The sequence below is a fragment of the Bubalus bubalis genome, chromosome 12 (assembly GCF_019923935.1).
Source record: "Bubalus bubalis isolate 160015118507 breed Murrah chromosome 12, NDDB_SH_1, whole genome shotgun sequence".
Taxonomy (NCBI): Eukaryota; Metazoa; Chordata; class Mammalia; order Artiodactyla; family Bovidae; genus Bubalus; species Bubalus bubalis.
The window spans coordinates 4077156-4306592 of NC_059168.1; the positions used below are offsets into that span (position 1 = coordinate 4077156).

The window sequence follows — 229437 nt, forward strand, 5'->3', positions numbered from 1 at the left end:
TCAAGATCTAGAATATTCTTAGCACCCTGGGACGCTTTCTTGTACCCTTCTGCAGTCAGTGTACTCACCTAAGCTAACCACTATTTCATGTTCTATTACCACAGATTAGTGACCTATGGTGTTAAGGCTCAGGAATAGGTATATGTAGACTGACACAGTATGTCTTCTTTTGTATCTGACTTCTGTTATTCAACATGATGTCTGTGAGATTCATCCATGTTGTATCAGTTCATTCCTTTTGCATTGCTGCATAGTACTCCACTGTGTGGATATACCACAACTTACCCATTCTACTCTTCTTAGGCACTTAGATTGTTTTCAAGCTTGGTATGTTACAATGAATCTGCTATTAACATTCTCATATATGTTTTGGTAGGCATAAGCACTCAGTTTTGCTGGTTATTATCCAAGAGTGGAATCCTGGATCATAAGACATATGTAGGTTCAACTTTAGTACATACTACCAAACATTTTCCTGGGGTGGTTGGACCATTTCACATGACCGTGATAAACACACAAGTTTCAGTTTCTCCACATCCTTGCATATATGGTATTGTTAATCTCTTTTAGTCATTCTAGTGTTGTAGTGGTATCTCATTGTGGTTTTAATTTTCATTGCTCTAATAACTAATGATGAGCATCTTTTCATTGGCTGTTTTGATATCCTATTTCTGAAGTGCTTATTCAAGTCTTTGGCTCCTCTATTGGACTATCTTTTACTTATATAGCAGTAGGAATTCTTTATATATTCTAGATATGATTCTTATATTGAAATTCAATTCTTTTTTTTTTTTTAATTTTATTTTATTTTTAAACTTTACATAACTGTATTAGATTTGCCAAATATCAAAATGAATCCGCCACAGGTATACATGTGTTCCCCATCCTGAACCCTCCTCCCTCCTCCCTCCCCATTCCATCCCTCTGGGTCGTCCCAGTGCACCAGCCCCAAGCATCCAGTATCGTGCATCGAACCTGGACTGGCATCTCATTTCATACATGATATTTTACATGTTTCAATGCCATTCTCCCAAATCTTCCCACCCTCTCCCTCTCCCACAGAGTCCATAAGACTGTTCTATACATCAGTGTCTCTTTTGCTGTCTCGTACACAGGGTTATTGTTACCATCTTTCTAAATTCCATATATATGCGTTAGTATACTGTATTGATGTTTTTCTTTCTGGCTTACTTCACTCTGTATAATAGGCTCCAGTTTGAAAATGCTGTTGGCATTTTTTGTTTTTCCTTCCAATTTTCCTTTTATAAAAAGACACTAGGGTTAGCCTGCAGACTCAGATGTCTCCTGCCTCGTTGAGATTAAGCCAAATACACAATTTTGTGTCTTCATTTTTTCAGCTACATCGTAACACAAGTATCTTCCCATGTGGTCACCAAGTGTTCGTAAATTTACTTTTTAATAACTGACTGCTCTCCATTAGATAGATATGTCATCCTTTATCTTACTATCTCTCTATTGCATGTTTTCCAGTTTGAAAGCATAATACAAAATTATCTGACAAATGCCTTGTCCATGATCTGTCTGTGTCCATAATTTGTCTGCATTTATATCTTTAGGAGAGATCCAGAGAGGAGTTCCTGGGTCCATGGCTGTGAATGGGTCGAAGGCACTACTGAGTCACAGGGTGTGAAGGCTTCTTAGGCTGCAGGGTCTGAATGACACAACTGAACAGTACTTCCATTCCTCCCTGGGCAGCAGCTTCTCCTGTTCTTCAGAGCAATAGCTCTTAACCACTGTCATGCACCACCCATCACGCTCTTCCAAACATATGACTCTGCTTCTTTGTTCCATAGAAAATTAAAGTTACCAGGCATAGAAGTAAGTCTGCTAAGCAGCTGACCTTAACATAGGAAGATTTTCCTGGATGATCTGGGTGGGCCCAGTATCATCACAAGGGTACTAAAAGGAAGGAGGGAGGCAGTGAAGACCAGAGACATGGAGCCTGAGATGGTCTCAGCTCAATAGCGCTGACCTTGAAGGTGGAGGGAGGGGCCACAAGCCATGAAAGGTGGGCTCTAGAAGCCCAAGGAAAAGGCAAGGAAGTGGATTCTCCCCTCATGGATTCAGAAGGAACAGAATCCTTCAGACACCTTTAATTTTTAGCTTAATGAGACAAACAGCAGATTTCAGACCTGTAAGGCCCTCCAAACCTGTAAAGTCATTGAACTGTGTTGTTTAAACCTCTAAGTTTGTGGCAATCTGTTACTACAACAATAGGATACTAATACTCAATTTTTTGAGAATCCCCTTGTCTTTTTGCTGGAAAGTCTGTTTCTCCATGCCTACTCACAGGCACAGCCTAGAGAAGAGGTCCCATTAGACTTTCATTGACTGAATCCTGGTTGCATAAGCTTAATATTTTTAAAATTTTAAAATTGGGATCTAGTGTCCCGACCAGGGATTGAACCTGAGCACCTTGCATTGGGAGTGTGGAGTCTTAACACTGGCCCAGGGAAGTTCCAAGCTTAATATTTTAAATGGAGGTTATCATTCAAACTATGATTCAGACTCTTAACTAAGGCTCTTCCATGCACTTTTGTGGGGGGGTGGCAAATGTGGAACACTGACAGTCTGAAATTTTGAAGCCTTGGGCAGTCATTTGAATACCATCAGCAATTTATTGAAGAAGGAAACAGCAACCCACTCCAGTATTCTTGCCTGAGAAATCCCATGAACAGAGGAGCCTGGTGGACTACAGTCCGTGGGGTCACAGAGTCGGACACAACTGAGCATCTGAGCATACACAGACAGCAATTTATAGACCTTTCAGTAATGTCCACAACAGTATCTTCTGATAACTCAAAAATGCTTTCCATTTTAATTCACCCCAATGTTATAAGATTTATTTTAAATTATTCCCTCTTTCTTTTTAAAGTGTGTTCTCTTATAACAGCTTCTAAAAATCATAGTTTTGTTGGTTTTTTATCAGTAGTTATGTTATTTTCCATGAAATTCCACACTTTCATACTTAACCCTTATTCTAACTCCCAAAGAATTTCTTATCCAAAGATACCAGATTTCTGGACTGGGGATGAATCTGGAAGATATTTTGGAACCCCTCATGGTGCTGATGCTGTGTTTATATAGAATGATATTTTCCATAAGAAAAATGAGAACTTTAATTACTCTTAGAAAGAAAAATTCTAAACCACTACTTTTCTTTTGGTTTTATCCTAGAGAAATAAAATAAGCATGTATCTGATTTATGTGCTGGCCCACATAGCTCCTTTTGCAAATGTGGCTTTCAACCAGCTAATCTTTTAAAAGTCTTTACACTGACTAATTTAGAAGCAAGGAGAACAAATGTGGGAGTATAAATGCAAGGCACTGAATAAGAGCGCTCGTTCCTGCCAATGAACACACTGCTGTGTTTCTGAGTACCCAATGCAGTTCACGACTTTCATTTAGATGAAGCTTCCCTGGGGCTGGTCTTGCCTCCCCAACACGATGTGCTACGTGACTGGAATTCCAGTTTGGAAGATGAGATCTGTCCAGGATCTCAGTGATCAGACTCTTCAACCTCCTGTTGTAGGGGACGAGAACAGCCCAAGGTTACATGCCGATGGCTGGGCTTTGCTAAAGCAGGTGTGTAAACAGCACCTGCTTACCTCTGCTGATTCTGTAGCCTCCTGAACCTCTGGAAATCACCAGCAAAACTTGACCGAGAGCTTATCTTCTTGGTAGGACAAATGAGAGACCCTCCTATTCATTTAATAGGAGCTTACTCTTTGACAGCAGCATCTTATTCATTTGACAAATTGTAAATATAAATAAAATATAAATAAATATGCAGAGGAAGTTTTTTACGTATTTTTAAAAATTTATAACTGGAGGATAATTGCTTTAAATGTTGTGCTGGTTTCTGCCATACAACAACTCCAATCAGCCTTAAGTACACATATATCTCCTTCCTTCTGAACCTCCCTCCCATCCCTTGAGGCTGTTACAGAGAACCAAGTTGAGCTCCCTGTGTTATACAGCAGCGTCCCACTGGCTCTCTGTTTCACATGTGGTAGTGTAGATATGCCAGTGCTCCCCTCTCAGGTCCTCCCGCCCTCTCCTTCCCCCGCTGTGTCCACAAGTCTGTCCTCTCTGTCTGCGTCTCTACTCCTGCCCTGCAAATAGGTTCATCAGTACCATTCTTCTAGATTGCACATATATGCATTCATATAAGGTATTTGTTTTTCTCTTTCTTACTTACATCACTCTGTACAACAGGCTCTAGGTTCATCCACCATAGAGGTTTTTGTGTTTTTTTTTTAATTACAGAAAGATTTTCTAACTGTCACTGTTTGGGCAGCTCCTTATTTTTGCTTGAGTTAGAACAAAATCATGTTCATAAGGCAACCCTCTTCTGCTAACTGCCAGAGCAGCTCTTCCGTGGCTCTGTCAGTGAAATGATGACATTCAGGTGAAAGAATGAAGGGAGTGTTTCTATAGCAAATGGTAACACTAAAAATAGTGTCTGGAATGAAAATAGGATGAGGACTAATTTCTTCGTTGTTTCCATGGAAAAAGAGGAAAGTGGGAATGATGTATGGGCTTGCAAGGCCTTAGTGGATCTGAAGACTTTCTTCAAAGAATGGGAGGGCCTCTTTCTGACATGATAACTCCAGGCAGCTGCTCATCATTTCACTGCCAGCTCTACGATCTCTTGCTATTCTGCATGTCTTGAATCTGATTTATTTCATATATATTTCAAAGTTCTATTGATTGTATTTTACTTGTTTTTTTTTTTTTTGTTTGTTTGTTTTTTTAGGCTGCACCGTGCAGCATGTGGGATCTTAGTTCCCCGAGCAGGGATTGAACCTGTGCCCCCTGCATTGGGAGCAGAGTTTTAACCACTGGACCGACAGGAAAATCCTATTGACTGTATTTTTTTATCTAGGTGCCTATGGTTTGATCCATGTTGCTTCTATGCCTGCTTCAGTCATGTCTGACTCTTTTCGACCTCATGGACTGTAGCCCACAAGGCTCCTCTATCCATGAGATTCTCCAGGCAAGAATACTGGAGTGGGTTGCCATTACCTATTCCAGGGGATCTTCCTGACCCAGGGATCGAAACTGCATCTCTTATGTCTCCTGCATTGGCAGGCGGGTTCTTCACCACTAGTGCCTCCTGGGAAGCCCCATAAAAAGTGGTACAAGGGGTGGGTTCTCCCATGGCTTGTCTTCCCTTGTGACCTGGGAGCAGACTTCACTAAACTAACACATTTCTGCTCACTCATCACAAACAGACTATGATGGAGAGAAAACTCGCAAAGAAGGTCAGTCATGAGCCCCTGTGAACCTCTCAGAAGAAGCTCTGCTGAGCTGTGATGCACAAGGAACACATCCAGGAGTCCATGCTCCAAAGACATTTCAAAGTTGTGAATTTTATATCAACCCAGGTGACTTCATAGCTCAGTTTTTTTAAAGTTCATTCTGAATTTCTACAAAACTACAGAAGTCAAGACAGTGTGGTGCTGGCAATGGACAGGCATATATATTGAGGGAACAGAACTGATAGTACAGAAATAAACACTCATGGTTAATTTATTTTTGACAACAATGCTGAGATGATTCAATGAGAAAAGAATAGTCTTTTCAACACATGTTGCTGAACAACTGGGTATTCATATGCCAAAGAATGGATTTAGATTCTTCCTCATATCATACACAAAAATTACCTCGCATGAATCATAGACATAATGTAAGACTAAAACTGTAAAACTCTTAGCAGAAAACACACAGTTAAATCTTGGTGACCTTAATTTACGAACTGATCTCTTATATATGACACCAGAAGTCACAAGTGATAAAAGAGAAGTTGGAATTCATCACAAATTATAAACTTCCATGTTTCAAAGTACACCATCAACAAAGTAAAAAGTTATAAATATTACTTTTAAGTAAATTTGACTTAAAAGTAAATATGTAAAAAATATTTAAAACTATGTTTTACTCTTTGTACCATATTGTACAGAAACCACTGTAGCAGGTATGTTTTAATAGAACTATATGAATGCATATAAAGCAGGCTTATTTAGTTCCTGGATACAAAACATTACATAAATATTGCATAAAAGGATCTTGAGGAAGTATTGGCCACTAAGCAGCAGGACCACTGAATTTTGCTTCCAAAACTACCTCTTCATCTCAGAATTTCATACCATACCATGCTGCTGCTGCTAAGTCGCCTCAGTCGTGTCCGACTCTGTGCGACCCCATAGATGGCAGCCCACCAGGCTCCCCCGTCCCTGGGATTCTCCAGGCAAGAACACTGGAGCGGGTTGCCATTTCCTTCTCCAATGCATGAAAGTGAAAAGTGAAAGTGAAGTCGTTCAGTCGTGCCTGACTCTTAGCGACCTCATGGACTGGAGCCTACCAGGCTCCTCCATCCATGGGATTTTCCAGACAAGAGTACTGGAGTGGGGTGCCATTGCCCTCTCCGTAACATATCATAGACATAACCAGAACCTCTGTTCAGTAAACTGACATTAGAATCCCAATAAATTAATTTAGAAAAATAGAAAGGCAACCAAAATATTTGCAAATTATATATTTGATAAAAGATTTACATGCAGAATATTAAAAGAACTCATAACTCGCTACCTTAAAAAATAACCCCATTAAAAGTGGGCACAAGATTTAAACAGTCATTTCTTTATATGAATGGTTAATAAATATATTAAAAGATGTTCAACATGATTATTCACTGGGGAAATGCAAATCAAAGCCACTACACATGCACAAGAATGGGTATAATAGGGACTTCCCTGTTGGTCCAGTGGTTAAGAACCTGGCTGGCAGGCACATGGGCTCAACATTGGTCCAGTAAGATGCCACCTGCCATGCAACTAAGCCCATGGGTACAACAGGGCCCATGCAACACAACTGCTGAAGCCCAAGCTCTGGAGCTCGCAAGACACAACTACTGAAGCCCATGTGCCTAGAGTCTGTGCTCTGAACAAGAGAAGCCACCACAATGAGAAGCCCTCACAACTCAGCCAGAGAGAAGCCCCTGCGTGCTGCAACCAGGGAAAGCCCACACACAGCAACGAAGACCCAGCACACCCAAAAATAAACAATTTTTTAAATAAAAAGAATGGGTATAATAAAAAAAACCTCTAGATCTTTGGTAATTACGAAATAAAATAATCCATGGGTCAAAGTGGAATCACAATGGAAGTCAGAAATTATTTTTAACTAGTCATTAATGAAAATATGACATCAAAACATATAAGATTCACCTTAGTAGAAAAGTATTACTTGTCCAAAACACTTATGTTAGAAAAGAAGAAAGACTGAAAACCTGATTTCAGCATCCCTCCTCAAAAATCTAGGTAGAATATTAGCAAATGATACTGAAAATGGAAAATAGAAAAAAAGAGAAATGAATGAAATAGAAAACAAAAAACAATAGAAAGGATTTACAAAGCTAAAAATTGATTCTTTGAAAAGATTAATAAAACTGATATATTCCTGGTGACACTGAAAAAAAAATGACAGAAGGCAAAAATAGTCAATATTAGGAATGAAAAAGGGGATATGTAGATCCTGTTATATTAAAGAGATAATTACAGGATTTTATGAACAATATTGGGCTTCCCAGGTGGTGCAGTAGTAAAGAATCCACCTGCCAATGCAGGAGACACAAGAGATGTGGATTTGATCCCTGGGTGGGGAAGATCCCCTGGAGGAGGAATTGGCAACCCATTCCAGTGTTGCAGCCTGGAAAATTCCATGGGAGAGAAGCCTGCCGAGCTACAGTCCATGGGGTCGCAAAATCAGACATGACTGAGCAACTGAGCACACAAATGCACACATGAACAAGTTTATGTCTAAAAACGTGTCTAAATTAAATGGTCAAATTCCTATTAAAGGAATTCAAATACCTAACACCAACTTAAGAATGATATCTGAAGAGTCCTATTACTATTAAAGATGAATTTGTAACTGAAAACCTTCCCACAGTGGAAACTACAGGCTCAGATGGCTTCACCAATGTAATTCTACTGAACGGTTAAGGAAGAAATCACTTCACCCTGATCTCTTCCTGAAAGTTCCTAATTTATTCTTTGAGTCTGGCTTAATCTTAATACCAAAATCCGACAAGGCCATTATAAGGATGAAATTTTACACAACTCAACTTCATTCAGTTTTATCAAATTAAATATTAACAAATCGAATCTAGCTGTATATAAAAAGGTTCCATGTGAAAACCAAGTTGACTCCACGTTTAAATTTAACTTCTGAAACTCAACATAATAAGGGAGAAAGTGATATGATAATCAAAATATTTTTACAGATGCAGAAAAACATTTGATAGATTTCAACATCCATTCAAGGATTAAATCTCTTAAATTAGGAACTGCAGTTAACTTTGTTAATCTGATAAACAGTATCTTTGAAGAAAAAAAAAGGACATTAACCCACAGAAAGTATCATACTTAATGGTGAAATGCTGAAAAATTTTCCTTTGTGATTATAAAGACAAAGATATCCATTATCATCACTTCTATTCAGCTTCATATAGGTGGTCTGAGCTAATGTACTCGATCAGGAAAAATTAAATGTATAAGAATTGTGACAGAATAAAATTTTTTTCCATAGATGATATGATTGAATATATATGAAGTTCTAAAGAATTTACCACTAAATTATCAGAATGAGTAAGTGACTTTTTTAGCAAGGTTGCTAAATATAGTACAAGGTCAAAATGCAAAATCCAAATGAATTTTATATGTCAGCAAGAATTTAAAAATTAAACATTTAAAATGACATATACTCATGTATAAAAGCATCAAAAAATTCAAATACTTTGTGGCAAATACTTAAAAATTAGTGTATCAACCTCTTAACACAGAAAACTATGAAATATTACCAAGAAAATAAATAAATAGAAGAACATATGTTCATGGACTAGAAGACTCAGTATTAGAAAGATGTCTATTCTCCCAAATGTATCCATAATTTGATGTAGTATGTTAAAAATCATATTTTATATGGAATGTCACGAAATTATTTTAAATTATACGGAAATGTGAAAGTAAAAGTCAAGATACTTTTGAAGAAGAACAATAATATGACAGGATGTGCTCTAGTGGGTAGCAGGGCTTTTTTGTAAAGATACAATAATAATAAAGATGAGATGTTTGGCAGGTATAAAAACAGACCCTTGGAATCGTATAGAGAGCCCAAAACAAAGACACACACTGAGGCGCTTAAGAGGACGAGGTGGTAATGGAAGACAGTCTTTTCAACACACAGTGCTGAGCTAATTGGACATCTATATGAAGTTTTAAAAAATCTCAATACTTACACCTCAATTCTACATAAAAATCAATTCCAGATATCTAAAACTAACAAGAAAATAATGTTTATAGATGAAAATATGAAACACCAGTATAACCTTAAGGTAGGCAAAATTTTCTTAAATAGGCCAGAAAAAAATGCATATCCATAGAGGAAATTATTGATAAGTTGGACATTATTAAAATTTTTTAAAGTTTATTAAAAGACACCATTAAGTGAGTAAAAAACCAAGCCTTAGTGGAAGGTTATTTGCAACACATATATGGGCTTGTTTCCAGAATATACATAGAACTGTAAATTAATAAGATAGAAAACCCAACAGAAAAGTAAGTAAAAGACTGATTAGGAACTTCACAACTACCTAAGCCAGGTGGGTATAAGCATCTGAAAAGGGGTTCAACCGCATTAAGTCACTAGGGAATTGTGAATCACAGCCACAGTGAGATACCATTTTATACCACTGCCGTTGCTGCTAAGTTGCTTCAGTCTTGTCTGACTCCTTTGTGACTCCATGTACTGTAACCCACCAGGCTCCTCTGTCCATTGGATTCTCCAGGCAAGAATACTGGAGTGGGTTGCCATGCCCTCCTCCAAGGGATCTTCCTGACCCAGGGATCGAACCCGTTTTATGTCTCCTGCATTGGCAGGCGTGTTACCACTAGCGCCACCTGGGGAGCCCTTTACATCCACCACCATGACAAAAAATAAAACGATGGATTCTACCAAGCTTGTGGAGCACTGTGAATTCCCTTGGTCTGTTGGTGGGTGTGTAAATTAGTGCAATTTCCTTGAATACGTTTGGCATTATTTACTAAGGTGAACATACTCATACTCGTTAACCCAGTAACTCCACTTCTAAATGTATCATGTGCACCAGAAGACATGTACATACCTGTTCACATAGCAGCATTCTTTTTTTTTCTAATATATACTTTTTGTTTTGTATTGCTATTTTTTTGAACTTTTAATTTTGTACTAGGGAATACCCAATTAACAATGTCGTGACAGTTTCAGGGGAACAGCAAAGGGACTCAGCTATACGTATTTATGGATCCATTCTCCCCCAAACTCCCCTCCCATCCAGGCTGCCAAATAACATTAAGCAGAGTTCCAAGTAGGTCCTTGTTTATCCATTTTAAATACAGGAGTGTGTACATGACCATCCCAAACTCCCTAACTATCCATTCCCCTCAGGCAACTGTAAGTTCACTTTCTAAGTCTATGAATCTGTTTTGTAAATAACTTCATTTGCATAATTTCTTTCTAGATTCTGCATATAAGGGATGTCATACGGTATTTCTCCTTCTCTAACTTACTTCACTCAGTATGACACTCTCTGTGACTATTCATCTTGCTGCAAAAGGCATTATTTCATTCTTTTTAATGGCTGAGTAATATTCCATTGTATATATGTGCCACATCTAAGATTTTGGATGTGGACTATTGTTAAAGCCTTTTATTGAATTTGTTACAATATTGCTTCTGCTTTATGTTTTGGTTTTTTGGCCTTAAGGTATGTGGGATCTTAGTTCCCTGACCAGAGATCGAACCATACCCCCTGCATTGGAAGGCGAAGTATGAACCATTGGACCGCCAGGTTAGTCCCCAGCATCATTCTTAAGAGCCCCAATCAGGAAGCAATCCATATATCTCTACCAGAGAATGCATAAATAAATTGTGTTATATTTGTACAATGGAATAATACACAACAAAGAAAATGAAAAATGGAAACTATTACTATGTTTAACAACTTAAATAAATTTCAGAAACAAAATACTGAGTGAAGAAAAGGAAATAATACATACATTGCTGCTGCTGCTGCTGCTAAGTCGCTTCAGTCGTGTCCGACTCTGTGCAACCTCATAGACGGCAGCCCACCAGGCTCCCTCGTCCCTGGGATTCTCCAGGCAAGAACACTGGAGTGGGTTGCCATTTCCTTCTTCAATGCATGAAAATGAAAAGTGAAAGTGAAGTCGCTCAGTTGTGTCCGACTCTTTCGGACTCCATGGACTGCAGCCTACCAGGCTCCTCCGTCCATGGGATTTTCCAGGCAAGAGTACTGGAGTGGGGTGCCATTGCCTTACACTAGAATTCCATTTATACGAGTCTCCAAATATGCTATACTAAACCAGGAGTCTTAGACATCAGGAACCTGGTTATTTGGTGAGAAAGGAAGAGCGACTGGGATAGGGCGTCATAGAAACTGCCAAGATGCTGATGCACCCTGGATCTTGACCCAGCCAGGCAGTGACTTTATGGGTATTTTTTCATTGTTCTTTTCTATATGGTTATACTTTATAGTCAAAAATGCACTCTATGAAGTATTGCTAAGATTTTAATTTAGAGTTTTCTAATAATGAAATACAGAAAATTGGAATCAAATACTTCTTCCCTCATCCCTATTCAGCAGTCTGCAACCTTTTTTGCACTAAGTACCAGTTTCATGGAAGACAATTTTCCCATGGACCGGGGTGGGGGTGTTGGTTGGGGGATAGTTTTGGGATGATTCAAGTGCATTACATTTCTTGTGCACTTTATTTCTATTATTATTAATCAGCTCCACCTCAGATCATCAGGCATTAGATCCCGGAGGTTGGGGACCCCTGCTATAGGTGACAGTTTCTAGCCTAAGTATATCTGACATTATCAGATACTAGACTTATGATCCTGTAAGAGCATGGTCACAAAGACATTGTTTGCCAGAAAAGGAAAAAGTCCTACTTCTCATGGTAGAATCCAGAGATGTCTGCTCCATTTTACCCAGAGAGTTCTGAAACAATAAGCAACAAAGAGAATAGCACAGAGAAGCACCCAGAGAGATGACAGTCTTCCCTGTTTGTTTCTGATGATGTGGCAAATCCTCAAATAGGCGATTCCTATTCATTCTCATCAGAACTAACCTGCATAAATCTTCCATTCACGGCTACAAAGGGAGATACTGTTCTTTTGCTTCATGTATGAATGAACCACTTGCCCCAGTGAAGGTGTTTATTTCAAAACCTTTGAAGGCTAACCTACTGCCAGATGGGAGCTTGGTGAAACCTGAAGTCATTTATCTTTGATCTACTTGCAGAAAACCCTTGTCTTGGAACAATTCAACTTCACAGATGACTGAGGTGTGTAGGTAAGCAGGGGGATTTGAAAGATGCTGAGGGGGTGCAATAATCAAATGAAAGATCAGTTATAGCAGTCACCATAATTCAATTAAGGTACAGAACTGGAAGAAAAAAATCTTTTTTCTTGTACGTGGACCAAATGTAAAATACTAACCATAACACAGCTTAGAACTTTTTAACACATGGAAGGGGACTTCCCTGATGGTCCAGGGGTTAAAGCTTTGCCTTCCAACGCAGGTGCTATAGGTTTGACTCCTGGTTAGGAAGCTAAGATCCCAGATGCCTCATGGCCAAAAGCCGCAAACACAGAACAGAAACACGTGGAAAGTTCTTGCAAGAGGAAACTGAAAGTTGTGGGTTTATGTGGTTACATACTATATAAATTTGTGTGAGTTCATACAGAAAACCATAACTTTCAATTACTTATTATAAAAAGTATTCACTTGTCTGTGGAGCTACTAAAGGTTTTGGTTTTTATTTTTAAGGCATTCTTGCTGCTGCTGCTGCTGCTAAGTCGCTTCAGTTGTGTCCGACTCTGTGCGACCCCATAGACGGCAGCCCACCAGGCCTCCCCGTCCCTGGGATTCTCCAGGCAAGGACACTGGAGTGGGTTGCCATTTTATAGCTTTTTTCTAATAGAGGCAATCAAAGCCTTGCATCAGTGCCTACAAAACCTAGGATGAACTGTCTGCTTCTGCACAGAAGACCTGAAAATGCTCACGGACTTGTTTCATCATGGGTTAGCTTGATTACTGAATCTTACAACCCTGAGCTACTAAGGAAGAGTTCCTGAATTGTTTCCTGTCTGTGACCATCTTCTTCAAATCTGTCTTCAGCACTCACTTCTGCCAAAACCCACTGTCTGCTTTTTTCTGAGGAAATTATTAAATAAGTAACTACATTAGATGGGTTTCCCTGGTGGCTCAGTGGTAAAGAATCCGCCTGCCAATGCAGGAGATGCAGGTTTAATCCCTGGATCAGGAAGATCCCCTGGAGTAGGAAATGGCAACCCACTCCAGTATTCTTGCCTGGGAAATCCCATGGACAGAGGAGCCTGGTGGGCTATAGTCCATAGGATCACAAAGAGTCAGACACGACTTAGCGACTGAACAACTACATAGATGTACCTAAGCTATGTTTCGTTTAGCTAGAAATTTTTCAAAGGTGGAGAGAAATAGGCCATGTTTCAAAAATGTAAATGCAGTTGAAAAGAATCCCTCAGCTGAGCAGAGTCTTTACCAGCCATTTGGCAGAAGTTCGGGAAACGCGTGAAGGTTGCCTGCACTGCGGCGCAATTCCAGTGAGCTCTCAGAGTTACAGGGAAGTTCTGAGGTAAACCTTGCACTCTCGTGAATGTAAAAAATAGGTTTCGTTCATTTGTTCCTTTGGCAAATATTTATTGCACATCTCACTTCGCTTCACTCTCACTGCTAGATCAGAGTCACTGGTACTTGAGTCTGAATTGGTGAAAAATCTTTCAACAGTACAATGAGAGAAAAATAGGAAGAACTATATGAAAGTGAATACCAAATTAGACTTACACTTACAGATAAAAACATTTTCCTTTGAAAACAAGATGACCATGAGGCATATCCCTGGTTCTCTCCATCACTCTCATTAGCAGTGAGCCAAGGCATAGGTCTGCTTGTCTGGAGCAAGGGTCCCCAACCTCTGGGATCTGATGCCTGATGATCCGAGGTGGAGCTGATGTAATGATAATAGAAATAAAGTGCGCTGTAAAGGTAACCTGCTTGAATTAACCCGAAGCCGCCCCTCTCTCTGGTCCGAGGAAAAACTGTCTTCCACGAAACCTGTCCTTGGTACCAAAAATGTTGAGGACCACTAGTCCAGAGGCTGTCATCCTGAATTACAGACAAGCACAGATGGAGTTCATTAGCTTCTCTCGAGCCAGGCTAACTTCAAATTGTATTGACTTTGATGCAAATATCATTAAAGAAACTCTCTCTCTAATAGAAATCCTTGACATTCCATAGCCTGTTAAGAAAACTGAGGAAGCAAAAGAGATTTCTGTCTTATTGAGGAGTCTGAAGTCTTCTAATTCAGAACATTGTAAAATGGCCTCTTAATTATATCAGATGTCATAGCCTAAGAGATGATGCAAACGCCTTAATAATTACTGTATTGTCTGTTTCCTACTGAGATAAAACTGGTTCAAGTCCAGTTCAACAAAACACATATAAAGAGGTAGCAAGCAGAAGATAGAATTTTTTCTTAAATCTAATTTTTCCTTAAATCTAAAACAGGATGCTGTATTTTGTCTTAATTAGGTAACAGTTCATGTTACCATGCATATAATTAAGATTACCTCCAAAAGCAAAATAAACATAAAAATTCTTAATTTGCTGAGGGGCAAAAGTGAAATATTTATATATTTTATATTTTCTTGTTTGTTGAGGCTTTATGAAATTTGGTCTTCTTTTTACACTTAAATGTGTAAGTATGAGATGTAAAATTTCCTGGAAATACAGCAACAAGAAATTTAAAACATAGAAAGCTCTTGCACAGCAAAGGAAACCATTAACAAAATGGAAAGGCAACCTACCAAATGGGAAAAAATATTTGCAAATCATGTCTGACAAGGGGTCAGTATGAAAAATACATAAAGAACCCATACAACTTAACAGTGAAAAAAAAAATCTGATTAAAAAAATGGGCAGATCTGAATAGACACTTTTTCCAGACAAGACATACAAAGAGTCAACAAGTACATGAAAGTATGCTCAACATCACTAATTATTAGGCAAATACAAATGAAAACTACAATGGGATATCATCTCATACCTGTTAGAATAACTTTTATCAAAAAGACTAGCAATAAGTGCTAGAGAGGATGTGGAGAAAAGGGAAGGAATGTGTACTGTTGGTGGGAATGTAAATTGGTGCAGATACTAAAATTAAGAATAGAATTAGCATATGACTCAGCAATTCCATTTCTGGGTATTTCTCCAAAGGGATGAAAATGCTAACTTGAACCCCCATGTTCATTTCAGCATTATTTACAGTAGCCAAATATGGAAACAACCTAAGTGTCCACTGATGGATGAATGGATAAAGATGTTGTGGTATATATCTAAAATGGAATATTATTCAGCCATAAAAAGAAGGAAATCTGGCCATTTGCAACAATATGAATAGACCTTAAGTACGTTAGGCTAAGTTAAATAAATCAGAGAAAGACAAATACTGCATGATCTCACTTACATGTAGAATCTAAAACAAAACAGAAAAGAGCTCACAGATAAAGAGAACAGATTGGTGGTTACCAGAGGTGGGGAGCAAGGGAAGGGGAGGGCAAAATAAATGAACAGGGTCAAAGAGGACAAACTTTCAGTTATAAAATAAATAAGTCATGGGGGTGTAATGTACAGCATGGTCACTGTGGTTAATAATACTGGACTGCATATTTGAAAGTCGCTAAGAGACTAAATCATAAAAGTTCTGATCATAAGAAAAGAAATTTTAGTAATTATGTATGGTGGTGGATGTTAACTAGACTCACTATGGTAATCATTTCACAAAGTATATAAATAATGAATCATCATATTGCACCCTGAAACTAATACAATGCTATATATCAATTATATCTAAATTTTTAAAAAGAGACGTAGATTTCTCCCCACCATTAAATTATGGACTTGTAGAAAGAGAAGGGGCTGATCAAGGACACCAAGAGTGTTTCCAGCTGAAAAGCTGACCTTTCTCATAAGGAGAGCTTCCCCATGCATCAGGGGCCTCTAGAACTTCTTTAATTGGCTTCACTGGCCCCTTGTCTGACTGTCCCTGCCACACCTCTGCCCACCTTAACAGAAAGTAACAATAATAAGCTCTCCTCAAGGAAAGGAACTCCTATTATTCATGAATCTGGGTTCTTTTCTTTTTGTGTCCATCTAACACTTGCTCCTTGGAAGAAGAGCTATGACAAACCTAGACAGCATATTAAAAAGCAGAGACATTACTTTGCCAACAAAGGTCCATATAGTCAAAGCTATGGTTTTTCCAGTAGTCATGTATGGATGTGAGAGTTGGACCAAAAGGAAAGCTGAGCGCTGAAGAACTGATGCTTTTGAACTGTGGTGTTGGAGAAGACTCTTGAGAGTCCCTTGGACTGCAAGGAGATCCAACCACTTAATCCTAAAGGAAATCAGTCCTGAATATTAATTGGAAGGACTGATGCTGAAGCTCAAACTCCAGTACTTTGGCCACCTGATGTGAAGAACTGACTCACTGGAAAAGACCCTGATGCTGGAAAAGATTGAAGACAGGAGAAGGGGATGACAGAAGATGAGATGGTTGGATGGCATCACCAATTCGATGGACATGAGTGATTAAGCTCCGGGAGTTGGTGATGGACAGGGAAGCCTGGCGTGCTGCAGTCCATGGGGTTGCAAAGAGTCAGACATGACTGAGTGACTGAACTGAACTGAGCACATGTACTTGTCAAAGGCTTTTCACTTTTCACTCCTCATCAAGAGCCGAAACTCACCATCGTCTCATTCCTCTATTTTTATTAGTGAAACTGAAAGTCGCTCAATTGTGTCCGACTCTTTGTGACCCCATGGACTATACAGTCCATGGAATTCTCCAGGCCAGAATACCGGAGTGGGTAGTCTTTCCTTTCTCCAGGGGATCTTTGCAATCCAGGGATCAGACCCAGGTCTCCCGCATTGCAGGTGGCAGTTGAGCCACAAGGGAAGCCCAAGAATACTGGAGTGGGTGGCCTATCCCTTCTCCAGCAAATCTTCCCAACCCACGAATCAAACTGGGGTCTCCTTCTTTGCAGGCAGATTCTTTACCAACTGAGCTATCAGGGAAGCAGTAGATGTAGCAAAATACCCTTTTTATAAAAAGAAGAAGTAAACAAATCTACTTTGAAATATTCTGAAGGTTTATCATTAAAAATAGAACTCCCATAAGATCCAGTGATTCTACTTCTGGGAATATATCCAGATGAAAACATTAACTCGAAAAGATATTGGAAACATGTTCATAGCAGCATTAAATCTTTCCCAGCATCAGGGTCTTTCCCAACAAGTCAGTTCTTCACATCAGTTGGCCAAAGTACTGGAGTTTTAGCTTCAGCATCAGTCCTTTCAGTGAATATTATGGACTGATTTCCTTTAGGATTGACTAGTTTGATCTCCTTGCAGTCCATGGGACTCTTGAGAGTCTTCTCTAACACCACAGTTCAAAAGCATCAGTTCTTCAGCGCTCAGCTTTCCTTTTGGTCCAACTCTCACATCCATACATGACTATTGGAAAAACCATAGCTTTGACTATATGGACCTTTGTTGGCAAAGTAATGTCTCTGCTTTTCAATATGCTGTCTAGGTTGGTCATAGCTTTTCTTCCAAGGAGCAAGTGTCTTTTAATTTCATGGCTGCAGTTACCATCTGCAGTGATTTTGGAGCCAAAAAAAAAAATAAAGTCTGTCACTGTTTCCATTGTTTCCCCATCTATTTACCATGAAGTGATGGGAGCGGATGCCATGATCTTAGTTTCTGAACGTTGAGTTTTAAGCCAACTTTTTCACTCTCCTCTTTTACTTTCATCAAGGGGCTCTTAAGTTCTTCTTTGCTTTCTGCCATAAGGGTGGTGTCATCTGCATATCTGAGGTTATTGATAGTTCTCCCAGCAATCTTGATTCCAGCTTGTGCTTCATCCAGCCCAGCATTTCGCATGATGTACTCTGCATATAAGTTAAATAAGCAGAGTGACAATATACAGCCTTGATGTACTCCTTTCCCAATTTGGAAACAGTCTATTGTCCCATGTCCAGTCCTAACTGTTACTTCTTGACCTGCATACAAGTTTCTCAGGAGGTAGGTCAGGTGGTCTGGTATTCCCATCTCTTTAAGAATTTTCCAGAGTTTGTTGTGATCCACACAAGTAAAAGGCTTTGGCGTAGCCAATGAAGCAGAAGTAGATGTTTTTCTGGAACTCTCTTGCTTTTTTGATGATCCAACAGATGTTGGACCAGATAAATAAATACTAACGATGGAATGTACAACCATGATGACCTTAGTCGACACTCCTACATGATTTATAGGAAAGTTGTTAAGAGAGTACATCTCAAGAGTTCTCACAGGGAGATACTTTTTCTTTTTACTGAGGGGAGGGGATGTTAACTAAGCCTATTTTGGTAATCATTTCACAATATATGTAATATATGTAAATCAAACCATCACACTGTACACCTTAAACTTTTATAGTGATTATGTCAATTATTTCTCAATAAAACTGGACAAAAAAACTTTGGAATAAATTTTTCAAAAGGAGTGCACTGAAAACTGTAAAACACTGTCAAAAGAAATTAAAGAAGACTTAAATAAACAGAAATGTATCCATATCTCATATTCATGGGTCGGAAGGTTGTTAAGATAGCCATATTCGCTAGAGTGATCTATGAATTCAATGCACTTCCTATCAAAAGGTACCCTTTCCTGCAGGTGTTGAAAAACTGATCCTAAAATCATATGGAAGTAAAAGCAACTTAAAGTAACTAAAGCTGTCTTAAAAAAAAGAACAACTAAATTGTAGGACTCAAACTTCCTGGTTTCAAAATTGACTAGTAATTGAGACAGGGTGGTGCTGGCATAAAGAGAGACATATAGGTCAGCAGAATAGAAGAGTCCAAAAATAAACCTTCACATTTATGGTTAACTTATTTTCATCAGGATGCAAAGGCAATCTGAAGGGGAAAGGTCTTTATAATAAATGTTGCCCACACAACTGAATATCTATAAGCAAAAGAATGAATCTAAATGCCTTCTTCACTCTGCACATAAAAATGTGCACACATAAAAATACACACACACATTGCACACAAAAAAACTTGATAATAGAACTGGAGAAGGAAATGGCAACCCACTCCAGTATTCTTGCCTGGGAAATCCCATGGACAGAGGAGCCTGGTGGGCCACAGTCCATGGGGTCGCAGAAGAGCTGGACAGGACTTAGCGACCAAACAACAACATAGGACTAACCTTCAGAGCTAAAGCTGTAAAACCCTTAGAAGAAAACATAGGAATCAATACTCAAGACTTGGGTTAAGCAGTACCTTCTTAGATACAACACCAAAAAGCACATCTAACAAAAAGAAATAAATAGATAAATTGGACTTGATCAATTAAAAGCTAGTACTACATGTGATACCATCAAGAGGGTGAAAAGAGCCAACAGTATGTGAGAAATAATTACAAGCCATACATCTGATAAGGGTCTTATATCTAGAATAAAGAAAAGTTACAACATAATAAAAAGATAACCCAATTAATAAGTGAGCAGGGGATCTGAATAGACACTTCTCCAAAGAAGACATACAAATGACCAATAAACACAAGAAAAGATATTTGGTATCAGGAGCCATCAGGGAAATGTAAGTCAAAACAATACCACTTCATAATAGCTATTAAAAATAAAGGCTGATAATAACAAGCATTGGTGAGGATACAGAGAAACTGCAACTCTTATACATTGCCAATGGAAATGTAAAATAGCACAGCTACTTGGAAAATGGATTCCGTTCAGTCGCTCAGTCGTGTCCGACTCTTTGCAACCCCATGAATCACAGCACGCCAGGCCTCCCTGTCCATCACCAACTCTGGGAGTTCACTCAGACTCACGTCCATCGAGTCGGTGATGCCATCCAGACATCTCATCCTCTGTCGTCCCCTTCTCCTCCTGCCCCAACCCCTCCCAGCTTATATGAACTAGGAAGTTCTCTCCTACCTATGAGGTTGTATGTGCGTATGCTCAGTGTGTCCATCTCTCTGTGACCCAGTGGACTGTAGCCTGCCAGGCTCCACTGCCCATGGGATTTTCCAGGCAAGAATATTAGAGTGGGTTGCCACTTCCTACTTCAGGGAATCTTCTGGACCCAGGGATCAAACCCGTGTCTCCTGCACTGGCAGGTGGATTCTTCACCGCTAGCGCCACCTAGAAAGACACCTATGAGGTTAGAAAACACACATTCACATGAAGACTTGTTCATGAATGTTCATTCTATTATTCATAATAGCTAAAACATAGAAATAATCTAAGTGCTCATCAACTCATGAATGGATAATAAGATACAGTATATTCATGCAATGGAACATAATTTGGCAATAAAAATTAAAGAAGAACCAATACCTGCTATAACACAAAAAGCCCTTAAAAGCATGCTGTGTGAAAGAAGCCAGACACAAAAGACCGCTTGTTGTATGGTTTCTTTTATGTGAAATGTCCATGATAGGCAAATCAGAGAGGCAGAAAGAGGATTAGTAAGGTTGCCTATGGCAGGGGGCTGAGTGTGTAGAAGGCAATGGGGGAACAGGCATTTCTTTGTGGGTGACAAAAGTTTTCTAAAATGCGACTGTGGCAACGGTGGCACAACTCTGTGAATAGACTGAGAACCATCAAACTGCAACCTCTACGAACAGGTGAGGTGTAGGCAGGCGGATCACTCCTCAATACGGCCACAAACGGAGAAGGCCATGGCGCCCCACTGCAGTCCTCTTGCTGGAAAATCCCACGGACAGAGCAGCCTGGTGGGCTGCAGTCCAAGGGGTCGCGAAGAGTCGGACAGGACTGAGCGACTTCACTTTCACTTTTCCCTTTCATGCATTGGAGAAGGAAACGGCAACCCACTCCAGTGTTCTTGCCTGGAGAATCCCAGGGTCGGGGAGCCTGGTGGGCTGCCGTCTGTGGGGTCGCAGAGTCGGACACGACTGACGCGACTTAGCAGCAGCAGCAGCAAGGCCATTAAAAGGAAGGATAAAGGAAGGGAAAGAGGAGGGCTGGAGGAACTGGAGGTTTGACTCAAAGGAAATGTTTTGAGGGACAGGAACAGAGTGTGTATATTCTCAGCACCAGAGTACACCACAGACAAACAGATCATGATGTGTAAAAATAACGGAAAGAATGTTAAATGATAAATAAAGTGCTGTAAATGGATAATAGATGTGTGTTCCACTTTATATCTCTAGCACTTTAGAGCAATGTAGGTTGTTTTGGAAAATTAGTTTTGGCATACTGATTAACCTTATCTTGTTCAAAATTTAGAGCTGACACTACTTCTGTGAACCATCCTAGCATTTATTAAGTACCCACTTACATTTTCAGCATGGTTAGAGATGGAAAAACACAAAAACTGGATCCCAGTATTATATTTGGTGAAACAAAGCAAAGGTACACGAAGTGGGAACATAGCTAATACAATTTCAGCCATTCAACATCTATTTAAAGGCTACCTATGATGTACAAAGGACTGTTTTGAGTAGGAGAAGCCTGGAGATAAAAATTAAAATGGGTGAAACTATATTCCCTTCCTTAAAATATTCAAAGTCTATTAGAAAATGAAAACAAGTACACAAGTAGGTATGATACAAGGCCATTATGTGATAAATACCTTAAAAGAGAAACATTTTAATGGGAGGTCAGAGAAGGGCAAACTAATTTAGGGCTAATGGGATTAGAGATTTCAAAAGCCTTCCAGCTACTGATCTGTTTCTCACTTTCTCTCTTAAACAAAAGAGAACAAAAACTTTAATATTTATGTATTTTAATTTTTATCAAAATTACAAAAGATTCAGATAGCTCCCCAAGGTTATTAAGAAGCGACTCCAGCCAGCCTCATTTCCATCCCTGCATTTTCCCCTCCCAGAGGCAACCAGTTTTACCTCTTTTAGCTGATTGCTTCCTTTTTTTAAAATAATATACTTATATCACTGTTTCCTGGCTTTACAGTTTTAGGTGTTAGCATTAACTTACCACTACAGAAGAGAATTTGCTTTATTTCCAAGGCCTTTATGACACATTGCTTCCTTCCCATTCCTTCCCCCTCTCATTAATTAGTTTTGTAATTTTGCCTAGATTTATATTTCACTGTTTACATTATTAAGACTGTGACCTACTATTTATAATCGAGCCATCTGGTAAACCATGACTAATCTTATCCTTCCTAAACTGCTTTTCCTTTTCCGTATCTTTTCATTTGTTTGATCTCCACTACCATACCTGTCGGACACGACTGAGCAACTGAATTGAACTGAACTGAACCATACCTGCTGAGGACTAACAAATCTCTTTCTTCTCTAGCCAAGTTTTCTCTCTCGATACTAAGGCCTACAGATTTCTTTTTTAATTCAACAACATCATAAAAACATCAACTGACCACCTACTGTATGTCCAGCATTCTACTGATACTAAGCACTTTGGATGTATTGGCTCAGTTAAACCACATGATTCTATTTTTATATTCAGTTCAGTTCGGTCGCTCAGTCGTGTAGGACTCTTTGCGACTCCATGGACTGTAGCACGCCAGGCCTCCTTGTCCATCACCAACTCCCGAAGTTTACCCAAACTCATGTCCATTGAGTCAGTGATGCCATCCAACCATCTCATCCTCTGTCATCCTGTTTTCCTCCTGCCCTTAATCTTTCCCAACATCAGGGTCTTTTCAAATGAGTCAGCTCTTCGCATCAAGTGCCCAAAGTATTGGAGTTTCAGCTTCAACATCAGTCCTTCCAATGAACACTCAGGACTGATCTCCTTTAGAATGGACTGGTTGGATCTCCTTGCAGTCCAAGGGACTCCAAGGTGGCTTTAAGCCACCTTTTTCACTCTCCTCTTTCACTTTCATCAAAGGGCTCTTTAGTTCTTCTTTGCTTTCTGCTCTAAGGGTGGTGTAATCTGCATATCTGAGGTTATTGATATTTCTCCCGGCAATCTTGATTCCAGCTTGTGCTTCTTCCAGTCCAGCGTTTCTCATGAAGTACTCTGCATATAAGTTAAATAAGCAGGGTGACAATATACAGCCTTGACGTACTCCTTTTCCTATTCGGAACCAGTCTGTTGTTCCATGTCCAGTTCTAACTGTTGGTTGCTGACCTGCATACAGGTTTCTCAAGAGGCAGGTCAGGTGGTCTGGTATTCCCATCTCTTTCAGAATTTTCCATAGTTGTGATGCACACAGTCAAAGGCTTTGGCATAGTCAATAAAGCAGAAATAGATGTTTTTCTGGAATTCTCTTGCTTTTTCAATGATCCAGCAGATGTTGGCAATTTGATCTCTGGTTCCTCTGCCTTTTCTAAAACCAGCTTGAATATCTGGAAGTTCATGGTTCACATATTGCTGAAGCCCGGTGTGGAGAATTTTAAGCATTATTTTACTAGCTTGTGATATGAATCCAATTGTGTGGTAGTTTGAGCATTCTTTGGCACTGACTTTCTTTGGGATTGGAATGAAAACTGATATTAGGTACTATTATAAATACACCTTTTCAGTTCAGTTCAGTCGCTCAGTCATGTCCGACTCTTTGCAACCCCATGAATCGCAGCACGCCAGGCTTCCCTGTCCATCACCAACTCCTGGAGTTCACTCAGACTCACGTCCATCAAGTCAGTGATGCCATCCAGCCATCTCATCCTCTGTCATCCCCTTCTCCTCCTGCCCCCAATCCCTCCCAGCATCAGAGTCTTTTCCAATGAGTCAACTCTTTGCATGAGGTGGCCAAAGTACTGGAGTTTCAGCTTTAGCATCATTCCTTCCAAAGAAATCCCAGGGCTGATCTCCTTCAGAATGGACTGGTTGGATCTCCTTGCAGTCCAAGGGACTCTCAAGAGTCTTCTCCAACACCACAGTTCAAAAGCATCAATTCTTCGGCACTCAGCTTTCTTCAGAGTCCAACTCTCACATCCATACATGACCACTGGAAAAACCACAGCCTTGACTAGACGGACCTTCGTTGGCAAAGTAATGTCTCTGCTTTTCAATATGCTATCTAGGTTTGTCATAACTTTTCTTCCAAGGAGTAAGCGTCTTTTAATTTCATGGCTGCAGTCACCATCTGCAGTGATTACACCTTTTACAGATATGGAAAATAAAGTATAAAAAGTGCTAACTTGCCCAACTACACAGTTATGTAAAGTCAAGCAGTGGGACTCAAGAACTATAACCATAACCACCTAAAATTCACCCTCTTTCAGTAAACATATGTTAGCTGGAAGCCACCTTTAGTCAGGCATGGTTTGTACCATGACAAGTAAATCAAATTATTCTTGCCTTTATGGAGCTCACAGTCTGATGGTATGACACACAAACAAGACTGCAATGGAACACATGCATTCTTTAATGCATTAATAGTAAATAGCATAATACATAGAAGTCAGACAAGAAATAAAAAGACTTTCACTTTTAGAAACAAGTATTTACTAAACACATATCGGTGCCAGGCTCTGTACTTGGTGTTGAGGACACAGTGTTAAGACAAGAATCTTCCAGGCTGGGAGGGGAATAGGAAAGAGAAAATGGAGAGATTCAGAGTGATCCCCAGCATGTGCAAAGGCCAAGAGATAAAAGAGCACAAACTGCATAAACTGTTACCGAAAGCAACTGAGAAAAACTGTAATACATAAGGTTAAGTGGGGGGTGGCGAGGTGTGACGTTGAAGAGACTAAAAAATCCAACAAATCAGAGAGGCCTGTATAAAATGTTAAAGAGCTTGGACTATAGTCTAATGATAAATCTGGTACTCATAGTGTGTACATGTGGAGAGGGAAGTGATCATATGTGTGCTTTTAAACTCTGATTAGTGTGAAGAATGGACTAGATGGAAGTATGACTGAAAGCATACCTGTTTTTTGTTGCTGGGTTGTAAAAATTCTTTATATAGTTTGGAGAGGACAACCTTACCAGATACATGATTTGCAAATATTTGCTCAAATTACTTTGCTTGCCTTTTACTTTCTTGATACTGTCCTTTGATGGAGAGGTTTTTAAATTCTGATTAAGTCCAATTTATCTGTATTTGGTGTTGTTCATCAATTTAAGAAACCAGTGCGAAATACAAAGTCATGAAGATTTGCTTCAATATTTTCTTCAAAGGGTTCTATAACTTCAGCATTTGCAATTCCACATGAGTTTTAGGATCTGCTTTTCCATTTCTGCAAAAATAATAGGTTTTGGGGAATATTTATTCTTAAGGATATTAAGTCTTCCAATTCATGAATGCAGGATGTCTTTCCACTTATCTAGGTCTTAATTTCTTTCAGTAATGTTGCAGAGTAGGAAGTGACCTTTAGGTTGACTGTGGAGTGAGAAGGAAAGGGAGTGACCTGGGATGGCATTTGGACTTTCAGGCGTCTGTCACACTGGCTGGTGTGGCATTCCACCGTGGGAAACCAGGGTAGAGACTGCTAGGAGGAAACATTGCTGAGTTGAGTTTAGGCGTTTTCAGACTCACTGCCTAGGAGACATTTAACTCAGAGGGTATTAATTAATCATATATTTAATCCTCTTTTAAGATGGCATCACTGACTCGATGGACATTAGTTTGAGTGAACTCTGGAAGTTGGTGATGTACAGGGAGGCCTGGAGTGTTGCAATTCATGGGGTTGCAAAGAGTCGGACACAACTGAGCGACTGAACTGACTGACTGAACTGACTTCAGCAAAAGTGGATGCTTTGTATTAAACATGGCATTTCAAAACTGAGAGCTCTTTTCCAGGAGACTTCTTTGTCATCAAGAAAGAATGTTGGATATAGCTTTTGTATTGTGTATTTTATTGCATTTTTTGCATTGCATCTTTACCATATCAATAGGCTATTATATGTTTACCTCAAGCAATTAGAATCTCATTTAAAACAAAGAATGTTTTTAAATATTACCATAAGAAATAATCTTTTCTTTGAATTTTAACACAGAACACAGTTAATGTTTTCCTACCTTTGGATAATGTTGGCCCTGTTATACTCACCGTATAATTTTCCTTTTAAGTATTCTGCAATTGATGGCACAAGTCAAGTACAGTATACTTTTCATCAAGCATGGAAACATGTTCCTTTTTCTGTCAGGCCTCCATCCCTCACACTGCCCTCTCCACATAAAATCTGTGTTAAGTGCACACAACAGATGGACACTCAGCTCCTTGTCAGCTCTTCTAGGAGGTGGAGAGACTAAAATGACTGCTCTGATGACCTAGTGCTGTGCTACCTAGCAAAGGTTAATTTTGCATATTCACTGCTATATTATTTAATACTAGCAAGAACAACTTTTGCATATTATTCTACACAACATTTATAAAAGGACATCTTTTTAATTATTCCATTTTTAAGACCAATCTATAATGACTGTCCTGAAGTAGAGGAGTAAAACTCAAGGCTTTTAAAAATCAAAGTAAAGTGAGTAGATAGCATGAATTTACGGTGAAACAGAGTGCTAACAAATAAACAAAACCTAAACCAGGGCACTGTCCTGCATTGCTGCAGTCATAATGAGTAGTGACTATATAGAATGAGAAACTGTCTACATCGTATGAATACTATTAATGACAGGACTTTTTTTTTTATTAAAATGGCAAGAGTACAAATAACTTGTATTAGTAAAATACAATAGTGTTCAGACTGTAAGATCAACATGAAATCGAAGTCTATGGACAGAAAAGGTAAGAGATTTCGGAGACTTTGAGGGAAAAAAGGAAACATCACTAAATTTGTTACGCTACATTATAGACAGCTGCCACAGGCAAAAATAAATAAATAAAATGGCAATTAAGTTGATTGCAGTATTTTAATATTTTAAAGGAAAACGTATGAAAAATACAGGTTTTTAAAAAATAATCTTACATTCTTGACAGAGATAGTATTACCTACCTTTCTAAAAATAGTAGGGTAAACAATTGTAGAAAATGTATGCTAACTAATGGTACAACGCTAAGGATTTAAAAACCCTGACACATGCCTACTATCCCGCTTTGGGGTCAGAGTATGGCCCGGAATTCATGTCAGGTTGGCTCCAAAACGGAATATGGGGTCCCAGGCCAGGAGTGGTAAACTGCGCCTCTTTTGGCACAATTTGTCCAGCCATGAAAGCATAAATCACAAAGGAAAAAAAAATCAGTTTTGTTAAAACACTTTGCCCTCTTTTTATAAGCTTCTTTATTTACTCCGGATAGTTAACACAACAGTCGTCAATAGTGAAGTAAGCAGATTTTACACTCACTATTACTGTATGGATAGAAAGGGCCATATACATTTTTGTGTTTATAAGTCATCTCAGATCACTGCAATATGGCACGGCACATGAAAACAGAGATTCAGAGGCACAACGTTAATAAATTCATTTAACATTGTCAAGCATTCAAAAGATAAATGCAATCATATAGCAAAAAAAATCAGTTTGAAACTTTGACCTCTCCCAAGGATGTGAAGAATCTTTCCACGTGTCAGAAATCTCGATAACAAAGATTCCTATAAGAGAGAAAAAAGTTATGTAGATTAATATTTTAACTCAATGATTTTATGATGTATTAAAAAATGTATTCTAGTGTTACTTTGGCAATACTTGGAATTTTTTCCCCTCAGCTTCTGTGAAGGAAGTCAGATATGATGTATTTTATCACCCAGTTTCCAGAAGCTGTGAACCATCTATATCATGCAATAATATGGACTCAACAATAAAAAGGAAAGAACTATTGACTTTATACACCAACCTGGATGGATCTCACGGGCATTATGCTAAGAGAGAAGAGTCACTCTCACAAAATTACAACATGTGTGTGATTCCATTTACACAACACTCTCAAAAAGACAGTGTTATAGAGACAGAGATGAAAGTAGAGTTTGCTCGGGAATAGGGAGGAGGACAGAAGGATGTGCCCATGAAAGGGTATCATGAAGGAATGAGCTTCTTGGGGCTGATGGGACAATTCAGAACTTTGACTGCAGTGTTGTTCTATGTGTGGTATGTAAAAAATAAAAAAAAAAAAACTGCACACACACTAGCAAAAACTGAATAATGTGTATCAGCTAGTTAGCTATACCAGTGCCAATTTCCTGGTTTGTAAGACATGGCCACTGGGGAAGCTGGCGGAGGATATGTGGGACGCTCTGTACTACTTTTGCATCTGCCTGTGAGACTAATCAACTCAAAATAAAGAGTAAAACAGAGCAAAACAAAACTGTGTTACAGCCACACAATGGAATACTATTCAGCAGTTAAAAGCAATATCCAGTAATATCTGATATATACAACAACCTGGATACATCTCTAATATATAAATCTAATATTTTACCCAGCGGCTGGGTAAAAGTCAGCCACTGCAGACTATATACCACGACTCCATTTATATGGCAACCTGAAAAGACAACACTATAGGAACAGGAAACAGACCAGCTGTTGGGAAAGTAAATTAAGCCCATTAACTGTTGTCTAGATGATGTTGTTCAGTCGCTAAGTTGTGTTCAACTCTTTTGACCCCCATGGACTGTAACCTGTCAGGCTCCTCTGTTCATGAGATTTTTCCAGACGAGAATACTGGAGTGCACTGCCATTTCCTTCTCCAGGGGATCTTTCCGACCCAAGCAGGATTGAACCTGCATCTCCTGCATTCACAGGTGGATTCTTTACTGCTGAGCCACGAGGGAAGCCCATGTCTAGATATTAGATGATAGTCAAAAGGTACCATTTAAAACGAACAGCAAAAGCTTAAAAATTTTAAAAGGGATACTTTAAGGACACTATTAAAAGTATTAATAGAAAGGTAACCATTATAATAAGACCCAAAACTTCCTGAATATCAAAAGAAATGGTTACAAGCAAAGAAGGATAACCAAATAGAGAAAGAATTAGAGCAAATGTCACATAGTAAACAGTTATCATAACATAATATGACAGAGTTGAGACCAAATTTAACAGTTGTATCAATAATGTTAAGGAGCTTAACTCACCTATTAAAAAAAAAAGAATTTCAAAACGGTTCATAAAGTCAAACTCAAATCCATACTATCTAAAGAGAGACATTTAAAATGCAGAGATTCAAAAAAAGAGATGGACAAAGATTTACCAGGCAAGTGGACCCAATAAGGAAATAGGAGTTGTAACTCTAATACCAGACAAAGTAGACGTCAAGTCCTTCCTCCTTCCAAAAAAATTAAGTGCATCAGAAAATAACACTTTGTAAAAGCCACATTCACAGTGAAGATATGACAATTCAGAATATCTATGCAACAGATAAAACAGCAAACCACCTATATAAAACAAAATTTATAGGAGATATAAGAAGAAATAAAAACATACCAATAATAGGAAATTTAAAAATGCCATTCTTAGTAAAACAAGTCAAGTGAACGAAAATTAAATGACATTATAAAAGAACAAAGTAAAATTAAAAAAGTAAATCTTCTGGATATATTACACTATACTCTGATAAGAAAGAATATATCTTCTCAAGTGTACATGAACTGTTAACAAAACTTGAACATGTAGTAAAGTATAAAGAAAACATCAGTAGTTTCCATAAAATAGAAATATTACAAATGATATACACAATAACACTGAGAATTAAAAATGAAACCAAATCAAACAAAAAACTCTTCTCACTGAAAATTAAAAGATTTTCTATCAAATACATCTTGGGTAAAATGAAAATACAAACAAAGATTAAAGAAATTCTTAAAAATAATGATCACAATACAATTATGTAAAATTTAAAAATAAAATAAAATTAAAAAAAAAAACAATGATCACAAAAACACTATATATCGGAATCTGTGGGATATATTTAAAGCAGTAATCATAGAAAAATTCATAATCCTGAATATCTACATTGATAAAATTAAAAGAATGGTAATAAATGAATTAAATTTCTAACTAAAAAACCTAGGGGGGGAAAAATTAACAAAGTAAATGAAAAAATAGCACAAGGAAGGAACTAATATAAATAAAAACAGAAATTAATAAGCAGAGAAAGAAAATAGATTACATCATTAAATCAAAACGCTGGTTCTCTGAAAAATGAACTAAGTAAACAAACCACAGGCTAAGGTAATCAACAAACAAAAGGGAGAAGCACATATATACAAATAAGAAATGGCAACAGGATATAACCATTGACACAGAGGAAATTTAAAAGTTTGTAAGATGCTGCATTGGTTACTTCTATGCAAATAAAGCTGAAAACCTAGAGTTAAAAGCCTGGGTAATTTTTAGACAAACACATATAGCTTAAAAAGACTAATTTCCAAAGAAGAAGTAGAAAAAGTTACCAAGGAAGTACACCCCACAAAAAAAGAGCCAAGGCTCTTCAGGAATCAGATAATCCCCAACTGTATAACTTGTTTCAAACTACAGTAAACAAAAACTTCCAAATTATTTTTTAGAAGCAGATACAACATTGATATCTAAACTGAATAGAAAAAGCACAAAGAGATAAGTACAGGTCAATATCAGTTATGAATATTGATATACAAATCTAAAATAAATAAAATATTACCAAACACTAAGAAAATAATAGACTATAACCAATTTCTCATTTATGTCAGAAATTCAAACATGGTTCAGTAGTTAAAAAATCAATTAATACATCCACATATTAATAATTCTAAAGAGAAAAACCATATCTTCATAGATGCTAAAAAAGTCCTTGACAAAAACAGTTTCCTAATAAAAAAAAATTTGAAAAAAATAGGAATAAGTGGTATTTCCTTAATACCATAAAATATATAAACTTGAATCATAAAACTAGTATCTTAATTAACAGGAAAAAAAAACCACAACAACAAAAAGAGGCATTCCCACTACAGGTCAGAATTAAAACAGGAATTCCACTTTTGCCACAACTATCTGTCATTATTCTGATGATACTAGCAAATGCTATTAACCAGAGAATATAATTCAAGAGATAAAAATAGGAAAAGAAGAAATAAATATCTCTTTCTGCAGATGACATGATAGTATACCTAGAAACCTCTAAATAATTAATAATGAAATTTAATGAAATAAAAGAATTTAGCAAGATAACATGCTAAAAAATTAACATGCAAAAGTAGCATCATTTGACGATATAATATATGGAGGAAACTCCATTTACAATAGTAACAAAAAAGTAATAAAATATTCAGGAGTGAATTTTACAAGAAATATTCAAAACCTATATAAAGAAAAACTACAAGTCATTCCTTAAAGACACAAAGCAAAATTTGAACAATGGAAAGACATCTCTTCTTCTTGGTCAGGACATCTCAGCATAATAATGAAAAATGAAAGCAAATTAAAACAAATGAATCTACTGTTATTTTAAATGTACACCATCACAACAGTGAGGGTGAAAAAAATAATCCAAGTAATTTCTGAACTATATGTATTTGACTATATGCCCTCAAGACTTTGGAAAGGTCATGTGTGGGACAGGAAGGAAGAATTGCAAATAGATTTTGAAATTTTTTCTAAGTTGGCCTGTTTATTGTAGTGACATAGATGAAGAAATCTTGAAAGTACTTTAGATAGACTCTGGGATTGAGTGAAGGAATAACTCTGTTACCGTTGTTGAGTGAGTATTTTAATGTTGACCAGGCCTCTCATTGGAGGAAAAAGGGTGTCATACAAATACAGAAAGGAAGAAGGCGAGGGAGAAACCTATGAGGATGGTTCCAACTGGAGGTACTGGTTACTGTTTAAAAATGTCTGTGGCAGGGAGTGGGCGGGTGGGAGGAAGGCAAGAGAGAAAGACAGGGAGGAGAAAGTGCAGGAGTATGAATGCGTGAGACAGCTCATACTGCCCCATGAACACAGAAAAAGCAAATGGAGTAAAATTTTTATAACAGTGAGTAGGGATAAAAGGCGTACAGATGTTCTTTGCATTGTTTTATTTTTAATTTCTTGTAAGTTTGAAATTATTTCTAAATAAAAATGTTTTTACAAAATTTCTGACATTTAGGAATATAGCTAAAATATTTTCCTTTGAAAAATTAGCCTATTACTTTCCTAGAGTATATGTATTTTTGGTGCTACAATAATTAGCCAATAGTTTGTTAATGAAAGTATATAAAAATGTATGTTACAGAAATTAAAGAAAATCAGATTTTTAAAATATAATTTATGTAAACTTTAGATAAAACAGACATCTTTAACATATTTATATGACACTAATAATCAAAAATCTTTTTAAAAGTCAACATATCCAATTATGTAATGATGTTTTACATAGCACTATTAATGGTAGATGGTTACTGAGTTTTCTTACTCCCTCAAATATTCAGTGCTTATTGCTATATGGTTCCCCAAAGAATGGATCCTTAAACCACTTACTCTTCTAATGATCGATCTAGGCCTCGGTCAGGAGATCGATGGTGAGTACGTTCTGGTGAGTGACATTTTGTATTTGGCTTTATTGTGGAACTCAAATGATAAGCATTACTTGAGTAATTCTGGCGGCGGAGTTCTTGCACAGCCCTCTCCCTAAAGCAAAATAGGGACACTTTAATCGAACTTTTATATCCAGCAACATTACTAACACTGTTGTAAAACTGCAGTTCAAATCATACTTTAAAATCTAATCACCATGAAATAACCAAAGTCTGTTGTTATCCCAGAAACAGTGCTTTCCAGGCTGCTGAACTTACCTTTCAAAGCGCTCCGTCCCTAGCTGTCTCTTTGTAATGTCCAAGTCAGCTTCCAGTTGCGTCACGACGTTCCTGAACTGGGCCACGTCCCTACTCTGGATGGCCCTGTGTAGAGAATGTGAATGATGGTTGATTAAAGGTAGAATACCAAAGTATTCCTAGGGTACCTGAAACCATGTTGGTCATGGTTTCTCAGCTGAAGCCAAGCAACACTGGCTTTTACAGATGTATCGGTGCATCTAAAATACATCAATTTCACACAAATAAAATAAATTAAAATAAAATATGCCAATTTTAGATGCAGTAAATGTGCAAAGTAGTCTACTAAAAGCCCTTTAAGCTGTCTCTGCTGCTGCTGCTGCTAAGTCGCTTCAGTCGTGTCTGACTCTGTGTGACCCCATAGATGGCAGCCCACCAGGCTCCCCCATCCCTGGGATTCTCCAGGCAAGAGTACTGGAGTGGGGTACCATTGCCTTAAGCCCCATTCAATTAGTTAAATTTCATTCTCCCTATTTTTAGATATGGTAATACTATTATCTACCTATATTATCAATTCACTGCAGATCATTTTTACAATTTACTTCATGGTATGATGTGCATATTCCAACGCATATAACACTGGAATTCACTAACACCATGATGAATATGCAGTGGGTGCATATATGTATATCTAATTGACCAAATACCTTATATATGTGTGAAATGAAATTTGGTATATCCAACTGTTAAAGACAAAAAATCTCTTCAATTTAACAGGATCTTACGGCTAAACATTGCCTCCAAAACCCCGATAAGCACACTACCATGAGGAAGATAATGACAGAGCTGACCGCTCTTGCCAGAACATTCTCTCCTCTCTGCTGGCTTTCAGGACTGCAATACGGACTGCTGGAGTCTAAACTCTAGAGACTAGGAACACAAGAGTTTGTCAAGCTTACTAGTTCTAGGTGACACTACTCACCAGCCAGTCTAAAACAGAGTGTACCCCCTTAAGGTGGGAGTTTTGGCATACTTCACTGAAGCAATTTCCACCTATGGCTTGAGGAAATGATCCTATAGAACTGGATCATTCTGAAGGTCCAGTCCAAAGCCCAGCTGCAGTGACTGAAAAGAGTGACTCAGTTACAGCTGCCACAACCTAAAAACAGTCTCTGAAGGAAACCAGCCCTGGTTTCACAGCCCGTGCTGTCAGGGGCTCCTACAAGTGGCCAATTCCTGAGACCATGATTCCTGTCCTTCCCCACGTCCCCTACTCAGACGGGAGGGCAGAGCTGAGGCTGGATGAAAAGGTGTTACAGGTGGGATGGATAAGAACAGAGGCTAAGGGTCCCCATCAGGTTTTGTGACAGGTGACAAAGGTGATAAAATATCTACTATGCAGGCAGGGGGGCTTCCCTGGTGGGTCAGATGGTAAAGAATCCTCTTTCAATTCAGGAGACTGGGGTTTGATCCCTGGGTTGGGAAGATCCCCTGGAGAAGGGAATGGCAACCCACTCCAGTGTTCTTGCCTGGAGAATCCCATGGACAGAGGAGCCTGGTGGGCCATAGTCCATAAAGTCCCAAAGAGTCAAGACATGACTGAGCGACTAAGCACATGCAGCACACACACGCAGGCAGGCATTTCCATCTAATCCTCCAGTGGTGTAATAAGGTGCTAACAGTACTAGGAAGTCTTTTTTTTTTTTTTTTTAAGTCACAATCAGTGCTCTGGGGGAAGTCTCCAGCATTCAGTGAATGCAGTAGTGCATCCAGGTACCCAGTACACAGGGAAATACCATGTGACAAATGAAAAGACTGGGTAGCAATACCAAGCAGGTCCATAAGTAGAAAAATCCTTCTGGTTTCAGAAGTGCTTTTTTTTTTTTTTTTCTAATCTGGTTATAATATTTCCCAAAGGCAATATGTTAGATCAGTAGATGTTCTATTAAACCCAAAACTCCATTGGAAAAAAATCAACACAAAGAGGGTTACATTTAAATTTAGATGCATTAGAGACACATAATAGAAATAGGTACTAAATCTTAGACAGGTCACAACATTTTGGGTCCTCAGTTTAATTAACAGCAAACTATGACATTAAATGGTCTAAATTCCAGCTTTAAAATTCCACTAACCTATAAAGTACCGAAAACTTAGGAAACTCGACTTAATGTTATACTGCTAATCAACTCACATTTTGTTTTCTGCCAAACAAAGGTGTTCTTTGAGAAGCTGAATTTCAGATTCTTTTTCCTGAAGTGCTATCTGAGACTGATATTCTTTGTCTCTATTGGCCACCAGCAAAGCTTCTAGATTCTGCATGGAGATTCTCTCATTTGTCATCTGACTCCTGAGGAGTTCTATTTCAGAACGAGCAGAATCCAACTCATTCTCCATCTGCACAATGATAGGAAGATGTCTATACTTATTCCCACTTGTTCACTTAACTCATGTATTATCAGAGACTCATAAAATTTCTCTGTTACGAACTGACAACCACGTTTAATTTCTAGATTTGAAATTGTGTCCTTCTTAGCAGATACACGCACACACACACAGTATCACTTCCCACGTCTCTGATAGTATCAGAAGGTTCATTAATTTAAGAGTTAGTAATCCCAAATGTCAAACAATTTCCATGTCCAGCTTTGATATTTCTTATAATATATTTTGGCAAATCTGACATGGTAGTATCTGTGACTACTGCTTTGTCCCGAGTTGGGTGAGTTACAAATACCTAACTTCCTGATGGAATGCCATCATACTCCATGGTTAAGAAAGACAAGGAGTAATCACACATTCCCTCTCTTGTATCGTCCAATGGAACACTTCGCTTTTTGACGGTTATCTTGAGCTAAAATACATTCTATAGGCCAAATGCTTCTCCAAAAGGAGGGAAACCAGACATCACTATTTAGAAAAAAATATATTCTTTATCTCATAATACACATTATAATAAATTATATATATTTTTTAAAATTTAATGTAAAACTCTGAGAAAAGAAAGTTTAATAAAAATGAATTATTAGGAGAGGGGCAGGCAGGTAGGGTAAGAACTTTTTAGACCAGATACAATTAAAAATGATGTCTGACCATAGCAAAAACAGTCTACAGTCATTATAAACAACCAAAATTTATGAGGAAAAAAACCAGATGAAAATAAACTCAGTAAACAGTTAATATTTTACTAATAAAAGGAATATGAACTAATTCATGAGAAATATGAACTAATGATATGAACAGAAAATTTACAAAATATAGCTAGCTAATTAGTAAACATAGAGGATAATATATCTTGTATTAATAATCAAAGAAACATAACAAAGCAAAATGGTATTTGTAATCCAGTATTTCTTCACCTTGACCCTACTGATCTTTTGTGCTGGGTAATTGTTTGGTATAGGGAGCTGCCCTGTGCCTTACAGGATGCTGAGCGGCATCCCTGGCCTCTACTTACTAGAGGTCTACAGCAGCCCCCAACCCTGGTGTGACAATCAAAAATACCTCCAGACGTTGCTAAATACTCAGAGGAGAAAAACCTCTTTTGGTTGAACCGATGCTGCAGTTTATTAAATTGGCAAATGTCTTCATTCGTGTTGGTTAACATTAAAATAGGCAATGCTGGCGGGAATACAAAATGGAGCATCATTTTTTTGGCAGCAGCTTCCTGGGATGTAATTCACATACCATACAACTCGCCAATTTAAATGGTACAAGTCAATAGTTTTTAGTATATTGGGTTGACCAAAAAGTCTGTTTGAGTTTTTCTGTAACACCTTATGGAAAAACTCAAACTTTTTGGCCAACACTGTATTAACAGAGCTATGTGATCATACCACATTCTCACAGTTTATTGTTAGAACACTTTCATTATCCCAAAATGGAACCCAGTACACATTAGCAGTCACTCCCTTACCTCTGCCCCAGCACTAGCCCTAGGCAATAACTCATCTGTTTTCTATGATCTGCACTTTTTGAACATTTCACATAAACGGAAACATACTCTGTGTGTGTGTGTGTGTATGTGTGTGTGTGTGGTCTTACATGACTGACTTCCTTCACTTAGTGTAATGTTTTTAAGAGTTTTCCATGTTTTAGCAGCTATCAATCCTTCATTACTGCTACTGCCAAATAATATTGCCTTGCATAGATGCAGGAATATTAGAGTTATTTACACTTCTTAGCAATTATGAAGAATGCTGCTAAGGACAATTATGTATCCGTTTTTACATGGAACTTCTTACAGAAGCCAACAAGACACATCATTCTCAAATGCATCATACCTCCTAACAAGCAGTAGGCTAACAAAATAAGGAGTTCAACACAGTGTGATAATAACAGAAATGTAAACATAGCCAAAATGTGTTGATATTTCAATTATACTATGCAACTTTAACATACATCCTTTGAGGATTCAGGTCCCATCTATTTCTTCAGATGCATCTCAGTCACTTGTGCATGCTACACTGGCCACTGCAAATGACTTACTGCTCACCCCAGAGTTTATTTATACCTCCATACCATTGCCTAAGCTAGTCCCTCATTCCTTTTGAGTTCAGTAGTACACCCTTATGAACTCCTCTCTGACACCCACAGGCCAATGGGAATTTCCTCTCTGAAACCTTGAGTATTTCTTACTAGTATCACATTCACCCCAAATTATTTGTATGTCAATACCAGGAGGTCTTTGAGGGAGGGGGACTGTAACTTTTGAGCATTATATTCACATGGCAAGAATGATGGCAGGCATCAGGCACGTGGTAGATAAAATCAAGTGAATTACAGTTGAAAAGAACTCAGCCAAATAGTAAATTTAGCTTAAAACAATATCATTAAAATTATAATTTAGCTAGATAAACCTCAACCTCAAGGTTCTTTGCTGACTGGTATGTCAGTGTGTTTTATCATTCTTTTCACTAAAAGTAAATGCAGAGCACACAAAGGAAGAGTCTCTGTTATGGCCTTGAATGGTTTGGAACACAACAGAAATTAATATCCTGGACTTTAAAAATAAAATCTAAAGTTGAAAGACATACTTTTGCTGTAGCATTTTATTTAAAAAAAAAGTTTGTTTTTCTAAAATTACAAAAATTTTACAGTGGTAGCATTATTAAAAGAACTATTTAAAAATGTGTGACATACCATTTCTATCTCTTGATCTTTAGCAACCAGCTGTCGATTAAGAAGTTCTTTGCTTGAGTCAAGTTTAATGCAAAGTTCCCTTGTGGAAGACAAATCTGCAAGGGCAGACACTTTTTCAAACTGAACCTTCTGAAGCTCCTCTTCCATCTTTACAACAGACTTATGTAAAGTAGCAATCTGGGACTTGTAAGACCGTTCTGCATTTAAGTGCTGCAAGGACAAATTATATGTTTTTTAACGTGGGAAAAACCCACAACACAGAAAACAAAGCAAGACAAATCTTTTAATGACAGTACTTTTAGATTACAAGGAATTCTCTATCTTTTTTTTTTTTTTTGCCTTGCCAAACAGCATGTGGGATCTTAATTCCCCAATCTGGGATCAAACCCGTACCTCCTGCAGTGGAAGCATGTAGCCTTAACCATGGGACAGGGAATGGTAAAGGATAGTCCATGAAATGGTAAAGGACAAGGAAGTCCCTATAAAGAACTTTAGTTGATGTAGATGGTAAGAGTATGTACAAAACATTCTGAGAAAGATAAATTCCAGTTTCAAATTTTCATATACAAAATCCATGAGTAAAGTGGTCAGCTGGTCATTCTTTTTAATGTACTGAGAAACCAACTTACAAGTCTCAGTCCCAAAGCTAGTCGAGATATATATATATCTTTGTAGTTCTGTCTATATTTGCCACAGTTACAATTATTCTATAATGTAAATACTGTTGCTATTAAAGATAAAACATTAGCCACTGTTTCATTCACTATGCCTACTTTTCCATTCTTGAATGACATGATGATATGGATCATCATATCATCAAATAAGGACTGATAACTCTCTAACACTTACTAATACCTCTCAGGGAAATAGACTGGGTAACTATAAATTAAGGATATGTCCATATTATAGAAAATAAGAGCATGTTTTAAACACTGTAATATGAGATTTGAGTTATATAAATGCTTTCAAATATTCAAGATAATTACCCCCCCGCCTTTTTTTTTTTTTTTTTTTCAGAAAAAGTTCTTATGTAAGTGCACTGCCACCTACAGAGAAGTATTTGCTATTATATGAGGCTAAGAGAACTAAGAGGCAAGCAAAGAAATTTTTCCGCTTTTATAAGTGTTTTCACAAGTACAACGCACAAAAAATTGCTCCTGGAATAAGTTATTTGGCCAAAATTCACTCCTCTCTTTCTCCTTCTCTTCCTCCCTCACTCATACAATTACTCACATTCTTCAAACTAACTTCTATCCATCCATCCACCCCACTCAGCCACCTGTCCATCCATTCCATACATACTTCTTGTGTATATTCTATGTTCCAACAATGTGCCTAGATGCATAGCCAATGGTAATGGTCTTTGTTCTCATGAGGCTTCCAGACTATGGGGGGATCATGGTCAATAAAATAATCATAAAGATGAATATGTAGATACAGATTAGGCAAACATTTTTAGAGAAAAAAACTGTAACACAGGGAAGTGACCTAGACTGAGAGGATCAGGGAAGTCAAGAAAGCCTTCTCTGAGTCAATGACACTTGAACTGAGATCTGAAAAGCAAATGGATACACAATGTGTGAGGAGAAGGTGGCTTTTCAAATTGGAGGATGCCAAGCAAGAGCAGAGAGAAGGTTCCTATGTCTCGAGCTCAGAGACCATGGAAAAGAGTGAAAAGAGACACAGTTGAAAACACACACAAATTACAAAACAGAGCCTGGTAACCCAGGTATCAATAAAATTTAGATCTTTACTTCCACTGAAAGATCTTACAGAGGAGGTTATGTGATCAGTTTAATGTTTTGAAAAGAATGTATGGAATGTTTCAGGTTCTAGTAAAATTGCTGATTAAGCTAAGAGGAAAATCTTCTGGATAAAATAGAATAAAAAATTATTTTTGCAATTTATAGCTGAACTTGTAGGTAAGAAAGAGAAATTTTCACATGCCAAAAACAAAGAAAATGAGTCAAGGTCAGCTGGTAACAAATGTGCCAAAGCTGGGGGCAAAGTTTGAGCCTGTGAAAGTGGAAAGTTCTGAATGATCACCCTGGTGGTTCATTGTTCAGCTGCGAAGTCGTGGCGGACTCTGCAACCCCATGGGCTATAGCACACCAGGCTTCCCTGTCCTTTATCATCTCCTGGAGTTTGCTCAGATTCATGTCCATTAAGTTGGTGATGCTATCTAACCATCTCATCTTCTGCCACCGTTTTCTCCTTTTGCCTTCAACCTTTCCAAGCATCAGGGTCTTTTCCAATGAGTCAGCTCTTTGCATTAGGTGGCCAAAGTATTGGAGCTTCAGCCTCAGTCCTTCCAATGAACATTCAGGATTGACTGCCTTGAGGACTGACTGGTTTGATCTCCTTGCAGTCCAAGGGACTCTCAAGAGTCTTCTCCAGCACAATTTGAAAGCATCAATTCTATAGCACTCAGCCTTCTTTGTGGTCCACATCTCATCCATACATGACTATGGGAAAAACCATAGCTTTGATTATTCAGACCTTTGTTGGAAAAGTGATGTCTTTGCTTTTTAATGTGCTGTCTAGATTTGTCATAGCTTTTCTTCCAAGGAGCAAGCATCTTTGAATTTCATGGCTGCAGTCACTGTCCACAGTGATTTTGGAACCAAATAAAATAAAATCTGTCACTGTTTCCATTTTTTCCCACTCTATTTGTCATGAAGTGATGGGACTGGATGCCATGATCTCAGTTTTTTGAAAGTTGAGTTTTAAGTCAGCTTTTTCACTCTCCTCTTTCACCCTCATTAAGAAACTCTTTAGTTTGGAACACCTTGGACTGGGCATTTAAAAGAGAATCTGGAAGGGTCCCATCTTAGGGGTGAGGCTAAACTAGTCTTACAGGAAAGGCTACTTAAGATCTGCCCTACCAAAGCTTAAAAACAATCTTGAAAGTATTAGTTAATATTCAAGTAATTTAAGAGCCTGCCAAAACAAATTCAACACTCCCTAAAGAAAGACAACAAAATCTAATATTCAACAAAGTAAAATCCACAACGTCCAGCATTCAGTTCAAATATATATATATATATATGAGACATGTATATATATATATATGAGACATGAGATACAGGAAGTGATCCACAAGCATCAAAATTAGTTGATGTAGACAGATGCAAAATGAAAAAAGATTATATTAGCAGACAAGGGCCTTAAAACAGCTATTATCTAGACAAGAGGGATTAACAGGGTCTGAATTACCCTGTTGTCAAAAACAACTAGAAAAATGAACAAAATATAGGAGGGAAAAATCTGTTTTCAGACAACAGATGAAAGGTAGCACAGAACTATGATTGCTGGGAAAGAAAACAAATAGGGCAAACCAGATACCCCACATCCAAGGTTAGGAGCGGCAGCTGTGCTTTGCTGGACCAGCCATGTGGAGATACCCCATGTCCAAGGTCAGTGAAACCCCAGTAAGACAGTAAGTGCTGGAGAGGCTGTGAGGAGATACCCTACATCCAAGGGCAAAGGAGAAGCCCCAGCAAGATGGTAGGAGGGACGAATTCGTGTTTAGAATCAAACCCCATTCCTGCCAGAGACACTCAGAGGGATCAAACAAACCTTGTGTGCACCAGGACCCAGGGACCCCACAGAGACAGAACTGAGTGTCTCCTGTGGAGGTACAGGTCAGCAGTGGTCTGCTGCAGGGCCAGGGGCTCTGGGTGCAGCATACTTGGGTATGTCATAAGCCCTCTTGGAGGAGGTCACCATTATCCCCACCACAGACCTGCTAGAACTTACACATGACTGGGAAACAGACTCTTGAAGGGCACAAACAGAACCTTGTGCACACCAGGACACAGGAGAAAGGAGCAGTGACCCCACAGAGGACTGTCCCGGACTTGCTTGTGGGTGTCTGGGAGTCTCTGGTGGAGGCATGGGTCAGTGGTGGCCTGCTGCAGGGTTGGGGGCACTGAGTGTAGCAATGCATGCACGGGATCTTTTGAGGGAGGCCACCATTATCTTCATTAACTTCACCATAGTTTCAGTTCAGTTCGGTTCAGTCACTCAGTTGTGTCCAACTCTTTGCGACCCCATGAATTGCAGCACGCCAGGCCTCCCTGTCCATCACCTGGACTCAAACTCACGTCCATCGAGTCAGTGATGCCATCCAGCCATCTCATCCTCTGTCATCCCTTTCCTCCTGCCCCCAATCCCTCCCAGCATCAGAGTCTTTTCCAATGAGTCAACTCTTCGCATGAGGTGGCCAAAGTATTTGAGTTTCAGCTTTAGCATCATTCCTTCCAAAGAATACCCAGGGCTGATCTCTGTTAGAATGGACTGGTTAGATCTCCTTGCAGGCCGAGGGACTCTCAGGATATTCTCCAACACCACAGTTCAAAAGCATCAATTCTTCAGTGCTCAGCTTTTTTCACAGTCCAACTCTCACATCCATACATGACCACTGGAAAAACCATAGCCTTGACTAGATGGACCTTTGTTGGCAAAGTAATGTCTCTGCTTTTCAATATGCTATTTAGGTTGGTCATAACTTTTCTTCCAAGGAGTAGGCATCTTTTAATTTCATGGCTGCAGTCACCATCTGCAGTGATTTTGGAGCCCAAAAAATAAAGTCTGATGCTGTTTCCACTGTTTCCCCATCTATTTCCCATGAAATGATGGGACCAGATGCCATGATCTTCATTTTCTGAATGTTGAGCTTTAAGCCAACTTTTTCACTCTCCTCTTTCACTTTCATCAAGAGGCTTTTTAGCTCCTCTTCACTTTCTGCCATAAGGGTGGTGTCATCTGCGTATCTGAGGTTATTGAATATTTCTCCCGGCAATCTTGATTCCAGCTTGTGCTTCATCCAGCCCAGCGTTTCTCATGATGTACTCTGCATATAAGTTAAATAAACAGGGTGACAATATACAGCCTTGACATACTCCTTTTCCTATTTGGAACCAGTCTGTTGTTCTATGTCCAGTTCTCACTGTGGCTTCCTGACCTGCATACAGGTTTCTCAAGAGGCAGGTCAGGTGGTCTGGTATTCCCATCTCTTTCAGAATTTTCCACAGTTTATTGTGATCCACACAGTCAAAGGCTTTGCCATAGTCAATAAAGCAGAAATAGATGTTTTTCTGGAACTCTCTTGCTTTTTCCATGATCCAGCAGATGTTGGCAATTTGATCTCTGGTTCCTCTGCCTTTTCTAAAACCAGCTTGAACATCTGGAAGTTTACAGTTCATGTATTGCTGAAGCCTGGCTTGGAGAATTAGGGGCATTACTTTACTAGTATGTGAGATGAGTGCAATTGAGTGGTAGTTTGAGCATTCTTTGGCACTGACTTTCTTTGGGATTGGAATGAAAACTGACCTTTTCCAGTCCTGTGACCACTGCTGAGTTCTCCAAATTTGCTGGCATATTGAGTGCAGCACTTTCACAGCATCATCTTTCAGGATTTGAAATAGCTCAACTGGAATTCCATACACTAGCTTTGTTTATAGTGATGCTTTCTAAGACCCACTTGACTTCACATTCCAGGATGTCTGGCTCTAGGTCATTGATCACACCATCGTGATTATCTGGGTCGTGAAGATCTTTTTTGTACAGTTCTTCTGTGTATTCTTGCCACCTCTTCTTAATATCTTCTGCTTCTGTTAGGTCCATACCATTTCTGTCCTTTATTGAGCCCATCTTTGCATGAAATGTTCCCTTGTGATCTCTAATTTTCTTGAAGAGATCTCTAGTCTTCCCCATTCTGTTGTTTTCCTCTATTTCTTTGCATTGCTCATAGTTTGGCCCCAGGTAAATAGCAGGGAGGGAACACAGCTCCACCCATTCAACAGAAAATTGGATTAAAGATTTACTGAGCATGGCCCCACCCATCAGAACAAGACCCAGTTTCCCTCTCAGTCAGTCTCTCCCATCAGGAAACTTCCATAAGCCTCTTATCTGTCTCCATCAGAGGGCAGACAGACTGAAAACCACAATCACAGAAAACGAACCAATCTAATCACATGGACCACAGCCTTGTCTAATTCAATGAAACTTTGAGCCATGCTGTGTAGGGCCACCCAAGACAGACGCATCATGGTGGAGAGGTCTGACAGAATGTGGTCCACTGGAGAAGGGAATGGCAAACCACTTCAGTATTCTTGCCTTGAGAACCCCATGAACAGTATGAAAAGGCAAAAAGATAGGACACTGAAAGATGAACTTCCCAGGTCGGTAGGTGCCCAATATGCTACTGGAGATCAGTAGAGAAATAACTCCAGAGAGAATGAAGAGACGGAGCCAAAGCAAAAACAACACCCAGTTGTGGATATGACTGGTGATGGAAGCAAGGTCCAATGCTGTAAAGAGCACTATTGCATAGGAACCTGGAATGTTAGGTCCATGAATCAAGGCAAATTGGAAGTAGTCAAACAGGAGATGGCAAGGGTGAACATTGACATTTTAGGAATCAGCAAACTAAACTGGACTGCAATGGGTGAATTTAACTCAGATGACCATTATATCGACTACTGTGGTCAAGAATCCCTCAGAAGAAATGGAGCAGCCATCATGGTCAACAAAAGAGTCCGAAATGCAGTACTTGGATGCAATCTCAAAAACGACAGAATGATCTCTGTTTGTTTCCAAAGCAAACCATTCAATATCATGGTAATACAAGCCTATGCCCCAACCAGTAATGCTGAAGAAGCTGAAGTTGAGAGGTTCTATGAAGACCTACAAAACGTTCTACAATTAACACCCAAAAAAGATGTCCTTTTCATTATAGGAGACTGGAATGCAAAAGTAGGAAGTCAAGAAACACCTGGAGTAACAGGCAAATTTGGCCTTGGAGTACAGAATGAAGTAGGGCAAAGGCTAATAGTGTTTTGCCAAGAGAACACACTGGTCATAGCAAACACCCTCTTCCAACAACACAAGAGAAGACTCTACACATAGACATCACCAGATGGTCAACACCAATATCAGATTGATTATATTCTTTGCAGCCAAAGATGGAGAAGCTCTATATAGTCAGCAAAAACAAGACCGGGAGCTGACTGTGGCTCAGACCGTGAGCTCCTTATTGCCAAATTCAGAAATTAAATTGAAGAAAGTAGGGAAAACCACTAGACCATTCAGGTATGACCTAAATCAAATCCCTAATGATTATACAGTGGAAGCAACAAATAGATTCAAGGGACTAGATCTGATAGACAGAGTGCCTGAAGAACTATGAATAGAGATTCATAACACTGTACAGGAGACAGGGAGCAAGACCATCCCCAAGAAAAAGAAATGCAAAAAAGCAAAATGGCTGTCCGCGGAGGCCTTACAAATAGCTGTGAAAAAGAAGAGAAGCGAAAAACAAAGGAGAAAAGGAAAGATATACTCATTTGAACGCAGAGTTCCAAAGAATCGCAAGGAGAGATAAGAAAGCCTTCCTCAGTAATCAGTGCAAAGAAATAGAGGAAAACAACACAATGGGAAAGACTAGATATCTCTTCAAGAAAATTAGAGATCCCAAGGGAACATTTAATGCAAAGATGGGCTCAATAAAGGACAGAAATGGTATGGACCTAACAGAAGCAGAAGATATTAAGAAGAGGTGGCAAGAATACAAGAAGAACTGTACAAAAAAGATCTTCACGACCCAGATAATTACGATGGTGTGATCAATGACCTAGAGCCAGACATCCTGGAATGTGAAATCAAGTGGGCCTTAGGAAGCATCACTATGAACAAAGCTAGTGGAGGTGATGGAATTCCAGTTGAGCTATTTCAAATCCTGAAAGATGATGCTGTGAAAGTGCTGCACTCAATATGCCAGCAAATTTGGAGAACTCAGCAGTGGTCACAGGACTGGAAAAGGTCAGTTTTCATTCCAATCCCAAAGAAAGGCAATGCCAAAGAATACTCAAACTACCACACAATTGCACTCATCTCACACACTAGTAAAGTTATGCTCAAATTCTCCAAGCCAGGCTTCAACAATACATGAACCATGAACTTCCAGATGTTCAAGCTGGTTTTAGAAAAAGGAAGAGGAACCAGAGATCAAATTGCCAACATCCTCTTGATCATCAAAAAAGCCAGAAAGTTCCAGAAAGACATCTATTTCTGCTTTATTGACTATGCCAAAGCCTTTGACTGTGTGGATCAGAATAAACTGTGGAAAATTCTGAAAGAGATGGGAATACCAGACCACCTGACCTATCTCCTGAGAAATCTGTACACATGTCAGGAAGCAACAGTTAGAACTGGACATGGAACAACAGAGTGGTTCCAAATAGGAAAAGGAGTACGTCAAGGCTGTATATTGTCACCCTGCTTGTTTAACTTCTATGCAGAGTACATCATGAGAAACACTGGGATGTATGAAGCACAAGCTGAAATCAAGATTGTGGGGAGAAATATCAATAACCTCAGATACACATAAGACACCACCCTTATGGCAGAAAGTGAAGAGGAACTAAAGAACCTCTTGATGAAAGTGAAAGAGGAGAGTGAAAAAGTTGGCTTAAAGCTCAACATTCAGAAAACAAAGATCATGGCATCCGATCCCATCACCTCGTGGGAAATAGGGAAACAGTGGAAACAGTGACAGACTTTATTTTGGGGGGCTCCAAAATCACTGCAGATGGTGACTGCAGCCATGAAATTAAAAGATGCCCTCTCCTTGGAAGAAAAGTTATGACCAACCTAGACTGCATATTAAAAAGCAGAGACATTACTTTGCCAACAAAGGTGTATGTAGTCAAGGCTATAGTTTTTCCAGTAGTCATGTATGGATGGGAGAGTTGGACTTTAAAGATAGCTGAGCACCGAAGAATTGATGCTTTTGAACTATGGTGTTGGAGAAGACTCTTGCGAGTCCCTTGGACTGCAAGGAGATCCAACCAGTCCGTCCTAAAGGAAATCAAACCTGGAATATCCATTGGAAGGACTGATGTTGAAGCTGAAGCTCCAATACTTTGGCCACCTGATGCGAAGAGCTGACTCACTGGAAAAGACCCTTATGTTGGAAAAGATTGAAGGCAGGAGGAGAAGGGGATAACAGAGGATGAGATGGTTGGATGTCATCACCGACTCAATGGTCATAAGTTTGGATCAATTGCGGGAATTGGTGATAGACAGGGAGGCCTGATGTGCTGCAGTCCATGGGGTCGCAAAGAGTCAGACACGACTGAGGGACTGAACTGAACTGAACTGAACTGATGGTGGTCATGAGCTTCCCTGGTGGCTTAGATGGTAAAGAATCTGCCTGCAATGCAGGAGACCCAGGTTCAACCCCTGGGTTGTGTTTTTAGTAGATTTTCCTTGGAAGAAATGTTGAAAAAAGATTTTCAAATAAGTAACATAACATACGTAAGAAACTCATATCTACACAAATAAATGAAGGACATTAGAGACAAAATGAATGAAGGTAAAATAAAATCTTTTATTTTTCTTATTTTTAACTAATTTACTAGATAACATTGGGTTCAACACAATAGCAACAATTTATTCAGTGATTATAGATCATGGATAAGTAAAATGATGGACAGTAATGTTATGAAGGATGGGAGAGAGGAATTTCAAATACAATGTTAAAGACACCTGCACTATTCGCGCAGTCATATAGTGCTATTTAAAAATGCAGACTTAGTCATAAGTGTATACTGAAAATTGTAGGGTAACCACTTAAAAAGTTTTTAAAAAAGAAGTATATTGATATGTTAATTTAGGAGATAAAATATAATCATAAAAGATGCTTAACTAAAACCAGAAAAGCAATAAATGAGGGAAAGAAAGAAAGAAACATAAAACAAGGGCAATGAATAGAAAACAGTCACAAATAGGATAATTATTAACCCAGCTATATCTATAATCATTGCAAATGTGAATGGACTTATATATACAGAGTGTCAGAATGGGGAAAAAACAAAACTCAACTATATGTATTTACAAGAAACTCACTTTAATATAAAGATGCAAACATAAATCAAAGGAAGGCTGGAGTAATTAGACGAATTTCAAACAAAGCTGATTCAGAGCAAGGACACTTACCAGAGATAAAGAGGAGATAATAAATAATGATAAAAACCTTAATTCACCAAACATAACAACCCATAGTGTGTATGCACCTAACAACACAATATGTCAACACACATAAAGGAAGAAAAGCTAGCATGGCAAGGGGAGACACATGAGTCCACAGCTACAGCTGGGGACACACCACGCTCTTATCAGTAAGTGACTGACCTAGCAGGCAGAAAACGAGTAAGGACATGGCTGAACTGGACAGCACCAATCACGGAACTGACAGGTCTAGAAACTTCATGCAACAACAGCAGAATACACATTCTTCTAAAGCTCATGTGGAATATTCTCTAAGTAGACTTACATATGGGCTACGAAACATACATTAACAATTTTTAAAAAGATTTTCTTTGATGTGGACCATTTTTAAAGTCTTTATTGAACTTGTGACAATATTGATGCTTTTTTTTTTATGCTTTAGTTTTTTGGCTCTGAGCCATGTGGGATCTGAGCTCCTGGAACAGAGACTGAGTCCACACTCCCTGCACTTTGGAAGGTGAAGTCCCAACCACTGGACTGCCAGGAAAGTCCCAGCCTAACAAACTTTTAAAAATATAAATCATACTAAGTATGCTCTCCAACCACAGTGAAATTGAACTGGAAATCAATAACAGAAAGATAACTGGAAAATCCCCAAATATGTGGAAATTAAACAACACACTTCTAAATAACACATGGCTCAGAAAAGAAATTTCAAGAGAAATATTTTGATATTTTAACTAAAGTAAAATATAACTTATCAAAATTAGTGGCATGCAGTGAAAGCAGTAGTTAAAGGAAATCTGTAGCAGTGAATGCATTTATTAGAAAAGAAGAAAGATCTAAAATCAATAATCTAAGCTTCCACCTTAGGAAACTGGAAAAAGAAGCAAACTGAAAGGACGGAGAATAAAAGAAAAAAATAAGAGAAGAAATCTATGAAATTTAAAACAGGAAGTTAAAACTGGACAGCTACATGTAAAAAAATGAAATTAGAACACCACAGACAAAAGTAAACTCAAGATGGATTAAAGACCTAAATGTAGGGCCAGATACTATAAAACTCTTGGTGGAAAACATAGAACACTCTTTGACATAAATTACAGCAAGATCTTTTTCAATCCACCTCCTAGAATAGTGAAAATAAAAACAAAAGTAAACACGTAGTACCTAAATAAACTTAAAAGCTTTTGTACAGCATCGGAAACCATGAACAAAACAAAAAGACAACCCTCAGAATGGGAGGAAACACTTGCAAATGAAGCAACCAACAAAGGATTAATCTCCAAAATATAGAAGTTCATGCAGCTGAATATAAAAAAAAAGCCAATTAACCCAATCAAAAAATGGGTGGAAGATCTAAATAGACATTTTCCCAAAGAAGACATACAGATGGCTAAAAAGCACATGAAAAAGATGTTCAACATCACTAATTATAAGGGAGATGTATATCAAAACTACAATGAGGTATCACCTCAGACTTGTCAGAATAGCCATCATCAAAAAAATCTATAAGCAATAAATGTTGTAGAGAGTGTGGAGAAAAAGGAGCCCTCCTACACTGTTGGTGGGAATGTCTCAATAAATTGGTACAGCCACTATGAAAAACAGTTTGGGTGTTCCTTTAAAAACTAAAAATAGAGCTACCATATGATCCAGCAATCCCACTCCTGGGCATATATCCAGATAAAATCATAATTCCAAAAGATACACGCACCCCAGAGTTCACTGCAGCACTATTTATAATAACCAGGACATGGAAGCAACCTAAATGTCCACTGACAGAGGGATGGACAAAGAAGACATGGTACATATATTACAACGGAATACTACTCAGCTATAAAGAAGAACACATCTGAGTTCGTTCTAATGAGGTGGATGAGCCTAGAGCCTATTATAGAGCAAAGTAAGCCAGAAAGAGAAAAACAAATATATATTAACATACATATGAGGAATCTGAAAAAAAAAATTGGTATAGACAATCTTATTTACAAAGCAGAAACAGAGACACAGATGTAAAGAAAACAACACATGTACCAAGCGGGGAAAGGGGGAGATAGGATGAACTGGGATGGGCGATTTGGACTGACATATATACACCATTGACACTATGTATAAAATAGATGCCTAATGAAAACCTACTGTCAGCACAGGGAACTCTACTCAGTGCTCTGTGGTGACCTGAGTGGGAAGGAAATCTGGAAAAGAGGGGATCTGTGTATACATATAGCTGATTCACTTTGCTGTACAGTAGAAACTAACACAACACTGTTAAGCCACTATACCCTAACAAGTTTTTTTAAAAGACAACAAACCCCCCGAAACTCAAGGCACACAAAACATTATACATCATTTGTGGATGATCGGTATGTAGATAAAGTACAAACATATGCAAGAGAGTTCTACAACTGACATGAAAGTTCTACACAACCACCACAAGAGCGGGGGAGGAAAAGGATGCGGAGCTGGGTCTGCAATGTTTTGTTTCTTTAAATAAAGACACTTTAATTAAATGATAAATATATTCTTTATAAATATGGCAAAATGTTAGTGTTCTTCAACCTTGGGCGTGGGCTTATGTGGGCCTTTTATATTACTTTTGGGGAGGACACTGTTTTTGTATGCTTGAAATAGTTTCTAATTTTTTAAAATGCTAAAGATTATTCTATTAATAGTTGCAGGTTAGGTAAGAGATTAGAGAACCAGTGTGGAGAACAGTTAAACAGACTACAATTCACAGTCTACTTAGACAACCTAAGTGTTTGTTATACACTTAATTTATGGAAAGCCAAACAAAACTCTTTTAAATATGATGCAGGATGTACAACAAGCATATTTTCCCAAACTTACCTGCTCGACCTCTCTATTGAGGGCATCTACTTTTTCTTTTAATCTGTTCCCCTCTGCCTCAGCAGTGATTAGTTCCAATTTGAGGGTATTGTTATCTGCCTCTGCTTGACGGGCCTTATTTTCCCAATTTTCAGCATCTTCATTGGCTTTTCGGAGTTGGTCCATCATTTGCCTGTTCTCAGATTCCTAAAAAGTAAATCTTAGGTGTTACTTTAAAAGAGTAAAATGTTAAGCATGTGATGCAAATCAAACATTATTTGCCAGGTCACTAGGAATTTACTTGTCAAGAGGACCATCTATAGCATAACCTCAAGGAATCCTGTCTACACTCTCAGTTTAGAAAATTGGTCAATCAATAATTAACAAAAGGGCCAGAATCTGCCCTGGTTCCTGAGTCACACACACTCTAGTAAGGTTATGGTTTTACTCTTATCTTCCAGACCTCAATGATTATGTTTTTACATTTGCTTTTGTTTAAACAAAACTCCTCCTTGCCTCTTTTCTCTATATATCTGCTTGCTGACTACTTGCTAGTCTGGTTTCTGAGTTTCTGCCTTGACCTGACCTTTTGTATCTATGTATTCCGGTGTTCTGGCTGCTCTTTTGGGTGGTACTGTGACTACAGAGCTTCTGCATATCTTCTTGCATATCTTAAGCATCAGCTTCTGATAATTCTCTGGGTTTGGTGTATTTCCTATCTGGTTCCTGCCTTTCATTCATAACCCAAGCCTTAATCTTCTCCACCATAGGCTGTTGTTCTATGATTCACTTTTGCTCTCTGTTCTAACAACTTGCCTGAAGTTTCTCAGAAGTAAAATATGAAACCTATGCTAATAAACACTATTCATACATATACATTCAAGTATATACTGGGCGTACAATGAGAAACACATTGTTAGACCCTATAGACTGACTAAAGTAGGAGCTTATTTCTAAAAGAAAACAATCAGCTCCACAAACAATACACTATGTTGAATAATAATCATGAAGCTACTTTTAAAAAATATATTAAAAAATTATTTTAATAGTATGGTTTGACTAACTCATTCTAAAAACTTATTTATAATTCTGGTAATTAATTAAAAAGACCCTAGATCTCCAGTACTTTGGCCACCTCATGTGAAGAACTGACTCATTGGAAAAGACTCTGATGCTGGGAGGGATTGGGAGCAGGAGGAGAAGGGGACGACAGAGGATGAGATGGCTGGATGGCATCACCGACTCGATGGACGTGAGTCTGAGTGAACTCCGGGAGTTGGTGACAGACAGGGAGGCCTGGAGTGCTGCGATTCGTGGGGTCGCAAAGAGTCGGACACGACAGAGCAACTGAACTGAACTGAACTGAGATCTCTTTCTCTTCTACTTGTTAGTAAACAGTTCAGAAACACCGGGCTAAATTTATTGCCAAAATTACAATAAACAACACCTCTAATTGTATAAGACTTTCAAATCAAGATTTAAGTTCTCACAAATATGATTAATCATGAGATTGGTTGAAATTCGGTTAATATCGCCACCTTGTGGTCTCATGGTACCTTGACCAATATGAAGGATCTGTGCCAAGTCTGTTGATTAACAAGTTAACATACTAATCTACTGTATTGGCTTTTAAGATTCAGATATTCCCAATGTGCCAGTAGGAATCAGATGTGTGTTTCCTATTACTGTACTAAAAATAACAGTTGTGTACAGAGTATGTACTTGGGAGGTACATGGTACAGTATACATAAATTGGATTTTACTCGCATCAATTTTTACCCTCTTTAACTTTCTGTAGCACTTACTGTATATCAATCTTTTAAAACTGCCCTACAGCTTTATGTCAACTGGTTACTAACAGAGAAATGGAGAAGAGAGCCATTGCCCTCTGGCCCTAAGAAATAGATGGTCCCACAACAGAGTGATCAATTCTGATTTGCTATACAATCAGGTGAAGCCTCTTTGTCAAAGGTTTGTAATTGTCAATTACCATTTCCAAATATAAATGAGCCCATGTTGATTCTGGCCCCTTGTCCTCCATCCAGTTAGGAGGGTTCTACTTATCTAAAATGGCTAAGTGGCAAAACAAAAGGGGTGCATTCTTGAGTTACCTTTCTGGATATTGGTGACCTTCTAAATATACAGTTAACACAAAATTGTCAACATTAGAATATTCTGTGCACTAAAGAAATGCACTTGATGCAGCCATTCCTATGAGCGCAATCAATCAATAGCTCTTGTGAAAATTCAACTATCTTGGGCCAAAGGAAAAATAAATATATACATACTTCAGACTTTAATATATTCTTCAGTTTATTAACCTCCAGATTAGTGTCTTGAACTTTCTGTTTAATGTCACTAAGTTCATTATGAGTATCATTCAATTTTTTAGACAGTGCCTATGAGAAAAAGACAGATTTTACAAAAAAACTAAAAATTGTTCTACATCAAAACCACCATAAATATTTAAATATTTACAAGATGATAAATAAAATTAATATACTTAATACATAAATCTCATATAAAGACAGTGAGAAAACACAGGAGTCCAAACAGTAAGTGGACAAAGAACCCAAACACAATTCACAAAAAAGGAACCAGAAACGGATAATACTTAAAGTTAAAATTTACTAGCAATCAAAGATATGGCAAGGAATGTACATTTTTATGCACTATTGGAATAAATGTAAATTTGAGGAAAGCAAATCTGTGATCTTCTACCTGGTAATGTATTAAGAGACATTTTTAAAAGCTCATAAAAACAAGAAAGACAAATATGTTGCTTTTTGTTAATGGTAAGAGATGGATACATGGGTATTCACTATACTCATGTCCACTCAGAAGGTTTCTTAATTTAAAAATGACACCATAAGCATTTGATTCCGTTTGAAAGCAAATCTATAAAATCTCATGAAAAAGAATATCTGCTAAGGAATTATTTGCTATGTGACAATATTCATTCATTAGGTGAATGATGCAATAAATAACAGTATCCACCTAGTGGTAAAACCACACAGAATATTATGTATCCGTGAAAAATGTTTGGAAAAATTTTTAATAACGGAGAAAAATGTTAATGCATATTTGAAAAAATCAGGATTAAACACAAAAACATCTCAATTTGTTTAAAATCATGATATTGAGCAAGAAATTATTTTAAGGTTTCTGTTTTCCAAATCTTCTATGATATGGGTTTTTTTTAACAACCTGCAGAGGGGTCCATCTTCTACATTTGGGCCCTATGACCCAAACATAGGAAAAATTTACTCTTGAACATTTGTATATTGTTATGGTAATAATTTTCTTCTGATTATAAAACATGTTTATTAAGGTATAACAAACAACTATGATGTTATAGTAAGCTAATAACAGTTTCAAAATATTTATCAAGTGATAATGCTAGATGCTCTAAGTTCTTGCTAGGCATATTCTCATCTACTCCCCATTTTTACAGTTGACATGATCACACAGCCAGGAGAGGGGACTTGCACTCATGTGAGTCTTAAATATTTCACTCTGTTGTCTTCTCATGTAGAACAAAGCATGATGTAAAGTGGTATGTGGTTTTATCTCAGCTACATTAAAAAATTCATGTAAAAGACAGTATACAATTTTTAAACTATATTGAAAATCAGTAAAAAAAAATGTTAACAGCGTACAACTGCATGGTAAAGATGAAAGCTTTTCATCTAATTTTCATAAATATTAGTTACAGTTAGCTTTAGCCTATTTGCTTTAGCTGTAAATAGAGCACACAAAAGTAGAATCTATAAATTCACATCTCTTGTTTTTTTATTGCTATTAACTTTTAAAAATTAAACTTTATTTTAAAAGTTTTAGACTTACAGAAAAGTTATTAAAATAGTATAGAGAGCACCCATATAGGCTATACTCAGTTTTCTCTATTATTAACATCTTATATTAGTATACTACATGTCACAATTCATGAACCAATGTTCATAATTATTAACTGAAGTCCATATTTTATTCCTATTCCTTCCATTTTTATGGAATGTCCTTTTTCTGTTCCAGGATCCCAGTGTTCATTAACTTTTGAACAAACTACTTTAACACCTCAAACAACTTTTTAATAATTAACAAAGCTTGGCATCTTTATATCTGATTATGTAAATTAAATTATTTAACAGTTTAAAAATACAGACTTTTATGATGCAAACTAAACACATTGAGAGTGACAGCAAAGTGAAGGAAATCATTTGTATTGAAGAATTTCAATAGGGGAAGAAAGTTTTCAAGGAAAATTTTCTAATGATAAAATTAAAAGCAATACTGGTAAGGAGAGCTCTTGATAAAACTCAACTGTACTGGCTTAGAGAGGAACTAATTATAAGAGAAATTTTCCTAACAAGAATCACAGTTCTAAAGAGGACCAAATAATGTGGCATGGTCAATATACTCATATTAAGAGTAATAGTCCATCAAATAAACCTACTCTTTTCTTAACCATTTCTGAAGGTTATCTTCATTTGCTAGTTTTTCCAATATTTATCCTTCACTAAGGAAGTACTTCCTAAGAATTAATACAAATGTTACAACCCTGTTCTCTCTTTTCTCTAACATTTAACCGTATGTTTGAAATTTTCATTTAGAAACCACACGGCATATTCTGTGTAATAAAGATTTTTTAAATGGCTGGTTCCAAAGCCTGAGCTTTTCTATGAAATGAAAACAAGGGCTGTGGCTCAGAAGAAACATATTCTTCTCAGAGAAGAAGATTCTAGGTACAAGTATACCTGGTTTTCTTGTTTGGCTTTAGCAAACTGTTCTTGGAGATTGTCATTCTCATGAGCCAAGATGTCCCTCTCCCTGGCTATTTGAGCCAGCTCATCATTTGTCTCATCCAACTGCCGGCGCATTCTGGAAATGTCTTGTTCACACATAATGAGGGCCTCAGTAGACTGTCTATTCCACAAATCAAGCAATACATGAGAAGAGACATTTTACCAAAACAGAATAACAAATTTTCATGAGACAGAAGATAGACAGCATGAAAACATTTAAAGAGTTTTAAACACATTTAAATTTCCAGGAATAAATACTGCAAAGATAGTGCATTGAAGCTTCTGTGTGTTGCCAACACTACACTACGAAAAAGATGCCAAATAAATATACACAGTAGTCAACGATTTGTTACAGATTCACAACTTCCAATGCTCAAGTATAAGAAAGTCATCGCCCTACCTCTAGATGCTAGATGCTCCTCTTCCTCTGCCCTTGTGAAAATGAGTGGTTCTCAGGGCTTAACCCTTAGCCTCCTGATTCTTCCCATGCCAGCCCTTCTTTCTCTCTGACAGTTCCTATTCATGTCCAAGACTCCCAACCCTATCTACACTCAGACAACTCTGAAATGATCACCCCTGCCTCAGCCTCTTCCTTACACTCTCGACTCTTATATTTGACTGCTTACTAGACATACCTACAAGAAGGTCTTGGAAACTCTTCAAAGAAAAATCTTTTTCCATGTAGGTTCATTATGTTTAGTATTCATCACTAGCATTTGGCATTTTCCTAGATTCTTTCCCTCACAAACACCACACCCCTGTCCCTCAACCTCCCAAGCCCAGTCCCTCATCACCTATTCCGCCTGTGTAATCTGACAAAAAAAATCTCACCAGCCTTTAGTGATTTCTCACTGCCCACAGGCTCATCTGTCTGTATCACAGGCCTCTGCCTGCCTGCCTAGCCTCTCCTTCATTTCTCCCCTTATGCTTTGGGTTCCAACATATTCACCTACTTGTCATTCCAGAGACTTTTGAACCCCACTTGTGGTTTTCTGTGGCTCTTTGCTATTCTTTCCATTTTGAATGCTCTTCCTTTTCCTATTTTTGGCAAACACCAGATCTTCCCTTTACTTTCTCAAACAGACTCAGGCCTCCTCTCAACATTAGAGAGCTAGCATCTTATACATAGCACTAAGCCCCTTGTTTCTATCTTTGTACCTAACATAGTACTTTGCCCCCCAAAAAGTGATCAAATCTTTCTTGAGTAAGTGATTTACCTTGATGCCTGTTCCATCTCAGCAATGATATTCTTCATGCCTGAAATGGTCTTTTCCTTGAAAAATAATATAAGTATTAAATACAAAATTATCTTAAACTGTTATTTCTGTTAAAAGTGAATATATTAGAAGAATTTCCCACCTCCTTTTTGATTTACAGTTGTTTTTAAACACTTCTGTTCTATTCTTCTTTGCTATTCTTTAAAACTAATGCTTAATATATCAATGTGAGTATCTGTACTGGATTAAAACAAGTGATTTTGCTCCTCAAAACAAAGACTATACTTAGGTATATTGATATGAGATCATCACATCAAATACCATTAAAAGATATTTTGTGCAGTGACCCAGCAACATAAGAACCCCTTAAGCACCCTGTTTTAGGAGGAAACCCAATGATTTGGCACTGGGTTCTCTACTGGAAATAGGACTGATTTACTTCCTTACTTCTTCATGTTATAAAACCCAGGAAAGTCAATCATGTAAAACTAAATTTAGTTATTATGAATAATGACCTTGACAAAGTACACCATATATATATCAGTCGTCAACATCAACTTGAAAAAGCTGTCACAGTGGGATTACTTAGAGAAGTATACTATTAATTTTAGGTGTAAGCTAGTAAGCAGGCCTAGAGCAAAAGTATAAGAAATAAATTATTTCTATTTTTCTTTTTTAAGGGTGTGGAGAGGGAGTAGAATTAGTGGAATCAATCAAGACTAAGATGAGGGGGAATATCTTAATCCCATCAATACCATTTCCAGATGTCCTCCTTTAAAAACTAGCTGATCCTGAACTAGATACTATACATAGATACTTAGCACTAACATAAGTCCTTAAAAAGTAGAAAAATTATTCTTCCACTAAATAACCAGATTTCACTTTGCCTTTTAAATTTTCAAATCCTAGTAACCAAGTAACAAGACGAAAATTAAACCTGTATTTCCCAACCAGTGCTGCTCCTATCATCAGAGACAGCTGTGTGTGTGTGTGTGTGTGTGTGTGTGTGATCTTCCTTTACTCACGTGTTCCTCTCTAGGGTATTTTTAGCTCTGGTTTCCCATTCTGTTTTCTGACAGAATGGCACAGATTCCATATCTGGCCATAATGGATACTGAACTATGGTTAAAATATCCATTAGCAAAACTGTTAAACCCCTTAAAGAATCACAGTCAATGGAGGAAAAACTCAAAGAGAAAATACTGCTTACTACGGAATATTTACAAATGCTTTGGAAATGCAACTTAACACACTTCTAAATAAATTCTGAAAAGCTAACTGAATTTCTAGTATTTCTGACAGCTATTACTTGGTTAATATTTAAACATGGCTTATAAGCCTAAAAAGACCTCTCTTTTATCAACAGAAATTCCTTGATTCTCTAAAAATACTGCAAAAGTATTCGGGGCAAACAAAATTACTGTATAGAATCCAATAACATATCCTCCTAGACTATTTTTCTCTTAATGTGACCCTAATAGTACCATTTCTTAAAATTTATATCATTATCAACTTGATAATCCTTGTACAATCTCAGTATATTTGTCCAATCAGAGACACAGATTCAGGTTAATTGTTAAAAATTCAACCTGGACAGGGTGGACATAATCTACTCAAGAAAAAGAAACAAACTAAAATTTTATACAAATAATTCTGACTTTTATGATTCAAAAATCTGTGAACTTTCTATTGAAATTTCTAACTTTAATTGGTATCAAGTAGTAGAATAACTTTTAAAAAACTATGATTACCAGACAAAATTCACTTTATTCACTATAATATAGACTTTTCCATAGTAATTACCTTTCCAATGTAATCTCCAGTTTAAACTAATAAAACTACTATTTTTCACTGAAAGGTATTATAAATTCAGCTCTGAAATATCATTGTATAGAACATTTCCTCTTTTGAATGTGTAACACTGTTTTCCCTTCATAGGATGGATGTGTTTACATTCATAATCCTATATAATACTCAATTTTGAAATGGACTTGCAACTCAATATCCTTTGTGAAGGAGAAGATAATATTGGTACAGTTAGCAGAGTAGAAGACGTGAAATTAGTCAATCAGACTTTTCCAGTTAAGCCAAAATTTACTACCTCGTGTACTTTGATAACTTCCATTATGCTCATGATACCCAAATCTGTTAACTTCAATTTTCTCTGCACACCTCAAAACCCAAGATTCAACTCATGTCACAAAGGCGTGCTGATAACCTTCCTCACTAAGCTTGCTCTGTGTCCTGTGTTTAAGGAACTAGTCATTTGGCTCCTAAGCAGAAAGCACATCCTGGCAGTCTTGCTTCCTAAACAGAGCTATCTGTTTCTCTCACGGACACTGTCACTTCCTAGTACAGCTCTTATCACTTTACTCCTAACTACTGTCACTACGGGAGTTGGTGATGGACAGGGAGGCCTGGCGTGCTGCGATTCATGGGGTCGCAAAGAGTTGGACACGACTGAGCGACTGATCTGATCTGACTGTCACTACTCTCATTTCCCTATAGCCCACTTTTTACATGGATTAACAAGTGACAGGATAATGCTTTAAAGATCTAATTGTAACACTTCATTTACATGATTTCAATGATCCTCTACATCCATGATGATGGTATCGAAACTTAACATCTCAGGTATTTTTGATTTGTTGCTTATCTATCCCATCTTATCTTTTACCCCCCTTCATGCCCCCGTACTCCCCTCCTTGCACTCTATTCTCTGGACATACTAAAGTATCAAGAAATCTCACCAAATTCTCTGATGAAAGCCACTGGGCTTCCGTATAAGTTGCTCTACTTGCTTGGATCACCTTTTCTCTAAACAGTGCTCCACCTGTCTGGATCACTCCTTTCTCTAAGTCTTTTCCTGGCTAATTTCTAGTCATCTTTCAGGGCAGTATAAGCACCATCACTGTGTGGAAGGCTTCCTAGATCTTCTTCCTCCCCTAATCCAAGCCCTGGCCTGAATCAGAGGTTTCTGCCAAACTTCACTCATACATTGTGCATGTGCCATTATGGCGCTTGGCAAATTCCATCATAACAGCATCTTTCTTTATCTTGCTTTGAATTATACCATAGGCCTTTGGAAGGTATAGTTCACTCAGCCCCAGTTTCTAACATAATACCTGGTACATGTCCATAAATGTTTGTTGAATGGATGGATGGGTGGACAAGTGAATGGATTAGTTCCCTTAGAGGGAAAGACCCTCTAAGTTAGTTAGTGCCCTTAGAGAGGGGAAAGACCCTAAGCCAGTGATGCTGTCTTTGCTTAAGACATTTGTAGAAAACAGCTTAGGAATTGCCTTCAGAATCAGTTTATGAGCTAGAAAGGGGGTCACTATTTCAAAACACCTTCATTTGTCATTGTTTGAACAACAAAACTGTTGGATGAAATTTATCACCCAACTTTTTCACCAGTTCCATATGATCCACTCTCAAAGGCTGAAGATGATGGAAAAACACGCTCCTAATTTTGAAAATAAACTTCATTATATTTAATGAAATATATTGCCTCCCAAGGTGGCTATTTGAAAATATAAGTTCTGGTGTGCTTTTAAAAAGAAATCAGTCTCACTGCTTTTTAAAAATTATGCTTTACATTTTGAGATGTTTGAATTAGCTATTGTTAGTAAAAGTTGATCAGAAATTGATGAGAGAAAAATTTATTTAAAAATATTAGCTAGTGAATTTGAACACATATTTCCTAACACTATCTTGAAATATTTCAAAATCAGATTTTAAAGTTTCACCTCTCTAAGGAAAAAAAATTGGGAAAATCCTATTATTTTATTCAGATTCAAGTTCAAACATTTCTTTTAAATCACAGTTCTCAGAACATACTTTCATTGCCAAACTCTCTCCAAGGGACGCAATATTCTCAGATTTTTTATCCAAACATGCTTGCAGGCATTCCTTTTCTTTAGCCAAATCATTGAGGGTTGCACCAAGAATGCTGATTTCTTCTCGCTGGGCAATACTTTGTCTTGTAAAATTATCTAAATGTGTAATCATAAAGGCATTGTTTTAAACAAGATAAGTTTTTTTCCAGTTCAAGCAGAGTGAAGTACTTTTCAAAGTAAATTCTCCTATATTATATTCAATGACTAAAGATAAAATACTCTATCCCAACTTTTAAAATGGCTTTTGTTGTTAGTGATTAAAAATGAAGATTAATCATTCGAAATGACTTGTAAATGAAAAAAGCACAATTAACACATTTGAATTATAACAACAAAGGAAAGTTCTATATAACAAGTTCTCAAAGTAGAATGTGTGGTGGGAGAGGGGAAGGTGCATGGAGGAAGTACATGGAATGTTGATTCTTTTTCTCTCCTAATTTCACCTTCCTTTAGCTTCGAATCAGTGTTGCATATAAATTGGTAACTACCAGATCTTAAAAATATATTCAGTTAAGTCATCATTGGAGTCAAATATCTTCTACTATTCTGATTTTTTCTACAGCAGTGTTATAAACATTCCTAGAAAAAAATCATCCCAGAAGTCTGATTTGCTTTGTAAGTATGCTGGAATGCCAGCGTCAGTGTTGAAGTCCTGTATAATTGGTATAGAAAAGTGGTTTTCAAATGGTGGTTTCTCAACCAGAACCATCAGCATCACCTGGGAACTTATGAGAAATACAAATCCTTAGGTCCCACGCTAGACCTACTGAATTAGCAATTCTGAGTGGGCAGAGCAATTTATGTTTCAACAAACACGCTGGGAAAGATACAAAAGCCCTGGCATATCCTGCTCCGAGGAGCCTGGCTCCAGTGAGCTTAGCTCTCCTGTAGTTTGAGGTGCACTGGTCTAGACCATCTCTACCCAAAGAAACTCAGTGTGACTAGACCTCTAGGTAAGTGACTGCCAGGGCCACCCAGTGCAGCACTGAGAGTGGAATTTCATACCACAGAGGGTGATGTATGCAAAAGGGATGAACCCTGTTTCTTTTCCAGGCAAACCTCTTGTTTGGGGTGTTCTGATATCTGAGTTTATTCTCATTGGCAGAAAACAAACTCTAAGCCAGTTCTAGAATCTCCTAGCCTAAAAAAAAAGTTAACCCCACATCCCATTTATACTACCACCCGATTTTTCTGCTACTCTTAATAGCCAGACTTCTGTTTGACTTCTGTTCTCTCCTGTCTCCACCATCTCATTTCCCAATCATTCTTCAGACTACTCCATCTTTCACATCTAACACACAAAGTTTTGGGGGACCCATGTTTCCAAAACCTCCAATGCGTCAATCCAATCAATATTTTTTCATTCTCATCTTATTTTGCTTCTTGAAAGTATCTGACAATTGATCATATCCTCCTTTCTAAAACACACTGCTCTCTTGCCTCCCCAAATGACACCCACTTCTGGGTTTTCTTCCTACTTCTTTGGCTTCTTCTTACTCAGTCCTGGATCCTCTTCTCTTTCTCTACATTTTCCCTAGGTGATTTCACGGTTTTAAAGTATCATTTACATGCTGATGTGTCCTAAATGTATATCTTTAGCTTAGATTTCTCTTCTGAGATACTAACTTATCTATTTACCTACTTAGCCTACATTTTTACTTGAACTTAAAATCCAAAAATGAGTTCTTCAATATTCTATTTTCTTTTAATACTTTCTACCTCAGTAAAAAGCACCCCACCGACCTAATTGCTTATGTCAGATATTTTTGATCTGCATAATAGCAAACCTTAAAAATCTTATTCAGTTTTAAAATGAGCACTTTTATTGTCCTGACCAAAATTTTAATTTAAAGTTATAAGAAGATTAAGTTATGACCATATTTTCATAAAGAACACTGGTAAGAAACAATAATAAGAGACTTCATAAAAATAATTTTTTCTATAAACTCAGATGAACTACAGATATATCCAAATCTATGTATACTTTCTACCAAAAATAGTATATATGTAATACATTTCATTATAACAGCTATGGGCATGACATAATATAAAAGCTTACAAATTTAAAATTGATCATTATAAATTTACAAAGTACTGTTGCTTTGTTTAGCTATTCCTTCATTGAAAAATATGAAGCCATAACTAAGTATTTATGGATCTAAGTTTAAGTAAAACATTTTACTATCAAAGAAAAATACATTTTCTCATGATTTTTTGACTAAAAACTTTTAACTTAAGGGTCTAAGTTTCTCTATGTTATAACTGAAGAGAAGAAAACTTTTTTTTCCAGACTTAAAAAACAAAAAGGAACATCAGGAAAAAACTCACCAATTTTTTCATCCAAGCACATAATTTTCTCCTGAGTAAGCTGTAGCTCATACTTTTTCTTAGCAAGGTGTCGCTGAGTATCAGAAAGATCTTTCTCTGTGTTTTCATATAAAAGTCTGTAAACATTTTAATAATAAAACTAATTCTGAAATTCTATGTTTTATCAACTTTTTAGTGTATTTAAATCTAAGAACTTTTAAGGAAACTAATGCACGTTTTTTCTTCTTAGTATTTTCATTATAAAAACACACTATAGGAGGTTTGAATATAAAGGGTAAGAGGGGATCCTCAATCTACCACTGTAACATAAACAACTTTAGTATTCATTAGTATTTTTTTGCTTTGCATAAAGTTATCAAATCTAAATTCAAACTTGAGTTCAGATGTTTTTCACCTACACTCAATCTTTAACATTTTTCAGTCTTATAATTTAGCCCTTCAAATAATCATTTTCTGCTGAAAAACTTTATATGAGCAATAGCCATTTGTTTTCAAGTAAATATAAGCATTTACTTGAGTACTCCCCTAATATTAGACATCTGGGTTCATTTCAGGTTTTCATTAGTATAAATAAATCTATAATGAACAGTATTTCACTGAGTCCACAAACACTGACTAAGTATGTAGCAGATACTATGGTGAACTAGATGGGCAGGGACCCTGTTCTCATGCAATTCATAGTCAATAAACAAATAAGTAGACAGACTATAATTTCTGGAAATATGGAAGCTAGATAATCTGAAAGTCCTCTCACCACAAAACACACATACTAAACAAGATGTAAGAAGCATCCTTTAAAATGTATAGCAAAACTCAGAACAATCTGTAAGAGAAGTCCCTTGGTGCCAAATCAGAGTAATAAGTCTATGAACTGATGTTATATTAGATATGGTTGGGGTTTACCTGTCTCAGTAGCCTAGAGTCTTGTCTTTTAACTCAGAAACAGAAGATGAGGCCACAGAAATGTCTGCAACACAAGTTTTAGAAACAAGATCCCCCACATAAGAGTGACACTATTAGTGGAGAGGCCAGACTAGAGGAAAGCAGCTTGACAAACACTGCCAACGCAGGGTAACAAAGTAATTACACATCTTCGTCGGGAAATCTCAATCTCAAAATAAGAAATCAAAATAAAATCTGGTTCTAGGATGGTAATATAATCTAGAAAACTTGGTGGAAATACACACAGAAGTTTTCTGGAGGGACATGACTTCAACTCAGGCACAAACTAAACCCCAGAAAAGGGTCAGTTGAAAATAAGCTCACAAACCAACACAATATTGTAATTATCTTTCAATTAAAAATAAATTTTTAAAAAAAGCTCACAATTCAATCTGAAAAACATACTAAGAAACAAGCCCAACTTAGTGGGAGTCAAAAGACACACAAACTATATTAGATTTCAAAGAACTTCAGATTATAGCCTTATTAAACAGAAATTTTAAAAATAATTTTAAATATTAATACATAAAAAGTATAATAAAAATTCATAATAAAAAGAACCAGCAGATTTTAAAAAGAACCAAAGAGAACTTCAGGAAATTAAACTAAAAGCATTGAAATAAAAATTTTAAAAGGACATCAAATGACAAGGTTAAGAACAAAATAGATACAGCTAAAGAGACAATTAGTAAGCTAGAAAAAAAAGCCAGATCAGGGGAAATTATCTATAATAGAGCACAGATAAAAGACAGAACAAATACAAAGGAAAGTTTAGGAGACATAAACAACAGAATGAGAAGGTCCAATATTCACCTAATAGGGATTCCAGGAAAGAACAAACACAATATTCAAAGAAACAATGGCTGATATAACACATGAACTCTTACACTACAGAAATATGAATAAAAAACATGAAAACCAGCTTTCAGTTCAGTTCAGTTCAGTCGCTCAGTCGTGTCCGACTCTGTGCTACCCCATAGACCGCAGCCTACCAGGCTCCTTCATTCCTGGGATTCTCCAGGCAAGAACACTGGAGTGGGTTGCCATTTCCTTCTCCAATGCATGAAAGTGAAAAGTGAAAGTGAAGTCGCTCAGTCGTGTCCGACTCTTCACGACCCCATGGACTGCAGCCCACCAGGCTCCTCCGTCCTTGGGATTTTCCACACAAGAGCACTGGAGTGGGGTGCCATTGCCTTCTCCATTGTTGGTGGGATATAAATTGGTACACATCCTCTATGGAAAACAGTATGGAGGTTCCTAAAAAAGCTAAAAATAGGGCTACTGAGCTACTCTATGATCCAGCAATCCCACTCCTAGGCATATATCATGAGAAAATCATACTTTGAAAAGACACTTGCATCCCAATGTTCACTGCAACACTATTTACAATAGCTTGTAAACTACACTATTACACTATTTACAACACTATTTACAATAGGACACGGAAGCAACCTAAATGTCTAGCAATAGATAAAGATGTGGTGTATATATATACAATGCAATATTACTCAGCCATAAAAAAGAATAAAATAATGCCATTTGCAGCAATACGAATGGACCTAGAGATTATCATACTAAGTGAAGTAAGCCAGAGAATCTGATATCACTTATATGTGGAATCTAAAAAAGACACAAATGGACTTATTTAACAAAACAGAAAGAGACTCACAGACATAGAAAATAAACTTAGGATTACCAAAGGGGAAAGATGGGTGGGATAAGGTAAATTAGGAGGCTAGGATTAAATATACACACCACTATATATAAAACTGGTAACCAATAAGGACCTAATGTATAGCACAGGGAACTATACTCAATATTCTGCAATAAACTATAAGAGAAAGGAAACTGAAAAGGAATATATATTTATGTAACTGAGTCACTATGCCGTATACCTGAAACTAACACAGCATTGTAAATCAACCATACTTTAATAAAAATATTCTTGAAAATACATGCTAATGTAAGAGCCATAAATATAATAAATGTATCAATTCATATGATAATGAATGAGTCCTGGAAAGACAGGGAGAGGATGTGACAAAACCTTCCGGTGTACACTGTGGCCATCCTTATCCTGTTAAACTATATTGAAGCTGTATATTTTCCAAAATAGCCATAAGATCCCTGCATAATTCAAGAATACATCTAATAGGAAAGAGGAAAATGGAAAACTACATGCACAATCAGAAGTTTTCAAATCAGAATTTTAAATCACTGACCCATAAACCCACACCAAAAACAGACACTCAAGAAACAGAAGCTTCAGAAATAAAGCAGGTAACTTCTTTAGCAGACTCTTCTAACAGGCCCCCCAATGTCAGAAAACTCATTCAAGATATGTTTAGGAGGTTTTTATACCAAAGCCCAAAGGGGCTTAGGTTATAAACTACCTGATGTATCTTTTTTGAATGGTTACTTTGGAGCTGAAAACCAACTCCTCTGTGCACCCTCAGCAGGTGTTACAAATCAGGGTTCTGGCATATCGTGCGATTCTCCTGATCTCTCTTATTCTCAAAACAAAGTCCCACTTAGTTCTCAGACTGCACTCTCCATCAGTGCTCAGCTGTACACACTTTGCCCAGTTCTAAGGAAACACTCACTCAGAGACACTCAAAATAATGCTTTTATAGATAATTGTTAATAATTAAGTAGATTCTCCAGAGAAACTCACACTAGTGAAACAGAAAATTCTACAGATGACAGCACTCATAAACTAAGCTCCAATGCATGGTGATGGCGCTTTATAGTTTCCATTCAGCATTTTACCAAATAATATTACAAGCAACTTTGACAGCAGAGACTGAAATTTATGCTTTGCTACCTCAGAATGACTCTAAGACTTAAAATTCAAAATGAGAAGAAATCTGTACCTATTATAAAACTCAGTGTACAGAATAGAATGCTTCCTTCACAAAATGACATAATCAGAACCAAATGATAGATTTTTAGAGTAAGTTTGGAAAACGTCTTGACAGGTCATTTGGCCAGAAATCAGATAGTGAAGGTTCTCAGTATGACATTAGTATGGGATCTGACATACAGTTGCCATCTCTAACTCAGAGTCCTATTATAGATTTTGGTTGCTTCCAAATTTGGGCATTTATGATTAAAGCTGCTACAAACCCTATGTGTAGGTTTTTGTGTGTACATAACGTTTTCAACTTCTTTGGGTAAATATCAATAAGCATGATTGGTGGATCATACGATAAGTATACGTTTAGTTTTGCATGAAACTGCCAAACAGCTTTACAAAGTGACTGTACCACTTGTCATTCCCATCAGCTCCTGTTGATCTACATTCTTACCAGTATCTGTTGTGCTTCCGATTTTGGCCATTCTAATAGCTATGTTTTAATATCTTGTTTTAATTAGCATTTCCAGATGATATATGATGTATTGCATCTTTTTATATACTTATTTGATATCTCTATAACTTCTTTGATGAGATGTTTGTTAAGGTCTTTGGCCCATTCTAAGTGAGTTGTTGCAAAATTCAAAAAATCCTTATTGCAAAATTCAGACTCAAATTGAAGAAAGTCAGGGAAAAAAACCACTAGATCATTCAGGTATGACCTAAATCAAATCTCTTATGATTATACAGTGGAAGTAACAAATAGACTCAAGATATTAGATCTGATAGAGTGCCTGAAGAACTATGGACTAAGGTTTGTGACACTGTATAGGAAGCAGTGATCAAGACCATTCCCAGGAAAAAAGAAATGCAAAAAGGCAAAAATGGTTGTCTGAGGAGGCCTTACAAATAGCTGAGAAAAGAAGAGAAGCTAAAGGCAAAGGATGAAAGGAAAAATACACCTATTTGATTGCAGAGTTCCAAAGAATAGCAAGGAGAGATAAGAAAGCCTTCCTCAGTGATCAGTGCAAAGAAATACAGGAAAACAATAGAATGGGAAAGACTAGAGATCTCTTCAAGAAACTTAAGAGATTCCAAGGGAACATTTCATGCAAAGATGGGCTCAATAAAGGAAAGAAACGGTATGGACCTAACAGAAGCATAAGATATTAAAAAGAGGTGGCAAGAACACACAGAAGAACTACACAAAAATATGTTAATGACCCAGATAATCACTATGGTGTGTACACTCAGCTAGAGCCAGACATCCTGGAATGTAAAGTCAAGTGGGCCTTAGGAAGCCATCACTGCGAACAAAGCCTAGTGGAGGTGATAGAATTCAGTTGAGCTATTTCAAATCCTAAAAGATGATGCTGTGAAAGTGCTGCACTCAATATGCCAGCAAATTTGGAAAACTCAGCAGTGACCACAGGACTGGAAAAGGTCAGTTTTCATTCCAATCCCAAAGAATATTTAGACTACCGCACAATTGCACTTATCTCACACGCCAGCCAAATAATACTCAAAAGTCTCCAAGCCAGGTTTCAACAGTACATGAACTGTGAACTTTCAGATGTTAAAGTTGGATTTAGAAGAGGCAGAGGAACCAGAGATCAAATTGCCAACATCTGTTGGATCACTGAAAAAGCAAGGGAGTTCCAGAAAAACATCTACTTCTGGTTTATTGACTAAACCAAAGCTTTTGACTGTGTGGATCACAAGGAACTGTGGAAAATTCTGAAAGAGATGGGAATACCAGACTACTTGACCTGCCTCCTGAGAAATATGTATGCAGGTCAAGAACAGACGGTTAGAACCAGAACAGACTGATTACAAATTGGGAGAGGAATAGGTCAAGGCTGTATATTGTCACCCTGCTTATTTAACTTATATGCAGAGTACATCATGCAAAACACCAGGCTGGATGAAGTACAAGCTGGAACCAAGATTGCTGGGAGAAATATCAATAACCTCAGATATGCAGATGACACCACCCTTACGGCAGAAAGCGAAGAAGAACTAAAGAGCTTCTTGATGAAGGTGAAAGAGGAGAGTGAAAAAGTTGGCTTAAAACTCAACATTCAAAAACCTAAGATCATGGCATCCGGTCCCATCACTTCATGACAAATAGATGGGGAAAATATGGAAACAGTGGCTGACTTTATTTTTTTAGGCTCCAAAATCACTACAGGTGATGACTGTAGCCATGAAATTAAAAGACGCTTGCTCCTTGGAAAAAAAGTTATGACCAACCTAGACAGCATTTTGAAAAGCAGAGACATTACTTTGCCAACGAAGGTCTGTCCAGTCAAACCTATGGGTTTTCCAGTAGTCATGTATGGATGTGAGAGCTGGACTACAAAGAAAGCTGAGTGCTGAAGAATTGATGCTTTTGAACTGTGGTGCTGAAGAAGACTCTTGATAGTCACTTGGACTGCAAGGAGATCAAACCAGTCAATCCTAAAGGAAATCAGTCCAGAATATTCATTGGAATGACTGATGCTGAAGCTGAAACTCCAGTACTTTGGCCACCTGATGTGAAGAACTGACTCATTGGGAAAGACCCTGATGCTGGGAAAGATAGAAGGCAGGAGAAGGGGACGAGAGAGGATGAGATGGTTGGATGGCCATTACCGACTCAATGGACATGAGTTTGAGCAAGCTCCTGGAGTTGGTGATGAACAAACAACTGAGTGAATGAACTGAACTGAAGTGAGTTATTTCTTATTGTTGAGTTTTTTAAAAGTCCTAAATATAATAAGGGCAGGAGGAGAAGGGGACGACAGAGGATGAGATGGCTGGATGGCTTCACCGACTTGATGGACATGAGTTTGGGTGAACTCCGGGAGTTGGTGATGGACAGGGAGGCCTGGCATGTTGCAATTCATGGGGTTGCAAAAAGTCGGACATGACTGAGCGACAGAACTGAAGTGAACTGAAATATAATTTGGATGTGTGTGTTAGTTTCTCAGTCGTGTGTGACTCTTTGTGACCCCATGGACTGTAGCCCACCAGTTCCTCTGTCCATGGGATTCACCAGGCAAGAGTACTGGAGTGGGTTGCCATTTCCTTCTCCAGGGGATATTCCAGATCAAGGAATCAAACCTGAGACTCCTGCATAGCAGGCAGATGCTTTACCATCTGAGCTACAACCTATCTATTATGAAGGTACAATTGATATATAATATTATATATTTCATGTGTATAATATAGTGATTCACAATTTTTAAAGGTTATATGCCACATATATCTGACTTATTTCACTTAGCATAATACCCTCAATGTCCATTCATGTTGTTGCAAATGGCAAAATTTCGTTCTTTTTTATGGCTGAGTAGTATCCCATTGGAGAAGGCAATGGCAATCCACTCCAGTACTCTTGCCTGGAGAATCCCATGGGCAGAGGAGCCTGGTAGGCTGCAGTCCATGGGGTCGCTAAGAGTCGGACACGACTGAGCAACTTCACTTTCACTTTTCACTTTCCTGCATTGGAGAAGGAAATGGCAACCCACTCCAGTGTTCTTGCCTGGAGAATCCCAGGGAAGGGAAGCCTGGTGGGCTGCCATCTATGGGTTGCACAGAGTCGGACACAACTGAAGTGACTTAGCAGCAGTATCCCATTGTATGTGTCAGTTCAGTTCAGTCGCTCAGTCATGTCTGATTCTTTGCGACCCTATGAATCACAGCACGCCAGGCCTCCCTTTCCATCACCAACTCCCGGAGTTCACTCAAACTCACGTCCATCGAGTCGGTGATGCCATCCAGCCATCTCATCCTCTGTCGTCCCCTTCTCCTCCTGCCCCCAATCCCTCCAAGCATCAAAGTCTTTTCCAATGAGTCAACTCTTCGCGTGAGGTGGCCAAAGTACTGGAGTTTCAGCTTCAGCATCAGTCCTTCCAATGAATATTCAGGACTGATTTCCTTTAGGATTGACTGGTTTGATCTCCTTGCAGTCCAAGGGACTCTCAAGAGTCTTCTTTAGCACCACAGTTCAAAAGCATCAATTCTTCGGCAGTCAGCTTTCTTCACAATCCAACTCTCACATCCATACATGACCACTGGGAAAACCATAGCCTCGACTAGATGGACCTTTGTTGGCAAAGTAATGTCTCTGCTTTTGAATATGCTATCTAGGTTGGTCATAACTTTCCTTCCAAAGAGTAAGCGTCTTTTAATTTCATGGCTGCAGTCACCATCTGCAGTGATTTTGGAGCCCCCCAAGGATGCTTGGGGCTAGTGCACTGAGACGACCCAGAGGGATGGTATGGGGAGGGAGGAGGGAGGAGGGTTCAGGATGGGGAACACATGTATACCTGTGGCGGATTCATTTTGATATTTGGCAAAACTAATACAATCTTGTAAAGTTTAAAAATAAAATTAAAAAAAAAAGATAGCTGACATTAAAAAAAAAACAAAACAAAACTATAACATCACTGAATCTGACCTAAGAATGAAAACAACTAAATAGTTGAACTGGAAAATCTAAAACATTTTTACTTGGATTAACAGATTTATGCATCCTCATTAAATTAAACATGAGTATGCTAACCTCAAAAAAATAAATAAATAAATAAATAAATAAAATAAAGTCTGACACTGTTTCCACTGTTTCCCCATCTATTTCCCATGAAGTGATGGGATCAGATGCCATGATCTTCATTTTCTGAATGTTGAGCTTTAAGCCAACTTTTTCACTCTCCATTTTCACTTTCATCAAGGGGCTTTTTAGTTCCTATATACACACACAATGTATGTGTATATATATGTATATACACATATATTTATACACCCATCTTCTTTATTCACTTGTCTGTTGATGAGTAACATTTAGGTTGTTTCCGTATATTGGCAATTGTAAATAATGATTCTACGTACACTGGGTTGCATGTATCTTTTCAAATTAGTATTTTTATTTTATTCAGATAGATACCCAGGAGTGGAATTGCTGGGTCATATGGTAGTTCTATTTTTAATTTTTTGAGAAACCTCCATACTGTTTTCCATAGTGGCTACATCAATTTCCATTCCCATCAGCAATATACAAGGGTTCCCTTTTCTCCACATCCTGGCCAACATTTGTTATTTGTGGTCTTTCTAAAAGGTGTGAGGCAGTATCTCATTGTGGTTCTAATATGCATTTCTCTGATGTTTAACATTGTTGAACACTTTTTCAGTGCCTGTTAGCCATCTGTATGTCTTCTTTGGAAAAATATCCATTAAGTTCTTCTGCCCATTTTTTAATTGAGTTCCTTGCCTTGTCTTTTTAAAGTTAAGTTATGGATAACAGTTCTTTATTAGAGGTGTCTTTAGCAAACATTTTCTTCCAGTCTGTGGCTTGTCTTCTCATATATTTGATATCGTGTTGAGCAGAGTATTAAGCCTTCAATTTTTTTTCCCATTTTTGTTTTTACTGGAGGCTCAGGAGGCACATGACAGTTCATAACAGGGCTTCAGAGGTAGAGGGGAGCAGGGAAACAAAAAATAAACTGGGGTGGGAAAGAAAAACAACAAGGAGAAGGGAAGATCTGGCTGGTTCCTTCTCAGCCTGATTTAGGGGAGGGAGTTGGTGCCTCTGAACAATAAGGATGGATCCCTTCCTTCAACCCTTGGTAGGGGAGAGAGAAAAAAAAAAGCAAAAGGATGTTGCTTTGGCCCTCCTGAGTGTCAAGGAAAGGGGGGAAAAGCCAGTGTTCTGATGTCATGAATTATGGGAAAGAGCAGAGGGAGGTGCTGGGTAGGATACAGGTCAGTTGGAAAAACTGGCAGATACCAGATGGTGACTCTGGGTGTCCTTTGAGTTGGAATCACTCCAGTATGGTCGCTGGCGGGTCCCCACTGTTGATGGGTGCTGAGGTCTCTGGGGTGGTGGGCTGCCTGGGTCCCAGGAACTGCTGCCGTCTCCACTGGAAGTAGGGGCAGTTTCATGTGCGCTGGGGCTCAGGTTGGGAGCTGTCAGTGGGGCCTTGGCTGGGCTTGGTCTCGTCATCCCCACCTTCTGCGTTGGGCTGCTGGGGTGGCCTGGGGTGGAAAGGCCCTCAGTACCTGGGTCAGAATCTGGGTGGGGGTATCCGCTCACCCCCCTGCTGCTGGTCTCCCTCCAATGGGGCTGTCTCTTTGGGTTCTATGCCGTCTGTGCCCTCTGTGGGCTGCTGCTGGTTGGGGGCCGAGGGCCTCACACGAAGCACTGTCAGTAGAAGAAGGGTGGTGGGCTCCGTCATCTGGGCCACTGCCCGGAGTCTTTGACATGCTCCCCTTTGCTGCCTGGCTCAGTTCCGCCCAATCGAGCCTAGTAAGTCTTTAATTTTAATGAAGTACAGTTTGTCAATTATTTCTTTCATGGATTGTGCCTTCAGTATTATATCTAAGAGGTAACCACCATGCCCAAGGTCACCCGGTATGCTTCTAAATGTTGAACTTTGGTCCATGTCTGTTGCAGCTGCAGATGCCAGAAGTGTTGAATGTCTCCATTGTCCCATTTCTGTTTCTCTTCTTGACTGTAGGCTTCCCTACATCCTCCTCTTCAGGCCTATTTTCCTCAGTTAACTAAAAAGAATCTGCCTGCAACGCAGGTGACCCAGGTTCAATCCCTGGGTGCTGAAGATTCCCTGGAGAAGGAAATGGCAACCCTCTCCAGTATTCGTACCTGGAAAATCCCATGGACAGAGGAGCCTGGCAGGCTACAGTCCATGGAATCGCAAAAATCGGACACGACTAAGTAATTAACACTTTCACTTTCTTTCACTTTATCTGATAAAAACATGACCCAAAATATATAAAGAAATCTTACAGTTCAACACTAAATGGATAAACAATTGAAAAATTGGGCTAAAGATCTAAACAGACACCTCACCAAAAATACACAGATGGCAAATAATATGAGAAGAGGTGTCACATTGTCATTAGAGAATTGCAAATTATGACAAGACATCACTACACACCTATTTTAATGCCTAAAATACAGAAATTTGACAATAATAAATGCTGACAGAAAGTCTCCTTCATTCCTTTTGATGGAAATGCAAAACGGTATACTCACTTTGAAAGAGAATTTGGTAGTTTCTTACAAAGTTAAATGCAGTTTTACTATATGATTCAGCAATTCTGCTCCTAGGTATTTACTGAACTGATCTAAAAAATTCTGTTCTGGGAATTCTCTGGTAGCCCAGTGGTTAGGACTCTGCATTTTCACTGCTGAAGGCACAGGCTCAACACCTAGTTGGGGAACTAAGATCCTACAAACTGTGAGAAGCTGAAATAAAAATTTAAATTAAAAAAATAAAAACTTCTGTCCACACAAAAACATGCACATGAAAGTGTATAGCAGCTTTATTCACAATTGCCAAAAACTAGAAGCAACCAAGATGACTCTCAATAGGTGCATGGATAAACACACTGTGGTACATACATATGACAGAATATTATTCAATAAGAAGAAATGAATGGATGAACCTTTAATGCACATTACTAAGTGAAAGAAGCCAGTGTGAAAAGGCTATGTACTATATGATTTCAATTATATGACATTCTGGAAAAGGCAAGTATTACCTCAGCCAGGCAACTGAAGTCAAAATCAACAGTGATAAATCATATTGATAAGATGTAGTCATGACATCTGAATATCTGTGTACTTGAAAATGGCACCTTACTGCTGTGACCTTCTCTCAAAAACAACCCAGTCTAACCACGAGAAAATCATCAGATGAACCCCAGTTGAGAGACATTCTACAAAATACCTGATCAGTATTCCTCAAAACTGTCAAGGTCATCAAAAACAAGGAAAGTCTGAGACTTTTATAGCCAAGAGAAGCCTAAGCAGACAAGACAACTAAATGTAATATGGTGTCCTACATGGGCTCCTGGATTAGAAAAAGGACATTATGGAAAAACTAAGGAAATCTGAATAAATTACAGACTTTAGTTTATTACAGTGTATCAATACTGATCGGCTAATTTTAACAAATGAACCATACTAATGCAAAATGTTATTAACAGAGGAAACTGGGTGTGAGGTATGTAGGAACTCTGCACTATCTTCACAAATTTTCTGTAAATCTAAAACTGTTCTATAATACAAAGTTTTATTTTTAAAAATTTGTATTTTTGTATATAAGCAATAAGCAATCAGAAATTAAAATTCTAAAATTCCATTTACATTAGTATCAAAAAGCAAAAAATATTTAAGGATAAATTGACAAAAATAATGCAAGATCTATACACTGAAAATTATAAAACATTATGAGAAAAATTGAGATCTAAATAAAGAAATGGACAGGAGTTCCCTGGTAATAGTCCAGTGGTTAGGACTTGCTGCTTTCATTGTAATGGCCCAGGTTTGATCTCTGGTCCAGGAACTAAGATCCCATGAGCCACTAAGCATGGCCAAAAAAAAAAAAAAAAAAAAGAAATGGAGAGTGTTCATGAGTAGGGGTTTTTCACCAATCCCAAATTCCCAAGGCTTTTCTGTTTATACTATGAAGCTGATTCTAAAATTAAATAAAAATGCAAGGAACCAGAATATCCAAAACAACTTTAAGAAAGAACAGTTAGAGGACTAACACTACCTAATTTGAGGACTAAAAAAAGTAATTCAGAAATGTTATACTGGCATCAAGACATATAAATAGATCCACCAAACAAAATAGATAATCAAAAAATAGACCTTCACATATATGGACAACTGACATTCTACAAAGCTGCAAAACAATTTAGTGAAAAAAAGGAAAGCTTTTCAACAAATGGTGCTGGAACAATTGGATATTCATATGCAAAAAAAGTGAACTTTGAACTACACCTTCTACTATATGCAAAAATTAACTTGAAATGGATCACAGATTTAAATGTAAGAACTGAAACTATAAAACTGCTAGAAGAAAATCCAGGAGAAAAATCTCATCTTAGCCTTCACAATAATTTCTTTAAAAGAATACAAGGGCTGGAAATAAATTTTTTAAAAGCAGTAAGTTTCACTTAATCAGAAATATTTTCTCTTTAAAAGACACTTAGGAAAATAAAAAGGCAAGCCACAGACTGGGAAAAAATATATGCCAAATATATATTGTACCTGACAAAGAATTTATATCCAGAATATAGAAAGGATTTTTACAACTTATTAGTACATATAACTCAATAAAAGTTTGCAAAAGTTTTGAACAGAAACTAAAGAAGATATATGTATGGCACAAAATGACATGAACAGATGCTCAAAATCACTAGTTATTAGAGAAGGCAAATCAAAACCACAGTACATACCTATTATGAGGGCTAAAACCAAAAAGACACTGTATATGAAGTATTGATGAGGACATGTAACAACTGGCACACTCATACACTGCTGGTGAAAACGCAGAATAAAACAGTACAACCACTTTGAAAACACTAATGGTTTTCTCAGAAGTTAAACATACCTCCATCATATGACTCAGTCACTCCAGTCTCAGGTATTTACCCAAGGGAAGTAAAAGCACACATTCATATAAAGACTCATATGTGTATGCTCATAATGGTTTTCATTATAGCTCCAAGTTGGAAACAAAAGAAATGTTTATGTGGTATATCCATACAATGGAATACTACTCAGCAATAAAAAGGATTAAACTATTGATTATATGTGACAACATGGATAAATCTCAAAACAATTATGCTGAGTGAAAGCAGCCCTGTAAAAGAATATACACTGCATGATTTCACTTATATAATAACATTTTAGAAAATCCGAATAAACCTCTGTGACAGAAAGCAAATTAGTGGTTGCCTGGGGAAGAGGATAGGCAGGCATGCAAAAACTTTGGAGAGTGATGGACAGGGCCTCTATCTTGAGTGTGGTGATAGCCTTACAGGTACGAACAAATGTCGAAACTTACCAGACTGAACACGCTAAGTATGTGCAATTTTTACTATATGTATGTCAATTATGCTTTACTAATACTGCTAAAAGAAAACGAATGTACACAAAACCCTCAAAATTATTATATATTTATCTTTTAGAATATTTTTAATAAACCACTAAAATGCTTTCAAAGAACTTCCAACTACATGTGAAAATATTTATGGTAAGGGATTAAGTGAAATTGGCCGAATATATAACTTAATATAGGATGATATCAGTTACATGGAAAGCTTATATACAGACATAAACACTTCTGGCTAGAAAAACAAATCTATATTACTGCATTTTCCCTGGGCTATGAAATCATGGGTGATTTAAATTTCTTGGAAACTTTTCTCTATTTTTCAAGGTTTTCTTTGTTGTTGTTCTTATTTTATTATTACTTTTATTTTACCTGAACCTGCAATATCCTTTCAAGCAGAGAGTAAAAAATAAATTAAGGGCAAGGTGAAAAGACAGCCTTCAGAATGGGAGAAAATAATAGCAAATGAAGCAACTGACAAAGAATTAATCTCAAAAATACACAAGTAGCTCATGCAACTCAATGCCAGAAAAATAAACGACCCAATCAAAAAATGGGCCAAAGAACTAAACAGACATTTCTCCAAAGAAGACATACAGATGGCTAACAAACACATGAAAAGATGCTCAACATCACTTATTATCAGAGAAATGCAAATCAAAACCACAGTGAGGTACCATCTCACGCCAGTCAGAATGGCTGCTATCGAAAAGTCTATAAGCAATAAATGCTGAAGAAGGTGCGGAGAAAATGGAATCCTCTTACACTGTAGGTGGGAATGCAAACTAGTACAGCAACTATGGAGAACAGTGTGGAGATTCCTTAAAAAACTGGAAATAGAACTCCCATACGGCCCAGCAATCCCACTGCTGGGCATACACACCGAGGAAACCAGAACTGAAAGAGACACATGTACCCCAATGTTCATCACAGCACTGTTTACAATAGCCAGGACATGGAAGCAACCTAGATGTCCATCAGCAGACGAATGGATAAGAAAGCTGTGATACATATACACAATGGAATATTACTCAGCTATTAAAAAGAATGTATTTTAATCAGTTCTAATGAGGTGAATGAAACTGGAGCCTATGATACACAGTAAAGTAAGTCAGAAAGAAAAACACCAATACAGTATATTAACACATATATATCGAATTTAGAAAGATGGTAACGATGACCCTGTATGCGAGACAGAAAAAGAGACACAGATGTAAAGAACAGACTTTTGGACTCTGTGAGAAAAGGCAAGGGTAGGATGATTTGAGAGAATAGCATTGAAACATGTGTATTACCATACGTGAAATAGATCACCAGTCCAGGTTCGATGCATGAGACAGGGCGCTCAGGGCCGGTGCACTGGGATGACCCTAAGGGATGGGATGGGGAGGGAGGTGGGAGGGGGATTCAGGATGGGGAACACATGTACACCCATGGCTGATTCATGTCAATTTATGGCAAAACCACTACAGTATTGTAAAGTAATTAGCCCCCAATTAAAATAAATTAATTAATTAAAAATAAATAAATAAATGATGGGAAAGAACTTGAGTAATTCTCTGTCCTGATAAGTGATTCCAATGCATCAGTATGTACCACAGACCCTTGAAAGACCAAAGAGGTGACTTTGGGAACTTGTATATGAACCAAGTATTATCTGTAGACTAAATAATGTATTTCACACTCTAATGAACTATTATTTTTCATATGTTCATAGATACACTGAAATTCAACCTGAGTGAATGTGTAGAATTTCTGTTTCTCACGTCAATAGACACTGCAAGTAAAACCGCTAACATGGAGGTCTTTAGAAACTTGTTCCCCTACACCACTGCCTGCGTGTTGCTTTAACTGGGATTTCTCCTGCTACAGAGCAGTGTGTAGGAACAGCTAAACACAGCACGTGGCATCCAGTTAACAGAAGTTCCGTTACATGCTCTTATTTCTTTGCCATGGCTTTTATTGTATGTCAAACCACCCCTTTTTCTAAGCTATTGTCAAACCTGTGCTTTGTGTTTTCTTATACTGTTCAGATCCCAGGACGTAATTTAAGTTATAAGGTACATTAAACAGTGAAAGGCCAAGGTCAAATATGCTCTTTACCCAGAAGGGCTTTGTAAAAGCTATTTCAGCTCAATACTGAAGCTTTCTGCAAATACAAGATTACAATTACTAGAAGTTTGATTCCTGTAAGAGTGGCATTCCCAGTCTGTCAGTCTGACTAACCTTTAGGAAATCATTTAATGTGTGCCGAGGTGTCCACTACTGTTTCATAATAATCCTTTCAAAAGTTGAAGTCAACAAATAACTTAATTATCACCCTAAAATATCCTTCAAAAAGCAGAGCTACTCTTTATAGTAAACTATTGGTTTAATAGTAATTGACTTTACCTCAAAGAATTATTCTCTGCTTTTTGTCTGCCAAGTTCACTTTCAGTATCCATCGCCTTTCTTGCTAGTGATTTCATTTCTTTTTCCACAGTGGTTATTGTTTCCTTCATCAAAGTCATATTTGACATTTGTTCCATACGTTCATCATCAAGCTATACAAGCAGAATGACAAGGTTACTGCCATCACTAAAAACATCTCAGTGATCTTTCAAGAGAGACATTCTGTCTTTGTACAAACTGGTATATGAGATGATCAGCTTAGACTTGAACCTTGTGGGAGGCTTCATGGACAAGGTACTATAGAGTAGGAGCTTGGGCAAGCCGCCACACAGCTTATCCATGAAGCCTAGCACAGCAGATGCACATTTTCAATCTGCTTCAGCTGGACTATAGCACACATAGCCTATTTGCAAGAAGCTTTCTTACTTGTTGCTCAATATGAACAAGTTATACATACAAACTGGGACTATGAAAAAAACTCTGTTTTTTTCTGTCTATTCCTGTCAATTGCTTTTTTTAAAAAAACAAACTCATTATAACAACATAAAACAGATGAATTTAGAAATATAGTCAATTAAAGTTGGTAACGGAAAGCTGAATTCCCTTAATTCTGTTTATATAGTCATAATATCGCCAATATATATGGACAGCATCTCAAAGCCTTAACTAGTAACAAGGTGATGCTTCACAATTAAATTCAGTTTAAATATATTTTTCTCATTGGTTTTCATTTTGTTATAATTTTCTTTATCACAGCTACTCTTTAGGAAGAATAAACCAGTTTCTCTGTCCCTGGCAATGCTATCATTAATGAAACAGGTAGATGAAAAAGGGTTAAAATCACTGAGAATGCATCCCTAATGGTTTTTCTTTAAAGAACATACACAAAAAGCATACACAACCTAACACAAGAAAGACTTTACTCACATTTTTTAGAAGAAAATAAATAATGAAAAAGTGACAATTTATAGTATATACACCACCTTAAACATCTTAGGACTGCAAATGCTATCTGAGAAAACCAACTTTTCTGAACACAGAAAAAGGGGAAAGTGGGGAGCCATTGACAGTTTATAGCCCAAAGTGCAAAAGTGACTTTTCTTTACGTTATGAACTGTACACTCCAGCTCCTCTATCCTTTGTTCCAAGTGAGCCTTCTCATTAAACGCTGTCTCTTGGGCAATCTGTTTAAAAAACAAAAACAAAACAAAGGTGCTCTTAATGTTGCTGTTTTGCATTTCACAGATCCTCATAGAGATAAAATTCTTTCGAACCTTTAGCCTCTCCCTCAGACTATCTCGTTCTGTGGTCATTCTTCGCAAGTCAGTGAAGGCCACATCTCTCTCAGTCTCCACCCGCCGGAGGATAGCATGTGCTGTTGTTGATTTAGGAGACTTGCAGCTTTTCATCATTTCTCGTCGAAGTCGGGCAATTTCTTCCTGTGCCTATTATTTAAATACATACATAGATTTCTGTTTAACAAGCTTTAGGACAGAAATAAAGACAGCTATCTTCTATCCAGCCAGATAAAATGCAAGCCTATATTAATATGCATGCAGCAGGATAATGATATAATTTGTTAATGAACTTATACAAATAAATTCAAATGATGCTCCAAATGTAAATGAATATCTACAATCAGAAGCTTGGTTTACACTATCTTTGCCAAAAATTAAAACAAATTAATTTGGAGGCAGTTAATGCAAGAGAGAGTTTTACTAAGAAGTTCAGTTCGGTTCAGTTCAGTCGTTCAGTCGTGTCTGACTCTTTGCGACCCCATGAATCGCAGCATGCCAGGCCTCCCTGTCCATCACCAACTCCCGGAGTTCACGTACCTACAATATATATCATCCATTTTGTGATAAATCTGAAATCAGCACAATTTAGGCAGAACACCGGTTTAATAAATATTATCATAGTGTTCCAGTATTTCTCTACAAAAATGTATGTGCCATTTCCATGTCTTGACTACTTTCACTCCGACAGAAAGGCCCACTGATCCTTACTGAAAACCCAACCTATGCTTCACACACTTGTTCAACAACTATCCTTGGGTTCCAAGTCTATTTCATATCTCCAGGTGATTTCATACCCTACTTTGCTACTTCCGTTCCTTATCTTCCTTCCCCTTGATTTTGTTCACGATCTATTCAGCTAGTATCTAAGTCTCAGAAGAAGATATATTACTTCCCAATTTCTATAGGTAAGCCTTGACCAGACTCCTGGACCTCATTTCCTGAAGTGTCTTTTAAGATACCCCTAATTCAATTTTAATTATTTGTCTCACTTTAAATACCACCCTCTCCACTGGCTCTTTCTCTACTTTTTCAACCATGCACATGGCTCCCATATCTTGAAAAACTGTCACTTAATTCTACTATCCCATTTATCACCATTTGTCTCTTTTTCCTTTGACAGTTTTGTTTTTTAAGTGCTGTGGTTTGTACACCCTGCCTGTTCCCTATCACCCACTCTCTTACCCCAGTCTAACCTAGCTCCCACACCCACCACTCTATGGAATTTCAAGTACTTGTGCCTCTATAAATCAATTATACTGTAACACAGCCAAATCCTAAAGGAAATCAACCCTGAATATTCACTGGAAGGACTGATGCTGCAGCTGAAGCTTTGATACTTTGGCCCCCTGATGTGAAGAGCCTACTTACTGGGAAAGTCCCTGATGCTGGGAAAGATTGAAGTCAGGAGGAGAAGGGGACAACAGAAGATGAGATGGTTGAATGGCATCACTGATTCAATGGACATGAGTTTGAACAGACTCAGGGAGACAGTGAAGCACAGGGGAGCCTGGCGTGCTGCAGTCCATGGGGTTGCAAAATGCTGGACACAACTGAGCAACTGAATAACAGGAACAAACTCGTTCTCTTGTTTGTTATCTATTGGGGCTGTTGCGCTACAACAACAGAGCTGAACAGCTATGTCAGAGGTCACATAGCCTGCAAGGCCCAAGCTGCTTTTTACCTGGGCCTTCACAGAAAAAGTTTGAAAACTTTTTTTTTTTTTTTGAAAACTTCTGCTCTAGTCCAATCCACCTCTCAAGCCTTGGCTCCCACCTCACTCCACAGACATGTACCTTTTGTTCTAGTTATAAATGGATTCATTCACATACTGTTCTTCCTGCCTTTACCCTTTGTTTCAGGTCATTCCTTTAGTTTGAATGTTCCTTCTTACCCCTTTCAAGATAAAAGAAAACCCATCTTTCCTTCAGGACTTAAACTCTGTATAGTCCAGCAAAGATCTTAAATGCCATAACTAAAAAATACCCATCTCTTCTATTTCTTATAATATTTTCTAGACTACTTATGCTAAAATAACAAAAAATAGATACAACACAATATACTTCTCTTCCTAACTAGAATGTAAACATAGGAAACAGTGTCTTATTTTTTCTATCTTTTAGAGTAACACGCCCAGAACCTTATACTTAGTAGCTGCAACTCTTAATAAAATTTGATATTTTTGAAAAAATTATGTTGGTGATATATGGGGTTTAATTGAGTAAAGAAGCTATTTGTTTAATAAGGGTTGTACAATCATAAGCTAAAAATACAGATAAATGACAAATTGATTTTACTCTCTGAGATTAAACAAATTTTATGGCAATTCCTAAAGTGATTGACAAGCAATGTGTTAATATTTTTTAACCTCCAAATCCAAATCTTTTCACTGTGAACTCACTGTATCCAGTTACTTTTCTCATTTCTTATTCCAAAAATCAGGCTATTTCTATGCATGTATATCATCTTTCTAGGATATGAGGATAACATGTGTGTGTATACATACACAAATACTTTATATTTCATTAAGAACATCATAAGAACAAAGGTAATTCTCAAACGTTAATTTGATTAATAGATTTAAGTATTCTCACAGAACTTAAAGAATTTACCCATCTCTAGGAATTAAATGCTGGCTTCCCAGGTAGAATGAATGGTAAAGAAACCACCTGCCAATGCAGGAGACATAAGAGACATGGGTTCGATCCCTGGGTCAGGAAGATCCCCTGGAAGAGGGAATAGCAACCCACTCCAGTATTCTTGCCTGGAGAATCCCATGGACAGAGGAGACTAGTGGGCCACTGTCCACAGGGTCACAAGGAGTTGGACACAACTGAAGTGACTGAGCACACACAAACACGCACACAGAACTGAATGCTAGTATTTACATATTTTGTTTACGTATAAATAAGTTTACCTGCTCATACAGAAGAAAGGTCTTATCTCTCTCAGATGTGAGAACCTTGACATTACCCTGAATTTCTGCCAAATGACGCTCATATTTTTCCAGCATGCATTTGAGTTCTTCACGGTCTCGTGTTGTCTTCAAAAGCTCTACATCACAGTTTGTACCCTACAATTATTACATGAGAAATCTGAATAAACAACAAGGTCCTTCTGTATACCACAGGTAAACTACATTCAATATCCTATGATAAGCCATAATGGAAAAGAATATGAAAAACAAAATATGTATGTATAACTGAGTTACCGTGCTGTACAGAGTGAAATTAAACACAACATCAACTATACTTCAGTAAAATTTTTTTTAAATGTGAAATTCTTCTTTGACATGTTACTAATATAGTCCATGGGGTTGCAAGGAGTTGGACACAACTGAGCAACTAACACACACACACACACACACACACACACACACACACTAATAGAAACGTCCTAGTGATGGCAGCACACAATTCCTGGTTAAGCAAACACGATTATATAACGAAATAATGAAAAAAAGTTTAAAATCACTTCTCTTTTAAACAACATCAATTGCTCCACATCTGTCTGATTACTCCCAATCACTACTAATGCTGGGGATAAAGGACCAATTTTGATGGTCCACGGTGCCACCAAAGAGAGCTCCATCTCCCATTCTCCTTGAGACACCAATTCACGCCAAATTAAAAGGAATTATTTCCAGATTAGGTGAATCAAAAAATAAAATCCACTGCTCCAGCAACAAATTCCAAAACATTTACAAGTTTCCAAAAACCTACCCGAGAAGATGGAGATGGGCGTCGTGGGCTTTTAGATCTACTTCTGATCATCTTTCTCAAATTTTGAGCTTCACTCTTGTAGTAATCTCTGTCTGCTTCTAAAGTTTTGACAAAGGAATCAAGTCTGGAAGGAGATTTATTTTGTGCTTTTTCAGTCTCTAAAATTATCTTGCCAAGGAGGAAAAAATTAGGCCATTATTTCAAGCTAAACTATATTATCATTTTCAAAATGAAAGTTGAAAACAAACAGGATCCTTAAAAATAATAAATTTGGTATTTTGAAATAATTCAAAAAATAATAATTCAGCAATACTTTCTAAAAAGCAGCTAGAAAAAAATTAAAAGCGTTAGATACTTTTCTTTTCCAGGATTTCTGAATGTACTGTATTTTTATTTCACTGAAAATGTCCCTATGTTGACACAATAATTTTGAAGAAAAAATAGTAAAGAAATTTCAGAGGCCAGAATTGTTTCTTATAAGTGATCTAGTTACAAGTTCTAGAAATAAAATTAACTTGCTTAGAGAAACTTGTATCTACTATTAAAGCATCTATTTATAGTTTCAAGTTTTATTCAATAATTGTTCAACAAATAAATTAATTGAATGTTGGATTAATTTAATAAATTTACTGAACAAAATAAACTAATTGAATATATTAAATGGATGCTGGATATTCTGTGTTTGTATACACTTTCAAGTGCATTTCCATTCACTTTAATATATTTAGAGGCATTTGTTTTACAACATTTATTTACCAATACTTTATTGGGATAAAAGTACAGACATACTTTTAGAGGGGGTGTTTCAAATATTTTAAATGACAACATTAAAATGCCTAAACAGAGCGACTTTCATTTCACATTGTTAAAGAGAACATATTACTCAGAACTAAGTAACAACGTTTGACTTTAAAATATTTATTATTAAGAGGGATGAGAGTTAACGTGTAAACAAATACAGCTTATATTTTGAGAATTAAATTACTCACAGATATCATTTTAATCAAGTAACAGCTAAGGACATTAATAAAACCAAGCAAAAGTTCTCTCCAGCTCTAAGAAAGGACAGCATCACTCTTACAGATGGGAGGACCCCTGTCCACCCGGGAGAGTGCTGATTTTAGAAAACAAAACACTTTTTATTTTCCACAAATTACATGATAGCCAAAACATATGTATAATTTTTTGCAGTCCTACTAACAGAATAAAAGTGATTCCTTAACATTTATTTATGAAAAATGTACTTACAGATCTAAGCCTTTTTATTGTATCTTCCAATACTATTATATTATTTTGCTGGCAAATGAGTTCAATCTGAAAAACAAGCCAGAAAACAATGCTATTTAGGTGCAAAATGTCTAAATTGCTTTTGTTGGAAAGAGAGCATCAGAAACAGAAGCCACTTAAAAACATGCAGACAGTAAATATTTTATGAGAGAAAAGATAATTTATTCCTTTATATTTACCTACTTTTGATGGTAAAAGAACCTAAATGAAATGAAGCAGTTCCCTTAGATTATCTAATGTTTTGTATAAAATACTAATTGATTTCATTTTGTCAAACTACTCCTCATAACCTGAAAGAAAATGTTAATACTAATTATAATTCTGAAGATGAGAATAACGAAGTCAAAAGAATGTCTAGAATGAAGTTAAGTTTTCCCAAGTCAGAAATTATTATGCTGCTTTCTTGTGAACTCTTTTAATAGTTTCATCAAATCCAACCTACAAAATACTTTTTGTATCAGTTTTATGACAGTCTTAACAGCCTTGTGGTCATATATTTAGTCTATGACTAGATTATACATTCCTAGGGAATAGTGATTATGTTTTTATGCAAAGCTATAAATCTCTGCATAACCTCCTCCTTTGTTATTCCAAACTAAAATGTTTTCCATTAAAATTTGAATTTTCTGGAATTATTGCTTCTCATTTATTCTTTAGACCAAAGTTCTAAGATTTCTCTGGCAGTTATATTTTAGTTTATGAAATACTAAAAGGTTAGTTATAGTATGGAATATAACTCAAGTACAGTTTGGATAAGCTTATATATAATTCTGAATAATTTTCAATGCTTTAATTTTCACTACTATCTAGACACTAAAAAGATATGGATCTATTCCGGATCATGTGTAAGTTCAGTCACTCAGTCATGTCCAACTTTTTGTGATCCCACGGACTGCAGTACGCCAGGCTTCCCTGTCCATCACCAACTCCTGGAGCTTGCTCAAACTCATGTCCATTGAGTCAGTGATGCCATCCAATCATCTCATTCTCTGTCATCCTTCTCCTCCTGCCTTCAATCTTTCCCAGCATCAGGGACTTTTCCAATGAGTCAGCTCTTTGCATTAGGTGGCCAAAGTATTGGCGCTTCAGCATCAGTCCTTCCAATGAATATTCAGGACTGATTTTCTTTAGGATTGACTGGTTTGATCTCCCTGCAGTCCAAGGGACTCTCAAGAATCTTCTCCAACACCACAGTTCAAAAGCAACAATTCTTTGGCACTCAGCTTTCTTTATAGTCCAACTCTCACATCCATACATGACTACTGGAAAAACCATAGCTTTGACTAGATGGAACTTTGTTGGCATAGGTCTATGTATGTGTAAGTTCAATTCAGTTCAGTTGCTCAGTCATGTCCGACTCTTTGCAACCCCATGAATCGCAGCACGCCAGGCCTCCCTGTGCATCACCAACTCCCCGAGTTTACTCAAACTCATGTCCATCGAGTCGGTGATGCCATCCAGCCATCTCAGCCTCTGTCATCCCCTTCTCCTCCTGCCCCCAATCCCTCCCAGCATCAGAGTCTTTTCCAATGAGTCAACTCTTCGCATGAGGTGGCCAAAGTATTTGAGTTTCAGCTTTAGCATCAGTCCTTCTAATGAACAACCAGGACTGATCTGCTTTAGGATGGACTGGTTGGACCTCCTTGCAGTTCAAGGGACTCTCAAGAGTCTTCTCCAACAACACAGTTCAAAAGCATCAATTCTTCGGCGCTCAGTTTTCTTCACAGTCCAACTCTTACATCCATACATGACCACTGGAAAAACCATAGCATGTGCAAAGGTGTCCATAAAAATTAAGTATAAAAACTCACACTGCCAAAAATTTTATCCAGTATGACACATTCTGGTAAAAAATGAATTTATACATATATATCCCAAATACAGATGGAATATAATCAATAGTATGTAAACTGAGGAAGATAGATTATGTCTAGGTATAGCAAGGTGTGATTATGGTACATATTATTTTCTTCATTATACTCTTCTATTTTAAATAAATGTATTACTTTTATCAAGATAAAAAATTTAATGCTTAATCCACTCTGAAAAAAATTTTTATAACTGGCCCAAATAAAAAGATGCTACGGCCTTCATTTATTTGACAATTGTTTAATGAGGATCTTACTGTGTGTCTGATTGTCTCATGTGCTGGTTATAGCACAGAATAAAACAGGAACCTCTACCCTCATGGAGCTAACATTCTAGTTCAAAAGAGATAAATAAAAGATAATAGGTAAAGTATATATCAGATAGTGATTATGTCATTCAAGAAAAAATTTAATGAGCACTCACACCTACTCTATACTTTCGATTTTTAAAAAAGGAATGAAATAGACAAAGATCCTTGCCTTTGGACACCTTATAGTCTAGTTGGTAGATGACAAAAAATAAACCTAAAAATTAAATTACACAGTACATCAGAAAAAAGGAGCAATATTCTTAAGGATATTGGGAGTGTTTACAAAGAATAGAATTTAAAATGGGGTGACCAGGGAAGTCCACACTGAGGGAGTCAACCATTGAAAAATCGAAGAAAAATATTCCAGACAAAGCATACAGCTATAGCAAAAGGGAAAAGATTGTTTGCTAAATCAAGGAACAGTAAGGAGGTCAGTGTGGCTACAGCAGAGGGAGGGAGGAAGGAGGAAAGTGCTAGAGAAAAATGAAGCAGGAGAGAGAGAGGGAATCAGTGTGTGTGTGGTTGGGGACATGGGTTAGACACATACACAGGCTTTATACTTTGTCTTCCACATGGTAGATTCTAAAGTATTTTTGATAGAGTCACATATAAAGTAACAGTAATGACAAGAGTTACCAGAGATGCAGTCTAATAATGTCCCGATGTTAATTAAAAATATACATTGTATGACAAAACTAGTGACGATAAAATTGCAGTTCTGTTTCTTCATGTTTCAGAAACTCATGTTCAACTCTAGGAAACACTGCATTAAGTCATGAATGACAAACAACTCAAGGTGAAAAGATAAAAGGAAGCTTATGGTCGTCCTACTGCTAAGTCGCTTCAGTCGTGTCCGACTCTGTGCGACCCCACAGACGGCAGCCCACCAGGCTCCCCCGTTCCTGGGATTCTCCAGGCAAGAACACTGGGGTGGGTTGCCATTTCCTTCTCCAATGCATGAAAGTGAAAAGTGAAAGGGAAGTCGCGTCCGACTCCTAGCGACCCCATGGACTGCAGCCCACCAGGCTCCTCTATCCATGGAACTTTACAGGCAAGAGCACTGGAGTGGGGTGCCATTGCCTTCTCTGTATATAGTCACTGCTGCTGCTGCTGCCAGTGACTATGGTCGTGGTAGCTTTAAAATATGTCTCAAAATTCTGATGCTCTTGCCTTCAAAAAATGGAGCTTAATTCCCCTCCCCTTAAGTGTTGTCCATACTTGGGGACTCTCTTCTGATGAACAAGATATGTGGGAGTGACAGCATATAAATTCTGAGACTGGAAACTCTGCCTTTTTATTTCTTTTGGATCACGGTGGCAGAAGGAAGCCAGCTGCCACGAAGAATATATCAAGCAACCTAGGGAGAGGTCCACGTGGCAAGGAACCAAGTGAAAAGTGCAAGTGTTAGTCATTCAGGTGTGTCCGACTGTTTGTGACCCTGTGGACTGTAGCCTACCAGGTTCCTCTGTCCATGGCAGGAATTCTGGAGTGGGTTGCCATTCCCTTCTCCAGGGGATCTTTCAGACCCAGGGATCGAACCCCAGTCTCCTGCATTGCAGATGGAGTCTTTACCACTGAGCCACCAGGGAAGCCCAAGGAACTAAGTTTCCTGTCAAAAGCCAAGAGTCATCTGAATAAGTCATCTTAAAAGCAAATCTACCAGTACCCAGTCAAGCCAGAACCAAAGCCCGGCCATCATCTTGATTACAGTTTCCTGGGAAATGGTGAGCCAGAACTACTCAGTTAAGTTGCACTGGAAACTGTAAGATGTAAATATTTGTTGTTTGAAGTCATTAAAGTTCAATAGCAATTTGTTACATGGCTATAGATAATAGGCTTCCCTGTCCTTCACTATTTCCTGCAGTTTGCTCAAACTCATATCCATTGAATCGGTCATGCTATCCAATAATGGCCTCATTTTTAATTAAGAATACAAATTGTATGAAGAAACAAAACATTTCATTTTTTTAATTTATTTTTTAAGATTTTTTTTGACGTGGACCATTTTAAAATCCTTTACTGAATTTGTTACAATACTGCTTCTGTTTCATGTTTTGGTTTTTTGGCCCCAAGGCATGTGGGGTCTTAGCTCCCGGACCAGGGATTGAACCTGCAACCCCTGCAATGGAAGGTAGAGTGTTAACCACTGGACCATCAGGGAAGTCCCTCAAAACATTTTAGTGGAATAAATGATGGAAGAAGTTACTCAGTGGACTTTAAAAACATAGCTAACAGTAAACTCTTCTGAGTAAATAAATTCAATACTATCTCAATTCTAGACAAACTAACAGTAGCTTTAGGCTCAGACTCTACTTCCACATACCTAAAGCAGCATCTTTTAACAGTATAGGAACCCAAACATTCTCATCTCTCAGATTAGAAATTCTCGTTTCAAGTCTCATCTCACAAATCAGACAAAGACTCTCTCCCCAGGGATTGGACACCTAAACTGTACACCCAGTGACCGGATGATGACAACATGCACTGGGTTCACACTCCCAGCACAGGTCATGCATTTTTTCTAATCCCTGTTCTACGTGGAACATTTGCTTATTGAGGATGGTGCTTTCATTTCAGGATCTTTCACCAACACAAAGGATCTATTTCCATTTTGTCCTTTCTCTATTAACTTTTTAATACTTTCCCTGTATCAACAATGTTATCTCTTCCCTAAAACTGCAGCCCACCTCTTCTACAAATCGCTTTCCAATTCTCAAGTACACCAGACTTTCCACATTATACATATATGGATATCTCTTTCCTAGAAACACTCTCTTCTGAGATGGACAGAATTTCCATTTACAAATTTAATATTTTCAGTTTTAGGTAAATCCAAGATCTTTTATTTTAGATGTTTTCCATTGCTGAAATTCTCCCTTTCTGATAAGCAGGAGGTTCATTCTGAAAGAGAAGTCTCTCTCTAGAACACAGACTCTAACAACCCTTTAAAATCAATACTTCAAAACTAAGCATTCTCCTTATAGAAGAATTTGGCCAGCTACACTTCCCACAGTCTGGGAAGGAGTGCTGTTAATTTTAAATTTGAAGAAGAAAACAAGAAAGACATAATTAAACATCAATTCAGTGTTTTTTGATAATTTTTATAATTAAGACAACTCAATTTACCATTAAACTGTGAATGAAGGATAACTATTATTTTAAAAGAAACAATACAAACAAAAGAATTTATTAAGAATGTTTAAAACAGTTAGTTAAGCTACATTGATTTACATTTTTGGCCACGTGGCATGTGAGAACTTAGTTCCCCCACCAGGGGTCAAACCCATGCTCCCAGCTTGGAAGCTAGGAGTATTAACCACTGGACCGCCAGGGAAGTCCTAAGTTACTTTTAAATTTCCTCCAAAGACTTCGGCAGCAACCATTGTAAGATAAATTGCAAATTAAACACAAATGAAATCATTCTTATCTACTCTCTCAAGTAGTTCTTCTAAGGACCTCCTCCAGGCAACACTATTAAAGAAGATTGTGTAATAAACTTCATGTATTTGATTATTCCATTATTCAGACTTTTTACTTCTACAGACTTACTTATCCTTTACACATTCTAAGTGAGGTTACTGCAGATAAGCAAATACCAGCCTAGTGTTCATAACTAGCTCTTATGTTTCAAATTACTATAATAAATAATGCCTTCAATAACATGTTCACAGCTTGATCATTTATTTAATTAAGTGCTTTATCATATGCTACCAAGAATACATTAAAATGATGTTCAAGAACTAACATGCAACAGCAACTAGCTTTTGGAAACTATCTTCTCACAGACACAATTCATTAATTTAGTGATTAATAAAATCAATCACATGTTTTCACTTAAAAATTCAATAGGTTGGTTTTTGGCTTTCAGACATACTCTATGTCTTGCCTATAAGCTATTAGACAGCAAAGAGAAATGAAACTTTCATTTTATAATACTGCTTAAGTTCCTAGCTTCTAAAGGTCATGGGGGTACCAAAATTTAATCAAGAAATAAAATGTTTATCAAAATATCATGGGACTTCCCTGGTGGTCCAGGGGTTGAAAATCTGCCTGCCAATGCAGAGGATGCAGGTTCGATCCCTATTTGGGGAAGTAAGATCCCACATGCCACAGGGCAACTAAGCCCACACACTGCAACTACTGACCCCATGTGCTCTAGAACCCATGCTCCAGAATAAGAGAAGCCCGTGTACCACAACAAAGACCCAGCAAGGTCAAAATTAAAAAATAATAAATAAATAAACAAATGCTTTTATGTAAAAAAAAATCATAAAACTACAGTTATTTAGTTTTATATTTTCTATGGTAGTGGCATAGAAAATGACATAGAAACTGAATCAATGAAACCAAAAAGTCCAGAAACATATCTATGCACATATAAGAATTTAGTGGCTGTTAAAATGGCACTTCAAATCAGCGACTGAAGAAAGGATTAGTCAACCCTACCTCATACTAGAACAAAAAGAAATTCCAGAAGGATTAAAACTTTAAATAGATATATTAAAACTCTTAAAACTGTAGAAGATATTCTTGTTGTTTTTGAGGTGAGAAGGCCTTCCCAAACAAGGATCAAAACTAGGTGGAGATTTTCAGAGGAACATTTTTAGGGCAGTGAAATTACTCTGTTTTATACTATAATGGTAGATACATGTCATTTTACTTTTGTTCAAATTGTAGACTGCACAACGTCAAGAGTGAAACTTGATGCAAACCGTGGGCTCTGGGTGATCATGATGTCAATTCATTATCAACTGTGACAAATACACCACTTTGCTGGGGGATGCTGATAATGGGGGACAGCAGGCATATGTGGGGGCAAGGAGTATATGGGAAATCTCTCTACCTTCTGCTTCATTTTGCTCTGAACCTAAAACTGCTCTAAAAAGGTAAAATATATTCAAATGTTTTAAAAAGGGAGTGGGAACTCAAAAACATCAAAGATCAAAACTCAGAAGTCGGTCAAGACTGACAAATATGACCACATAGAAACTTAAAACTGTGGTTTAAAAAACACCAATACAGTATACTAACGCATATATATGGAATTTAGAAAGATGGTAACAATAACCCTGTGTACGAGACAGCAAAAGAGACACTGATGTATAGAACAGTCTTATGGACTCTGTGGGAGAGGGAGAGGGTGGGAAGATTTGGGAGAATGGCATTGAAACATGTAAAATATCATGTATGAAATGAGTTGCCAGTCCAGGTTCGATGCACGATACTGGATGCTTGGGGCTGGTGCACTGGGACGACCCAGAGGGATGGAATGGGGAGGGGGGAGGGAGGAGGGTTCGGGATGGGGAACACATGTATACCTGTGGCGGATTCATTTTGATATTTGGCAAATCTAATACAGTTATGTAAAGTTTAAAAATAAAATAAATTTAAAAAAAAAAAAAAACCATCTTTTTTTTAAGTGTGAAATAAATTTCATGTGTGTGCGTGTGAAAACAAAAAAGAAGAATGGAAATATACATATCTATTTGTTGGCAGATACCTCTGCAGAAGATAAAAGGCTTAAAGAGAAAGAGAACTCTTCTACATATAGAACATCCCCATTGCTTAAAGTTTTTACCGTGTCTACATATTACTTGGGCTTCCCAGGTGACCAGTGGTAAAGAATCCAATTGCCAATGCAGAAATGCAAGAGCTGCAGGTTCAATCCCTAGGTTGGGAAATCCTCTGAAGGAGGAAATGGCAACCAACTCTAGTATTCTTGCCTGGTAAATGCCATGGACAGAGGAGCCTGGAGGGCTACAGTCCACGGGGTCGCAGAGTCAGACACAACTGAGCATGAGCACATATTTCCTATTACTTAGGAAATTTTTTGAGCAAATTTTTTAAAAGAAAATATGAAATACAATATAATTTAATCCTTAGAATAGACAATACAATGTCAAATCTAAAAAACCTTCAGATGATATAAATGAGTATGTCACTTTTCCTACTGCATTAATAATTTGTTGTTGTTTAATCATTAAGTTGTGTCCAGCTCTTTTTTTGACCCCCATGGACTGTAGCCCGCCAGGCTCTTCTGTCCATGGGATTCTCCAGGCAAGAATACTGGACAGAGTTGTTTTGCCAGGGGATCTTCTCAACCCAGGGATTGAACCTGCATCTCCTGCATTGGCAGGTGGATTCTTCACCACTGAGCCACCAAGGAAGCCTGAATTAATCGCATGATGTTTAAATAGAACTAAAATCCTGATCAGTACCTAGTTGGAGGTTAACTAGACTTGTTATGGTGATTATTTTGCAATACATACAAATATCGATTCATTATGTTGTACACTTGAAACTAACATAATGTAATATGTCCACTATACCTCAATTAAAAAAAAACCTGATTAGTGATAAATCTAGTACCTTTGCTTCTTCAAGTTCCTTGTCAGCCGTATCCACGACAAAATTTTTTTCTTTTTCTAGTTGCTCTGCTAGTTGGTCAATTTTAATCAATTCTTGACAAAGGTGCTCATTGTGGCTGGTTAAATCATCTACTCGACTGCTTACCACCTCCTTACTATCCAAGAGTTTCTTAACATATTCTTCCAAGCCATGATTTGTCTGTTTGAGATCTTCAATCTGTTGTAATGAGAAAGAAAATAATCACATTAAAGGATTTCCTTAGCTTCCCTCTGAGGAGAACAATTAGGTGACTGGATTTAGGAAGGGAGGTTTGCTTCCCTGGCAGGGAAACTTAACTATGTATCTTTTTTCTGAATTTTGTACCATGTGACTATATTACCTATCTGAAAAATATATACTAAATAAATATTTTAAGTTCATATAGCTATAACTCTCAAGACAATTTTCAGCTTAGAAACAAAAAAACTTACTGTTGATTTTTTAGAAAAATTGCCAAATACTTGTATCTGCAGACAAGGAACCAGTCTTGAAGTAATTATTGTTATATTATTATCATTAAAATCACCAATTAGGCATTCTTTAGAATAGAAATTTCTAATTATTGTTATCAAAATATGTTAACTCTTTAGAAAAATCGTTTTGAACATATCAGTAACTTACTTGACTAAGCTAAATACTGATACCAAATCAATCAAGTATTTGCTGACTAAAGTGGAGGACCACAGCTTCCTTTCCCAGCCCACTAGCAAACCATCAATGGATGAAGAAAAGGGCCTTTTCTATCACGAAGGTATCCAAATGCCTTTAAAGGAAAAAAAATATGTTAGACTCATTGAATAAGGATAATATGTTAAGAATTTTGTTAACTTCAAAAGATACAAAGATAGGTTAAGTATCTGCTCAAGGAGAATGTATTGTTTACTTAAGAAAACACATATACAGTATGTAAATGCCATAAAAGAAATATCTGAGATAAAGTGGTGGCACAAAGGTCCTTTTCCACAAGATCTGCCTTGTATATTTAACAAATATTTACTGAGTACCTACTATATCCAAGGTACTGTGTTGGTGTAAGATGTAAAAAGAAGAAAAAACAATTTTGGTCTTTAAAGAACATCTAAAATAGCTAAACCCCTTATCTAACATTATTCTTAGCTCTAGTATTGTTTTTTGTTGTTGTTGTTGTTATAACTGTGCCCTTTTCAAACAACTGGAGACAGCTCTTTCCAAACCATCAAAATCAACAAAGTTTTCTTTAAAAATATAAACTGTAATATTTGTCACATATGTAAGGAAGTATCCTAAAGGTCATGAGTTACATATAACTAAGTGTAGTACAAAATGGCAACCCACTCCAGTGTTCTTGCCTGGAGAATCCCAGGGACGGGGGAGCCTGGTGGGCTGCCGTCTCTGGGGTCGCACAGAGTCGGACACGACTGAAGCGACTTAGCAGCAGCAGCAGTAATACAATGACGTTTATTATGCTCAAGAAGATGAGAAAAGTCATTATTTTAACCCAACTCTCACTTTGGTATTCTTGCCTGGGAAATCTCATGGACAGAGGGGCCTGGTGGGCTATAGTCCAGGGGGTTGCAACGAGTCGGACACAACTGAGCAACTAACCAACAGTAAAACAAGGCACCTTAACCTGTGAGATTTACAGGTAAAGAATTTAAGTTGTCAAACCCAGGAAATGAGAAAAAATGTGAAGAAGCTTTTTAAAAAAAAAAAGCAAAAAGGTAACTGTAAATGCACTTATTTGTTTAGTTGAGTTTTTACACAACCAGGCTGAATTGCAGCAATACTTCCTACTCTCTTCTTTTTTGGTCTTCTCCCAACTACAGCTAAAAATTCTTTGAAAATGCAGATTTGAGGTAATTCCTGGAGAAGGCAATGGCACCTCACTCCAGTACTGTCGCCTAGAAAATCCCATGGACGGAGGAGCCTGGTAGGCTGCAGTCCATGGGGTCGCTAGGAGTCGGACATGACTGACCGACTTCCGTTTCACTTTTCACTTTCATGCATTGGAGAAGGAAATGGCAACCCACTCCAGTGTTCTTGCCTGGAGAATCCCAGGGACGGGGGAACCTGGTGGGCTGCCGTCTATGGGGTCGCACAGAGTCGGACATGACTGAAGTGACTTAGCAGCAGCAGTATGGTGCTTCCTTACACTGAGAATGAGACGAACAAATTCCATTTGTGATCCAAGGCCAATGTCTGTAAAGCCCTTTCCACCATCTTCAATATATACCTAACTACTAGACAGGCTGTAAGAAACAGTCTCACATAGACTCTACTTAATGCACTGTGGTGACCTGGAAGGAAGTCCAAAAGGGAGGAGGTACATGTATATGGAACTAACACAAGGTTGTAAAGCAACTATATTCCAATAAAAATTAATTAAAAAAAAAGAAACAATCTCGCTAAACTGAGTTTAAAACCTCTATTAGAGAATTTATTGAAAAGTGCTATATACTATGTTACAGAACCCTCTTTTTAAGAATCCTCAGGGATATAGAATGGATAAATAATAAGGCCCTACTGTATAGTCCAGGGAATTATATTCAATATTCTGTAATAGACCATAATGGAAAAGAAAATTAAAAATGATATACATATAACTGAATCACTTTGCTGTACATATCAGAAGCTAACACATTATAAATCAACTATACTTCAATAAATAAAAAAAGACAGAACCCTCAGGGAGAGCTTTGCTCAGGTCTCTGGTTTCAGGAAAAAATGTACCTCTTTGTATACCTGGTTTGTTTTTATCCTTTGGACCATATATTATTTAACTACAATTTCGTTGCTGCCTTTGCCTCTATGAACTCTAAAACAACCTGCAGCTCACCCTTAGTAACTAGTACAGAAACCATGCAATGATATCCTGGTGGCTCTTCTCATCCATGATTGCACGTTTCTTTCCTTTCCCCTGCTCTCATTACCTACTGTCATTACTAGTTATTTTTCTTAAACTATAGGATGTGGGGTAATCAAACAAACTTCAATTTGTCTGTCTTTTTGTCTCTGTTCACAGTTTCTATGGTGCCATGTCTCTGAGCAACAAGAACATGCTAAACCTGTTTGCTAACCTTCCACTGCCCCAGGAGAGGTTACAGGTTTTTCTCCTCTGGAGAGGAGAAATCTGTAACCTCTTATTTATATAAAAAGCTTCTTATATAGTTTTATCTTAGTATTTTTATAAGACGTATTATAATCATGTCTTTACTTCCCTGACCCTTCCACTAAATTCTAAGTAACTTTAAAGGGCTCATGTTTCTAATTTCTGGATCAACATAGCTCTCATTTCTGTATCATTTATCATATATCTAGCCTATAATGCTAAATTATTATTTAGCATTATAAATAAATAAATACTCCCCTCACCTCAACATTAAGCCCTACTTTTACTTAATTCCAAGACACAAGTACTTAGAGGAGGACGTGAGAAAGGACATGGGCTTTTGGGCTGAGGCAGCCAGGTTTAAGGCTTGCTATAGTTCTTCACTAGTCACTTGACCTCAGGCAATTTACCAGATTTTCTTGATCCTGAGATGCATCTGATTTCAGAAAAAAACAAATGAAGCCTCCTAAATCTCATCTGCTAAATGGGGAGAATACCTATAATTTGCAGGGAAAGTTAGAAAGATCTAAAAGTTCAAGTAAAATTGCTGGCAGATAACAGGTAATCAAACAAAAGGTTTTATTTAAATAAAAACATTTTGAAATAACTAAAAGTTCACAGGAAGCTGCAAAGGTAGTAGAGAGGTTCATGTGCCTTTAATCCAGTTTTTCCAACAGTTACATCTTAAATAATTACAGCACAATATCAAACCCAGAGATTTGACATTGGGACAGTGTGTGTCTCTTGGTCTATATCATTTTATCACGTAAACTGCTGTAACTACCACCTCCGTAAGATACAGAACTATTCCATCTCCACAACGATCACCCTCCCCTTACTCCTTTACAGTCACAGCCATTCCCTCCTCACCCTTAAATGTCAACAATCATTAATCTCTATAATTTTGTCGTTTGGAGAATGCAACATAAATAGGTAGATAACATAAATAAATGCTGGCAAAATTCCATATAGTGAAAGCTATGGTTTTTCCAGTAGTCATGTACAGACGTGAGAGTTGGACCATTAAGAAGGCTGAGTGCCGAAGAATTGATGCTTTTGAACTACGGTGCTGGAGAAGACTCTTGACAGTCCCTTGGACTGCAAGGAGATTAATCCAGGCAATCCAAAAGGAAATCAACCCTGAATATTCACTGGAAGGACTGATGCTGAAACTGAAGCTCCAATACTTCAGTCACCTGATGTGAAGAGCCGACACACTGGAAAAGACCCTGATTCGAGGAAAGAGTGAGGGCAGGAGGAGAGAGCGGCAACAGAGGATGAGATGGCTGGATGGCATCACCGACTCAATCAACATGAGTCTGAGCAAACTACAGAACAGTGAAGAACAGGGAAGCCTGGCGCACTGCAACCCCTGGGGTTGGACACAACTCAGCAACAACAACATAACATAAACAGAGTCATGTGATACAGATCACAGTATGTTATCTGTTGACATTGGTTTTTTCACTCAAAACAGTGCCCTTGATATCTAAATTGCTATGTGGAGCAATAGTTCTTTGTCATTGCTGAATAATATTTCACAGTATGGATTACCATGGTTTGTTTAATCATTCACCACTTAAGCAAAATTTTAGATGTTTCCAGTTTGGGACTACAACAAATAAAGCTACTATGAACAACTGTATACAGGTTTTTGAGTGAACATAATTTTCATTTCTCTGGAATAAATTCCCAAGAGAAAAGTTTCTGAGTTGTATGGTAATGTACATTTAGTGTTTTAAGAACTAAACTATTTCCAAAGTGGCTGTACCATTCCCCAATGCCATCAAGAATATATGAGTGATCCTCATCTTTGCCAGCTTTTCGTACTGTCACTGTTTTTTTATTTTAACTGCTCTCAACAGTATGCATTGTTATATCATCATGGTCTTAATTTGTATTTCCCTGTTAGAAAAGATGAACATCTTTTTGTTTACAATATTTCTTTCTGTGAAATATATCTTCATATACTTTGTTCATTTTCTACTTGGATTGCTTGCTTTTTTTTACCTGTTGAGTTTTGAGAGTTCTCCACATTTGTTCTCGATATGAGTCCTTTGACAGAAACAGGGATTGTGGCTTATCTTTTCATCCTATTAACAGGGGCTTTTGCAGAGCAACTAAAAAGCCTCTTGATGAAAGTGAAAGTGGAGAGTGAAAAACTTGGCTTAAAGCTCAATATTCAGAAAATGAAGATCATGGCATCCGGTCCCATCACTTCATGGGAAATAGATGGGGAAACAGTGTCAGACTTTATTTTTCTGGGCTCCAAAATCACTGCAGATGGTGACTGCAGCCATGAAATTAAAAGACGCTTACTCCCTGGAAGGAAAGTTATGACCAACCTAGATAGCATATTCAAAAGCAGAGACATTACTTTGCCAACAAAGGTTCGTCTAGTCAAGGCTATGGTTTTTCCTGTGGTCATGTATGGATGTGAGAGTTGGACTGTGAAGAAGGCTGAGCGCCGAAGAATTGATGCTTTTGAACTGTGGTGTTGGAGAAGACTCTTGAGAGTCCCTTGGACTGCAAGGAGATCCAACCAGTCCATTCTGAAGGAGATCAGCCCTGGGATTTCTTTGGAAGGAATGATGCTAAAGCTGAAACTCCAGTACTTTGGCCACCTCATGAGAAGAGTTGACTCATTGGAAAAGACTCTGATGCTGGGAGGGATTGGGGGCAAGAGGAGAAGGGGACGACAGAGGATGAGACGGCTGGATGGCATCACTGACTCGATGGATGTGAGTCTCAGTGAACTCCGGGAGTTGGTGATGGACAGGGAGGCCTGGTGTGCTGTGATTCATGGGGTCGCAAAGAGTTGGACACAACTGAGCGACTGATCTGATCTGATATGATCTTGCAGAGCAAAGGGCTTAAATCTTGATGAAATTCAAATCATCAACTTTTTCTTTTACGAATCATATTTCTGCTCTCTTGTCTAAGAACTCTTCAGCAAGTCCAAGATCCTGAAGATTTTTTCCTGTTATCTTTTAAAAGTTTCATAGTTTTTGCTTTACATTTGATCCACTTTGAGTTAATTTTTGTGTAAGGTATGAGGTTTAGGTCTAGGCTAATTTTTTTCCCTAAAAGATATCCAACAACTTTTGTTGAAGACTCCCTTTCTTCATTAGACTGTATTTGTACCTCTGCCAAAAATCATCTGGCTGTACTTGTGTAAGGCTATTTCTGGATTCTCTATTCTGTATCATTGATCTGTGTCTATTACTCTAGCAATACCATACAATCATGATTATTATGGCCATATATTAAGTTTTAAAATCAAAGAGAATGACTCTTTCCACCTTGTTCTTTTTCAAAATTATTTTTTCCTGGGATTTTGATGGGAATCACACTAAATCTGTATATCAATTTGGAAAGAATTGACATCTTTATTAGGTTGAGGCTTCCAATCCCTGAACATTTGTTTAGATCTACTCTGATTTCTCTTATTAACATTTCACAGTTTTCAGAATGTAAGTGCATACTTATTTAGCTAGATTTATATCCAAAGAGTACATTTTCTATTTGAGTGATTGTAAATGGTATTGCATTTTTTTAAATTTCCGCAACTTAATTATAATATACAAATATACAATATGTTTGTCTTGTATTTTGACCTTTTGAACTCATTTATTAGTTCCAGTTTCTACACTGTAGATTTTATAAGATTTTCCAGCAAGAAGATCACGTCATCTGTAAACAGGGAAAGTTTCATTTCTTCATTTGGGTCTGAATGCCTTTCAAGCTAGCTATATCATTATATTTGAAGTGAATTTCTCACAGACAGCATAAAGCTAGGTCATGTTCTTTTTAATCTACTGTGACAATTTCTATCTTTTAATTGGTGTATTTAGATTACATATATATAATGTATTTACTTTTATGCTAAGATTCAAGTGTGATTTTTTTGTTATTTTCTGGGTTTTTTTTTAATTTTTGTTTTATTTTACCTGCTTTCCTCTGAGTTACTTGAACATTTTTTAGAATTCCATTTTGATTTATACATAGCAATTTTCAGTATATCTCTTTGTAGAGATTCTTAGTTGTTGCTCTAGGTGTTTCATTTATATTCATAAGCTATCACAGCCTCCAGGCTTTCTGGGTACAATTTGTAAAGAATCCACCTACCAATGCAAGAGACAGGAGTTCGACCTCTGGGTAGGGAATACTCCCTGGAGTAGGAAACCGCACCCCACTCCAGTATTCTTGCCTGGAAAATTCCTCATGGACAGAGGAGCCTGGTGGGCTCTAGTCCATGGGGCTGCAAAGAATCAAATATAACTGAGTGACTAAGCACACATCACAGCCTACATTTTACTAGTTCAAGTGAAGTGAAAATTATTACCTCCTTTTATGTCCCCTACCCTCCTCTATTAATAAGATAATTGTCTTAAATATTCCCTTTGCATGCATTGAGAAAGACATCTGACAGACATAATTCAGAAAAGTAGAAAAGGAAATTCTATCAGAGCTACCCATATTTTTGCTCTATGGATTGTTCTTCCTTCCCTCTTGTTCTTCCAAGACTACACCTTTTATCACTTCCTTCTTCATTAGAGAAATTCTTTTAGCTATTCTTTTAGGGTAGCTTTGCTGGCAACAAACTCAGTTTTCTTCATTTGAGAACATCTTAATTTGCCCTTCATTTGTGAAAGATACTTCTCTAAATACAGAATATGTACTAGGTTGACAGTTCTTTTCTTCCAGCACTTGAAAAAATGTTGTGCCACTTCCTTCTGATATCCATGTTTTTGGATTTGCAGTCATTTAAATTGGTGTTCCCCTATAAATTATGAATTATTTCTCTCATTTCTTTCAAGATGTTTTTTATCTTTACTTTTCAGTTTGAATATGAAGTGTCTCAGGGTAGATTTCTTTGGGAGACCACTAGTAGGTTTTCACTCACCTTTCAAATTTGGGGAATATTTAGCCATTATTTCTTCAAATGTTTTTTCAGCCCCACCTTCTCTTACCTCTTTCTGGGACTCCAGCCATCCAAATGCAGAGCGTTTCTTATAGGCCCACCTGTCCCAGAGGTTTTGCTCACATTCTTTTCAATCTATTTTCTCTCTATTGTTCACATTAGGTAATTTCTCTGTTTCTACTCTCATGTTCAGTGATTCATTCTTCTCTTCTCCATGTTTTTGTTTGTTGAGTTTTTAATTTCTGTTACAGAACATCCCAAAATTTACCACTCCAACCATTTTTAAGTGTAAAATTCAGTAGCATTAAGTACATTCACAACATAGTGTGACCATCCCATATATAATTCCCAGGACTTTTTCATCATCATAAACAGAAACTGTACCCATTAAATAATCACCTATGAATCTAACTCTTGTAAGTGGAATCATACAATATTTGCCCTGTACCTTACTTCAGTTAGCACACCATTTTCAGGGCTCATCCATCTTGTTGTCTCCCATCTGAATTAAGGCTGAATAAAGTTCCGTTGCTTGTATATACCTCACTTTGTTTATGCATTCATCTGTCAATCGACATCTGGGTTTTTTCTGCATTTTGGCTATCATGAACTTTGGAATACAAGTGTCTGTTTAAGTCCCTGCTTTTAATCATTTGAGGATATTCCTGGGAGTGGAATAGCTGGATCACATGGTAATTCTATACTTAATTTTTTGAGGAATTACCAAACTTTTTTGTTAAACAATTTTACATTAGCAATGCATAAATAACTCCAGATTCTCCACATCCTCATCAATATGTGTTATTTTTTGCTTTTTGATGATAGCTAGTGGTCCTAATTGGTGTGAAGTGATATCTCATAGTGGTTTTGATTTGCATTTCCTTAAAGACTGTGATGCTGATCATCTTTTCATATGCTTATGGCCATTTGTATCTCTTCTCTGGAGAAATACCTACTCAAGTCTTTTGCCCATTTTTGAACTGAGTTGTTTTGGGTTTTCTTGTTGCTGAGTTGTAGGATTCTTTATATACTCTGGATATTAACTCCTTATCAGATACATAATTTGGAAATCTTTTCTCCCATGTGTTTTTTTCTTTAACAGACCTTACTTTTTTAGAGCAGTTTTAGGTTTACAGAAAAACTGACCAGTAAGTACAGAGTTTCCACACACCCCTTCTCCCCTCTTCCACTCACCCCAATTTCCCCTTATTTACATCTTGTTTTAGTGTGGTACATTGGTTACAACTGATGAACCAACATTATAAATTATTATTAACTAAAGTCCAGTGTTTAATTAGGGTCCACTCCTTGGGCTGTAGATTCTGTGGGTTTTTACAAATGTATAGTGACATGTAGCTATTGTTACTGTATTATACAGAATATATACTGCCCTAAATATCCACTGTGCTCCATTCACCCCTCCCTCCAAACCCCTGACAACCAGTGATCTTCTAATGTCTTTGCTTGGTCTTTCCCAGATGGTCCTGAAGTTGGAGTCACAGAGTATGTAATCTTTTCAGATGGGCTTTTAACACCTCACAATATCCTTTCAAGGTTCTTTCATGTCTTTTTATGGCTTGATCGCTCATTTCTCTTTATCAATGAATAATACTCTACTGTATACCACAGTTTATCTATTCATCTATTGAAGAACATCTTGTTTGCTGCCAAAATTCCACTGGAATAATACTTAATTAATACTTTATATCTTTTGTTTCTTTGATGATATTTTCTGTTTGTTTCAAGCACGCTCAAAATTGCCTGTTAAAGCATCTATTTGAGGGCTAATTTAAAATCTTTGTCAGATAACTGTTATATCTGATTCATCTCTGCATTGGTGAGGACACCAATTAGGGTTCAGGTTACGGTTAGCGACACCTCTTTTCTCACAGAGGTTGACAGCATCCTGATTTGGGGGATGAGGAGTGATTTTATCTTTTATTGAGGTCTGGTAGTCTAAGACACTGACTCGTGTCTTTTGGGAGGCTTCCTGTGACACTGCTCCAGCAGGAAAAGAGGGACACTGGCTTGTTACTGTGGACAGGAGCGGAAGTCCAATCTCTCCATAAGGCCTCGGGTAACACCCAGGAAACGTGGGGCTTCTTGTGACTGCTAGGCAGGGATGAGAATTCATCCTCTGCTGATACCACCAGAGCGAGCAGGAAGAGAGGCATCTTATTACTGCTCCCACGTACTCCCCACAGCCACTGTGGGTGGGTGGACTTGTTCCTGCTGTAGGGTGGTAAAGGTTCTGACTCTGCATTAGGTCACCTCTGATATCACCCCAGCAAACAGAAAAAGGAAGCTTCTCTTACTACCAGGTGGCAGTGGACTTCCTGGCTCCCCACATGGTCTCTGCTGACAATGTGGGATTGGGGACTTCCTTACTGCCTGATGGACGCTAAAGTCTTAGTTCCCCACTCAGCCTTCTCTGATACAACAGTGGTGGGATGGGGGCCTTCTGGGGCAGGGTGGCAGGGGATGAGGCAAGGTGGGCTCCTTGTTATAGTATGACAAGGGTGGACGTCTAGGCTTTTATGGGGCTAGATTTCTCCTTGGTATTTGCTAAGAGTGGGAAGTTCTTATCTAAGAGTAATTTGCCTTGCTAGATTGCCCATTTCCTAGTCCTTTGGCTAGGAGGCATGGCTTTTCTGACACCTTTTTTAACCTGTATCCCTTATTTCTGGTTGCCAGTTTTTCCAGTACTCTGCCTGGGATACCTGGAGCACAAAGAAAAACCAGAAACTTCCTACCACATCCTAACAGTCACTGGGCGCTGAGATGCCTAGCAACTCTTCCTTCTGCTCACCTGTCAAAGTGTTTTTAGGTTTGCTTCACACATAATATTCAGGGTTTCTGCTGTACTTAGTGGAAAGAGTAAGGAAAAGCAAGTCTACTCCATTTTCCTATAAGAGGAAGTTTCTTTTAACAGCCTTGTTGGCTAGGAAAAATAGTAAGGAATCTATCTGCAATGCAGGAGACCCAGGTTCAATCTCTGGGTCAAGAAGATCCCTTGGAGAAGGCAATGGCAACCCCCTCCAGTTTCTTGTCTGGAGAATTCCATATACAGAGGGGCCTGGTGGACCACAGTCCATGGGGTTGCAAAGAATCGGCCACGACTAAGTGACTAACACTTTTCACTTCATTAATAGCTATTCCACAGGTCAGACACCAGGAGACCAGAAGTAGTACTGATCTTGGGAGTTCACAGATCTGGAATCAAATTCTAGCTAAACTGGGAGTTCAGGGAAATCCTAGCTCTGTCACTCATTAGTCAAATATAATAATTCTTTAACCTCTCGGAACTTTAGCTTCCACATCTGTAAAATGGATATGACACCACAGTCTTACAAAGTCAGGATGACGAAGTAAGATTATGTACTTAAAAGCATCTGATCTGATACCTGGCACACAGTCTGTACTCACTCTGAACCTGTGTGTTTTCAAGGTGGTTAAGATAAAAATGGAATGATTTTAGACCCATACAATTTAAATGAGTACTGAATGAGAATTTATTCTCTATCTTATTTTAATATAGGCCCTCATCCTAAATTAACTTAGGGACATATGCACAGAAACTAAGTGTAACCTGTAATTTCAGTGTAGAGATGAATTTGTCTTGATTTCTCACTTCTTGCTCTAGCTGGAGAATATTCTGGTATTTTTCAGCTTCAGAAACTGGAGCCCCTAGACCAAAATCATGTTCTTTGGTGGTAACCTGGTGGAAAGAATGAGAATAATACAGAGACATTTAGGTTTAAAACAGCCATGTGATTTCCCATAACAATTAAAATTTTGAAAATTGGTAACATTCAATTAAAAAAATGCTTTTAACCTTGTTCCACCAGGTAAAAGGACTTCATCAAGTTTTAGTTTCTTAAAACTTTACATTACAAAACTTTTTCCATGTGTTTTCTATATATGGAACTACAATCTTGAACACAATTTTTTAAAAAGACATACCCCACTGTATATAAGGAAACAGGCTGCTGCTGCTAAGTCACATCAGTCGTATCCAACTCTGTGCGACCCCATAGGTCGTGTCCAACTCTGTGCAACCCCATAGACGGCAGCCCACCAGGCTCCCCCGTCCCTGGGATTCTCCAGGCAAGAACACTGGAGTGGGTTGCCATTTCCTTAGGGTCAGCAGCAATGGTCAATTTCCAGGCCTATGATATTCAATACAGCAGCCACTAGCTACCTGTTCATTGCTGTTTTTGTGTATTAACAAAAAGATTTGCTACCCATATCACAAAGGGCCAACTTCCCTAATATATAAATAATTCCTATAAATAAAAAAAGGAAAGGAAATACTGTAATATAAAACTGGCCAAGAATAAAGGGCTTCCCAGGTGGCTCAGTGGTAAAGAATCCACCTGCAATGCAGGAGACCCTGGTTCAATCCCTGTGTCAGGAAGATCCCCTGGAGGAGAAAATGGCATCCCACTCCAGGATTCTTACCTGGGAAATCCCATGGACAGAGGAGCCTGGCAGGCTACAGTTCATGGGGTCAAAAAGAGTTGGACACGACTGAGCATGCACCCATGCACCAGGATATTTCACAGAAATGACTTTTAAACACATTTCAAGATATTTAATCTCATCATTTAGAGGGATACAAATTAAAACAACACTGAAATACCATTTTTTAATCATCGCATTGGCAAAGATTATAAAGTTGGTTATATAACTTAACATTCTTAAATATCACTAGTAGCAGTGTAAATAGATACAATATTTATGGAAACAACTGGGTAAAATCTAGCAACATTACAAATCCACACAGCTTCTGTACAAATAATTCCATTTCTAGGATTTTTCTACACACATATTTGCACATGGGCAAAACAACAAATGTTAAAGATTTTCCACTTTAGCATACTACACATGGGATTTCCCACGTGGCACTAGTGGTAAAGAATCCGCCTGCCAATACAGGAGACATAAGAGATGTGGGTTCAATCCCTGGGTCAGAAAGATCCCCTGGAGGAGGCAATGGCAACCCACTCCAGTATTCTTGCCTGGAGAATCCCATGGACAGAGAAGCCTGGCAGGCCACAGTCCATAGGGTCGTAAAGGGTCAGGCAGACACCACTGAAGCGACTTGGAATGCACACATGCATACTATACACACTACTCTGCACATGCTTTTTTTCACTTGACTATGTATCTTAGAACCTGTATAATTTACGGAAATAATCTGTTCTGTCAATCAAGGCTGCTATTATGTTAAGAGAGAATTTGCTACAAGCAAAGCAACACAGATGCTGCACTCCAGAACCTAGTTCTTGGGAAATTACAGGATCAGTATCCCCAGTCACTGAACTTTGTCACACCCTGTGCAAACCAGCCCGTAGCAGTCTGATATGTTTATTTTTCTTTTTCCCTTTCTCGAACCAAGACACAAATCTGCTTTTTCTTCTCCAGTCCAGCAGTTCCTGCCTGTCCTAGAACGTAAGCATTAGATTCCACATAGGCATTTCTAATTATGAATCGTTTTAGGCCTTTATGGGTTAGGCTGAAATCCTAACCACCATTTCTTACATAGTTTCTGTTGAAAAACATATTCTTAGTTATAAACATGCAACTCAGTATAACAATCAAATGACTCCTCACTACTTTTCAAATTTTAGTAAACGTGAATAATTTGGGAATCTTGTTAAAAATGCAGATTTTTTTTTTTTTAATTCACAGTCGATCTGAAATATTGCATTTCAAGAAGCTGCTCAGCGGGAATTTTCTGGTTATCCAGTGGTTACGAGTGCTTATTTCCAACCAAGGGGCTGGGATTCAATCCCTGGCCAGGGAACTAAGATTCTGCAAGCCCACAAGTTGCACAACTGAAAAATAAAAATAAAGTAAATAAAACATGAAAAAGAAAAAGCTTCTCATACAGATGAACCTATTTGTAAAGCAGAAACAGAGACATGGGCGTAGAGAACAAACATATAGACAGCAAAGGGGTAAATGAGGGGTGGAATGAATTGGGAGATTGGGACTGACATATATACACTGGGGTTTCCCTGCTAGCTTAGTCAGTAAAGAATCTGCCTGCAGTGCACGAGACTTGGGTTCTATCCCTAGGTTGGGAAGATCCCCTTGAGAAGCAAATGGCAACCCACTCCAGTATTCTTGCCTGGAAAATCCTATGGACAGAGGAGTCTGGCAGGCTACAGTCCATAGGGTCATGAGAGTCGGACATGACTTAGCAAGTAAACCATACATACACTATTGATCACATGAATAAGATAGATAACTAATGAGAACCTACTGTATAGGAACCTACTGTATACCTACTGTATAGCACAGGGAACTCTATTCAGTGACAAAGAGGGGATATATATATACATTTGGCTGATTCACGTTGCTGTACATCAGAAACTAACAGAACACTGTAAAGCAACTATACTCCGATAAATACTGAAAAAAAAAAAGAGTGGCATGAGAACTCTTAGTCGCACTAAGTGAGATTTAGTTCCCTGACCAGGGATCGAATCTGGGTCCTCTGCATTAAAAGCATGAAGTCTTAGCCACAGGACCGTCAGGGATGCCCCCATATTATCTTCTGTTCATGAGCCCTGCCCTCACCCTTTTCTCCATCAAACTAAAAGAAACTTCTAATGCTGGGTCCAGCCCCAGCAGGATCCAAGGGTACCCTCAGGATGGACGGCGTCAGCGAATGAATGACATGGGGAGGCCAAGCTTCGGTGAGCGAGGCCCGTAACTTTATTTTCAAAAGGAGCTTTTATACCCTGACTTGTACATAGAGGGAAATGAAAGATGCAAGGTCATGCAGAGTCAGCCCAAACACTCCAGCAGTTTTGCCCTTATCGAAACCAGGATTTTTTTCTGTATGCCTTTCCATAAACAAGGGTCTTATGCTATGTACATTATCTTCCGGCCTGGAGGCCTGTTGACATTTTATGACCCTTTTTTGATAAAGGTTGATCAACCAGAAAACTTGTTTTCCCTTGAAGTGTTTTTTCTTTATATTTCTAATCTGTGTCAGCCTCAGAAAGTACTAAACAATTACATTCTCACCGAGCAAAGGTGCAGTGGGTCACAACAAAGAAAGAACTTATTAGCTCAAAGGTCTGATGTGGTTAATACCAAGGCTACTACTTGTTTTTCTTACATTCCAACTACATTAACTAATGCACTCCCAGGTGCACAATGGACAAGGGATATGGGAACTTGGCAGCAAGCATTGGCCCAATAATGAAGCCCTTTACCAGTACTATTCTAATAATTTTTCACCCCTTAAAGGGCTCTATGCCCATTAGGACTTTTAGAATGTTTAGGCTTCCCGTGCTTTTCATGGTTGGGAAGTTGTGAATATTCATGTGTGTTAGTGTTAAGAGTATGGATAAACCAGTCAAGCAAGCTAGAATGCTAATCAGAGGGATTTGAATTGAAATACTCCTTTCATGTCCAGGAGACTTATTAATTACAGCCCTAAGTTGATTTTCTTCAGAGAAAGGTGGTCAGGGACAGCCCCCTGCTAATTTCAGAAGAGTTGGTGAAAAGCATAATATAGTAAACAGTAGACAGACAGATTTTGGTTTCGGGGTAGATACTCGAGCAGGTCCAGGGAGTCCCTCAAGTCCTGATCCGCCTTGCCTGTCAGGTCTCTTCCGCATGACCTTGTCATGGGTGGGATCTCCCGTGGTGGCTCCCGGCATTCTAAGGTTTGAATTCCAAATTCACCAGGAGGTTTTCTCTGTCTTCTCTGTCAAACAGTGATCACCTCTTCATTGAGACATCCAAGATACTGGTAATACAACAATTTATGTAGCTATGCATTTTCCATGATCTTCCTCACATAGTTATTAGTATCTTTCAGTTCGTTTAGTTCAGTTGCTCATTCGTGTCTGATTCTTTGTGACCCCATAGACTGCAGCACGCCAGGCCTCCCTGTCCATCACCAACTACTGAAGTTTACTCAAACTCATGCTCATTGAGTTGGTGATGCCATCCAAACATCTCATTCTCTGCCGTTCCCTTCTCCTCCCGCCTTCAATCTTTCCCAGTATCAGGGTCTTTTCTAGTGATTCAGTTCTTCACATCACGTGGCCAAAGTACTGGAGTTTCAGCTTCAACATCAGTCCTTCCATGAATATTCAGGACTGATTTGCTTGAGGATGTACTGGTTGGATCTCCTTGCAGTCCACGGGACTCTAAAGTCTTCTCCAACACCACAGTTCAAAAGCATCAATTTTTCAGTGCTCAGCTTTCATTATAGTCTAACTCACATCCATACATGACGACTAGAAAAACCATAGCCTTGACTAGATGAACCTTTGTTGGCAAAGTAATATCTCTGCTTTTTAATATACTGCCTAGGTTGGTCATAACTTTTCTTCCAATGAGTAAGCGTCTTTTAATTTCATGGCTGCCGTCACCATCTGCAGTGATTTTGGAGCCCAAAAAATTAGCCCAAAAAAGTATGTCACTGTTTCCATTGTTTCTCCATCTATTTGCCATGAAGTGATGGGACCAGATGCCATGATCTTAATTTTCTGAATGTTGAGTTTTAAGCCAACTTTTTCACTCTCCTCTTTCACTTTCATCAAGAGGCTCTTTAGTTCCTCTTCACTTTCTGCCATAAGGGTGGTGTCATCTGCACATCTGAGGTTATTGATACTTCTCCCAGCAATCTTGATCCCAGTTTGTGCTTCATCCAGCCCAGCATTCCTTATGATGCATATAAGTTAAATAAACAAGGTGACAATATACAGCTTTGACATACTCCTTTTCCTATTTGGAACCAGTCTGTTGTTCCATGTCCAGTTCTAACTGCTGCTTCCTGACCTGTGTACAGATTTCTCAGGAAGCAGGTAAGGTGATCTGATATTCCCATCTCTTTCAGAATTTTCCACAGTTTATTGTGATCCACACAGTCAAAGGCTTTGACATACTCATTAAAGCAGAAATAGATGTTTTTCTGGAACTCTCCTGCTTTTTCAATGATCTAGCGGATATTGGCAATTTGATCTATGGTTCCTCTGCCCTTTTGCAAAACCAGCTTGAACATCTGGAAGTTCATGGTTCATGTACTGTTGAAGCCTGGCTTGGAGAATTTTGAGCATTACTTTACTAGCATGTGAGATGAGTGCAATTGTGCGGTAGTTTGAGCATTCTTTGGCATTGCCTTTCTTTGGGATTGGAATAGAAATTGACCTTTTCCAGTTCTGTGGCCACTGCTGAGTTTTCCAAATTTGCTGGTATGTTGAGTGCAGCACTTTCACAGCATCATCTTCTAGGATTTGAAGTAGCTCAACTGGAATACCATTACCTCCACTAGCTTTGTTCATAGTCAGCTTCCTAAGGCCCACTTGACTTCACATTCCAGGATGTCTTGCTCTAGGTGAGTGATCACACCATCGTGATTATCTGGGTCATGAAGATCTGTTTTGTACAGTTCTTCTGTGTATTCTTGCCACCTCTTCTTAATATCTTTTGCTTCTGTTAGGTCCATACAATTTCTGTCCTTTATTGAGTCCATCTTTGCATGAAATGTCTCCTTGGCATCTCTAATTTTCTTGAGGAGATCTCTAGTCTTTCCAATTCTATTGTTTTCCTCTATTTCTTCGCACTGATAGCTGAGGAAGGCTTTCTTATCTCTCCTTGCTATTCTTTGGAACTCTGCATTCAAATGGGTATATCTTTCCTTTTCTCCTTTGCTTTTTGCTTCTCTTCTTTTCTCAGATATTTTTAAGGCCTCCTCAGACAGCCATTTTGCTTTTTTGCATTTCTTTTTCTTGGGGATGGTCTTGATCCCTGTCTCCTGTGCAATACCATGAACCTCCCTCCATAATTCATCACACACTCTGTCTATCAGATCTAGTCCCTTAAATCTATTTCTCACTTCCACTGTATAATCCTAAGGGATTTGATTAGTACCTTAAGAACAAGCAATATGCTAGAGCTCTCTGTATGCCCACAAAATCTGCACTGAGTTCTTTGGATAACAGGAAGGTGTCAATATAAATTTGTAGAGCTTGATAATGAAGCAGTGTACTAAAGCAGACAAAAGGGAACTTTCCCAGGGTGGAAGGGCGGAATTGGGAGTTGGAACTGACATATATACACAACTATGTACAAAATATCAACAGATAATTAATGAGAACCAATTGTACAGCACAGGGAACTCTACTCAGTGCTCTTTGGTGGCCTAAATGGGAAGGAAATCTAAAAAAGAGGGGATATATGTATACATATGACTGATTCACTTTGCTGTAAAGCAAGAAACACAACCCTGTAAAGCAACTATACTCCAATAAAAATTAATTTAAAAAAAGGAAGCTTCCCTCTTCTTTTGGTAAGATGAACAGTCAAGTTGACTATCAGTCAGGTCTAGAAATTAAAAGTATAGAGACCAAGAGTTTACCTGACAACCGTGAGCCATCATATTAGAGTTGCTGCTTTCCCTGCACTAGCTTTGGAAGCAATAAAGAGGGAGGGAAATCGGTCTATCTGAAATGGCCATGCCTGGCCTGCCAGTTTTTCCACCTTGGTCCACCTGAATATCTTCCACCTTCCCATGACCTCTGGATGGAACAGAGGTCAGAGAAGGCATGTAAGTAAAGTACAGAGTACTTTTCGAGCAGCAATTGTCACCCAAGCTAGAATCACAATCCTTCTCACTGGGGAAGTGCCGGGGTCCAGCCCTGGCTGATCCAGGGTATTCGAAGCGGGGACGGCGTCGGCGACTTATTTAATTATTTATTCATCAAAGATATAAAGAGTAATAGAATAAAGATAGCTCAGTGAGGAAATTCAGTGGAGAAAAGCGGCTGAAATAAGGATAGCTCAGTAGGAAAATTCAGTGGAGAAAAGAAGCTGAGTGGCTTGGTTTACGCGGAAAATCAATATAACCCGTGACACCAGGTTAGCTCTGACCACGGAGGCCGCAGGCGCCCTCTCGAATAGCGGAAGGTGCCCCACCTTAGACACCTTCTCGAGTGGGTCTTAGAAGCCCAGGCAAATAAATGGTCGCAGAGGACATCCGCGCTCCAGATGGACACTCAGCTGGAATTTGGGAGAGAGAGTGACATGGGGAGACCAAGTTTCAGTGAACAAGGCCCGCACTTTATTTTCCAAAGTAGTTTTTATACCTTAAGGTACGCATAGAGGATAATGGGGGAAGGGGTGGAGTCATGCAAGGACAGCAGTTCCTGGTTCTAATCTAAGCCAGGCTTTCAAACTTATCATATGCAAAAGTTCAGGTGATAGACATCATCTTCTGGCCCGGAGGCCTGTTAACATTTTAAGAAACTTATCTTTCTCTAAAGGTGATTATTCCAAAGTCAGGCGCCAGCCTTCCAAAAAGCATTGGACAAAGCTGCATTTTACATTTCTATACACCCATTATATCAATCAATACACTGCCAAGGACACAGTAGGTAAGGAGTATGGAGACTTAGCAGCAAACATTGGCCCAACAAGTGAAAAACCCTTCACCAATACAATTTCTAATCAATCTTTTAACTACTCAAAGGAATCTGTGTTTAGGCAGTTTAGAACATCTCCTGCCTCTCACAGTTGGGAGGCTCTGAACAATCACATGTGGCCGGAAAAACCCATTCAGGCAGGCTAGAGGATTTCCAAAGGAGTTTGTAGGTTGAAACACTGTCACATCCAAGAATTATTAACTGGAGCTGTAAGCTAACTCTCTTTTCAGAGAGAGGTAGTGGGGGACAGCCCCCCGTAAAGTCAGAGGTGTAGGTGAAAGCACAAAGCAGAAAGTAGGCAGACTCTGGTTTTCGGGGTAGATGCTCGAGAATTTCCAGGGGGACTCCTGAGGCTCGATCCCGCCTTTGCGTATGCCGAGCCTCCTTCCTCATGACCTTTGTCATGGGCGGAGTGCCTCACGCTGGCTCCCGGCAGTGATAGAATTCCAGTTGAGCTATTACAGATCCTCACTCAATATGCAATATGCCGGCTCCCGGCAGGGAAGCAACATAGCACCGTCATTAAAAGCCTGCTCTGTAGCATCAGTCTGCTTCAGTTCATGATGTCAGTTTTGCCCCTTGTCAGCTGCATGACTGTGGGCAAATTACTACTCTGGCCCCAGCTTCCTTATCTCTAAAATAGGGATGACAGTGACTTCCTTACTGGTTCAGTGGCTAACACTGTGCTCCCAATGCAGTGGGAGTGGGTTCAATCCCTGGTGAGGGAACTAGACCCCACATGCCACAACTAAGAGTTCACATGTTGCACTGAAAGATTCTGCATACCACAACTAAGAGCCACAGCAGCCAAATATTCAAATAAGTATCTAAAGAATAAAACAAAATAGGAATGATAACAGTACTTGCTTCACAGAGTTGTTGTGAGGATTTATTTTATGTAAAGCACTTAGAATAGGGCTTGGCAATAAATAATAACTACTAAATATTATTGTGACTGCAGCCATGAAATTAAAAGACGCTTACTCCTTGGAAGGAAAGTTATGACCAACCTAGATAGCATATTCAAAAGCAGAGACATTACTTTGCCAACAAAGGTTCGTCTAGTCAAGGCTATGGTTTTTCCTGTGGTCATGTATGGATGTGCGAGTTGGACTTTGAAGAAGGCTGAGCGCCGAAGAATTGATGCTTTTGAACTGTGGTGTTGGAGAAGACTCTTGAGAGTCCCTTGGACTGCAAGGAGATCCAACCAGTCCATTCTGAAGGAGATCAGCCCTGGGATTTCTTTGGAAGGAATGATGCTAAAGCTGAAACTCCAGTACTTTGGCCACCTCATGTGAAGAGTTGACTCATTGGAAAAGACTCTGATGCTGGGAGGGATTGGGGGCAAGAGGAGAAGGGGACGACAGAGGATGAGATGGCTGGATGGCATCACTGACTCGATGGACATGAGTCTCAGTGAACTCCAGGAGTTGGTGATGGACAGGGAGGCCTGGCATGCTGCGATTCATGGGGTCGCAAAGAGTCGGACACGACTGAGCAACTGATCTGATCTGATCTGAAATACTATTGTTATTTACAATTGTTATATAAATTATTATTTACAATTACTATTATTAATAATTTCTCTCAACACTCAACTTATTTAATTGGCCATCATTTCCTACGGATCTCTTCAGGAAAATCTCTCTCAAACACCTGCCTTCCACCATGACCATCACCGTTTCAGCTCATACTATCAGACTGTGACCTTTATTCACTTATCAAACAAATTCATAAACACCCTTGTGGCTTAGCTGGTAAACAATCCATCTGCAATGTGGGAGACCTGGTTTTGATCCCTGGGTTGGAAAGATGCCCTGGAGAAGGGAAAGGCTACTCACTCCAGTATTCTGGCCTGGAGAATTCAATGGATTGTATAGTCCATGGGGTTGCAAAAAGTTGGACACGACTGAGCGACTTTCACTTTCAGGAAAGGATGAACTATATTAGGTTTGGGGGCTAGACAGATGGAAAACAAAAACTTACAATTTCAACCCACAATGAATCTAGAGAATCCAGAACAAATAAACTGGAAATTACAGTATAGCATAGTTAGTATCATCTGAGAGAAATGCACATACATGTACACAAGGGAATGAAAAGTGAAAGTGAAAGTTGCTCAGTTGTGTCCGACTCTTTTTGACTCCATGGACTATACAGTCCATAGAATTCTCCAGGCCAGAATCCTGGAGTGGGTAGCCTTTCCCTTCTCCAGGAGATCTTCCCAACCCAGGGATCAAACCCAAGTCTCCCGCATTGCAGGTGGATTCGTTACCACCTGAGCTATCAGGGAAGCCTACACAAGGCAATACAGGACTACAAAAAAAGTATTTCTGATTCCTGGTGGTTCAGACAGTAAAGAATCTGCCTGCAGTGCAGAAGACCCAGGTTCAATCCCTGGATCGCGACGATCCCCTGGAGAAGGAAATGGCTACTCACTCCAGTATTCTTACCTGGAGAATTCAATGGACAGAGGAACATGGGTTGCAAAGAATCGGACATGACTGAATGTTTAACACTTTCACTTTTTCGCTTTCCCCCCAAAGACTCAGCACATATTTTCCACTTTCCCTCCAACTATGACCGTATTCCTACTGAAGCTCTTAACACAGTGTGTTGGGTTTGTTGGACGTCCACCGTCATCCTAACTTCAGCATGTTAAAACAGACCTCTTAATTTCCCCACCTGCACTCCTGCTCTCAACCCTGCCTCCACCGTGTCCCTTTCTGGTCTTTCCCGTGTCAAATGGCACTGTCGTTTGTACCGTGACTGAGCTAAAAAACTGAGGAGTTGTCCTTGTTTCCTTTTTCCTGAACCTCTTCAGACCCATCAACAAGCCCTTTTGGATGTATCTCCAAAATATATCCTCAATCCATCCACTTCTGTACATTTTAATTATTGCCTCCTTATTGGTTCAAATCAGCATTATCTCCCACATGGATTACTGAAGTAGTCTAACCGATCTCTTTGCTTCCACTGTTGCTCCCTGCGACCTGTTTTCCAAACTTAAATCAAAACAATCACTTTAAAATAATGAGATCCTGCACAAAAACACCCCAATGGCTCCCCACTGTAATCAGAATAAAAACCAAACTTTTTAAGGCCTGACTGATCTGGCCACTGCCCTCACATGCCAGAGCAGAGCCCCTACTCTCTCGTTTGTTCACCCACCAGCTTTACTGATTTTCCTCCTGTTCCTCTACCATGCCAATCTGTTTCCACTTCGGGGCCTCCTCCCTTGATTTCCCTCTGTTGAGAACATTTTCTTCCCTGGCCCTTTGTATGAATGGCTACTTCTTACCCTCAGCTCTTCAGCTCAAATATTCAAAAGGCCTTTCCTGATTTTTTTTACCTAAAGTACCCTCTCTCCTATTTACTCAACCATTAGGTTATTCACACTTAACACGATTTGAAATTATAACATTTATACCTTCATTTGTTTACTGTCTATCACCTTCTACCAGAATTAAGCTCCAAGTATTCTAGGCATTTGTCTGGTCACTGTTACGTCCCTAATGTCTAGAGGAATGCCTCGCACAAAGTTGGTACTCAAAAAAACCATTCCCAAATATCAATTTTGATGATTCAAATAAGGTAGTTTCAATGGTAGGAGGACTAACAAATGAAGGAGTAGTAAAGAAAAAGAAATAGAAAATGTAAACTTCTTTTACAAAGCGTGATTGTGAGAAAAGAGGTAGAGAAAGCTTGAAGGGCCAACGCAAGGGGAGAAAAACTTGTTTCTTAATTTCCTGTATGTCAAGGACCCCTTTCAGGAATAAGCAAAGCCCTGGGTCCTAGGACTTCCCATGTGGCGTGAGTGGTAAAGAATCTGCCTGCCACTGCAGGAGACTTAAGAGATGCAGGTTTGATCCCTTGATTGGGAAGATCCCCTGGAGAAGGGCATGGTAATCTACTTCAGTATTCTTGCCCGGAGAATCCCATGGACAGAGGGCTACAGTCCATGTGGTCGCAAAGAGTTGAACATGACTGAAGCAATTTACATGCACCTGAGTCCTGACCTCAGGAAAATGCAAACACATACAAAAGTTTACAAACCATTCCAGGGGGTTCAAGAATTCCCCAAAGTTCTTGTACTCTAGGATAAGAATTCTTACAGTATAAACACAATGAAGATTCCTAAGATATGGGTTAATGAAGAAAGTCCATTGAGTTAATAAGAGGAAACCAGGTAAGGGGTGTGCACTGTCCTTTGAGACAAACCAGAAAAAAGCAAGGTCAAGTGAAGATTTAAATAAGAAGGGGTAGAAATTTGAAGTTCCTGCCTGGCAGAATTTTAATTTTTCAGTGATACAGGAGTTAAGATCACGTGTTAAAAAGTATCATCAGGGGCTTCGCTGGTGACTCAGTGGTAAAGAATCCACCTGCCAATGCAGGAGACATGGGTTCAATCCCTGGTCTGGAAAGAGTCCCACGTGCCACGAAGCAACTAAGCCTGTGCACCGCCACTACTGAACCCGTGCTCTAGAGCCCGGGAGCCACAACTACTGAGGCCATGTGCTGCAACTACTGAGGCCATGCACGCTGGAGCCTGTGCTCCACAAAGAGAAGCCATACAAAGAGAAGCCCTCACACAACGAAGAGCAGCCCCTAATCGCAGCAACCAGAGAAAAGCCCACAAAGCAACGAAGACCCAGCACAGCCAAAAGTAAATTTAAAAATAAATAAAATTTTAAAATAAATAAAATCAGTTGCATTTAAAATGTACTCATCAGCGTTGACCAAAATATCAGGCATATACTATGTGTTCAACAAAAGTCTATTAAATAATTTGATTGACTAATTGAAAACTCTGGAGTTATCCTATATGGGATTCTGAAATCTGGTTCCACAAAAGATATCAACTCGTTTTCTTTGAAGAAAATTGTCTCCAAAAGTTTAGGTTAAAAGAGACTTTGAGGTAAGAAGGAATAGCTTCACTAACAGAGGACATAGAAAACCACATAAAATTTTATGAATAATTTTGAGCTAGATTCTGTATTTATAATAAAAATAAGTGAATAAATGTTTTAAGCATTCACTTCAAACGAAATAGTAAGGTCACTTGATAACTTTTCTTAAAAAGAAATAATCTCTCCAGTCATTCCATCCAAGCCCAAGCTCCTCATTTCTCTCCAATCCAGACCTTACTGTAAAGAAATAACCTGATTTGTTTAAGGAGCTTAAAACAGTGGCCTTAGGAGAAGTATCATTTATCATTTCCTCTTGTTGTCAAGAGGCTTTTCTGAACCAAAAGAATTTAATAACGTAGATTGATGTTAACAACATAACTAAGACAAACAGAACTACCTTACTTTGTTTGCTCTTCAGTTGCTAAGTCATGTCTGACTCTGCAACCCACGGACTGTGACCAGCCTGGTGCCTCTGTCCATGAGATTTCCCAGGCAAGAATACTGGAGTGCGTTACCGTTTCCTTCTCCAGGGGATCTTTCCAACCCAGGGAGCAAACCCACATCTCCTGCATTGGCAGGTGGGTTCTTTACCACTGAGCCACCATGGAAGCCCACCTTACTAACTAGCTCACTTCAAAAGATTATCATGGGTACATGGGGAAGAAAATTCACAGCAGTGCTGTTCATATTTACCAAAAACTGTAGAAACTGTAGCGTTCACCAACAGCACAGTAGATAAACTGTGGTATACCCTTACAATGGAACAACAAGCAACAAACTAATTACAAGCGATAACTAGGATCAACCATAAAAACAATGTTGAGTAATGAAGCAAAATACAAGGGAGAACTTAGTACAATTTCATGTACACAAAGTTCAAAACAAGCCAAGCTAGAAAGTGCAACTTCACATACAATGACAGTGAAAATCTATGGAAAACCAAGAAATGGCTGCCACAGAAGTCATGATAGGGGCTACATCTGGGGACATGGAGGCATGTATGCTGGGAAAAGGGAATGAATAATAACACACCTTCTCCAGGACTTCCTTGGTGGTCCAGTGACTAAGAGTGTGCACTCCCAATGGAGGAGATCTGGGTTCGATCCCTGGTAGGGGAACTGTATCTCATATGCTGCAACCGAAATCCGTCAAAGCCAAATAAATAAATATTTTAAACATAATACCTGCTCTAACCGCTTCTAACTGGAGTACTTTAAAAGCAAATTATCCTGAAACAAACTGAAAAAGAAAGAGACTGAGAATGTCTACTTCAGAGGAGTCATAAGCAGTGACTTTTTTCAGAAGGTAAACAAGATTTATTTTGGAAGTTGCCATTAAATAATGCTAAAGTGTATATTGTTTAAAATAAGTATTTCATGAATGTACCTTCCTAGTTATTGCCCACTAATTAAGACTAAAGCCAAAGCCTTTGACTGTGTGGATCACAATAAACTGTGGAAAATTCTTCAAGAGATGGGAATACCAGACCACCTGACCTGTCTCTTGAGAAATCTGTATGCAGGTCAGGAAGCAACAGTTAGAACTAGACATGGAACAACAGACTGGTTCCAAATAGCAAAAGGAGTACATCAAGGCTGTATATTGTCACCCTGCTTGTTTAACTTATATGCAGAATACATCATGAGAAACGCTGGGCTGGAAGAAGCACAAGCTGGAATCAAGATTGCTGAGATAAATATCAATAACCTCAGATATGCAGATGACACCACCCTTATGCCAGAAAGTGAAGAGGAACTAAAAAGCCTCTTGATGAAAGTGAAAGTGGAGAGTGAAAAAGTTGGCTTAAAGTTCAACATTCAGAAAATGAAGATCATGGCATCTGGTCCCATCACTTCATGGGAAATAGATGAGGAAACAGTGGAAACAGTGTCAGACTTTATTTTTTGGGGCTCCAAAATCAGTGCAGATGGTGACTGCAGCCATGAAATTAAAAGACGCTTACTCCTTGGAAGGAAAGTTATGACCAACCTAGATAGCATATTCAAAAGCAGAGACATTACTTTGCCAACAAAGGTCTGTCTAGTCAAGGCTATGGTTTTTCCAGTGGTCATGTATGGATGTGAGAGTTGGACTGTGAAGAAAGCTGAGTGCCGAAGAATTGATGCCTTTGAACTATGGTGTTAGAGAAGACTCTTGAGAGTCCCTTGGACTGCAAGGAGATCCAACCAGTCCATCCTAAAGGAGATCAGTCCTGGGGGTTCATTGGAAGGACTGATGCTGAAGCTGAAACTCCAATACTTTGGCCACCTCATGTGAAGAGTTGACTCATTGGAAAAGACCCTGATGCTGGGAGAGATTGGGGGCAGGAGGAGAAGGGGATGACAGAGGATGAGATGGCTGGATGGCATCACGGACTCGATGGACATGAGTTTGGGTGAACTCCGGGAGTTGGTGATGGACAGGGAGGCCTGGTGTGCTGCAATTCATGGGGTTGCAAAGAGTTGGACACGACTGAGCGACTGAACTGAACTGAATTAAGACTAAATGGTCTAGTTACTTGATCAATTCAAATAGGAACAAAAAATCAGTTTTATCCTGGAGGCAGATTTGAATAATGGGACACTTTCCTTTCATAGTTATGTTGTTCTTCAGTTGCTCATTCATGTCCCACTCTTTGAGACCCCATGAACAGTAGCACAACAGGCAACCCTGTCTTAAACTATAATAGATTTGTTATGTCCTAAAGGGCACCTCATGCGAAGAGCTGACTCATTGGAAAAAACTCTGATGCCGGGAGGGATTGGGGGCAGGAAGAAAAGGGGACGACAGAGGATGAGATGGCTGGATGGCATCACCGATTTTGGGTGAACTCCTGGAGTTGGTGATGGACAGGGAGGCCTGGAGTGCTGCAATTCATGGGGTCGCAAAGAGTCGGACACGACTGAGTGACTGAACTGAACTGAACTGAAACTGTCATAGATTAGTTATAACTATTAGTTCATAGTTATAATTAATCTGTTTTCTTATAATTTCAACCCGATTATTATTCTATTTATTTCTTTACGGGTTAAAGAAAAAAGTTTATTTGAAATTCTGAAAACCACTAGAGGAAATTTAAAACAACGAATATCCTGAGATAATAACCTAGACTGGAAGAAGGAAAACAAACACAGAGATAATGTCATCTATGCAATGTTTCCTGAAATCGCTATCCTTGACTTTTCTTAAAGAATAAAAAAAGTGTATTCCTTTGCGTGTTTAGGTATCATGTCCATGATCACAGCAAAGTTATACAATTTAAATCTCAAACACTTTTTCAAAGGAAAGCCAGCTTACCCTGCCTTTCTTGTGTATAATTTCTACTGTAATTATACGAGATTTTTCGTGCAAATGCCTACGTAATCTCGGCCCTTCACTTCCCAAAGTCTATAAAGTGGCTCAGAAATGAGAAGCTGGGAATCACGCAGACCCTGGTTGAACCCCCAAATCTCTGACTTCCAAATTCCTCAGCGCCACTCCAGCGCGTTTCTAAACAGAACAGTCCCCCCAACAACCAAGCCGAAAGCTGCGGCGGGAAGCGAAGCGGTCACCATAGGAACATAAGCTCAACTCTAAGCTCCCGAGAAAAGACAACACGCGCAAAGTTTGTTCCGGGAGGGTTTCTCTGGACCGCAACTCTGCCCGCTACCACCCCTCACGGCGGCGCCAGCAGCCAAAATCCACCTCAGGGGTCGCCCACAGACCCTAATCCCCGCCACACCCGCGCCCTGCAGCTGCCCTCTCAAAGGCCTGCTGACCCAGGAGATGCTTTACCCCAACGCGGCGCATCCCCGTGCTTCTACCTGGGGCGGTGGGTCCCTCCCCGGGCTTTTTGGCCCGCCATCCTTCCCGGAGATCATCCCGGCGACTACCAGGACTCGGTCCCCTCCTGGGATCCAGATCCCTCAAGGTCTCCATCCTCCGCCCCCTTCTCCTCCCTTCCCACTCCAAATCGACTTGGCCCCTCCCCGGAGGGCGGTGGGAGGCGGGACCGGGCAGGAGGGAGGCGGGACCGGGCAGGAGGGAGGCGGGACTCGGCGGGAAGGAGGCGGGGGCGGTTAGCGCCTGCCGGCGACGCCGTCGGCCCCGCCCTCACGCTCTGTACCTGAGGGGGCTCGTCCTCCACCTCCCCGGCGCCTTCACTCCGCTTCCGTCCCGCGCGCCCCAAGTCCCTGTGCGCACGCGTACCTGGCTCGACCCTCCCTCTCGCGGGGACTACAAGCCGTGCGCGCGCACACACGCACGTAGCGTCGCGTACGTCCGCCTGTCTGCCTTACAGGGCGCCCTGGAAAGGCTTCTTCCTGGTCCATCCGCGCCGCGCAGGCGCAAGCCCACGCAGCGCCTAGACGACCCTCCAGAGCGTCCCGTCTCCTAGTAACCAGCCTCCACCCACTTTTCCAAGATTTTTTCCCTACTTCCTGCGGGTGGCCACCTTAACTGAGTAGAGTGCGCGTGCGCAGAGCTCTATTTTTTATTTTTTTTCCTCCCCCTCCTCTGGTTGTCTTCCCTTAGCTCTGGGATACCTGCTGCTTTACTGCCACTTTTGTGTGCTATTTTCCCAGGGATCGGTCGCCATTCTGGACGGATTAGTGAATTCGTTACTCCGCAGTGTTGCTTTTGGGCGCTGGGAGGGTGATGCGCTCTCCAGCGTCGGTCAGGGGCCTCTGTGCGGGGAGCCTCCTTTGGTGAGGTTCTGCTGCTGCAGCCCCGCGAGAGAGAGCCGGCCTGTTGGGGTGAGCGCCCGCAGCCTGCACAGTCTGGGGAGCCCTGACCGCCCAGTACCATCCAGTCTGGGTTGAATCTGGGAATGACAGGGAGAGAAAAGTGACAGTGCAGATTCCTGACCTGTATATTTTCTCCACAAGCCAGGCCGTCTCCAAGGCCCCCCCAAAAAGTGATCACGGTTAACAAACAAACAAAAACTGAAAGGGTAGAGTATCTCACTTGATATTTAATATTGTATCGATTCTTTTCCTATTCAATAGTTTAAACTTGTCTTCTATTAGGAGCCTTCAATCTTTGAACACTCCTTTAACTTAACCAAGTATAACATTATTTTTGGCCATCCAACTATGTTAATGTTAATGTTAATTATTAGCTAAAAGTGAAGAAAGGAGCTTGTTAGTGAAAAAGAATGAAAATTGCATTTTTCTGCCAGCTGGAAAAGAAAAGTTTAGCCTTTTTAGCATTTAATGTTTAACATCTTTGGCTGCAAAGAATATAATCAATCTGATTTCGGACAATCTGATGATGTCCATGTGTAGAGTCTTCTCTTGTGTTGTTGGAAGAGGGTGTTTGCTATGACCAGTGCATTCTCTTGGCAAAACTCTATTAGCTTTTGCCCTGCTTCATTCCGTATTCCAAGGCCAAATTTGCCTGTTACTCCAGGTGTTTCTTGACTTCCTACTTTTGCATTCCAGTCCCCTATAATGAGAAGGACATCTTTTTGGGGTGTTTTAAAAGGTCTTGTAGGTCTTCATAGAACCGTTCAACTTCAGCTTCTTCAGCGTTACTGGTTGGGGCATAGGCTTGGATTACCGCGATACTGAATGGTTTGCTTGGAAACGAATAGACATCATTCTGTCGTTTTTGAGATTGCATCCAAGTACTGCATTTTGGACTCTCTTGTTGACCATGATGGCTACTCCATTTCTTCTAAGGGATTCCTGCCCACAGTAGTAGATATAATGGTCATCTGAGTTAAATTCACCCATTCCAGTCCATCTTAGTTCACTGATGCCTAGAATATCGATGTTCACTCTTGCCATCTCCTGTTTGACCACTTCCAATTTGCCTTGATTCATGGACCTAACATTCCAGGTTCCTATGCAATATTGCTCTCTACAGCATCAGACCTTGCTTCTATCACCAGTCACATCCACAGCTGGGTATTGTTTTTCCTTTGGCTCCATCCCTTCATTCTTTCTGGAATTATTTCTCCACTGATGTCCAGTAGTATATTGGGCACCTACTGACCTGGGGAGTTCCTCTTTCAGTATTCTATCATTTTGCCTTTTCATACTGTTCATGGGGTTCTCAAGGCAAGAATACTGAAGTGGTTTGCCATTCCCTTCTCCAGTGGACCGCATTCTGTCAGACCGCTCCACCATGACCCATCCATCTTGGGTGGTCCCACACGGCATGGCTTAGTTTCATTGAGTTAGACAAGGCTGTGGTCCGTGTGATCAGTTTGCCTAGTTTTCTGTGATTATGGTTTCAGTGTGTCTGCTCTCTGATGCCTTCTCGCAACACCTACCATCTTACTTGGGTTTCTCTTATCTTGGTCATGGGTAGCTCTATACAGTCAGCAGAAACAAGACCGGGAGCTGACTGTGGCTTAGATCATGAATTCCTTATTGCCAAATTTAGACTTAAATTGAAGAAAGTAGGGAAAACCACTAGACCATTCAGGTATGATCTAAATCAAATCCCTTATGATTATACAGTGGAAGTGAGAAATAGATTTAAGGGAATAGATCTGCTAGACAGAGTGCCTGATGAGCTATGGACAGAGTTTCATGACATTGTACAGGAGACAGGGATCAAGACCATTCCCAAGAAAAAGAAATGCAAAAAAGCAAAATGGCTGTCTGAGGAGGCCTTACGAATAGCTGAGAAAAGAAGAGAAGTGAAAAAGCAAAGGAGAAAAGGAAAGATATAAGCATCTGAATGCAGAGTTCCAAAGAATAGCAAGGAGAGATAAGAAAGCCTTCCTCAGCGATCAATGCAAGGAAATAGAGGAAAACAACAGAATGGGAAAGACTAGAGATCTCTTCAAGAAAATTAGAGATACCAAGAGAACATTTCAGGCAAAGATGGGCTCGATAAAGGACAGAAATGGTATGGACCTAACAGAAGCAGAAGATATTAAGAGGTGGCAAGAATACACAAAAAAACTGTACAAAAAAGATCTTCACAACCCAAATAATCACGATGGTGTGATCACTCACCTAGAGCCAGACATCCTGGAATGTGAAGTCAAGTGGGCCGTAGAAAGCATCATTACAAACAAAGCTAGTGGAGGTGATGGAATTCCAGTTGAGCTATTTCAAATCCTGAAAGATGATGCTGTCAAAGTGCTGCACTCAATATGCCAGCGAATTTGGAAAACTCAGCAGTGGCCACAGGACTGGAAAAGGTCAGTTTTCATTCCAACCCCAAAGAAAGGTAATGCCAAAGAATGCTCAAACTACTGTACAATTGCACTCATCTCGCATGCTAGTAAAGTAATGCTCAAAATTCTCCAAGCCAGGCTTCAGCAATACGTGAACCGTAAACTTCCTGAAGTTCAAGCTGGTTTTAGAAAAGGCAGAGGAACCAGAGATCAAATTGCCAACATCCGCTGGATCACGGAAAAAGCAAGAGAGTTCCAGAAAAACATCTATTTTTGCTTTATTGACTATGCCAAAGCCTTTGACTGTGTGGATCACAATAAACTATGGAAAATTCTGAAAGAGATGGGAATACCAGACCACCTGACCTGCCTCTTGAGAAACCTGTATGCAGGTCAGGAAGCAACAGCTAGAACTGGACAGGGAACAACAGACTGGTTCCAAATAGGAAAAGGAGTACGTCAAGGCTGTATATTGTCACCCTGCTTATTTAACTTATATGCAAAGTACATCATGAGAAATGCTGGGCTGGAAGAAGCACAAGCTGGAATCAAGATTGCCAGGAGAAATATCAATAACCTCAGATATGCAGATGACACCACCCTTATGGCAGAAAGTGAAGAGGAACTCAAAAGCCTCTTGATGAACGTGAAAGTGGAGAGTGAAAAAGTTGGCTTAAAGCTCAACATTCAGAAAACTAAGATCATGGCATCTGGTCCCATCACTTCATGGCAAATATATGGGGAAACAATGGAAACAATGCCAGACTTTATCTTTTTGGGCTCCCAAATCACTGCAGATGGTGATTGCAGCCATGAAATTAAAAGACACTTACTCCTTGGAAGGAAAGCTATGACCAACCTAGATAGCATATTCAAAAGCAGAGACATTACTTTGCCAACAAAGGTTGTCTAGTCAAGGCTATGGTTTTTCCTGTGGACATGTATGGATGTGAGAGTTGGACTGTGAAGAAAACTGAGCGCTAAAGAATTGATGCTTTTGAACTGTGGTGTTGAAGAAGACTCTTGAGAGTCCCTTGGACTGCAAGGAGATCCAACGAATCCATTGTAAAGGAGATCAGTCCTGGGGGTTCATTGGAAGGACTGATGCTAAAGCTGAAACTCCAATACTTTGGCCACCTCATGCGAAGAGTTGACTCATTGGAAAAGACCCTGATGCTGGGAGTGATTGGGGTCAGGAGGAGAAGGGGACAACAGAGGATGACAAGGCTGGATGGCATCACTGATTCAATGGACATGAGTTTGAGTAAACTCCGGAAGTTGGTGATGGACAGGGAGGCCTGGCGTGCTGTGATTCATGGGGTCGCAAAGAGTCGGACATGACTGAGCGACTGAACTGACTGAATATTTAACATGTTCCACTTTTCTTAAATAACCCAAGGGTTCTGAACTCCAATAGTGGCTTTATCTCCCTGTCTTTTCCACAGATGAAATAGATCAACTAGGTTTTTATAGCTGTTCTCTGATGATCTTGATATAGTATTCGCCTGTCCATTTCAAATGTAATATCATATTTGAAGAGACAAACTATTCTTGTTTTTGCCTAGTGAGTACTCATTTTTTCCCCCACAGTGTATTATTGACAGACAAAAGTATCTTTCATGTTAGAACAAATCTCATAAAAGTGCATTTTAATATGTGCCGTATGTTTTTCCCATCTCTGCTTTGATTTTTTATCAGTATTTGTGCCAGTACATTTTCTCATTTTGTTGCATTAAGATATCATAACTTTGTAAGTATAGCTAGACACTAAAAAATTAAATCATGTCCCAGTTGTTTTAGATAAAGGCAGAAGTCCCAGGAGATACATTTTCTGTGAAATATAATTGTACCTAACTGATAAAATAAGTTACAAGAAGCATGAGCTCTCAAAGACCATCCTACAATGTTATTTTAGGGAAAACAAAGTATTCTCATTTTCTCTTAAGATACTAAGGTTATTTTGAATAAAATGTTCTCATGATCTATCTAGCATTAATTGAAAAAAAATAGAGAAAAATGTACAAACCTCAAAACTTTCTGATGATGTTGAAGGCTTGAGGGGTGAAGGTGATTATTATCATAGGAGATAGGAAAGTACCTCCTCCAGGGAAAAAATTAGAAGAGTTTGAGTATTTACATACGCCACCTTTGTTGTTGTTCTTTTAGTCGCTAAGTCGTGTCCTACTCTTTGCGTCCTATGGACTGTAGCCCGCCAGGCTCCTCTGTCTGGGTGTTTTCCCATGCAGGAATACTGGAGTGGGTTGCCATTTCCTCCTCCAGGGGATCTTCCCATCTCAGGGATCAAACCCATGTCTTCTGTATTAACAGGTGGATTCTTTACTGCTGAGCCACCAGGGAAATCCCAATGGGATTGTTTCTACTAACCTATTTTTTCCTCCTAGTTATGAGTCACATCCTTCTGCTTCTTTTCATGCCTGGTAAGTTCATGGGGTCACAAGGAGTCGGACACGACTTAGCAACCAAACAACAACAAGTTTTTATTGAGCTTTCCAGGTGGCTCAGAGTGAAGAATCTGCCTGCCAGTGCAAGAGATGCAGGAGACAAGGGTTACATCCCTGGGTCAGGAAGATCCCCTAAGGGCATGGCAACCCACTCCAGTATTTGTGCCTGGAGAATCCCATGGACAGAGGAGACCGGCAGGCTACAGTCCACCGTCCAAGAATCAGACACAACTTAGCAACTGAGCACACACAAATTTTTATTGGCTGCCAGATGTTGCAGATTTGACATTGTTGGTGCTGAAGATTTTGGTTTTCCTTTAAATATGTGTAGTTTTATTCTGAAATGCAGTGAGTTTACTTGAAAACAATTTAATCCTTTAGAACTGCCCTGTTGAAAATAGTAACCACTAGCTTCGTGTGGCCATTTGAATTTATGTTATTAAAATGAAATAAAATTTAAAATTTAGTCCCTCATTTGTGCTTTGTACATTTCAAATTCTAACATCGAGCTTTCGTTGGGGGGTCAGTAGAATTCTCACATGCCAACATCCACACGTGACTAGTGGCCAGTATACTAGACAACACATAAAGGGTATTTCTATCATTGTAGAAAGTCCTATTGGACAGACCTGCTTTAGAAGCTTGCTTTTAAGCTTTATTAGGTCCATAGTGGTCTTTATTTAGGGCTAATTTGACTCCATTATTGAGGCAATACCTCAGTGGACACCCCCCTCCTTTTACAACCTTTTTAAGCTCTTTCCTCAATGTTGCACGGTCATCTCTCTTCAGTTGGACATTCATAATAAAAAGTACTGTATCTTTCTTGGAGGCTTTTTTCCTTTACTTTTTTGTGTTATGGTATAATGCACATAACATAACATGTAGCATCCTGGCCATTCTTAGGCGTATCGTTCAGTGAATTAAATACATTCGTAATGCTGTGCTGTCATCACCGCCACTCATCTCCAGAACTCTTTTCCTCTTGTAAAATTGAAACTCTATACCCCTTAAACAACTCCCCATGGCAACCACTATTCTACTTTCTGTATTTTTGATTCGATATCTAGATACCTCACATAAGTGGAGTCAAACAGCATTTGCCTTTTTGTGACTGAATTATTTCATCTAGAATAATGTGCTCAAGATTCATCATGCTTTAGCATATTGCAGAATTTCTTCCTCCTTTTTTAATGCTGAGTAATATATATACACACACCATATCTTGCTTACCCATGATCTATCAATGGACACTTGAGTTGCTTCCACTTTTTAGCTATTTTGAATAATGCTGTGTTGAACATGGGTGTACAAATATTTCTTAAAGGCCCAGAAGTTGGTTTGCCAGATCATATGGTAATTCTGTTTTTAATTTTTTGAGGAACTGTCAAACTTTTCCACAGCAGCTGTACCAATTGTACATTCCCACCATTAGTGCATAAAGATTGAAATTTCTCCACATCATCAACAACACTTGTTATTTTCTTTCTTTCTTTTTTTTTTTTTTAATAGTAACCTAATGGGTATGAGGCAGTATCTAACTGGTAACTGTGATTTGCATTTCCCTAATTATTAGTGATGGTGAACATCTTTTCATGTTATCATTGGCCATTTTGGCCATTCATCTATCTTTTCTGGAGAAATGTCTATTTTAGTCCTTTGCTCAGTTTTGTGTTGGGTTATTTTGTTGTTGCTGAGTTCTCTATATAGTCTGAGTTTCAGTCTTTTATCATATATATGATTTGCAAATATTTTCTCCCATTGATTTGCCCTTCTACTCTCTTAAGTGTTTTATTAACGCACAACATTTGTAAATTTTCATAAGATCTATTGTTTCAGCATCTTTAATTCTTTTTCAGCAGAATGTTTGGCCTTCAATAATAATTTCTTTAATCCAATAATAATAAATTAAAGTTCTTTGTAACAAGAATGATAGGACTAAGTAGAGAAGTTCTCTAATGTTCTGCCAGGAGATAAAACAGAGCATCTGGTGAATTCCTTAAAAAAAACAAAAAGTCTCAGAGAACCCATACAGCCTGCAAACCTCGCACAAAGAAAACAGAAACACTGAGGAAGGGAAGGAGATTTTACTGTGTATTTTTGGCATCCTCACCATGACATTCCATTACAACAAACATTGCCTGAAGTTAGTTGAAATTCCCATTCTATTCTCTTGTTACAGTTTTTCCCTCAAGCAATCAAGGAAGAAACGTGTCCTCTGCTTTAAGAGGTGCCAGCAATCTTATTTTTATTCAGCTGTCCCAATGGGGTTTTCCCCAAGTAAATCTGCTACTCAAGTTTCTGCTTTGCATATGGATTGAAAAGTGGGTGATCGCTTAATGCAAAGGACAGAGAAAAGCAAATTGGAGCCAGTGACTCAGTTATTTCAAAACACCAAGAAAATAAGATTAGAAAACACAGATCAAGAAGCCTTTACAAGGAGCAAAGACACTGGCACAGGATATCTTTCAGAGAAAGCCTTGGGTCCAGTGATGTGTGTTACAGAAAGTGATGGGATAGAAATGACAGATGTCGAATGAACTTATTTTGTATGTTACTAAAGAAACCAAAAATGGCTTTTGACTAAGAGGGCCTGATGAATGAGAGACTTACCTTATTAGGAAAACCTAACAAAATGAAGGAAGATGATCGCTTATTTTTTACTGTTAATGAATCAATGTAGATTGCATCTTTTGATGATACATAAGGCTATGGTTTTTCCAGTGGTCATGTATGGATGTGAGAGTTGGACTGTGAAGAAGGCTGAGCGCTGAAGAATTGATGCTTTTGAACTGTGGTGTTGGAGAAGACTCTTGAGAGTCCTTTAGACTGCAAGGAAATCCAAGCAGTCCATTTTGAAGGAGACCAGCCCTGGGATTTCTTTGGAAGGAATGATGCTTAAGCTGAAACTCCAGTACTTTGGCCACCTCATGCGAAGAGTTGACTCATTGGAAAAGACTGATGCTGGGAGGGATTGGGGGCAGGAGGAGAAGGGGACGACAGAGGATGAGATGGCTGGATGGCATCACTGACTCGATGGACATGAGTCTCAGTGAACTCCGGGAGTTGGTGATGGACAGGGAGGCTTGGCGTACTGCGATTCATGGGGTCGCAAAGAGTTGGACATGACTGAGCGACTGAACTGAACTGAACTGATTCAAAAAAAGTTGCTTTAGAGAGAAGAAACTTTCCAAAATTCAAATTCAAGATTTCTCTCATATTACACTCTATTCTTGTCAAAAATCAGAGGTTTTGTCTAAGGGTATTTAAATGTCACCAAAACATTTTAATTCTAGTGTATTTCTTAAACAAGTGATCAAAACCCAAAAAACAGTGTCCACTTTGACATCAGTATTTCCCATGATTTCTGGTGTATTGCTTTTATATGTTGGATTTCCAGCTGGAGATTTTGCTTTAGAGTACTTTATCTTCCTGCATTTTTGCATTTCTGTTCTGTTAAAAATCACTGGTAGCTAAAGAGGCATTTCACATTTCACATCATCCTTTCAAAACTTTTTTTTTAACCCACACAGAATTCATTTCAGAGTTCACAAAACAGTTTTTCTAAATGTAATAATTTATCTTGCAGATGTTACCATTTTATGCCACCAATATTTAATATAAGAAAACAGCCTAGTTGTTTAAAAAACTATATATATATATATGTTTATATATAAACATATATAGTATATAAATATATATACTATGTATGTATATATATATATGTATAATACTGCTGTTTCAAACTTTTGTGCATTGGAGAAGGCAATGGCAACCCTCTCCAGCACTCTTGCTTGGAAAATTCCATGGACAGAGGAGCCTGGTAGGCTGCAGTCCATGGGGTCGCTAAGGGACATGGCTGAGGGACTTCACTTTCACTTTTCACTTTCATGCATTGAGAAGGAAATGGTAACCCACTCCAGTATTCTTGCCTGGAGAATCCCAGGGACGGGGGAGCCTGGTGGGCTGCTGTCTATGGGGTCGCACAGAGTTGGCCACGACTGAAGTGACTTGGCAGCAGCAGCAGCTGTTTCAAACTACTAGATGTTTCAGTAAGGATGACAAACATATATATATATGTTTATATATACTTCAGTCGTGTCCGACTCTTAGCAACCCCATGGACTGTAGTGCACCAGGCTCCTCCATCCATGGGATTTTCCAGGCAAGAGTATTGGAGTGGGGTGCCATTGCCTTCTCCATACATATATATACATATACGTAAATATGTATATGTATATACATATATAAATATGTATATGCTGTTTCAAACTTTACACATATACGTACATATATATGTATGTATACACACATACACACATATGTGTTTATACATATATACATATTTATGTGTATATACATATACATATTTACGTATATGTATATATAAACATATATATATGTTTGTCATCCTTACTGAAACATCTAGTAGTTTGAAACAGCAGTATTGTCCCAAATAATGTTAGCTGAAATTAAAAACCACTTGTGTCTGGACAGATAGTGACCTGTAAATATTTCTACTATGTATGTTTTGAACATTTTCCTGTACTTTAATATTTAATGGTGATCTCTAATGTCCAGTTGAGTAATATCCTTAATATTGATAAAGGAAAAAGGCATACTCAAAAGGAGAAGTAATCTTTTAGGAGGAAAAATATTCTGTTAATCAGAGAAAAACTAAACATGTTTTTGTAGAGTTTAAAAACACTGAAAGGTATGTAAGCCAATAAGATGACACTTTTTATCATTTATAGAACATAATTCTTTGGGAGACAAAAAAATACACAGATCATTCATTTGGTCACCTAACCTGGCATTGTGCTTGGTGCTTGGGATAGAATTGGGAATAAAACAGCAACTGCCTTCTTTGGTGGGATTCCCTGGTGACTCAGATGGTATAGAATCCATCTGCCAATGCAGGAATTGCAGGTTTGATCCCTGGGTCATGAACATCCCCTGGAGGAGGAAATGGCAACCTACTCCAGTATTCTTGCCTGGAGAATTCCATTGACAGAGGAGCCTGATGGGCTACAGTCCATAGGGTTGCAAAGAGTTGGACATGAATGAATGACTGAAACAATAATAACACCTTTGTAATGCTTACTGTCTACCAGTAGAACATCAGACTAATTATATAAGATACAAATTGTGATGTGTCATGAAGAAAAAGTTAAACAGTCAAACCGACAGGAGACATTACATACACTAGATTTTTATTTTTTTAAACTTGATTTTTAACTGTGGGAGCTAGGAAAGATTCTCTGAAGAGGTGACATTTATGGTTTTGGCAAGGACACGACTGTCCAAGTGAGATGATGGCCGAGGGGACAGAGTTTAGGTGAAGTTTGGCAGGACATCATGATGGTCTGAAAGTGGGGCAAAGAAAGGGTTTCTAGTTTAAAAAAAAAATGGCTAGATGCATGAAGGTTCTCTAGGAGAAAGAGTGAGCTGGGGAGCACGGGTTTTGGACATACCAGTTTCCAAGGCAGGCAGTTCTATGTGTATGGAATGAAAAATACCAATTTGAAAGTTGTATACGGAGTGGTGTCTAAAGTTATGGGAATTAATGAGGTTGCTTAGGGTGAATGTAGAGTGTGAGATAAAGCAACTACAACATTCAGAAGCTGGCCAGTGCTGAGGGAGCTCGCAGAGGCGATGGAAGAGTTGACAGGCTGGTGGAAAACCAAGACAGGATAATGTCAAGACTGCCCACCAATCTTTAAGGTGGGGGCAGTCAACTGAAAGGGTAAATGCAGACTGAAAGTTCACTGGATCTAGCAACATGAATTGAGAAGATCATGGGTTGAGAAGATCCCCTAGAGAAGGAAATGGTAACCTACTCCAGTACTCTTGCCTGGGAAATCCCAGGGACAGAGAAGCCTGGTGGGATAGTCTAAAGGTCCCAAAGAGTTGGACATGACTTAGCAACTAAACTACAACAATATAAACAAAGGGCAACACAATTGTGTGGCTATCTTTAATGATAACTAGGAAAACTTCTACTGGGACTAACTTTGCACAGAATCCATTCCCACCTGCATAATCCAAGAAAGACTTACTCAGAGTGACTTCAATCAAAAGGGTAACATAAAGGAGAATCCATTGTGTCTTTTTTTTTTTTTAATTTTACATAATTGTATTAGTTTTGCCAAATATCAAAATGAATCCGCCACAGGTATACATGTGTTCCCCATCCTGAACCCTCCTCCCTCCTCCCTCCCCATACCATCCCTCTGGGTCATCCCAGTGCACTAGCCCCAAGCATCCAGTATCGTGCATCGAACCTGGACTGGCAACTCGTTTCATACATGATATTTTACATGTTTCAATGCCATTCTCCCAAATCTTCCCACCCTCTCCCTCTCCCACAGAGTCCATAAGACTGTTCTATACATCAGTGTCTCTTTTGCTGTCTCGTACACAGGGTTATTGTTACCATCTTTCTAAATTCCATATATATGCGTTAGTATACTGTATTGGTGTTTTTCTTTCTGGCTTACTTCACTCTGTATAATAGGCTCCAGTTTCATCCACCTCATTAGAACTGATTCAAATGTATTCTTTTTAATGGCTGAGTAATACTCCATTGTGTATATGTACCATAGCTTTCTTATCCATTCATCTGCCGATGGACATCTAGGTTGCTTCCATGTCCTGGCTATTATAAACAGTGCTGCGATGAACATTGGAGTACACGTGTCTCTTTCCCTTCTGGTGTCCTCAGTGTGTATGCCCAGCAGTGGGATTGTGTCTTTATTGTAGCTTTAAATGGAGCCCTGGTTGGGGTATCCGCACCACCTAACTGCGAACTTTGGATGATTCTCACTTCAAAATTCAAGTCTCGATGGTTTCTATTCAAAGGAGAGAGTGATTTCTGTCCAAGACTGAAAAAGGACGACAAATTCTTTGGGCTCCTCTCATTAAGAGGAGGGGTCCATTACTCCACCTCTTAACTCTGGGTTGTCTCTGCTGGTGCTTTGGCCAACAGAGAATGTGGCCGACATGCTACATCGAAGGCTATGCCTGAATGGAAGTGCACCAGCAGCCAGCGAGCACCAGCTGCCGGGGGTGTGACTAAGACGTGTGAATAAGCTTGTGGAGCCCTCGGCTCAGCCAACCTGTGCTGAATGCTCATTGAAGCCACCCAAGCAAGCCTTGCCCATATAAATGTTCAGTTCAGTTCAGTTGCTCAGTCGTGTCCGACGCTTTGCAACCCCATGAATCGCAGCACTCCAGGCCTCCCTGTCCATTACCAACTCCCGGAGTTTACTCAAACTCATGTCCATCGAGTCGGTGATGCCATCCAGCCATCTCATCCTCTGTCGTCCCCTTCTCCTTTTGCCCCCAATCCCTCCCAGCATCAGAGTCTTTTCCAATGAGTCAACTCTTCGCATGATAGAAATAATAAATCGTTGCGTTAAGCCACTGGCGTTTGAGGCAGTTTAACGACTGATCTGATCTGACAGTTACCTAGAACTTTGCCTGCTGGGGGAATTTCCCATCTGGCTAAGCCCCACAAGGATGTTCTTGCCAACTGCATTGAGGGATACCCTGAGTGGGGACGTTCATGGCCCTCGGTGTGTTTGTTTTCCGGCTATCTCCTTCCTACCTGTTACCATCTCTGTATTGGGAATACCAGCGTTTATTCCTTTAAATGCCATTTGTCTTTTAAAACGGATTTTAGTTTCGTCCCCTTCCAACTGGAGTTGCTTGCCTGCCCTTTGGACTATGAGACGCGCAAAGCTCAGCACAATGCTTGGATAAATGTTCAGTGAAGAGCATGCGACCCGACTACTCTGGGTACCTGGCGGGCCCCCTCCAGCCTGACTCGGCTCCGCGCCTACCTGCGCCCTGCTGACACCTCCTCCATCCCCCGGGCCGGCTCTGGGCTGTGTCGCGGGGAACCTCCATCTGGCCTGGGGCTCTAGGACTTTCGATACTACTATAATTACTGCTATTATTAGAAAGGGAGTGGCGTCCCTGTTTCCGATGGGGCTTGGCGCCAACGAGGGAGCACCGCAGGACGCCCCCCCACAACCGGAAACCCTCAGCCACGCCCCTCCCGGCGCTTCCGGTGCTCCGCCCCACGCTGGCCTGGGCGGCTGGCAGAGCGGCCGCATGCGCAGCCGGCTGGGCTTCGGGTAGCCCGCGTACCTCGCACACGGGCCTGCGAGCGGCTTGGGCGCGACCGGAAGCGGCAGGTGTGTGAAGCCGGAGGCGTGGCGGGTGCAGGCTGGCAGCGTGGGCCCCGGGCACTGGCAGCGGTCGGGCACCTCCGATCCCGGGGCGCTGCAGGCCCCGCGGGGTCCGCTTAGAGTTTGGGAGGACCTGGCTCCACGGTTAGGACCGGTTTATCCTCAACACAGGAGGGTCCCAAGTTAGGCATGTGGGGTTGCAGTCCTTGGCGCGCCCTTCGAGAGCCAAAAAGCCGAAATCAGACAGGCACACGGCCGTCCTGAGACTCTGGATAAGTTAAGTGCTAAGAGATGGGATCGTGTCAGCACAGCCACAGATTTCAGTGGAGCTGGAAGACTGGTAGTGGAACTCCATGGGGAGAGAGTCCCCAAGGCCCTCTTACTGTTGTAGGACTCTGTTTGCCTGGAATATGCTACTCCCATCAACGTGGTAAAAAGCATCAGATGTGGAGACTCAGTTTAGTTATCCCTTCCTCTGTTAAACCTCTCCTAATCTTTCTAGATAGAGTGTAAACTGGTTCCGCTTTCTGTAGTATCAAGGTATAGCGAGAGTGATGAAAATATGAAGACTCTACCATAGAAATTATTCCTCCAGGACGTAACTACAAAATAATTTGGCCTAGTTATGGATTTTACTACCCCAGTCCATCCCAGGCCTTTAACCTAGAAGAAAATTATGACCATTCTAAGAAATGGAATTAAATGGTTTCTTTACAATCATAGCTAGTCAGAAGACTTCATTATTATAGCTAGTAGTTTCACTCATCAGCACTGCTAACAAATAACGTGTGAAGTGTTGAAACATAATAAAATTGTTCCTAACCTTTCTAAATAACCTTGCTACTCTGACCTCTCCCCTGACCTCAGGAGGATCCATCCTAATTTAATATTGATCAAAATAAAACAGGCTGACAGTAAATCATGTATCTCACAGTCAAATAGAAATCACATTTCAAGTATTATAAGGACATAAATCTATATACACTGATGTTCATTGTTGATAACACAGAAGGACTAGAAACAACCTAAACTTACAAACTAAGAGATTGGTTGAGTAAAAGGTGGTGTTATCTGACAATGAAATATTACACATTAAGACTGATGTAAAAATTGGTTTAACATTGAGTTAAAGTTTGGTTACGCTTCTGGTGGGGAAGTGTATGTGGATTTACACATGCACAGAAAAAAATGGGTACACACCAACATGTTCACTGTAATTACTTCCCAGTGGTGGTGGTATGGATTTTTTTTTCCTTGCCTGTCTGTATTTTCTCATTTTTCTCAATGAATGTGTATTACCTGTGAATTCAAAATAATTCTTTGGCTTTGAGGTATATTAATAATTATTTTCAGCTTTATTATTTGAATAATCTCTGCCCTTATTCCACTTCAGCTAAAACAATTTGAGGTTTGTATGATTTATTTCCTTTGAGTACTCTGTTGGAGAAGTTTTATTAAAGACTAATGGTAAAGCCAAAAGGCAAGAAAAGCAACCAGACTGAATACTTAGATAAGTTTGGATCAAATAACCAAGAAGTGATAGCTACAAAATAGAATTTAATTTTCTTTTTCTTGATCATTAATTTGTCTTCCATTTTTGACAGCATGCTAATCCCATTTTCCATGAAGAATTGCTTCCAGTTACTTTGTAATCTCAAGGCCCCAGCAGCTGGCTTTAAAAACACAGTTAAAAGTGGACTCATTTTACAGTCGATATCCAATGACGTTTACCACAATCTGGCTGTAGAAGACTGGATCCACGACCATATGAATTTAGAAGGCAAGCCAGTCCTTTTCTTGTGGAGGAATTCTCCCACTGTGGTAATTGGTCGGCATCAGAACCCTTGGCAGGAATGTAACCTGAATCTGATGAGAGAAGAAGGTGTGAAACTGGCTCGGAGGAGAAGTGGAGGAGGGACAGTCTACCATGATATGGGTAACATCAACTTGACTTTTTTTACAACCAAGAAAAAGTATGATAGGATGGAGAATCTAAAATTAGTTGTGAGAGCCTTGAAGGCTGTCCACCCACACCTGGACGTGCAGGCTACTGAAAGATTTGACCTTTTACTTGATGGACAGTTTAAAATCTCAGGAACAGCTTCCAAGATTGGCCACAATGCAGCTTATCACCACTGCACTTTGCTATGCGGTACTGACGGGACCTTCTTATCATCTTTGCTGAAGAGCCCTTACCAAGGGATCAGGAGCAATGCCACTGCCAGCACACCTGCCTTAGTGAAAAACCTTATGGAAAAAGATCCCACTCTGACCTGTGAAGTAGTGATAAATGCTGTTGCCACAGAGTATGCTACTTCTCATCAAATCGATAATCACATTCACCTAATAAACCCAACAGACGAGACAGTGTTTCCTGGAATAAACAGCAAAGCCATAGAACTACAGACCTGGGAATGGATATATGGCAAAACTCCGAAGTTCAGTGTAGATACTTCCTTCACTGTGTTACATGAACAGTCACACGTGGACATTAAAGTATTCATAGATGTCAAGAATGGGAGAATTGAAGTCTGTAATATTGAAGCACCTGATCATTGGTTGCCACTGGAAATATGTGACCAGTTAAATTCAAGTCTTATTGGTAGTAAGTTTTCCCCAATTGAAACGACAGTGCTAACAAGTATATTACATAGAACATACCCAGGGGATGATGAGCTACACAGTAAATGGAATATTCTGTGTGAAAAAATTAAGGGAATAATGTGATTCCAAGTAAATTTCTTAACGTTGACAGTTTTGATGAGAAAATTAAAATGTTTACAGTGCATTTTTTTAAAAACTTCATTCCTGGCTGTGAATGGGCTTTCTCTAGTTGCAATGCGTGGGCTTCTCATTGTTGCAGAGCTCAGGCTCTAGCCTCGAAGGCATCAGTAGTTGTGACTCGAAGGCTGTAAAGCACAGGCTCAGTAGTTACAGCACACAGGCCTGGTTACCCTGGGGCATGTGAAATATTCTTGGACCAAGGATCAAACCTGTGTTCCCTGCATTGACAGGTGAATTCTTAACCACTGGACCACCAGGGAAATCCGTGTCTGTCTTCATTGGTTTTAATACTGGGCTGGCTAAAGGGTTCATTCAGGATTTTCCATAAGATGTTAATGCAAAAACCGAAACAAACTTTTTGGCCAACCCTATACTTGACTGCACTTGTATTTCAGCTCTTTCTTTTGTTACCATCTTGGGGTTGGATACCATATTGAACACTCTGACCTCACAGTTCTTTTTCTTACCACTAGGGAATATAACCCTGGCTTCTTGATACTATAAACTATAAATTTCTCCCTTTTAATTACATTTCCCTATCCTTTCATTCTCTCCCACTAAATCAAGCTTACTGCACTTTTCTAAGCCAATATCTTTTCTCCAGTCTCTTGCTTCATCTCTATTTCTTACCAGCATTCTCATATTTCTCTTGACCTATTATAGCCACTCTTTTTTTCAACAATTGATTTTCCACTCATATAACTAGATGGTGGGCGATGCTAGAAGAAAATTCACATAATCATGCAGATTAGTGTCTTCTCAGGCGGCGCTAGTGGTAAGGAATCCACCTACAATGCTGGAGATGAAAGAGACTTGAGTTTGACCCCTGGGTGGAGACCATCCCCTGGAGTAGGAAATGGCAACCTGCTCCAGTATTCTTATTTGGAAAATTCCATGGACAGAGGAGCTTAGCAGGCTACAGTCCGTGGGGTTGCAAAGAGTCAGACACAACTGAGCTCACACACGCGCATGCTCACACACAGATTTGCCCAATTTCATATTTATAGTTTTTCACTTGTTTTTGTTCTGTAGGCGTCAGATTCAACTCACTTCTGTTGACTGCCTCTCATTCACCAGTAAACCCTTGAGCAGCAGTCTTTCAGAAATGAGCTCCTTCAGCTGCTTATGTTTTCTACTTCAATTTTTCTCATTTCATTCAATCTGAGATAGAAATACCTCCTCTTCCTTAAAGCTGAGCCCCCTAATTGTACTGTGGATTTTTCTTCTCCAGCTTTTTTAAAAAAATATTTAAGCTGCGTATGGTGTTAGTTGCATCACTGAGATCATTTGTTGCAGTGCACAGGTTCTCTAATTGCGGCTCTGGGGCTTAGTTGCTCCATGCATGTGAACTTGTACTTCCCCGACCAGGAATTAAACCCATGTCCCCTGTATTTCAAGGTAGATTTTCTACCACTGGACCACCAGGGAAGTCTGTTTGTGTTTTGTACTATCAATTATTTATCTCCTTTATCTTGCATAAGTCTATCTCAACTTTTACTGAATCATTAGTACTCTTGCCTGGGAAATCCCATGGGCAGAGGAGCCTGGTAGGCTGCAGTCCATGGGATCACTAAGAGTCAGACACGACTGAGCGACTTCACTTTCACTTTTCAGTTTCATGCATTGGAGAAGGAAATGGCAACCCACTCCCCTGTTCTTGCCTGGAGAATCCCAGGGACGGGGGAGCCTGGTGGGCTGCCGTCTGTGGGGTCGCACAAAGTCGGACCCAACTGAAGCGACTTAGCAGCAGCAACAGCAGCCTTAGTGAATGGACATGTGAATGTCTCCCCCGTCTCAAAGACTGCTGCTCAAGGATTTACTGTTTCTTTCCATTCCATGGTTGCCAAACTGCTTCAAAGAGTAGCACTCCTGCCAACAATTTAATGTCTCTATAGTTCACTCACATACTAATTTCTACAGTAGTTCCTGTTTATTGAGTGCCTACTCTGTGCCTACTTTGCTAGTTGTTGGATGTTCCTGGTAACAGAGACATGGTCACTGACCTTCAGTTCATTTCAGTTCAGTTCAGTCGCTCAGTTGTCTCCGACTCTCTGCAACCCCATGAACTGCAGCACACCAGGCCTCCCTGTCCAACGCCAACTCCTGAAGCCCACCCAAACTCATGTCCATTGAGTTGGTGATATTATCCATCTCATCCTCTGTTGTCCCCGTCTCCTCCTGCCCTCAACCTTTCCCAGCATCAGGGTCTTTTCAAATGAGTCAGCTCTTCGCATCAGGTGGCTAAAGTATTGGGAGTTTCACTTCAACATCAGACCTTCCAAAGAACACCCAGGACTGATTTAGGATGGACTGGTTGGACCTCCTTGCAGTCCAAGGGACTCTCAAGAGTCTTCTCCAACACCACAGTTCAAAAGCATCAATTCTTCAGCGCTCACCTTTCTTCACAGTCCAACTCTCACATCCATACATGACTACTGGAAAAACCATAGCCTTGACTAGACAGACCTTTGTTGGCAAAGTAATGTCTCTGCTTTTCAATATGCTATCTAGGTTGGTCATAACCTTCCTTCCAAGGAGTAAGCGTCTTTTAATTTCATGGCTGCAATCACCATCTGCAGTGATTTTGGAGCCCAAATAAAGTCTCTCACTGTTTCCACTGTTTCCCCTTCTATTTGCCATATAGTTATGGACCAGATGCTATGATCTTAGTTTTCTGAATGTTGAGCTTTAAGCCAACTTTTTCACATTCCTCTTTTACTTTCATCAAGAGGCTCTTTAGTTCTTACTTTCTGCCATAAGGGTGGTGTCATCTGCATATCTGAGGTTATTGATACTTCTCCTGGCAATCTTGGTTCCAACTTGTGCTTCCTCCAGCCCAGCATTTCTCATGATGTACTCTGCATATAAGTTAAATAAACAGGGTAACAATATACAGTCTTGACGAACTCCTTTTCCTATTTGGAACCCGTCTGTTGTTCCATGTCCAGTTCTAACTGTTGCTTCCTGACCTGCATACAAGTTTCTCAAGAGGCAGGTCAGGTGGTCTGGTATTCCCATCTCTTTCAGAATTTTCCACAGTTTATTGTGATCCACACAGTCAAAGGCTTTGGCATAGTCAATAAAACAGAAATAGATGTTTTTCTGGAACTCGCTTGCTTTTTCAATGATCCAGAGGATGTTGGCAATTTGATCTCTGGTTCCTCTGCCTTTTCTAAGACCAGCTTGAACATCAGGAAGTTCACGGTTCACATATTGTTGAAGCCTGGCTTGGAGAATTTTGAGCATTACTTTACTAGCATGCGAGATGAGTGCAATTGTACAGTAGTTTGAGCATTCTTTGGCATTACCTTTCTTTGAGATTGGAATGAAAACTGACCTTTTCCAGTCCTGTGGCCACTGCTGAGTTTTCCAAATTCGCTGGCATATTGAGTGCAGCACTTTCACAGGATCATCTTTTAGAATTTGAAATAGCTCAACTGGAATTCCATCACCTCCACTAGCTTTGTTTATAGTGATGCTTTCTAAGGACCACTTGACTTCACATTCCAGGATGTCTGGCTCTAGGTGAGTGATCACACCATCGTGATTAACTAGGTTGTGAAGTCTTTTTTGTATAGTTCTGTGTATTCTTGCCACCTCTTCTTAATATCTTCTGCTTCTGTTAGGTCCATACCATTTCTGTCCTTTATTGAGCCCATCTTTGCATGAAATGTTCCCTTGGTATCTAAGTTTCTTGAAGAGACCTCTAGTCTTTCCCATTCTATTGTTTTCCTCTGTTTCTTTGCATTGATTTCTGGGAAAGGCTTTCCTACCTCTCCTTGCTATTCTTTGCAACTCTGCATTCAAACGGGTATATCTTTCCTTTTCTCCTTTGCTTTTTGCTTCTCTTCTTTTCACAGCTATTTGTAAGGTCTCCTCAGACAGCCATTTTGCTTTTTTGCATTTTTTTCCTGGGGATGGTCTTGATCCCTGTCTCCTCTACAATGTCACAAACCTCCGTCCATAGTTCATCAGGCACTCTATCAGATCTAGTCCCTTAAATCTATTTGTCACTTCCACTGTATAATCATAAGGGATTTGATTTAGGTCATACCTGAATGGTCTAGTGGTTTTCCCCACTTTCTTCAATTTAAGTTCTGAATTTGGCAATAAGGAGTTCATGATCTGAGCCACAGTCAGCTCCCAGTCTTGTTTTTGCTGACTGTATAGAGCTTCTCGATCTTTGGCTGCAAAGAATATAATCAATCTGATTTTGGTGTTGGCCATCTGGTGATGTCCATGTGTAAAGTCTTCTCTTGTGTTGTTGGAACAGAGTGTTTGCTATGACCAGTGCGTTCTCTTGGCAAAACTGTATTACCTTTGCCCGGCTTCATTCTGTACTCCAAGGCCAAATTTGCCTGTTACTCCAGTTATTTCTTGACTTGCTACTTTTGCATTCCAGTCCCCTATAATGAAAAGGACATCTTTTTTGGGTGTTAGTCCTAAAAGGTCTTGTAGGTCTTCATAGAACCGTTCAACTTCAGCTTTTTCAGCATTATTGGTCGGATCATAGACTTGGATTACCGTGATATTGAATGGTTTGCCTTGGAAACGAACAGAGATCATTCTGTCATTTTTGAGATTGCATCCAAGTACTGCATTTCAGACTCTTTTGTTGACCATGATGGCTACTCCATTTCTTCTAAGGCATTCCTGCCCACAGTAATAGATATAATGGTCATCTGAGTTAAATTCACCCATTCCAGTCCATTTTAGTTCGCTGATTCCTAGAATGTCGACGTTCACTCTTGCCATCTCCTGTTTGACCACTTCCAATTTGCCTTGATTCATGGACCTAACATTCCAGGTTCCTATGCAATATTGCTCCTTACAGCATTGGACCTTGCTTCTATCACCAGTCACATCCACAGCTGGGTATTGTTTTTGCTTTGGCTCCATCCCTTCATTCTTTCTTAAGTTATTTCTCCACTGATCTCTAGTATCATATTGGGCACCTACCGACCTGGGGAGTTCTTCGTTTTGCCTGTTCATACTGTTCATGGGGTTCTCAAGACAAGAATACTGAAGTGGTTTGCCATTCCCTTCTCCAGTGGACCACATTCTGTCAGACCTCTCCACCATGACCCGTCCATCTTGGGTGGCCCCCCATGGCATGGCCTAAGGCACTGACTTAGGAAATGACAATTTAATGCAGTGGTTTTCAAACTCTTTAAAAACTAGAGTAAAAAATATGTCTTATGTTGTGCACCAGCATACACGTATGTTGTCTGTTTCACAATACGACACTTACCCTTTACTACTCACTTAGCTGATATTTTATATTCAATTTTATTTTATCTTAAAAATTAACTTTATGACCCATTAATAGGTCAAGACTTAAATTGTTTAAAATAGGTAAAGTAGACAAACCAGTAAATGCTTACAAAATGAGAAAAGTATCGGATTCATGTTGATATATGGCAAAACCAATACAATATTGTAAAGTTTAGAAAATAAAAGAAAATATATATAAAAAAAGAAAAGTCCAGGCAGTTAGACAATACGGGATCCCCACTTGGAGCCATCGGGCACCTGACATTGACTTTGAGCCCTGAGGAATGCAAAGGCAGCCATGCAAAGTGGAGCAGGGAGGAGAGTAGTCAGGTTGTATCAGCGATCTGTTGCTACATACCAAACCACTCCAAAACTTGGTAGCTAAAACAGCAGTCCTTTATTCAATCCAAGGTCAAGGTGACAGCAGGTTTGGTTTCTTCTGAGGCCCGTCTCCTTGGCTTGCAGGTGGTGGCATCTTGCTATGACTTCATGTAGTCTCTCCTCTGTGTATATCTAGGTCAGGATGTCCACTTTTTATAAGGATACCCATCATACTGGATTAGGGTCACCTACAGACAGAACTTATTTCTTTGAAGACCTTATTTCCAAATATGGTTACATTCCAAGGTACCAGGGATTGGGATTTAAACATGTGAATTTCTAGGGGTTATGTGTGTGCACAATCAACCTTTAACAGAGGAGTTTCAGGGTCCCCCCCAACCCCAGACTACTCTGCCCAACTCTGTTCCTATGACCTCTACCTGGCTTTGTCCCTCCACACTATTCACTCTTGATTTGAAATCTTCAAGCTTTTCCAGATGTGATGTTCAGAAGGGCACTCTCCAACACCAGGACTTCTATTTCCCTCTACAGACTTTAGCTTAGCTTATTCTTCAAGCTTCTGGTCTGCCCACTGCCTCTAGCAGTATCCCCTCTCCCAGCTGATCCCCATGGGACCTAGTCTGTCCCCAGCCCATCAACTGGCATGTCTATGGATAGGCTTTCCCAGGACAATTGATACTAAGCTGCAGAGCTTTACAGATGTTCCAGTCAAGGTTAAGTGAGCTGCAAAATGCATCTGGTATTACTAAAAGGCTTGATTTGCCTTTATAAGGAGTTAAGTAATAGAGAATAACTGAATTTAAGTAAATATCTGCTAAAGACACATAATTGTAGGGACTTCCTGGGTGGTCCAGTGGCTAAGGTCTTGATTCATTCATCAACATCCAAACGAGAAAATCTGAGGAAATGTTTCAACTAACTATACTTGAAACACTAAGTACTCTAAGTAACCTATTGATAAAAGTATTCAGGACTGGTCACACAACTGAACAAGGAATCCATACATTAGTAAAATATAAAAATTTATTGTTAAATTCATACATTATAGGAATGATCTGTCCAAAGTTAAAAAAAAAAAACCAACATTCATTTAAAGTAGAAATATATATGTAAATTAGGCTACTATCCATCATATTTTTTTTGTGTGCTTATTATGAAAAATGTCCACTGTTGTTTCATGACATGGTCTTAAATCAAAATCACAATATCCAAGGGAAAAACGACTCTAAAAAGAGAAGAGAAGAGTTTTTTTTAACAAAAAGGATCAAAGCCACTTTGTTAAAGAATGCTACACAGTCACACATGAGACTATATCCTACCTGTGGTTTCTTAAAATAATCAAGTCCCCTTCCAATCTTAATTATCCATCCATTGTTGAACCTATTGAAATTAGTAATATAGTATTACATTCCAGACATTTAGGTCAGACAATGATCAAAGTTGTATGAAGTGTCAGCTAAATCTCCCCCTAACAAATAAAATCACTTCTTTCTGTGGCGAGTTGAACCAAACCTGGGTTTACCTATGGGCTGTGTCTACAATGAAACAAAACAACCATTAGCTGATAAAAGATTTTAACAATTCAATTAAACCTTCCTCATGAATTTCATCTTCCTGAGAAAGCTTCCCTGTTCTGCTAACAAGTGGCTTCCAAGTGTATTCAGGCAGACTGGTGATGTTTCAGGGACTCCCATGCCTAGAGGTGGGGATGTACCAGGGCAGAGGAAGCCCTGATGGGCACAACACAGCATCCTGTCATGCCTACTAGAAAATTTAATAAACTATAAGAAGTAAAGCCAAATTAAATAAATACCACTATCACCCCAAAAGGAAATTATCCCAATGTCATAATACTGTATGTATAATTGGATAGAAAAGTACTTCCTTTGCTCAGATGACACAGAACATGTAAATTTTATTCCATTAGGAAATAGGAAACTCACATAGAGGACACAATTAGCCAGATTTTTTTTTTCTTCAAAAGTGAAAAATACTAAAATTAAGCTTTATTTAAATTTTTAATATTTAAGTGGAATAGTATATGTAATTATATATAATTTGTGAGAAATAAAAATAAGTATTTTTCAACTGCATAAAAATTAAAGTATTACTATATACTAACCTAATTTCTCGGTCATGTATTGAAGAAGAATATTCTAATTCCAAACTCACTCCGTGATTCCTGAGCGACTGTTTTATTTCTTCTAGGCCACTATGCTGATCTTTCCCAGTGCCCTGTCAATAGGAAAAAAAAAATTTTTTTTACTCAGTTATTAATATTTTAAATTATTCCTAAGCGATGCAGTGTGTGTGCTCAGTTGCACAGTTGTGTCACTGGCAGGTAGATTCTTTACCTCTGAGCCACCTAGGAAGCCCATGCAATGTATATCTTAAAATGTAAATATTATACACTAGTTTCACTGTCCATTACTGCAAAGAAGCAACCAAAGAAGATGAAGTAGTTTAAGAGCAACTGTTTTTATCAAAATAATCATTTTTTTTTCCTAATGTGAACATAACACAACTTGGTGCCATCTCCTAAGATGTATTTTAACGGTGCTGTTTATTCAGATGAGGCTTTCTTCTCAAATTAATCCTGGAAATATGAATTGTTTAGAATTATCCCTATTTAAATCAAAATCAAGACAGAGATGATAGAAACTATCAATACTGAAGACAGAGTGACTGACTCATAGAACATCCAAGAAACTAAACTGACAAACTATTTGAATAAGAGAGCTTAGCTAAGTGGCCAAATGCAAGGTACAACATACTAAAATCAACAGCGTTTTCTCCAATGTGTTTTATGCATAATCCCAGATGGCTCAGGAGTAAAGAGTCTACCTGCCAATGCAGGAGACGCTAGAGATGCGGGTTTGATCCCTGGGTCGGGAAGACCTCCTGGAGGAGGAAATGGCAACCCACTCTCAGTATTCTTGCCTGGAGAATCCCATAGACAGAGGACCCTGGTGGGCTACAGTCCATGGGGCCACAGAGTCAGACACAACTGAGCGACTGAGCATGAAGATAGCAAGTTCATTTCCAATGAAACAGCTTTGGCTGAAGCATTACATCCAAGTTTGCCTTGAACTACATCCTACAACTGAGTGAAGTTCATGATGTTAAGAAAGAGAAAATGCTTTCAGGTACCTACTTCATCCAGAGAGGTGAGAAGATGAATAGTTTTTACTTTACATGGCCTCTTAACCAGCATCTCACAAAATCGAAGGAAGTTATACAGCTGAAAGACATTAGGATGGGTTATTACTCGTACATGTTAAATAATGCCTATTTCATCCTGCATGAGTACATTTCACCTACCTGATGTGTGTGTCTAATATAAGGATCTTCTATCCAAACTTCTGTAACTGCTTCACTCAGGTATTCTTGAAAAAGGGACTCATAGCTGAAACCTGTTGCATTCTCTTCTATCTTAATTTGCTTGTGATATTTTCCAGCTACAAAACAGAAGTTTCTGTAATAAAACCAGTGACTACTTGTTTTCTTTTTATACATACTATAAACAGTGAAAAATCAGGAGCACATACAAGTTAATGTTTTTAAACTCATGCACTCAGTGAGCATTTTCGAATGCTTAATCTATACCAGACACATTGTAAGAGGCTACACACACACACAGGTAAATAAGGCAAACCATCCAATGAGTTTTGCCTTCATGGAGGCCAGGCAAGTGGGAAAGTCCAGAGATTTCTTGGAATAGGTTCTTGAGCTAAATCCTATAGAACCAGACAGTTTATTCAAGACAGAACCATACTGTATATAAAGATATCTAATATTTTTGTCACCATGAGTAGAATCATAAGCTATGACTGAGTGGGCAACTGGTCTTTCTCTTCAGATTTAAGTCTTTTTATGTCTTGCAATTTAATAGCTGAGGTATTACATATATGGTTTCCCCAATGGCTCAGCAGTAAAGAATCCACCTGCAATGCAGGAGACACAGGTTTGATCCTTGTGTTGGGAAGATTCCCTAGAGAACTCCAGTATTCAACTCACTCCAGTATTCTTGCCTGAAAATTCCATGGACAGAGGAGCCTGGTGGGCTACAGTCCAAAGGGTCACAAAGAGTCAGACATGAGTGAGTTACTAAGCACACATTAAATATATAAATGCAATATAATATGGAGTCTAGGAGTCTTAGAACTTGTAGAGAGTGTGTTAAGCAAAAACTTATAGTACTTCTTAATAATCCAAGCCAAAGACTAGAATGCCATAGGGTCAGCAGGGGAGTTCTATTGTTTTTGTTCATTCAAAATGACTAATTATTGAATAAGTTATCAATGACCTTTAAGGTTTTTTTTTTTAAAAATATGATCCTTAACGGTAGTTCCTGATTTATACAGTGGTTGCACTTTTAAACTTTGTTTGAAAATCAGTGGTTTGGATTCTGTTCCTAATATTTAAAAACATAAAATGTTACAAACTGTGCATCAGTTTTCAAGCCAAGCTAGTCACACAGGTTAGTTTTAGCCAGTGTATTTAAGCCACAAAGTTGATGGTACTCTATTTCCTTCAGATTTCAGAGGGAAACTACATTGCAGGTTTCAATTTGGGATGAAGTAAATAATATTACTCCTCAACAAAGTAGCCAGCTAGCCAGGTTAATCTGGGTAGCCAGGGTTTGGGATAGTACAGAATACCAGGAAGAGGTGTGCAGAGGGAAGGAGTAAACAGGAGCTGAAGGCTGGAGGACACTGTTTTTTTTTTTTTTTTTTTTTTGAGGACAGCAGTTCCTTTGACTCTAGAATGCAGCAGCTGTGAATGTCAGGTGGCAACGGCCATTTGTGTCTATATGTCTATATTTCTGGATGCTCAGAAAGTAGTGAACTAACCATACCTCCTGCATCTCTCATCACTGTGAGTCTCAGTCATGTCTGACGCTATGACCCCATGGACTACAGCCCACCAGGCTCCTCTGCCATGGGATTTCCCAGGCAAGAATACTGGAGTGGGTTGTCATATCCTCCTCCAGGGGATCTTCCCCACCCAGGGATCAAACTCGTGTCTCCTGTATTGGTAGGCTGATTCTTTACCACTGCACCACCTGGGGAGCCCCCAGAGAACCAATGATAAATAGGGAACCATACCTTCTGCATCTCTCATCGTTAAGAATACCTAACTCCTCAAACGTTCTGATTCAAGACAAAAATCTCAAAGCAGCTCTGGGCATTTCTTGAGCTACTTTAATATTTTGGTCATTTTATAAAGGGAGATACAAATAAAATATAGGCTTTAAGTTCAGTATTGCTCTGCTTCATGGGGATCATGAATTCCTTAAAATGGCATGCAAAGTTCTGCAGTATGTAGAGCTGTCCTCAAATTCTCAGGAGGAGAATCTGACTGCCACCTTCCCCTGAGCAGAAAACAAAACAAAACAGGGCAAAGGGGCTTCCCTTGTGGTCTAGTGGCTAAGACTCTGAGCTCCCAGTGCAGGGCTCTGGGTTTGACCCCTGGTTAGGGAACTAGATCCCATACACTGCAACTAAAAAAAAAAAAAAAAAAAAAAAAAAAGACCCTGTCCTTTTTTTAGTGATGCAACTAAGACCCAATGTAGCCAAATAAATAAATATTTTTAAAAAAAGTTAAAAACTGGAAATGCAGAGGAGACCTGTAAGCTCCCAAGGGTTAACAGTCCAGACCACACTGAGCTCCGAAGGGCACAGCCAGGAACACTGGTGAAACAGGCTTTGTCACAAGAGCTCAGGCACACACTCTCCAAAATAGCCTCCTTACCTTCTTTTTCTTGGTCCAAACGTTTCTTTAAGTGTTCTGCTCTATCCATGTGGTCAGAAATTATTTTTCTGAGATTATGCTTCTTTGTTTCATCTTTGGTGCCTACAAATTAAAAAACAGACTCTCAAGATTCCAAACAGGCTTTCTCTTTGGTACAGGCAGTGTTTCCTAAGTTTTCCATGGATTTCCTGTCCTTTGGCATGGTTCACCTTGGTCCTAAAATACACAAATAATAGGTCCCAGTTTAGCTTGATCCTGTACAACTTCCATCTTTTCACTGAGCATTGGAAGCCACTTTATTTAGGACTGGGGACTCTGACACTGTGACTGACAGCTGGGGACACTCAATCCGGTGTGGAAACAAAGGTGGCTTATTACATGTCACTGACTATGAGCACTATTTTGTTCCAATTACCCATAAGTTTGAAATCTTAGCATAATCAAAAGATAGCAAACAACATCTTTCTTCCACAAAACCAGTCTCTATTCCAGACTTCCCCTTTACAGCTTACGTTGACTCATTTTCCCAGCCATCCCAAAAATCAAAGGTATTTTTGAGTATACATTATCAATAAAAGCTTATCCCAAGCCCCACCTCCAACCAGTTAACAAATTACTTCTGGTCCCTTCCTTCCTCCCTTTTAATACTGCTTTCACTTTTCACTTTAATTTCATTTTTAAACTCTGTTTTTAAAAACATTTTATTTTGAATTAATTGTTTATTTATGGAAAAGCTAGGAACATGGCAGAGACTCCCTTCATCCAGATTCCCCTATATTAACCTATTACACAACTACAGTACAATTATCAGAGCAAGCATATGAACATTTATACAACACTTAGCTCATCTACATACCTTACTGGTATTTCACTAATTATCCCACTTTATTGTCCTTTGTTGTGCCTGCCCATCTTTGGGTGAAATATTCCCTTGATATTTCCAATTTTCCTGAGATCTCTAGTCTTTCCCTTTTGTTGTTTTCTTCTAGTTTTATGTACTGTTCATTGAAGAAGGCCTTCTTGTCTCTCTGTGCTATTCTCTGGAACTCTGCGTCTAGTTGGATGTAAAATTGGAAATATCAAGGGAACATTTCACCCAAAGGTGGGCACAATAAAGTACAGAAACAGTAAAGACCTAGGAGACGCTGAAGATATCAAGAAAAGATGGAAAGAATACACAAAAGAACTGAACAAAAAAGGTCTTAATGAACCAGATTACTCTGATGATGTGGTCAGTCACCCAGAGCCACACATTCTGGAGTTTGAAGTCAAGTGGGCTTTAGGACTCACTGCTGTTAATAAAGCTAGTGGATGTGATGGAATTCCAGTGCTCACTCACTTCAGTTGTGTGACTCTGTGAGACTCCATAACTGTAGCCTGCCAGGCTCCTCTGTACATGGGATTCTCCAGGCAAGAATACTGGTGTGGGTTGCCATACCCCTCTCCAGGAGATCTTCCTGACCCAGGGATCGAACCTACATGTCTTACATCTCCTGCACTGGCAGGTGGCTTCTTTACCACTAGCACCACCTGGAATTACAGTAGAACTATTCAAACAAAACCCCAGAGGATGATGCCCTCAAGGTGTTGCAGTCAGCATGTCAGCAAGTCTGGAAGACTCAGCAGTGGCCACAGGACTGGAAAAGGTCAATCCTCATCCCAATTCCCAAGAAGGGCAGTACTAAAGAATGAGCTAACAGTTGGATAACAGTTGGATAATTGCACTCATCTCCCATGCTAGTAAGGTCATTCTTAAAATCTTGCATACTAAACGTCAGCATTATGTGAACCAAGAAGTTCCAGATGACCAAGCTGGGTCTAGAAAAGGAAGAGGAACCAGAGATCAAATTGCCAACATTTGCTGGATCTTAGAGAAAGCAATGGAATTCCAGAAAAACATCTACCTCTGTTTCATCAACTATGCTAAAGCCTTTGACTGTGTGGATCATAACAAACTATGGAAAGCTCTTAAAGAGATGGGAATACCAGACCATCTTACCTGTCTCCTGAGAAACCTGTGTGCAGGTCAAGAAGCAACAGTTAGAAGCCTGTATGGAACAACTGATTGGTTCAAGATTGAGAAAGGAGTATGACAGGGCTGTCTGCTGCCACCCTCTTTGTTTAACCTATACGCTGCTGAGCACATCATGAGAAATGCTGGGTTGGATGAGCTACAAGTTGGAATCAAGATAGGAGGGAAAAACATCAACAACCTTAGATATGTGGATGATACCACTCTAATGGCAGAAAGCGAAGAGGAACTAGAGAGCCTCTTGATGAGGGTGAAGGAGGAGAGTAACTACTAAAAGAACTAAGATCATGGCATCCGGCCCCATTACTTCATGACAAATGGAAGGGGAAAAGGTGGAAGTAGTGACAGATTTCCTCTTCTTGAGCTCTAAAATCACTGCACATGGTGACTACAGTCATGAAGTCAGAAGACGATTGTTTCTTGACAGGAAAGCTATGACAAACCTATACAGTGTGCTGAAAAGCAGAGACATTACTTTGCTGACAAAGGTCCGTATAGTCAAGGCTATGGTCTTCCCAGTGGTCATGTATGGATGTGAGAGCTGGACCGTAAAGAAAGCAGAACGCCAAAGAACTGATGCCTTTGAACTGTGGTGCTGGAGAAGACTCCTGAAAGTCCCCTGGACAGCAAGGAAATAAAATCAGCCAATCTTAAGGGAAACCAACCCTGAATATTCATTGGAAGGACTGATGCTGAAGCTCTACTTGGTCATCTGATGCAAACAGCCAATTCATTGGAAAAGTCCCTGATGCTAGGAAAGATTGAGGGCAGGAGAAGAGGGCGTCAGAGGATGAGATGGATGGATGGCATCACTGATGCAATGGACATTAACTTGGGCAAATTTTGGGAGATGGTGAGGAACAGGGAGGCCTGGCATGCTGCAGTCAATGGGCTTGAAGAGTCGGACACAACTGGGTGACTGAATAACAACAATTATCCCACTAAAGAAAGTTTTCTGGTCTAGGATCCCACATAGCATTTAGGGGTTATGCCTCTTTAGTCTTCTCCAGTCTGTAATAGTTCCCTTTAGTATGTTTCTGCCTTTTATGACCTTGACATTTAGGAAGAGTAAGCAGTCAGTTATTTTGTAGAATGTGTCTCATTTTGGGCTGCCACTGTTTTCTAAGGATAAGATTGAGGTTATACATATTTTTAGCAAGAAAATCACAGAAGTGTTGTGCCCTTCTCAGTGGGTACATGAGGTCAATATGTCTTATTACTGGAGATGTCAACTTTGATGACTTGGTTAAGGTGGAGTTTACAGATTTCTCCACTAGAAAGTCACTATTTTCTATCTTGTATGAAAAAGCTATCTTGTGGGTAAATAGCCTATCTCTCTTCACTCTTCATCCACTAACTTTAGGATCCACTGATGGTCTTTTTTTTTTTTTTTTTTTTTGGCCATGGCATGCAGCATGTGGGATCTTAGCTGCCCGACCAAGGATTGAACTTGAGCCCCCTGCATTGGAAGGCAAAATCTTAACCATTGGACTGTCAAGGAAGGCCCATTGATGCCCTTTCCCTGTAACAATTACTACTGCAGTATTTGCCAAATGGTGATTTTCTATTTCCATCATTTCTACTTAAGGTATTAACTGGAATTCCACTGTAAGGAAAGGCTGTCCCTTTTCACCCATCTACTTATTTATTCTACTAATAATTTATATCAATATGGACTCATGGAGATTTTACTTTATGGGTTGTAATTGAAAACTATCATCATTTTCCTTTTTTTATTTTTTTATTGAAGGATAATTGCTTTACAGAATTTTGTTGTTTTCTGTCAAACCTCAACATGAATCAGCCATAGGTATACATACATCCCCTCCCTTTTGAACCTCCCTCCACCTCCCACCCCATCCCTCCCCTCTAGATTGATACAGAGCCCCTGTCTGAGTTTCCTGAGCCATACAGCAAGTTTCTGTTGGCTACCTATTTTATACATGGTAATGTAAGTTTCCACGTTACTCTTTCCATGCATCTCAGCCTCTCCTCCCCTCCCCATGTCCGTAAGTCTATTCTCTGTCTGTTTCTCCACTGCTGTGAATAAATTCTTCACTGCCATTTTTCTGGATTCCGTATATATGCCTTAGAATATGATATTTATCTTTCTCTTTCTGACTCACTTCACTCTATACAACAGGTTCTAGGTTCATACACCTCATCAGAACTTACTCAAATGTGTTCCTTTTTATGGTGTAATATAAAAATGTCCTAATATTCCATTGTGTATATGTACCACAGCTTCTTTATCCAATCATCTGTCGATGGACATCTAGGTTGCTTCCATGTTCTAGCTATTTAAAATAGTGCTGCAATGAACATTAGGGTCCATGTGTCTTTTTCAATTTTGGTTTCCTCAGGGTATGTGCCTTCTAGTGGGATTGCTGGGTCATATAGTGGTTTTATTCCTAGTTTTTAAAGGAATCTCCATACTGTCTTCCATAGTGGCTGTATCAACTTACATTCCCACCAACAGTGCAAGAGCGTTCCTTTTTCTCCACACCCTCTCCAGCATTTATTGTTTGTAGACTTTTTGATGATGGCCATTCTGACTGGTGTGAGGTGATATCTCACTGTAGTTTTGATTTGCATTTCCCTAATAATGAGTGGTGTTGAGCATCTTTTCATGTGCGTTTGTTAGCCATCTGTATGTCTTCTTTGGAGAAATGTCTGTTTAGGTCTTTTTCCCTCTTTTTGATTGGGTTGTTTTTCTGGCATTGGGTTGTATGAGCTGCTTTTTTGGAAAATAATCCTTTGTCAGTTGTTTCATTTGCTATTATTTTCTCCCATTCTGAGGGTTGTCTTTTCACCTTGCTTATAGTTTCCTTTGCTGTGCAAAAGCTTTTAAGTTTAATCAGCTCCTACTTGTTTACTTTTGTTTTTATTTCTGTTACTCTAGGAGGTGGGTCATAGAGGATCTTGCTTTGATTTATGTCATCAAGTGTTCTGCCTATGTTTTCCTCTAAGAGTTTTATAGTTTCTGGTCCTACATTTAGGTCTTTAATCCATTTTGAGTTTATCTTTGTGTATGGTGTTAGGAAGTGTTCTAATTTCATTCTTTTACCTGTAGCTGTCCAGTTTTCCCAGCACCATTTGTTGAAGAGCCTGTCTTTGCCCCGTTGTATATTCTTGCCTCCTTTGTCAAAAATAAGGTACCCACAAGTGCATGGGTTTATTTCTGGGCTTTTGATCTTGCTCCATTTGTCTGTATTTCTGTTTTTGTGCCAGTACCATACTGTCTTGATGACTGTAGCTTTGTACTATAATCTGAAGTTGGGAAGGTTGATTCTTCCAGCTCCATTCTTCTTTCTCAAAACAGCTTTGGCTATTTGGGGTCTTTTGTGTTTCCATATGAATTGTGAAATTTTTTTGTCCTAGTTCTGTGAAAAATGCCATTGGTAATTTGATAGGGATTGCACTGAATCTGCAGATTGCATTTGGTAGTATAGTCATTTTCACAATCTTGATTCTTCCTACCCAGGAACATGGAATATTTCTCCATCTGTTTATGTAGTCTTTGATTTCTTTCCTTAGTGTTTTATAATTTTCTGTGTACAGTTCTTTTGTCTCCTTAGGTAAGTTTATTCCTATTTAATTCTTTTTGTTGCAATGGTGAATGGGATTGATTCCTTAATTTCTCTTTCTTATTTTTCATTGTTAGTGTATATTAGTATATAGAAATGCAAGTGATTTCTGTGTATTGATTTTGTATCCTGCATCTTTGCTAAATTCACTGATTAGCTCTAGTAATTTTCTGAACTATCTTTAGGGTTTTCTATGTACAGTATCATGTCATCTGCAAACAGTGAGAGCTTTACTTCTTCTTTTCCAATCTGGATTCCTTTTCTTTTTCTTCTCTGATTAGTGTAACTATGTTGAATAATAGTGGTGAAAGTGGCCACCCTTGTCTTGTTCCTGATCTTAGAGGGAATACTTTCAGTTTTTTACCATTGAGAATATGTTTACTACAGGCTTATCATATATGGTCTTTACTATGTTGAGATAGGCTCCTTCCATGCCCATTTTCTGAAGAGTTTTAACCATAAATGGGTGCTGAATTTTGTCAAAGGCTTTTTCTGCACCTATTGAGATTATCATATGCTTTTTATCTTTCAATTTGTTAATATGGTATACCACATTGATTGATTTGCATATATTGAAAAATCCTTGCCTTCTTGGAATAAACCCAACTTGATGATGGTGTATGGACTATTCGATGTGTTGCTGAATTGTGTTTGCTAAAATTTTGTTGAGGATTTTTGCATCTATGTTCATCAGTGATATTGGCCTGTAGTTTTCTTTTTTTGTGTTGTCTTTGTCTGGTTTTGGTATCAGGATGATGGTGGCCTTGTAAAATGAGTTTGGAAGCGTTCCTTCCTCTGCAAGCATTTTTTGGAAGAGTTTTAGAAGGACAGGCATTAGCTCTTTTCTAAATGTTTGATAGAATTCTCCTGTGAAGCCATCTGGTCCTGGGCTTTTGGGAAACTATCATCATTTTCTTGCTTAAATATTATCAGCATTGGCTTTGAGAGCTGCTTATGCTGGCTCCTGTGTTCTTTTGACGTACCCCATTATTTTTTGACTACTTCCTTACATTTTGGTGCAAAACGTTGTAGTTTTCTTGCTCCAGCCCCAAAATCAACCATTTCTCCCAGAGACTTTGGTTTGTTTTATTGGAGAATGGTATCAAGAGATCATATTCTGAGTGCCAAGTGTGTTCATTGTGGCTTGGGGAAAGTCTAGACCCTTTCTGTCAATACAGGCAGAAAGTCTATGGAGGTTTACTCATACATACATCTCTATTGCTGTATCTGTCCATCTGCATCAAACCCCACAAATTCATGTTAACTTTGATCCCACAGGGTTCATTCTAGCTTCCTCCTTTCCTTACCTGTAACTTCTTTCATTATCCACAATATGTTTACTAGCTTGTTCCTGGTTAGATCCCTGGGTAGGGAAGATCCCCTGGGGAAGGAAATGGCTACCCACTCCAGTATTCTTGCCTGGAGAATCCCATGGACAGAGGAGCCTGGTAGGCCACAGTTCATGGGGTTGCAAAGAGTCGGACATAATTGAGCAACTAATACTTTCACTTTCAAGTTCAATATAGACATCAAGCAGTTTCAGAATTCTTAACCCATACTGTTGTGAGAAAACAAAATTAACCAACTAAAATATAATGTTTGGGGACTTCCTTGGTGGTCCAGAGGTTAAGAATACGCCTTCCAATGCAGGGTACTCGGATTCAATCCCTGGCCAGGGAACTAAGATCCCACATGCCACAGGGCAACTAAGCCCATCTGCCTCAACTAGAGAACCCATGCTGCAACGAAGACCCAGCACAATCAAAAAAGAATTCAAAAACAAAACCTGCTTTGCCACTTTTAGCTGTGTGACCTTGGCCAGTTATTCAACCTCTTTTTATCTTCTTGTCTAACACAGAAAGAGTAACAGCACCCTAGAAAATTGTGGAGAGGACTAATTATGAAAAACTAATTGCAAAGAGTTGACATGACTTAGCATCTGAACAACAACAAATGATGATACTGGCATGCAGGAAATACTCAGTAAATGTTGTCAGTATCATTATCATCTACTTAATTTCTTTATACACTGCCCTCTCGGCTTCCTTTAGAACTAGATTTTATCTAACACCTGTTTTCTTAACTCTACAGTTACTTTGCTACTGCCTATAAACATATGCTATTTCCTCTGTCCTCTTTCTTAATCATTATCCTCAATCACAGTTTGACCCATTCTTCAAACATGACTTTGTCTTCCAGGTTGCATCATATAGCCACCTCCAAGTCCCATTGGAAACTCACTCCCACATCTAATCAAGGAGCCAATGCCAGTAATTCAATGTCCACTCTGTCCTCTCCCTTTCCTACTAAGTGGTGTCATTCAGGTCATGGTTCATTCAGGCCCTCATCTCCTCTCACCTTGACTCCTGCAGGAGTTAATTAATTGATCTGCTTGACTTCAGTCTCTTCAGGTTCATGTCTCTCCTACACTCTTGCCCTGTTCACTCATTTATTCAAGAAATATTTACTGAGAACTTACCACACACCAGGCATTATTCTAAGCACTGGAGACACAGCAGTTAATAAAACAAAACACAATTCCCCACTATCATTCAAATGGGAGGAAAGACAACAACAGAGATAAATTGGTAAAACACATATGTTAGACTGTGATAAAGTGCTATTAAATAAAACAAGGAAGAAGGATAAGAGAGTCCTGGGATGGGGGTTCTAATTTCACATTGGGAGTCAGGGAATGGCCTCACAAATAAGGTGATATTTGTATAAATACCTGAAAGAGGAGAAAGAATCAGATCAGATCAGTCGCTCAGTCGTGTCCGACTCTTTGCGACCCCATGAATCACAGCACACCAGGCCTCCCTGTCCATCACCAACTCCCGGAGTTCACTCAGACTCACGTCCATCGAGTCGGTGATGCCATCCAGCCATCTCATCCTCTGTCGTCCCCTTCTCCTCCTGCCCCCTATCCCTCCCAGCATCAGAGTCTTTTCCAATGAGTCAACTCTTCGCATGAAGTGGCCAAAGTACTGGAGTTTCAGCTTTAACATCAGTCCTTCCAAAGAAATCCCAGGGCTGATCTCCTTCAGAATGGACTGGTTGGATCTCCTTGCAGTCCAAGGGACTCTCAAGAGTCTTCTCCAACACCACAGTTCAAAAGCATCAATTCTTCGGCGCTCAGCCTTCTTCACAGTCCAACTCTCACAGCCATACATGACCACAGGAAAAACCATAGCCTTGACTAGACGAAACTTTGTTGGCAAAGTAACGTCTCTGCTTTTGAATATGCTATCTAGGTTGGTCATAACTTTCCTTCCAAGGAGTAAGTGTCTTTTAATTTCATGGCTGCAGTCACCATCTGTAGTGATTTTGGAGCCCAGAAAATAGGTCATGCAAATATTTGGGAGAAGGACATATGCCTAAGAGAGGCAGGCCCTGAAATGCAACTTTAATTTTGTCACTCCTTTGCAGAAACTTTAGTTTCTCCTTGTCAATGGAATGAGTTAAAATCTTCTGGCAGTCAAGGCCATCCACAGCATGCTCCAACCATCAGTCTACCTTTAAACTTCTCCTCTTCCTCTATAGGTATATGCTAAAGTGAACTGAACCATTTATTTAGTAAAACAGCACAGACAGAACTGGAACACTTTTAGCTGAGTTTCTGAAATTCTACTTAACCTTCCAAAACCCCTATCGAAAGCACCCCCCACCTTTCCATCCCCAAATGACCACTGGCTGTTTAAATCCTCATTGCATTTGTTTCCATGGCTCTTGGCACTTATTCCCTACAGTACAGTTCTTTGCATTTATATTTTAACCTTCAAGATCATGTCACTGTCTCTTTAACCACCACAGGATCAGTGGAGCACACAGGAGCAGAGCTCCTGGGATTCTGCTGCTTCAGGGTCCAACACTGTATGCCACGTCCCTTTCTGAGAGTCAGCATAGCAGAGTTGCTAAAGCCTTGGGTTCCAGTTGTGACTCTACCAATGGTGGCAGAACTGGAAAGTGAACTTTGCTTTTTATGCTGTTAAAATGAGGGTAACATCACCTCATACTTCATAGGGCAACCGTAAGGATGAATTGGGATCATGCTTCTAATGTGCTCTGAACACTGCCTCAAGACTTATAAATGATAGTTACTCTTATTATCACTGTCATCAAATGGTCCCTGCCCAAGGTAGGGTTTTAGAGTTCTAAGAAAAGCACTGTACACTGAAGACCAGCCTCTGCTGTCTCAAAGCTTCTGAAACATATCAGAAATATGCAGGCAAAAAGACATAGAGGGGACATCTTGGGCCAGACAGGAAACACAAGAGGATGGGGAGCAGGGGCTTGTTTTAAGTCAATTAATATACAATTACATGTTTATTACCTGCAAGGGATTGTGCTCAATGTTAAGGTTATTTGGGTACTTCTAGGGGCTTCCCTGGTGGCTCAGAGGTTAAAGCGTGTGCCTGCAATGCGGGAGACCCGGGTTCGTTCCCTGGGTTGGGAAGATCCCCTGGAGAAGGAAATGGCAACCCACTCCAGTACTCTTGCCTGGAGAATCCCATGGAGGGAAGAGCCTGGTAGGCTACAGTCCACAGGGTCGCAAAGAGTCGGACACGACTGAGCTACTTCACAACACTGAATTGGTCATCTGACGCGGACAGCCAACTCATTGGAAAAGTCCCTGATGCTGGGATAGATTGAGGGCAGAGGGAGAAGAGGGCATCAGAGGATGAGATGGCTGGATGGCATCAACTGATGGAATGGACATGAACTTCAGCAAACTTTGGGAGATGGTGAGGGACAGGGAGGCCTGGCATGCTGCAGTCCATGGAGTCACAAAGAGTCGGACACGACTGAACAACAACAACACTAATGACCACGTAACAGAAAGTCTTAACTCGAACAATCCTAAACATTTCTCACACGAAATTTCAGTATATCCATTTCTAATGAAAAAACTTAAATTGGAGTATAGTGTGATAAAGAACCCACCTGCCAATGCAGGAGACGTAAGAAACACTGGTTCAAACCCTGGGTCAGGAAGACCCACTCCAGTATTCTTGCCTGAAAAACCCCATGGACAGAGGAGCCTGGCTGGCCACGTCCATGGGGTCACAAAGAATCCCACATGACTGAGCAACTAATACTTTCATAGCTGATTTAGACTGTCGTGGTGCTTTCATGGGTACGGCAAAGTGAATCAGTTACACACACACATATATCCACTATTTTTAAAATTCTTCTCCCATGCAAGTCATTAGAGAGTACTAAATAGAGTTCCCCGTGCTATACAGTAGGCCCTTATTAGTTTTTTAAACTTATAATGAAAATGTTTAATGAGAAAAATAAGGAAAAGGGTGTAATGATCTTATTATCTATCACTTAGATTTAAAAATTGTTAGCATTTTGTCATATTTGCTTCAACGTTCAAATTCAGACATCATGACAATTCCTTTCCAAACATGTTAGTCTGCACCCCTAAAATTAAGAATAGAGTTTGAAAAATACCATACTACCTAACAAAGTTAATAATTTTATTGCTACTTGTTCCATATACAATCTTCCTAAATTGATCCCCAAATGTTTATACAGTTCCTTCAAACCCAAGTCGCTTCAAGGCAACTATTACATCTGCTGCTGCTGCTGCTGCTGCTAAGTCGCTTCAGTCGTGTCTGACTCTGTGCGACCCCATAGACGGCAGCCCATCAGGCTCCCCCGTCCCTGGGATTCTCCAGGCAAGAACACTGGAGTGAGTTGCCATTTCCTTCTCCAATGCAGGAAAGTGAAAAGTGAAAGTGAAGTCGCTCAGTCGTGTCCGACTCTGTGCGACCCCATGGACTGCAGCCCACCAGGCTCCTCCGTCCATGAGATTTTCCAGGCAAGAATACTGGAGTGGGGTGTCATTGCCTTCTCCGAACTATTACGTCTAGTTACCTCTTAAAATTCTAGAATAGTAACCTCTCTTTCACTGACATCAATCTAATAAAGATATAAAAGAAACCTGTCCACCTGTCCTGTAGAATACCCCATCTTCTGTATTTCACTGCTGTCTCGCGGCGAAAGAGACACTCCCACTCCCACTTTCACTTTCACTCAGGCAAGACGGATTGCAACTCCATTTCCTCCAGTCTCGGCTCCCCGCCTCACTGCTCACCTTTCAAAACCTGCAGGAGCAGATCGATCCCCTCCTGGTAACACACCAGAGCCTGCGGGCCCCGGGACTCGGACTCCAGATCTAACGCCCGCTTTAACACAGTCAATGCAGCTGTGCTCCCAGGGTCCTGCGCCAGGCCGGACCTCGACATAATCTCAGAAAAATTACTGTCAGCTTCTTCCAGTTCCTTGGTGGGTGGGTCTGCGGCGCTCCTGCTCGCGGTCACGTGACGCCTATGCCTCTGCGCTCACTTTTTATGGTGCCGGAGTGGGAGGGAGTCGGCTGGAACTAAAGTGCTGCATTGTGTGTACGCAGTGTTACGGCCGAGTTTGAGTGTGGCACTCTGGGTTCTTCCTCGGCTCCTGTTCTCCTCAGTGGTTAACTTACGGCGGAGAGACTTATATCAACTGCTGGTGAGTGGGGAATGAGTGGCTGAAAGTATTGCATTTTTGCTAGGAGCATATATCTGGGAACCCTATGCAGATGAGGATTGATTTTGTCTATCCAGTTCTGGGTTTACGGGTCACAGTAAGCTGTATGGGCCTGCGTCCAGGGTTGGCCCTTGGTCTCCCGAAAAGCCGCTTACCGGCTGGATCACGTCTCCCGGTTTGAGGGATCCCGGGGTGCGGCCTGAGGAGCCCCGCTTCCTGGAGCTCGAGGGCTGAGCGTCCCCGGCCTGGCAGTCTGGCGGGAAAGGGTGTTTTAGCATTTTCTGTGCTTCTGTTTTATCCGTAACTTTGGCTTTCTGCTGGGGTCAGCCTAACGAATTGTTAATGGTGACACAAAATTATCTAATTTAAAAATTGCTGCATTTTAGAACGCTTAGTTTACCTTTTGGGATTTCCCTGACGGTCCAGTGGTTAAGACTCCTCGCTTGGGCTGGAGGAGGCGTGGGTGCCACCCCTGGTAGAGAAACTTAAGACCCCGCTTGCTGTGGGACGCAGACAAAAAAAAAAAAAAAAATTACCGTTTTACCAAAAGTCGTGATTTTGCAACCGTGTCTTGATCGCCACCTACTCAAAGCTACTTGTTCTGCGTTGTTTTGTTTTGTATTTTCCCAAGAGGCACTTAGGAGGGCTGCCTAGTAGGCATTAGAGTTCGAAAAAGAGGCATTTCTTGCCCTCAGAGATGTCAGTTTGTTCAAAGGCAAGTTCTACGTTCTGCGTTCCTTCCCGACCCCCATTTACTATTAAATAGATGTCTGGCCTCTTTAGAAAAGGAATTAGTTTTCTTTTTTTAAGAACAGTTACATGTACGGTCATTGTAAAAGAACAACAGCAACAAAGCTATCAGACAATACCAGGGGTGGAAGTTAGAGAAAATAGCTCTGGTAGCCTGCCCTTCTGTCCCCAGATATGCTAACGTTTCTCTGATAGGCTTCTAGAGTTTCACAGACATTGCTCTCTCTTTTTAATGGAATGGAAGTGGGATCATAATTCTCATGTGTGTGTGTGTGTGTGTGTGTGCTCAGTCTTGTCCAACTCTTTTTGACCCCATGGACTGTAGCTCACCAGCCTCTGTCCATTGGATTTTCCAGGCAAGAACACTGGAGTGAATTGCCATTTCCTACTACTCCAAGGGATCTTCCTGACCCAGGGATCGCACCCACATCTCTTGCCTCTCCTGCATTGGCAGGCGGATTCTTTACCTCTGCACCACCTGGGAAGCCCTGCATTTATTTTCCTGGCTTTTCATCTGTCCGAGAGAAAGGTAGTTGTACAGTGAAAGACAGTATAATTGCTTCAAGGTCCAAGAGTTATGTGCCTAATTATTAAGAACAACTTTTACTTCATTGAAAGTTAATGACTTTTGACTGTCACACCTTCTGAAGTCTGGAAGTAAAACTTCATTCAGCAAAAATTGAGTGGCTGCTACAAGGCTGTGCTACTTAGGTAGATGCTTGAAATATATCTGTGAATAGACAGAGCAAACCAAAAACAAAACAAAATTTTAAAATCTTTGTCCTTGTGGAACTCACATGCTGTTGGGTGGAAACAGACGGTAAACGACAAACCTAACAAGTAATTTAATTATGTTAGAAAATGTTAAGGGCTGTGGAAAGAAAGTCAAGTAGAGTAAAAGACATTGGTAGTGCTGACAATTGTCCTCTGGGTCAAAGTGTTATATAATGGAATCAGGGTAGACCTCATTGAGAAGATGAGATTGGAGCCAGAAATTGAAGGATGTGAGAGAATTAACTATGTGGATATCAGGGACATTCCAGTAGAGGAAATAGTCAGGGGAGTATGCCTGCCTGGCAAGTTACAGGGCTTTCTTGCAGCGGGTGTGTGTAGCAACGGAGCAGGAGAATAATTGGAGATGAAATCCTCAGGGTGGAAGGTTAAGGACTGGCTGCCACTCTAAAATGAAGAAGTGTTAAGTTAGAAATTTTCAGTCTAGTAGTAAATAAACTTTAATTTTGGAGTAATTTTAGATTTACAGAAAAGTTATGCAGATATTAATATTTCCTATATACCCTGCCTGTTGGGAGCCACATTACGCATTACTGACAAAATGGAGGCACGGCCCTAAACCCCTCCATTTGTTCCGCAGGCACGGACCCGGAATGAAGGAGTTAGGCTTTGTAATTCTGACTTGTTTTTCCCTTTCCTCGGCTGAGTTGACTGAAGAGAATATTAAGGTGCTTATTGTTTTTGAGAGGAGCATAAGAAGGCATAAAGCCTTCTGCAGCTGTGCTCAAAGAGTAATTCATAAAGTTAATCACTGACATTTGTTCAAGGACTTTTACAAAAAAGTGTTCCAGGGTGAGCACACAGGCTGCAGCTTGAGGCCATGGGAGGGATTGCTATCTGAAGCCCATTTGTGAGAAAAGTGTTTATGGCAAAAGAGTTTGCTGAATTTAGGGCTTAGGAATAATTAAAATAGAAGCTAAAGATTTAAGGATTGCTGTAGTGTTAGCATATTCTACTATAGCTTATAGAAATTAGGGACTTTAGAGATATTATTAGCTAGAAGCCCTTTCTAAGAAATAGTGAGCTTAGGATACTAGGGGCAAACAGGACTTAGAAAGATAAGAAATAAACTGAGGAATGTGATATGCAGCCCAGACATTAGCATGAGTTACAGTGTATTCACAAAGACACATGAGAAAAAGTAGATAAGAGAATCGGTGAGGAAGGAGCTCCTTTTGAGGGGCAACAATGATTTCTGGAGAAAAATAAATCTGGGTCCATGGGAACTAAAAATATCAAACCTCTGACCTAATGCTTTTGTAAAAGTATAAAAGAGAATCATAAGCTTGAAATAAAGAGGCAGTCCAAGAAAAATGAGAGGCTGCCTCAGTTTCTCTCGCCGACACCGCTCACCCCTTCAGGCTGAATCCCTGGCTGCTGGAGCTGGACTCCGGCACCTGCCCACACAAAATTTCCCTTTATTAACATCTTACATCAGTGTGGTATATTTGTTATAATTGATAAGCCAATATGAATACATTGTTAACTAAAGGTCGTACTTCATCCAGATTTTTTTAGTTTTTACCTGATGTCCTTTTACTCTTTCAAAATTCCATCCAAGATACCACATTATGTTTAGTTGTCAAGTGTTCCTCTTGACTATGACAGTTTCTCAGACTTACCTTGGTTTTGATGACCGTGACAGTTTTGAGGTGGTCAGGTATTTGAGGAAGTACTGGTCAAGTATTTTGTACAATGTCCTTCAACTGGAGTCTGTCTGATATTTTTCTGTTAGAGTGATGAAAGGGGTTTTTGGAAGGAAGACATAGAGGTGAAGTGCTGTTCTCATTCTGTCATTCCGTACATGCTATCAGCTTGGCTTTTATCACAGCTGATGTTAATCTTGATCACTTTGAAGATGTAGTGTTGGTTAGACTTCTCTAGTGTAACATTATTCCCTCCTCCCCGCCCACCCCGACTTCTTTCCTGACTCTGGCAGAAAGTCTTTAAGCATACCCCATGCTTAAGTGTTGATAGCTTTTCTCCACCTCTTTAAGAGGGGAGTATCTACATAAATTATTTGAAATTCTTCTGTAAGAGAGTTTTTTTTTTTCCCTCTCTCTCATTATTCATCTGTTTATATCAGTATGGATTCATGGTTAGTTTATGTTTTGGGTTATATGCCAAAACTGTATTACTTACCTTGTTGCTCATATTATTTTAGCTGTAGCTGCTGGGAGCGCTTTCAGTTGGCTTCTAGTCCCTTTGACATACCCCCGTCATTTTTGACTTTTTTAAGTAGTTCCTTTCTAGCACTACAAGATGCTCCAGACTTATCTTTATATATGCTTTATATGTGCCTTGCTACAGCTGGGTAATCAGTCTTTTCTCCAAGGAGTCCTGGTTCTTTTTATCAGAGAATGCTATTAGAAACTAAGCTCTTAGCACTGGGTGTGCTCATCCCTATTGGGATGCCATTGTTTTTAGGTCCTCTCAGCTAAGAGGGCCAACCCATGTATGTATATGTATCTATAATTATTTCTATATCCATCACATCTTTATTTAGCTAAATATTAGTTCCAGCACTAATCCTGTGTCATCGGATGACATAGATATTCTACCCTTCCTCTCTGGCTTGTGTGTACCCACCTACTCTAACAATGAGAAACCTGGCTCTTAGGAAGGTTTTGAGCAGAGGTGTTGATATTACCTGATTTCAGATTTAGTGAGATTGCTGCTATGGGGAAAAGACCTTGGGGAAATTAGAATAGAAGCTGCTGCTGCTAAGTCGCTTCAGTCATGTCCAACTCTGTGCGACCCCATAGACGGCAACCCACCCGGCACCCCCGTCCCTGGGATTCTCCAGGCAAGAACACTGGAGTGGGTTGCCATTTCCTTCTCCAATGCGTGAAAGTGAAAAGTGAAAGGGAAGTCGCTCAGTCATGTCCGACCCTTAGCGACCCCATGGACTGCAGCCCACCAGGCTCCTCCATCCATGGAATTTTCCAGGCAAGAGTGCTGGAGTGGTGTGCCATTGCCTTCTCCGAGAATAGAAGCAGGAAGGCCAATTAGGACACTTTGCTTGGAATCTAAATAAGAGAAAGATGTAACAAAGAGCCAAGCTAAATAAATTGGATTAGTACCTAACTTTGTGCTTAGGTACCTACTGTCTTTGTTAGTACCTAAGAAAATGCTTAACTTTGGAGGAAGAAGTATGGTAGGGAAAATAATTTAGATTGTTTGATTGGAGGGCTGGAGGATTAAGCATCTCTTCTAAAGAAGCCTTGATACAAAGGATCTAAACAGCCAGCCAAGCAAACTGGATAATTTGAAGTAGAAATTGCTGTGCTGTATTGTAATGTTTGAAGTATAAAATCTGAATGATGGTTATGAAATTCTGATTTACTTCTGAATTCTCGGTTGAGTGGACCATGGATGAAACCCATTCATTAATTCAGACATGCATTAACAAACCCTGGGTGCCTGCTGTCTATCAGATAGTGTGCTAGATGCCACAAGTATAGAATATGAGTAAAACAAAATTTTTGCTTTGGGGGCACTAAGAATATAGTAGTTAGCTCTTCTAAAACTGATACAGAATTTTGAAATACTGGTTCAGTTGCTGATAATTTTTCTGAAGTCAGGCCCTTTTAGGGGGACATCTTGTATTAATTCCCCAACTTCATTGCTTTTTCCACACCACAGGAAAAATCTGCAGAGTTTGAGTGAGCCAGAATCTGGTAGACATTGAAATACAGCACTTACCTTATTTTGGCATGTTAGGGTACTCTTATTATAGCTTTGTAATAACTTAATGATCTTACAGTAGTAAAAGTTACTATCTATTAAGGGCTTCTGATGTGCCAAGTACTGTTCTAGATGTTTTTAGAATAATTCATTTGCAAGATAGGTGTTATTTTCTTTCTGTTCTTGGAGGCGAGGGGGAGGGGGGGAATTGAAACATATGAATTAAGTCATGTATCCAAAATATATTAATGCATGTAGTTCATGAACTTAATCTTTCTACGTTCAGTTTAAGTCAGTGTGTGTGCGTGCGCGCATGTGTGTGTGTGTGTGTGTGTGTGTGTGTGTTAGTCACTCAGTCATGTCTGACTCTTTGTGACCCCATGGACTCGAGCTCACCAGGCTCCTCTGTCCATGGAATTCTCCAGGCAAGAATACTGGAGTGGGTAGCCATTTCCTTCTCCAGGGTATCTTCCCAGCCCAGGGGTCAAACCCAGGTCTCCTGTATTGCAGGTAGATTCTTTGCCCTTTGAGCCACCAGGGAAGCCCTTAAGCCAGTATACTAGGCTATAATTGTTGTCTGTCTAAATAAATGTGACTTTTACTTTATAAAAGCAGTGCATGTTCATTAAGAATAGTTTAAAATGCAAATAAGCAAAAAAAAGTATCCTACTGTTCTTAACAGAAGGGTATTAGGATTTAATGAAAATGTAATAGAAGAATTAGGTTCTAGACCATATACGCTCTCTTTTTTTTTTTTGACACTCAAACACATCTTTTTATTATATACTAAATTTAAAAATACAAATCTTATTAAAAATGCTTATGAAACATTATATACATAAGTACTGTCAAATACTATTGGATTATGACATTATGTACATTTGCTAAGGTTAATTAGAAACAGAACAACATTCATAACTTTGCTGATAACGAATTTCAAAAGTCAAATATTTTAATTAACATTTGGCAACTTTGAAGCAGTGATCTGCACAGGAAGATGTCTGCAGAGGTAAAACAGTGAGAAAACAAAAGGAAAAATGCAGATATTCCTGCCCTAAGTGTTAATAAGTAGATCTCTTCTTCATCCTCTTAAGTCTCAATATAACAGAAATTAAACTGCATAAGACCACCAGGAGTACCTGATTCGGTTGTACCCTAAAGCTGGAGGCTCTTGGGTGAAATGACTGAACTCTCTGGGATTCATTTTCCATATAAATAAAGTAAGAAGGTCATTAGTTCCAATTAGGGGTTGGGATTTCTTCAGTCCTTTCCAGCTCTTTCTTTTTTTGTTATACTAGAGGAAAGCATTCTTTATCTGCCCTCCCTGTTGAAGATTTTTTGAATGATAGTAACCTCCACTGCCCATTTTTGTTGTTGAGATCAACTTAGAGTTTAACTTTTTGGTGAAAATGGTACATGGTTAATGTATAATTACTGCCTATGGTTTTCTTGAACTCTGACTAAAACATTTATTATAACTTTAATTCTTGTCTTTATTGTATTAAAACAACCAAGATTGTATTGTTAAACATCCAGTTTTTCAATTTGCTCAGCTTTTTGTTACTACAGAAATGGGGGAGCTATCCATTTCCAAAGCATACATGACCCACAGATCTATTTTTTACTTCTCACAGCCTCTGAGGAGAACAGCCACCACATCCATGGCAGGGATTTTGCGCTCAATAGTTCAGAGGCCCCCAGGGAGACTACAAGTAAGTGTTTCTTTTCAGTAATTATCTTTTTCAGTTGTCTTGTTTTTCTGTTCCTTAAGAACTTTTAATCTCTTTTCTAATTAACAAAACATACAAGCAAGTTAAATTTTTAAGTTTCTTTATATATTTTTTCTTTTTTTTAATGTTGAGAGTTGATTTTATTTGGTTTATTTGCTGTTTTATCCCTAAAGAATTGAAATCACAAAAGACCTTTTCCTGGAGAACATGCTGGTAAAAAATGACTAGTGTTGATCCCCCTTTGTTCACCTTAATCTTTTTAGATTTTTTTTCCCTTCAATTTTAAAGACAGTCCATTTTCAATCTTAGAAAATTAGAAAAATGTAGAAACGTAGAAAGAAGAGAAACAGTTTCCCAGAGATCATTTATGTTTGTACTTTCGTGTATTTCCTTCTGGTCTTTCTTTTAGAAATTGCAGTGAAGTAGCCTAGTCTACTCATGAGGGCCAGAGTCTAGGTAGGACCTGCAATTAGATGATAATAATGTCAGGTGCTTGAGATTCTTACCTTAGCCTCAGATCAATCTTGAGTGGTCAGTATTATTTCCTGGTGGATCAGAGCCTGTGTCCATCACTTCCCTCCACCCCCTGCCCCCATTCCTTCCTTCTTATTCTCCCAGTGCTCTCTGCTGTCCAGGGAAGGCATAGAGGGAATGATTACTGCCTACCCAGAGGAGTTTCCTGGTATGAAGGATTGGCAGTGAATCCTTTTTCTTTGGCAGCCTGGGAGAAATACTACTGGAGGCTTGTAGAAAGAGGACAGGAGACAGGAACCCAGAGTTGATGGCACTGTTGGGACTAGAAAGAAAACTGGAAACTCATTTTGACTTTCTTTTACATTGTGTTGTTGAAGGGTAAATTACCGTATGTTGTCTTGAGCGCATTGATGAACTATAACCTACAGGTCAGGTTCAGCCCACCATCTGTTTTTGAAAAAGCTTTATTAGAACATAGCCACAACGATTTGTTTACATACTGTCGATGGCTGCTTTGGCCCTGCGGTGACAGAGCTGAGACTTGGCTCTGGGAACCATGTAGCCCAGAACTGGAAATATTTATTGTCTACTCCTTTACAGAAAATTATTGCCAATCGCTGGTTTAAACGTTTATATTAATATTTAATGTTAGTGGTAAGATAAGATGTATTCATTCAGCTAGGTGGTTGAGATAAATGTTTAATAATTACAGGTTGGGTAAGAATAGGGCTTCCCTGATGGCTCTGACAGTAAAGAATCTGCCTGCAATGCAGGAGACCCAGGTTCAATCCCTGGGTTGGGAAGATCCCCTGGAGAAGGAAATGGCTACCCACTCCAATATTCTTGCCTGGAGAACTCCATGGGCAGAGGAACCTGGCAAGCTAGAGTCCATGGGGCTGCAAAGAGTCAGACAAGACTGAGCAACTAACACAAGAACAAAAAGAATACACTTTCGTCACCTAAAAATAGTAGGTTTGGATTTCTGCATTAGATAGAGTGCTAAAAAACAAATTTTTATGTCATATTTTAGACGGCAACAAAAGGTGTGGAACCTCTTGTTTGTACAGACTGGATTCGTCACAAATTTACGAGGTCAAGAATTCCAGATGAAGTAAGAACAAGGTTTTGTTTTCCTGTTACTATTTTTGAAAAACATGTTGTATTTTGAAAGGTACTGGTTTTTGCAGTATTGGAAACTTTCACGTTAAATTATTTGTCGATAGGAGGGTAGAGTTTTAAACATAGTGTGATTTAGGTAAATAATTATTAAAAATAAAATTGTGCTACTGGCCTTTTAAGTAGTGGATTTTTTATCATCTCAAAACCTGTTTATTCCTGATTATGGTTTTTTCCCTTAATATTTTGTGTTTTCATATCACCGTTGTCCTGAGAAAACAAACTGTCTTCCTCCTGCTCAGACTGTCCCTGTGGCTCTTGGTTTTTACTCGATCAACTGTTGCTAATTTGGATCTTCTCTGCTAAGCTTGTGTGTACCTATCATTCTTTCGAAAAACTCTGGCTAAGCCCTCAATAGATTTTTGTTTTGTTTTTTCCAAATTTTCAGTATTATGGTAAAATGCATAAGATACAAACTTTAGTATCTTAACTGTTTTTTGAAGTGTACACTTCAGTGATAGTATGGGCTTCACTGGTGGCTCAGATGGTAAAGAATCTACCTGCAATGCAGGAGACCCTGGTTCAGTCCCTGGGTGCGGAAGATCCCCTAGAGAAGGAAATGGCAACCCACTTTAGTATTCTTTCTTGGAGAATTCCATGGACAGAGGAGCCTGGTGAGCTACAGTCTAGGAGGTCGGAAAGAGTCGGACCCAACTGAACGACTAACACTTTCACTCAGTGATTTAAGTACTTTCAGATTATTCTGTGACCATCACCACCATCCCTCTCCAGAACTCTTCATCTTACAAAACCGGAACAACTCTGTTCCCATTAGATAGTAACTCCTCATACCATCTTCCCCCAGTCTCTGGCAATCACCATTCTCTACTGATCGTTTAAAAGCTAAAATAGTATTACCGTCGATTATTTTGATACCTTTAGCAAGCTTGATGTTCTTTTATCAGAACTCTCTTTTTTTCCCAGTCATGGTCTGCAACTACATTGTCATATCTTTCCGTGTTTCTTAGACTGTAAACTTCTGGAAGAAAAGGATAGATACAGATGTTAACATTTGTTTAAAATGTGGAAGGCAGTGATTTTGATCACCAGCTGTAGTGAGTGTGAAAACTTTCCAGCCTCATAGAAATGACCCTGAAGTGTGCATCTGTAGCCCGTTGCCTATCTCCCAGACTTACTCCTGTTTTCTCAAATTCTAAACCTTGCTGCTTGGATAACCCATAGGTATTTCAAGTTATCCAAAATTGAGCTCATTGTCTTACTTTCCCTCCAAATAACCAAACTAAAAGAACATGCTTGTCCTGTATTAGTGATGTCAGTTGATCCTTTGTCTGATTTCCCAGACTGAAAACCTTTGAGTCAGTCTCAACCCCGTCTGCTCCCTCACCCACCACAAATCCATCTGTTTTACTGGCCAAAGTCCCCAGATCAGTCCTTTTCTGTTCCAGCTGCTGTAATTCAGACCCTTAAACCATGTCCCTAAGTCCTTTCTGAGTTTTTGTGTATCAGTCTCCACCTCCAGTTCTTTTGAAAGAGTTTTCTTTCCAAGTCTATCTTTGAAATGTCATATTGTTTCAAACCTCCAATAGCTTTATATGCCTTCTGGAAATTTCTAAAGACTCAGCATAGTTGAGCTTGGTTTAACTCCCCCTGCATTGCTTTTCATGTTTTTTTTCCTACCTTATTCACATGGAACCACTGACTTTTCCTGAATATTTCATGCTCCTCACACCATTTCTTTATGTCGTCTCTCCTTTTCTTTGGTGCACCTACCCCATCCTGTGTCTGCCACCATTCTTCTCACCCAACATTTCATCAAAAGCTCTAGAAAAATACCCTTCATCCCACCTGTTTGGAGACAACCACTGCCCACACCCTCCATATACTCCTCTTTTATGTATTTTTAAAGATGTGCATCGTCTTGGCTATAATGCTTCTCTAGCTGCTTTCATCACTTAGCAATGTAACCTGATCCTCTGTGGAGAAATTAATGATTGAATAATATTCTTTGTGATTAAAGTAACATCTTTTTTTGTCCTTCCTCAGTCTGTTTCCCCAAAGGTATGACTCTCGACTTAATGTTTTTCAGACCTTTCTACATTTAAGGGTGTGTGTACACATGTACATGTACATACACATATATGGGTTCCCTGGTGGCTCAGTGGTAAAGAATCTGCCTGCAATTAGGAGACCTGGGTTTGATCCCTGGGTCGGGAAGACCCCCTGCCCACTCCAGTATTCTTGCCTGGAGAATTCCATGGACAGAGGAGCCTGATAGGCTATAGTCCATGAGGTCCCAAAGAGTTAGACACAACTGAACGACTCACACACACACATATGTATAGAATTGTTTGACTCATGTTTAGAATTTAAGGTCATATTCTTAGAATCAATATTTATAGAATACATCACATGTACACACTCATCATGGTATCAGTAAAGTTCAGTCGCTCAGTTGTGTCCCACTCTTTGCAACCCCATGAATCACAGCACGCCAGGTCTCCCTGTCCATCACCAACTCCCAGAATTCACACAAACTCAAGTCCATCGAGTCGGTGGTTCCATCCAGCCATCTCATCCTCGGTCGTCCCCTTCTCCTCCTGCCCCCAATCCCTCCCAGCATCAGAGTCTTTTCCAGTGAGTCAACTCTTCGCATGAGGTGGCCAACACCACAGTTCAAAAGCATCAATTCTTCGGCGCTCAGCTTTCTTCACAGTCCAACTCTCACATCCATACATGACTACTGGAGAAACAATAGCCTTGACTAGATGGACCTTTGTTGGCAAAGTAATGTCTCTGCTTTTCAATATGCTATCTACGTTGGTCATGACTTTTCCAAGGAGTAAGCATCTTTGAATTTCATGGCTGCAGTCACCATCTGCAGTGATTTTGGAGCCCCCAAAAATAATGTCTGACACTGTTTCCACTGTTTCCCCATCTATTTCCCATGAAGTGATGGGACCAGATGCCATGATCTTACTTTTCTGAATGTTGAGCTTTAAGCCAACTTTTTCACTCTCCTCTTTCACTTTCATCAAGAGGCTCTTTAGTTCCTCTTCACTTTCTGCCATAAGGGTGGTGTCATCTGCATATCTGAGGTTATCTGGCAATCTTGATTCCAGGTTGTGCTTCTTCCACCCCAGTGTTTCTCATGATGTATGTACTCTGCACATACGTTAAATAAGCAGGGTGACAATATACAGCCTTGACATACTCCTTTTCCTATTTGGAACCAGTCTCTTGTTCCATGTCCAGTTCTAACTGTTGCTTCCTGACCTGCATACAGGTTTCTCAAGAGGCAGGTCAGGTGGTCTGATATTCCCATCTCTTTCAGAATTTTCCACAGTATATTGTGATCCACACAGTCAAAGGCTTTGGCATAGTCAATAAAGCAGAAATAGATGCTTTTCTGGAACTCTCTTGCTTTTTCCATGATCCAGCAGATGTTGGCAATTTGATCTCTGGTTCTTCTGCCTTTTCCAGCTTGAACATCTGGAAGTTAACGGTTCACGTATTGCTGAAGCCTGGCTTGGAGAATTTTGAGCATTACTTTACTAGCATGTGAGATGAGTACAATTGTGCAGTAGTTTGAGCATTCTTTGGCATTGCCTTTCTTTGGGATTGCAATGAAAACTGACCTTTTCCAGTCCTGTGGCCACTGCTGAGTTTTCCAAATTCGCTGGCATATTGAGTGCAGCACTTTCACAGCATCATCTTTCAGGATTTGAAATAGCTCAACTGGAATTCCATCACCTCCACTAGCTTTGTTTGTAGTGATGCTTTCTAAGGCCCACTTGACTTCACATTCCAGGATGTCTGGCTCTAGGTGAGTGATCACACCATCGTGATTATCTTGGTCGTGAAGATCTTTTTTGTACAGTTCTTTTGTATATTCTTGCTATCTCTTCTTAATATCTTCTGCTTCTGTTAGGTCCATACCATTTCTGTCCTTTATCGAGCCCATCTTTGCATGAAATGTCCCCTTGGTATCTCTAATTTTCTTAAAGAGATCTCTAGTTTTTCCCATTCTGTTGTTTTCCTCTATTTCTTTGCATTGATCGCTGAGGAAGGCTTTCTTATCTCTCCTTGCTATTCTTTGGAACTCTGCATTCACATGCTTATATCTTTCCTTTTCTCCTTTGCTTTTTGCTTCTCTTCTTTTCGCAGCTATTTGTAAGGCCTCCCCAGACAGCCATTTTGCTTTTTTGCATTTCTTTTCCATGGAGATGGTCTTGATCCCTGTCTCCTGTACAATGTCACGAACCTCTGTCATGGTATAGATGAAGCAAATACAGAATCCTACTACACATAGTGGTGTGGAAATTTGTTTTTTTGTGGTGTGAAAATTTGGTTGTTTTTCCTCAAGAGTATATTGTGACCATCCTTCAAAGTTAGTACCTACAAAAATGGTAAATGTAAGCCTTATTCATTTTAATAGCAGCATTAAATCCAGTAGAATACAAAGTAATTTATTTGCATCATATCTGATTTAGTTATATTATTACTAGTTTTATTTGGAATGTAATAATTATGACTATGCAACAATCATAATTTTTTAGCTATTCTCTTGAGGAATATGGATATGGCCTTTAAATGTTTCAGTATTACAAATAGCGTTATACATATATCATTATTTGGGGATGTAGCCCAGTACATACTTCTTTTTAATAATACTAATGTGTTTCTGTAAGTTTATATTTATGCCCTCCTTGAATGGGGTAGGGGATGCAGTTCAAGGCCCATCGGTGTAGTGCAGTGCCTTCTCCTGGCATTTGTCATCCCGTTCCTCCTGCTTTGTTCTTTATCAAAACAAAACAAAATCCCTGGCTATGTGATATTTTTCTTAGTGCATGAACTCCTTTGACTTCATCTATCTGAGTAGTCGGACTGGTAGAAATGTTCAGTTTGAGGATGAGGATTGTAGAATGATTAGATATGAAATCATAATGTAGTTGTTTGAAGTTTGTTTGTTTGTTTTTTAAGAAAATAAAAGGGGGGGAGTACATTGAAGCTATGTTGAAAATTTATCATTTATAGTTCTTCTTTCTAGGTTTTTCGGCCTTCACCTGAAGATCATGAAAAATATGGTGGGGATCCACAGCAACCTCATAAACTGCATATTGTTACCAGAATAAAAAGTACAAAAAGACGTCCATATTGGGAGAAAGATATAATAAAGATGCTTGGGTTACAAAAAGTATGTACCTGTTTTAGTCATCTTTAGTGTTGTTTAAATTTGCTGTAAATTTTCCGCCTTTAAAACTTTTAACCTACTTATTCAATATTTCTTTTGTTTAAACGTATTATTTCATGTAATGTACTAGAAAGTTTGATTTAGATAGAAGGAGACTTCACCTTAACCTCTTCCTGACACGTGGGACCATCTGCACTGTTGAAATTGATCCCTAATGTTGTTTCCTTTGTTTGTAGGCACACACTCCTCAAGTTCACAAGAATATCCCTTCGGTGAATGCAAAGCTGAAAGTAGTTAAACATTTGATAAGGTTTGTTATTTGTTATTCTAGCAGTTTCTTAAAATGTGTTACCGGGTATGACACTAACAGCATCCTCTCATGTCACAGAATCAAGCCCCTGAAGCTGCCCCAGGGTCTCCCAACAGAGGAGGACATGTCCAACACGTGCCTGAAGAGCACTGGCGAGCTGGTCGTGCGGTGGCTTCTGAACCCCGCGGACCAGGAAGCGAAGAAGTGCTGACGGCCCAGCAGCTTCAGAGTAAACAGTGGAAGTCATTTCTATTTAAAGATGGTGAGAAAGTTCTCATTAAAATACTGAAAAAATTCTAATCCTTTTCACTGGCTAAACATGGTGTGGTTCTTCCTTGGTGTAGACTTGGAGGCTTTAGTGCTATTAATTGGTTTAATTCACTCCCCACCCCACCCTCAGTAGTTTATCTCCCCTTCCCCCCCACCACCCCCCAGTAGTGAACTGGAAAATGGGTAAGGATAGCAATGTTTAAACACGTGGGTTCAGGTGACACCTTAGCAATCATCATTAACTTTTTTAAAAACTGGTTTCTCATTTGGATTCAGCACTCTATGAGTGGCCCTTTAAAAAAATTTTTTTTATGTTTAATCGAAGGATATTTGCTTTACAGTATTGTGTTGGTTTCTGCCAAACATCAACATGAATCAACCATAGGTATATATATGTCCCCTCCCTCTTGAACCTCCCTCCCCATCCCATCCCTCTAGGTTGTTACAGAGCCTATAAGTGGCCCTTTGAGTGAAGAGTGTGTTATGTGTTGGGGAAGTCCAGAGCTGACCAGATGTGGTTCCTGCCCTAAAGGAGCTTAGTCTGCTCTGCTGGAGAACAGAGACCCAGCCAGCGGCGTTAGACACCGGGTATAGCTTGACAGAGTGCTGTGTGCTGTCGTCTCTATAAGTTCATATGTGGGCTTGGCTTCATTCTGTTCTTTAACACCCAGTAGTATCTATTTTCTAGTTGTAAATCTCATTTGGCCTAAACTTTATTGATATTCCTTGAATTCCTAGAAACCTCTGCCAACAGTTGAGGTTTATTATTTAAAAAAAGAATTAGAAGGGAAAAATTCTATAGGGAAAATTATTTCCTTTCCTTTGTTTCCTTTTCAGATAGTTGTAGGGGTGGGGAGAAGTAAGAATTTTAGGAGAGGTTCAGTACTGGGACATCCTGTGGCAACTGATAACTAAGGATGATGCTGAAGACTTGGAATTCTAGTTGCCCTTTATTTTCCTTCCTTCAACTCTCCTAAAACCTGGCTCAGGCAGCAGTGACATTGGCATACTCGCTGCCTGTGGTCCCGTGTCTGTCCTGTCAAAGTCTAGGCATCAAGCAGAAGTGCTGCCTGAAGTGAAGCCAGATCCATGAATTAATAAACTTCAAGGCAGTCACAGTTTCAGTTCCACAATTACTGAACATCCGGTACATATATAGCCTGGAGAGGATATAAAGCAGAAGGATACTAACTTCACAGGGCTGGTTCTAACTGGTTCAAGTGAAGTCACTCAGTCATGTCCAACTCTTTGCGATCTCATGGACTGTATCCTACCAGGATCCTCCGTCCATGGAAGTTTCCAGGCAAGAGTACTGGAGTGGATTGTCATTTCCTTCTCCAGGGGATCTTCCCGACCCAGGGATCAAACCCAGGTCTCCCACATTGCAGGCAGACACTTTACCATCTTTGCCATCAGGGAAATCCCCCCCACCAGGGAAATCCCCCATTCTAACTGGAGAGATACCTATTTGCCACAACAGAAGCTGTCCATGCTGGAGTTAGCTTGAGGCCAGTTGTGGATATGAAAGTTGCCCCTGCTGATGTTTTCCCATCTTTTAGTGGGCTAATATTGTTGTACATGGGGAGAGGACCATTGGTTAATTTTTACCCAAAGAGTCCAACAAAGTTTGGATAAGTTATTTTAACCTTAGCTGTGCCTGACTATAAAGGCACAGCCGCTTAAAACCACATGTGCTCATTACCCCACTGTTTGTCTGGGTCAGGCATCTGGGCATGGCTTAGCTTGCTAGTCCACTTAGGGTCTGACAAGGTTACAAAAAAGGTATCAGCCAAAACTGGCCTCTTGTCAGAGCCTTGACAGAACAGGTATCTGCTTCTAAGCTCTCCTAGGTTGTTGGCAGAATTCATTTCCTCGTGGCTATAAAATTCAAAGCAAGTTGCTTCTTTAAAAGCAGCATCAGAGTGAGAGACTCCAGCAAGATGGGTGCTACCTCTTAGGTTATCATGTAACTGCAGTCATCTGGATTCCATCTCCTTTGTTGCATTCCATTGGTTAGAAACAAGTCATGGGTCCAGCCCACATTCAAGGAGGAGGGAAGTTCCACAAAGACATGACCACCAGGGGCCGGTATCAGGGGGCCTCCATGAAGTTGATGTGCCAAGCTTGGTCAGGTCCATCCTCAAGCTGGACAAGGGGAATCCCGAGATTCATACTCCTTTGCCTCCCATCATTTCAAACCTTGTGAAGTGAAGTGAAGTCTCTCAGTTATGTCCGACTCTTTGCCAGCCCATGGACTGTAGCCTACCATGCTCCTCCGTCCCTGGGATTCTCCAGGCAAGACTACTGGAGTGGGTTGCCATTTCCTTCTCCAGGAGATCTACCCAACCCAGGGATCAAACAGGGCTCTCCCACATTGCAGGCAGATGCTTTACCATCTGAGCCACTTTGTAGGGACTTCTCTCCTGTCTTTGTGTCTCTGAGAATTGCTTTATTTCACAAGGTTTGTCTGGCCACTCCTTGGTGAAACCATTGGCCCTTTGGTCAGGCTCAGGGGAGATAAAGTTACCTAAGTACTATCTTTTTAAAAGCCTCTCCAGTTCCCAGGGTCTTCTCAATCTAAATGGTGCCTCTTTCAGTCCAAACACCTGTTTTCTTCATCTTTTCTTGATAACAGTACTAACTGTTAATAGTATGCTTATCATTCTGTCACAGTTTCACCAAAGTTTGGAATTGCACTGGCCACTTTAGGAAGCTTTTGCCATGAGTAAAATTGTGTGTTTGGGAGATACTTTAGAACAAAAAGAAAAGAAATCTCGATGAAGACATTATTTGTCTTGTTTTTCTTTAAAAAAATTTTTTAAAGACTTTTTTTAATGTAGGTGGTATTCTTCCCTTATATTTTGAGGAGTATTAAGTATTGACTTTCGAGCACACAGCTTGATAAAAATATCAAGGGTCTAAATTACTGTCTAAACCATCTGTCACCTTTTTTAAAGTATACATGTCACAATCTGTTTTATACATTAAAACTTTTCTCAACTTTAATATCTTAGGTAAATAATTAATTAATTAAGACTGGGGGACTTCCCTGGCAGTCCAGGGGTTAAGATTCCACACTTCCACTTCAGGGGGCGCAGGTTCAATCCCTGGTCAGGGAGCCAAGCTCCCACATGCCATGCAGCCCGGCCAAAAATAAAAAGACTGGAAGTCTGGACGGTTTCCAAATAAGAAACAGATACAAAACATTAATCACTAAATAAAAATTTTATCCTTATTTCTTAGAATGGCAATCTAGTGACAAATGATGAAATGCCTTTGGATAAGATTACTTATATTTCTTTTTCCCTCGAAAGTAGTAAGATGATATGAAATGATTGGAGAAAAAAATAGCTAAACAATTTTTCATTTTCTGTCCTCTAATTTTCTTCATTGTTTGGGGAAAAAATTATTGATCACTTCAGTTAATGATAATGTAGTTAATTATGCGTGTAGTTAATTATGCGTGTGTGCCTGCTTAGTCAGTCAGTTGTGTCTGACTCTTTTTGACTCAGTGAACTGTAGCCCGCCAGGCTCCTCTGTCCATGAGATTTCCCAGGCAAGAATACTGGAGTGGATTGCCATTTCCTCCTCCAGGGGATTTTCCCAAACCAGGGATGGAACCCAAGTCTCCTGCATTGGCAGGCGGGTTCTTTACCACTGAGCTACCTGGGAAGCCCAGAGGGAACATACCTCAACATGATAAGGGCAATATACCACAAACCCACAGCTAACATTCTCAATGGTGGAAAACCTGGAAGCATTTCCTCTTAAGGTCAGGAGCAAGACAAGGATGTCCACTCTCTCCACGATTATTCAACATAGTTTTGGAAGTCCTAGCCATGATAATCAAAGAAGAAAAAGGAATAAAAGAAATCCAAATTGGAAAAGAAGTATGCATAGAAAATCCTAAAGATGCTACCAGAAAACTACTAGAGCTCATCAATGAATTTGGTAAAGTTGCAGAATACAGAATTACTACACAGAAATCTCTTGCAATCATACACTAAAGACGAAAGATCAGAAAGAGAAATTAAGGAAACAATCCGATTCACCATCAGATCAAAAAGAAAAAAATTCCTAGGATTAAATCTACCTTCAGTTCAGTTCAGTCGCTCAGTCATGTCTAACTCTTTGTGACCCCATGGACTGCAGCACGCCAGGCCTCCCTGTCCATCACCAACTCCCGGAGTCCACCCAAACCCATGTCCATCAAGTCGGTGATGCTATCAAACCATCTCATCCTCTGTCGTCCCTTTCTCCTCCCACCTTCAATCTTTCCCAGCATCAGGATCTTTTCAAATGAGTAAGTTCTTCACAGCAAAGTGGCCAAAGTATCGGAGTTTCAGCTTCAGCATCAGTCCCAGTGAACATTCAGGACTGATCTCCTTTAGGATGGACTGGTTGGATCTCCTTGCAGTCCAAGGGACTCTCAAGAGTCTTCTCCAACACCACAGTTCAAAAGCATCAATTCTTTATAGTCCAACTCTCCCATCCATACATGACTATTGGAAAAACCATAGCTTTGCCTAGACGGACCCTTGTTGGCAAAGTAATATCTCTGCTTTTTAATATGCTGCCTAGGTTGGTCATAACTTTCCTTCCACGGAGTAAGCGTCTTTTAATTTCATGGCTGCAATCACCATCTGCAGTGATTTTGGAGCCAAAAAAAGAGTCTGACACTGTTTCCACTGTTTCCCCATCTATTTCCCATGAAGTGATGGGACCGGATGCCATGATCTTCTTTTTCTGAATGTTGAGGTTTAAGCCAACTTTTTCACTCTCCTCTTTCACTTTCATCAAGAGGCTCTTTAGTTCTTCTTCACTTTCTGCCATAAGGGTGCTGTCATCTGCATATCTGAGGTTATTGATATTTCTCCCGGCACTCTTGATTCCATCTTGTGCTTCATCCAGCCCAGCATTTCTCATGATGTACTTTGCATATAAGTTAAATAAGCAGGGTGACAACATACAGCCTTGACGTACTCCTTTTCCTATTTGGAACCAATCTGTTGTTCCATGTCCAGTTCTAACTATTGCTTCCTGACCTGCATACAAATTTCTCAAGAGGCAGGTCAAGAGGTCTGGTATTCCCATCTCTTTCAGAATTTTCCACAGTTTATTGTGATCCACACAGTCAAAGGCTTTGGCATAATCAATAAAGCAGAAATAGATGTTTTTCTGGAACTCTCTTGCTTTTTCAGTGATCCAGCGAATGTTGGCAATTTGATCTCTGGTTCCTCTGCCTTTTCTAAAACCAGCTTGAACCTCTGGAAGTTCACGGTTCACATATTGCTGAAGCCTGGCTTGGAGAATTTTGAGCATTACTTTACTAGCATGTGAGATGAGTGCAATTGTGTGGTAGTTTGAGCATTCTTTGGCATTACCTTTCTTTAAGATTGGAATGAAAACTGACCTTTTCCAGTCCTGTGGCCACTGCTGAGTTTTCCAAATTTGCTGGCATATTGAGTGCAGCACTTTGACAGCATCATCTTTCAGGATTTTAAATAGCTCAACTGGAATTCCATCACCTCCACTAGCTTTGTTCGTAGTGAAGCTTTCTAAGGCCCACTTGACTTCACATTCCAGGATGTCTGGCTCTAGGTGAGTGATCACACCATCGTGATTATCTGGGTTGTGAAGATCTTTTTTGTACAGTTCTTCTGTGTATTCTTGCTACGTCTTAATATTTTCTGCTTCTGTTAGGTCCGTACCATTTCTGTCCTTTATCGAGCCCATCTTTGCATGAAATGTTCCTTGGTATCTCTAATTTTCTTGAAGAGATTTCTAGTGTTTCCTATTCTGTTGTTTTCCTCTATTTCTTTTCACTGATTACTGAGGAAGGCTTTCTTATCTCTTCTTGCGATTCTTTGGAACTCTGCATTCAAATGGGTATATCTTTCCTTTTCTCCTTTGATTTTCGCTTCTCTTTTTCACAGCTATTTGTAAGGCCTCCTCAGACAGCCATTTTGCTTTTTTGCATTTCTTTTTCTTGGGGATGGTCTTGATCCCTGTCTCCTGTACAATAAATCTACCAATGGGGGCAAAATTACTTTTAAAAAGTAATAAATTCGTATCAGCAAAAAATAAAAAGTGGGGGGAATTGATCTTCCTAGGTTAGTTATATGTCTATTAAATACATTTCGGTGAATATGTTTTTTAAGTTAAAAGAAACATAGTCCTTGGACACAGACTGGTACCGTAAAACTATCTTCTAGAAGTTTTCTCCATTGTTCTCAAATTAAAAATTCTCCCCTTGCCCCCACTCCCTTTCTTTTATGAATCTGAACAGGCACTAGGGAACAGCTTCGGTCAATGGAAACCACCAGAGGCTCTTGCTTATCTCAGCCTTGCTTTACCTCCAGTAGCCAAGATGTGTGTCCGCCTTGTCTAAGAACCACAGCAGCAATAATAGAAGTGTGAAACCTTGAGTTGATTTAGTTCTTGGGTCTCCATTAATCTTAATGGCTTCCCATGCTGTGCTATATAGACTTTCACTGACAGTAAACCTTTGGGATCTTTCAGGTAATCACCTAACCTGTGGTAAACTGGTGCTCTTCCTTCACACATCGCTGTCCAATATTGTCACTCTAAACCCAGCCACCTCCTTCCCTCTCCCACAAAGGGACAGCCCACAGTTGCTTGCCTCAGGGAACTAGCCATACCCTAAACTGACCTTCTAAAGACTCCCCTGAATAACTCTGATTTAATTGTGTGTGTAGATTATACATACTTAGTAAATTTAAAAATTACTAAAGCAGGCTGGGTCATCAGACTCAAATTTGCCCTTGAAATACAAGCTTTTCTCAAAAGTTATATCCATTTGGATTTCCTTGGTCCAGAGATTAAGAATCTGCCTGACAATGCAGGGGATATGGATTGGATCCCTGGTCCCAGATCACACATGCCACGGAGCAAGTAAGCCTGAGCACCCTAGAGCCCGAGCTCCACGAGAGAAGCCACCACAGTGAAAAACCTGAGCACCACAGTGAAGAGCAGCCCACCACTCACCACAACTAGAGAAAGCCCAGTGCAGCAACAAGGACCCAGTGCATCCATAAATAAATTTTTTTTAATATTTAAAAAATTATATCCATTCAATGCCCTCTCCCAGATCTGCCTAGTAACAAAACTAAATATTTATACTGATAGGCTAGGTAGCTGATTTGGAGTTAGTCCGTGACATTGAAATGCTTTAGAAACAAATGTGCTGATCATCACAGGAGCCCTACAAAACTGACAAAGAATGAAAGAGCCTTGAAGTGCTTTTCTATATGTAAGGAGGTGGACATAATAAAAAGTGAAACTTAGCAAGTATGTTTTGTGATATTACCCACAAAGCAGAGGAACATCAGCAGCAACACTGGACCAGCATTGGTAAGGTAATTTTAAAGATACCACTGAGGGTTTTTCCACTGTACATCCTACCTGCCAGCAATGCAGTTCTGACAAGACTAGACAGGATGTTGAACACCTTGATTTCCTCTCAGCTGGTGGTGGTTGGGGGTGAGGCAATGTATTTCTGGTTGTATTTACATACTACAGGGCAAGCACAACTGTGGATATAAGGATAAATAAAACACCTGATTCTCTAAAGGGCCCTGCTGATTCTTCAGTGTTTTCATTGCTTGGGTTTTACAATCTGGGACCCTGGCTTTGTAAGACTTGTCACAAGACTCATGATCCTTTGGTTTCTGGTACTTGCCTGTGTTATGGTTGGTCATTGTTGTTATTCTTCAGTTGCTAAGTCGTGTCCAACTTTTTGCAACCCCGTGAACTGCAGCACGCCAGGCTTCCTGTCCTTGACTACCTCCTGGAGTTTGTCCAAACTCAGGCGCATTGAGTGGGTGATGCCATCCAGCCATCGCACCCTCTGTCATCCCCTCTCCTCCTGCCTTCTATCTTTTGTCGTTGTATCCTGTCCAAAGTCTTAAATGCTGCTGTGCAGTCACTGTCACATCAGATGACTCAGCAATTCATCCTACGGCAGAAGAGGGGGCATTAGCTCTGGTCCAATAAAGACTATGCCCTCTGGACATCTTCCTGGTCTCACCTGGCCAACTTTCCTGTTTTGTTTTTCTTTTTTGCCACACCCTATGGCATTCAGGATCTTAGTTCCCCAACCAGGGATGGAACCCATGCCCCCTCCAGTGGTCCTAACCACTGGACCCCTAGGGAATTCCCTGAATCAGCAAACTCTTGACAAGTGAAAAATCTGGCTGTTGTGGATTCATGCCTGTGGTCTGACTTTGTCTTTGGCCAGGGAGGATCATTAGAGAAAAACAACTCTGACAGTCAGGAGCTGGCTTGGAACCATCACAGCTCGGTGTGTCTAGGAGCTGGAGCGATTTAATAGATCACCAACATCAGATAAAACCGCTGTGACTGATGGTGGTTTAGTTGCTAAGTTGTGTTCAACTCTTGCGACCCCATGGACTGTAGCCCACCAGGCTCTTCTGTCCATGGGCTTCTCCAGGCAAGGATACTGGAGTAGGTTGACATTTCCTTCTCCATCTGTGACTGACGGATCAAGACAAAAACAAGCTCATTGTGTAATCATGTCTGAGCATAGATGAAAACACCAACATTGTTCAAGCCAGAAAAATGACTGAACATTCCCCTCTTCTGGTTAACATGGGGGCTGCTGCTCCTTGTCACACAACTTCAGCCTCACTTCTTCCCTCTCACCTTCTAGATGAGATTAATGAAGACACCAGTCATAAAGCCGTCTCTTTTTCCTGACAGCGTCCAATCCTGAGCAACACCTGCTTCTTTGAACACTCATCAAAATCATCTAATAAAAGCCAAATCCTGTAAAGTCCTTCCCAAAGAACTTTTTCTGAGATGCAATAAAGGGAACTTACCAAGCTCCACGTGTGTCTTTGGGTCTGTGGCGAGCCAGCACTCTCGATGCTCATTCTTTATTTTTTGGCTGCGTCAGGTCTTAGTTGGGGCACTGTGTTGTGTCTTGCAGGTTCTTTCATTGCATTGCCTGGGCTCAAGAGTTGCAGCGTGGGCTTAGTTGCCCCATGGTATATGGGATCTTAGTTCCCTGACCAGTGGTTGAACCCAAGTCGCCTGCATTGCAAGGTGGATTCCACTGGACCGCCAGGGAAGTCCCCTGATGCTAATTCTTGTTGCTCTCAGGGTCTAAGCTGCTAGGATCTCTCCTTAAGATCATTCCACTCAGCCTCCACCTCTTTAGAGTATCTCTGCTCCTAGCTTCACCACAGGTAACCCAGTCTGCTGGTTCCCCTGCTTGGAGAACTTGCCAGAAAGAAACTCAAGTGGTCCAAGTCTTCCTTTCTCTTCTGTGCAGGGGGATCCATCACTTCCCTGCTTTCTGTATTCCTTTTCCCAGCATGGCTGGTGCAATTCCAGGCCCTCAGGATGGCTTGGCATGACATGTGAGGGGAATCTCTGGGGAAGAGAATCTGAGATCAAGCCATGGGGGTGAGGAACAGGGTGCAGGGAACAGGATGGGAGTAACCATCAGGTGCCACTGCCCCCACCAGGACACCCTGCCCCTTTTCCTCCCTGTCTGAGGCTTGTGTCCTGCCCTCCGCATTCCTAGGGATGTCCCCGATAAGGGCCACTGTCAACAACTGCATGTCATTATCTGGCTGTGAGGTGTCTTCGTGCATGTACATATGTGGAATCTCCCAGAGCTGACATTCTGCTGTTTGAGGAGCCTGGAGAAGATGCTGCTTCCACTGTTCCCACTTCAGTATCCACAGCCCTCTTCCTGAGCCTCCCTGACACCAGCCTCCACCTTCTCAGTGGACCTACAAGGTCTCCCAGCCTCTGCTGGAGTGCCTTCCCCAGGCCCATTTTCCCTCACTGCACCTGTCCAGGCTCCCCTCATTGTCTCCCTTCTCACCGGTGGGTCCTGCCCCACCACACTTTCCCACCTCATCACTGGCTTTTGTTTTGCCCCTCCCTTCTCACTGGAATCTCCTGCTCCCGCGGCTGGCCTCATCACGTTGCTCCAGAATGCCCTAGCCACTGTGTCCTCCTAATCATCACTCGTCCTCTTCACTCCGCCTCATCCCCTCTGGCTTCCTTATCTTGGCCACCAAAGTCTTCTCTGTCATTAGTCCCACCTCTTTCCCACCAGAGCCCTTTGTGCCCCTGGACTACAGTCTTTCTGACCATCTTCCAGCCCCCACCAGAGCACACTCAGATACACGATCTTGTTCCCCAACTAGACTCCCCCTTTGTCTCTGGGCGTCTCTTCTGTACCCCCATGTTCATAGTGTTATTTACAATAGCCAAGACATGGAAATAACCTAAGTGTCCATCAATGGCTGAATGGATAAACAAAATGTGGTTGTATAATGAGCATTGCATGCTATATCACTGCAGTTGTGTCTGACTCTTTGTGATCCTTTGGACTGTAGCCCTCCAGGTTCCTCTATCCCTGGGATTCTCCAGGCAAGAATGCTGGAGTGGGTTGCCATGCCCGATCTTCTTGACTCAGGGACTGAACCATTGTCTCTTATGTCTCCAATTGGCAGGCCACTTCTTTACCACTGCACCACCTGGGAATCCCCATATTATTCAGCCATAAAAAGAAGGAAATTCTGTCGTTTGCAACAACAGGAATGGACCTTGACAGCATTATGCTAAATGAAATAAGTCAGAGAAAGACTAATGGTGTATGATATCACTAATATGGGGACTCTTAAAAAAAAAGAAAGAAACAGCTCATAGGAAGAGAGATCAGGTTTGTGGTTACCATAGGCAAAGGCCCAAACTTCCATTTATAAGCAAATAAATCCTGGGAGGTAATGTACCATGTGATAACTTGTTAACACTGCTGTATGATGTATTTGAAAGTTTGTAAGAGAGTAGATCCTAAGAGTTCTCTTCACAGGTTAAAATTTTTTTCTTTTTAATGTGTCATCATGAGACAATGGACATGAACTAAATTCATTGTGATCATCATTTCATAAAATGTGTAAATCACATCATTGTGCTGTATACCTTAAACTTACACAGTATTATGTGTCAATTATGGGGGCTTCCCTGGTGGCTCAGTGATAAAGAATATGCCTGCTAATGCAGGAGACATGGATTCAACCCCTGAATCAGGAAGATTCCCTGGAGGAGGAAATGGCAACCCACTCCAGTATTCTTGCCTGGAGAATCCCATGGACAGGGGAGTCTGGCAGGTTGCAGTCTGGGGTCGAAAAGAGTCAAACATGACTGAGCGACTTTCACATACACAGTACACTCATTATAGAATAAGATTAATTTGCCATCACTGATCAGTATTCAATGAGTAATACCTTTACTAATAAGGGTACTAATGTACACTTTGCATATAAAGCTGCTATTGAAACACACTCTGAGGTGGACGTTCACCCCTTTGCTCTTTGAGCAGAAGGCTTCTCTCCTCTCAGATTGCATCTTCCATACTCCGAAGATACCCATGACTCTCACAACTTCCCCCTCCAACTCTGCTCTCACTTGGGGTACTAGACCTCAGGACTTTTCAGAGGTCTTCCCTGGTGATGATAGTTAAGGCATCCACAATCTCCAAGGTGTGGTCACTCTCCCCAGATCCCTCTGGGAGGACCCCCAAGGCCCAGAACCATCCATAGAGCCTCATGCTCTTCACCTGTCTTCAAAGAATGCCGAGGATAAGAGACAGCATGGTAATAGACCCTATCTCTTAGCACTGCTCTGTAAATAAGAGCAGAGACAGATGCTAGAAAGATAGATAATAGAAACTAAAACAACCCATGCACTGCACATACAGGAAAGTCTTCACAAGCACCACGATGTTGTGCAACTGTGAGGAAAACTGTGTTTTGTTCACTCATAAACCCCACAGCAATACCTTCAGGACTGTATTGCACTTAAGATGTATCTTTTTCCCCTAAGATACTCTTGTCAAAACATTCCAGAACCCGGGACAATCCTAAGATCCGTTAATTATATTTTTGCAAGAAAATGAAACTAAAAATGTGTGTGCATAATCCAATTTAACCTAATTAGTATGCTTTCTATTTTAATAAAGGATAGGAACACATGTTGGAACAAAATTTTTATCTGATCATTTTAATTTTAGATCCATGGACACAAAGCTCAAAGGATACCTGAGCAGGGAACTCTTTTTCTTTAGAGAGGAGTCCAAAAAACCTCCTCAAAGCTGTAAGCGATAAGGAATTTTTGTTTTTTACCTGTGAAAAGGCTAATCCAGATTCTCTGGCTCTAGTTCCTTATGTCAGAAGCAGCACATCTTTGAAATACCTTGACCGAGAGTTCACTTTGTAACATATCTTTGTCTTAATTTTAGAATTCAGTACAGGAAAAAGGCAGGAGGTAGTGACGGAAGGCTTGGAAATAGAGGCAGCAGGAGGGGACGCCAAGCCCATGGAAGACCCTTAGGAAATGGAGAGGTTTGTGTAGACCTAAGAGTTCAGAAGGGGCAGACAACCTGGGGAACAGGTGGAGGAGCACAGGTCCTGCAGAGGGAAGGACCATGAGTGTGAGAGACTGAGTGAAGGACATAGTGGGAACGAGAATTAGGAGAGGAGAAGACATGGTTAGGAACAGAGCCACATGGAGAATTAGGGAAGCCAAACCTGTTGATTTTCACAGCATTGACTTGGGATGTGCAAACAGATAAGATGGGATGCTGACAGTCATGGCTCCGTATGGTTTTGCTAGTTTCAAATTACAGTGAACAGCCTCCAGAAACTTATTTCATTCTTTAAAAAATGAGAAAAGCTGTTTTTCCTCAATGATAATTACACTCAAAATGGATTTGACAAAGCCAAGCACTGGAGTGGTGTTGCTACTCTTTGCTGCTGTTAAATTTGAGCTTCTCAATCAAATAGGAATTCAACCCCAGGCAACCAGCAAAAAAGATAAACAAGTGGAACAGAAATGAAAAGCAATTCACACCCAGATTCCGGTGGCAGCCCTTCTCAGGATGCCAGAGACTGCAGATGCGTGTAAAACAGTGGTCCCTAACCTTTGTGGCACCGGGGACCGGTTTCCTGGAAGACAATGTTTCCACGGACTGGGGGTGGGGATGTGGCTTCAGGATGATTCAAGTGCATTCCATTTATTGTGCACTTTGTTTCTATTATTACATCAGCTCCACTTCAGATCACCAGGCATTAGGTCCTGGAGGTTGGGGACCCCTGTTGTAAAGCGTTCAGGCTCTTTAACCTCAAAGGCACAATCCGAAACCATGCCTCCCCATCCCTTTCTGCCCTTCACATTTTTAAAGCTTCAGCCATGTTTTAACCTTTCATCTTAAAAATAAACAGCATAGCTTTTCTGAGGAACGTATTGAGTGAACCCAAGCAGCAGGAATGTCCACGTGGCATAATTCCTTTCACACTTTAATCTGTGTTTTGTTCTTTGTGTTTTGTCTCCCTCATTGGCCAGGCCTTCCTTTGTGTTCCTTTGACTAAAGCCAGCCTCTGTTCCAGGCATTTGTGAGGTTTGTTTTGGGGTCAGGGAGATGGTCAGGATCTTAGTTCCCTGACCAGTGATTGAACACGTAGGAGAAATAAGAGACACGGGTTCAATGCCTGGGTCGAGAAGATCCCCTGAAGGAGGGCATGGCAACCCACTCCAGTATTCTTGCCTGGAGAATCCATAGACAGAGGAGCCCATGGGATAACAAAGAGTTGAACAGGACTGAAGCAACAGCACAGGCTAGAGGGAGGAGAGAGGTTTTCCGGAGAGTGCCCTATACACAGGCAAGGGCCTTCCTGTGTCCCTAGACATTTCAGGATTCTCAGTTGATTTACAACTGCCAGGATCTGCATGTCGCCATCTACGGCCTCCTTCCCTTGGAAGTGCAGGTAAGTACACTGCCTAGTTGCACGGCAGACCAGAAGAGCAAAGAACTAACCTGCTCTCGCCTCAACAGGCAGATACTCGGTCAATGGCTCTTAGAAGTTGATGCATAAATACCCCAGCTCCTTGTCCCTAGAGTGTAATATTAATAATTCTGCAGTGTGTGTTTTGTACAGTTCCTTGATGTTTGCTTGGAGGACCAAACGCCAGTGCCCACTGTGGTAGCCAGCTTGATGACATATGTTTTATGAGTTGTCTCCCTTCCCTGTATCCCCGAGCCACTTCCTACCAGCATTCCCTGCACCACTCCAATAAACCACCTGCGCCTGAGGGTCAGGGTCAGGGTCAGGGTCTACTGCTATGGTAACCAAACTAAGACACCTTAAATATGGACTCTCCTCTACAACATCTGGCATCTCAGTCGTAGGTCATCATGCTGTTTCTTGTTTTTAAATTATTTTGAAATGATCTCACCTGGGTGTACTTTATTGTTTTAGTGGTGACATAGAAGGAGTTTGCAATTAAATGGAGAACATGTTTGTGTTTTCCCCCACAGAAGAATTCATTCTTGAGCAAAGTGAATGTCTAAAGAATGTCCTGGATTGCCTATATGCAGAGATAATAATCAAAATATTTAACAGCTGATACAGCATGGTCCTCATCTGGTCATAGAAGATGCTGGCCTGTATACTGCAAGGCTGCCACACTATTGGCTCTGCCCCAGCGAAACACGGGGGTCCCAGTTCTGCCTGGGTCACATCTTCAGGCAGGGTTGAGAGATCACTGAGCAGAGAAGGGTTTACCTGGCTTTGTCCAGGGGGGTCAGATGTAGGCGGTTATGATTTTTTTTTTTGGCTGTGCTGAGCCTTGGTTGCTGCTCGAGGGCTTTCTCTAGTCTCGGTGAGGGGGGCTACTCTTTGTTGCCGTGCCAGGGCTTCTCATTGCGGTGACTTCTCTTTCTGGGGAGCGCAGGCTGTAAGGCACAAGGGCTCAGTGGTTGCAGCACACACACTCAGTAGTCTCAGAGCAGGTGGGATCTTCCCAGCCCAGGGATCGAATCCCTGTCCCCTATATTGACAGGCAGATTCTTATCCACTGGACCAGGGAAGTCAGGTGGGTATGATTTTGATTCCTCCTCAGAAAAAGAAGTGATGCATAGAAACATTCATCAAACATCTCTGAAGGAAGTTAAAGGCCCAGCAGGGACCACATCGGCAGGGACTTTGAGAACTTTACAATCCAACATGTTACTGGTGTTTTCTCCTGAGTATGGAAGTAAAAGCCGCACTCTACCTGAGGTTTCAGGAGGAATGTCTCTTCTCCATGGTAGGTGGTCTGGGCAAGACCAAAAAGCAAAGCAGCCAGCCCGTAGGTATGTGTATGATCCAAGATAGTCCATCAGAGTCTCTCCCCTGGGATGATAAAAGTGAAGCAGAATGGTGAAAGGATGGGAGAAAAAGGCACTGGAGTTCATTTATGCAGTGAGCGCACTAGTTCATTCACGCAGTAGGCTGCTACAAAGCACGGTCAACTGGTTCCTGCTACCCAGAGTCCAGAGTTGCCCGGTTTCTCTTCTTGTCCTTGATCTTCTCTTTGGCTCTGTGAGACTTTTGATAGCCTTGCAGTAATTTCCTTTTATTGCTTAAAGTTCCGAGGATTGGCTTTTACTTGCACCTAAAGAACCATAACAAATTCAGGCCCAATATGCTTATCTTCGGCCACATTTTGTGGAGAATGGACCCCTTGAAAGAGCATGTGGCAGTAACTACTGACAAAAAAGGGAAGAAGAGAAGCCAGTCCCCGGATCTTCATCAAAGAAGAGGAAGAAGACATAGGAGGCAGGAGTGGGCCTGAGGGATGCGGTCCTTGAGGAGGATTAGCTTCACCGAGGTTGGCTCTCAGGTGCCCAGGGAGCTCAAATTCCACCCTGGGAATTCGAGGGTTTCTCCGCCATCTCCCAGGTTGGCTTATGAGTCAGGCATCCCTCACAAGCAAAGCTCCAGGGGCTTGAGCAGATGCTGGGAGGAGGTCCAAGGCTCAGGTCAGGCTCTCTTCTTATTAGTAATTCTGATAAGACAGGGAGTATGTGGGCATTGAAATCATGAGCTAGGACTTCCTGGTGGTCCAGTGGTTAAGACTCTGTGCTTCTACTGCAGGGGGCACAGGTTCGATCCCTGGTCAGGGAACTAAGATCCCACATGCTGTGTGGTATAGTCAAGAAAAGAAAAATTGTGGGCTAAAATGAGGCCCTGCTGGAATAGGTAGACTTATTCCTAAGAATATGGTAAGAATACATCATTTACTGTGATATTCACTTTTACTGCACAGTAATTATGAATATATCTATATATATCTCATGGGAAACAATGTGAACTGGATGGATTTTCCTTTTTTTATGCTTATTTGCATGAAGAAGAGTAGGAAATGAATTTTTTGTCTTAAATGCAACCATTCCTTTGCCAGCATTGGGTACAACCTACCAACCTGGCCCGCCCATGGAGCTTTGTCTAGAAGCCGTGCTTCTTATAGAACTTAGCTCGGGCTAAAACATCATTGACATAGTCAGCCTGTATGTCTGCGGAGGTGGCAATGGCTTCAGTTCCTGACTTGAAGGCTGAGAGACCACCTGAAATGAAACCAGAGGTTCGGGTTGAAAAATTAACTTTCAACAGAAGTAAGCTATGAGCAAATCTCCAAAAGCATAGTCCCAGATCTTCTTTCCCCTTCCTCCCCTCCTCAGAAGATCTACTTCCTCAAGAGTCACTGAGAAAATTCCAGATTGCTTTCCTTCTGTCTCTCTTTTTCTAGAGGCTTTTGTTTTCTTGCTGCAAACGTCAGATTTGCTTCTCATTTCTTTACCAATCTTCACTCTAAGAATACTTGGAGCATTGTCTCAGTCCTTCAGTAACTCATTTATCCACTCATTCATTCAATAAATGTTTTTAAGCAACTACTGTGCACCAGGATGGGTGCCACACCGACTTGCACACTGCACAATGATGCCCGAGACACACTCATTTCTTTGTAGGGGTATGTGTGCAGTATGCATGTGTGTGTTATATACCCTGGAAGGTTAATCTTTAGTAGTTACTCATGTGTTTAACATAACCGTGCTCTGCTTGGATGTCTAGAAAAAAAGACCCCTGGCCCTGATCCCTGCCTCCTAGGACCTTGAAATAGACTATAGAAACTGTTTATTCAAAAATCAGGAGGCTGTAAAGTGTGGAAGGAGAGAGGTACTTGCATACGATGGGTCCGTAGGAGGTGTGGTTGGATGTAAAAGGAGAAGGAACCAGGGAACCTCAGAAAACAATCTGGTTGTTCTGGCCAGGATGACTGGGTATATTATTGTGCCTTCCACAGAGACAGAAAATACGAAGAAAAAGCAAACGTATAATGGGAGGCTAGTGAGTTAATTTGCTTCCCTGTGGCTCAACTGGTAAACAACCCACCTGCCAATGCAGGAGATGCAAGACATGTGGGATCCCTGGGTTGGGAAGATCCCCTGGAGAAGGAAATGGCAACCCTCTCCAGTATTCTTGTCTGGGAAAGTGCATGGACAGAGGAGCCTGGTGGGCTACAGTCCATGGGGGCGAAGAGTCAGGTATGACTGAGCAAGCAGGCAAAGTGAGTTGATTCAGTCTGGGAGATGCTGAACCTGAGGTGGTCTGTGATCAGCCTAGAAGGCATCTTTCCCTGTACACATCATGGTACTTAAAGCCCTGCTGTCACTGAGGATGCTCACGGGGTGAACATTCATCCCAACAATTCAGAAAGTGGGCAACAGTTTCTTGCACCAGGGGGAAAAAACCCATCAGAGAAAGGCAAACATATTCTTTTAAACGATCACACTAACTCTCAGGGCATCACTCAAGGACCAATGATTGGCTCAAGGACCAGTGAGAAGTCTTCCCTGGTGGTCCAGTGGTTAAAAATCCCCTGCCAAGCCAGGGGACACAGGTTTGATCCCTGGTCCTGGAAGATCCCACATGCCATAGGGGCAACTAAGCCTGTGAACCACAACTACTAAGCCTGTGCTCTGGAGCTCCCAAGCCGCAACCACTGAGCCCATGTGCTGCAACTTCTGAAGCCCGCATGCCTAGAGCCCATGCCACCACGCCTCCACGGTGAGAAGCCTGTGCTCCGCAACTAGAGAGTAGCCTCCAGCTGCCACAACTATAGAAAATCCTGCATGCAGCAACGAAGACCCAGCACAGCCATAAATAAGTAAATGTTTTTTTAAAAAGGAGAACCAAGGAGAGATGTAAAAGGAACCCCAATGTCTGGCAGAAGGGGAATGCAAGCAGAAAAGAAGACCACTCCAGGGAGCTCAGTGCGTCAGAAGCATTTAGGCTTCTCCCAGGGCCAGTGCTGCCCTGGTGGGCATAGGCCCAGGAAAGCCCAGGGCACACCCGCCTTCAGGGCTCTCACTCACCGCTCTTCTAAACAAAGCACTACACATCTGGCCTACCTTTGAGGTGTTGAGCCACACTCCAGCTGGGGAATTTTTTCTGGATTGCCTTAATACTGTCTGTGAGAATCCCAACAGCCTGCAAAAGGTGTTCTTTGCCATCCCAGGTACCAACAGGATGATGAATTTTTTTATCAAGCTAGAAAATTCAGATAAGAATGTCAGCATCTGAATGGAGCAACACAGGTTTCTGCTGTCCTGATTTCTACTCCTTATGTTCAAGGTCATGGGCACCGCCTTGCCCCTTTTCTCTGTTTCCACAGAATCAATTCTAAATGTCCTTTCTTTCACGGGAAAGAGAGTCTGAAAAACAAAGTAAGATTTGGGAGAACTGGGTGTGGCATAGTTTTAGTTAAGCACTCAAATATTAACAAATACATAAAGGAAAAAGTTGTTTTAAAACAAATGATGAGCACCCAAAGTCTAGATATTTGCAGTCAAAAATATCTTTTTTCTAAGTAGGGAGACTGGAAGTCTGGGTTTCTCAGACCATTCAAAATAAAGCCTGGTGGAATCCCCTGGTGGTCCAGTGGTTGGGATTTGGTGACTTCGCTTCTGGAGCCCAGGTTCAATCCCTGGTCAGGGAACAAAGATCCTACAAGCTGTGTGACACAGTCGAAAAATAATTAAATATGAATTTTAAAATAAATAAATAATAAAAGCCTGGAAGCAAATATTCTGAAATTTTGGGTCCCCTTCCTCCAAATTGCCTAACGAACAATTTGGTTCAAGTAGGACTTCATTATAATGTTTTGATCTACATGGATGAAATTTACTATTTCATGAACCTCAAGTGGATACTGGTAATAGTGCCCTTTTTTTAATAAGATTTTCTCAATTTAAGTATATTGCATAGTATTCATTGAAAATTGTAGTTATAAAACCCATAAGATACTTTTTTAAAAAGATATCAAATAACTGGTATATCTTGACATGTTACAGAATTACCAGCAGAAACCGTGCAAGTACCAGTGTTTTAAAGCCTAGGATAAATGCAAATAGATGCAAATGATCTATCAGGAAGGATGGAGTGGGGCTTGAGTACCTGCATCAGGCCAAATTTAAGTCCTGTGTGGTCCCAGCCATCCAGCAGGATGGTTCCACCGTGGCTTTCTCGAGAGATGATGGCTGCAATGAGAGCAGGGTCCACGCAGTGCCGCAGTCCAATTTCTTTGATCAGAATTTGGTAAGACTGTAAGGCCTTCAAATCCATCTCAGCAAACATCTCAGAACCACGGATGCCTGAGTCAATAGAAAATAAAAGGTGTTCTCCACTTCATAAGAGAACTCTTTTTCAGTTTAATAAGTAAGCCACAGCTCCTGACTGTAGCCCCTCAGGCTTGGGACAACCATTTTAGGACATTTTTGATCTCTGATTGCATAAACCCGGAAAGGTCCATAGCCCAGATAGATATCACTTGCGCTTTCTTTATTGTTCTTCTGTTTTCAGCCACATTTGGTGCAAGAGGGGAAGTCTTGGACATGAAGTCAGCCAACCTAAGTTTGAGTCTGGTTCTGCTGCTCTCTAGCCCCGGAACCTTGGGAAGTCCTTCCTCCTTGCTAAGGCTCAATTGTCTGATCTGTAAATTGGGAAGGTAGGATTAGATTGACCTTGCAGTTGCTTTAAACTCTGACGTGCTAATACTGAGATAATGTGAAGAGTCTTCGGAACAGAAGACCAGGAGAGGACATACAGGGAGCCTTGCCCAAGATGCTTGTGTTGTAATGTGAAACAAACCCAGCAACAGATGGAAAACAGAGCCAGAAATGGACATTTTACTATGTAGAAGTAAACACATCTGGATCAGGTTTGGAAAGGATGAAGGGAAAACAGAAGAAGTTTGTTAGATGGGTCGGGATTCTGTTTTCCTCTAGTTTTTTATTTTGATAATGCAGCTATAAAAATGACCTTCTCAAAATACAGCTACTTCCTAAGAAAGAATCTGAAAATGATGAAAGGAGGCTGGCCAGATGCTTGCATGGCCTTACACTCACCACAGGCAATCATCCTGGTGTTATCACAGGGGATACCAGGGGTCTCCATGATCATGACGTCTCCGTAGCAGCCATGGTACAGGCGGAAGTGCAGGCGAGGACTCATTGTGTGAGTGAAGGAGTGTGAGCCCCTAGAAGTGCCTGTAGGGCAGAATGATAATTCACATGAAACCTTGGAGGAAATACTGCTTGAGTTGCTCTTATGAGCATTACTAAACCAATGGCAAAGCCATAGGCTTAATCCTCCCAAACCCCTCTCCAAGACCCCAGAATGGCTCACTAGATGGAACCGAACAGAAGATTCCCTCTTCCCACTCTAGTCCAACCTTAAAAAAATTGAATACTACCCTTAATTCTAAATTTTGTTCGAAGTATTATGACAATCAGTTCTTATAGGTCTCAAAAACATTTGCTGCAATCTTCATCAGAATGAAAACTGCCAATAGAGTTTTAAGTAAAAACTTGGAGAAAATTTTTAAGACACAAGTGCTTCTGGAAATGTAAACATCTGAATTCATAATGGCTTTTGTTTAGGAAGATAAGAAAGAAGAGTATCATTCGCTTAAAGAAAGAAGGCTATCATTCGCTTAAAATAGTAATTTGATATCATTTTTCTGTGAAGTTGAGTTTCTATCTAAGTCTAAATAAGAAAATTGGAAATAAAATTTAACTTACTATTAGATTTAAGTTAAATCTATTCTTATTTTTTATTTTGTTATTATGAAGTGAGTTTCTATTTACTGAAGGAGATAAGAAGCTTGTCTATAAGTTGAAAAGTTTCTTCTAGTAGTTGTTGCTGCTGCTGCTGCTGCTAAGTCGCTTCAGTTGTGTCCTACTCTGTGCGACCCCATAGATGGCAGCCCAACAGGCTCCCCCGTCCCTGGGATTCTCCAGGCAAGAACACTGGAATGGGTTGCCATTTCCTTCCCCAATGCATGAAAGTGAAAAGTGAAAGTGAAGTCGCTCAGTCGTATCCGACTCCTAGCGACCCCATGGACTGCAGCCCACCAGGCTCCTCCGTCCATAGGGTCTTCCAGGCAAGAGTACTGGAGTGGGGTGCCATCGCCTTCTCTGAGGATGGCTGAATTGTGCCTTAAGACCACAAATTTTTGTTGTAACAAATAATATTTGTTAAAACATTTGCTGTGAAAACCTGTGTTTCACTTAGTGTTGTGAATGGTGTTTTTAACTAGAGAGGTGGATTTTACCATTTTCCCATAGATCAGTTCTGATCAACTAGACAGTATAAATTCTAGAGACTTTCTTAGAATTAGGCACAAAGTCAGTGGAACTCTTCCTTGCAAATGTTTAGTCACTAAATCATGCCTGGCTCTTTTGTGATCCCATGGACTGTAGCCCACCAGGCTCCTCTGTCAATGGGATTTCCCCAGCAAGAATACTGGAGCAGATTGCCATGTCCTTTTCCAGGGGATCTTTCCAACCCAGGGATTGAACCCACGTCTCCTGCATTGGTAGGCAGATAGGTTAGGTAATATTTATCTTCAAAGGAAAGCAAAACAACTCTAAAGATTAACTCTTCACAAGTATGTGATTTTTAAAAAGCCAAACTCATCAAAACAAATAAAAAATGCAGGCATAATCTTCTCTCTCCCATATACAAACAGGCAAAAAAGGAATTAAAAAATGAACCAAAAGGGCAGAGAGTGAAACTATCAAGTAAACTCGGGATGCTGAGAAAGCCTATCTAGATTATAGAAGGAGCATAAACCAGCAAAGCCCTTACTTTCTTTAAGCTGTGTGGATTCCCATGTGAGGCAGAGAGCAGGAGCATCGCCTTGACTCCCCTCTTGGCCCTTGGTGTTTTATAGTGTTCGTGCCTACAGGGTGTGTGTAAAATACATATGAGTGAATGAATGGACAGAGTCCCACGACACAGATCACATGTAAAATTGAAGCATGGGTTGTAAAGTAAGTGGCCTCCAATTAAAATAAATTAATTAATTTTTAAAAACTGAAACATGGGATTTGAGAGTGAGGGTGCAGACAGAAAACACACATCCCGAATCTGACCACTTCTCATCACATCTGCTAACACCATAGCCAAAACCAGCATCGTGGCTGGTCTGGTTTAATGTTCAGCCTCTTAACTGACCTCCCCACTCCACTCTTGAAGTCTGTTTTGATCTTATGAATATTTCTATAATAAAATAAATTACATCAAATAGAGAAACAGACATTCTAAAAAAAATGAAAAACAAAAACTCTATGCGTGCATGCTAAGTCATTTAAATTATGTCCGCCTCTTTGCAACCCTATGGACTGTAGCCCACCAGGCTCCTCTGTGCATGGGATTCTCCAGGCAAGAGCAGGGGAGTGGACTGCCATGCCCTCCTCCAGAGGATCTTCCTGACCCAGGGATGGAACCTGCATCTCTCGTCTCCTGCATCGGCAGGCGGGTTCTTTACCAAGTGCCGCCTGAGAAGCACTTCCACTGGTGTGTATCTCCCCAAATGCCTTTTTGGTTGCATCATACTGACTGAATGTGAACTCTTTCTTCTAAACTCCTCCCAGACTAGAATTTTTTCTATTTACTCATATAACTCTTATTTACTGTCTGGAATTGACAGTTTTCTCTTCATATGTCTTGCCTCACAAAGCACTGTTCCATAATTTCCCTCCAATAACACCTCCACTTGCTTGGCAAGAAAACACTCTTAATTATAGAAATAAGCAGCTGATTCATGGCTGGGCCTGTCAGGAGAGCCCACCCCCAACCCCATGACGTATAATCACTGCCATTTCTGATTTATGACTGGGCTGGATGGGGCTAGATGTTTTTGTGGACACCTTGTAAACAGTGCTAAATGTCAATCAAGGACTTACCAATGAGGACAAAAAGGCCCCCAAACAGGGCAAAAGAGAGCATGGTAGGTGGTGGCTCGTATCCTACAGCACCTGTGATGATTCAAAAGAGAAACTGGTTAATTTTAAAACTTGAAAGTTTCCTAAAGAAACTAGTTCTGATTTTCTTAAAAAAGTTTCTTTTCAATTCAGTGCCCTTTTTTTGTGTCCAAGATATTATTCTCATAGACTCAGTTCATTGGATCACTCTCTATCCTAAGCACCAACTCCCAACTCATTTTAACCAGATTTCATACTGACATGAGCCCATGAACATCTTTTTAAAATTTATTTTTAAATTGGGGTATAATTGCTCTACAATGTTGTTTTGGTTTCTGCTATTCAGTGGCCTGAATCAACCATGTTGTTGCTATTTATTCCCTAAGACATGTCCAACTCTTGCAGCCCCATGGATTGTAGCCCCGCCAGGCTCCTCTGTCTGTGGGATTTCCCAGGCAAGAATACTAGAGCGGGTTGCCATTTCCTCTTCCAAGGGGTCTTCCTGACTCAGGGATCTAACCTACTTCTCCTGCTTTGGTAGGCAGGTTCTGTACCTCTGAGCACCAGGGAAGCCCAAATCAGTCATCAGGTGAGTTCAGTTCAGTCGCTCAGTCATGTCCGACTCTGGGACCCCATGGACTGCAGCATGCCAGGCCTCCCTGTCCATCACCAACTCCCGGAGCTTACTCAAACTCATGTCCATTGAGTCAGTGATGCCATCCAGCCATCTCATCCTCTGTCATCCCCTTCTCCTCCCACCTTCAATCTTTCCCAGCATCAGGGTCTTTTCAAATGAGTCGGTTCTTTGCATCAGGTGGCCAAAGTATTGGAGTTTTAGCTTCAGCATCAGTCCTTCCAATGAATATTCAGGACTGATTCCTTTAGGATGGACTGGTTGGATCTCCATGCAGTCCAAGAGACTCTCAAGAGTCTTCTCCAACACCAAAGTTCAAAAGCACCAATTCTTTGGTGCTCAGCTTTCTTTATAGTCCAACTCTCACATCCATACATGACCACTGAAAAAACCATAGCCTTGACTAGACGGACCTTCGTTGGCAAAGTAATGTCTCTGCCTTTTAAAATGCTGTCTAGGTTGGTCATAACTTTTCTTCCAAGGCTGCAGTCACCATCTGCATAAGTATACATATATCCCCTCCCTCTTCAGCCTTCCTCCCATCCTCCTGTTCCACCCCTCTTGATCATCACAGGAGTCTATGAACAACTACTTACATATGTTACCTACACACACACTCCCATCCATCTCCAAACAAGGTCACACCACAATTTTGTTCCTATTCTTGTACTAGTTTCCTGAGAAAATCAAAAGGAACCACTTTTGATAAGAGGAACCTTTGAGACCATGACTCAGAAGAGGTTTGCTGTGCTCCATTTCTTCCTCCATGGGCTCTATTCTTGGTTTCATTCAAAAAGCAGCTTATGTGTTTTACAAGATATAACAAGACTAGGACTCCAAACTGTTCTCCATACTGGCTATATTGGGAGATTAGGATTGACATATATACACCGCCATGTGTAACACAGATAGCTAGTGGAAACCTGCTATATAGCACAGGGAGCTCACTGGCGCTCTGTGACCTACAGGAGTGGGATAGGGGTGGGGGTAGTTGGGGAGGGAGGCTTAATAGGGAGGGGATATGTATATACTTATAGCTGATATACTTCATTGTACAGCAGAGACTAACACAACATTGTAAAGCAATTATACTCCAATTAAAAAACAAAAAACACAATAAAGCTAGGACTAACCTGGTTTGGGACTTTGCAGAGAAAAATCTCTCGTCTCTCTTTGAGAAGGTCCTCTGAACTCAGCAGCAACCCGTCAGGACTTTACACAGTGGTGGCCTTGGTTCTATAACATAGGTTGGTTTAAGTTCGAAAATCCATTAGCAAATTTCCGTCTTCCTGACTTCAATCCACTGCCTTCAGTGCAGCTCTTGTGCTGTGGAGGAGCTTTTAAACACCAGCATGCATACTTGCCTGTCTCTCTCACCTTCATCCTGCACCTCCGATCTGGGAGGAGCTTTATATATGCTTTAAAGCCCTCTCTATAAACCACTGACCTCATTAGGCCTGATTATAATGGTACTCGGGGCTTAGGTGGCCCTTTTAATAAAAGGATTTAAAAGCATATATTAACCACTATTAATCAATTAATCTAATGAACCCCCAAGTTGTACTGGAGGTATATATTTGGTGGACTGTTTCTGGGTTTCTAAAGTTGTGCTAGGCAAACATCTTCTGAATGTGAGAACAAGAAACAGATAATTAGCCTTAAAAAGATAAATAAATAGGAAATACTAGCAGCTGCCACTCTTGGATTGTTTACCTGAAATGCTAAGCCTCCTGCTCTTTGTTCTTCATTCCACGGTCACAGGGTCCTTTTGGCTCTTTGCTCCAATTCTGCCTCTGACAAGCGAATATAAGAGTGTCTGCCTGCTCCTGAGATGTCAGTGAAAAGCCAGGAACTAGAAATATGGGTACTGGTTTCCCAAACTTCTGAAGAAATGTGAAAACAAAATTTGGCCAGGGATGAACATTTCTTCGAGAATGGACTGTCATCACTGATTTGTAGGAAAAGATGGGGCCCATTGTGCAGCTCCAGAAACAGGAAGTGGAAGGGATGTTCTTTTTTCGCTTGTGTCTGCACTGGGTCTTTGAGAGGCACTCAGGCCTCTCTTTAGTTTTGGCACAGGGGCTTAGTTGCCCCGTAGTTTGTGGGATCTTAGTTACCTGACCAGGGATGGAACCCACATCTCCTGCCTTGGAAGGCAGATTCTTAACCAATGGACCACCAGGGAAGTCCTGAGCAAAGTACATTTCCCAGACGGGAGGAGAGTCTGACACGGGTCCTGCCACCAGTGTGAGAAGTTTCGAAGACTGTACACATTCTTTCATTCATCCGCCAGGTGAACAGAGGTGTGAGGGAGACTGGGCAGGAGACAGGGAAGACAGAGGCCCTGAGTCTAGCGACTTCCAGGCTCCCTGGCAGTGAGCAGCCACACCTCCTGGGAAAAGCTGATCTCCGTTCAGCCCACTGCACTAGCTGCCGCCCGGATCCATCTCTGGTTTGTAGAATAGTCAGCCCTTCACAAGGCCTCCAGCCTGGCATTCCAGGGAAGAAGGGTGGGGCTGTCCTGACGGATGATGCTCCAGCCATCAGGAAAATGACTCGTGCAGGCCCTGCTCCCCCACTACTGTCAACGTCGTGGTCAGGGCCACTCTTTACAAAGCGGTTTGGCATGGGTTCAGCTGCTCCCAGATGGCCCTCGGGAGTGCATGGGCTATTGCCAGTGACCATGGCCCCAGCTCATAGCCTTCCCAGTGCCAGGGCTTCTGTGGGGCTTACCAGCTAGGAGTAAGCAGAAAGATCAAGAAAGGGAGAAGAGTTAAATTAGGTAAGAGATACTGGGTAGAGACTCAAGCTGTCTCTAGAGAATAAAAGAAATCATAAAACACAGAAAGGACTGTTGAATGTGGAGCTTAGTTTATTCTTCTCCCTGTTTTCAGAGAAGGCGCCTCCAGTCCTTCTAGGTATGAAGGTCTTAATGTCCACGCCCTCTCCAGTTTAAAAAAATGGCTTTCAAACTCATGTGGATTATGAAGCTTTGCCCAAGTTATGAGACTACAAATGAGCATTTATTTGACACCCGTCGTCCATTAGGATGGAAGCAACTTAGCAGCAGCAGCAGCAGTCCATTAGGTTGCTGGGGACATTGTATTGTTTGAGCCTCCCAACGACCTTGTGCTGCTGCTGCTGAGTCACTTCAGTCGTGTCCGACTCTGTGTGATCCCATAGATGGCAGCCCACCAGGATGCCCCATCCCTGGGATTCTCCAGGCAAGAGCACTGGAAGGGGTTGCCATTTCCTTCTCCAATGCATGAAAGTGAAAAGTGAAAGTGAAGTCGCTCAGTCATGTCCATAGGTATTATCCTTTATTTTAGAGATGAGGAAATGAGACTCAGAGAAGTTAAGCAATTTATCAAAGGTTACATGTGTAGGACCTGGCAAAGCTGGGATGTGAACCCAGGACTGCAAAATTCCAAAATCCACATTCTTCTACTGCATCAGAGGTACTGGCACCATGGTCCAATGACCCCAGAGAGTGATTTACCCTAACAGGCTCAAATCAACCAGTTTGCACACAAAGCATTGTCTGTGGTCTGAGTAAATAATTCCAGTCACAGATATTTACCAGTCATTCAAGTAGATGCTGTTCTTTTTCAATACAAAGGAGTATGAGTCAGCTGTATCCTCAGTGTCCACTTGTCACTGTGCCTCTTCCCCATCAACAGCAACTGCAGCTAACATGCATTGAGCTTGTGCAGCAAGCCTAGTAGAATAGTAGGAAGGGGTACAGCCTAGGCCTGACCCAGATTGGTTGCCCTCTAAAGCCTAACTCTTTTTTTTTTTTAATTATTTTATTGAAGTATAGTTGATTTACACTGTCATGTTAATTCTGTTATACATATATACATTCTTTTTCATACTCTTTTCCATTATGGTTTATCACAAGATACTGAATATAATCCCTTGTTCCATATGGTAGGACATTATTGTTTACCCATTTTACATATAATAGTTTGTATCTGCTAACCCCAAACTCCCTACTGCCTGCTTGGCAACCACAAGTTTGCTTTCTATGTCTGTGAAGTCTGTTTCTGTTTCATAGATAAATTTGTGTCATTTGTTTGATTATTTTTATTACTTTTGACTGGACAGCTTTTGGGATCTTAGTTCCCCAACCAGGGATTGGACCCACAGACTCAGAAGTGAAAGCTTGGAATCCTAACCTCTGGACCACCAGGGGATTCCCTGTGTCATGTTTTAGATTCTATCCATAAGTGATATATGATTATTTGTCTTTCTCCATCTAACTTCACTTAGTTCGATCATCTCTAGGTCCATCTGTGTTTCTGCACATGGCATTATTTCATTCTTTTTTATGGCTGAGTAGTATTCCATTGTATGTATGTACCACATCTTCTTTTCCATTCATCTGGCAATGGACATTTAGGTTGTCTACATGTCATGGCTATTGTAAATAGTGCTACTATGAACACTGGGGTGCATGTATCTTTTCAAATTATAGTTTTCTCTGGCTATATCCCCAGAAGTGGAATTGCTGGATCATATGGCAACTTTATTTTTAGTTTTTTGAGGGACCGCCATACTGTTTTCCATAGCAGCTGCACCAATTTACATTCCCTAAAACCTAATTCTTTTTTTATTCATTCATTTATTTATTTTGGTTGTGCTAGGTCTTCATAGCTGCACAGGCTGTCTCTAGTTGTGGCAAGTGGGGGCTACTCTCTGCTGTGGGGCACGGGCTTCTCATTGTTGTGGCTTCTCTTGTTGCAGAGCACAGGCTTTAGGAGCACAGGCTTCAGTAGTTGTGGCCACAGGCTTAGCTGCTCTGCAGCATGTGCAATCTTCCCAGGTCATGGACCAAACCCGTGTACTTGGCACTGGCAGGCTGATTCTTATTCACTGTACCACCAGGGAAGTCCTAAAGCCTAATTCTTAGCATTGCAATCTACTGACCCAATGGATGATTAAACCCAAGTGCTATCATATGAGGATCTTAGTTGTTGTTCAGTCACTCAGTCATGTCCGACTCTGTGACCTTGTGGACTGCGGCACGCCAGGCTTCCCTGCCCTCTGCTATCTCCAGGAGTCTGCCCAAACTCATGTTCATTGAGTCAGTGATGCCATCCAACTATCTCATCCTCTGTTATCCCCTTCTCCTCCCTCAATCTTTCCCAGCATCAGGGTCTTTTTCAATGAGTCGGCTCTTCACATCAAGTAACCAAAGTATTGGAGCTTCTTAGTAATTTTTGGATGATCTTAGTAATTTTTGATATTTTGAAAGGAATTTACTGAATGATTCTCCATCTCTTCCTAGGAATGCCAAAAATGGCTCTGCATGTGAGTTGTGTTCATGCTGTCAGAAGGGGCTTGTGGGGACCTTGTCACCTGCCATAATCTCCCTCAGTCCCCAGGCTTTCCAAAATAAAAATATACTCTCATGCATGCAATGTCCTTGCTGTGCAAATGGAACTCTATGACCAGTCCCCTGACCTCATGCCTCTTCCAATCAGTTGTCTGCCTCTCAAACTTCACAAGATAGCAATTCTCTGGCAGCCTCTGGCAGACATATCCCCAGCCTGGATGTCTAGAGACCCAGCTCCCAGTCTCCGATATTCCACTCACCAGCTAGGGGTAGCCAACAGTGCAGACTCTACTTTCCCATTTATAGAGTCAAAAAGTTGGATAAGACCAGATGATCAATGAGATCTCCTCTGGCTCCCATCATCTTCTGGAGCTGGTGAGTCAAGTGTGTCTGGATCTAGGAGAGGGAGTAAACATGGGAGGTTGAGGAGAAAGTGAGTTGTAATTTTGGAGTTCTTGCAGGAGAAGATAAGCACACATCCTTTTACTCCGCCATCTTGTGGACGTTTGACTGTGTGGATCACAACAAACTGTGGAAGTTTCTTAAAGAGACGGGAATACCAGACCACCTTACTTGCCTCCTGAGAAATCTGTATGCAGGTTAAGAAGCAACAGTTAGAACTGGACATGGAACAACAGACTGGTTTCAAATAGGAAAAGGAGTATGTCAAGGCTGTATATTGTCACCCTGCTTATTTAATTTATATGCAGAGTACATCATGTGAAATGCCAGACTGGATGAAGCACAAGCTGGAATCAAGGCTGCCAGGAGAAATATCAATAACCTCAGATATACAGATGACACCACCCTTATGTCAGAAAGAGAAGAAGAACTAAAGAGCCTCTTGATGAACGTGAAAGAGGAGAGTGAAAAAGCTGGCTTAACACTCAACATTCAGAAAACTAAGATCATGGCATCCAGTCCTATAACTTCATGACAAATAGATGGGGAAACAATAGAAACAGTAAGAGACTTTATTTTCTTGGACTCCAAAATCACTGCAGATGGTGACTGCAGCCATGAAATTAAAAGACACTTGCTCCTTGGAAGAAAAGTTATGACCAACCTAGACAGCATTTTAAAAAGCAGAGACATTACTTTGCCAACAAAGTCTAGTCAAGGCTATGGTTTTTCCAATAGTCGTGTATGGATGGGAGAGTTGGACTGCAAAGAAAGCTGAGCACCGAAGAATTGATCCCTTTGAACTGTAGTGTTGGAGAAGACTCTTGAGAGTCCCTTGGACTGCAAGGAGATCCAACCAGTCCATCCTAAAGGAAATCAGTCCTGGATGTTCATTGGAAGGACTGATGCTGAAGCTGAAACTCTAATACTTTGGCCACCTGATGCGAAGAATTGACTCCTTGGAAAAGACCCTGATGCTAAGAAAGATAGAAGGGGATGACAGAGGATGAGATGGTTGGATAGCTTCACCAACTCGATGGACATGAGTTGGAGCAAGCTCGGGGAATGGGTGTTGGGCAGGGAAGCCTGGTGTGGTGCAGTCCATGGGGTCGCAAAGAGTCGGACACTACTGAGTGACTGAGCAAGTGAACTGAACTGAACTGAGGAGAAAGGTATGGAAACTTGGACTGCATTTCTGTTCTCATCAAAATGACAAGTGCCATGCAACTCATCCTGTGTTTAAGGTGGCTTTCAAAGTGAATTTTCTCTGATTTTCCCCTCTACCTTGCAATTAGTCAATAGTAAGAAGGTGTTGCAATGGTAAAGAATCTGCCTGCCAGTGGAGGAGACAAGGGTTCAACCCCTGGGTCAGGAAGATCCCCTGAGGAAGAAATGGCAACCTACTCCAGTATTCTTGCCTGGAAAATTCCATGGACAGAGGAGCCTGGCGGGCTAGTCCATAGAGTCACAAAGAGTCAGACATGAACAAGCAACTGAGCTTACACACATGAAGACCTTTATCATATATAAATCCAGAATTTAAATTCAAGACCCTGTTCATCAACCATTTTCATATGGACAAGGACAATATAAAAAGAAGTATCGTTTGCTGGCTTGCTTGTTAGTCTCAGCCATAATTATGGATTTCCCTGTCAGGCTGGGTGACTCAGAACAGGTATGAGCACTGCCAATGAGGTTTTTAAACTGCATGTGTAGAGTGGCTCAAAATTTCCCAAATAATGTAAATAGCTGACAAATACAGTAAATTGAAAAATCAAGCTTCTCTTTTAAAAAATCATAATTGTCGGGAGACTTCGATCCAGGTTCTGGTCACTGTCTCTCATAGTCTGGGGCTCAGTGGAGGCCGCAGTCTGTCATGTGTCTGTCACTGTGATGTCCGGGTCTGAGACAAGAGTCAGAGGCCTCGAGCGAGTCCACTGAATTTCCCAGTTTTCTTTCCTGCTGCCTCTCTCCTTCCTGACCCCAGTTTCCTCCTTCTCCTTGGGCTAATCTGATAACGGAATTGTAGTCATGATGACCGAAAGTATATAGTCATAGCATTTTCAGGTACAATTTAATTTTTAACCAGGGCTCTTAATACCTAAAATTTGTTTTCTCAAAATGAAAAATGACCCAGTCTGAGGTGGGTCCCCCACCTCCAGGATCTAACGCCTGATGACCAGAGGTGGAGCTGATATAATAGTAATAGAAATAAAGTGCGTAATAAATGTAATGCACTTGAATCATCCTGAAGTCCATCCATACCCCCGCCCCATCCTAGTCCTTGGGAAAAGTGTCTCCATGAAACCCGTCCTTGGTGCCAAAGGCTGGGGACTGCTGTGTTAGGGGACACCAGAGCATAGAGGTGTCACGCGTCGTTGCAAAGGGGGTATTATTTTTACAGTAAAGCACATACACTTAAAAATCCACACCTTTACTGTGGAGAAAAATGTGCAACCTTCATGAATGTTGAAGATGGAGCATCAGGTTAAAGATCTTTCTCTTTCTGCTCCTTCTCGTGACTCTGCTCAGATACCCTCTCCCCCAGGGCGGCCTCAGTGTGCCTCTGCCGTTGAGAGACCTCCAAAGGAAAAGCTTAAGGAGTATGTCCTGCTAGTTAGGAGAAGGAGATGCGTGATGCTGGGATGTGAAGCACTGTGTGTGTCCAGAAGTCAGTATTGGTGGGTGTTCCTTGAGGGAGTCCTCAAATCACACCCGGGAAAGAAAGAGCCATGTCGCATCCTTGGGAGTTAAAGCAGGCCAGCATCACAAGCTCCCCTGTTTCCCTCTCCCTCTTCATCCCCACTCACCTCCCTCCCAGAACCGGTCTGTAGTTGTAGACACAGGTTTGATTCCACCGTGCTGCCATTTGTGAATGCCAGCCATGGTCCTCCATTCTTTGTTTTTTTTTTTTTAATAATTGTTTTTATTTATTTTTGGCTCTGCTGGGTCTTTGTTGCTACATGGGCTTTTCACTAGTTTCAGAGATCGGGGGCTACTCCTTGCTGTAGTGCCTGGGCTTTCCACTGCAGTGGCTTTTCTTTTGTGGCGTGTGGGTTCTAGGGTGTGCAGGCTTCCGTAGTTGCAGCTCCCAGGCTCTGGAGCACAGGCTCAATAGTTGTGGCTCTCTGGCTTAGCCGCTCCGTGGCACATGGGGTCTTCCCAGCACAGGACTTGGACCCATGTCTCCTACGTGGGCAGGCGGAGTTTTTACCCCTGAACCACCAGGGAAGCCCCACAGTGCTCCATCCTTAAGAACAGCCAAGGTTGATTATCATGTGTCACTCCTTTAACCTCTCTGAGCCTTAGTTGGCCTCATCTGTAAAATGGACATGATAATGATGCCCTATAACTTTGTTTTGAAGATAAAAATAAATTATATATGTGAAAACATCTTGTAAACTGCAATGCTTCCCACAGATTCCAGTTATTATGATGGGGTTGTCCTCACATCCTGATGGGTTAGCTGGTTGTTGATTTATTCATTTGCTCGTTTATTTATCCATGAAGCTTCAGGAGCAATAGCGAAGAATTGACTTATAGGACAGGAAGTAACAAATAAAGCCTCCTTTCCTCCAGGAAGGAAATACGGCAGGACAAGCAAGGGCTATTGCTGGGACTCTGCAGCCTGCCTAGTGAGACCGGAGGAGAAGAGAAATAGCCAGGCATCTACTACCTGGCTTCAAAACCTATGGAATGAAGTGAAGTGAAGTGCAGTCGACTTCACTTCACTTCACTTCACTTCATTCCATAGGTTTTGAAGCCAGGTAATAGATGCCTGGTTATTTCTCACCTAAACACCCATGGCAAAGGCACTTTGGTAACAGAAGCTGGGGGGAGGGCTGAAGTGAAGCCTTTCGATCACATTTCACTAAAAAGTTCAATTTAATCTCAAGATATTTTCGTGCCTGGCTTGAGCTGCTGAATGTTTTTCTTGCTTGAGGTTTAACCCACTATATGCTGGGGCTTCCCAGGCAGCACTAGTGGTAAAGAACCCACCTGATAATATAAGAAACATAAGGGACCCAGGTTCGATCCCTGGTTTGGAAAGATCCTCTGGAGGAGGACATGGTAACCCATTCCAGTATTCTTGCCTGGAGAATCCCATGGACAGAGGAGCCTGGCGGGCTCCATGGGGTCGCAAAGAGTCAGACACGACTGAAGCAACTGAGCATGGATACACTACTACATGGTAGGTAAACTGCCACGTCCTTCTAAAGACTCACTTATATGGCCTTCCAGGGTCAGATATGGGACCAACATTTCGGAAAAGAAGATATACAAATGGTCAAGAACCTCATGAAGAAGGTGCTCAACATCATTAGACATCAGGAAATTATTACAAATTAAAACCACAATGAGAAAGCATTTTAGGCTCTCTGAAAAGACTAAAATCAAACACTGGCTGTGCCCAATGTTGATGAGAACATAAAGCAAATAGAATCTCATACATTTGGACTGTAAAATGGTATCATTTCTTTGGAGAGTTGTGTAGCAGTTTGTAATGAAATTAAACATGCATCTACTCTATGACCTAGCCATTTCATTCTGCAGTATTTATTCAAGAGAAATGAAAACAAATGTCTCCCGAAGGCTTGTACAAGAATGCTCATAGTAGTTTGATTCATAATAGATCAACACTCCAGAAGTTCATCAACAGGGGAATGGATTAACGATTGTGGTATATGCAGATCTTCCTGGTGGTCCTGTGGTTGAGACTACTTGCTTTCACTGCAAGGGGCATGGGTTCAGTCACTGGTTGGAGAACAAAGATCCCATATACCACGCAGTGTGACCAAAAGAAAAAAGAAACCAAAGGGCTTCCCTGGTGCCTCAGTGATAAAGAATCTGCCTGCCAATGCCGGAGACACAAGTTTGATCCCTGATTGAGAAGATTCCACATGCCATTGAGCTTGTGCTCCAGAGACCAGGAGCTGCAACGACTGAGCCCATGTGCTGCAACTGCTGAAGCCCGAGCACCCTGGAGCCCCTGCTCCACCACAAGAGAAGCCACCACATTGAGAAGCCCGTGCACTGCAACTAGCCCCTGCTCTCACAACCAAAGAAAAGCCCAGGCAACAATGAAGACCCAGTGCAACCAAAATAAATAAATAAATTATAAAAAAAGAAGAAAAGGAAAAACAGTTGTGGTATAGCCATATTATGGAATAATACTCAGATTAACATGCAAACAAATGAAGATAGAACTCCCACCTCTTGGTTGGGTCAGGTGCCCACATTCAACTACATCTAGAAACAGATTTGTTTGAAAAGAAGCTTCTTTGTGGTTTAAAAAGGAGAAAAGAGAAGTATGAATTTTTAAGACATGTGCCAGGATTGCTCACTCTGCCTGTGATGGAGACAAGAGCTGGGGTGGCATCTGGAAGAAGACTTGGGTGGGGCCGTTCTCTTAGGGCTGATGCTTCAAGTGACTCAGGATATTTACATACTGTAGAAGGTATTGAGGATGTTGGGAGTGGAAGCATTATGTCATCAAGTAATGTTAAAGGCATGAGTTTAAAAGCATAGAGACTGGCCTGGGGCAGGAATGGGAACCCCTCTTCCACTGAAGCAGGAAAGAGAGGAAGAAGTCAGATAGCAATGCAGTTCAATTTATAGAATTTTGTTATTAACTAATTAATCAATATTTTGGCTGTGCTGGGGCTGCAATGCAGCGTGTGGGCTCTTCACTGTGGTGCTAGGGGGTTTCCCTGGTTTCAGTGCTTGAACTCAGTAAGTTGCCACACACTGGCTCTCTAGTGGCACCCAGGTTTTAGTCACCCTGAAGCATGTGGGATCTTAGTTTCTCAACCAGGGATTGAATCCGTGTCCCCTGCACTGGAAGGCAGATTCTTAACCACTGGACCAGCAGGGAAGTCCCCAGTTTATAGAATTGATGGGAGAAAATGGAGAGAGCTCTCTAACGATTCCTAATCCCTCTTTGAAATAGGAGTTCAAGTCATGTGCTGAGAGTGAAAAATATGTGGAATTAGAGGCTTAAGGAAATGGAGAAAATGTGGGAAAGTTAATCTGGAGACTCAGAACTGACAAGAGAGCCAAAAGGATTGTTGTTCAGTCTCTAAGTCACGTCCGTCTCTTTATGACCCTGTGGACTATAGTCCACCAGGTTCCTCTGTCCTCCACTCTATCTTGCAGAGTTCAAATTCATGTCCATTGAGTCAGTGATGCTATCTAACCATTTTATCCTCCGCTGCCCCCTTCTTCTTTTGCTTTCAATCTTTCTCAGCAAATTAAAAATTAAATTGTACCTGGAAATGATAGGACTTGAATCTTTCCCAGCCAGAAAGATTACTGGGCTCCAGACACAGATGAGCTGAGGCTCATCGATGTTCAGAGGCTCCAAAATGCTAGATTTGGGGCTTAATAACCTCAACATGGACAGGGAGAAAGCAGAGGGCTTGCCTCTGTGCCACGTGACCTTCTCTCCCTGTCACTTCTGACTCCACCCACGGCCACAGCTTATAGCAACACAAAAGATTCCACCTGGTTTGCCTGGCCCTTCTCTACTGCCATTCACTCCCTGTTCCTGCCTCCTGCAGTTTTCATTTCTAGGAGAACTGTAAACCCCTAGCGTTTCCCCCTGGGTCACAGGAGCAAAATCAAGGACAGAAGGACAGTTTGGGTGTGGGCAGTGGATCAATGAGAGGAACAGGTCAAACATGCAGCGTCTTCACTGGCAGTGGGGAGCCTTCAGGTCTGGTGTGTGCAAAGGCCTCCGGTGACCTTTAATCAGGCCAGAGGCCCCTTGAGGTGCAGAGAGAGGAAGCGCAGGTTAGGCCTCAGCTGGAGGCTTTTTAATAATAAGTGTTCTTGTTTATCAACAAGAAATATTCATGACATTGTTAAGCACTTTATGTAAGCAGGTTATTAAAGGGCGCTAATGAATATTACCAATTCTGTTTTAAGCAGGTGTATATATAGTTATAGAAAATAAGCCAAGTTACATCTTCAGCTGTACCAGATCTTATAAGGTCACACTTCAAAGCAGCCACACTACAGTTACCCTCTGGGGGTGAGGGGAGCATCTCCACAAATATTGTCTATTATCATACTTTAAATTGGGTGAGAAAAGTCTCATTTCCCCAATTGAGATTGGTTGTCTTTTTCTCATTTTTTAAAATAGGATTCCTTATTACACTGTCATCTGGGTCCGAGTCTTTTGTTAATCATATGAAAACTAAAGAAAAGAATTGCTTCTCTGCAGAGATATATAAAAAAAGCAGAGATATCACTTTGCTGACAAAGGTCTGTGTAGTCAAAGCTATGGTTTTTCCAATAATCATGTACGGATGGAGCTGAGCACCGAAGAATTGATGTTTTCAAATTATGGTCCTGGAGAAGATTCTTGAGAGCCTCTTGGACTGCAAGGAGGTCAAACCAGTCCATCCTAAAGGCAGTCAACCCTGAATATTCATTGGAAGGACTGATGCTGAAACTCCAATACTCTGGCCACCTGATGTGAAAGAGGGGACTCATTGGAAAAGATCCTGATGCTGGGAAAGATTGAAGGCAAAAGGAGAAGGGTGATGCAGAGGCTGAGATGGTTAAATAGTATCACAGACTCAATGGACATGAATCTGAGCCAACTCTGGGAAATAGTAGATGAAAGAGGAGCCTGGCATGCTGCAGTCCATGGGGTCACAAAGAGTTGGCCATGACTGGTGATTTAGCATGCATGCCCACACACGTTACATACCTAATATTTATTTATCTTATAATGGAAGTTTGTACCTTTTGACTGCCTTCATCCTGGCCCCCCTCTCCACCGCACCCCCACCTATGGTAACCACAGGTCTGGAAATCTCTCTTTTTCTGAATTTGTTTGTTTTGAAGTATAACTAACCTACAACACTATGTTAGTTCCTGTTACACAATATAGTGATCCAATATTTCTATGCATTTCATACTGATCAATGCAATATTCTAGCTGTGATGTATCACCATACAAAGACAGTATATAGTTACTGACTATATTCCCCACACAGTGCACTTCATACTCACAGCTCATTTATTTTGCACCTGGAACTTTGTACCTCTGACTCCCCTTGTTCTATTTCTTTTCACCCACTACCCCTTCCCCCTCTGGAACACATAATTGTTATCTGTTTCTATAACTCTATAGTCTTTAAACAATTTTTTTTAAATTTTTTATTGGGGGCATAGTTGATGTACAACGTTGTTTAGTATAAGTGCTCTGTTGTGTTTTTCATTTGTTTATCTTTTTAGATTCCACATATAAGCAAAATAATGCAGTATTTGTCTTTCTATGTCTGATGTAATTCACTTAACATAATATCCTCTGGGCTTCCCAGGTGGTGCTAGTGGTAAAGAATCCAGCTGCCAATGCAGGAGACATTAAGAGACACAGGTTCGATCCCTGGGTCAGGAAGATCCCCTGGAGGAGGGCATGGCAACCTACTCCAGTATTCTTGCCTGGAGAATCTCAAGGACAGAGGAACCTGGCAGGCTACAGTCCACAGGGTCACAAAGAGTTGGAAACACCTGAGGCAACTTAGCACAGCACAGCACTTTATCCTCTCAGTTCAGTCTCTCAGTCGTGTCTGACTCTTTGCGACCCCATGGACTGCAGCACGCCAGGCTTCCTAGTCCATCACCAACTCCCGGAGCTTACTCAAACTCATGTCCATCAAGTCAGTGATGCCATCCAACCATCTCATCCTGAGTCCCCTTCTCTTCCCGCCTTCAATCTTTCCCAGCATCAGGGTCTTTTCCAAGGAGTCAATTCTTCACATTAGGTGGCCAAAGTATTGGAGTTTCAGCTTCAGCATCAGTCCTTCCAATGAATATTCAGGATTGATTTCCTTTAGGATGGACTGGTTGGATCTCCTCGCAGTCCAAGGGACTCTCAGGAGTCTTCTCCAACACCACAGTTCAAAAGCATCAATTCTTCAGTGCTCAGCTTTCTTTATAGTCCAACTCTCCCATCCATATATGACTACTGGAAAAACCATAGTTTTGATAGATGGACCTTTGTAGGCAAAGTAATGTCTCTGCTTTTTAATATTCTGTCTAGGTTGGTCATAACCTTTCTTCCAAGGAGCAAGTGTCTTTTAATTTCATGGCTGCAGTCACCATCTCCAGTGATTTTGGAGCCCAAGAAAATAAAGTCTGTCACTGTTTCCATTGTTTCCCCATGTATTTGCCATGAAGTGATGGGACCGGATGCCATGATCTTAGTTTTCTGAATGTTGAGGTTTAAGCCAACTTTTTCTTTCTCTTCTTTCACTTTCAACAAGAGGCTCTTTAGTTCTTCTTCTCTTTCTGCCATAAGGGTGACATCATCTGCATATCTGAGGTTATTGCTATTTCTCCTGGCAATCTTGATTCCAGCTTGTGCTTCACAGCCCAGCGTTTCTCATGATGTACTCTGCATATAAGTTAAATCAGCAGGGTGACAATATACAGCCTTGACAGACTCCTTTTCCTATTTGGAACCAGTCTGTTGTTCCATGTCCAGTTCTAACTGTTGCTTCCTGACCTGTGTACAGATTTCTCAGAAAGCAGGTAAAGTGGTCTGGTATTCCCATCTCTTTCAGAATTTTCCAGTTTATTGTGATCCACACAGTCAAAGACTTTGGCATAGTTAATAAAACAGAAGTAGGTTTTTTATGGAACTCTCTTGCTTTTTCGACGATCCAGCAGATATTGGCAATTTGATCTCTGGTTCCTCTGCCTTTTCTCAATCCAGCTTGAACAGCTGGAATTTCATACTGTTGAAGCCTGGCTTGGAGAATTTTGAGCATAACTTTGCTAGCATGTGAGATGAGTGCAATTGTGCAGTAGTTTGAGCATTCTTTGGCATTGCCTTTCTTTGGGATTGGAATGAAAACTGACCTTTTCCAGTCCTGTGACCACTACTGAGTTTTCCAAATTTGCTGGCATATTGAGTGCAGCACTTTCATAGCATCATTTTTAAGGATTTGAAATAGTTCAACTGGAATTCTATCACCTCCACTAGTTTTGTTCATAGTGATGCTTCCTAAGGCCCACTTGACTTCACATTCTAGGATGTCTGGCTCTAGGTGAATGATCACACCATCAGGGTTATCTGGGTCGTGAAGATCTATTTTGTGTAGTTCTATGTATTCTTGCCACCTCTTCTTAGGTCCATCCATATGGTCATAAGCCGCCCCAGGGAATGGGGTTGTCTCAGAAAATAAGAGTGGCCCTGGGAGAAATACATCCTACAGACAGAGTGTGAGCCATCTCAGAAGACAAGAGGCCCTGAAATGTGGGGTGGTTAGTTTTTACAGGTTGGCTAATTTCATAGGCTAACAAGTAAGAGGATTATTCCAACTATTTTGGAGAAGAGGCAGAGATTTCCAGAAACTGGGCCACTGCCCACTTTTTTCCTTTTATTGTTAGCCTCAGAACTGTCATGTCACCTGTGAGCATGTCGTTCCGCTGATGTATTTCAGTGAACACATAATGAGGTTCAAAGTCTACTGGAAGTTGATTTTCTGCCATCTTGGACCTCGTTGGTTCTAACCAGATTATGTCACATCCTCAATGGCTCTTTCATTCTTTTAAAGATTGTGCCCTGCCCCCTTCCCTCCTGTTTCAGAGTCTTGTTCTTTTCTTCTGGGGACACCCTACCCAATCTGCCTACAAGAGCTACCCTGGTGTGATTTCAGGACTTTTTTCACCCAACTGTTCTCATCGGGGCTTGCAGCCAGTGTCTCCCAGTTCACCTCCCGAGTGCCAGGGAAATGGAAATCTTCAAAGCTGTTTCCTGAGGGCTTCTCGGTCTTCTTATCCTGAGTGAGAATCCCTTCACTGGATTCAGGCTTCAGAGTGGTCTTGAAAGGCAGAGGGTTGGGAGACAAGCAGGAGGTGGCCCTGGAGGAGTTCAAGGACACTGGTGGTCACGAGTAGCCTCTGCATACCCCTTAGCACAGAAGGTAAGCACTCACGCAATCACCCGGTGTCTGCCCTGCGTCTGTACCTCGTGTGCACGTGTGGCTGGCTGCTATTCTCAACTCAGTTGTGTGATTTAACAGTTCCTGAGGGCAGAACCTCTGATACAGTGCTTCATATACGCTGAGACAAAGTTGTTGTTTAAAAAAAAAATTCTTGGTTGAAATGAGGACAGTTGTTCTAGAATGACCCTCTGTAAAGTGTTGATAGTTTCCTAGTGTGCAAACACAAGACTTAACTTAGCAGTGTAGTGTGTGGTCAGTGTCCTTGAGGGCAGCTCCAGCTGAGGAATCACTGTGTGTGTGTGCTAAGTTGCTTCAGTCGTGTCTGACTCCATGGACTGTAGCCCACCAGGCTCCTCTGTCCATGGAATTCTCCAAGCAAGAATACTAGAGTGGGTTGCCATGTCCTCCAGGGGATCTTCTTGACCAAGGATCAAACCCGCATCTCCTGCAGCTCCTACCTTGCGGGCAGATTCTTTACTGCTGAGCCACGGGGAAAGCCTGAGGAATCACTGTCTGGTGTCCCAAACAAGGGGAGAACTTAACTGAGTTGGGGGAAATTGGATGTAGAAGACTCTGTGGTCCACGGGAGGAGAGGAAGAAGTGAACTTACATGTCAGAAAGACCTAGGGTTAACATAATGTTGCAAAGTTCAAAAGTGACCCTCCTGAAACTGAAACTGCACATCAGAGTTTGGGTCTTGAACCCACTGTTTTTATTGAGTTGCCCAAAAAGGTTCATTTGAACTTTTTTTTCATTTGAAAAAAACTTTTTGGCCTATGAAGTTCAGGTTCTTTATGGCTCATCACAGAAAGAATTCATTGAGAGATGAGGTGGTAGCTAAGAAGTGGATTAATTTAGAAAAACACACATTGCATAAACAGAATGCTAACTGTATCAAAAAGTGAGAGCCACCCCAGTGCATGGGGTTGTCTCAGGAAGGGAGAGAGGCCCTGGGAGAAACACCCCACAGACAGACTATGGGCCATCTCAGAAAGCAAGAGGCCCTGAAATAGGGGGTGGTCAGCTTTTATGGCGGAGAAAGCAATGGCACCCCACTCCAGTACTCTTGCCTGGAAAATCCCATGGATGGAGGACCCTGGTGGGCTGCAGTCCATGGGGTCGCACAGAGTCGGACACGACTGAAGCGACTTAACAGCAGCAGCAGCAGCAGCAGCTTTTATGGGCTGTGTAATTTCACGGGGTAATGAGTGAGAGGGTTATAACAACTGTTTTGGAGAAGAGGCAAAGATTTCTAGGAATTGGGCCACTGCCCACTTTTTGGCCTTTTACGGTGGACCTCCGAACTGTCATGGTACCTGGGGGTACGTCATTTAGCTAATATATTTGAATGGGCATATACTGAGACTCAGGGTCTTTGTTGTTCAGTCACTAAGTCATATATGACTTTTTGTGCCCCCATGAACTGCAGCTAGCCAGGCTCCTCTGTCCTGCACTATCTCCCAAAGTTTGCTGAAATTCACATCCATTAGTTAGTGATGCTATCTAACCATCTCATCCTCTGCTGCTCCCTTCTCCTTTTGCCTTTAATATTTTCCAGTATCAGGGTGTACCAGAAGTAAAATGTTCACACTCTTGGACCTAGTTGGTTCTAACTAGTTTTTGTTATATCCCCAATGACTATGTTATTAAAAAAAAAAAAAATTGTGCTTTGCCACCTTCCCTACTGTTTCAAAGCTATTCCCCCCAGCCAGATGGGTCTGGCCACCCTCTTACCCTTTTTCTCAATAAAAGTTTTCAATAAAATTTTGAAACTATGAATTTTTTCAAAGAAATCAGTGATAGGGTTGCCAGACACAATAACCAAATGCCCGGTTATATTTGAATTTCAGATAGACAACGACTGTTGTTCAGTCACCAAGTCATGTCCAGTTCTTTGTGACCTCATGGACTGCAGCACCCCAGGCCTTCCTGTCCCTCACCATCTCCTGGAGTTTCCCAAGTTCATGTCCATTGAATCGGTGATGCCATCCAACCATCTCATCCTCTGTTGCCCTCTTCTCCTTTTGTCTTCAATCTTTCCCAGCATCAGGGTCTTTTCCAATGAGTCAGCTCTTCGCATCAGGTGGCCAAAGTACTGGAGTTTCAGTTTCAGCATCAGTCCTTTCAGTGAGTATTCACGGTTGATTTCCTTTAGGATTGACTGGTTTGATCTCCAAGGGACTCTCAAAACTCTTCTCCAGTACCACAGTTTGAAAGCATCAATTCTTTGGTGATTGGCTCTCTGCCTTCTTTATGGTCCAATTCTCACATCCATACATAACTACTGGAAAGACCATAGCCTTGACTATATGGGCCTTTCTGGGCAAAGTGATGTCTTTGGTTTTTAGTACACTGTCTAGGTTGTGTTCCAAATATTGCATAGGACTTGGACTAAAAAAAAAAAAATCATTTATCTGGAATTCAAATTTAACTGGAATCTAATATTTTTATTTCCTAATCCAGCAATGCAAGCCAATGAGGTACAGGAAGCATTTAATGGAAATCCACATCACAACTCATGCATATACACATGTATATGCATGCGTATATGCTCAGTCATATGCAACTCCTTGGAACCCCATGGACCGTAGCCTGCCAGGCTCTTCTGTCCATGAGAATTCCCAGGCAAGTATACTAGAGTGGATTGCCATTTCCTTCTTCAGGGGATCTTCCCAACCCAAGGACCAAACACATGTCTGCTGTGTCTTGGCAGGAGATTCTTGGCAGGTAGATTCTTTCCCACTGAGCCACCTGGGAAGCCCAATAAAAATACCTTTAAAGAGACACAGCCCTTTATTTACACACACATCAGACCACAAAATGCAGGTAATAATTCTTTAATGTGACTCACGTTATTTTGATGACATTCAGGCAAACTCAGATTCACAGTTATTGGCCTCATTGGCTACTTTTATTTGTGCAACGGCTGAGTCCGGCTACATGATAGGGATCTTGGGTTTGAGCTGAAGTTTTAGAAGCCTTGTCTCTTGAAGTACTTGGCTTGTGCAAGGACATCGTTGCAGAAGTCACAGCTCAGGTCCTGGCTGCTTTGGATGTAGCCAGCACCTCCCGTGTAGGCACAGAGTCCACCTAGAATTTGTGACGTTGGTTAATGCAGACCCCACAGCTTCTCACGTAGCAGGGTGCTCAGCAGTTAACTCAAATTCTCTTTCTGAGTTATTTTTCAGGAGGCAACTGGGGTTTGGGGGATTCGGATGCAACATATTACATTGCATTCCTGTTAATTTCACGCTGGGAAACCAACCCATGGGGAACACGCACCTCTCAGGTACTGGTCAGGGGTCTAGGTTGGGAACCTCCTCTGGGTTTTTTGATTCTTACAGTCAGGACTTCAGTCACTCGGGAAACCTGGGCCTCACTGATCCAGGATGTGGGACATAAAGACCAGGGTCCTGCAGGAAGAGAGGCAGTGGGTCTCACGGCTTCCTGGGATCAAGGCTACTTTTTCATTTCCCTTCTTTTTCTCTCTTCCTCCTTTGGCAGAACCATTGCCACCTTCAATCTCCCCAAGGGTAAATAGTAAAGCTACAAGTTGGGGCAAGGGCTTCAGGGTAATGGTGACGGACACAGCTGGAAACCAGAGGTGACACAGTGTGGGGACCAGTCTGATGCCCTCCTCCCATGCTGCAAACACAACTCCCCCCACCCCCAACAGGTTAGAAAGGGGCTTTTCTATCTGTACTCGTAACTCTTCTTCCAGATATTTGAACATCTGAAGCTATTTCTGACTTTTCTTAGACATCATGTGCATCTCACCATATGTAGGAGAAATGTCTGACTCTGGGGAGTTATTTCTTTATCTTCAAAGGAGATGGCTCATCCTTTTCCCAGGAATGAGATTTTAGAAAGAAGGCAGAACAGGGCAGGGGAAATGACGCAGGCGATAACATCACTAATGCTGTCCTCGGTCCCAGTTCTGCATTTTCCAGCTCCCAGGTGACTTTGCAGCAACGACTCTGTCCTTGCAAATCCACTTGCTAACTTGTAGAGGATGGATGACTTGTCTTCCCCGACCCCCTCCAACCCCTTCTGGGTGAGTCCCCAGATCAAAAGAAGATAAAGTATTTGAAAGGACCTTTAAATTGTCAAATATCACATACTTTGGGTAGCCTGTTTAAAGGTTGTTGAGGAATATGTTTTCCTGAAAGCTTAAATTATGACTGCAATACTTAAACGTTTCTCAACAACTAAAACAATAATGTGAAATACAGAGGAAAAAGCCTCATTGTCATCTTTGCCATCCCAGTTCCCCCAGCACAGAGTTAATTTAACAGTGGAATTCAACAGTTCCCTGAAAGGTTCTATCTGGTTGTAAGTGATACTGGTCAGAATTAGCACAAAAATGAAATTGATCTTCACAACTAAGAATTGTGTAGACAGAAGACAAGGGAAAGACAAATTCAATATTTGTTGAGAATCCACCAAATACCAACTACTTTTTCACATTGTTTCATTGAATCCTCATAATGATTCTCTGAGATTGCATTTTGTCTATGAGGAAACTGAGATCCAGGGAGAGTAAGTGATTTATCCAAGGTCACATGGTTACAACACAACAGAGCAAGAACTCAGTCTGTGGTCTCTCTCATGCACCATCACCTTATTGGAAATCCAGAATAGGGTATGGTTGAAGAAACTATGGTTCTAAGCAAGGCAGAAGTGCTGGTCCTATTTCTCAGGCAGGGCTGGGCTCTTCAAGCTCCAGGGAGCACCTTTCACTCCGTATTCTGTGAAACTGTGCTCCAGGGAAGCCATCAGCAACTATACATGTGAAGGAAATAAAAAGAGGGGAGGACTTCCCTGGTGATCTTGTTGTTCAGTCACTAAGTCATATCTTTGTGACCCCATAGAGCAGCACGCCAGGCTTTCTTCTCCTTCACCATGTCCCAGAGCTTGCTCAAACTCATGTCCATTGAGTCAGTGATACCATCCAACCATTTCATCCTCTGCCGCCCCCTTCTTCTCCTCTTCTCAGTATTTCCCAGCATCAGTCTTTCCCAATGAGTTGGCTCTTTGAATTAGGTGGCCAAAGTATTGGAGCTCCAGCTTCAGCATCAGTCCTTCCAATGAATGTGTGTGTTAGTCGCTTGTTTATGTCTGACTCTTTGCGGTCCCATGGACTATAGCCCACCAGGCTCCTCTGTCCATGGAATTCTCCAGGGAAGAATACTGGAGCGTGTTGCCATTTCCTTCTACAGGGAATCTTCCTGATCGAGGGATTGAACCCAGGTCTCCTGCATTGCAGGCAGAGTCTTTAACATCTGAGCTACAGGAAAGCCCCATTGAATATTCAGGGTTAATTTCCTTTAGGAATGACTGGTTTGATCTCCTTGCTATCCAAGGGACTCTCAAGAGTCTTCTCCAGAACCACAGTTTGAAAGCATCAATTCTTTAGCTCTCTGCATTCTTTATGGTCCAACTCTTACATTCATCCCTGACTACTGGAAAAACTGTAGCTTTGACTATACAGACCTTTGTCAGTAAAGTGATGCCTCTGTTTTTTAATATGCCATCTAGGTTTATCATAGCTTTTCTTTCAGGGAGCAAGCATCTTTTAATTTCATGGCTACAGTCACCATCTGCATTGATTTTGCAGCCCAAGGGAATAAAGTTTGTCACTGTTTCCATTGTTTCCCCATCTATTTGCCATGAAGTGATGGGACCAGATACCATGATCTTAGTTTTTTGAATGTTGAATTTTTTGAACGTTGAATTCCCTGGTGATCCAGTGGCTAAGACTCCATGCTCCCAACACAAGGAACCCAGATTCAATCCCTGGTCAGGGAACTTGATCCCACATGCTGCAACTAAGACCCAGCACAGCCAAATAAATAAATATAAATAAATATTTTCTTTAAAAATTAAAAAATGTGAAGGAACCCCTTGGGTTGTAAGAAGTGACATATGAGATATCATGACTGATGGCAGGTTACCTGTACCACCCTGACTCCATCACCCACACCGTCCACATTGGCCAGGACGTTGCTGCCGTGAGACCGCCTGGACAAGACACCAGCGATCACAGCAGGGTCCAGGCAGTACTTCTGGCCAACAGTACGTATGATATATCTCAGGAGGGACGGCGTGGCAATTTCAGCCAGCCTTTCAGAAGCACAAACTCCTACAGCAAACATAGAAGGCAGGAGGCAAGTTGAGGTGACTTGTGCAGAAACAGGAACTCAAGAGGAGAGAGAAAATACACTCCAGGGACCTGGGCAGTGGTCTAGGACTGAGAAGTCCAAGTTTGGGTCTGAAATCCTTGATGGCCATTCCTAGACCTGAGATTGTAATTCTCTTCCTTTAAACTTGAGTCACTATGCCCAGAGAGGTGGCCTTTGTGCTCCTCAGCTGAGCTCTCAGGTGCTGCTCTGGCCCACCTGGGAAATTCCACAGGCACCATTGGCCCCTAAGCATCCCAGAGGGACCCAGGAAAACCAGCTCCCATACACACAGAATGTGAGACAGAAGTTCTCCCAACCCTTCAAGGAGTCCCCGGAGAGTTTCCCTGACAGGTACGCTCACCCCTGCCCACCTTTCTACCCTAGAATGACACCCAGAAAGCATGTGAGCTTAAACTTTTAAGAAATAATGAGAAATGACAAAAGAAGATCAATACTAGTTTACCGGCTAGTCTATTTTACTGGTTTCACAAGCACTCTCATCCACCTTACAGTGGGTGCTGTACTTCCAGTGGGCACTCAGGAGAACTGAGTACTTGCTGAAGCCCCAGAACCAAGACACTCAGACAAGCTCTGTGGACCCCACATCCAGTACCCTCTTCACCACTCCAGCAGGTGGGGCTGTGGGAGGCAGCGGGGACCTGAAGGACATGCCAAAAGGATCAGCAGTGTGGGAAAGGACAGAGAGGCGTAGGGTGGCCTCCTGAGGGAGGGTCAGAGCCCTGTGGAAGACACCCTTGCTGAAAGGAGTCACCTTCCGAGAGAAAGAGGAAGAAGAGGAGGAAGGCAGGGTGGACAGAAAGATGATGAATACCGCAGAGGCTCAGGCCTTGACGCCTTCCGATGCCACAAGATGCCCCAGGGGTGTGGAGGGCCCGGATGTCTCCACAGCATCCCCAACTGCTGCTTTCCGATGAAGCTGCAAATGGAGCAAGCGCCAGTCTGAGACACTGGACTAGGAGTTCTAATCCTACTTCTGTCCATTACGAAGTGATATTAACAAAAATAACCGAACAAAAATCAGTGATGGTGGAAATCACGCAGCCATGGAAAGCATTCTGAAATTTACAGTATGGCGACTAAGTGATTACAGAAACTAGCGTCTCACCTCTTCCCCCATGGACTTGAGGAACAGCCAGAGTTATAAGCCTCACACACCTCTGGAGCTGAACAGTGCTGCTGGGTGGGTATCTTGGAATCAGAGCAGAGATCCTGCGTTGCCATAAGCTAGGCCTCATCTTGTGTCTTAGGTAAGCCCTCAGCTTCTCCCTCATACTCCTAACTCTGTAGTCTGGGGAGATACTTCTGCTTGCTCTGGAGAAACACACAGTGTGAAGCCTGATCTCCCTGAGAGCTCAACCCAGAGTCAAAGTGAAGGCACAGCTGGCAAACTGGACTCCGAGTTGGCTTCCCCTGCTCTAGGGCACACTTCTAGGTGGGAGCCTAAGACAGAAAAGAGGGGAGGATTCATTGTGAGGTCCAGGACCAGGTCTCTGCAGCAGGCTTCCTCTTCCTTCTTCTTCCCTTTCCTCTCTTTGCCCTTCCGTCTCTAACTCCCATTCTAGTCACTGAAGGGGCGAGCATTCCCTAGAATTTATAGTTCATATCAGGAGGGCACATGAGCCAGCAACAGAGAGCAGGAGACTGCCTCTTGACAGAATCATCTCACTGCTATCAGCTTGTAAGGACCTCCCATTAGATTACTCTTTTTTATTCATCTTTGACTAAATTGGGTTATGTCATCAAATCTTCATGATATGCAGATTTTGGGAAGTATATCTGTTGCACATCATCACCTGTGTACTGTAGGTTTGTGTGCTAAGTCACTCAGTCATGTAGTCAGGCCTGCAGCCTGCCAGGCTCCTCTGTCATGGGATTCTCCGGGCAAGAAAACTGGGGTGGCTTGAAGATCTTCCTCCAGGGGATCTTCCCAACCCAGGGATTGAACCTGTGTCTCTTACGTCTCCTGCATTGGCTGACGGCTTCTTTACCACTGACACCACCTGGGAAACCCATTGTAGGTTTATGTAAATGCATTTTAAAGTTCTGTTTTCTTATTAAGAACTTCATGGGGTTGACATATGAAAATACAGGTATTTTAGAATAAATACTACTTTAAAAACTTTCAGTGAGCAACCTAAGAGAAATGAGGAAATGAAGTGACTTGATGTTTTATTAGTGTACTAAAAATTAAATAAGCCAACATTTTCTTGTTTATTTTTTAATCAGTGCACTTTTATCTTTATAACTGGTGACAAATACCCTTAATAGTAGTTGGTTGTGCTACTCATTATTCCTGCCCGGTAGCCTCTTCCTAGTCACATTATATGATACGCTCCCCAAAGTTCCTTTTGTTTCTCTTGTAACAGTCTTTATTTTAAAGTCTAATTTGTCTGATGTGAATATTGCTACTCCAGCTTTCTTTTGATTTTCATTTTCATGGAATACCTTTTTTCATCCTCTCGGTTTCAGTCTGTATGTTTTCCTAGATCTGAAGCGGATCACTTGTAGGTAACATCTGTACGGATCTTGTGTTTGTATTCATTCACCCAGTCTGTGTCTTTCGGTTGGAGCATTTAATCTATTTATGTTAAAGGTAATTATCAATACGTAGGGCTTCTCTGGTGGCTCAGTGATAAAATAATCCACCTGCAATGCAGGAGATGCGTGTCTGTGGGTTCGACCCTGGGTCAGGAAGATCCCCTGGAGAAGGGAATGGCTACCCCCTCCAGTATTCTTGCCTGGAGGATCCCATGGACAGAGGAGCCTGGCAGGCTGCAGTCGATGGGGTTGCAAGAGTTGGACACGACTTAGCTACTGAACCACCACCACCACCGTGTTCTTACTACCATTTTGTTAATTGTTTTGGATTTGTTTTTGTAGCTCCTTTTTGTTCCCTTCCTCTTTTGTTCTCTTCTACTGTGATGTTATGTTTAGATTCCTTTTTCTTTTGTGTGTGTGTACCTGCTGTGGATTTTTGGTTTGCAGTTACCATGAGATTTTGATACAGCCGTATATAAACAAGATTGTTTTAAGTTGCTGTCTTCTAATTTCAGATGCATTGCCAACATCCTGCATTTGTGCACTCCTTTTCTCACACTTGCTGGTTCTGATATCATCTTTGTGTACAGGTGATTTCCTACCTTTACTGTATGTTTGCCTTTACAGGTGAGCTTTTCTATTTGTAATTTTTTTTTTCTAGTTGTGGCCTTCTCTTCTCCACCTAGAGGAGTTCTTTTAGGATTTGTTGCAAAGTTGGTTTGATGGGGCCAAATTCTCTTGTCTGTAAAGCTTTTGATTTCTTTGTTTGATCTGAATGAGAACCTTGCTGAGTAGAGTATTCTTGGTTATAGTTTCTTCCCTTTCATCACTTTAAATATATCGTGCCTTTCTAGCCTGCAGAGTTTCTGCTGAGAAATCAGCTGATAATCTTATGCAAGTTCCCTTGTACATTATTACTATTCCCTTGTTGCTTTTAGTATTTTTTCTTTGTCTTTAATTTTTGTCAGTTTGATTACTATATGTCAGCAGCATACTCCTCCATAGACGCTGCTATTTCTGGACTTGGGTTACTGCTTCCTTTCCCATGTTAGGAAAGTTTTCAGCTATTATCTCTTTAAATATTTTCTCAGGTCCTTTCTCTTGCTCTCTCTTCTCTTTTTAGGACCCCAATTATGTGAATGTTTATGCATTAAATGTTTTCACAGAGATCTCTTAGACAGTTCTCATTTCTTTTCATTCTTTTTTCTTTATTCTGTTCTGCAGAGGTGATTTCCACCATTCTGCCTTCCAGCTCATTTATCTGTTCTTCTGCCTCAGTTATTCTGCTATTGATTCCTTCCAGTGTATTTTTCATTTCAGTTATCGTATTGTTCACCTCTGTTCGCTCTTTATTTCTTCTAGGTCTTTATTAAACATTTCTTGTATCTTCTTGATCTGTGCCTCCATTGTTTTTCTAAGGTCTTGGGTCATCTTTCTTATCATTACTGTGAATTCTTTTTCAGGTAGATTGCCTATTTCCACTCACTCTACTTCAGTTGTTCTTCTGGGGCTTTATCTTGTTCCTTCATCTGGAACATATTCCTCTGCTCTCTAATTTTGTCTAACTTTCTGTGATTGCAGTTTCTGATTTGTAGGCTGCAGGAATGTAGTTCTTGCTGTCTGCCCCCTGGTGGATGAGGCTAAGAGGCTTGTGCAGGCTTCCTGGTGGGAGGGACTAGAGCCTGCCCACTGGTGGGTGGAATTGAGTCTTGTCTTTCTGGTGGTGGACAGGGATGTGTCAGGGAGTATAGTTTGTCGGACAGCTGTGTGCTCAGGACAACTTTAAGCAGCCTGTCGGCTGATGGGTGGAGCTGTGTTCCCACTCCGTTGGTTGTTTGGCTTGAGACAGCCCAGAATTGGAGCTGACCACCTGTTGGGTGGGGCCAGGTCCAAGAGGGCTCATGCCAGGGACTGCGACCACCAGTGTCCTTGTCTTCACAGTGAGCCACTCCCCCGACCTCCACAGGCGACCATCCGGTATTAGCAGGTGAGTCTGACCCCATCTCTGATGAGGTCACTGCATTTTACCCTGATGCCTGGTGTGCACGAGAACTTATGTACACCCTCCAAGAGTGGAGTTTCAGTTTTCCCCAGTCCTATGGAATTCCTGCAGTCAAACCCCACTGACCTTCAAAGGCAAATTCACCGGGGGTTCCTCCTCCCATTGCCAGACTCCCAAGCTGGGGACCCTGACATGGGCTCAGAATTTTCATTCCGGGTGAGAGAACTTTGGTGGCGTGATTCTTTTCCAGTTTGTGGGTCACCCACCTGGCATGTATGGGATTTGATTTTATCAGATTATGCCCCCCACCATCTCACTGTGGCTCCTTCTTTGTCTTTGGATGTAGGATATCTTTTTTGATAGGTTCTAGCATTTTTTGTTGATGCCTGTTCACCAATTAGTTGTGATTTTGGTGTTTCCTTAAGAAGAGGTGAGCTCACATCCTTCTATTCCACCATCTGTCTCTGCTTCCCTAGTTTCTTATAGTCCCAAAATTCTTTGTATAATTTAAAAAAAATATTTCTTGAATTGGTGGGTCAAGAAAGAAAGGAATAAATGTAAAGCTGGCCCCATTTGAGAAATTTTTAAATTTCAGGTCTAGGGGAAAAAAAATGCTTCTCAAGACACTATGCTTCCTCTTTTTCTTTGTCAAAAAACATGACCTTTTCCTCTTTGCCCCAGTTGCAAGGAACCTTAGGACCAAATCTGAAATTCAAGCATGGCAACAATGTCAGCCTCAGTGGTTAACTGAATCACATCTCCTTGATCCCCAAAATGCTCGTTTTCTATTGAAATACATTAGTTTTACAGTGGTAAATCACCTTAATCCTCCTGTAGAAATATATGGCCTATTAATAAATTCAGTAAGTGCTTTTGGTGAAGGAATTTTTACAGAGAACAGTGAGCATTGTTCAATGGTATAGATTTAAAGTCTGGCCTCAAGCAATGCTGCTGTAGGCCCACCCCTCATTGTGGAGAACTCCCTCCCTTGGTGAGGCATCTGGGGACAGAGTGTGGATGGCTCACCAAGCCCAGGATTTGTTGAACAGCTTGGGGAAGAAAACTGCAGGTTTTTTTTTTTTTTTTTTTTTTCCCCACTGCAGCTTTAAGTATCAGAAATACCACTGTATTCCCATGCTTGTCTTTCCCGTCTCCGAGGTCATCTGGGAAAATGAAGCACACTCACCTGAAGGGACAAGGAGGCCCAGAGGCAGCCACAGCACAGACGTGTCAGTGACTTGGCAGCACAGATCCTGAAATGACTTCTAAATAGAAAGTAGCTTGAAGATGTGAAATATCAATTGTCATCATCACACTATGTACTGTTTCTATGGAAAGGTGTGAAAAGAATGAAGTGTCCCTTCAGACCGTGTCCCTATGTCT

At 40.3% G+C, this 229437-nt stretch overlaps 7 protein-coding genes and 1 non-coding gene across 23 annotated transcripts; 4 read left to right on the forward strand and 4 right to left on the reverse strand.

Moving 5' to 3' along the window:
* Nucleotides 1-26989: 26989 nt before the first annotated feature.
* On the reverse strand, nt 26990-135937 carry TSGA10 (testis specific 10). Of its 11 annotated transcripts, none has more exons than XM_044925643.2 (20): nt 135823-135937; nt 105674-105760; nt 93992-94207; nt 85405-85470; nt 84157-84324; nt 83352-83507; nt 80414-80584; nt 80246-80323; nt 79140-79291; nt 63045-63160; nt 60658-60812; nt 56818-56873; nt 55553-55721; nt 53087-53197; nt 50820-51005; nt 37956-38165; nt 35008-35210; nt 32835-32939; nt 32521-32670; nt 26990-27683 (listed from the first exon to the last, which is right to left on the reverse strand). In XM_044925643.2, exons 5-20 carry the CDS (start codon nt 84205-84207, stop codon nt 27659-27661), a joined length of 2094 nt encoding a protein of 697 aa, XP_044781578.1. In that variant the 5' UTR covers nt 84208-84324; nt 85405-85470; nt 93992-94207; nt 105674-105760; nt 135823-135937; the 3' UTR covers nt 26990-27658. The 11 variants fall into 11 exon arrangements, with proteins under 11 accessions (XP_044781578.1, XP_044781577.1, XP_025116482.2 ...); XM_044925642.2 differs by having other exon boundaries at nt 105632-105760; XM_025260697.3 differs by lacking the exon at nt 135823-135937 and adding an exon at nt 122511-122642.
* Nucleotides 130243-130518, forward strand: C12H2orf15 (chromosome 12 C2orf15 homolog). Its single transcript, XM_025262247.2, is given in 1 exon segment — nt 130243-130518. A coding segment is annotated over 1 exon segment (276 nt).
* A 103-nt stretch (nt 135938-136040) lies between the features above and the next one.
* LIPT1 (lipoyltransferase 1) lies at nt 136041-138978 on the forward strand. The gene is made up of 2 exons (XM_006075844.4): nt 136041-136179; nt 137778-138978. The coding sequence occupies exon 2, from the start codon at nt 137779-137781 to the stop codon at nt 138898-138900; it is 1122 nt and encodes a 373-aa protein (XP_006075906.3). The 5' UTR covers nt 136041-136179; nt 137778; the 3' UTR covers nt 138901-138978.
* Nucleotides 138979-145578: 6600 nt separating this feature from the next.
* Nucleotides 145579-162277, reverse strand: MITD1 (microtubule interacting and trafficking domain containing 1). Of its 2 annotated transcripts, none has more exons than XM_006075843.4 (7): nt 162053-162277; nt 150328-150429; nt 147895-148031; nt 147728-147814; nt 146696-146808; nt 145893-145953; nt 145579-145798 (listed from the first exon to the last, which is right to left on the reverse strand). In XM_006075843.4, the coding sequence occupies exons 1-7, from the start codon at nt 162201-162203 to the stop codon at nt 145703-145705; spliced, it is 747 nt and encodes a 248-aa protein (XP_006075905.3). In that variant the 5' UTR covers nt 162204-162277; the 3' UTR covers nt 145579-145702. The 2 variants fall into 2 exon arrangements, with proteins under 2 accessions (XP_006075905.3, XP_025116483.3); XM_025260698.3 differs by having other exon boundaries at nt 150328-150543; nt 162053-162191.
* Nucleotides 162278-162308: 31 nt separating this feature from the next.
* Nucleotides 162309-186013, forward strand: MRPL30 (mitochondrial ribosomal protein L30). 5 transcript variants are annotated; one of them, XR_329067.4, is made up of 8 exons: nt 162322-162465; nt 163590-163762; nt 169347-169424; nt 170947-171027; nt 176101-176247; nt 176481-176554; nt 176633-176816; nt 185517-186013. XR_329067.4 is itself a non-coding variant. In XM_025260700.3 (7 exons), exons 3-7 carry the CDS (start codon nt 169374-169376, stop codon nt 176763-176765), a joined length of 486 nt encoding a protein of 161 aa, XP_025116485.1. In that variant the 5' UTR covers nt 162322-162465; nt 163590-163762; nt 169347-169373; the 3' UTR covers nt 176766-176854. The 5 variants fall into 5 exon arrangements, 4 of the variants coding, with proteins under 4 accessions (XP_044781582.1, XP_006075903.1, XP_044781581.1 ...); XM_025260700.3 differs by lacking the exon at nt 185517-186013 and having other exon boundaries at nt 176633-176854; XM_006075841.4 differs by lacking the exons at nt 163590-163762; nt 185517-186013 and having other exon boundaries at nt 162312-162465; nt 176633-176854.
* Nucleotides 186014-192575: 6562 nt separating this feature from the next.
* LYG2 (lysozyme g2) lies at nt 192576-201877 on the reverse strand. Its single transcript, XM_044925648.2, has 7 exons — nt 201741-201877; nt 199956-200027; nt 197112-197252; nt 196162-196358; nt 195117-195255; nt 193126-193271; nt 192576-192712 (listed from the first exon to the last, which is right to left on the reverse strand). Exons 2-6 carry the CDS (start codon nt 199996-199998, stop codon nt 193153-193155), a joined length of 639 nt encoding a protein of 212 aa, XP_044781583.2. The 5' UTR covers nt 199999-200027; nt 201741-201877; the 3' UTR covers nt 192576-192712; nt 193126-193152.
* On the forward strand, nt 192759-192831 carry TRNAR-UCU. The gene has a single exon. It is a non-coding gene; the product is annotated as a tRNA-Arg (tRNA).
* Nucleotides 201878-220161: 18284 nt separating the features above from the next.
* LYG1 (lysozyme g1) lies at nt 220162-228217 on the reverse strand. The gene is given in 7 exon segments (XM_045162411.1): nt 220162-220401; nt 220594-220638; nt 220641-220724; nt 222464-222470; nt 223266-223453; nt 224326-224430; nt 228181-228217. Coding segments are annotated over 7 exon segments (585 nt in total). The 3' UTR covers nt 220162-220282.
* Nucleotides 228218-229437: the final 1220 nt, after the last annotated feature.

What these genes read in the sequence shown, in the direction of transcription:
- LYG2 (XM_044925648.2), bottom strand. Translation starts at nt 199,998, where the DNA reads ATGCTCTCTTTTGCCCTGTTTGGGGGCCTTTTTGTCCTCATTG. An exon ending in TTAAATTTGGCCTGATGCAG is followed by an intron (nt 195,256 to 196,161) that starts GTACTCAAGCCC and finishes TGAATTTTCTAG; the next exon opens with CTTGATAAAAAAATTCATCA. An exon ending in TGTGGCTCAACACCTCAAAG is followed by an intron (nt 193,272 to 195,116) that starts GTAGGCCAGATG and finishes GTTTCATTTCAG; the next exon opens with GTGGTCTCTCAGCCTTCAAG.
- MRPL30 (XM_006075841.4), top strand. Translation starts at nt 169,374, where the DNA reads ATGGCAGGGATTTTGCGCTCAATAGTTCAGAGGCCCCCAGGGAGACTA. An exon ending in GGCCCCCAGGGAGACTACAA is followed by an intron (nt 169,425 to 170,946) that starts GTAAGTGTTTCT and finishes GTCATATTTTAG; the next exon opens with ACGGCAACAAAAGGTGTGGA. An exon ending in AGATGCTTGGGTTACAAAAA is followed by an intron (nt 176,248 to 176,480) that starts GTATGTACCTGT and finishes CTTTGTTTGTAG; the next exon opens with GCACACACTCCTCAAGTTCA.
- LIPT1 (XM_006075844.4), top strand. Translation starts at nt 137,779, where the DNA reads ATGCTAATCCCATTTTCCATGAAGAATTGCTTCCAGTTACTTTGTAAT.
- MITD1 (XM_006075843.4), bottom strand. Translation starts at nt 162,203, where the DNA reads ATGTCGAGGTCCGGCCTGGCGCAGGACCCTGGGAGCACAGCTGCATTG. An exon ending in TTTGGACCAAGAAAAAGAAG is followed by an intron (nt 148,032 to 150,327) that starts GTAAGGAGGCTA and finishes TCTGTTTTGTAG; the next exon opens with CTGGAAAATATCACAAGCAA. An exon ending in ATACATGACCGAGAAATTAG is followed by an intron (nt 145,954 to 146,695) that starts GTTAGTATATAG and finishes TAATTTCAATAG; the next exon opens with GTTCAACAATGGATGGATAA.
- TSGA10 (XM_025260689.3), bottom strand. Translation starts at nt 122,323, where the DNA reads ATGGAGACCTTGAGGGATCTGGATCCCAGGAGGGGACCGAGTCCTGGT. An exon ending in CGGGGATGCGCCGCGTTGGG is followed by an intron (nt 105,761 to 122,179) that starts GTAAAGCATCTC and finishes TCTTTCCACCAG; the next exon opens with GTTACCACCAAAGAACATGA. An exon ending in CTAGATCGATCATTAGAAGA is followed by an intron (nt 27,684 to 32,520) that starts GTAAGTGGTTTA and finishes TCTCTCTTATAG; the next exon opens with GAATCTTTGTTATCGAGATT.